Source organism: Calonectris borealis, chromosome 8, assembly GCF_964195595.1.
Source record: "Calonectris borealis chromosome 8, bCalBor7.hap1.2, whole genome shotgun sequence".
NCBI classification, from domain to species: domain Eukaryota; kingdom Metazoa; phylum Chordata; class Aves; order Procellariiformes; family Procellariidae; genus Calonectris; species Calonectris borealis.
The window spans coordinates 19545762-19826210 of record NC_134319.1 but is presented as its reverse complement, the minus strand read 5'-3'; the positions used below and the strand labels follow the sequence as shown (position 1 = coordinate 19826210).

Genomic DNA, 280449 nt, shown 5'->3' with positions numbered 1-280449 from the left:
TCTTCTAGGGCCGGCGGAAGTCCACTTCAGTTGCAAGCTGGCTTTCACCTTAGCTCCTCTTCAACTTTGTTCTCTGTTTCAGGGGGTAGAAGTTTCTTGGAGTACAGTTGTGCTGGTTTTAGTTACTGCCACTTAGAAAATTTTTGCTAAACTCAGCTAGGTGCCATTTTGCTAATTTTAAATATGAGGAGAAACTGAGGTAGAAATACCTTGACATAAGACAGCAAGTGCATCAATGGCAGGCCAAAAATAGCACCGTCCTATAGGACTCTTCCATTGATTAAAAAAAAAATCTAGAAATTAATTATGAAATTAAAGTATTCTTCGAGAGACTTTTTGCAATATGGATTTTAGCATTAACTTCTGTCATTATGAAAAAAAAACCCGCTATGTACTGTATATCCAGTTAACTTTGGTAAGGTTTGAGCTTCAGTGAATTTATTAGAAAGTCAATTTCCAAATTTACAGAGCTTCCACAGATGTTTTTTGGGAGTACCATCATCTTTCTCTGAGAACCTTTATAGTAAATATACTTGTTGAGAGCAAGAGATCATAGAAGGCTACAGAGAAAGAGGTTGTCATGTATAGATTACCTAACTGGGACCCTTACATAATCTGTACATTTCAGGTTCTTCTCTTTCTCTCCCTTGAACTGGGGATTATTACAACCCTATTGCTATAGTGATTCATCTGTGTAGTGCAGCAAAAGAAAGCGCTCTTCAAACTGGCAGGAAAAATGCTGGGATGCACAGGGCCTGAGGATCCCAAAAAGAACTCTTTCAGGGAGGGTTTCTTTCAGTAGTTTACACTTTGATTTTTTTTTTTAATTTATTTTCTTAGCATGAAGATAAATGCTTCACATTGTAGATGCTTCTGCATCTCTGTCTTTTCCTCAGTGGGGGCTGTAATCTCCATGTGACTACCAGGGCATTGAAGAATTGCCCCTCTTTGTCAGGCTGCCGGCTGGAAGACTGCTGTTAAGAACCTCCTCCAATTGTCTTATTTATGGCTGTTGTTGGACTAATACATGTTCTGTTCTCTCAAGTGTATTTGGGTAGGTAGGAGTAATTCCCAAGGGCCGTCTCTTGAGGAGTTGGGGGGACATGCGCAATCATGCCAAATCACTCCTACAAGGGAGTACAATGTTAATTCTACAGACAATGTTAATTCTGTGTAGCTCTATTAACAGATCAGCTGCTGCAGAGCTAGCAGTGAGATGAATACAATCTTTTGATGGAAAAGTTTGAACCCCTTTCCTCATCTTGCATAAGTAATTTTTTAATAGTAATTTTTAAATACCTGGTGTACAGTCCATGGATCTTAGTCATTGTTTTCTGTGATGATGCAATTGGTCATGAGCCTGGGAACTGGTTAGAATGGTATCACTTGCAGTTCATTCATATTTTCTCAAATTCCTTCTAATATCTTGTTTTGGAATAAATGCAAAATTATATTTTCATCATTCATATCTACAGTTTTATTATGTTATGTATTTATATACCACACATTTGTTATTAATTTTGTACTGATTTATTCTTATTTTATTTCTATATTTATTGTTATATTTTCTTCAGAAAGCAAACTACATAAAATCAGGGGTCTACAGTCACTTTGTTTTTGTGAGGGTTTTTCCCCATGGTTTTTCCTGCTTTGGGAATATGTACATTTGGAGGCCATTCACTGCAATTGTACACCTTATCAAAGGAACATTTTTAATAAATGCAGATTATTGCAATCATGGTCAAGAGTGCTTTATTCATATCACATAAGGATGAAAATCATGACTATAAGGTGCTTTTCATCCTTAATTCCCATTGACGTCCTTTGTGATATTGTATTAACTGTTTTCACTGAAAATAATTGGAGCATGAGCACCTTGCAGGAGACCCTCAACTTCCAGAAACAATTTCATTAATCACACATACAGATTTTTTTTTTTTCCCCTGGAGGATTGAAGTGGCAAATGCTTGACAAACGTTTACTTCAAGAGTGCCCCCTATTAGTGCCAAACCTATGCAAAGTCATGTGGAATCTCTCTGAGCACTGCGACAGGACATTTGGAGAAGTCCCAGCTGGTGCCTTTTGCCAAAAGTGGAGTACATCTGACTTCCAGAGAGATGGGAGTCTGTTTCAAGACAATTTCAACATTTTCTGTTGTTAATTGGATCTGTTTTTTCATCAGAGCATATCAAATTTTGTTTCAGAATGCATAAGATTTGTGTCAAACATACTTCAAAAATATCCAAAGTGATGCTTCCCTTTCACTATATAAGGCTATTCTTAAAAAGCCCCCTTTTTTGTTCTTCTTAAAATCACATTTTGAGAGTATTTGTCATAATTCGATGGTTGTTTTCATAATTTTATGCTTGTTTTCCAGTGGGAATTTGCTTTGCAGAATTATTTCTTGTTTGGTTGATCGGCCTTTTCTACTTTGACATTTTCTGCCCATGTTCTATAGCTTAACACAGTGAAAATTAGTTACTAGCCTTTTTTTAGTAGTGCTACGTAGTTCTGCATTTCACTCATCTTGTATTCCACTGCATTGCAGAAGCATAACTTTTTGTGCATTTCTGTTGCCAAAGGAGAGCCTGCCTATGTTATTCTGAAAAGATGGAGCTCTTTTGCTTTTTATTAACATTTCAGGTTTGGTAATAAGTCCAGGTTTCCCATTTCTCAAACTGTTTCTCATGCAAGCTCTTTTCAGTGTCCTTTTGTGTACTTTCCTCAAGTTGTATTCTGTTCAAAGTACTCATCTGTGACGCATTTTGATTGAATTCTCTTAACTACAACTACCCTTGATCTTTGGCCTCCCTGTGTCGGGATTTCTGTTTGTGTTGCAGCTCTCCATTTCTCTTTTGCTTAATTCCAAACTTTTTTTTTTTTTGTGAAATCCTAGACACATGATTTCATTCACCTTATTTTTCTGTAAGCATTTGTTCTTCTTCATCTTAAGGTTGTCTCTTCGGTATTACAAAATTTTATCTGTTATTTGTAATTTTCAGAGCAAATGAAGTGATAAGCAACACCTATTTTTGTCTCATGTTAATCCTCAAATTTATGGGGAATACACCTCAGTTTACCTTAAGTGCCAAAGCAGGCTTAAAGACTACATCCTTTAGTTAATAATTATCAAAGACAAAGTTGATGGTGCAAAGTTTTGTTCTTGCCTACATTTTGAAATCTAGGTGTAATCATCTGGGCTTTTATTTTTTTAAATTAACATCAAGCCAACAAATATTTACACAGCCGAGTTGTTCCTTTAAAGCTTTTCAGATGACAGTATAGCTCAGCTTCTCCTATGCAGTTCAGAAGAAAAAGTATGTGTCTGTGGTCTAGTGATTTAATCCTGAACTTCTGGATTCTTACTCCAGCTGTGCAATTACCATGCTGTGTGACTGTAAGCAGTCTGCTCCATTTTCCCTTCTGTAAAGTATAGACAGTAGGTGCTGTGTTGTTGTGCAAGTTAGTCATCTGCAAGGTAACTTTAAAATTTTGAGATGAAACTTCCTCTGGAAATGCCTTATTATTATGTATCTTATTTTGTTTTTCACTTTCCATATAACAACCTGAATGGTAAAAGAGATCTAACAGAATCTACCCAGATAGCTTAGCTGCTTTTCAACAGGTTTCCCTTCTCCTTTGTACGGGGTTACTAAATGCTGTTGGGTGATGGAGTTCTCCTGTTGCCTGTTTATTCAGTTGCTTCCTCAGCTCAGTTACTTGGTTCTTCATTTTGTACAAATGAAGCAATTACATTATCCAGATAAACTTGAGACACTGATAAAGATTATGCTGCCTCTGCCAGAGTTTAATTAGAAAACAAATAAGAGAAAACCAACAGCAAGTATATACAGATTTGGTCTCAAGACTTCTGAAATAATCGAGAGGAGCGGGACACGTTTCTCTAGCATACGTGCTAATTACTTTGAGATTATTCATATGTAAATTTTGCTCATCATCAAGTATGCAGATTAAAAGCAAGAATTTGAATATACAATTACAAGATAATGAATCTGAAACAATCTAAAAAAATCCTTACCTTCTCTTGCACTGTTTAAATGCAGTATTTGCTTTCTCTCCTCACCCATGTGCTCTGGGAATTATGTGCACATATTAAATGAGTGCAGTGTTTAGGCAGTGGTGCAGTCATCTGGCTCAGTGCAGATAACAAGAATGTTTTGTAAGTAAAAACACTGGGTTAACTTCTGCTTTCATTTAAATAATTCAGAATCTGAACTAAGAAAACCAAGATAGTGGAGTTATTTCAAGGCTATATCAATGTTAGTAAGAGTGTAATTTGGCCCAGAGTGCCTCATTTTTTGTAACGGACAGAAGTTGGCACGATGCTCACTTTCACAGAGAAAATGTAGGTGATTTTTGCCAATCTTTCCTTTGGATATGTCCCTGGTTAATAAAGCCAGGCTTTAAGCGTTGTCATTGCCTTTCTTTCAGGGGAAAAGTGCTTTTAATCTGCATTGATTGGGACCTCCTCTGAATAAGGATAGGAAGAGAAATGGCTGCAGACTCTTGTCTCTTTGATGAGGGATACTTTAATATTATAGGATTTATTGCTCTTTTTAGATTTCCCGGAGTGTGGCACTAATACTGTGTGGACTATTTTTCTTGACAGCTAAAAGTTATTGTGGGGTCAGAGTGTCCTATTAACTGTTCGGACCATCACTGGGTAGTAAGTGTGTCCCTAAGGTTGGTTGTGTGTGGTCAGTGCCATTTCTGGAAAGAGCTTGCCAAGCATGTTCTAAAAGGATGAAAAGCTTTTATTCTTGATTAAATTTTGCTTTTCACGCAGTTATGAATATGAGTGACTGACTCAGCGTAGCATGTGAATACTGACTGAAACAATATTATTTAAAAATTGTGTCCTTTTGTCAGTCACTTAATTACAAATATTACACAGGCTGGGAATCTAGCCCAAAATTATATATATGCTCTTCTCCTCTCTCCCCCAACAAGTTTTTACTAGATCTGTTTCAAAGTTATGTTGATGTTACTGTACTGGAAATTTTCAGCAAAATTATCCCTCTCTGGATTTTTAGAACCAGCAAATGTGGATTGTATTTTAAAGGTTTATTTGTAAATTTGCTTTATCTACTTGAATATTCACTTAATGGAACTGTATCACAACTTATGAATTTGATTTTTGTAGCTAAAGTCAGTGTGCCATATGAGGTAATGGACTAGGTGCCAGGAATTCTCAAATTCTAACCCTGTATTTGTTTTGGCTGTGTAGCATGGCTTGGGAAGCCATTCACATTTTCTTGTAGGTAAAGTGAGGGTAATAACCAAGTCGGTGTTCTGCAGAATTTTAGCTCCATGATACTTCTGTGGAATTAACTAACTCTTCAGTCAGTACTCATAGCCTTCTAACTCTATGCTGACATTCTTCATCTTTCTCACTTTTTACTCTCACTTGGCAAGTGTGAAGGGAGTGTGTCTGAGCACCTGACCCTGCACAGGCACAATTGTGCAGAGAAGATGATCAGCAGTTCATGGTTCACATACACACAGTGGGCAGGGAAGATGATGAAGCACCTGTACTGCAAAGGAGTTATCTGTGGATACTCCAGCTCCTTTGAACAAAAAGATGTGGTTTATGGGACATCACTATTGTCTTAGGCCTCTTGCATCTCTGCATGCTATCTGCCAAGTGGGAAACAAAGTTCATCCCGTTTTACTTTTTATAGTAAGCAGTCAGAGAAGACTTTGGATTTTTTTCTAATACTAGAGCGTAGATCAGCGATGCACAGGAGTAGATTGACTCTTGTGTCATAGGGGCAAACAGAGACCCTGGAGGCTATGTATAGGCTAGATATGGATGTGATGAATGGTGTGAAGCAGAAGTGGGTCTGTGGTCAGTGTAATGACGCGGATGATACTTCGATGAAAAGGAATCGTATACATTTTTGATACTGTGGAAGTAGAGTAAATGGGAACAAAGGAGTTTCAGATTCACAAGTGGGTGACGTGCACCATATGGGTTAACTCTAAAATATAATTTTCATATTTTATAAATTATTATCCACAACACTGTCAAAAAGTCTTGTTTAGAATTTACAATTGTATTACAGCTAGCTATTTTCTCCATGGATTAGGAAGAATCTTCACATATTGGGTGAAATGTGTTTACTGTATTATATGCATTTTTCAAAAATAACATTTTTAATGTCTGGGTTTTTTTTGAAAGATAAAGAGATTATTTGCTATGTGGGTTATTGGTAACAATAGGCAGATGGAGAAACTGTGATTTTGATTCTGTTTGGGTTGCAGTCTGCTGTAAATTCTTCTCTGATGAAAATGGGAGGAAATTCACTTTAACAGAATTAAATTAAAGGCTGCCAGCCAAATGCTTAGTTTTAGTTGTTGCCGTGACCTGAATATAAAGAACACAAGCAGCTCTTTGTGTGAAAAGGACATCTTCCTTTTTTCCTCTATTTCCAAAAGAATTGATTATGAAATCTTGTTATGTGAATATACATTTTTATGAGTAATATAACTTGTCAGTTTTCTATCACATCTCCAGTTTGCAGAGCCAAGATGTGTGCAATGATCAAACATTCTGTAACAACAGCTTTTATCGCACTGAAGAGTACATATATTAAATGTAAAAATGCCAAAATAAGAGTGAAATCCAAACAGTTTCTGCCTACCACCCCATCCCCCCAAAACCCTCAGCTATCCTTTTTAGGTCTATGTGGGAAGTATTTAGAAACAGAAAAAAAGTTGCATGGTGAATACTAATAGAATGGATCTGGTTTTGCTGGGAAAATTGGAAACTTCTGTATCCCTCCAAAGGCATTATTATAAACAAGGTAGTTGTGCTCATTGTTATTTGGAAGATTCCCAAATTCTTTTACCTGGTACCTTGACCCCATACATGACACATAACATATGACATCAGCCTTTTGAGATCTAGCATAAGCAAATATGACATTGAGTGACCATATGGCAGGAATTAATTTTCTCATATAGAGTAATTCCTATTAAGAGCCATACCAAAATTGATGGCGTTACTCAGAGGGACCATTCAGGGAGTGTCTAGGTGTCTAGTGCTTCTCTGTGATCATGGGGTGGACATGGCAACCACCTTGTGGGAGGCAGGCTCTGGCTAAGGAGCTGATTGAGGAATCATAGAATCATAGAATCATTAAGGTTGGAAAAGACCTCTAAGATCATTGAGTCTAACCGTCAACCCAACACCACCATGCCCACTAAACCATGTCCATAAGCGCCTTATCTACATGTCTTTTAGGAAAAGTTGCTGTGAGAGGACGTGAGCAGGCTTTGTACCGTCAGGGAAGAAAGAAGAGCTAAACAGGAAATCAATCCCAAGATGGAGGGGGCTGGAGCCTTGTTATTTCTGGGAACAGAAGAGAAGGCTCCTTCTCTGCCTGCAGAGCTGCAGTCGCAGAACAAGTGCAGTGCCGTGGGAAGAGGTGAGGATGAACAAGGACCCATCATGGGGAGGCATCAGAGCCAGCTGAGCCTGAATCAAACATCAACAAGAAGAGTAAAAGACAACTGATAGGTATTGGAGATTCCCATCTGTAGGGAATGGAAGCACCCATCTGCTACCCTGATGTGATGTTTCGGGATGTTTGCTGAGTGCTGGGGCTTGGATCCAGGATACTGCAGAGAGACTGTCAAGGCTTGTCCGGTCCTTAGACTTTTGCCACTTGCTGCACATCTGCATTGGCACCAAGGACATATCAGGAAGGTGAAGGTTACAGGGGCCCAGGTGTCTCTTCAGTCCTTTCACTGAGCAGAAGAGGCTTGGATAGGAGAGAATACATCCTGAGGAAGGGTTATCATAATCTGAAGAGAAGTGATGATGCAGGATCAGTGAAGAGGTGTCCTTATGATGGGGGAGGATCTCACTCTTCCTCTGTGAAAGCAGCACTGCTGGGGTCCTGTCTTAAGTGCCCATACACAAATGCTTGCAGTATGGGAAGCAAAAGAAGGAATTGGAAGTTTGTGCACAGTTGGAAAACTAAGATGTCATTGGGATTATGAGCATTAGAAATAGCATAGCAGTTACCTGGTACGTATACTTTGATTGTGACTTTCTTAGTAATTTCTAGCCTTTTAAATTTCAATTTAATGGTATCAAATGGTTTTGTAAAACAAGATAGATTGTGGGATTCCAGTTGTAGGTAGACTGACTCATGGTTAAGTGACTTTGCAAATACATCTGCCAGTCACTAGCAGAACCAGGTCAGCTCTGAGTTACCTGTCTGGAGTTCTACACTATCCTTCTTTTTCTTATTTTCCATCTATAAAATTATATAATGAAGATGATTACAAAATGTAGTTTGACTAATATTTTCAGAACTGTACATCTGCCAAATTTATGGCTGATACAATAGATTATACTCGTTAGTTGAGGCATATTTACCATCTTGTACTGGCCAACTTGAAATCTGGCTAATTTATATTACAGTTGCAAGACTTAATTTACTATCTATTGAAGATAATAGATGTATCTGAGGAAAGTGAAAACAGCAAAGTTCCCCATACACCAATTAAAGTAAAATTGTTCTCAAGAATCTTAGTTGGAAGGACTACATAAATAGGCAGCTGCATTGTATACTGGTGTATTATAGTATAGAATATTATAGTTTGATCAGTGCTTCAAGACTGACAGATATATAAAAAAAATGCTTTGTATCTGTAAACACAGTAAATTTGTTTTGAAAGTAATTTAGTATATTGTATAAGTGAATGCCATGTTGCAGTTTTGCAGTTAGCTGAAAAGCAGAACACCGAACTCAGAACACCGCACTTCTGTAATCTATCAGTAAAACTTTTTTCTCTGTTTTAACAGCCATAGTGGGAGAACGTTGAACTAGCAAGTGATTTTTATAGGTAAACCTTGCTTAATCGTTGTTCCATATTCTTCCTTCCAATTTTTGTCTCACAAAACCCATTATTGAAGTTAATGCAGCTTACCACCCTGCAGAAGTTACGGTATGAAGAAACAAAAAGCTGCACATCAAAAGCTCTTCTGTGCAGACAGTGCAGACACAAAGGCTTCATTGTGATGAATGTGCAGAGTTAGCTCTGCCACTTTAAATCAGCAGTGAATTTTCCTCAATTCTAGCATTGCAGTAAAATAATGTCCTTTGTTCTTTTAGGGGGCTTTACTTCTCTTTCCAGAATGCTGGCAGGCAGTAAGCATTGACTTAACAACCCAAAAAATTTATTTCCTGTGTTTGGAATTGTGATATATATTTATATAAGTTTATTTTGGTTTATTCAAATTAGTAATAGGTACCAGTCATTTCTGCAGCAAAGCGAAACAAGCAGCTTCCAGAGTCAGTGATATCTGGAAATTGTAGGAATCACTGATGACAAGATCTCTTATTTTTTGCCATCACCTCCATGGAAATAATGTAAATATTATTATTATTGTAATACATGACTGTAGTTAATTTGGAAACATTCGAGTTTGCAACCACTAGGGTGTGGAATGCAGAAAAATAGTCTGAAAAAGCTGGAAGAAATACCATCACAGCCGCCATCCAAAACTAGAGAGAGATTTGGCTAGACGTTTATATCCGGATAGAGGCTTAGGGACATTTCAATCAGATTTTGATACAAGTGGCCTTTATTCAATAAGCTAGCTACAAAATTATCACTAGCTTTTGTGAGTGTTGTGATGACAAGGTATTCTATTGTATGTGTAAAAGTGGGAATACAGCTTCTTAATTTACCTTCAAGCACTAATCCTATTCAAGGCTAGTTTGGAAGGGAAATGGGCACTTTTTGTATTTGGTATTAATTGCTATGTAATTGATATTAGTTACATAGAGGCCTTACATTTTTTGACTGACAATTTTGCATCTTGTTTTTCAGCTATACAGTTATCTACTAGAGATAATTGTATGTTTCATGTTACTAATCAGAATGAGAAAACGAGTGAAACAGCATTTGGTGAAAGTGTGAGAAATGGTATCTCTAGGCAGGATGGACAAGTAATGTTCACACTGAGAATGTGCGGAATGGAATGGTGGAACCTGGCAGAGGTGTTACTTTGGAATCCCTGGAAGATGTGAGAGCACAGTGGAAGGGCTAGGTGAACAAAAGAAGGGGCAGAGGAGAAACATAAAGACCTGGGCTATAGAGAAAGAGAGTAATGTTGATAGTGCTAATAAAACTTTGATGGGGGTTGGCTTTAGTTTGAGATTGTTCTTTCAGGGTCTTCACTCCTGCAGTACAGAATGGGGCTGGGGTGAGTGTGCAGCTAATCCCCAGTAGAACATGATGAAATCAGATCCCCAACAGCCTGTGCTAATTTGCTTCTTCATAAAATCAGAGATTCAGATTGTTTTGCAACCTCTGTGCTGGCAGAGCTTGTGTGACCTACATCTGGCATGGGAATTTAGACCTGCAAGTCATATGTAGCTCAACTTTAATATACTTACATAAATGATAAAATCATTAGTTTTCAACTCAAGGATTTTAACATTCCTGACATCATACTTCTCTTTCTTGGGGCTACACCTAAAAGCAATCTAGTGGCCTGTTGTTTTGCACCAGGAGACACTGGTTCGTTATGGCCCCAGTAAGGAAGACACTCAGACTGTAAAGTATTGCTTAAAATACCATTTATTGAAGCTAACTCTGTAAAGAAAAAGGATAGTACAGATAATTTTATGTCCTTCCAGATGCTGTGTTGTGTGGTATCAAATAGGTCTGAAATCAGAGCCCAGCACACTGGGCAGATCTTGTCCATGGAAAGGTCATCTGCCATTTTGGGTTTTTGAGCTCTTTCAGGGTTTTCTTAAAAGAATTCTATTCCTCATTTCTACTGTCAAACAGAAGGCTGGTTACTCGAGAATTGTTTGCTGCACTTTTAGATAAAGACAAGGACACACAGGTGATGTAATCGCCAGTACTGAGTGGGAGCTGCCTGCAGGCTCCTCTGTTACAGCTACCTAGCTGGCTGTTTACCCTGCAGCCAAGGGAAATGTGCCGCACAGCACAGGTCTGACAGCCAAGCTGTACACGCAGCGCACTGGTCTGTGCCTGTTATGCAGATCACTAACTCCTCAATATAGTGGTCTTCTAGTTAGCACCAATACACCAGTGACTGAAGAAAAAATCACTTGAATAAATAATTGCAAAGTGATGCAATTATACATCTAGGTTTTGAGAGCATAAATGTTTTCAGGGCAGGTATAGAGCCTAGGTGAGTGGGGAATGATCCTAACTGAAACTCCTAAGTGGCTTCCATAATCAAATACTAATAATACATGATAAGATGTAATGTGATGCCTGGAGTAGATAGATAGGTTACCTCTCCCTATTAATCTATTGAGCTGTGGACTGGTGGATGATGTTTTGAGCTTGTGCATAGTTTCACATTGATGTAAACACATCAATTTTGTTGTCGTTGTTTGAGGTTTTTTTTTTTTGTTGTGGGTTTTTTTTTGAGTTTTTCTTTCAGTTTATAAGTAAACTTTTTTTGAAGACATTTTTAATAAGAAATATTTTTTAAGAAATAGCTTGCAAAACTCTTAGCTGAAAGTAGGAACTTCTGTATTTCATAATGGCTTATTGGCAAATAGTTAGCACATTTTTCACCTAGTAGAAAAGTAATAATAATAATTAAAAATAAGATGTGAAAAAGTTTACTCAACACAGTATTCTCCTTGATTGGGGGAAACTCACTGCTCCGTTATCGTCACTGTGATTCATCAGCTGCTGTCTCCTAGGCAGGTCTGACTGCTGATTGGGCATAGAACTTCTCAAGGTATGTCTTTTGCCAAGAAGCTTTTGCATTTTAAGAGTACCTAATAGACCATGATAACCTCCTTCTCTGGTAAGAACTGTTGTATGTATATTTATTAATCAGTACTGTCTTATGTCCAGTGAACAGTACTCACTGGTTAATAACAAATAATTAGGTGTGCTACCAGATGTTTCCAGCTGTTTTTTTTAAATTCAGAATTAAAAGAAATGTGATTATATAATAGTAAGGGGTATTCTCAAATCCACAGAGAGTAAGATAAAAATCTTTCTTGTAATAATGTAATATTTTGAGAGAGAAATGTTTATGATAAGATTTTACATGGTCTGCATTTTTCATAAAAATTATATGTGTTAACTATTTGTAAGTTAAGTAATACAGGGAATCTTTCTTCTCATGTTGTATAATGTTCAGAGCAATTTTTTTTTTTTCAGACTCCTGAATTGGGTTTATATTTTTTTTTGTCAATTTATCAATCTAAATTATTTGGAACATAAAATTAATCTTATTTTAATACATCTTTTCAGCTGCCTTTGAAAAAATAAGGGAGAATCTTGAGGAAAAATACAGGAATATGTTGAATAAATTTTTGTTTTGTAATTGATAGTTTTATGTCAACTTTACTATCAGACAAAAAGATGCAATGATTGCTTTGAGAGAGACACAGAGGGATTGAAAAGATTTGAAACATGCTACGTAGACAAGTTTGCATGTAAATGTCTGTGATCTAATACTGTTGGAGTATGGTAGAAAAGGCTTAGGAAAATAGCAGCTGTAATACCCAGTCAGTGTAATGTCTGCTTTCCAATTTTTACAGCAGTAGTGCTTGGAGCTCATTTCACATGACTGTACTTGTTTCTGCTCTTGGAAAAATGTTGCAGTCATGGCACAAGCATTAGCTTCTTTGTAAGCGATGATACAGTGAGCCATACTAAAAAGAGGTTTTCATTTTAATGTTGCAGTAGTAATGATCTTATTTTTAGCAAATACATAACTGAAAACAAAGAACCTTTTAATGATAAATAACTCATTTTAAGCAGAGAGATATTTAAGAAGTAACTCTTTCACCAAACTATCAAAAATACAAAGATTTTCTTAGATACTCAGACAAAGGTTTCTTGCTATCAAGTTACATGGATTGGGTTCTAGTGCTTCTGCATATTTCTTATTTTTGGAGCACCAATTTTGTGCTTTAGAATAATTGGATCCTGTTCTTTATGTGCATCAGGAGCATCTCCACAGTTAGTAGTGTTACGGAGTGGATTTTTTCTCAGAATTTTAATTCTCAGCACCAGTCAACACCAGAGGGTGCCGAAATGCAATACAATATTTACAAATTCCTAATAAAATATTGTTATATACATAATATGCCTTTTCTAAACATTGTTGCTTTGATCTCTCTCAGCCTTTTCTTGTTTGCATGTTCACCACCATGATACTGTAATACCAGAATGCCCCTGGTTCTAGGTTTCCTTATAATGATAGCAACACATTCCTCTCACCCGCGGCTGGCACTGTCAAAGAAAGATTTTCAAGTATGCAGATAAACTTAACTTAGCTACAGCAGTAATTTATGTCATGTTCTTGTCTTGCTTGTCCTGGCTTTAGTTCTATGTGCAAGGGTCAGAGGCTGTGGTTTCTATTTCTATATGCCATGCTGTCAGCAAAGGAAGAAGTTAGTAAGAACTTTGAAATGCATTAATCATTCTTAGGCAAGACTTCACCGTGCAATTAATTTTATAATTCCGTTATTTATGTGATGTTTTTGTCCAGGCTGAAGCTTTTAGGATCCACCCATGCTCAAGCTCATTTCCTCAAGGTCTTGCAGCTAGCAAGTTCCTCCTTCCAAGAGGAACCAAAATGCAACTACTATTGATAGAGGCACTTGCATTTTATGAGCTTAGAAATTTGACTTCAAGAAATGAGATGTTGTGCCATTGTTCCTTGGATGGCAAAACTTATAAGATACTCTGACTGAATGACATATATTTTTAGGTTGTTTTTACTTTCAAAAGATAAAGAATGGCATACCTTATAGTCCCTACTGCTGAAGAACTGCAATGTATTTCTAAAGTTCGTTTTAGTTCGTGAACCAGCTAGGGGAAGATATATGTCTCTGGCTAAAGAATACTCTCAGACAGTATTTGTCACACTTGAGTCAAGGAAAATTGTTCAGCAGTTTACAATCATTATAACGGTGGACTAGATTAGTGAATGTCCTCTGTGTGCGTGTGCATTTGGTCAAGTGCTCGTAAAGAAGCAAATGCTTCTGTATGTCTTCCTCTTTGGTCACACTCAGTAATAAACTGAGTTCAAAAAATAAACTGCTAAGTCTAAAATTCTTGAAAGCAACCATTAATTTCATACCCATAATTTTTTTTTCTGCCCCAGCAGCTGATTGCAATCACCAGTGCCAATGTTTAGACACTTATCTGATCTGTTGCACTGAAGATACATATCTAAGTGCATTATTGGTTCCTGCAGTAAATTACACCTCCAAATTGTGCAAGCATTGCATAATCCTTTGCAGTGGATTATATGATTGGAATTCTAATTAGATGCCAGGCTAAGAACTCTTTTTGTCATATAAAAGGGTTTCTGAAAAGACGGAAAATAATCTAGTCACTGTTGGAGTCTTTTCTATATATTTTTGATGAAAGGCCTGTCAGTTTATTTGTTGAAGTAATTTCATCAGATCAGTGCTGCTTTCTTAACTGTGTCTAATCTCATTTCATTCAAGCATCATGGAATTAAAAAAAAATCAATGTAGCATAATTTGTTTTGAAATAAAGGAGGGACGGTTAGCAAATCAGTAAACATCAGTTCATCATGTTTAATTAGCTAACAGGGGGTTTCTGAAGCTATTAAGCAGGATCTGAACTAGCAAATTGGATGTAGGCTTATTAATTTATAGGGAAGTTCTGGTGTGGAAACTGGAAACTTTAAATCTGACTCTGTTTTCCTTTATGCAGATACTTTCTTTTTCAATTTAACAGAAATTAGAAAAAAGTTTGTCCATGTATTTTCAGTAGCTCCTTCAATAATGTGAAGCATTTCTTTTGGTCCCCTTTCACCAAGCTGTGAAATCAAGAAGATTAATATTTGCTTCCATCTTTGGATCATTTGAAGGAAATAAAAGATCATAAACAACTCAGAAATTCCTTTACATATCAATATATCAAATGCAAATCAAGTGAACTTTGCCATGTTAGAGCAGTGACCTTCAACCAGACTCTGAGTTAAGAATTTCTGTTTCCAAGGCTTCTCATTCTTGCTGAGTATTTTCCTGGCATAATGTATGGATCTTTTGTGGTGTGTTGTTTGCTGCAGAATGAATGAAGGCTCTCTGGCTCATTTATCCTACTGTCTCACTTGGGATTTGAACTATGTTCCCAGAAAAGAAAGTCCAGTGCTCTCACTTCCCATTGTAATCCCCTCATCATTAGGCTTGCTGTAGCAGTCCCCTGTTGCATGAAGATTTTTTTCAACTATAGAACCTAGTGGTAGTTTTGGAGAGTCAGTAAAAATTGAGTGGTTTTGAACAATAGCTAACATTTACTGAATATTGTATAGTTGTGCTTTTGAAGCTCTCCATCAGCATAAAGATTTTGTATCTTAGAATGAGAAAAAGATCTGAATTTTTGATAATTTCACTTCCTCCATACACTGTCTTTCTTTTTTCAGTTTGGTTGGTGTCTTTATATTTTCCTTGTCTCAAACAGTTGAAATTAGGGCTATCGGATATATTTTCATAACACTGATACAAAAGGTATAGTAGACTGAAAAGTGTTGTGGGTTGTTTTGGTTTTTTTGGGGGGGTGGGCTGGGGTGTTCATAAGTTGCGGGCTTTTTTTAAAAAAAAAAGGACTCAAATGTGTATGCTGGCAGATACCATTTAAGAAGAAAAATACTGTTATGAACTATAACTATCTTGATTTCCAAATCAAGGAAATAGGAATTTCCTTGGAATAGATCATGGCTTTTTTCACTACATATAAGACACATTGATAAGAGTTTATACATAATTGTTAAAAGACTTTCCTTTAAAAATTATTAATTTGAATTTATAATTAGACCCAAGAGAGGGTAATTTCAGTATGACCCTTGAAATTGCACATAGGTTCTGGTTTAAATTGTATATTTATGGTGTAAGTACGCTGATTTGTATGTGAAGTTCATTTTGCAGATCCAGAAATATGGGTAAACATCTCATCTGGTCCACATTTTGTTAATGGAGTTAGGAACAAAATCAATTTCAAACATTCTTTAGTGGGAATACATGAGATTTTTTGTAGTAAAGAATGATCTTTTGTGCAATTATCTTTAACTGGATTATGTCACAGAATTGCCTTGTATTTATTAACCTCCTGTTCAGTCTGGATAGCTTGCTAAGAAAATAATATAATCCTGTTTTGACAGAATGCACTTTTTAGACATAGGTTTTGGGAAAACAGCATAAATTCTTTTACAAATTTTCTTTCTTGAATTAATTATCCAAGAAGTGGCAAGGCTATAATCTGTATAGTTTGTAACCTTATTAGTTTATGTTATTAGAGTAAATGGTTATTAGTCACTTTAAAGAAAACCTATTATTACTTACCATAAAGTTTGGGGTTTTTTTTTCTTTTTCATTAAAATTCCAAAATTCCAAAATATGATTGTACTGAATGTATGAGCTGGCTGGGGCATTTCTGCACCTTACATCACTGACCGATAGCTGAAGTAATTGTCTCAGTCTGAGAAGAAGAGTTAAGGAGCATCAACAAAGTTGGCACAGAAGAATGTGTAGAAAGCCTGACATTCACCTGTAGGGAGGGCTGTTGTTATTAATGGACTGTAACACTGGTCATGGAATAGCTGCATCAGTTCTCTAAAATGGTAATTGAATATTCCATTCTATCAGAGATCTTCTATGTTGATCTCTGTAGCAGTACCTATTTTCTACAGAATGAGAAACATCTAGGATGTTGAACTTTTGAATAATTAAATTTTAGACACTAAATACCAAAATTTTTTTTAGAAATATCGATCCCTACTCCAGAATCCCTAATTTCCACTGGCATCTCTATTTGATGCCTGTCTTTTAAAGGTGTTATGTACCCATATCTTTGAGGACTGATATCTTTGTAATTTCTTCTTTAGAAATTAAGTCTGATTGTTTTACTGTTATCTCTAAACAACTAACAAAACTTAAAATCCAGTTATGACTTCAGATTTTTCTGAACTTGCTGATTCTTTATTGCATTGGCAAAGAACCTTAAACCAGTTACTTAAAGCAATTGTAAAACGGCATAGCTCATTGTTCTGGAAAATGCTAAGTGGTGAAAATCCATTTGAAGCTTTGTGACACAGTGGACATAATATAACCTGGAAAAAGTGGCAGAAACATCAATTTGGTTTCATTACACAGTTAAAAGATTAAAAATGGGGAGATTTTTAATCCTAAATTTCACTGTCAAGTAGTGGATTGATAGATTTTAGACTGATGTGTTATTTTTAAATCTATGATCCCTTTGATTGTCTGAACCTCAGTTGTGTTTCAGCAGTATGCTTTCTTCTCTTTTTCTTACCCTACATCACAACTGTTCAGAATATTAATGATTTTTTAAAAATCTCGCACCTCTGCTGTTAACTCTCCATTAAGACCTGACAAAATAAAGCTAATCAAAAAACTGCCTTGAAGAAGGCATCACTTTACAGCGATTCAGTCAAAAGACAGCATAACAACTGATGTAATTACAAGTATGGAGGTTTTTTTAACAATGGGGAGAAAAACTGTTTATTTAAAAAAATGGAAACTTATTATCTAGCCAAGTGTTGATATGTTTCCAGAGCAATTAACATGTTTACAGACTCTTCCGCTAGTAAAACTGCACTATTGCTCATATAATGGTGGGGAATAAAAAAACCAAGGAAAATTCTAGTAATTCTTGTGTGTCAGTTTTTTCTCTAATCGTGCTTTACTGCAGGTTTTCAGATCTTTGTTTTGGTCTGTGCTAGATTCCTGTTCTCTAGTCTGTCTTTACTAACTTCAGCTTAAAATTTTCTTCATGTCTTTTCATCTGCCTGGTTTTAGCTTCTGTTTTTCTTCCTCTTTACTGCATCTCTCATTTCTCTGTCTGGGCCTTTCTTATTAATATGGACTTTATTTCCTACTTTTTGAAAATACTTTTAGAAAGACTTCTCTAGAAGTGGAGGAGTCTATGAACCTGTAATAAGGAAAGTGAAAAGTAAAAGGAAAAGATGGTTTGAAGAGGGGGATAAAATAGAGTTGTTTAGTTATACCTAGAGAGAGAATGACTTCAGAAAAACTGCAATAAAATTAAAAAGTATCAGAATTAGCAAAAAATGTTTAGGAAACTTATCACATTACTCCGTCCATGAAGTTTGGGAATAATCTCTAACATCTCAGTGAAGGAAAGAAGAGCTCTGAGAGTGATTTTTCATACAGATGGGAGGCAGAAGTCCTCAAGTGCAGTGCTCTTGACTGGTGTTCCACTGTCTTTCTGTGTACAAGCTCTCTTTGTACACCCATGCCCAGCTATGTCATTAGAACTGAGCGCAGAAAGTTTCCTTACAATGTTAAGGATCTTATGGAAATACTTCTTTATATTGTAGCTTAATGTACTTGGGAGACTTTAATATAGTCCTCTCACAACTACACACTTCGTACAATGACTACTGTGTTACAGACTTGTATTTCTTCTGTCAGATTTCTGGATGTATCAGTTAATGTTAGCGTGACTTTTAAGATTAACATGGACACTTTTGCTAATAAACCTCAGGTTTTACAGTGCAATGCTGTCAGTCTTGAAACTTGCTTACCCTCTTGTTCCAACAGAGAACAGACCCTCCCCCACAGTGAGCCTAATCTAGGCTCCCTTTGAAAGCTTGTCTATTTAAACAAGCCCTCCAGGACAGGTGAACTAGGTTTTGGTTTAGTTTCATTTTGTGGAATACTACTGCTGATGTACAAGTCTGTGTTACTTTTGCATGCAGATTTACTATTGTATTGTAAACACTTAGAATGCCTTTGAAATAGGTGGAGTATAAATGAAGGAAAATATGTCAAAGGAGAGCTGATGTTACTACTGCATAGAGTTGTAAATGAGCTGTTTCTGTCTTCTTTTGCTCTTCTAATGAGAATACGTAAAGCTTCGGACAGATGCTGGAGGAAAAGTTTAATGAGTTAAACTTCAGTGCTTTAAAAGCACTGAAGCGCTCCTTTCAGGTTGTACTTGATACAGCATAAAATTTGTGATCAGTTTATCTGGTAATTGCAAGATTACAGACATAACACAATCAAAGGCAAAGTAGTACTGCAGGTAGAAGCCCAATGCTTCACCTGCAATGTGTTGGGATTTTAACGCAATCTAAGATACACTTGTGCCACTCAACAGGTGTTTAGATATTGGTGCAAATTCAGGGCTTGGCTGAAGCAATAAGCTTTGCTCTGAATCACAGCTGAGTTCCTGTAAGTTACACTTGAGAACCAAAGTTCTGCTTGATGGTGTCCTATACTGCAGCAATATGGATCATCCCGTCTCTGCACTGGTGCTATGTTATTGCAGCAGATTGCTACACAATATGGTGAGGCAAGGCTGGAGAGCCTTCTGATGAAGAGGCTCAGTGCACAGCACAGTGTTGATGGAAGCTTATTATGAGGAATGCCGCAGTACAGAAGTCAGCAGGTAAGGAAAGCTCAGTGGTGATGACTGAGAAATCAATAGAATCCAATCTCAAGCCTTCATTTAAATGTGGTTCATGGCTTGAATGTAGTAACACTGCATCAAGGAGTAGGAGGGAAACAGGAAGGGGCTGGAAAGAAATCCTTTGGGCTATCTGTAGAAAGACCAATAAAACTGTTGTGTAGACAGACTTGGTAAAGCATGAAGTTTGCTACCACAAAATTAATCAAAAATACTTTGAAAAAATTTGAATTGGCATTGCAAGTTTAGACTGGCTCAGCATTTTGTGTTATCTACCTGTGGTGGTTTTTATCTGGCTCTAGGAATCCTGGCACTGCCTTTACTGTGTCTTCAAAGGGAAAGAAAATAGTTCTTTGTTTATCAGACTTGCCTGTGTTCACAAAAATATGACTAGTAGCATTTTTGCAAGTAAACTCAGTTGATTCAAAGAAATTCCTGACTCACCATCAATGTTTTCTCCAAGTAGAACCCAATTATCTTAACATTTCAGCTAGCTAGCTCTTTGGATCCAAAGGTGTAGTAGAAAAATAAGCTATTGCTTTTTGTACATACCATCAGATGCTAGAATTTAGTAAGTAAAGGCTCCGTCTGACTCTTACAGGCAGACTGACTTACTAAGAAGGTTGATGAGATTATGACCCATACTGCCCTTTATGGCTGAGCTCCCCGTAAAGCAGCTTCTGAACTGTTGCAACTTTTAACCCAAGTTTTAATGATAATCTGAAGTTTTTTTCTTGCTAGCTGTCTCAATGCAAGTTACCTGGTCTTGTGAGTTATAGCCCTAAATGTCATGTATGCAAGAACGTTCAGTTTAGAAGAGGGAGAGAACATCAATCTAAAATTAAAAGAGAATTTAGGTTAAAACTACGTTTGTTCCAGCTTTGTGCCCAGTGCTCTATAGATCATTCTCACTGAATACAATAGTTTATTTTAATAAGCATGCTTATTTGGACTCTATGATTTTAAAGGTCTTTTCCAACCTAAATGATTCTATGATTATTGATCATCTTCAGGAAATGCACTCCTTTTCTGTGTAATGGAAAGTTGATTAAAAAGAAACAAATCAGCAAGTGATTTTACTTTCTGAGGGGGTAGAATTTACAACTAAATTATTTTTCATTTCAGACAAAGTTAATTATTTCTATTATTGCTTATCATGCAGCTTTATGAAGTATATCTGGAGGTAGCAGCTAGTATGTTATGTTCTGCTGTAAACCCATGAACAGTTCTTATCACTTCATTATCTTTGCTAGGTAACCAGACATCTTAAGCAGTAGATGTTTTCGCTAGTCACTTGCTTTAGAAATAATACCAGGAATTTTTCTAACAAAATATCATTTGCTATGATATCAGTTTGCTGTATTTCATAAGGAAGAAATATTTTTATTTCAAAGTAATTTAATTTACTGTAAAAAGTTACAAAACAAGCCTTTTATGTTAAATGAAAGCACCATGGCTTAGCAGGAATGTATTTTTCCTGTTCTCTTAGATCTTATTGTTAAGTATATGTTGTCACTAGGATTCTGTTTGTTCGTTTTGTGCAATTCAGAACATAACTGGTGTATTTATAATCTAAGCAATCAATATGAAATGTTTTGTCTAGTGTCTTTTCCTCTTAATCCATTATTTAAATAAATAGAAGTAGTTTACGTTAGAGGTTGTGCTTGAAATTGTAAAATAAAAGTCAACAAAAATGAGTGCATAGATGGCTAGGGAAACATACCAGGCGTGGCTTTGCAGCTTGGGGTATCAGACTGAATGGGGAGGAGTGAGAAGGAGAGAGAAGGAAGGAAGGAAGGAAGAGACAATTCCTGTGGTTAACTACACAGTTCAGAAGTTTAGAGCAGCCAAGCAGTAAGAATATATGTACGTGAGAGCAAAGGCAGGTTGCAGAGTAGAGAGGCCCAAGACTATTGAGCTGTTGCAGAAAAGGAGAAACCAAGCTCAGATAAACTGAGACTTTTGTTCTAATCCATTTCAATGCAAAATCAGCTGGGTTTGCTCAAACCACCTTTATCAGTGTCTTACGCTAAAAAGATTGATTTAGCCCTGGCATATGTGAGGAGTGCCAGCACAGTCCTTTCTTTTGTTACACTGCAATAAACTGCAATATAAGGGCATAATGAAACACAACTTGAAAAGAGAGCATGTGTTTGTCCATTGGTCATAATTTAGCAAACACATATTTTGTTATTATTATTGCTGCTGGTTTGATTCTTATCATAAGTCTAATTTGGTAGATTAAATAGCACTAATTCCTAGAGTTAATTGGTCATGTGAATGTCTCGGCCTTTTAAAAAAAAATTACATTATTTGTAAAACAACTTGAAAGAAAGACCTAAATTTATCATAAAAGTTCAAGCACCAGATGGCAAGTAAAAAGCATATTGTTATTAAACAAAAAATTGTGGGCCTGATTCAGGAGTTCTGTGTATGAAGTCAAATACTGTGTATGAGCAGCCTTATTAAAAAAAATACAGCAGTCGTATTATTCCCTTCCCATTCTGAAGGGTAGAAGACGTGAAGAGAAATCTATTATATGATAAAACATTTCAGAAACCTGTTGCAGTAGTAACTAGTAGTTAACTTGAAATAGGCTCTTCATTTGAGTGGTCCTGGTTCTGCACATTTTTAAAAAAAACACACTCTGCAGGGGGGCAGTTATTTTTTTTGTTTGCTTTGTAAAAGGGCAAACAAAAAGAGCGCATATCCAGTTTAGCATTTGATCATACAAACGGTGGACTTGGTGCAATGGAGGTTAGTAACTTCTGGGTTGATACGGCTGAAGAATTGCAAGGAGCAGGACTAGAACATTTTAAATTGGATTAGTCTACAGTGAAATTTTAGCTTGGAATCACAGCTGTAATTTAATTTTCTCTGGTCCCCTCACCCCACAGAGGGCTTAGCATGCTAGCTTTAACCAGATTTCTGATTATATGGCATATGCATTTGCAGTCTGTTACTGTTGGGTGCATTATAGGCTCTGGCTGTTCAAGCTGAGAAGCAGCTGTGGAGTCTTTTCAACAGTGCATACTGGCTCAAGTTCAGCATTGCACTAACACTTATGCTGCTTGTGATTGGCTTCAGGTGCAGGTAGAATGAATTCCCATCTAGCTACAAAAGACCACACAGACATACAGAAAGAGGAAAGACTTACTAGACTGTAGTGATCAACACTTTCTGCTGAAGTGCTTGATGATCTGAGTTCTATTTATTTGTTTAACTAGAATCTGCATCACATAAATGCTGTTACAGCTAGCCCTAGTCTTCAAAATACCTGCTAAGTTGCATGTGCTGAATAAGTTTGGAGATTTCTACAGTCTCTTCTGGTGAGATGGGAGGTTCATTAATACTTGATTACCTGATTGCTGTTAGATCACCTGCCAGAGCAAATCTGACCTGCATCAAGCATGAACGTTTACCATTTCTGTCAGTCAATAAGCACACACAGTATACTATCATGTTAACTTTAGGCCAGTTGTGGGAGGATGGACAATAACTAGGATGGGCATAGAGTTAGGGAATTGCCAATATTGCTAGATCAAGCATTGTTAAAGTCTCCAAGAGCAAGGTGATGCTTTCAAAATTCTTTGAGCTAATTTGCACTAGTGGAGCAGGTTTATGCCAGATCCGCACTCCAAGTGAAATGCAAGAACATCTGCATGGGATCAGACCAGAAGTGTATGAATCTCTTCATAGGACAAGCTTATGCTTATGAAAGTGTTGTAATAACATAAGTATACAGGGATACTTATTACTCCAGGATATCACCACAGCTGCTGGTAGTTCATTGTGTAAGGATTTTCAGAGATTTTGGTTGTCTCTGTGTCTTTGTTTTAAATAGTTTTTGATTTTGTTGTTTTGTTTTCTCTGCACATACTGTCTTTTAAGCTCATTTATGCTTTTGTTACCCAGAACATCTGTGACAGTATGTTCCCCATTGAATAAGATTGTGTGAAAAGCTGCTGCTTCTGTTTTAGAGCTTCTGCTTAATAATTAAAAATATGTTAATGTTATGAAGTGGAGAAAGTTGCACTTTCTTATGTAAGGAAGGTAAATGAAGGGTGGTTAGTCTATGCCTTCCATAAGCAGTACGTTAAGAATGATGAACTATTGTCTTAGTTGTTTCTTGTAAGCTACTGGTGATAGGTATTGGCTACCTACCAACTGAAAATACCTGGTTTGAAGTCTGACATAAGGGTAAAGTAACTCAGTGTTTGTGGTATTATTTGTGAAATGTCTGGAAAACAGAACTATATCACAAGGAGAAAACCAAATAGATATATTCCATATAGCTGAATTATTCTGACACAATAGTCTGAGTAGATGTTAAGGTATATGCTTTAATTAGCTGTGAATGATAATCTGCTGTGTGGTTTCTGAGTTGCTGAGTCAGTAAGTATTTAAGGCCTGATTGGTATTTTGTAGACTCTTTATCTTTACATAAACATTGGCCAGAACATCATATACAAGTTGAGTAATATTTTGTGTTTGTTTCTCTGCAGTCTGTAATAGATTTGCTAAATGTTGGACTGACATTTAAATCCAGGTTAGAAGTGTCACTTCAGTGCCTAGCCTGTCAACAATATTTATGCTAATGGTTTCTTTTCAAATAATTCAGTATCCTTAAGTCCTTCATAACAATTTGTCAAAATTTTACCAAAAATATTTTGATTATGATAGCGTAAAACAACGATTTGAACACGGAAACATGAAGCAAATCAGGGATTAAAATAAATGAACGAGAGTATTGCTAGTCTGCTCAGTACATTGTGTGATACTGCATGTTCCCACTAGCTCTGTCTGCTCTGAGCTATTATTGTAAAAACCATTCCTCTAGGTTCAGGCTGAACAGCATGTGTAACGTCTGTCACAGTTTGAGCCCTTGGAGATGGAATTGGTTGAACAGAGTAGTCTATTCAGATAAATGCAGGGGATTCATTCACATGGAAATCATTCCTGGCACAGTTGATACACAGTATGAGTGAAAGAGGAAACAAAAAAGAGCCACTGAGGGCTGCTCTCCCAGCACCAGAAAATCAGCAGAGCTTCATTGTTCACAATACATGTAAGTTACTTTACCTCACATCAGTCTCGCCCAAAGTTTTAAGATGTAGTAGTGAGACATAGTCCTACCGTAAAAGATTACTTTAAATTCATTTGAAACCTGATTCTTGTTTATGTTTGTAGATAAACCATGTTATGCCATTATAGCAGCAAACTTTAAAGTTAAATGATTTTCATCTTCCTTAAAAGCCCATAGGTGTTTTTCTATAGTACTGAAAAGTTGGATGAGTCTAGTTTAAATTGATAAAGAGGGTAGAAAAAATGCAGAGCTAGCTGGTACCAGCAAAAGCCTGGTATTATACTTAGGAAATCTGTATTTTTCTGAATTTTGCTGTGTCAGATGTGCTTCCACTAGGAGGAGTTGTCATCATATACTTACGCTGTAAGAGTATCAGACTTGTGCTTTAATTATTTAACTAATTTGATGGAAAATGCCATTACTTATAGTTACCATGTGAAATATCTATAAAGTTCACCTATAAGTGACTGGCTTGTTGTACTTACTAATCAGTGTCAATATAAATATGAAAGGAAGCTTGCAGCTTGTGATATCTTACAAGCAAACTTATGTTTGTCATTTGCATTTAAGGCAAAAATTGAGTGCATTTCCTAGAGATTACAATTTATTTTGAATTTCATGTTTTCCATAGAATATTGTGATAACTTGAGAATTTCAGAGTTTTAAATTATGTTTTAACAGTCACAGTTAAGGGAAAAGCTTGACATGAAATGCCAGGATGTCTAGAAAGCCCAAGAAAGAGGCAAGAGGGGAAAAAGTTAAATCTTATATGTAAACAGTCTTAAGATTTTTTTGTTTAGTTGTTTTTTGTTTAACACTTATGTTGCAAATACTGATTATGACTTAAAAATATGGTGGTTTAGAAGTTCTAATGGGACATACTTTCATTTGTATTTTAAATTCAGTGAAATACAGTTACTGCTTGGATTTAAGTGCTTCCTTTGATCTGTTTGCCGCTCAAGTGTTGCAAGACAGTGATACACTTGGTGGTACACAGTTTTGCTTTGTTTCTCATCTCTTTTCATCAAATCATGGAATATGACGAAATGTATGTTTTGGTAGTTTTTCAGCAATACAGCTTCTGCATAGACTCCCGTGGGATAAAGAGACAGAGACCTTAATCAAGCCTGTCCTTTCATTAAGAGGAAGGGGCTGCTTAAGATGTATATCGGCTTGGTATGTTTAAAAGACTTTCAGGTTGTTCTAGAGCAAAAGAAAACAGATTTTTAAACCTCTTGGGTATCACAAACCAGAACTGAAGTTTTCCATGCAGCTTTACTATTTCTCTTGTCTAAGGGCCTTGATTTTTGCACTGAATCGAACGACTACAGTGACTTACAGTGCTGCCACTCCCCAGCTGTCTTCCCCATCCCTTTGCTGTGGTTGTTTCCACAACACAGTTGGCAGAAATAAGAAAGTCTGTGCCTCACTCACTTTATTTCGCAGTCCAGGATGGATTAAAAGCATGTATGTTTACATGCAGACTGTGATCTGGATGGCAGAGGAGTCCATAACCTGCAGCAGAATTTGGGAGGAGATTTAACGTCTCAGATTTGCATTTTTGCTGTTTGACCACTTCCTCATCATTACTTGCTTTATGCCAGCACAAGCTTTTCTGTGGCTGTACAGTGAAGGAAATAAGAGACCTGATTTGACTTGAAATAACAACCCCTTCCTGTGGATCATTTTCTCTGCCAGATCAAGTCTCTGATCCCCTTCACTGCATGGTCAAGCAAATGGTAGTGCTGGCACAGCAAAGAAATCAGTGCAAGGGAGAAACAAGCACCTGGAGTTGGAGGCTAGTAATAGATGGTAGCTACGTAAACTGGCTTCAGCAGTGCTGCCACCAGACATGTAACCATAGCTGAGAGCAACTGAAGACTAATGGTTGTAGTCAAATGAATTTGACAGAGAAAAGCAAAGCAGTGTTTAGACAGTCTATTGGAATGCAAATACATTTCTTTCCTATTCATTTTTACAGCTTTTATTCACATCTCTTGAAAGCACAATAGCTAAATGCTTGATAGAACTGTAAGAAAATTGTTCTTTTACAATATATTAAGTGCGCATTTGGTATAGACAAGATACTTCCAGGTTTGTGGACTACAAATCTCCACATTTTATGTAAATGTAAATACCAGTTTAAGTAAATACAAGTAAATACCAGTTTATGTTTGCTTACAAGTGTTTGCTATATTCCAGAGTCTCAGTTGAATTAATTTTAATGAGGTCTGGGTGGAAGAAAAAAAGGAAAAATAAGATTAAACACAAATAAAAAAAATGCATATCAGTTAGCCAAAGACCTTGGACTTTTTTTTTGGCTTGGTTTGATCCAAAACAAATTTTATTATTCAAGTTTTTTGATTCATCTGCCAAAGCAAAAAAATCTGTTATTTGCCTCTTCAGCTCAGAATAAGGCAAAATTGAAAATGCAAATATATTTTTACATTTTTCGAGAATGTGATATACAACCTAATAGTAGTTTAACACAGTTTATGTCAGTCATAACTGTATACTGCCAACAGCATGGTGTGCACTGTGCAAATGCATGGTGCCTTTGGAGTAGTCTAATTTATTTGCTTAGGCAGATAATATTTAGGATGCCAGTTGCTTCGACTCTACCAGTTTACCCCGAATTACTTAAAATCCCAGTAAGTACTTGTTTGCATTCTCCATACATACATTTATTTTAAATAGCCAATGTGACTCATTACCTAAGAATGTCAGTCTTTGAATCTATTTTAAATTGGATATCTGAAAGAGAAATTCTCAATACTTTCTTCTATGTTTCAGTAAAAATCACCACCAATCGAAATAATACACTGGAAAATGTATAAATGTAATGATGATGAAAATTCAGCTGTGTGATACTATTTATGAAAAACTTAGATTTTATAATAAAGCTAACTGTAACTAACACCTTGCTAGCTCTAGCAGATAACATTTGCACTGAAAGTTCATGTTCAGTAATTTGTCCCTTTAGTTTTCTTTCTTCTGTTCAGTTAATCCCTCCCAACACAGTATGAGATTATTAAAATGAAGAAAGTAAGTATATTAGATATGTAGTTTGACAGATATTTTAGAAATTGCTAGTTATTATTGCCTATGCTCTTTTGACAACTGCCTTCATTTTACAGATATTTTAATTGTAAGACTGCATGGTTTTTTCTTTCTTTTTGTAGCATGAACAACACTAGAAAGGAGTCAACAAAGTAGATTCCTTGTGTTCTTTTTGTCGTCAAACTTACTGAGTACCTGCTCATGCTCTCCCCTCACCATATGTATACTTCCAATTTTTTTTCTGAGATCTGTTCAGTTGCCTGTTCCACTTCCTTCGCATGCTGCCTTATGGAAATAGCTCGACCTGTATTTTCTCCTTTTCCAGTACTGTGATAGTACCTTGGCTCTTTTACTACTGTTTTAACTCTGCATGCTTACATGATACTGAGAATAGTTGTATGTCAACTATTCATAAACCTGATTCATAAAGTGCAGAAGGCATTAATAGTTTAGGTCCAGACTGTATGGATGTAATTGGTTTCAAAGAGAATTAAGTATGTATTTCACTTTACTAGGCCACAGATTTTCTGAACTTAAATTGCATGTCTTCATGTTGTCTTAAGTAAAATAATTGGATCCTCCACATTTTTTTCCATTATTTTCCTCTTCTTGTGTGTTTTCTACATGTTATAACAGGGATTTATTAGAGATACTGCTTTGATTACTTTTATTTCTTTGTTTTATTTTGTTAAACCATCATCATTGTAAGAACATTAGCCTTTTTTATTATGTTCTTATGCTTTCTTTTTCCCTGTCCACCCTTGATGCCCTCTGCATGTGGTTTGTACATAGGTCACATACCCATCTATGACATTTTCATGTGTAGGTAATTATTCCCTTGTAAAAAGTTTTTTGATGGAAGTCTAGAGATGGAATCTGATTGTAGCAATTATTACATGATGGTAGTTGTTGCCTATTATTCCTTTTCATGCAGAGTTAACCAAAACTTCAAGGTTTTACATATTGTTCCTATCTGAAGAAAAAGAAAACAGTGGTAGCTTATCTTTGATGTCATCCAGTTTATATGCAATGTACCAAGCTCTGTTTCTGTGAATGCAAGAGGATTGACAAAGTGGGGGAAACAGGTTTTTTAGTCATAGTTTCCCACTCCTTTCAGCCACAGTCCTTGGCCCAAGAAGTGCTTGCTCTGGACTGTCTAGTGCACAGTGCCAGTATTTGTTTGATCAGTGTCTGACACTTTGGTTCTGCTGATGGATTGCTTTTCAGGTATTTCTGCTGCTTCTATCTCTTGCCCTGTCTTGCAGATGCCCTTCCCTTTTTGCTAGCAGAAAAGATGGAGATGGCTTTATAATACGTGGGTTTTGATCAGTGCATTACCAACCTATAGCCTTATTAGATTAGGGGAACCATGCTCAATTCTTAATTAGAAAATTTCTTGTTTTCATTTAAGACAGTAGGCTAGAACAAGTCTTGCGGAAATTATGGCAGTTTACCATTACTGTATTAAAAAATCCTGGAGAAGAAGATTACTTTTCTCACTAAGATGTTATCACTGCCATAGAGATGAAACAAGCTTTGGGTCATTTACTGGTATCTTCTGACTTTCCCACTCTGCATTTAGTATTCCCTTTACAGAACAGTCAGCTTCTGAGTTTTTTTGAAAATATACAGATTTACTGTCTTAAACTGTACTACTGACAACATGCTTTACACTTGGCAAATTGTTTAAAGAAGGGAGAGGAGAAACAAAAATATGACCTGGGCTGCAAAAGAAAAGGTAGTTCTTTTGTATTAAGATGGTAAAATCTCAGAGAGGTGACATCACAAGCATGATGACCACTTCTGGCTTTTCTAGTTTTTCATTCTACTGCATTCAGAAACTGGCACTCCAATGGCAGAAACTTTCTGCCATTCAAACACGCATTACAATAGAACATTCAAGCAATACCTGTCTACATTGCTTAGTTAAGCATAAATAGTTAAGATGTGATGAGCAAAGAGAGCAGACCTTTGGCCAGTGTTATTACTTAGTGCCACAATACAGGACCTGAGATGTACAGAATATTGTATGGGAACATCAGCTTTATTGAGGCTGTAATTTAGAGAGTTTGTTGCTTTCACTGATGCCAGAGGAAGGTGCATCTGAGAATGAAAGTACATCTGAGTACATCTGAAAACAAAACTGATGGGCCCCTGACTCAAGGGAGCTAGTTAGGAAGGCATGCCAAGTTCAAGTGATTAAAATCCTTAAGAAAACTCGTACTCATGCAGGTGTCCAATAAATCAATTTTTCCTAATAAATAATTGTGTCACAGCAGGAGGCTGGTCTTAATTTGGAAGTACAATACAAGTCAATTTTGCTGAAGTAGAAGTGGCACAATAAGAGAAATTACTTTCCAGATGAGATGAAATTGCCGGCTCTGCTGGCTCACCCGAGTGACTTTGGTGGGGACAGGATTACACCATGATACATGGCTTGCTCCTTGTCGTATTACAGCCTGAATCCCTAAGGAAGACTGAAAAATGAGCATGAATTGTTGTCCCTGGAATACATACTATATCTACACAGTGATTTTGAGTTGCTTGACCTTGGCATCTTTGTAACACACACACCCCCACTTTTCAAAAATTACAGTGAAGCTAATTTGACGAAATCATAGCTGAATTAAGAATCTGCTATTACATATCATTTACCTTGTGTCTGGAGTATAACAAACCAACATCATCAGCAGCATCTTTTCATGATAGTTCTGGGATATTGTGGTGGAGGAAAGAAGAAAACTAATGAATTATCAGTATAGTAAAGCATTGCAGTATGAACAGTTGGATTTAAAAGCTACATATAAAACACCTTTCTCTGTGCTTTTGCTTCAAGTATGCCCCAATATGTATGACTGCAACTGTGTGCATGTTTTTAAGATAACACAGAAAAGCACTCCGAAAGTAAAAGCTAAGTTCAGTTCAGTAGATCAGAATGCCACCATAGGAACCTCCCATTATTACCCATTTGATAACTTTCTGGCAGCAACTTCATTTCGTAAAAGCCTCTGAACAGCTGGTGTTCAGAAACAGAACTGTACAAACCTAGGCTGGATTCGAATTGTTTATTTTGATGTAAAAAACTCTTAAATTGTATAAATGATGTGGGTAATACTGCAAGACCTTCCACATAAGAATTTCAAAATACTGGAATTTTACTCTTGAGCTTGTTAAGTAATAACAGAAGAAAAAGTCTCACTGAATAAATAGAAACAAGTCATGGAGCAACCATGGTTTTATCCCGTAAAAACCTGGTGACCTGGCTAAACCTATGACGATCTCTTTATGCAGGAAACCTGAGATGTACAGGAAGTGACAGTGTTTAGAATGGATAAATAGAACCTAGATCTTGTATCGCCCTCCAATACATGTTGTCATCTTATATTTTTGTTGCTTTCCTTCCTCTGGAAAGGAAAGATATTCATTTCTCAGTGGCGAAAAAATATGTGCCCGATGTCTGCCACACCTTGCTGGTGTGTTTATAATTGTATTTTGGATGTTAAAGAATGTTGGCATTACCTGCCCTAAGCAAGAGTTAATCCTATTTTCAGAGATAAAAATAAATAGTGTAGAAATAGAAGAATAATAAGAAACTCCCTCTGCCAAAAACCAGTTCTCATAATGAGATATTTAGGGTCTTTTCCAATTTATTTTGTAATGCCATTTTACTCTTAGCCTTAAGCAGGCTTTGAATATAACTCGTGTCCTGACCACTAGGTTGTACCCTGCATCCAATTAACAGTGCATTATTGGTAAAATAAGAGATGTTTGAGTTAATGTTTCTGTTACCTTTCTTCACCAAAACTACCATTAGCAGAAGGATCAGAAAGGTAATTAGTTATCTTGTGGGAGAAAGGAGATTTTTTTTTTTTTCCCCTTCACCTGTAGAAATAAATTTTTCATTAAAATAGTAGGGAAAAATCTACACAGGTGTCAACAAAGACTTAATAGCACATAAAAGTATGCCATAAAATAATCACATTCAAAGGTATAAGTCCAATACATTTGAAAACAACACAGCCTGTATCTCTTAGTATCTTGTCATATAAGGTTAACGTCGTTTTCTGCTTGCCCTTGAATTTCCTTTGGTATGGGGGTTTGGAGGCATGGGGGTTGTTGGTCGGAGTTTTTTTGGAGTTCTTTTTTTTCATTTGGTATAAATTAATAACAGAGCAAATGCAGCTGGCCAAGTAAGATTAGAGAGCCACTGTTTATCTCTATATTGTTTAAAGAGAATGTTGCTCTGTGGAAATTCTCGAATTCCTTGCATGCATAGTGCAGACTTTGTCTTTGTTCTGGAATATATGTGTGGTGACTCTCCACCAATTCTTGTAGATATTTTTTAATTGTCATGGAAGCTAAATATTCAAAAAGAAATATAAAATTTGTAGTCTTAAAAAATATGTTCCTAGTGAAGTTGTTAAACAGTTTTGAAAAGAAATGCCTTTGTGACAATAAAATTAAAATCTGTGACTGAACTAGAAGTGTATGAACCAGAAAAGAGCTATTTGTCCACGGTTTTACTAATGTCCTAACCAACTAGCTGTGTTTTCCTTTTATCTCCATGAAAATCATACGCCTTTCATGCTGACCATCTTGCAATCTGAAAGTACCTGTTTAAAGCAAGCCAGTAAATGAAAGATTTCAGTGGCTGAGCTTGTCCTCACCTCACAGAAGAATGTTCTCTGTGGCTGTAACATTCCTCAAAGAAATTCTTTTGTGGTGTGTCCCTTAAATGTTGAGACTTTCTTATCGATGTTACTCCACAAGATGGTCTTAGTTACTGTAATACCACCATTCTTTAGATGTATACTTGTTATCCATAGCCTGCAATATTTTCACAGTAATAAAAAACCTGCAATAAAGCAAGTAATATAGTGGAGTACATAGTGGAGGATAGAGGGATTTCACAACGTGATTCGCAAATTAGCAGGTTTGTTTTTTAATAGATCACGAAGTGACGAATTCCAGGATTACAACTTCCACAGTGTAATGGTGTATGTGTCTCTGAAGTGTAACCATTTTGACTTATTTCCAAGGTTGACCACTGAAGCAAAATTCATAGTGGCTTCCAAAACCATGTCTGGTCCAAAACATTGTGTCTTACTAATGGTGCTTATTCTAATTTAAATGCTTTCAAAATATTTCTAGGAATGTATTGTACTTTAACACAGGTCATACTGCTACTGTGGCATACCTTTCTGCAGGGCAGTATTTTTGGTTTTGCAATTTGTATTTAAAAAAAAGAAAAATAAAAGCTTCAACAATTTTCTAGTGTTCTAAGAATTATAAAAATGCTAAACAGCTTTCTCTATCTGACAGAAAGCAACACTGGCTCTTTGCTGACCATAATATGTCAGCCTTTGGGCAGCTTTTTGTCACGTGTTCAGAGTAGACAGATGTGTTGGAACAAGTGGTTTGTGGCTGGAAAGTCATAATTCCAGTTGGTTTATACAGAGCTAATGAGCAAGTACTTTTCCTGAAGTATAGATGAGAGGAAAATCTTCAAATAAAAAAAAGTATAAAAAATACATGATTAAAGACACTACATGTCTGAACATGAGCATTCTCTGCTTCTGGCATCAGTGCTCTGGTAGGAAATGTTCAGGTCACAAGTTATAGAATTGGGCATCCTTGAATTTATTTAGGATATGTTCAAACTTGCAAATAGAAATCTCTTCACAAACTCAGCAATTCTTTGGAAGCTTAAGTATTTGTTTATGTCGATCTTACATAACTGCTTACATAGAGCAGTGACGTTGGGAGAATATTTTATGTGTCTATCTTTTGTCTTCCTATGTCTGTCGTATCCACCTGAATGTTTATCTTTTATTTCATTTTAGCAATTGGGAAAAAAAGTAACGAAAAATATTTTTATTTACAGATAACTCAAATTCAGATGACATCATGATGGAAACCAAACTGTAACAATCTCTCAGTTGTTTTTGTCATAGAAATACTCCATAACAGGTTGACTTTAGCAATGTTCACATCTCGGACAAACACTTACCACAGAATCTTTTTCATTTTGATGTCTTACAGAGTATGCAGTTTCATTCATTTCCTTCATATTCCTACAGATAACACCGCTCCTTTTGCTATTGCTCTTCATTTTGTACATTTTGTCATATGTGTTACATGTGTAAGAAGAATGGCATTATCACTGAATGAGCATATTGAGGAACGTTTTCTTTTAATACAAAGGCTGAGCATTTTTTAATTGATACTAAAGCATTGAGTGACTCTGATTCATCTTCTAAAAAATTAATTCAGCTGTGAGAGCTAAACAAAATATAGTCTTCAACATTCCCCATTTGTATGAGGATTACAATGAAACAATGAATTAAATGTAATAATCTTAATGCATACTACCTATTACCAAGCGGCCAAGAAAGTATTAATCTCTTTGGCCATAATGGTAGAACTTCCATGCTATTAAGTGCTTTCTGAGTTGTTCAGTCATTTAGCATTCCTAAGCAATAGTATTTGTAATTGGGTTTTGTTTTTCAGAGTCAAAGGCATTGTGAGGTGAGGGAATAGATAATGAAGTATCTACCCATTTCTAACTGGCTGACCCAGCTTGGTCTTGCGGAATATTGCATGCTCTTTGAACAATATGATGGCATAGAGGTAAGAATTGGCTTTTTCAATAAAATTCTTGAGAAAATGTGAAGCAAGATGATATAATGCAAGTGATTAATGTTCCGTGATATGATGTTGGAGCAAAAAAACTAAAAACTGATAGTTTGCTTTTGTCTTAGGAAAGGGGAAAAGAAAACCAATGTCTTTTGTAACTGTATACTAAAACTCATAGAGAAATAGAGTCACTTACTGGTGAGCTAGATAAAATGCACATTTTACTGTTTCTAATGCTGTTTGTCCTACATTAGTCTTGGCCGTCTCAGGTTGTAACAAATGGGCATGTTCACCAGAGCAAGAACACATAGATAACTTTTGTCCTGCAAAAGTTAACAAATAAGTTTGTTTCTTAAAATTCAGAACTAGATAAAATATAAACTTATGTGCCAGTTGTTGTATGAAGTTGTTTATAGGTAAATGGATACTATGTGGCTTAAGAATAATCTTCTCTGTTGAGCAAATACCACATTACAGAAGGACCTTACATAACTCATCCTGAAGATCCCTAGAAATTTATTTAGAAATTCTTAGGAAGTCCTTTTCCCACAGGTCTTACTTGATCAAAATTTCCTCCTTATTGTCCATCTTGTGCTTTCAATTCTTATCATCCATGTACAAATTTATTGACACTTGCATACTATATAATCCATTAAATGCTGCTTTGACATGTTTTAATTCTGTCTTGCTGTCTGCCTAATTCAGAAAATAAATGTAAAAAATACAACTGAATATTCTCCTCACTCAAAATATTCTTGGATTCACTTTTAAACAAATTTTTTACAAATTTTTTTTGTCACTAATGAAAGTTTCATGAAGTGGCACTAAAGTTTATTTAAAATTGGCTTCTGTGTCACATCTGTGCTGCTTGTATACCAGAGTTCTTAGTGTCGTGATAATCTCATAATCCAAGCAAAATAAAAATAAAAGGATTTTAAATATAAGTAGAATTTGTCACAACTAGGAAAAGGACAGCATTTTTCTGCTTTCCCAAATGGACTCAGCCAGTAAGACTTGGAAGCATGTTGGAAAATGTTATTATGTGATTTACGCTACCATTGTAACAGAGAAGACAGTAATATAGAACCATGGGACAGCTGTTTTAACAGTCAACAAACAAAAAAAAACCTGCAGCAAAGATAGTTTACAGCTTACTGAGCCTGTAAGCTGCCTGTAAAAAGTTTTTGCTGAAGCGCAAAACTTAAAAATAGGCTTAGTGCATCATTCTAGATACAATGGACTTTTTTTAAGTTCTAGGCCATGAGTCAGAATTTCAGTTCTGCAATATCTGTAGATTACAAGCGTTATATCATTTCTTAGTTCCTCAGCCAAACTGAGTATTTTCCTGAAACAAAACTTTAATTTGAGAAAATGCCTCACTTACCCTGACTTCACATACCTGCTTAATACTAGGCATACGCTTAAGAACTATGTTGAACCAAGCTTCTAAATTCTTGAAAGCCTAAGTAATTGCCTTTGATGTCTTCTACTTTTAAAAATAATTACTAATAACTATTTACACTGGGGTTTTTATCTCTTCAGTAGAAGGTATGATTATATCCCATTTTGCTGAGGAGGACAGGGATGCACAGTTTCTTGAATTAAATTGTTCTTAGCTAAGTAGTAAATTCATGGGAGTAGAAGACAGAGTTCTTGGGTTTTGGTCAACTGCTCTAGCCAGTTCTTAAGCCAGACCAGAAAGAGCTTATGATCTTGAATGAAGAAAGAAAACTTCAAGGTGGGAGAGTGTTCTCCCTGACAAATAAAATTTCCACATATTAGTGTTGTCTGCTGGAAAATGCAGCAAGTTCTTTAAAGCTACTAAAAAAATGTGTCTATAAAAGCTCCCGCTGTGTTACCCTGAGCATATGCTGTTCAGTACTGGAGTTAACACCAACCTATTTTGTGTTCCTCCTTACAAGCTTTTTGCTAAAGTTTGAAGAGCAGGCATATTGCATTTGTACTACTTTGTGTGTGGTTTTTCTTGCAGGATGATTTTGAGCTTTGGAGGGTGTTGGGGTTTTTTTGAGAAGCAGAGGGAGCCTCTGTCACTGTTGCCAAAGCTGAAAAATCCTTTCTACTGAATTGTGAATTCATCATTAGTACCAATTTTTGCATTTGGGTAAACCTAGAAAGGGATAACATAAGAGTAATAATTATTCAACTCCCTTCTTTCACGTCATTAGATACATATTAGGTATCATTTGAGAAATACTTAATATGACATTTTCAGACACAGCTAAATTTCCCTAACAGCTTTTGAAACAGTTATAGCTAGTAATATAAAAAATTGAGGCTTTCAGCATTTAGAGAACTACTCAATCAAAGAATGTCATGCTTTTGCGGTGGTTTTAGTTTGAAAGAGAGATTTAAAAAAGACAATTTCAAAAACAGTGGCTCACTTAGAGTAGAAATCTGTATCAATTGTCTTGTTTACACAGTGAAACAATGTGATTTTTATGGTTTAGGGTCCTAGGCCTGATTTGTCAAATCTCCATTAGAAAAGGCCACTTTTAGTAATACGACTTGCCAGTAACAAAATGGATTTTTCCTATGGATTTCTGTTTATCAGATTTACAGTGAAAATACAGAACAGGAAAAATAAAAAGAAATAAATTTAATCATAACTTTTCTGCTTTGGATGTGTTTTCTTTTTGCTCTGAAAAATGTCATCATCAAATGAAATTTTGTACATACTTACAAATCCACATCAAATTGAAATTTTGTACTGACTTATAAATAATGCCTTGAGTTATTCAGCAGCTTATTTTGAAAATAAAATAGTAATGATTTTGTGGAGGGAAAGGGGAATAAAAGAGAACAGTTCAGGTTTGATTACCCAAATGCCTTATCTGGAAATTCATGTTCTTCGAAACAGTGTCACAACCAATGTTATCTATTAATTACAGTGAATATCCTCTTGATTATCCAAAGCCTTCCTTTCCAATATTATTATGCTCCTCAGTTCACTCTGAGATTTATTTTCCTTCATTAGCTTAAGTGCAATTGGCATAGTAACACTTTCGGGTTTTTTTTTATTCAAAGGAGTAATAGCTTTTAGAAACTCTCCAGCTCTCTTGACCAGTTTTGTTTTAAGAAAAAATTAAGAGATAATGAATTAATGTTTTAAAAGAAAAATTCTTCATCCCTTCAATGACATAGCTTATCACAACAAAGGGGTTTCATATAACACACAAATATACTTATGTTTGTTGTTACGTAGCTTACAGTATCAAAAACAGCAAACCTGTCTGAAAGAAGTTTGAATTCTCCTGGACTAACAGGTTTAGTATGTTCCTTACTCTGGCATTTGCTACAGAACTTACAGAACTCTCCATCTTGCAGAAGCTGATCTTAGAAAAACGGGAATTGAAAATCAAGTCCATCAAACACACATCATTTCTAATATCCTGCTGCTTCAGGAGGTAGAAAAAAAGAGAGGTAAGATTTCCATGTTGTCTCCTAAAGACTAAGAGAATGAGTTAAGGCAACCTGAGCTTTCCTGTCACAGAGAGATGACAAACTAATACTCTGATTCAGCCTAGGATACTGCTCTGAATACAGATCACAGGGGTACTTTACATAGACAATAAGAAGAATAGCTAAACATTAATCTTTCGGCAGGGTTTTAAAAAATAATATAACCTGTACTTTTTTTAGAAGTTGTCATTTAGAAAAGGCTCTGCTTTCATTTCACTTTCTATTGCTCTCACAGTCGTCAGCTTAACAAGATACAGTAATGTTAACAGACCATAATTGAAGACGGAAGACTGTGTCACAAATGTTTTCCTCACTTGGAAAGATCATATCAAAAGGTCTAAACCAAGCTATTTTGTGTATATGCCACCTCATCCCTAGTGAGGAGAGAGGAAGAGTGCTTACACAGGCAGTCCTGACCCTCCTTTTCCGTTTGGGATTTCGCTATGAATTAAGACTTGATCACTACATCTTTTGTTGCTTTTATCAGTTCAGTATTAAAATTCAACTCAAGTTTGTTAGAGTTGGAACAAGCCCTGTAGGACGGTCTGTTCTGAGTGGAAGGATATAGTGAGATGTTATTCAACTATGACTTACTGGCCAGAATATTTTGAGAATAGTTAACAAGATATGAGTATTATGCAGTCTGCCCAATAATTCTAAAGATTACTGCCTAAGGCTTTTACAAATTTAATGTGAAGCAGTGATTTACTTGGCTAATATTCCTGCTTTTACCCTCTCTTGGTCAAGATAAAAAGACTTTTGGAGCATGTGTAGAAATTGAATATTCATAAAATGTGTTTAGCTACTTTAACTTTTCAGAAGAAACTAGATCTGGTTGTGTACAAGTAGATCAGTATATTTTCTCAATGTTTTCTGAGTTCAAAATTGCTTTAACAATTACATAACTTCTACAATGAATTGGTTTAACTTTCTTAAAATATGAATATAAATATGACATTTTTGTAACTGCTGCTGTGAACAGACTGGGGAATTATTCGCGTTGATTACTGCAGTGAAACTAGACATAGTTCAATTAGAACCTATTTTCATGTGGCTTTGGTACTGCATTTTGTAACCTTTTCAAGTACTGGAGTGGGGAATATATTACAGTTCTCAATGTAACATTTTTTCGGAGGAAAGGACTGTTCAAACTGTCATTCACATGGTGAATTGATTTATAAATAGTTATGTAACATTTCAATCAACTCACTGGAATGTTCCAAATTCTATTAATATAGCTACAACTAATGATTGTTCAGCTTCAGATATGTTGAGCTAAATCTAATCTTGCTGTACTGCTGGTGATTTCAGTGAATTTGAATTTCAGTCAAGCATTTTATCTCCAAACTGGAGTGTATATATCTTTTGATCTCTGGACGTATGTCTTGCAAGGTGACAGCATGATGCCATTTGTTTCTTTTTTTTTTTTTGGCAGTTAAGTGCTGGAACTCTTTAAGCTAAGTTCTAGTATAAGTAGTGGTGGTTCATATTTTTATGGGCTTTTGCCTTGGTGAGCAATGTTTTCATACACTCTCTGGTTTTGGCTAATGAAAACAATTAAGTATATAATTGAATTATGTGCTTGAAAAAATAGAGCCAAATTGATCTCTGAGTTGTTCTGTTTATGCCAGGATATTTACATTCTAGATAGCTTTGCCTATTGTATTAAAGAATTCTGGGAAGGCTGCAAAACAGATCAGTTCAGTCAGTCATACATGAGTGCAGACTGTTTTGTTTTCACAATAGGGACTAATGGTTGTTATCTAGTCTCCAGCCTATTACGACATGGTTTTGTTTTGTGTCTGTCTTTGACAGAGTGCTGTGTCTAGGAGCAAAGTGCCTAATCAGTTACACTGAAATGCTTGTTTTCCAGCACTGAACTGTACTGAAGTCAGACATTAGAAAAAACATTTTGTTTAAATCTTCCATTCTCTTAAATAAATACTAATGTCCTACTAATGTACTTACCAGTACAGAGCAAAGGCTATATTATTCTGTTTGTTGTTATTTTGAGCTTTAAACAGTAGCATTGTATTCATTGCTGGTTCAACAGTTTCCAGACAGTGCTTGATGTGATAAGTCACTTTAATACGCAAGCATTTTCACAAGGTTAATTTTATAGGGCTAAGCATTTCTTTGTACAGCGAAGTTAAGTTTTGGAAAATTTTGTCAAAACATTTTCTGTTTTCTAAAATGTTATCTGGTTCTGAAAATACTTTGAACAGGACATGTCTCAGTACACTAAGACTTGGATTCATCCTGTCTAGCTCTGGCTACTTGGGCTGTGTTTCCACAGCAATTAATACCAAGATCTGTGCATTGACATAATACCCAGCAACACATTTGACCTGGATCAAATATGTGCACATGATCACATATCTGTTGAATTAGGCAGAGTACACAATACGAAGTTCATTACCTTTATGCTTTTACGCTATCTTTATGCCAGCCAATGGTAGGGAAGTGATTAGAATAACTGGTTTGACGTGAGTAGCATTTGCTAATCAGCAGAAAAATAACCATTCAAAATGGTTAAACCACTTCAGTCCAGGAGAATGAATTTTATAGTGGATCTGTGCTTTGAATAATGGGGCTCTGATATTTTTGATCAGTATTAGAAAACTGAAAGGCTGCTGTGCCATTGACTCTTGACCTTAATTGAAGCTGGGGTTCCAAAATGCCAACCTAAACAGTCTGTGCCCTCTTCAGCTTTCCTTTAGCTGCTTTTTCCCATCTCCGTATCATTGCTTTTGTTGTTCGTAAAACTATCCTGCAGCCTCATGGTGAATCCATTAGGGAAATTCATCTGGCTGAAAAACAACTTTTTTTCCCCTCATATTCATCCAGATCAAGTGCCCACGCCAGTTCACTGTTCAGCTGCACAAACGCTTGTGCAAGTATGAATGGCCACGGAAGAGACAGCAGAGGTGAGCCCTGGTGGCTGAAACAGCCCTGCTGCCTAAAGTGAAACCACAGCTGAAGGTCTCTTAGGAGGCAAGTCACTCTATGCTCCCTGAAGGTATTAGAAAGAGACAAATGAATTCAGCAGATAATTCAGTCCACTTTCAATTTGAATTACCTTATGTAGGTATCTATTTTTTTTGTTGTTGATTGTAGAGATACCCCAGGATGGCTGACTTCCTGGCAGATCACTACGCAAGCACTGACAGCTGGTGGAATGAATTTGGGTCCAAAAGCTACAACTGCAGTTGGCCTGGAACGTTTAATCTTTTCTTTTGAGTGCAGCCTTTCAAATTTCAAGAAAGCGTTTGTTTCCTTTTCTCTAAATCCTAATGATCTCAAATATTTGCTTAGGGCTTATCACTATATTTCATTTCCTTGCAAATCAAAGTATACAAGTGGAAAAATGTTTCCAATTTCTGCAAACTTTCTTCCTAAGTGCAAAATTGTTACCAGTTCTGAATATATGTCCTACCACTGTTTCATGAACAGAAGACCACGTGGCTGTGTACTGAGTCAAACTGATAGTTGCTCAAGTCCAGGATCTTGTATCAGGTAGTGGCAAAGTAGACGTCAAGCAAAACATGAAAGAGCATACCAACCCATGGTGATGCTTTCCCAGAATACTCTCTAAGCATTTAATCTAACAAAAATTAAGTTTCAAGAAGGCATGAGTGTGAAGAGCCATAAATACTCTTTCCATAGTCCTTTTGCCTGTGTCTTGACTTACCTTTTGATGTGCACTGCAGCATATTCTGGATCTTGGTGTCCTGCCATCTAGGCCAGTATCCATTCATGTATTCATAGCATGCTGTGACTCTTTCGATGTACCTTTTGTTTCTGTGCCAGGGAAATTGTAGAGTCAGAGGGTGGGGCCTGCAGCTTGCCTGAACTTGTCCCAATATGGAATCAAGATGCATCCAAAATTCAGGTACTAAACCACTCCCAAGTAAAGCAAAATATGGGCTGTGCTTCTGTCTGTGCTTATAGGAATTTTCTCAGTGGCTATCTAGTACTTTTTTGTAGTCTTAGGAGTGTTTGTTTGGCATTGCGAAGAAGCCAGAAATAACATATCCTCTTCTAGAAGTAGCTTCTTCTGATATGAGAGAAACTCATGACAAATTAGGTGTAATCTGACTCCTGTATCGCACAAAAATTGCTCTGGTCTTCCTTCCCACAGCATTAGGCATAGCACTCTCTCCTGTAACAATCAGCAGTTCAAGACAGACATCCTGAAAGCTATAGCCCAGTACTTATAGAGTAGTGCTCCAGGAAGGAACTGTGGTTTTCTCAGTATCCTCTAATAAAACTAAAGGGTTTGATGCTATGTGGGATTGGGACAGAGTGATATTTAATCATGTTACCATATTGTGCTACAGTCTTTAGGATTGTGATTTATTATGATTTCTTATGACCTATAGTAAAAGAATAAATCATGCTTCAGATGTGTTGAGGAATCCCACCATATGGTGACCAGCTCCTTCAGTGCGGTAGAAATGTTACCTATAGAGAGGGTAATATAGATATATAAATGCAAATATCTTTTTTGATACAATAAAAAACCACCTTGGGTATTGCCAGACATGGAAGATATTTCTTGGTTCCTTTATAACCATGAATTTAAATACAGAATTATTTTAGAAAGCTTTGTATCATTTGACTATTAAAATGTTTGTGTACATTTGTAAGTATTCATGATGCACTTTTCTGTACATCATTACTTGAGTTATGAGTGGAAAGATATACAGAAAGCTCAGTGATAAGAAGTTTTTTTTTGAGGTGGTCTAAGAGCTAGAACTTTGTTTATCCAGTACCTTTTTTTACTGAGCTGAATTTTGATTAATAGCATTTTATGGCTTAATGTGATTTCATTAACATCTTAGAATGTTTTCCTTTGAGAGGCTAAAGGTATAAAGAATATTTCCTGTTTGTCTTGTACGGGGTTTCTTACACAGAGAGACTGCAGTTTTAGTAGGATATATATTTAGATCTTTTAAAATTTTATTTTTCATACAAAGAAGGCCAGCCTTAATGGATTTAAATAAAATATATGCATTGACATAATTTATTGTGGGTGAATATAAAATAATATGCAAAACCTGAATTATATTAAATGTAACTAATATCCATAACTTCCTGCTTTTGGTGGGGAAAAGAGATTTTGCATTTAAACTCTTAAAAAACTGTTTCTGCATATGTTGTATTTCTTGCCCTGCTGCAGTAGTGTAAAGTTAAATATGAAGTGCTTTCTTGCCATCTGGGTCTTCTCTTTGTCATTCACTATATAGAAGACCTAAGATGTGTGCTATTAAGAAGGAAGATGAGCAAGCAGTACAGATCCTTACTTGTGCTTGGGACAATATAAATAGAGACAAGTCCATCTTCAAAGAAGGTGTAAAATAACTGAGGGACTCCCTCATATGCAATTAGATGGCCAAAATAATTAGCATAAAGCCATAACTGGTTTTGCCTTGTCAAACCCAAATATTTTGCCTTTGTCACTCTCAGATAAAGCCCTTTTACTCATTCTGGGCTTTTTTGCTTTTCTTTGAAACATTACAAACACAACCAGAGTGCTTTGGAACAGTGCTATGTAGTGTCAACCTGGCAGATTCCAGACTAGTGCTAAAGTATTCTGGTAGCTTTGCCAATAGGTGGAGAGGAGGCTGCTTTGAACACTTTCATCTGCTAAGTTAGAGGTGGTATTGCTACCTGTGTGGTCTATTTTGCTCTCACTGAGAGATACAAGGATGTGAATGTTTTAGCCATTTCAGTTTGAAGAAGTCAGAAATGTAGGTGCTGTTACAAAGTTGTAAACAATACACCCCTGGCTGTACCATTTCATCTGTTGAAAGTTCCAGATTCATTTATTGCTGCTTTCTGGCCTTCTGTTATCCTTGTCTCTACCTTCGTTATGTTCTAAATGAAAAACTCCCCAACATCTGTCACATGCAAAGAGAGGCTGTTAATTCTCTTGTATTTGAGACTGTTTACGGAAACATGGAAAAACAGAAGCTTACAAGGAAATCTTAGCTCCATAGTAACAGTTCTTCCACTGCTAGAAGCAAAGAGAGGAAAATATACCCCCTGGTAAAAAAGAACCCATAAAACCTTGTCCAGCTTCTTTCTGGTATTGTCTTCCAGTTTAATATGTCATTTACCAAAACTAGTCAATAAAACAAAACTGGTTTTAATGCAGTTTTACCCATGTATTTCAAACTTCTGAAACTTCTGTCTAATCTATGCGAGCACAAGTTGTTTGACATGATTTCCAGTATCAAATTGAAGGCGGGGGGGCGGGGGGGACACAACATGTTATTGTCACAGAATATGTGCAGTAATTTATTTTTACTAATTTTTTTTTGTTACTAATTTTTTTTTGTTAATGATGATACTCAGTTTTCTTGTATTACATCTGACAAGGGCTGTACTTAGTTTTTTTGGTTCTAGCAGTGGCTGATACTAGCTGACTCAAGACACATGGAATTCTGTAGCCCTGAGAACTTCTGATAGCTACAGTGAAAATTTTTTTCCAAATCCTTCCAAAAGTTTTGATTTCTTTCTGACTTAAGACTTACAATAATGAGCTGCAGATGAGAGGAGTTTAACAGTAAACCAATTCCTATTGGAAAACACTGATTTGTCAGAACAGAAGTTTTTAGCCAGTAGTAAATGAAGATCAGACATCTGATATTATAGGTACCCATTTTGTACTTTTCTAGGTCTGCAAAAATTAAATGTGCCATAGCCAGAAACTCCAGCAAGCCAGAGCATGTTCATGCTCTACTTTGTCACTGAGTGAGCTAAGATTTATATAACTTCTCAAACTCTCCTCCTTTACTACAGCATTATTTCCAGGATGATCAGCTATGGGACATTTCTGCTTGAAAACTTTTCTGACGCTAGGGATCGCGAGGCTTCTTGACTCTGTCTCATAACAGATAGCTCTTTGGGAGTTTCTGAAAGACCTTGTGTCTCCACACCTAAGACACAGCAAAGAGCAAGACTCGATGTTGGTAGCTTTATAATGGAGGTCTGGTTAGCTGCTGACTAAACTTGTCTGTTTCAGTTGGCAGCCAGGAGGAAACTTAGAAAACACAGTTGCCATAGCTCATAGTTTTCAAACAAAATATTTTCAGATTTCAAGTACTGGAGCATTTTTCACTTTGTATTATCATTCTAATTTGGTCTAATATGTCTTTGATTAATTTGAAAATTACCAGTGAATAATCTTGATTTCCTTGCCAACAGTTACACGGATCATTATTTTTCCGATGTGGCATCTGTGGGAGTTGTAACAAAATGTAGCATTTTGTTTGGCTGGGCCCTTTCTCTTCCACGACAAGTCTACAGTAGAAACTTGCTTTGACTTTTGTTTATCAGGAAATCTACAAGAATTGCTGTTTGAGCAATCCATGCATACCATGTCCTCATCTTGTGTAGTTACTTCTGCATTTTATCGTTGCAGCTGCACAGCAGTGCTTTTAGAGTAGATGTATTTTCTCCTGGTTGTTTTTGGGAAGACTGGAATTCTGATGGTTAAGGTCAAACTGAAAAGTTCCTCTTGTTTTGTCCCATCATCCCTTTTGTTACTGTAAGCCAGGCACATTTTGAAAATGGTCTCTCAAGAACTGGCAAGCACCCAATTCTTGGCACAATTAAGGTACACAAGCTACAGTATCATAGGTCTTGGGACCTAGGTCCCAGTTATGTTCCTCCTCACTCATCTGTTCAGACAGCTGCTCGTATAGGTGTCTTTGCACTAGGTGGAAAGATGCACCTGTACATACTCCCTTCCTTCAGAAAGCAGAAGTCAAGGGTGACCAGAGAAGGCCACAGCAGTGTGTGATGTGTGGCCAGTGATGGCCAGCACACTGCTGGTTTCTCAGCTGTGTTTCTGCCCTAGGTGCCTGTCACAAAGGATGGTGCTTCATCACTAACATTTCTGTGGCAAGGTGATACACAGACATGGTGCCATATAGATAAACATATGATTAAGGGGTATGGCAGGTCAACATGGAATACTGATAGGGAGAGCTTGACAGAGGTGCTGTGCTTGTTTCAGGACATTGGTGCTTCCAGACTTCATCCTGCAGCTCAGTAAACCCATTTCCAAAGTAGATATAAAGTATGAAAACAACAAAAATGCTGCAACAAGGAATCTGATCTAGCTTAATTCAAACTCACAACTAATATAGCTGGTGTAGGCAGTCCTGCGAATTCCTCATTCTTACAGGTTGCAGACGAATTCTCATTAACAGCTTTGCATCAAGTATGTACAAGGATGGGTTGTGTAAATTGTATGTGAAGACAAAGATCAATTTTCAGTTTCATCTGAAGACAGAATAAAACTCCTAGGAAAAGGATGTAATGACTCATGCAAGAGTAATCACGGTTTATGCAGGTCTGCCCAGCTACCAATCCCATTACTTAGCACCCAGTCATGTTACTAAGGAAATTACTTCTCCTTTTCTAGTTCTTATTCACAAAACATGACAATGAACCATGACATTACGTCCTATGTAATTACAGTGCCTGAAAATTTCCTGAGTTTTTGGAACCAGCCAATAGAGACCATCTTATGTGCTAACTGCTCTGAGTTTTTGGCATGCTTTTAGATGTTTTTTACCTGAACTGTGGAACGTACGGTTTAAATGGAGAAGCAAGGCATTTTCCTTTATGCAATGAGGAAAATAATAGTGTGCACTTCTGTAGCATCTGCCACTCGATAAGCTGATAAAGTACTATACAGTCTTTCCTGTGAAAAATATCTACCACTCTGATGTATGTTACAAAAATGTAAGTATAGGTCATACAGGAAGTAAGTGGGTCAGAGTACTAGAACTGAAGGTTCCAGGTATCTCAACTCCTCTTTCTGTATTCTCACCATAATTCCATTTTTCTTGCACAGGACATATTAGTGAGGCATTTTGGTGTCCAAGATGGGATCACAGTCTGTTGTTTTTTGGTTCCTTTCTCCTCCCCCTGCTCTTCCCCTCCCTCCCCCAGGTATATTTTGAAGGAAGATTGTGCCTGAAATACCCTATGGGAAATCTCCATAGAATGTTACTTGTGGCAGTGAAATTCTGGAATCTGTCACTGTGCCTGAAACATTTCTGGTACCTCTCTGTCCTCAATATTTACCTGTTTTTGCACAACTGGCAATGACAAAAGCAGAGTACCATCAGCTATTCAAGATTTGCTAGCTTTCCTAGTTCATTAGTAGTTCAAATGTCATTGCATTTGGGGAAAAACTTAATTGAAAAAAGATTGGAGTGAGTTTTTGTTGTGCATTTAGGCCTCATTTTATGTGAAATTGATTTGAATTTTGATCTTAACTTCAAGGTTCTGTTCAGTGTCAGTGTGATGTTACAATTTTCTGTAATTTGGGAAGAGAAAGTTATGTAAGTGTAGGAGTCTGCATCCATCGGCGTGCCTCAAGTGGTGGCTTACGTCCTAGCACCAGTAAATGAATCGTTTGGGAAACTGTTGTCTTTCACATTTCACACATACCTCAATTCTTCTGTTTTGGAAGTTGTTATTTTAAAAGATGCATGGCAATACCAATAGTGATGATGCTTTCCTACTGCTCATGTCTGCTTTAAGAAACCAAAGTGGAGTTCCTATGGGAAGGGGAGCACCAGTCAGAATTGCCACTGTAAGCTTCCTTTACCTCAGTAGATTAGATAAATTTAATTTTCTAATCTTCTGTGTCCTCCCCTTCCCTTACTGCATATTTGAGCACTCTCTGCCTTTATTTTTTTTGTCTTGCGTTATACTAAACTTCATCTTACTTGAGCTTTCTTATGCAAAGATTCTACTCATATCTATGAAAATTCCCAGACTTTTCCAAGAACTTTCCTCTCCTACTTCTGCAACACACATGATGGCTAAAGAATCTTGTCTTGGTGAGCTAAATGTTTCTTAAGCTCTAGCTACACTTCAAAGGAAGGTCCAGTGCTCTTTCTGTCTTGAATTTCTTCATTTTTTAAAAAATTCATTTCGCTGTAAGATATTTTATTGTATATATTTTATTGCAAAATTCAGTGTTCTGGACAATGCATAAAAACCCAAACTACAAAGAGGTGGGTGTCCTGGTTCTACCCAGTACCCAAAGATGTTACTATGGTAAGTCACCACGTGGAATTCTAATCCTGCTGTTGTCACCATTGGATGTAGCTTAACTTGTTTGGAGTGAGAATACCAGAGTTTCATTTATTTTTGATGATTGGTTTGATAATACATAGAGGTCCTAGAATAGATATAAAATATAAGAATAATCTGCTCCTTACTGACATTTATCATTTAGGTAGTTTAGGACTACAACTTCAGCAACATCATGTGGTCAGGCTCTGAAGTAGATACATCTGAAGACGACTATTAAAACTAGGCCTGGTAAAAGTGGAAAAAGAGTGTGAAAGAAGTGAAATGAAAATAGTGCATGAAGAGGGTCTCCCAAAACAGAAGAACCATACAACTAGTAGGGATCAAATATTTAATATCAAAATCAATTAAATATTTGGTTAGGCAGAGAAATATTTGCCTCTGGAAAGCTAATGCCGATAGGATAGCATGTGCAGAATGTTGGCTTGTGAACACTGACAAGAGGGGAAAGAACAGTGTTATCAAAATTGCTTTGGACAACTGCAGCAAAACCAGAGAAAGACTGAGCCAACAGGAAAAAGACAAATACAATGTTAAAGAAAAATTTAATCTAGACAGTGCTTTAAAGTCAACTGAGTGTGCCTTGATTTCTATTTAAGCAAAAGCCCTTTGGCTGAGTCAGTGGTACAGCTGAAGGTGCCTGAGGTAATTTGTAAAAAATGAATGTTCTGTTTATAATTATCTGGTTGTTTTAAAGGGTATACTTTACAAAAGCAGGTTAACTAGCCATCTGTTCTGTCAATAGCTCTCGATCCTTTACAGCTATTTGACTCTCTGTTTTAGAAAATGCATTTTATACTACGAACCTGTTGTAACTACAAACCTCATGTAACATGGTGGGATGAGGGGGAAGTCTGTTAATTTAAGTGAATCGTGTGTGTGAAGTATGTAATAGACTGAATTGTCCGTGAAGAGGGTGGGTTTAGGAAACTGTTAATTTTTGCTGTAGTGCTAATTTGGGAGGCGAAAGTATGGAAGTCAAGTTCTTAAATCCATGGAAAAGGGCAAGGAGAGGTCACTGCATGTAAGCGGCGTGCGTGCCGGGGGTTCGGCGAGACTCAGCCTGAGCAGCCTGCCGAGGGGTGTGGTCGGGAGCCGTAAATCACGGCTCGGCCCTGGCTGTGCCGCTCAGAGCGCCTGCGGCCGCGGCGCTGCTTGAGCTGCTGCACGCAGCGCACGGCCGCAGGGGGCTGCAGGGGCCGGCCCGCCGGTGCCGCGCTCGCCAGGTGAGTGGCGCCCGGGAGTCGGTCTTGTCTGCTGGGGTAAAAACGTGAGAGTCGCGGAACCAGGTCCGTACTTTCGCGGCCCGGGCGAGTCAGCGATAAGGCGCTCTTAGAAGGCTCCGGTTGAGTCCCTCTTAGTTTAGTTATCGTGAACTGCTCTTCTTTAGGGCAGGCTGGTGAAAGTGTACGCGCCGGCTCCTACCGCGGCACGGCCATACCTTGGCCTCTCCCGAGAACGTCCCGGTTCATCTACTGACAGCGCTCCGGACCGCTGGTTGTTGTGAGTCCGGCCTCCGGGACCCCTTCTACCCGCCCGGCTGCCCGCTGCCCCCGGCACCGCCGCCCGCGGGGCTCCGCAGCCCCGAGGGACCTGGACGGGGGCTCGCTGAGGAGATCGTTTGGCCGGGACAAAACCTCCAGCTAATCCCCAAAAAGCCTGGAAAGAAGCAGCAGAGATCAGACTGGTAATTGTGGGGACAGCGTTGTCTTCTCGGGCAGAGAATGAAAAGCTGGTTTTGTGTGTGAGTGCGTGTGAGCGTCCCTCTGTCCCTCCACCTCTGTCGGGGCAGCGAACGGAGGAGCAGGGCGAGCCCTGACCCTGGCGGCGGTTGACTTGCGGACTACTAGAAATGCCATAGCTGCGGCAGTAACTACTGAGACGTTTGATCCAATTTAGGTTTAATAGGAGTGGATCCCATTGAAATTTATTAAATATTCTTCAAGTATAAAACACTGGTGTACTCGAGATACCGAGACACTTCACTGAGAAGAGAGAAAGGAAATGGTGTCTTTTTTTTTTTTGTCAGTTAAAGAGGAGCATATATAAAAGCGCTTCTTTCTGTCCAAATTTGTAATTTCCATAAGTCGGTTGTTAGTTCAAAATAATTAAGTGTATATTTACTGCTGAAAAGTAATACTTCATTTTCAGTTAGAGTGGGTTGTTTTGTGGGTTTTTTTTCAGTAACATCGTGGGAACAGAGGAGCAGGCAAAATAATAAATGACTTCCTATACTAGAGGAGGAACAAAAGCTTGTATTTTGAAGCATTAGCTGAAAAACGCTTAGATTGGACTGTAACCTTGGTGAAGTCCTCTATTTCTGCCAGCAAAATGGGGAGAGAATGTTTATTTCAAGTCAAGGCTTCATACAGTTCAGGATTACTGAGCTAACTGGTTGGGCGCTTGAGTTTCTGAGATAATTTCATAGTATAGGCCAAATGAAGAGGTCTCTACTTATTATTATTGAATCCTCTTCAATTATCATTTTTTTCATGGCATTTTTTATAGATATCAAGGCATTCTGTGGGTGAAAACTTGTGAAGAGAAGTGTGGGGTTTATCTGTTTCATCTTGAAACAGAAATTTCAAAGGTAACTTATCCTGGCCTGTGTGCTTTCTATTGCCTGAGAATAATAGTTAAAAATAGCATTTTAAATAGATCGTCAGATTACAGTGCAAGGATGTATGGGGGGGTGGAAACTGTATGACATATATAAGGAGGGAGAAAGAGAGCACAAACATTTTGATAGCATTTCAAGACCCTTTGGGAAGCACTGACCTGGGTGTAATCATGTGAGGAGTTTTTGATGTTTGACAGACTCATGTTTTTTCTGATAGTAGCTTAAAGCCTTTGAACTATTGCGTATGCTTTCTCAATCTATTTTTCCTTATCGTAACAGGCTGTAGGTTCTTGAACCTTAATATTCTTCTCAAAGTCCTGTGACCTGTTTGCTATAGCAGCTACTGCATCAGTTTATCTTGTTTAAAAAAAGCAGAAAATACAGGTTGTAGAAACCTGCTTCTAAGCCATTTTGGGAGCAGGAATCCTCTCTTTTTTGTTATACTCATGAAGAAGACTACATTGCTTTTAGGGAGACAATTAACATGTAATCTACCTTAAGTTTATAGTGGCTGTAGTTTTAACTGTATTTCTTCCTATGATATGTTAACTGCAGTGGCTTTTCAGTCATCCTTTTTCTGTTTCCCTAACTTACTCTCTTACTACACAAAAAATAAATCCAAGGAAATTGATCTCTTTTGTTTTTCCTGAACTTGACTTTCTTCACCGTTAAGGTTGATCACTTTCATTATCTCCTGTGTGCATCTGCACAGTGCATGCAAATGTGCCAAGTAACTCAGTAGGGAGAAAAGAGTAATATATCTCCCACTCATTGTAATTTATTGTTACTGGTTTTGAGGGAGGGAGGGCAGGTGGGTGGGAGGAGATTTGCTGTGTCAAAAGTAAGTAGGGTTTTCACAAAAGTTGATTCCATCTTGTAAAGACCTGAGAACATAAGGCAGTTGTTCTTCAGTTGGCTGTGTTAAACCATGTTCAAGCCCTCTTAGCTTCATAGCATATATAATGATAAAGACATGGTAAGACTTTGAGTAAAGTATTGTACCATTGATGATATGATAACACCAGATATAGACTTTGGAGAGTTTGATCTAACAGGGAGAATCACCTGGACTGCAGATCAATATAAGATCCACACTTCTCTGAAAGTCTTGATGTCCAAAACTGGTTTAGATATAACTCAGAGTTTTGAGATAGCTTGAGAGTCTGATTCGAAACTCTGAAATGGCTTTTCTATTTCCTTTTACGCGGTTTCCATTAGCATGAGCATATACAACCTTGGACTGTTTGTTACGCCATTCATGAATCTCTGAGGCCAAACTGGAGATTTCCCTTTCCCCGACTTCCCCTCCTCTAATGTATTGAAACAACAAAGTAGCAGCCATTGGCACTAGTTGTATTACATTGTGGTATGGAATGGACACTTATTCTTGTACCTGTAGCAGGTTGAATGAACCATCAGAACACTTCTTCAGACTGTGTGAACATCAGAAAGTTTTCATGAAGATAAGCTGAGCCAGAAAGTTTGTATTTGCATCCCAAAGCCAAGAGGGCAGGAGTAGAAGGATATTTTGTATATGGTTTTGGGGAAGTGAAGGTTATTTGTTTCATTGTTCATATGGTTCTTTTTTTGTTTTGAGCAATGATGTGAAGAGATGCACACCCCATGGGATTAGAGCTCGGTGCACGTTTGGTCTTGCCCACCAGATACATATTTTATTCTATGTCCAATCTCATACTGTTCTCCTAAATGCCATGTTGATTTTAAAGACTTCTTCATTTGTATTCCCTCACCCTCATTCGTAACAAAAAAACAGGACATGTCAGATGTTACCTGGAAACCTTTCATGCCCTCCAATTCTCTGAATTCACAATCTGACTCCTGCCAATTTCATTCCCGTATACTTTCCCAAATTACAGACGGAAGAAAGAGAAATGCCACTCTATATAGAAATACAAATTCACCTAGCATTTTTAACATTACATTGACATGAGTCAACCTTGTTTGCATCTAATTAGAGGAAACCTGTATGATTTCCAAAGTGCTCTGTTTGGTAGATGCTGCGTTTTGACAAATGGGAATGTGTACAATTAAATTTCAGTTCCTTTTGGGCTATTGTTCTGCTATATAGAAATTCTATAGCAATTCTACCAATTCCATTGTTGATTGCATGATGGCAGATGTTCAAAGCACACTGTCTCTTAGGAAGTAAAATTTTCGGGATTTCTATATCTAGTAAAGTCAAACATTCTTTGAATCATATGCTAAAGTATTTGAGACATTCCAGCTGAAGAGGCTCCCCCCTTGCAGTGTTTACATTCAATAAGAGAAAAATGTATGGATAGTTTGGCAGGACTTTTGTTACTGAGCTAATTGTTGTAGTCCTTGGTTTACATTTATGAAGAATACATAGTACAGCAGCAGATAGACAAGCAGATGAATTTATGGGTAGAAGTTAGCAGACCTGTTGCTTTTGGGTTTTTTGGGGTTGGGTTTTTGTTTTTGTTTTTTTGAGGAGTTTTGCAGGGAGGATCGCTTGAAATATTATCAAAGCTGCTGTACACACATAATTGTGGCTAAGTGTCTTGCAAGTTCTTGAATGTAGGTATTTCTTACTAACTTTGGAACTTGATTCCTCAAAACAAAACTCAGGTGTGAATTTGAGGATTGAGTATTGAATTTGTAAATCATGAAATGTTACTAAGAGTGACTTAAAAGGTGCAATGATTAGGACATAACTGAAGGAGTTTGTTTTTCTTTCTTAAAAGGGCTTCTTAGGAGGGGAGGTTAAATGGAAAATGCTGTACTTCAGAGGGTCACTGTTTATTTGTTGAAAATTTTCAGACTGTTGGATTGGAAATCTACTGGATTGCTCTAATAATTATCCTGTGATTTGGTTAGGAGAGGGAGTTCTCAGCTTTCTTTATGGATTCTCAAACATGAAGTGGCTGACGATTTACTGTTATTGTAAGCCTATCATGGACTCATATAGTATCAACTACTAAACCGAAGCTTTCATTGGTTATATATATACCTGCTTGGTTTTGATACCCATTTGCATGAAATGTCATGTGTTCCATTTCAGCATAGTGGTAATCTTGCAGGAAAGCCTAAGGAAAATCTCTCTGACTGGATAACCTGCACTTAAATAGTGAGAATTCAGAGATTTGGAGGTGTTTTTTATAAACCAATAAGAAAGTATGATTATTAAGAATCTCAGCAGCCCCAAAAAGGAGAATAACGTGTTTGTGCAATATGAGCAAGCTAGCCTCCAATTTTTCAGACTGTTGATGTTTGTTGCCTTACTACAGTAAACACACAAAGTTGAGTTATCAAAGCTTCCGCCCCCTATTGTTTGAGGTAATTTTTATCATTCCTCTCTAATAATAAAGCTGAATTTACTGGAAACGAGCTCTGTCAGTTTGCTCTAGCTATGGGAGGCTGCAGCTTTGTGGTAAGCATTTGCATTTTAGAGCTTCCTATCTGTGGACCAGTTGTTTTGCTTAGAACAATTGTAATGCAAAACTGACTTTACAGCACTTTTTTTTATTATTCCGAAAATAATTATGTGATATTTTTAATACTAGCCAGCAGAAACTGTGGCCTCAAACCACATGATAAATGGAGAGATGATTTAATATTTCACATCAAGGGCCCATATGATAATTCATGGAAGATTTTTTTGTGAGAGTGTGGTTTGGTTTCTTTAGGATTTCAAATTCTATTTGGGTCTGTCAGTTCTTATTAACTTCTCAACTCTTTTGTACTCTTTTCAACAAGAAATCTGACCAAAGTCAAACAGATTCTCTCTGGGTAGAGATGCTATTTCCAGAGGCTTTTCTACTATAGTACATAGTAGCTGTGCTCAGACAGAGCCTTGGCAAATTGAAGACTTAAAAAAAAAAAAAAATCTAAATATTATTTATCATCTGTAATTAATGAGTATTTGTTGTAGGACCTTCAATAAGGGAGAAGTGGGAAGGGATTTGTTGTTGAAGCCTGGAAACCTTACCAGGCTGTGAATCACTGCAATGTAGCTGACTGGAAATAGCAGAATTCTTTCATAAATTTGAGATCAGCTTTAGTATTACTGTAAAACTAAGCCTATTATGATAACCTCTGAGTAGAAGTAACAGTAGCTTCAGTGCAGCAATGCTTTGATAGTACCTGTGATGCTGAGGCTGCAGAAGGGAGCAGGAGAACCATAGAGCTAATTCTGTTTTCTTTGCAACACAACTTTGTGTTCCCCAAAAACAGAGGAATTCTTGTGCAGCTGTAAGCAGCTGATTTCCAGGCTGCTGAGCCTTCAGGGTGCCACTCTTATTTTTCAGCGTGAAACTTGACCAAGGTCAGAACAGATTCTCCCTGTCCATAACTATTATTTCCAAAAGCTCTTCTGCTTTCTGATTTCATATCAATCTCTGCTGGTCCTGTGGCTTTTCCAGTTTTTATAGGAGGCACCTGGTTGACTACCACCTAGGTTAAATAATGTAGGACTGGTTGACCTTTAGATCTGTGTGTATGTTCCATAGAGTGGCTTTTGCAGGCTAGTATAACTGGATAGGACAAGGCAGCCTGTCTTCTGTAACATAACACTATAAAGTGAGCACAAGGCAGTAATTTTTAAGGAACAGAACAGCAATCTGTTAATGTTCCTGAAGTGTTTGTCTCTCAAAGTTTTTTACTCATGATAACAGAAAAACCTGTAGTGTACGGCAGGCTATAATTGATTGTACAAGAGACTGACAGCTATGCAAATCCCTAATGTCAACAATGATTTGAGCCAGCAGGCTGTGCATGCAGAAGAAGAGAATTCCAGTAATCTGCTTCTGCCCTTATCTCTTGGGTAGAGCCCTTTAGTTTACAGCCTGTTAGAAATATGTGACCAGTTCTCTGCTAGATTTATTACTTGAGCAAGATTCTTCAGAAACAGTTTTTTCCTCACAGTGTGCCAACTACTGGGCTTAGAAACATATTCTTCCAAACCAAGCTGTAGAGTGTCCTGTATTTTTTGATAAAACATTCTTAAAACTTTGCTTTTTATTAATGATTCTAAGTTGATGTATGAGTCTTCAGAGGATGTGAGGGAGCAAGAAGGAGGAACTTTGTGGATGAAAATGGAGAATTGCTTAGGGCCTGCTCTTGCATGTGTGTCCAGATCGGTTGTTTTTTGTTGTGACTTTTCACATGTATAAAAATTAATATACATGTATGCTTGACGTGCAGTTGGGAGCAACGTGACTGGATTATAATACAGGCTACATTTTGAGGTATCTGACTACCTCAAAGCAAAGCAAAAGTTAGTTCTAGTTGCCTTTGCTGGTCATGTTATTTAACTTCCATTAAAGTGGGGGCTTTGGTGATGATGCGCTATGATAAATCTTGGTTTTGTTTTTCCAGAACCAAAAATGATAGCTGCAGGAAAATTTTCAAGTCTTCCCAGAAATGGCCCAGTGAACCACCAGTTCTCATTAGCTTCTTCCATGGACCTTTTGACCAGTAAACCTTCGCCAACAGAGCATCGCTCAGATTCCTTTCAAGACATCTCTATCCATGGCACTCTTCCCAGGAAGAAGAAGGGGACAATTCCCATTAGGTCTTGTGATATGTTTAGCCACATGGGAACATTGCCATACACCAGAACACACCGGCAGCAGCCACCATTTGTACAGGATGTTATAGAAGAGTACCCTCCGCAAAATGGGAAGAGCAACAAACTCCATGCCAGGTACCTTGTAAAACCTTAATTTACATGTTTGTTGCATAGGAATTATGTATTTTTCTAGACCTGTAAATGTCCAATTATAGGTGCAGTGTGTTGTAACAGAGGTTGATTTTTCTCCCTAATACTCAATTTAGGTCGTGATGGAAGAAGCCAAACAAGAAACAGTGTAAAACGTGCAGGGTGGGGAGGGGGAGGAATGAATCTGATGCATAGATTTCAGGAATTCTGAGAATTTCTTCTTTTTTGACCTACTGAATAGCCCGTTCTTCAAAATAATTTTCCTTTTGCAATAAGATCAGTCAGTATATGGGCTCTTAAATACACATGCTTGTTTAAAATGTCCTTCTATACCACTCTTTCTGTGGGATGTAGTGATTTGGATTTTTAGTCTTCCTTTTGACATCTATGTAGTTTTTAAAAATAATTTTAAGGGCTAGGTCTTGCCTCTAATGTTTAAAAGGTATAGCATTGCATGTGCTATTCCCATGGAGGAAACTTTTAAAGGTCACTGAATTGCTTTGAAATTACCTTTTGCATTGTTCTTACAGAGCAGTTTTAACCAGGAAGTCAAACTGTTCAAACTTGGTTTTGATTTGGATTCGATGCTTGTATGGATGGAGTGCAGAGGAAAAGGAGAGAGTGGTGTTCCAGCTGCCTCCAACCTAGAGCTACACATGAGCTGTTTTTCCTGAAGACTCGGTGGAACCCAATGTACACTGAGCTAATAGCAAATTATCCCTGTTTATTATTCTTTACTGACTTCCTGGTTGTAATATCCATGACTCTTGAGAAAGAATTGTACTTTCATAGCTAGCATTTCTTTTGGGAATCTGTTATCATCACTGGTACTTCATTGCTTACAAAAAAGTAATTAATTTTGTAAATGTCCTTTTTTTTGTTCCCATATTGAGGTCTATAAAATGGGAAAAATTTTTCGGCTAACACAAAAATTCAGTGTAATGCAGTGGATCAGTTAAAGGCACAAAAATGAGAGAGGGTTAGGTTGCTTGGGTGATAGAGTTAAAGGTTGAGAAAAGATAACCAAATGACAACTTCTGAATTAGGATTTATAGTTTTGCTGTGTCCATCACCATAAGATTTCTTGTTCTCAAATATTGTGAGGGAAGGACAGTTCTAATTAAGTGGGGTTGTGTGTGTAGAGTGGTTTTTCTATGCTTTTTGCTTGCGGCATACAGGATCAAGCTTTCTTCTCACTTGAAAATAAGTCTTTCTCCTCTATACCCCATTCACTTTGAAAGAAGAAAGGGCCTTGGTGTGTTTAGTATTGCTCTGTCACTGATTTCTGAGCTGTACCTGCTTACCTGAACTGGCTTTTTAACATAATTTGCTGCTTTGATTTGCCTACTTGTAGAGAACGCAAGCAGCCAGCGCTGCTGCCATGAAAAGAATATGGTGGTATACACTGAAGTTTTATCTTTTGTCTTCCTTCTCAAGAGCAATTACTAAACCTGATTTGCAGGAGGTGTTTTATTTTCTTCAGAGACCAAAGCCTCCATATTAAATATATTTATACTTATAACTGATAACTTCCCTTGTCCTGTGAAAAACACTTTTGCACAAACAATAAGAGTAAGAACAGAATGCTTGAGAGGAAAATGTCAAGAAGTTCTGCCTGCTCAGAATTAAAACATGATGCTTTTGAAATAATAAGAGATTCAAAGGATGTTGTTAGTGCGGCCTGTTAATAGAATTTGCGTCTTTTGAGTCATTGTGAGTGCTGTTCCTGTGTTTGATCTTCCAATTGCTTTGCTAAAACACACATGGAAAGCTATGGTAACAACTTCTAACTTTAGCTTTCTTTAATTTTTACAATGGATCGTTATATGTTCTGCTCCATGACCTGACAGCCCAGTTGTATTAGAGCAGAAGACACTACCAACTTGACAGTCAGCAAATATATCACTACTTGAGTCTTTTTGGGATGACTCTGTACCTTTCATTAGTATTCTTAAAAGAAAATTGAGAGAGCAAGTCTGATTTTCCTGTGGTAAGCATTCTGCCATATATGCTAAGGTATATATTCTAATGCTTACACTCACGTTGAAATTAGTTGGGACTAATAGTATAGGGAAGTCCATTTTACCTTATCAGAGTTTTGTCACAAAGCCTTGTAATATTTTTATTTCAGTGTAGGAACTTGTGAAATAGTATAATGTTACATGGATATTGTCCTTCAGGAGTAAATTGGTCTTTCATTGCTGTAATGCTGTTTACAAAAATTAAAAGTGTGAACACACATTTTAATCAAACTTTTTCATGATGCATTGTTCAACCCAAGTGCTGTATTTGATGTCAGTAGACCAGAACTAATAGTCATTAGGATTACAGTGTTCATGCACACGTGGATCTGATTATACTGAACTGTGACTCAAGCATGTCACAGTTTGATTAATTATAATTTAAAAAACATAACTATGATAAATTTTTCAATAATTCAAAATGAGTAATATAATCTTTAATACATAAGTACACAATACATAATTTTGCGGGACAAAAAATAAGCCAAAGCGAGGAGAATAGGAAAAAGATAATGAATTTTGTCATTCCCTAATGGAACTCTTCTGATTTCCAGAAACTTTTCTCCTGTCTTATATTACAGCTACCTAGTTGCATTACTGTGCAGCCAAGATGTAGTGTATGTATAGTAATTTATTTGAAGGGTTATATTCTGTCAGGATTTTTACATCTATATGACCAGAAACAGTATGTCTTTATGGAATTTCTAGTATCTTCTGGTTAACATGGAAAAATAAAATTCTGACATACAAAAGCACTCTTCTAATGCTGCAGTAACTAATTCATGCAGTTTCAGGGGGAAAAAAACCCAAACAACAAAACACACAAGAGAGAAAGTCTCTTCAAACCTGATACTTACTTCTGAAAACTTGGAGAAATTATTTTGTCAACTTTCAATACAATAAGGTTGTGTTCTCTTCTGTTTGGTTTGGGAATATACACCTGTGCTAGTTAGTTCAAGGGGAAAAAACGTTTTCTTTCTTGAGAAAGCTTGTATCTGATTTTTAGAGTCTCTTGGAAATAATTAAATGGCCAAAGTTAGAAGCAACTGAGCTCTAGAAAGTTCTTGAAAGTCAGTTTTATTGGCTAAAATAAGAATTGTCTATTGAAAGTGAAAAACTGTCAAGAGAGAATTCTTATTTTAGCCTGTAAAACTGCTTGTATGTAATATTCTTTATTATCTGATGTTGACAATTAAACCTAAATAAAGCACAATTGGAATTTCCCTTTGACACCTGGTCCATGGGTTATCTTTGTTTAATTAGCTTCGCCTTATATTATGATACCTTTATTTAAAAGAAAAATTGTTCAAATATATGTCTGTTGCTAGAACCTGTAGTCTTTGGCCTGCATCTTGTGGCTGCCATCAGGAAACCCAGAATTTCCAAGCTCTTTTTAATTATTAAAGTTTCATATTTGTGTGGATGAAGAAGGGGGTCAGCCCAGACATCTTTCTTGCTCTTCTTAGTGAGGCAAAGACTACCTGGCTGCATTTGCTATATCAAATGCTTCATTTCACTGTGCTGATACTTATGGTCTTGTGCAGCTATCTTGACTAGTATCTCTTCCAGAAAAGTAGAATAATTCATGTTTCTCTATTCTAGTGTTTTGGGAAGGGTAAATAGTTCTTCCCCCCCACCCCCAATACTTTCCTAGTTTTCACAGGCAATGCTAGCTCAATTATTTGTGTAATTTTAGGCTCTCTGTAGATCTTACAAGGCATACTTTATTTCAAATAAACAAATACTGGAAATGTCAAACTCACTTCAATTTTTCTGTGACCAAGCACATCACAAGTCTGCAGTCCTTATTAGGAAGATTTGTCATGCACCTACATTTGGGCAAAAATCAGAGAGATGATGAGTCATGGCCTAATGTTGTTGAAAGCACAAACTTGAACTTACATTGGATTAACACAAGAAATGGTGTCACTTGGAAGTACCTGTGCACTTGGATTATTATGGTTCTCCCTGACTGACATTCCAGTTTAACAGACTTGTGGCATTTTCATGCTTTTTCATTAATGCAGCCAAATATCCCTCCGATAAACAAGACCTAAAAGCAATGCAGAACTAGCACTATCACAGCGAATTTGAGTATAGTGATGAAGGCAGCTGTCAAAGACCAATTTCGACATTCTACACCATTTCAGTTGGATGTCAACAGTACCCATGTAGTCTTGGATTAAGGTAGTAGTTGTCTCTGTGGGTCTGGTACTGGCTCTGATATGAACATACTTAAATGTTTCCTCATTGTAGAGATGCAAGGAATTTCTGAGGGTTGTTAAGAGGATGGAATGAAGCAAGGATTTTTGCAAAGAATCTTTTGCAAATATTCCAAAGCAAAAGTAGATTCCAGTATTGATACTGTGCTGTCTGTTTCATGAGGCGGTGTAATTGCAAGAGATAGCAGAACAAGTAATTGCTTCTTGGATTGTCTGGCAGCTGACAGCTATACTATTCTGTGTTCCTAAACTTCCTAATAAAAAAATCTAACAAACAGTTTCATAAAAACTAACAGAGTCTGATTCCAAAAGCCGTGTTTCTCATACAAGGCTTATGTTTTGTTTGAATTTCAATAGGGCTGCATATATACTATCCGTTATTGGTAAGCCAATCCACATACCAGGGAAAGAAGAAGAAAGAGGAGCATAAGACACATTCTGAAGGTTCTTCCTCCAGTTGGGGTTTTGAGTTGAAATTAGTGCTTTTACAAGACACACAAAAATCCATTCCGTAGTCATGGGTGCTGCTTCAGTACTTAGTATAGGATAAACATCAACAAAGACTTTTTCCATGTTTAGGATGTTCATAGCGTTTCTTCTTATGTGAATTCTCAAACTAATAAATTTTGAACCTCGTGCCACAGTCAAGTTGTCATGGAGGAAGTAATTCCCTCTGCTGCCTGTAGCCACTTATGTTTTGAAATTGTGAGAAAGAAATATATTTTTGATACCCCATGTCAAACAGGTCACTAGTTCCAAAGTTGTTTTGTGGGGAGAGAGATAATGCAAGTGGTATGATAGTTTCAACATTGTGTTCTTAGAGAATCAGGCTAATAAAGATGTCATCTTCACAATCAGTTTAAAGCATGATGAAGGAAAGAAAAAAGGTATTCCTTTCTCAATACTGGTAATTCCTCTATTGCCTGCGAAGTAATAGGAAAAAAACCCCAGCCTGTATTCCTGTTGAAACAAATGGGCTTTGCAACAAAATTAAGTGAAATTCAGTTTAATAACAGCTCTGATGTGAAATTGTAAACTGTCAAGAGGCCAGAAATAGGATCCAAATTTGCACCATGTTGGCATCCTTGGTTTTTTTTTCCCTCTTCATGATGCTTTGAAGGAATTTAATACAAATTTCAGGACAGATAATCTAGCACAGTAATAAAATCAAACCTAGACAGAATTTCTTATGAATAAGGTTATTAATTTTTTATGCAGTTTGCAGAGTAACATGAACTGGTTAAAGCCCTTAGTGTTTCATGTTTGTCCAATTCAAACTTTTTAGTAAAGATACTTGACTGATAAAAGTATGTGTATGAGAAATTTAGCATTTGATGGAAAAAAAGATGAGTTAATTTTGTCCTTGTCCTGTATGTGTAGTATGGGACTCTTCGAAGAGTAGAGCTTTGGCTATTTTAGGAGAAACTGTCACACATTTGCATTAGATCACTATCTTCCCTTTGCTGAGCCCTAGGAAGTGTTGAAGCGCACCATCTGACAGAAATGATCACTCTAAGTTTTCATGCTAATTAAAGCCTTCAAACAAAGTTGACATTAATTTACACTGGCTGTTTCCTATTATACAGGATGTTTGTGAATATATGCTGGTTTAATTCTTGTTTACTAGCTGTCTTTCCAGTAACCATTTCATCTGTTCACACTTGCAAAGGCGATTTTTTGTTCAAATTCCATTTCAAAAATACAGGCACTGATAAACGGTAGGGCTGTACTGTTGGAACTGGCTTGGAATCAAAATACTTTGTACATTTCTCTAAATTATAAAGCCCTGGATGCTTTGTTGTATCACTGTTCATGAGATGTTCTGATCTACCAGGTGGTCAGAATTAGATTCCGCCCCCTCCTTCCCCCCACCCTTTTTAAAGCTTTACTTTTAACTGTCTATATATGTAGAAGCATAGAGTTGTAACTACAGAGCTATAATTTCAATCTTTTCTCCTTGTCTCCTGTCTCAGTGTTTTCAAGCCCTGTAAATTCCTGGCTACGCTGAAAGTCCTAAATGCAATTGTGGCTACAAACTATTCCTTTTTGTAGGTAAATATAAGGCATAACAGCTTCTTTTTACTCTAACAAAATCTCGGACACAAACTGTTCATACCCAACATTCTTTAACATGGTTTAGACAAAATTAGGGAAAAAAAAAAATTTGAATCTGGTGGGTGTGGGGAGGGGTAGGGGGGCAGGTTGTGATTAGCTTGATTCTTTCACTGAGGAAATGGGCAAACCAGTAGCTCTAATGTCTTCCGATGCTTGCTGAACCCTGTTGCAAAAGATCAAAGTGTAGCGAATAACCTGTAAACTAAAATGCGTTTTATAGATTAGCCCAAAGTATCTACATACAGATGCTAAGAATACGCTTAGTTTCTGTAGTTCTGAAAGTATGATAGGTGTATCCAAGTATCCAAGTGTATATTTAGCTAGACTTCAGACTCTCAGTTTGAGTACTGGTCAGCAGACTTTTTTTTCCTCTTGTTTTTCTATGTCAGCTTTTTTCCCCATTATTTCAGATAAAGTGCTATCATCTAGCATTGGACTTTCTCTTGCTGCAGCAGAAAGTTGTTCTAGAGTAGATTAGTTTATCTGGTCATTTAGGTTGTTCTGTACTCTTCAACATTTCTGATCTTCAAGGCTCTGCGTGTTTAGCTGGGTGAGACTTGCCTACTTGTCTCATCTTATATAACTGTCCAGGAAAAAAATAAAAATATGTTCAATTTTAAACTTGACTAGTACCACTGACATTAATAGGGTAACTTCATCAGCATAAAGTTAAGCCGTCTCGCTGTCCTCTGCAGGACCTTGTCCTTGGAGGGCAGTACATGTAGAAGTTAGCAAGGTGTTAGTCTTGAGGTATAAAGCCATTAATGGCTGGATTCTGGGTTCCTGAAACTTTTCCTTTCCTTTTAGTGGTATTACCACAATAGATGAGACCTGCTGAAGTCCTTGAATTGATAGTTGATTTATAAGGGAAAAGAGCTGGCAAGGCAGTACTTAGGAGCACAGTATTCAGGGATTTGTTTCTTCCTTGTCAGAATTTGCAGCTTGTTTTGCTTTTCCAGATGCTGCAAATTCTGTTTTTCTTTGGGTTCTGAGAATGTGGTGAGTCAGGTATTTAGATAGCATTTATTTTGTCCTAACTAGTGATTTTGAAAATGTTATTTGTTGGATAATTTTAGTTTGAGTATGTGTTACTTTTTTCTATGAATACTTTGTGTGCACTTAGAGCATGTGGTTAGGTGCACTTTGAAAATTAAAACAAAACAAAATTATAAAGTTAAGATTTGAATATGTCAAGCAAAATAAGTATTTTACATGTTTCCTGTGTGGTGAAAAGTAAATAATATTATTTGTTGGGTTTATAGAATGCAGTGTGGTTCTTCAGGTATGAAACTCTTTGCAAGATTAACAGGAAGAAGATCAATACCTTTGGTTCCCTTTAAATTTTAGGGTAAGGTGGGGAGGAAATTTTTATAAAACCACAGAATTCTTAGTTATGGTTTTGGTGTAATGCCTGAAACTTCCTCTTAGTATGAGTTTTGTTTTCCACAAAACCTGAACCAGACTGTGAGATTGTGGTTGTGTTTTTTAATAGAAGTAAGACAAGTATGGTGAATTTAGGGCTACTGAATATCTCATTGACTTCTTCCATGCACACAAAAATGGTTTTTCAAAAGGAAGGATTCCTTACATGTTGCCAAAGCTTCATGCTTTTTGTCCCAGAATTTCCCATTTTCTTTCTGTTGATCTGTCCAATTCACATATGCACCTGCAAATCTGACTTCTGCTGTCTCAGAGGTAGAGCAGAGCTACCCACTAAAGCTGGTAGATGTTTGTGGTAGAAGGAATGCTCTGTTGTATAAGCAGAGAATAGCTAATGTTCTCTTTTTACATTCAGTATCAAATCCTTTTATCCTTTAACTTTTGGGGGTCATTTCTGTTTTGGCTTGTCTGCCTTTCCTTTCCAGTGCTTCTGTCATTGTTGGGGTCAGATTCTTTTGTTGTGAAGTTCTACTCAACACTTCGCCCTTTTGTTCCCATTTGATGCTCACATCTGCTGCCTTTGCTTGCTTGACAGAGACCTGCAGAACCAAAGCTTCACTTACTGCTTTTTACGGGGATTTTGGAAACCTGGCTACAGGCGACAATTATCAAAAACCTGCCCATGTTGGGATCTTGGGGGAGGGAGATGAGGGGAATGGGACAAAATGTCTCAAAAAGAGAGACCATCCCTCCAGTATTGGAGATTAATTAAACCTCAGTCCTTCAACTTCTGAGCAGAGGAAATGAAGTACAATATGGGATGGGCACAGTTGTATCATTGTTTGAAATTAATTGTGGGATCAGAACCTTATTGTTAATGAATGACTTGCCAGGTAAACTTGGGCCCAAATTCCTCAAAGCCCAATGAAAATGAGTGTATGTTATTTTTTAAAAACTTCCTGAAAACTTCTATCTTTTCAGGCTGTTTCTTCTTTGGGCAGAGGACACTGTATGTAGTGGAAAGTTTATTGAATTACTCCTTCCATCACACCCAAAGTTTCTCTCCTAGCTCTGCTGTTTCCTGGTCTCTTTTGTAAATATTCTGGAGAACCCTATTCAGTTGTATCAAGTACTGTATTGCTTCCTCAGCTTGCCTCCTGTCCACATGTAACCATTTATTTTCCTTTCCGCCCCTTTTATGCTTTAAATAAAGATTCACTTTCCATGACTACTGTAGGGCATAACAACAGTACGTTGGTACCTATGGCTAACAACCAACAATCCTGCAGATAAATGTGCAAGTGACTATTTTCCTTTCAGTCCCTGAATGAAGACAGGTAGAAAGCATGTAGCAAAAAGGCAACTATGATTTTAAAATCCCTTTTTTCTCACCTGTGCTTAGGTGCTTACTTCTAGTAAACACTTTTCTTAATCAGGGCAGCAATCATTTTAGAGGCCTTCTTTTTAAAAACACAATAAATCAGAAGAGATCAATACAATATTGTACAAGGACAACTGTCCTTATATTTTTAGATTATGATAGACCATTTCTGTATCAAAAGTTTTACTAACTGTATATATGCTGCCAGGCACCTGTTAATCTGTCAGCTTCTGGGTGAAACTACCATTTGTAGCTGTACTTCTTCCTTTCAGGAAGAAGTGTTTGTTAGCAAAAGATATCCTGCGTTGCAATTTCTCCTATGCTACGGTCTGATACGTATTTTTATGATAGGTTGTGAGATAGCTGCTGGCCTCTGAAAGTATTATGGAAGCTACAGTAAGTTCGTCACAACCCCTCTTCTTCCATACCCTTGTTATTCTTCTTAATACCTTAGAACTGCTTTGTTACACTTCACAATTTGTTGTTCTTAAAGGTATTTTCAATCTTCCTGTTCTATAGGGGAAAAAAAGTGTAAAGCCAGTGGATTTTTCATGTCTGTTCTGGTAATAAGATAATTTGACATTTCCTCATTTGAAGAATTTCAGCTACTACTGCAGAAACCAGTTCACTTAGCACAGAAACATACAGACGCATGAAATTAAAATAAAGTATTCCTAACATTTGCTAACCAGCTCCAATAAAGGAACAGTACTTCTATGCCCACTTTTTGCCACTTCTATGTGCTAAGGTTGCATGTTCTCGGAGTTGTGTTCTGAGCTTGTTGCAACTCACCGGTGCAAACTTGTCAAAATAACAATCTATTTTGATGATGGGAGGTGGGCAGAGGAGATGAGTGATCAATTGTAATACAGGATTATAAATTTCTGTTAGTTAGGAGGAAATCAGTGAAATTGAGTAGAATTATCCCCAGTGTAGTTAAATGTCACATGCTAATGCTCACTCACAATATCCGATGTGGAGAAGCATTTGGTGTAATGAGCTTCTTAAATTGGGCTAAGGGAATAGGCAGGGAGGACAGTTCTTCCTCCCACCATCATCTTATTCAGTACTAAAGCAAAGGATTAACTTTCCTATGCTTCAGTCCAAATACACATTCCTGAAAGACATATCAGTGACAACCGTGCTTTGTGAATAAACGGTACCTAGATTTACATGAATTTCAGATAAATTGATGGAGTCTGTGATTCTATGGAGCATATGTCAGTCTTTTGGGAATGTGCATATTCATTTTGCAAGGTTAAATGATTTTTGAACACTTAAAATTTGCGGGGCTAGATTCTGAATAACTACAGCAACTAAAGCACTGACTGTAAAGAATTGCCAGCTGAAGGTAAAAGTCAACAGACAACAGCACAGATATATAGAGAAGTTTGTAGAAACAGTGACCATTTTGGATAAGCAGTAGTCTTTCACAACATCGTAACAGTCTTGGGAATAGAAGATTTAAGAAGGGCTTTGAAGAACAGAGTTTTGGTTCTGGAATTCCTAAATGTTAAGGAAAATAAAGGAAAAAGAATGGGAGTGCCTAGTCTGAGCTTTTGAACAGGTTGTAGGGACCAGTACTGTCTGTGGTGCCAAAGTAGAAATTGATTTGGAGAAGGTAGAAAAAAATGGGGTAGATTTTCTGCTGTGATAGGTAAAATGGAGCAAGTGGGGAGATGCAGAAGTTTGAAGTGGTAAAAGTAAATGGCTGTAACATCCCTGCAAGGGCATACTGAAGAGTCCATACTGTTCTTGTGTGAACTGCAGGTCATTACATAGTTAGTCATAGCAATTTGCACTTGTTTCCACTGGTGTTTGAATGAGTCATGTCCATGGTGTTGTGCAGCTGTAGGCAGAAGGGTGGAATGGCCTTAGGAATGCAGTAGGAGTGTGTGTGTGAAGCAGAAGGTGCTGGAGGATAAAATCACTGGGTCTTTTGCTGTAGTTTACGGTACAAATAACATCAGTCTGCAGTACATATACTTAAACACGGTATGTCAACATGCTCAAACTTGCACCTTCATACTTTAGTAGTAGTGTATTTCTTCAATCTACATAGATGGAGAGATTTCAAAGACACAAATTGACGAAGACATTTGATCCCATCTGGTCTCTTTATAGCAGTTCTGTCTGTGTAAGCAGCTGTACAACAGCTTGGTACATTTTCAGTTTCTCAGGCTCCCCTGGAGCCTGTATTGTCTTCACTCTGATTTGGCATTGGCACTATTGAGAAGATTGTTCTTCTCGTGATCGCTTTTTCAATGTAGTAGAAAGGAGATATTTTTGAAAATGTCCGCAATAAAGGTCACTTTAAAATAAATAAACATACTTTCATACATCAAGTACTGGCAATGTGTCCTAATGTTTTTCCCACAAGTACATTTATAAAACTGTAGAGTAGCACAAAGCTGCTTCAGGGCCATTCAGCAGTTTCCATCGCTGTAAGAATATCTATATGATAGTTGAATGATAGTGAGGATTTGGGCATCTCTGATAATACTGTTGTGTTTACGCTTGAATTTTGTTAAAGTTATCACAACTAATTTATAGTTGTGACTGATATGTCTGTGAGGATGCCAAAGGCCTGGAGAAAGCAGATGCTTAATATGGCTTAGTCTGTCAAGTTCTGTATGTTGCAGGATTCCTTACAGCAACAATGATGAGAGGAGGTAATGTACAATTGTTAGTAGAAAGGTGGAGGTTTTCGTAGAATCAACAGCTAAAGATTACAGCTAAAGATATCTGCTTAAAGGTTTTTTATTGAAGCAGTGCTATAGAGAGCTATTGGACAAACCTCAGAGTCTGAAAAAGAAGACTGACTGTTTCAGAGTTACTGAGATTCTGGCTATTCTCCTGCACCCACCGAACCAAATAATTTGTGTTGGGGCCGAACTCCAAGATTCGGTTTTTCAGTTGTAGCATTGATTATAAGTACATAACAATTTTATCAAATATTTTTAACAGGGTGACTAGTTACTCAGACTTCAATGTTTTCTTTACTGGATTTTCATATTTGGTTGTTCATTGTCTTCAAATCAATGCAGGATTTGAAGTTGGCAGTATGGCAGTATTTAGTTTGTCATACCAGAAGTACGATTCACGTTGCTTATAGGGATTTTTTTCTTCCTTTTAGCTGATGACTGCTGATGTTGACAACTTCAAAAGGCATTTTTTTTAATTCTTCCCACACATTTGGCTGTCATTTAGAGGTGTTGGGAAGTGGAAGAATAGCATCCAATAACATCTGCATTCCATTCCCTTTTCTCATCTCAGTCAGCTTTAGCTGTGTCTTGAAGGAATCTACATACAACGCTAATCCCTGTTTTCTGAGAAGTTACATTGGTTCTCAGTGTTGAAAGGTATCAGTATTTGCTCATAGACAGTCACTTCCAACCAATATGACACTAAGCTCTTCATTGTTGCAACAGATTTTGTTTTGGGGGAAGAAGAGGGAAGCAAAGGAGCCGCTCCACATTTTCTGTTGTCTTGTCTTCTTCATCTTTTTGTAGGGTTGCTGGAGCTCCAAACCTGACTTTCAAGCTCTGTGTATTTTCTTGGCAATATGAGTAAGAAACCCATGCAAAAAAACCCATAATTTTAATAAGAATCTTGTAGCTGGACTGAAAAGAAATTGAGATAGTTTCCAAGGACTAGTAGGGAGAGATTAAAGGGTTATATGTCTGCAAGATCAGCCAATAGAGAGGAAGGTGTTGTCAGATGTCAGTAGGGATGCTCTAGAAAGAATGTGTTTCTGGCTAGGACAGCCTCAGAATGGTGAAGGTTAAGATTGAGATGACTAACTGCTTTCTTTTAGTGATGAATTATTACTGCAGGAGTGTTTATGCTACTACAGTTTCTACACAGACCTTGTGCATGTGGAGCAGGATCAACAGAGGACTTACACTACTCGAGAATGGCTTAATTACATGTATCAAGTCAGATGCTTTTTTTTTTCTTTTTTTTTTTCCTATGAGCAAAAAAATGCTGGAAAAGGATTTTGCTTTGTCATGAAATGAGGTGATGGACTCTGGTAGCAGTGTGAATACTTGAAACGGATGTGGGAGTGTGTTTGCATCCCTTTCTTAAATTCTTTTCTGTGACAGAATGAGTATGAAAAGAGCATGAAGTCAATAGTGTGTGTCCTACTGCAGCCCTTACCCGACACCTTACCTTGAGGTGTTCTGAAAACTTCTCTATTCCAGGTGACATCTTTCTGCATTAAATGTGCTTTTTATCTGAATGGAAGTAGGGCTTATCTGAGTATTAGAAAGCCAAAACGTGTAATAAAACTCAATCTGTGAACCCACAGTTTACACAGTAATGGTTGACTTACGTGCAGACTCTAATACATACATGTTGTAGGTAAACAGATGAAAATGATACAGCTGTAAAGTCAAGCTTATTATGAAGATTGACATTAGCATTACTTGAAATATAATAAAATCTGATGAAAGGTGAAGAACTTAGTATTATTGAAACAAACTTTCAGTTGAATTGATTTGAGAGGTGGCAGAGCCTGTAAATACCTTTCATCTGATCTGGTAGTTATCTGAAAGTATTAATTTTTTTCTGCATGTCATCTAATACAAGAAGTGAGATTGTGGGTTCACCATTTTTATTAAGATTCCTTGAGAGGGAAAATGGAAAGGAAAAGAAGTGTTTTATATTTTTCTTAGGTTCCTGACATTATAGATTTCCCTCGCAGTGAACACATGGCATAAAGGAGCACATCATCATTGCTAACAGGGAGCTGAGATTCAGGAATTAGTTTTGTGATCTAGTTATTTGGTTGTGTCCCAGTTATTTGGACTAACTGCTTAATCTGTTTTTCTGCATATAATGTGGCAGTATTATGGTGGAATTGAATGACAGGAAAATGCAGTAGTTAATCTTTACTATTGGTTACTGCACATCAATGAAAGTTAACATTCCTTGAAAATAACTTCAAAAAATTTGTACAAAAATGAAGACTTAGACAACAAGGGAAGATTGGGAGAGAGGAGTCGATCTGGTAGGAGAAAGGTATCTGAGGTGAATAGGGCTACAACGTAAATACCTTTATGTATAACCTATGCTTGTGGTGAATTCCAGGGTTTCCTACATTTTGTTGTGTAACTGCCTACCAGATTAAATACTATAGTACTTGTGAAGAGATTTGTTACACCATCCATTTTCTAAAGACAAAATTTTCAAAGCGCTTTTGTCATGTGGATGGTGAAGGAAATGTAGGTCACTTTTTTCCCCTCTCTTTTCTGGTTTTCCTGCTTCATAGACTGTTTTGTCTTAAAGCTTTTCTACCTCTTTCATTTTGCTTTGGCTTGATCTGTCCTAAAGATCTTTTGCCTTGTACCTGATGGTGGGAACAGTGGAGTCTGTAGCAAGGCTAGTCTGCAGGAGTGGAGTTTGTAAATGCAGACCATAACAAAATGCGCTCACTGCCAAAGTAAGCAAGTAAACTAGTTGTTAGCCTTGTTGTTCAGGTTCGTTCCTTTGGAGCGTGTTGCATATGCAGTGCTGGCAGACCTTTTGTCCTGAAAGATTCCACAAGCAAGTGAAAAACTAAACTACAAAGTTTTTCAGAAGCATTCGGTACTGGCACAACTTCCCACAGATCATTTGAATGTGAGAAGAGTTCAGCCATGCTTAATGACTTTGCTGAACTGATTAAGAATGGGATTTTTTTTCCGAGTCAAATTGCAAAGTGTTGAGAAGGAAAACTTTTTTCTGTTTAGAAACTTCCTTTTTCTTCCTCTGTGCTTCACCCCTGTTTTCTCTGGTATGCTTGTACATATTTTATGTGCATACAGTTACCAAGCTGCCCCTTCTTTGTATATTGGCTAGGAAAAAGTTTCAAATGGTCCAAATTCTATTTCCATTTAATTTGTCAGCATTGTTGTTATTTTTTTAAACTAAGCTGGGAATGGAACTTGACTCTTGATAAATATTGGGATAATGTGAAACAGTAATGCATGATACAGCCTGAACAGCTGAGCACCATCATTTATAGGCAGGGCTAAGAACTGGGAGGGCTCTGTTTTGCCTCTGTATAGGTATTCTGGATTAAAAGCTGTTAGGGAACCAGACTAAAAACTGAGTATAAAATAATAACTTAGTTTCAGGTGATATACAATTACATTCAAAACAACACAGGGAATTCAATTCTGGGTTGGTTGATTCCAGTGTAACCCAATTTCTAATAATTGTAATGTTGACATTATGATGATTTTGAGAACTTTTTAAAAGAGTGCAAGAACCATATTTATTTTTCCAAATGTAGAATAAAACATTCTACTATTGCAAATTATGAATTCTTTGCTTTGTTTATATAAAAAGTGAATGTTTTACTTTCTATTTTCTTGTGTTAGCAATGCCCTCTAAATGCTATCAGTAGCAGTAGCTTAAATGGGAAAACATACAAGCAAAGAATTAAATTTAGAAGCCATTGGGAGAGCTCTCTTTTAAATTTATTTCAAATGTTTTAGGTGGTATATAAGTATTTTCAGCCATCTGTTGAAATTTCAAGATTGTTTTTGCTTTGCTTAAAACTGTATAATTATTTCCCAAATTAATTACTAGTGGCTCCACTACCTGACCTCCTAGAAGAAATCAGTGATTTATATATTTGTTAAAAATTAGATAGCATAGGCCATCTAGCTATAACACTAGATAAGTTTTTAACAAGGATTTTAACATGACCTAGTAGCCTATTGCTCATATGAATGCATCTCTTCAGTATGAGATTATATTTGGACTCACCATTTGTTTTTGTTTGTTTGTTTGTTTTTGTGTCCTTTCTTCCTCCTTCCTTGCCCCATTTTCTTACAGAGATCAGAATATTCTGGATCCTACTTTGGAATATGTTAAGGTAAGGTACCATTTCTTACCCTCAAAATATTTTATTCGGTATATTACCAGCATTGCCAGAGCATTTCCAGTCATTTGTAGTTAAATAGTCCTTCTGTCTATCTTTTACTACAGAAAAACTAATTATATATGTCAGACTATTTTCTGCATGCTTCAGTGAAATACTTGTGGGCATTGTGCTTTGGGGGTAGGTTGCATTTGTATATTGGGGCTTCTTTTCAGTTACATGGTGACTACCTATCATCTTGCCTTTGTTAACAGATTAAAAGAATCCATATTTCTTGCTTACGGATTTCTGGGAAAGTAAAGGAACACATCTGAAAAAATCATAAAAATGTCAGATTTAGGTTTATGGTTTTAGCAATATACTTACTAACATTACAGTTAAAAATTCACTTCTGGTCCAAAAAGTAAATGGAATCCTGGCAAAATTGTAAGTTCTGTTTTCCTTTTGTATAAGATCAGAGTGCTGAAAAAATATATAAATGTGTGTTTTGTTAGAGTAAATAAAAAGTACTCTGGAGCATTCATAAGTGTTATTAAAAAATCAGTCCTGGACTGACAATATAGAAACTTTGGAAGAAACCTTAGGGATGCCATTCTGTACTGAGAGTCTCTTGTAGTGCTGTAATTTCCACTGAATAGTACCTTTCAACATGTTTCATTTAAGTGAATATTATTTCTCAGAACCTTGAAAGAATCTGGCTTCTATGTCATGTCTCTCAACAATGGGCTGCTTTAATTGTTGGGCTTTGTTCCCTATCTTTTAGGAGACTGTAATCTTCTGAAAAGTGTCTGATAAACACAGGTTATCCTTGAACGTAGGATATTTCTGTATCTATTCATGTGGACAGCCTGAATTTCTCTGACACCTGAATTTCTGCTTCAGGTTAGAGTTTGGGTGAGGAAAAGACTGAGGAGAGCCAGTCAACTGGGTTCTGCTGCTAGAATTCCCTCTGTTGGGTGTTCATAGTTGAGGGAAATGGAGAGGTGCCCAGGTTAGGATTCAGGTTGATTGAAGAAGTAAACTAGGAGAATGTAAAGTAGTGTTGAGAGGGGACTGCCAAAGGAAAGTGCCAAGAATTAATTTGCCTGAAAGTGTGGAGGGGTCCTCTGCTGGACTCTTCTGCCTAGAGTTGGGCTGGAGGTAGGAATTAGGGTTTGGAAGAAAAGAAGGGGAAGAGCAGAACATGAAGGTCCATGGAAAAGGGGCTGCCAAAAGACTCTGAGGACTGCTGATGGAATTCCGCTCTAAACAGTTAGCTCAGTGTTGCAAGGTCCCTGGCCTCAATCCCAGCCTGAAGTTGGGATGTGGTAAAGCAGCAGAGACAGAGAAGGCCAAGAGCCTTCTGAAGAGTACTGTAAAAGAGGGGATGCCAAAGGCAACAAAGTGGTGGACATGTTAATTGATCTATTTAATATACTGTGTACCTTGCACTATGCTGTACAGAGTACGTTGTTACAGTTTTAATAATATGGCCAAGTAGAAGGCAAAGGTTTCACGTGCCAATTCATCAATATGTGTGTCTTGTCTTGTTGCAGCAAGTTCTGCATTATAAATGTGGTTTCTGATCTTTTCAACTTTTCTAGTCGAAGCTTGTCTTGGACTCTTGTCAATAGCAGTGGTGCTAAGCTTAGTTATTAAAACTTTGATGTTGGGGAGGAAAGCCTGGGGAAAAGAGACTTATGAATGAGAGTATAAGGGTTACCATCCCCTTCTTTTCTCCTTCCTCTTTCAGTTTCTCCTGTCTATATCCCTACCTTTAGTGAACTGTGAGTTTGAGTTCCCAGTTCAATGGTATTGTAACAGGAATTCTAGACAAGAAATCTTAAACGGCAACTTTGAAAAATATGCAGAAATTGCTTTCTAATAAATATAGCCCCTAAAAACATTTTTTGGCTGTAACAAGTCCAGGTTACTAACAAAACTAATTCCAGAAATGTATTCTTACACAAAAAAATGATCATTCATGCCAAATAAAGGAGGACTCTCATCAAAAATTTGTTACCAGTTTACTATGACTGTAAAAGATGTGCCTGAATTCATAACAACAGGGTCTTGGAACCCCCTTTGTTGGCTTAAGTTTCAGCAAGTATGTGTTCATTGTCTTCTATAACTTCTGTAACTATGTGTTCATTGTCTTCTATAATGTTTATAAATTTTCCAGCTCCTTGAATGGAGCTCCTTATGATGGCAGTGTTAGGTCAGCTATAAACTGCGGAGCACTGACCTATTCGAGTTACAAAGCTGAAAGAATAGATTTCTATAGCATCTCACTATGCTTGTACCAACGTTGCCATTTGCACAAGTCTATTTGACATATGTGTGCATATTTAGTGTGAGCAAGCAGGGTTGATGCCAGTTGGGTAGGCTTTGACAGATGTTGCTTAAGTGGTGAAAAAAATACGTTTAAATGAAGAAGAGATAGTAAGAGAAGAGGGAGAAAACAACAAGAGCTCTTTTGGGAATCCTGTTTTGCTGATTCAGGATACCAAAGTTCTGAGAGGCAGATCCATATTTCTGATGCACGGGAGAATATAGTTAGTATTGTGTCTAGGCAGAGAAGTGTTGATTGACTGACTGAAAACACATATAAACTTGAGTATTAAGCATGTATGATATATCAAGCATACATCAAAACTAACACTAGAACAAGCTAATTGTACACAAAGTCTTGATACTAATTCTTGTTTCTCTCATCCTGCTGTTCAGACTGTAAAGAGAAGAGAGACTTTGGATTAATTTGCTTTGTAAAAAATTGCATTGTCTTGAAAGTAGTACATGGCACAAATTTAAGTTGTATTAGGGTAGTCTGGCTGCTGGTGATTCTACCCAAGAGTTACAGTCCCAAGCAAAGTGTATTATGTCAGGGCCCTGAGGGCACTAATTGGCCTTAGGTGCCCTGACCAGCCTCACTTAGGACCTCCCCCCACGCCCACTGAGCAAGGGCCTCATTTAAGCTCAGAGTGGGGCTTTCAGGCCCTGCCTGAGCTGTGTCTTAGGTGTGCCTGCCTGCCTCTAGCCCTGTTCCTGAAGTGCTGTGTGGGAAGCCCTGGATGGACCTTGGACCTGGCGTGTTACCCTATCTTGCCTGAGGCTCACTGGACTGTGACAGAACCTGTTGGTGTCATCACCCTGCTCAGCTTGCTTGCATCTTGGTGCTGGGGAGACTGCAACTTGTTGGTGAGCACGTTGCCCACCCTGTGCTCCCAGATCTCCTTCCCTTAGGGAGTAGCCCCACTCTTGCTGCTGCCTGACATGCTAATTGTAGCCTATTTTGAAAGATCCAATATGATCAAATATGTGCCATCCTCATAATGATCCACTTTATCAGGCTGCACAGGCATAACCTAGTTTCCTTCAACTCCAAGACAAGCAGCTAGTTTTAAATTAGCTAGATTTTAAAAGTAATTTTAAAAAGGGAAGCTGGGCACAGAGCTGATCCTGCAGCTTCACAGTTGCAAATTAGCACTATTTCTGCAGTGATGCAAACATGCTACTTGAGTTTCTTGGGAGTCCCATAAGAAAGATAATTAATACTTTTTCAGAATGTGCTCCTGCTGGGGAGTGATGAACATCTCTTCAGAATTGGACTCTATTGTAAATAGAACATGGAGAATTCATTCAGGTATGGGGAAAACTAACATGGTTATTTTTTTGATTCAGTGTGCTCTGTGAAAAGAATATCATAGTGCTTATTGTGGCAGTAGTGACTACAAGCAGGCGTTGCTCTATAGGGCAGAGACTGATGGTAAACTTAGAAGCTGGCTGTATCAATTTGCTTTTTATACAAACCTTTCCTTGCTAGAATCTGGTGACTAAAAGTAGTATAAATAATTCCTTGTATTTAGAAATACTCTGGACAGAGGAAAGGCAAAATAAATTGTTTTTTCTCCTGTTTTATTCTGTTCAAGATACAAGACAGAAAGCACTGATTATAAAATTAATCCTCTGAAGGCGTTTTTTTAGAGAATGCTCTGTATAGATGTACTGTGGTTTCTAATACTTGAATCTAAATTACAGCTCACAAATGGCAGTTTCCTGCATCTTGAATATTGATGTATTAGTTCATTCAGTATATAAAGAGAGCTAATTATGCAAGCAAAAGAGAGCTAAAAAGCAAGTTCTAAGGGAAAAAAAAAACCTACTGATTTGCTGGAGTCTGAGTACTGAAGTGTCCGTATGGCTTCAACCCTTCCTTTGTCTTCACAGCATTGCCGAAACCATGGTCACAGTTAAATGGCTCTTTCAAAAACCCTTTTATGGTAGAAGAGAAAACAGGCCAGACTGCTTTGAGTCAGGCTGCTAACCAAGTCATGAAAGAGATTTACGGACACAATAGCACGTTGTACATTCTGTGAGATTTCTACAAGTTTTATGAGCCAAATAATAGATCCATTGGTAGTCTCAGCAGGTTCTTCCCACACCCTGAATCTGCACATCCACAGAACAGACTCCTGCAGGGGAGAAAGGATCAAGTGCTGGCAGCTTTGAGTGTGTCAGAGAACTTTTTGTGAATCGTTTTGATCAAATTCATGTGAACTAAAGATAGCTTTCTGTCCCATTCCTATTCACTATAAATACTTTAGGATCTTTTAATAGCAGTCTGTGCTGTAACCATTGAGGCTGTATCAGGGTGGAAAGAAAGAAAAACAGATTTCTCTCCTCCTTTCATGGAAACCTTTTGAGCAATTTCTGTGGAAATAGTGGTAATAATTACAGAAATACTTATCAGTGATGAGTTGATGAGTATTATTATGGCCTGCGGTTTTGGAGTTGTATTTTAATCCATTAGCGGAAAAATTACAAAATTTATGACTGATTGTCTGCTCAGCATGGTCATGAGGGAAGTTTATATTTAGATTCAGACTTGAAAAAACTGTCACTGGTCTAAGGAAGTTACAGCTACAGAAAAACATGATTCCTTTGTGAAGTTCTACTGAAAGATTCTTGTTTGTCTCAGCCCCATAGTGTTCATTTTTCCCCTATTTTTACTCCTCCTTGATTTTGTTAGAAAGCAAACTGTCATAGAAATTATTGTCATTTATGGCGGCTTTTGTGAGTGCAACTGAAGATAAAATTTTGATGACATTCCGAAGTCTTGGTCGTTATCTGTAGCTCTGCAAGATAGGACAGTATTTTGTGGGTTTAATTCAACTTCAGAGAACTTTGATCAGGTGATGAGGTTTATTGATGCACAGTTTGTATAGTTAATTGCACAAACTCATAATATTGTGGATGCCAATCACATATATGTGTGGGTGTTTGTCTCTCCTCATTCTAATGGCTGTGCCAAGAAGATAACATGGTAAGAATACCATCAAAAGCAAAGTTTGTATGTGTGTATGTACGTTTGGGAAAGTTTAGAAAAAAGTCTGTGTCAGCATGACAAGTAGTCACAATTTGGGAAAGAATTCTTCCTGATGACATTGAAATTTCTTTGCAAGGAGCCTTTTTTAGACATGGAAATATATTAGAGAAATCCCCGCCCCACTGGAAAAGTTGCCAACTAGAGTGTATACCTGTCCATGAGCTGCTGCATATCACTCTCCTGTGGAGACTTGCCCGTTGAGATGCGAGTTGTGACTTGTGAGCAGAAAGTTTGTTGGGTTTCTGCATTGTCTGACAGTGTTATATATTAAGTACCTGAGCTTGGAGGAATGCCTGACACTAAGGCACCAAATGATCAGGAGGTTCTTTTTGAATCTGTAGCTCTATTTTTTTTTTTTTCCTTTTTGCAACTGCAGCAAGGGCAACAGCATCAAAGCAGGTGGAATTATCAGATGGAACGTATTTTGTTGAGGAGAAAAGGAGTATGCCCATACAGCTGACTTCGATTTTAGACATCTTTTTTTCTCATTACAGATTTGACATCCAACTCAAAGATCATTATTAGTGTCAGGATGTTTCAGTCAGAGATACTTACTTTTTTTCCCATGTTTCTTTACTTAGTAGGAACTGAAGCTTCACAAAGGTCACTCCACAGCAGTTACCTCTTGTATACAAGCTGTATAATTCAAAAAGATAAGATCCTGTTACAGCTAATCTAATGTTAAATATGTATATTTATCTGTCTCACAATGAAAACTCAGTTTTGATGCTGGATGGGTAGTTGCTAGTTCTACACTGCCCTCTGCTGGAGAAAAAACACTATAAGTGTATTTTTTTTAATCAAGTCATGGCTATTAAAATCGCATATTTCATAATAATTTCATTGTAACTTTTGTAGTAATAAAAAGTCTGTAGCCTGACTGTTGGAAGTTGGTTGCTTTTTTCCTCCAGAGGCACAGAATGGGGGGGGAAGATTCCCCCCTGCTCCCCACCATTAAGTTATAGGAGTAGGTCCTAGAGGGAAATTGAGAAATTTCTTTGTTGGGATGTCACTGAGATTGTTAGATGTTCTGATTTGTTCAAAACCTCCAGCAAAAGAGATTCCATAGCCTCCCAAGATAATCTGTTCTACCTCTCAAACTAGATTAGTGTAATGGTCTTTTCATTGCTACTGTGGAAAAGTTTTTCTTAAAGTGTGATGTAAATCATCTTTTCTGCACATACAGGTGATGTATTTTTTCTGTCCATCTGTCTTCTTTCTGTTACCTTGATTTAATTTTCTAGTGGGATAAGTTTTGGCTGTTGCAATAAGTTGGACAAACCATCTTGTCTTGTACTTTTAATCCTGTTCTGGTAGTAGCCAAGTTTCAGGTAGTAGAATTTTTTCCTCAGGCTTGTTTCTTACAACATGTGCCCTTTCTCTGCTTAGAAGGGGCAACTATTTCTTTAATTATGTATTACAGTTATTCCTAAAAACTTTCAGCAGCCCAGGAAAATTTCAAAAAAGGCTTAAGGAGTTACATATGTAGTTGAAATTCAGCAGCTCTCAAGTAGTTAATTCCCCTAAAATCATTATGAGAATCGTGCCTTATTTATTTGGAGTTAATGAAAACTTGGTTTATTTGATAGAATGCAGTTATCCATAATTAGTGATGGAATCTTACACACAAGTTTCAGTATTTTCTCATGTTGAATTTTGTTTGACCAACAGGCTAGTCTCTGAAAAGATGGTTGAGTCAGCAGTTCTGTCGTCTTTTGGGTGCAAAGCGATGAATAAAATCTAAGCTGGTGTTGCAGTAAATATGCAGGAAGTATGATTCTACAGCTCTGCAAGACTTTTCAGTACTTTTCAGTACTTTTCAGTCTACTGTCCTAGTTCATGTTTTCCTAGTGGAGAGATTCCCAAGTTAGGCTGTTGCTGTTTGGGGCTTTTTCTTCTTTCCCAGCCCCCAATTCCTGAATGACCTGATTAGCTCTAAGATCTGGAGTTTTTTGTGGGTTGGTGGTGTTTGGTTGGTTGGTTGTTTTTTTTAGCATATTGTTTGGAGGGATCTTTTTCCTTTGTGAATGATAATCCTCATATGAATTCAGTCAAGTGGGTAGTGGCTTTCTAATTATTCTGGCCTTTATTGTGAAGTCTTTTAGCAGTGGCTCTTGCATTCCTTTCTCCTGATGCTGAAATGGAGTTAAGGGTATTTTGCTTATGGAGCATCTTTTGTAATGCTGAGTATGCTTTGGTAAATCTAAAATGTTGATAAATCTTAGAGTGCATGCGTTCTGTCTGTTTGCTTGCTAAGGGTTAATCTTGTACCTGTCCTATCATGAATTTGACCCTGCTAATATCTGTATTCTACTTCTTGTATTATTCCTCATTAACTCTTGAATTACGTCTGATCTGGAGTCATCCAAAGCCGCTATATGCACTGAGATTGCACTGAGCTTTGAGTTGAAAACTGTCTATAAAATTACTTTGCACTAATTTCCTTGGCACCCGTAGTAATACTAGTGGCAGTAGATACTTAGTTGATCTTTTCAGTATCTTTGTTAGATGATCGGTAACTACTATCAAGCCTTATTCACAGATGAGAAACATAAGCTGGAAAGGTCTGAGTCTGAAACACACAATAGAAGTTTTGAGGTACAAAGAAATATTCTTCTTATTTTGTCTCTAGCGATCTTGTGAAACTTAGATTTAAATAAATTACCCTTTTTCTCCAAAATATTAATGTCTGTGGCTCTCAAATGCTGACAGTTATACATTGCTATTGATAATATCCCCAAGCCAAAATGACAGTGTCAATGAGAGGAAATACTGGTAAACGGTGACATGCATTTACTTTTCAAAGAAAGGGGAAAAAAAGGGTGGCTTTTACTTTTAAGACATTGTCTGCTTCACCTTGATTTGTGATCCTTTTTTGTTGCAAATGGAGTTATTGTATCTTCTATCAGATACTGTGATTGTTGAAGTGACTGTTTCTGACAAACAGTGCTTTTCTGTACTGAATTAAGCCAGGGTGTAAACCTGGACCCCATCCATTGCGTTGCAGTAGGCACTGTATTGCCTCATTTGCCAGAAAAAAGTATGCCATTTCCCACAAAAGTGGTACCTATGGGGGAGAAACAAAGGTGCTTAATTATAATATTGCCATGCCTAATTTTTTGTACCTCATCTGTAGTGAACATTTTATCTATCTTGGTAAGAGCAACCCCATGCATAATGAAAAGGATCTGAAGATTTGAGTGGAGACCAAGCAGTAAAGTGCATAAAACGTAATATACTTGTAAAGTGAGTTTGCTTTTCTTTCCGTTTTCAATTTCTGTGCAAATACTTGTGTTAGTTGGCACAAAGAGAAGAAAAGATATCTTTGTGTCTGTGTAATGGCATCAGCTGGAATTCTTACAGCTTGCAGTAGGCTTTTATATACATATATGAATAGGTGTGTATATATATAAAAGTGCCACACAGAATTTTACTCCTTTTCATGTGAGATATTTAATCTGTTAATAACAGCAGAGATCTGACTACAGTCTACCATCTTCTGTGTTGATCTTTTCTTAACTGTTGCTGAGCTGCGTCTCTTGTATGGGATACTTATTTCCCTATTCATTTTGGGCTTTCAATATTGTTCCACAGGAACTAAGTCTTAAAGATGATAGTTACTGATGTTGTGGGATCCTTTTCATAATTTTGAAGCTGGACTAATAGCAAAAGCTGACTGGGACATGAAAATATTTATATTTAACTCCTTCAACGCCTTACTGAAGTTGATTTTTACATGTATATAAGCGTATGAACCACAAGGGGGAGTAAGTATATAGCTTGTGGAAGGCAGATTATTAACAAGTATTTCGGGTACTCTTACTGATAAAGCCTATGGAGGTAAAGCTCCTGATCTCTTGGAGCTGTGTTTATAGACAATAATTAGAGTAAGACTGGTACATAGTGTGTGTCTGTACATTTGCCTCTTTTTGGAGACATACTGTTTAGGTACAGTTTGGCCTGTGGAGAGGGCTGCAGAAGGAGCATTAGTACATCTCAGTTGGGATGCCATCTATTCATGTGTGCTGTCAAAGGAGCAGGTTTGTCTGAGATTTTCGCATGTCCGATACTATTAGGAACTAAGCACCTACACAGGTGAGGGAGTATAATGTTATGTTGGCTATCTAAAATGCCCAGAGGTCATTTGCCTCCATGCCCTCAAATCCTTCTGTTAGTAAGATGTTGAAAGGGAGGTATATGAGCTGAGGTGAGCTTGCTGCTTTTGCTTCATCAAAGTGTATTGTGCAAAAATGTGGGAGGGAGACAGGCCTCTTCAAAGTCATACTTGCTGGTAAAGACTTTTGAAAAAAATGAGCTCTGACAGAGCCCAAGTGACTTGTGAGTTTCGTTTTCAAGTGCTACACATCCAAAATCTTCCATTGTATAAAAGGGAAATATTTTAGGGTATTCAGGTGTTTTAGATAAATAGCTGATTTTGAAATGCCTCCACTTACCCTGCTGAAGTAAGAGAATTTTTTCATTTTTTAATTATATTTGGAATTGGTGTAAATCTCAGACAAACAAACACTTTACTTTGATGGGACTGGGCAGGCTTTCAAAAACAGAAATCTGAAGTTAGCAATTGTGTTAATGGCTTCTTTTTATATGCGAGAAAGCTCTTGTACACTGTCCAGCAAAACTAAAGTTAGACTAATGACAGCTACATCAGCAGGAAAGAGAAGAAAATATGAGCCATAAGTTGTGAACTAATTCTAAACAAAAGGAAATTCATGCCTTTTCATATTTTCTTTCTTTTTTTTTCCATCCAAGGAATAAATTGAAGGAAAGACGGGTGAGACATAACAAAATTGCTTCATGTTTGTACATGGGTTGGCAGACAGTAGATGGAGCTCAAGAATATGTATACCAGTTTTTGGTAGGATCAATAAAACCTGCTGGTGGCTTCTCAATAGGAAGACGACTAGTAGGAAAACCAGACCTATTGCCAGATGACTTTAAAGTTTGTATGTTTCAGTTACAAAAGATCAGATTTTTCAAACGTGTTTGGATGTCTTAAAGTGCAAATTAGAACCTAGTAGGAAACTCATAAGCAGGTTGGGTGCTTATTTCTTGTGGCTGCCAATCTGGGTTTTTATATGAGCCAGATTTTCAAAGAGGTTTATTCTAGCAGCATTGAAAACTAAATAGATGCAAATTCTGTTTTCTCACTATTCCTGTACATCTGCAGCATATTTCTGACTTTGCCTCACGGAACTGCGATAGAGAGGAGGAAGAAATTATGCTGACCTCTCCCATACCACACCTGTGTAATGCAAACAAGTGTAATTACAATTGCAGCTGTATCTATTGATTTATGATCAGAAACTGCACTAACAACAGCCTGCAGGAAGTGAGGTTATAGAAGAGAACATGAAAGAGCCAGTTCTATTAAGAATTGACACAGGAATGGGAGGACATAGCTGAGTGGTGGGACTTTATGCGCCTGTAGACAGTTGAGTTAGGAACAGATAAAAGTAAGCAATGCTTTCTGACAGTGTTGTCATCCCCCTTCTTCCACTTATTCTACACTTTAAAAAGTGTTCAGCTGTAAACAGTTGGGCATTACTTGTGTTTGGAGGCATTCCCCACAGAACTTTGGTAGAGGTGATGGACCATGTCTGAAGGACTAAGTACTAAGACTAAATGGTAGCGGGCACTGTGAAGATGTTGTTTGTGTGGACAAATTATTTATCAGTTGTCCCCTGTTTCCTGACTTTTTCTTACATTAAAAAGAACAAATAACTAGGTATAGAGAAAAGTCTTATGTATTACATGAAGACTGTTTCAATCTGAAGATTTAAATGCTTTGGTTTTATTTGGGTTTTTTCTTTCACATTTTATTCATATTGTACTTTATTACAACCTTACAGGTGGCATTTTATAGTCATAGACACTCACAGCCATAGTTAGATTATGCATATGCACTGTGTAATCGGGATGTATCTGTATTCCATATGACGTCATTAGTCCAGTGACAGCGAGCTGTGTGCTCTGGATTGGCTGCACGCTGTATCAAATCAGATATATGTTGTTGACCCTTGTACAGTACGTCATGCTTTCTTTCGTTTACAGCTGCCTTTCTGCCTGGATTGTTTACTTTCATTTAGTGGAAAGAAATCTAAAGCATTACATGTATTTCACTGAATATTGTTGTGCTGATTTAAATGCTTAAATGATTTGTTGATGTAGTACTAAGCAACAGTGGCAAGCCACCAATTCCCTCATCTAATTTAGTCTGAAATTATTTCTCTGTAATATGAAATCACAAATCAGTATTCTGTGTGTGAATTATAAGCACTTCCATGAACATGAGCGGTATTTGGTTCATAATAGCTTCTTGTAGATGTGCAGACTGTTTTGATAACTTCAGACTGCTTGTGAGTTTTTGAGTGTTTGTATTTTTATGGAGTTTGGTTGCCTTACTTGAGCCACTTACAGCTTTGAAGCCAAAGAAATTTTTTTTTTTTTTGGTGATGAGAGGAAAACAAAAAACACAACCCCCCTAGAGAAATTACCTCTACATTCTGTCTTGTTTAACCTGTACAATTAAAGCAGCCTAAGGGGATTCCCCCAGAGCAGGTTCACACTATCCAGCGTGAAGGCTTCAAACTCTTGCATATGCAATGTGCTGTGAGTGGAGCTGGACACAGTTTAGGTGTGTCAGGGGAACAGTCCTAATATGCAGTGCTGGGTAAGCGTAATTTAAACCAGAGCATGAAAACACCCTAAATAACTCTAGAGGCTTTGTAGTAACACAGATGGGGTCAGCAGAGACACCTTAATTTCTCTTCCTGATGGACTTTTAGGAACTCAACACAGAATATATGATCAAGTGTCCTTAAACTCATGTGGTCTTGAATTCTATGAACTTAGAAATCCTTTCTTAATAAACTTAGTTATCAAAACCACTCTAGCCAGCCATCCTTAGAAACAGATGAAAATCAGATATTTTAAGATTCTTGGCAAGAATCTTTGAGAACAAAGAAATGAAGCTGATGGTTGATCTGTTGATGCTGGAGAGCATTAGAAATACATCAATAGATTGACTTAGCAGAAAGATTGTATTTGATTTTTCTAAGGTGCAAGAAACAGATGGTTTATTTCTCATGTGCAGAGTCTAAGAATCCAAAGTACCAGCAAAAAGTCACGGGACAGGAGAGTGAAAATGTGACTAAACCATCCTTTGTTTCTCTAAGTCAGTATTTACAAGTGTAAATCTTATCTACGTATGAAGTGTAATTTGGAGCAGCCTGAAGGCTGTTCTCGATCATGTTGGCTGAAAACAGCTCCATGATAACGAGCAGTGCAGGAGCTATCATACTATCACCCAGAGGTTTCTCATGTACTCTTTGAGATTCCTTCCAGTAGTCTGTTGTATCAGTGTCAGGCAAAGGTTCTTGTTCTGACTCTTAAGAATGTGTCATCCATTCATTGAACTATACGTGCAGAAGTCACGTTAATCTTTAATAAAAACAAAAATCCCATTAGTTTTGTTTAAAAAAAAAATCAGATTCACTATCTAAATAAAGCACCCTCTTTCCTGCCAGTTATACTGTTGATAAAAAGTGTCAGCAGCTGCTGTATGAAATAGTACAGTATTATTTTTTAAGGTTCATTATTTCTGGCACTCTCACAACATACATAATTTTTGATTCTTTACTTACTCCATTGCAGACAGGAAACAAGGAACTGGCAATTACCATTTGTAATTTATGCCCTGCTGTTCATGTTGAGTTGTGGATGTAACACTTAAACTTTTTTCACTGCTGCTTAGTAACAAGCCTTTCAAATGAAAAATAGACACACCCACATTGAATACGTATTAGGCCACATTTACTTCCCAAATTGAACTGTGCTGTTCCCATTGAAGGCGGGAGATTGTGCCTACAATCCAGGCAATCTGTTGAAGATACACCCATTTTGTCCCTTTACTCTCAATAGGGAAAAAACTAGAAGGGAAATCTAAGTTCTGTTCAAAAAGGTTTGGGAAGATCATTCATATGCAAAAACTTAATTCTTTGCCTCCCTTGTGTTTTTACTACTTGTTTTGGGGGAAGGAACCATATTGAGAATTATTCATTCAAACTAGACCAATAGAACTATACCAGTAAGTATCCCTGGGTAAACGAGTCATACAAGAAGTTGCAAAACTAATAGGTCTTTCTGTAAGACATGAATGTACGCGTAAAGTTATCGAGGCCTGGGGAAATATGCATGTGTTAGCTAGTGAACTACAATAATGGGTTGGATTTTCAATCTAGACCTTGACAAAGTAGGAAAACACAAGTACATAAAGGATACTGTATCCTCTCTATTGTCACAAGTACCCTATCATGCTACTATGGGGACTTGGGTGTTGATTTTTTCTTTTTATAAAGTGCTTCATGTTGAACTCTCTTAGAACTGCCACTCCAACTCTCAATTTTTTTGAAAGTTGGAGATTTTTATTCTTGGTAATGATGGAGAACCTTTGTCTAAATTCCAGTGTAGGTTTACTCATTGCTAGGTCATAATACTTCTTGTCTCTTTTTTTTTTTTTTAACCCTATAAAGAACTCTCCTTTTTGCAACTTACTTCTAACTCTTTTCAGAGCAAAAGTGACCCACCTTATTTTGCATTATAAACCAGTTGGTTTCTGCTGCCAAAACAGGTCAGTCATCCTCATAGCCCTTCTTGTCACCTGCTGTATTTTTGAGTTACTTGTCTTGATAGTTTCTGTTCATGATATTCCAAATGAAACCTTAGTGTATTGTGCAGTGATGCTAATCCTTTCTTCTCACCATTATAAAGTAGAAATGCCTTGACTGATGCATTCTTGAATTTCCTTTCCCTTTTTGTCATTTCCTCCCCCCTCTTTTCTGTATAATTGGGTTAGAGTGTTCTTACAAGAACTTCTTGATGAAGGTTCTTCAAAAATACAGTCCTTGATGGAATGTCCTCCCACAGTACCAAAAAACTTCAGACAAGAAGTCACAATTGGGGCTTTTGTGTTTGGAGTTCTGCAGGGTATCTTTTAATCTTCTCATCCCTTGGCTACCTGCTAAAGCAATCCTATGGATTTCCTCAAAGTGGAAAAAGAACTTAAAGGAAATTAAAATATACTGCAGCATAGGGGAGAGAGAAAAGGAGGATACTTTCACATTCTTAGTATTTTATTTACTCATTCATTGTCTGAGTTTGTCATAAACTATTTGGAGAGGCATTTCCTCTCCCCAGCTATATACCAGGACTCCATCTTCAAAGTCATTATTTTCAGCTTCTTTTCTGAGGCAGTCTTTCATCCTTTTTCTTGCCAGGGTAATCACTTTTCAGTCCATTTAATGCTCTGATCTTTTATTCCTACAGAGTTTTCCTTTTCTCAAAGAGTCACAGGCATAGGATCTCCTACACGTGGCCAAGTAGTCTGACTAGCTTTATGAACATTCTGGTTTTAGTGCTTAACTTGGTGCTAGATACCTGCAAACCTTAGGTGGTCAAAGAGGTAAGAGAACTTTACACATCACACTTTCTTTTCCTTGTTATCAAGACTGAGGTTTCCTTTTCTCTCTGGATAGGCTCTCCATCCCACTTGCCTTGAAAGGCAGTGCACATTTTGTGTCTTTTCTTTGCTCATTACTGCTGCTTGGTTTACGTCCAAGTCCCATTGCTTGATGAAGGCACTGAGGGCACTTCACATTGTTCAGTCAATGTGGGAAGGAAGTACTCTATTATTAGGTGAGAAGTATTGCCTTGCAAGTAATACCTGAGGACATCAATAAGCATTTGATATATGTGCCCTCCTAATTATGGAATATATTTGTTGCTGATAAAAAAGACAAGTAACACTTCCTTTTAACCACTCCTTGGCACGAATTTGTTCCTAATCTGAGATCTGAAATATCTGTGACTGCTGGACTTTTTGGTACCAACCAAGTTATGAATGATTGATCTCTTCAAAGTTTCTCTTTTTTAAGTGTAACAGGCTTTCTTGTACACCTCAATCCAGTGCATTTTGTTTCCTTTCACCAAGTCTGTTAACTGGACTGTGATGGAGGTGAGGTCTTGTCATTAATTAGACAGGTTATTTGCCTTTTTTGCCTTCGTTCTTGAGAGGACCTTGAGGTATGTAGGACAGATTCTTTGCTGATGAGTGGTTTACTGGTCAGTAAGCTATGGGCTATGCTGTCCAAGAGAATAGAATCACAGGCATAAATAAAACTGCTGCTTTTTATTTTGTTTTAGTGTTTATTTTTACTTTGCCAAATTGGAGGTGTTCTTCAATTCAGTTTGTTCTTTCTCCAGCAGTTTGCACGATCCCATGGGACTATGACCAAGCTAAAGCTGTCCACTGATAGCTTTAAATACTAAAGGTACCTTGGTTGCACCACTAATACTGACCATGCTAACAGCGTTGGTTTCTTGCTATTTATTCCAAGGACTGCTTGCCAGAAGCTTCCTAGTTAAAAATAAACAGATTTGTCATTTTCCTTGGTTACCTAAGCTCTAAGGATGTAATTCTTATTTGAGTATGAAGAGTAACAGTCGTCAAACAATAATCAACTGTTTTTCCTCTTCATTTCTTTCTTTTATGTGTATATTATTGAGGATGCAGATAGAGACTTTGCATGATTGAGCTGGAACTGATTAAGTCTTTATCAGTACAGGGAGACAGTCAGGTATTGTATCTCATCAAGAAGAGAATCTTGCCTTGAGCTGGTGGCTTAAATACATCTCTGAGGCAGGGGATACCAAGATAGAGGAGCTAGGATTTCACTGGTGAGTGAAACAGATCACATGAGGATTCTGGCACTCTCTATATGGCATGCTGGAAGCAAGTATGCCAGCGGCCACTGAATTGTTAGTATCAGCTTCAGCTGTGCAAAGTGTCCCAGATTGATACGTAAGCAGGGAGGTGTAGCAGCTCTGGCAGGCAGTGGTGATACTAAAGAGCCTGCTAAACCTCTGAAAACTGCTAATAGTGACTGTTTATCTTCAGTCTTGAGGAACCACAAACAGCAGAACTGAAAATGCCGAAGGATTATAATGTTTTTCAAATGCTGATTGCAGCACTTTGCTGCTTTTATCATCGTAAGTCTATTATCAGAGTCAAGGTAGGTGCCCTTTTTCATTAACAGTAAATACACAGTGTGCTAGTCAGTAATGCTTTTAGGTTTTGTTCAGAAGTGTTTGTTTTTATATGATGGTTGGGTACAGTGTGTTTCTGTTCTAAAGAACATCTTGAGAATTCACCATTGTCTCAGAGAGAAGCTTAAACAACTTTCAGTTTTATGAACCTGAAGCTGACTGTCTTTATGTTTAGGCATTAAGTTAAAAATGCCCTGGTTTGGGACTTGCTGAAGAGAATTTTAGCCAAAGTTTCGAGCTTTTAGAATTTAACTGACCAGACTACTTGGTTCCCTACTTTTTCACCTCCTTACTGAAAACATAGGCAATTGTGCTCAGAAACTCAGTTTTTTTAAACACTTCAGACAATTTTGAACTTGTCCTGATGTTTTAGAATTTTTAAAACTACAAAATACACAAAATCACATACTCATAGAATGGCTTGGATTGGAAGGAACCTTTAAAGATCATCTAGTCCAACCTTCCTGCCAAGGGCAGGGGCATCTTTCACTTTATGCAAAAATGCACTATATGCAAATAAAAAGCCTTTATAAACATTTCGAGCCACACTTATGGAAGTGTCTAAGTAACTTGGGAATTGAACTGTAATCAGGTGGGATATCTAACTACTTTTGAGGATCTGTGAGCTACACCTAAGCTTTTAAATCTTTTTATTTAAAATTTATGCTTGAATTATTCTTTGAATAACGAAGTGTCAGCTCTGTAAATCGCTGTGTAATGTGTATAGATTTTCTGGAGCACTTGCAATGAGGAAGGATGTGAAGGTTGCTATCTTCTGGCCTGTCAGCTTTCAAACTTTGATGGAGGCACTTAAAAGTTGGGAACAGTTGCCCCCTTCTCTCTCCTCCGGTGATTTAGCCTTTTAACTGTCCATTTCTGAAAGTGGGGTGTGGGGCTCAGTCTTTTGGGCACACTGAAAAAAGTGACTCTGCTCAGACTGTCTTCTCTTTCTCATTGGGACAAATGTCAGAAATTAATATCAGAATAGAGAGCTAAAGATGCTCTCCTGTTACTCCTGTAATTAATTTTCATTTGCATTCCAATTTTAAGCGTAAGACTTTAACTCTTCTGTTCTAAAACTTTAAAAATGACATTGGATTTTATTGTTGGCTGTCAGAACAGTTATAAAACCATTGTTCTTGACCATGCATGCCCTTTGTTTAACTTGGCATGAATTTCTAATACCTAAAATAACGGTGGTGTTGTCATAGCAACTTTCCATTTAGTCTAATCCATATAGTCTCTAGAGAAACTGAAACATTAATAGTGTTTGCTGTATGGAGGGTAAAAAATAAACCTTTTATGTAGAAACACATTACAGCTGGGCTCTTTCAAAAATAAGGTTCTATTTAAAGAGATTTGCAGCATTTAAAATAGATTTGAATGCATGTGTTCCAGCATGCAGATTTAGCATTAGTTGAATCTGATGAACTGCTATTTTAAGAAGTTCTGATGGTAGGAAACTGGGGTGTGTTTGCTGAAGAGAAAGTGGTGTAGGTAGCTAAAATCCTTTAGACTTGGTAGTCAAAATCCTCGGGGTCAATGAGTGAGGAGTCACTTTTTCAGTGTGCCCAAATGGCCCAGTGGTGGTCAAATCAAATAAGGTCTGCACCTTGGGGCCAAATTATGTATGTTCCGTGAAATGTCAGAGTGCCTAGGATGGTATAAACACTTGAGCCTAAGTCATCTTCTTACTTAATTTGTGAAAACATACCATTTCAAGCAAAATCAGTTTGTGTAATTAGATGAGATTAATTCTTAGTTTTACTAGTAATTACAATTGTAATGAAATATCAAATTGATCCATAAATAAGCATGCTGAAGTCTGCAGCTACCTGTGAGAGATTGAGATTTTTTGCTGCACCGAGATAAATTCATTGTAATTATGTTGTCCGATTTAATTGAAAACAGTATGTGGCCAAGCTTAGAGGTGCCCCGTTGTGTCCCATCAAAGCACAGGAAACAGTACAGCACTTGAGCACTCACATTTTGCTGTACTTAATTTTAGTGTGTGAAATTATGATCTCAATAGCAGATGTTTGGTTTGTTTTCCCATACGTAATAGAAAATATAATGATCAGTGCAGAAGATCCGAACTTGGATCAACTCATTCTTCCGTCATGATGTGTCAGTACTTTTTACAATCCCATTTGGTTTTAATAGCTGTTTACAGTTAAGGTCAGCTTCTACATTTGAGGAAAGTAAAGGGAAACTTCAAGGCAAGGGGTTCCTGTTTGTGGTTAAAAAAAAAAAGTGAAGAGAGAATTCTAAATTATGACTTACGCCACTTCCAAGCCAAAATATTGTTCATTAATTTCTGCATTTTTTGGAAGTTAAGAATTAAGTTAAGACTAAAACAGTGATAAATGGTGACTTAAAAAATGAAGAGGTCTAAATTAATAAAGTTAACTTTGCCACAAGACAGTTTTTGTAGTTCTAGCTAGTATGGTTGTCATGATCGGAGTGAAAGACCTGAAGTTCAAGTATTTTCATTCTTAATTCTTTGCGATGATTCACCCTCAGCTGAGGCTGCGCAAAAGGGGAAAGCCACTCAAATTATCAGGACTGCCAAGTTTTAAAACTTCCAGCATGCTGATCTAGCTCATTACTGGGTAATGCTATGAATGTGGCATGCGTAAGAAGCCTTTTATAAGCAGCGTATTGCAAGTGCCATCTCTTATCTTGGATGAATTGCAAACACTTTTTATAGATAGTAGATCTTAATTAATATTTCTTCAGTATGAGATGATCTAAATCTGTTTCACTGGCATCCTCAGGCTTCGTGTATCCAGTTTCAGCATGTATGTGGAGGCAGTTGGATTTGATAACATGAGTTTACAAGTCATCACCACCCAGTATTATGGGTCTGCCTTTTTGATGTTAGATTTGTTGTTATTGGAGAGGGCCAGAGGGGAAAAGACTGACTTATCAAAACGATGTGAAATTTTGTATAGCTCCCTGAACTTTGATTCCCCATTGTCTTGCCACTGAGTTTGAGTTTTGATGAGTCTTATACTATATAACTTTTTTCAATTTCCCATGGTAATTCTATACAGTTTATCAAATCTTCACTGCAGTATACCCTCTATCATATAGATAGATAGATAGATAGCAGAGGGACCACGAGTGCTCTATAAGCGATTCCTGTTTGATGAGAATGGGAACATTTTCCAGTAGATATTTATGCATTTAACTTCTTGGTAATACCTTTCATTTAAGTATTTCTCAGAACAAACCAAAAAAACCTACCCAACTTCTAAAATCCTTTAGACTTGGTAGTCAAAATCCTTGGGGTCACCGAGTGAGGAGATTAGTGTTTGGCTAACTCTGAACTCAGGATTTCTCAGGATCCATATTCAGAAATGCAGCTGTCCTCCTAGCTCTAAATGTGGTCACCTAGAAAATGAAGGAATTCTCTTCAGTGTAGTGTTGTAGTGGAAGGTGGATGCAGAGTCCACTAGAATTAAGTCTTTTCATTACCTTCAATTAACATTAGACTGAACTTGGTACTAAAAGCCTTTTTTATTTTCCTCCTCCCAAACAAATATCTCACTTATTAGTTAATAAAAAATTAGTTAGTAAAATATTCATTTTCTGTGAATGTTATGTTCATAGTGGCAGACTGAGAACATGCACATGATAGAGTTTGTTTGATTTCAAAGAGCCATCACAGTCATAGAATCATAGAATCATACAGGTTGGAAAAGACCTCTAAGATCATCGTGTCCAACCGTCAACCCAACACCACCATGCCCACAACACCATGTCCCTAAGGGCCTCATCTACACGTCTTTTAAATACCTCCAGGGATGGTGACTCCACCACTTCCCTGGGCAGCCTGTTCCAAGGCCTGACCACTCTTTCAGTAAAGAAATTTTTCCTAATGTCCAGCCTAAACCTCCCTTGGTGCAACTTGAGGCCATTTGCTCTCGTCCTATCGCTAGTTACTTGGCAGAAGAGACCAACACCCACCTCGCTACAACCTCCTTTCAGGTAGTTGTAGAGCGCGATGAGGTCTCCCCTCAGCCTCCTCTTCTCCAGACTAAACAACCCCAGTTCCCTCAGCCGTTCCTCATAAGACTTGTGCTCCAGGCCCTTCACCAGCTTCGTTGCCCTCCTCTGGACACGCTCCAACACCTCCATGTCCTTCGTGTAGTGAGGGGCCCAAAACTGAACACAGTATTCGAGGTGCGGCCTCACCAGTGCCGAGTACAGGGGCACGATCACCTCCCTGCTCCTGCTGGCCACACTATTTCTGATACAGGCCAGGATGCCGTTGGCCTTCTTGGCCGCCTGAGCACACTGCCGGCTCATGTTCAGCCGGCTGTCAATCAGCACCCCCAGGTCCTTTTCCTCTGGGCAGCTTTCCAGCCGCTCTTCCCCAAGCCTGTAGCGTTGCCTGGGGTTGTTGTGGCCGAAGTGCAGGACCTGGCACTTGGCCTTGTTGAACCTCATACAGTTGGCCTCGGCCCATCGATCCAGCCTGTCCAGGTCCCTCTGCAGAGCCTTCCTACCCTCGAGCAGATCAACACTCCCGCCCAACTTGGTGTCGTCTGCAAACTTACTGAGGGAGCACTCGATCCCCTCGTCCAGATCGTTGATAAAGATATTGAACAGGACCGGCCCCAGTACTGAGCCCTGGGGAACACCGCTCGTGACCGGCTGCCAGCTGGATTTAACTCCGTTCACCACAGCTCTCTGGGCTCGGCCGTCCAGCCAGTTTTTTACCCAGCGAAGAGTGTACCTGTCTAGGCCGTGAGCTGCCAGCTTCTCTAGGAGAATGCTGTGGGAGACAGTGTCAAAGGCCTTACTGAAGTCCAAGTAGACCACATCCACTGCCTTTCCCTCATCCACTAGGCGGGTCACCTGGTCATAGAAGGAGATCAGGTTGGTCATGCAGGACCTGCCTTCCATGAACCCGTGCTGGCTGGGCCTGATCCCCTGGTTGTCCCGGACATGGCTCGTGAGCACCCTCAAAACCAACCGCTCCATGATCTTCCCCGGCACCGAGGTCAGGCTGACCGGTCTGTAGTTCCCCGGATCCTCCCTCTGGCCCTTCTTGTAGATGGGAGTCACATTGGCGAGCCTCCAGTCATCCGGGACCTCCCCAGTTAACCAGGACTGCTGGTAAATGATGGAGAGCGGCTCGGCAAGCTCCTCTGCCAGCTCCCTCAGTACCCTCGGGTGGATCCCATCCGGCCCCATAGACTTGTGAACGTCCAGGTGGCATAGCAGGTTATTAACTTCATCCTCTTGAATTATGATGGAAGTCATGATGGAAGTTTTCATGGTGATTTTTTTATCTTTTCATCAGTAACCTCAGAAGTTGTTGCCTGTTACCTAAACAAGCACACAGAAGTCTTGTGGCTTCAAAATTGCCATTCTCCTATATTAATTCATCTCTCTGATGAGTTCAAGATTTCTTTCCTGTATCTTGGGCATGATGAAAGTTTATATATTATTTGTTCTGTATCTCAACCAACCAATTAAGCCACTAGAAAATAAAAATAAAATCCTGCAGAAGTTGGCAGCCATCTATGCAAAGAGACTTTTACCATCCATTTTGTACCTCCCATTACTTAACATAGCACTTACTATAGTCCTGTGTGAACTTTGTGCACTCTGGAAGATAAGAGAAAACTGCCCCTGTGAAGAACATTGCCACAGTTGTGGTTCAAAATGTTGAAGTTAATCAGAAAATGGTTTCGTGAATTTAGAAACTCCCTTTTTCCCATTAGTTCTTTCTCAAAATAACTATTTCAGAAATAACTCTGTCTATGTATTCTTGTCACTTTGTAAGTTCTTAGCCAATTGTCATGGTTTAACCCCAGCCGGCCACTGAGCACCACGCAGTACTTTTTCGTGCAGGAGAAAATAAGGACTGACAAGAATGTTTTCAAACAAAAATGGAAAGTCTGGTTCCACATGGGTATTCTTTTAAATGCCTAGTGCAAGTCTGTTGGTTTTGGTGGCCGATTAGTAGAGTTATGAGTGAAATAAAATACATTGTACTCATTTTAAATAAAATTAAAACATATTATAAATTGATGTAACTGTATATTTTAAAATGCTTGTAATCATAGTGCCAAACAGGCAGTCTAATCAGGATCACAAGAGCACAGGGTTAGAGACTTACAGGATCTCTGCATCCAGTGAAGTATATTTTAATCCAGAATTGGACCTTTGACAATAAAATGTTCATTTTCTGTATGAACAAATTGATTGCTCTCTAGTGGGTTGGAAAAAGAAGAATTTCATCAATTTTTCACTTTTCCAGATGTTTTTAGTGTCCTGTGTCTGTGCGTCCCCTCCCTTCTTTCTCATTTCACATCTTTGTCTTCCCTCTTGGTATTTCCTGTCCCTGCCCCAGCATCCCCTCCACATTTTCTGTTGATTGGTCTCTGTTAAATTATCCACTTGGCTAAAAGCTATGTAAATCTCACAAAATTTAGTTTTTGCTGAATCACAAAGTATCTCCCATCTCTCCTCATTTATTTGGAGATTCTGTAGGACGTAGTAATTTTACAAGGTCAGAAAGTTGTAGTTCAGAGTTCATGGTGCACTTAAGCAAAGGCCTCCAGTGTTGGAGAAAAGATGGATTTGGAAGAAAGCTGTAATAGACTTGATTTAGATAGATACAGTACATTTATTAAAAGTTTAGGAAAGGTACTGGCTTGACTTATTTCCTCAATCAGATCACACTTCAGTTGTCACAGAGCTGTTCTCATTTATCCCTAATAATTATCTCTTTTCTTTTTTTCTTGACACCTTCAAGGCAACAGGAAATCAGGTGGTTCCAAGGCTGCTTGTTGGGCTAATTTAAATATCAGCTGGCAGAGCTGTGCAAAGCACCAGGAAATAATTGAGATTGGATGGAAATGTGGCCACCTTTAGTCATGTACCTGTAACAGTCCTTGGCTGTGCTTTAAGTAAATAATATTTTGCCAGAAGTATACAAAGAGAGGTGATATGAAATTCTGCATTATCAGAACTGAAGGAGATGATCTAGCATGACAGATTTTGGACCACTTCCAAACTGTGTCTAAAAAGTGACGTCTTTCCCTCATAATTCAAGCTGTTAAAAAAAAAACCAAACAAAAAAACAACAAACAACAACAACCCCCCCCACACACTTGATCACCTTAGAGAGGAGTGAATTAATAACAATTGAGGTAAGCCATGAAAGCTAGAACACGTAAGATGCAACTTTGGGTATATATCTAGAAACCTGTGTGATTCTCCTCTCAGCTATTTTGATGTTCCATTGGTACATGTACTTCACTGGAGTTGTTGCAGATACAAACTGGAGAAAGAATCCACTGCCAGTAGGCAACAGAAATAACTGGGACTTCTATTTTGTTAACCACCGAACTCATACAGTAGATTATTCAGCACAATTAAAAATTATCCAAATCTAATGTGATAAATTGTTAGGATAGTTGACACAAGACCTTGATATAGTGAGTTTCCTTTGGAGAGTGCCAAACATTCAAATGAAAGAAACCCCTTGGATGCACAAACAACAGATTAATGTGAGGAATTCCCATTAAAATGTGTTCACAAGTTTCATAGGTACAGCATATTGTGATAAGTCAAGTCGTCATTAAATTTACCCTGAATAAGATCATATTTTGATGTTTTCCTTCCTTAAACTTTGATATTTTCCAGGTTTTGGTACGCTAGATTAGTAGCGTATTATGCCTAAAAAAATGTAAAATAGTATGTAACATCAAGGGTAGCTTGTTACATCTGTAAGCACAGTTTGCTTTAGTTTAAAGACCCTGAGGTAGAAATCCTTTGTGAAATACAATAAACTTGAGTGGCATTTATTAAAAACACTAAAATAACTGTACTGACTGGAAATTTTTTCCCCCTTCTAAACTCTTGGCTCTCTAGGTTTTCCATTGGGTATGTAAGTAGGATTGAGGGCTTTTGCTGGAGGTTGATAATATTGTGTTGCTAAATAGTTTCATATTTTTCTTTTAAAGACCTGTTCACAAAAACTCAGTATGGCAGGAATATCATAAAATAGCACCAGGACTGGAAACAATGTGACTAAAATGTGAATAAACAGTTCTGGAAAGCAGATACTTAGGGTGAGTTCTTTGTAGGTCAGGAAAAGCATCTGTATTTGAAGAGTTCTGCTGACTTGACTTGCTTTTATATTTCAGGGATCTCTGACAGGGTTGTTACTATTTGGAAATCTTAAAGAATTTAAACTGGAAGCTTCCCTTCGTGTTTTGTTGCAGAATATACTGAAGTCTTTAATTTTTGTCCTAGATTTTTTTTTAATTTCTTTTTACCATCCACTTCACTATCTAATTGTAATGTAAATTCAGGTTTCTTTCTGTCATTGGGTAGGAGCCAACAAAGCGTCTCAGACAAAGGCATAAACTGAGGACTTACTGCTGTGAAGTTAGTGCAAATTTACAGTATACCATTACTGTCCGTTAACTTTTGGGTGCTATTGGGAAGTGAGGCTGAAGTATCTGTGCCACATTGTGTGGAATAGGTCACCTTTTCTTTTAAAGAAAGTCTATTGACATAGCTAATTACACTGTTCTAAGCTTACGCTCTTCCTTATTTACAGACTAACATGCCTGTGTAGGCTGGAGTGACTTGTGAGCCCTTACTTGTATGGTGGGAAGTTCACTGTATGCAGAGATTCTTGCAGGAGCAGAGGCCTTGGGTATAGCATTTAGAATAGAAAGGCACAGGCTGGTATGATTACAGACAGTTAATCGGTCACACTTCTCCTTTAACGAATGTAGGTTGTATAAGAAATCAGTCTCAGCCAACAAAAAACTGTCCAGGAAGACATGCTATTACTAAACTTGCTTACCTAGGCAGTTTCCCCCCTGTGTATTTTGGGATTTGTGCTAGCCACAGGGGTTCTTCCACTAAGTTCAGAGTTGCATAAGGGTTATTTAAGCATGTTTACTTCATTTCAGGAGATGTCTGACCTCTGGCAATCAGAGTATGCTCAGTGTGGTAGACCATGGTGGAGAGGATTTTTAACAAACCAGTAATCATGAATGTTAACAACTTACTTGGTTTGGATTTCTTAAATGTTTTTCTTGTTGTCTTTCTAGATGTAATTCAAGTGCAAGATGTGTCTCATTATGTTCATCTGAGTAGTGAAAAATCCATTTAACCACCAGAAGAAATTCTAGGTTTCTCTGCTGTATTTGTAGTTCATGTGTACCTATAACCTGATCAGCCTGGTTTTTTAAGATAAATCGTGTCAGTACAATGGATGAAATTAGTCCATACACAAAGACCTATCGCTCTTTTTGTTGGCTAAGAATCTAGCTCTCCTAAGCAAATTCAGTTATTGCATTTGTATCCTCTAGTCTGTTCCATTTACAGTGGCTTTGCCTACCACTGAGATACAGTGAGATGCTTTTGGAATGATGGTAACAATTTGTGCAGTAGTGTTGAGTTTTTTAAGATCTCTATTCAGTCAAAAGCATCTTTCAAAAACTTAAATACAGTTCACATAAAAGTAGTAGTTCTTTTCAGAAGGTCGGCAAAATACACAGCTATGAATGTAAAAGATTTGTATACCATTACAATTGAAGGCTGTTGTTTAGATTGGAGGGGATACTTTAAAAGTTCTACAGCCACTTCCTTGCGCTGGGGAAGGTGCTCTTGAAAAGTCTACTCTCAATTTGTGTGCTCTTCACTCTACTTTCAGCTTATGTAAATGCTATAATACTTGCTATCATTCTGTAAGCTGTGGCAGTGAAATGGTTAACTTCTAATTCTGGAATCAATGCCAGTCAGCTTTAAATGGGTACCCAGCCATTTAAGTTGGGAAATAAAGGTGGTAGGCATGTGCCACTAGTCCTTTAGCTACGTTAGTCTGATAGGTCACAGACTTTTGGAGTGGAGGGGGGATTTTTGGCATTACTTGGCTATGTTTTGATACTTTGATATGCTTTTGGACTTGAGCCCTCACCAAGCCTTTTCTATGACTCTTTCTACACCCAGTAACATAATCTCTTCACGTTGTACATGGTTTTATGAAAGGGCCCTTGCAGCGAAGGTCTCTTTTTGTGGCGTGGTTTGTTCCTGCACAGACTTTTCTTCTCGTAAAGCTTGGGAGGAGTTGGTGAAAGACCGTGACTGTACAAAAGCACAAAGGATTTACTCCTTGTTGAAAATTATTGTCGATTTTGAACCACATTTATATGGATAAATACCACCCTGTTATGGTTCGCAGAAGCAAAACTGAGGTGAAAAGTGTTTCTTTACCAGGTTGTTTTTATCTGTTGCCTTCCTGTATAAGCTACTACGATCATTTGTGTTTGTCTAAGAGAAGCCTTAGTTTTCTCTGAGAAAAGCAGAGAGAAGAGGAGAATTTATCTCAGAATTTCTCTGGGTTCCCAGTATGTTTAAATGGTCTTGGCAGCAGGATACCTCTTCTGGCATTATTCCACCAAAAATCTGCTGTCTAGTAATCTGTTGTAATTCAGTTTGCTTGAAATTGCAGGGAGGATTGTTGAAAGAAGTGCTAAATGTATGCCACCTGCTCCCACCGTTAGGTGCTGTGAGTATTCAATATGAAGAAGAAAATGCTATAGAGAGCAGTGTTCACGGAAAGAATAGGATTGGTGGGCGAGCATTCCCAGCTCTTTTTTAAATAATGCATGTGTTGCATATTTACATCAGTGTGTCAGTGAAGGGAACCTGTGAGCTTTGGCTCATATCCAGAGCTAAGAAAAAAATCCATAATGCCCTGAGCAAAAATGTTGCATTTTAGTCTGCTTTCCAGCTGGAGGCTCCTCTCTTTCTTCATCTTTCTTTTTTAAAATGTACTTTCTTTTAAGAGAGGACATGCTCTGATTCTTTGATCAATATAGAACATGTTCCCTGCAATGAACCTGTTTCTCTTGGGTATCTTAGGCTTTTTAAACTCTTCAGCAACAGTAAAGACGGGCTGGAGTCCCCAGCCCTTGGAGAATGTAAGGAAGTCCAAAGAACTTCCCTCCACTGAGTGCTTATGAAAGAGTACATGACAACTCACTAGAGAAGATACTGCACCTTACTTTGTTAGCAACGCTGCATCCACAAGGACTAATGAGCCAGAGTGGTCCAGCATGGAAGCTGTACTCCAAGAAGAGCTGAAGATTGAAATTTTCCAGAAAATCTTATAGTAGTTGTATAGTGGTGATGGAGATATCTCCAAGCAGATCTCTCACTTTTTGTGCTAAGGGGCAACAAGAGCTTTTTTCCCCTTAAGAAGGGAACATCTTGGACATACAGATTTAATGACCATTAGAAGTAAGCCCTTTAAGGTTGAAAATTTACTTTAGCAAACTTTTTTTTAGTGCAACAGAAATATTGAACAACTATGTATGTCCAGGTTAGCCTGTCTTGATGCATTTGGAATGTTCTTAACTGGATAGGTTCAAAGGGGGTGGAGGGAAAGAATCTGATTTTAAAATGAAGTTTAAACAGGAGAAAGAATATTGGAGCAGGGCATTTGGGTCCAGCTCCATTTTTTTGGGTATAGTTAGAATTCTCATTGGGAAGAGGAAGTAAGAGAATTGACCTTGTAGGTGTGTCATTATTAGCTTGGTGTACAGACAGAACACTTTGCACTGCTCTGTGCAGTGTGTATAACAATCATGTTATCTCACTGAATGCTGGATTTTGCAAATACAATCTAGAGAGCGAAGCTAAGCCAGCCTGCTAAAAACAGCACCTGCATTCCAGTGGCTAGTGCAGATCATGTGATGGAAGTTATAACCCAGGTAAAATGTTAATCACTAAACTTGGCACCGTTGAAGCTTTTAATCTTTTATTGCAGTTTTCTAGGGAGAGGCAAGTTATGGACAACAGCCCAGAAAAACTGAAGAAGGAGTTAGAGGAAGAACTGCAGCTCAGTAGTGAAGACTTGCGTAGCCATGCCTGGTACCATGGACGTATTCCTCGGCAGGTACGTGATCTTTACATTGCCAAATGTGCTTTGAGCTTTTATAGATAATCAGAATTGCACTGAAGTACTATACACATCTCTGATATCTGCACTAATTTAGTAGAAACGTAATGCTTATTCATGTAAAAGCTATGGTATTTATCACAGCTTGGCATAAAATAAAGGAAAGATTTAGGGCAGACACTGGTGGAAAATGTAGATATTTCAGGATTTGTGTGCACTGAATAAAGGCGGAAACGGAATTTAAGCTTCATATGAGAATACTATCCCTACATATTGTTCAGACACACTGACATTAATTTGGTTCAGTATTCTTAACCAAAGTTAAAATGTTCTTGTTTATTTTCTTTCTTGCACTTGGAGTTTGAGGGAGGTAAAAAAAACCCACAACAAAATCTATGCAATAACTTCATTTTGATCCTTACAATCGTAGCTAAAAATATGTTAAAAGCTGTTGTTGGATTGGAGCTTAGGTTCCCAGAGCACCTGGAGCTCCCCCTGCGGGCCTCCCTCCGGTGTGTACGCGGCTCCCACCAGAGCTGCGAGCTGCCTGCTGCCCTTCACCTAAATAAGGAGAGCAGGCACAGCAGCCACATACACTGCACTTAAGATTAACTGTCAGGTGCGTAATTTATCACATGAAAGAACTAACTCAAAACAGAAAAACAGGATTTTTCTGACTCTTCCTAGTACTATGCAGTATTCACAAAGAATAAAAAATGAAAGCTTCTGTCCCTTAAGGTAATAATGAAAGGACAATCTTTGGGGTCCTGTAGTAATGACTTCTAAACTTTAGCATGACTGTCTATTCAGATACTCTAAAATCCTGAGTCATTGCTTTCCCTTCATGCCGTATTTTCCATTAGCAAACTAGAAGAAATATATATGCAAAAGTGGGTCATTCTTCTGGCTGCTGGGCATTTTCCAGGAAGCCCTTCCATATCTTTGCTGTGGGATGAGCTCTTAATTTTAGAATTGGAGACATCATTCTTCTACCACACTTCATGCTTTGCTTTGTATTTCTGGCTTTGTGTGTCCTCCCAGGGCAGCCAAATGAAGTCTTCTGTTTAAGAATATATTGTTGCGATGTGTTGTTTGACTACTTGTTTTCTGAATTTTAAAGTATTTTTTTGTATAATTCTTTTTCTTCTAAGGTGGCAGAAGGCCTAGTTCAGAGAGATGGAGATTTTCTGATTAGGGATTCTCTCTCCAGTCCTGGGAACTTTGTTCTTACCTGTGAGTGGAAAAATACCTCTCAGCATTTTAAAATCAACAGAACAGTTCTAAGACTCAATGAAGCCTACTGCCGTGTTCAGTATCAGTTTGAACTTGAAAGTTTTGACAGTATCCCCGGCTTAGTTAGATACTATGTTGGGAATCGCACACCAATATCAAAGCAGAGCGGAGCAATTATTTTTCAGCCTATCAACAGGACTGTGCCTCTCAGGTGTCTAGAAGAAAAGTATGGTGTAACTCCAGTCCGACAAAAAGAGCCAAGTATCCCTGAAAGGAAAACAGAAACTGCAAAAAGGCTGAGTCTTGGTATGTCCAGCATGCAATCCCCGGAGCAGAGCATACCCAGAGGAAATCTTCTGAGGTACTTTAATTTTGCTGTCCTTATGGAGGGAAATGAGGCAACTCTGTCAGCTCCCCCTGTAGGTGATGTGAATTTTCACTCTGATTTCAGATTGGAAGACTAGGTGTGAGGGTTTGCTGATTTTTAGCAAAGGATTTTTTAGGGCCTGATTTTTGAAACTTCCTGACATCGTTAAGAAGATGCTAACTACTTTGTAGTTATGGGGCTTGATCTTTAGCAAATTTAAGCTACATTAAGGAGGTAAAATAAGTGGGGATGGATGAAGCCATGATGTAAGTGGCAAGGCTGCATGCAGTCTTCACCCATCATGTGACCCAGAGCATGCCCCAGGTTTATGGGGAGGCTCTTACTCCTGATACTTGCGTTAGAATAGTGACAAAATAGTGCTTCCTGAATGCCGTTCGATTAGCCTGGCAAAATAAAGTAATTCTAGCAGACTGGTAAATGAGTGCAATAATCAGATTCTGAAAATATCTTTGGAAAAACAAGATGCATGTCTGCAGTTCCAAAGGGACTAGTTGCTTAAAGGTGGTGATGGCTTTGGCTCTGGTTCTCCATTTGCAAATTGATGCATATTGGGGAGAGGGAAGGGATAATTCATTTTAAATCCACAGAGTGAGAGCAAATGCAGACTTTGGAAGCACAACAGCAGTGCAACTTGTTCTTCAGTGACTTGGCAAATATTGACTAGTATAAGACAAAGGATTAAAATAAAATCTTGCTGCTGCTCCAGAGAAGTCTTTCTTTCCATATTTGACTCCTGCAAGAAAAATACCAGATGTGGGATAATGGATCCTAATTTCAGTGTCCAAATGAAATGTTCCATTAAAAAGTCTCAACATTCAAAGAAACATCCTCACGAATGCTCTAGGGTCACACGTATTATAGCCCATTTCATTGCTACCACAACAGCATGAAGTACCTTTTATTCTTATAAGCTGCCCAAGTGGACAGCTAATGATTCTTGCCCTGGTTGTGATATATTCTGGCAGTTAGTTACGTATGTTAAGAGTGTTGGATATATTTATATGTTTTTGTTTGCATTTTTGTTTACCCTAGAAACAAAGAAAAAAGTGGTAGCCAGCCAGCTAGTTTGGATCATGTTCTGGAGAAAAGATTCCCTCTAAAGGCTCACCAGTCAGAGAGCTATCTGCTAATAGGTATGTTTTGTAATTAAATGTTTCATACTTAGAATCTGTGTGCGCCCAGGTGGTCTGTTACACTTCAGACCAAAGTGAGACTGTTGAGTGTTCTGAGTACTGTACATACAGTTATATTTAATGACCAGTGTAAGCTGTGTTAGCATACTGATTGCTCTTTAAGTCATTGGAAGAGGTTTTTTATTTACAATGCACCAGCTAGTTGATAGGCTGCAGTTACAATGCACCTACCTTAGCACACAACTCAGCAGGCTTCCACACCAAAAAAAGACAGCTACAGTTGGCATTAATATCCTTTTTGACTGTATTACCTTTCCTCACTTGTGCTTTACAAGAGCTGACTTGTTTCACTCATGTCATTCTGACAGAAGTTTATTACGTAGAAATGGTGTTTCATGGAAATCCTGGTAACTGCTTTTTCTCAGGGTAAAGTAAGCAGATGTGGTAGCGTTCCTCACCAGGAGAAAAGCACTACCATGGCTTTTGTACTCAGTTCTGTCCTTCTGTCTCTCTCAATCTCTCTCTCCCCCCCATCCCTTTTGCTTTTCATTCCTTTCAACACCTTTGCTGCTGTCTGGTTCCACAGGCACTGTTATCGTCTTCCTCCAGTGATACACGGTGTACCAACACTTGATCAGTTGTTGATCGTGGCTTTTTCTTTCTCAGATTCTTCAGAGGTTTAAGCAATTGTTTCCAAACTAACATACTGTGTAAGGAAGCTTGCAATGATGCATCTATTCCCACGTGGACGAATTCTAGTGTTTGACTGCCAAGGCTGCTAGTCATTTTGAATACGGTAGCTGTTAAAATTTATAGTGCCTATTGTGGAAAGACTTCTCGAGACAAAGATAATATTAAGTATTTGTATAATGAGACTGTATTTTGATAGAAAGGGTGTGTTCCTATGTTTAACAGTGGAATGGACAGACGTTCATAAAACAAATTTCTGTCCATCTGTAATTGAATTGATTATCTTATTCCAATCCATGGCTGCAAAAACTTTTCTTTTGGTACTATAACAGTTAACCTGAAGAGTGCTGCTGTGCATTTTGTCATGGGGTCCTCCGAGCAGGTTCTGGTGTCATACTGCTTATGAGTGGTGACAGGCTGTGATTTGCAGGTTTTGTTGTCTGCATAAATTGAGAGCCAGCTGAAAACAAGCGGTAAACCCACATGATGCAACTGGCTACTTTGCTGTAGATACCAGCAAATGCACTGAGAACTACAGATTGGGAATGTCTGATATAGGGTTCAGTCCTATATTGGATGCCGAAGTTTGCATATGCAATGAGTACAGGGTGAGGTAGAAATACACGGAAGTATATAAATGTGTTTCTCCAGCTCTTCAAATCAGCCACTGTTTAGCAAAAAGATTAGCATCCCTGAAATTCATTCCTTCCATACCTTATTGCAGGTTCAGGCTTGACTTTGGGAAGCTTTTCTTTCATCTCAAACTTGTCATTCTCAGAAATGACTCATCTTTTATGTGGTGTGGCTGGAAGTTTCTGGTTTTATAGCCTAGATCAGGTTACAAAGAAACCTCCTATTCCAGGCCATGGAGACTATCCAGCTCTGACAGTATAGCCTATGTATGCAGCAGGGACTGGAATTATTGTCAGCATTACCACAGAATAATATTATGGTGCAGCTGTTCTGTGTATTTGGGATTTTGGGAGGATCAGCAAGTGAATGGAATTTGCTGGCTAGTTCATTCCTCAAAATACAATTTCATATACATTTTTGTCAGCAAATAATTGACATGGTCTGACAATATTTTCCTCTGAAAATAGCATTAGGAGATGAACCCTGGGATAGGCATCAGGAATTGTGTATGTTTTGGCCTTCTAAATTACTGTTTTCCCCTGCAGGTTCAAGATATCCATCTCGATTACTTGAAGCAGATGCAGACTCCTGTCCAAGCTGTCCTGCATTTAGAACAGGCAGTGAACCTTCTCTAAGCCCCACAGTTGTTCAGAAAGTCACCTCTGAGTCACAAGTAGGGGAAGCTCTTAGAGGATCAGACAGTCAGCTCTGTCCAAAGCCTCCACCTAAACCCAGCAAAGCACTCCTGATGAAGCCCCCAGATTCTCCTTTGGCTCTCCACAGTTCAGAAGGACACTATTGTGAACTAAGCCCTGCCAGAGATCCTGCAGCAACAAAACAACATTTCTGTCAGAAAAACAGCTATGTGGAACATCTGACACGAAAGGAGAGGGGAACACACTCATTCAGGAACTCTGAAACAAACTATTTGATCCTGGAAGATGACCCTACAATGAACTCTGCAGATCCTTTAGAAGCTTCAGCTGAGATGGCTGAGGAAGACAGCATCTTTTCTGCACCTGTTTTTGAGACAGTGTCTAGTTTTAAACCAAATGATTTTGAATCCAAACTACTTCCTCCTGAAAACAAGCCATTGGAAACATCAATGTTAAGAAGAGTTAAGGAGCTTTTCACCAACAACAATCCAAAGATTATTGCACAGCATATTCTTAGAATGGACTGCAAGGTAAAAAAAAAAATAATTTTTTTCTTGCATTTTATTTTATATTGTGCAAGTTTAGACTTTTTAAAGAACTGATTTGAAAAGATTAATGGGTAGATTTGCAGCTAATGTAATAAATGTATTTACTTGCTTGCGGGAATTTTTAGGGTGGTGGGGTTTTTTTCCATTTGAAGAACAAGAATGTTAACAAACCCTTTGGACTAAAGGTCTCCCACCATCCTTGACTTTAGACTCAAATTCTCAGTGTTCCATACATCTTTTTTATCTCCTATTGATTGCTGTATATCTGTGATTCAGCCTTTCTTCTATACTGCAGGAAGAGCTATCTATGTAAACCATTGTGAAAAGAACTACTCGTGACAGGAAATAGCTAGTTAGCTTGCAAGGGCAAACAGTAGACAGACATTACCTGGTTGCCATACTGCGGGCCGTAATGTAAGAGATTCAGTGGAACTTCTAAAACTAGCTGCTCTTCTGATCTTTGTCTGAGTCTCTGTCTTACAGCTGGATACGTGGTGTGGGAAAATAGCTATCAGGACTTCTGCATTTCTCTCCTATGAGAGAAATATATTGTTAGTGGAATTGTTTAGAAAGATAAAAACACAAAGAACTATTTTTCACAATGTAGACTTCTTTCAGCTGACAGGGCTTGGAGATCAGCTATCAGATCAGAAATAGGGAAAGACAGGAGAACTAATCTCCTTATGAGATGATGACCTTGTGTAACAGAAGAAATGCAACTGCAGTTGAATCTGCACCACTTTGCTGGGATGACTGAGTGCTGTACCTGCCTCAGAGCAGCTACAGGAACCAAGTGTCATGGGCTTTGTTGGTTTTGGTTGGTTGTTTTTTTAAGAGAAGCTTGAGAACACATGGCTGCTTACTGGGCAACTCCATTGCAGACAAGAAAGGAAGTGGGAATGGTGGTGCTCCAGAAGAAATAGGTCTGTAGCACTCTCCTAGTGCTGCTGCACCGATTCACACCATAGGTCTGGGAAGGGAGCAGTTCACCGGAGCACCAGTGGGATGAGTGTGTGTGAGTGCCTGCCAGCTGCTGGGTTCCTGCCAACAGCTTCTCTCCTCAGTAGCAGCTTTGGCTGCTGCTTAGTGAGGCTTCATGCAGACATGGCGACTCAGAAAAACTCAGCTCCACAACTGCTTGGTCTTTTCAGAAGTGATAGATTGTAGCTTCTTTACTATGGTTCCAAGAGTAGTAACAGCATTCTCTTAACATTTTAGTTCCAAAATTCACCTTTTCCTCCTTCAACCTAGTAAAAGACATTCTGGTTATTGTTAATATATTGTTCAAGAGTATGTTGCTTGAAGGCATAGGATATGCATGCCTTCAGAGAAGTAGTAAGGGTTTTTTTTAATATATATATATTATATTCAATTAGCTCATTATTAGTCTCCTTATTTTAAATCCTATAGAGTTTGGAATGGGGCCAAAGAAACTGGCCTCCTGAAAGTGTGGGAGCCTGTACAATTAATTAAGAGTCACTGGAGTGTTTTACAGAAACAGATTTTTGGATTTTGGAGCAGGAAGAGTAACTAGCTGGGACATGTAGAGAAGTCTATTTTATCTTCATCTTGCAGTGCTGAGAGCCAATGATTGTCATTCATTGGTAATTTGTTGCATGCTACTGCACTGATAAGAACTGCATGATACAGTGAGATTGGCACGTGAACTGGGCCAGAATAAATGCTTTGTATTGAGATCTGCGATAAGGCTGAAGTTTGTAGGTATTCTCGCAGCATCAGTAACTCAATTTGCCTTTTAAATAAATAATGAAATTTCTAATAATGAAAGAAACACCCATATGGTAAGTGATGGAGTGAATATCTGCCACTTGCATGCCTGAGAGGGCTTCTTGTGACGAAGGAGTAGCAATCAGTGTGTCTTCAGGGGCTTCGTATCACTCCTGCGTCTCTAGAAGTGAAACAGGTTTCTCTAGTGCTAGATTTTGTACCAGTGAGGCTTGTTGTGTGGCCCAGATTGCTTTCATCTTTTCATAACCAGGAAAGCCTGCTGATAGGTGTATCAGAAAATAGCAGGCAACTTGGTTTGTAAATGCATCAACATACAGGCCTTAAACCAGCAGATAATCTCACATTATCATATTTATGTGGTTTTGCTTGTAATTAGCATATATATTTGTTATTGATATAACCGGTAGCTAATGCTGTATGTTTAAAAAGCAAAGACAAATTGGTGAGGGTGTCAACTTCCACATACTGACTTCATTAGGCACTCAACATTCAGTGTCCTCCTTAAAGTCCATTAATCCTTATGTGAGGACCCTATGGTGTAATCCAAAAAGATTCTGAGCAGTTGTCTTTTTAGAAATGAAGGCGGCAAAGCAAATGTGTACATCTCTAAGGCCAAAGAGCAGTGCCACTCTGACAAGGATCCGGCCAAGAGAGCACCACATTTCCTGGAGCTTGCATATGAATCTCCTTCTGGAAGTGGAGGATGGAAGGTTGATAAAGCATTTTGTTTACACCTTTTGTATGTTTTCTGATGGCTGAATCGTGCAAAAAAATATTTTATTGGTCCTTCTGTGTAAGGCGATGAATGTGCATAAGTTAGTTAAGTTTTTCTTAGATGACTGTATTCTAATGTTGCCCGCTGTGCATTTAGCTCTATATGCCTTGCACTAACCTGGAGGACCTCTATGGGGCTAGAGGTTTTTTTGAAGTAAATTAGTTTCAAAAACTCATGCACAAATTTTTGCACTTGACAGGTGGCAAGGATACTAGAAGTTTCTGAAGAGATGAGGAGGATTATGGGAGTGAACTCTGGTCTTGAACTGATTACCTTGCCTTACGGACATCAACTGCGCCTTGACCTAATTGAAAGGTAAAAGTTCCTGTTACTCATTTCCAGGGCAGATGGCCAGAAGATCAGATCATTGCTACATTGTATTCTACATTTCCTCAAAGAATGCTCTCCTGCACGTTTCTGAATTCATGCGTACAGAAAATAAATTTAGTGAGATGGCATATAACTTCTTTTTGCATAGGAAAAATTCCTTAAGGTCATGGGGCAACTCCATGCAGGTAATACAGGGAAAGGGGAATTGTATTGAAAGGAGGTTCCTTAGAGCTGCTGAAAATCCTCAGCTCTCCTTTAAGAGCTCAGGTGAACTAAAGTTCCGGGGACCTATAATCTAGCTGAGCGTGTAAGCGTGCAAGAGATTGAAGGTAGTAGCCTTCTGCAACTGGGGAAGAGGCTAGAGGATCTAGTAAAGCAAAAAAAATGATCAGCAAAGCTTTCTGTAAAACCTCTGCACAAGTTAAGGGGGAACAATTAGAGCCTTCTGTCCCTGAGCTAGCACACCAAGATACTGAACTATACCTTTGAATTGAATTGATCTTCTCTGAACAGGTGTACAGCATAATGTATTATTAATTTAATAATTTATAACCAGTACTATAAATTGCTTTACTTACAGGCACAATACCATGGCAATAGGAATAGCTGTGGATATTTTGGGTTGCACAGGAAATCTAGAAGACAGAGCAGCAACATTAAACAGGATCATCCAAGTCGCAGTGGAGCTGAAGGACTCGCTGGGGGATTTGTATGCATTTTCTGCCATTATGAAAGCGCTGGAAATGCCACAGGTAAAAATCTGTTTCTCTTTATTTTCCAAAACATGGAGTTGCTTGATGGTTTATTTAATTTAATTTATGCAATTTCTTCAAGACTAGAGAGATTATCAGAACAGAAAAACTTCTAGCAGTGTACTTTTCCTGTGAATTGCTATGGCGTCAATAATGGGTATTCTCTATTTATTTTGTTTGAACAGGTCACTAGGTTAGAACAAACCTGGACCTCTCTAAGACATCGTTATACCCAGACTGCCATTATGTATGAAAAACAGCTGAAGCCATTTAGCAAAGCTTTGCATGAAGGACAAGATGAGTGGAATAGTGAGTATGAGCAACACTGGTTTCTATTTAACTCTCCCACTAGCGATTTCCTCTGTAGGGAGATAAGGCAGCTGCTGTTTCGATAGCTGTGCATCATATATGTTAAAATGACTATATGAACTCATATAATGTACTATAAGACAATGAAATAGAAGGAAACAGTCTGCCAGCCAAATATCAGTATGTGCTTGTGTGCATGCACCCATACAGAATGTAACATTCTGCCCAAACCCACACTCCCTCTTTGTGGAGCAGAAATGGAGATGCTCTGCATCATCTTGCCTCAAAGACAGGAAAAAATCTTTTTCTTTCTCAGAGGAGAGTTACTTCTGGCAGATTCTGCTTTTTATTTGCTTTGCCTATTGGATCAGAGGATGAATCCTCAAATACAAAGAATGGGTTAGTCAGGTAATTCCTCTGATCACATCAGGGGCTCCTGCATGAGATTCTTTGCAGCTCTAGTCTCCAAAGGGGTGCAAGGGGGAGACAACATTTCTCTGAGTGTTTCTCTAAGAGGCTGGGTAGAGAAGAAAAACTTTAGCCTCACAAAATTTATTGGAACGACCCAAATTTTAAATGTGTTTATAATCTCTGTGCCACTGTCTAGTAATTCAGCAGAGCCTTCTCCTGTAGCAAATACAGTTTTCCAACACTAATTTGCCTTGGCCTTCTCCCCCAACCAGTTCACTGGAAACTGGTAGGACAGATGTAGCTGAGGTAAGGTGCCACTTTGAAAGATGGAAGACAAACAGTAGTTTTCAACTTTGAAAAGAGTACTGCAGTTACAATACCTTCTTCAATTAATGGGTTTTATAATGTCTGATGATATGATTTGTTATTCTCTATCCCAGAGACTGTCAGTGCTCCACAGAACAATGTAACAGTGCCACTGCTGATGCCTCTCATTACCTTGATGGAGCGACAAGCTGTCATTTTTGAAGGCATGGACCTGTGGGAAAGCAGTGACCAAAGCTGCGAAATAATGCTCAAGCACTTGGCCACAGCTCGTCAGATAGCACAGAACGCAGAAATGTACAGCTTGACTGCAGAACGGATGCTGGAAGGTAGGGAGCACTAGTAGGAGAAACTGCTGCACATTAACAAAATGTGTAGGTTATGTCTGAAGTATAAGGTCTCCGCTTAAGTGCCACTAAAAGTTAGTGCAAGAAATTCTTCTCCTCTTTCATAGGAGCTGAGATAGTAGCAAATGTCCTGCTGGAAACTCAGTCCCAGGACAACGTCAATATTGTTTAAAAGCGGACAGTAAATTATTCATCACTGTAGTTCTCCAGTAAGCAATAGAGCATGCATTTTTGCTAAACGTACTCAAAGTTCTCATAACTTAATATGCTGACCCTTCTAGCAACTGAATAGCAGTACAGTAAGGACCGAGGACAACTTCCTGTCTTCGGTACAATTTAAAATTCCTACTCTGATTTTTGCGAAAAAACCAGCACCCATCCTTTACAGCAGCGCAAGATGCAACACTCAGATCTTGACCACTTGCACCCAGAAAACAGCAACATGTTAATAATGTGACTTTATATTTTAAACTTGCAGTGAAAAAGTTGACGGGAGAAAAAATGTAATTATTTCTGCAGGCAGCATGTATACATCAGTAATTATATTTAAGGTCAGGCTATAATGACAATTCTAGACCATTAGAATTGAGCAAAGGATAGCCTGTCCCAGTGTCCCTAGAACCATTTGTGTGCTACTAGAACGTCACAGATGGAAAGGATTTTCACTGTTTTATTAGCTTCTTAAAATCATTGTGCAAAAGGAACCCAGCACACTACAGCTTATCTTATTTGGAGGGAATACAGTTTAAAAGCCGTTTCTTCTGAATAAAAAACTTGCCTGATTGTGGGATTCTTTTTACTTACTAGGTTTCCAGCCAGATGAAGAGATGAGTGAAATCTTCAAGACAGAATTTCAAATGAGATTGCTCTGGGGTAGCAAAGGAGCCCAAGTTAATCAAAATGAAAGATACGAGAAATTCAGCCAGATTTTAACTGCACTTTCCCGAAAACTGGAACCTCCTCCAGTGAAGCAGGTGGAACAATTAAGTATATAAGACTCTGTAAACACTACTTAAATGATATACTTGAAATAACTTTAGCCTTCTTTCGGCAATTTGATACTGCGCAAACTTCTTGCATTTCACAAGATGTTTAGAACTTTTAATTGCACAATGCACACTTGTTTTAAAACTACTGACTTCTAAACAAATTATTTATTTACTGTGTCACCAAGTCATTTAACGCTCCCTTTAAACAGTTAGGTTATCCCTGTAAGATAGTCTTACAGCTTCTGTATCTCCCCAGTTGCAATGTTTTGATAATGCCTAGGAGTAAGGGCGTTAGCTTTAAAATGAAGCAAATAGTGTAAATAAAATGATAGATTAAGTATGTGACATTACAGAAAATTTGTTGTATAATGTTCCTTTAATGAATATAAAACACTGTACATAGAATTGTGAATTAAAGTGTATCTTTATGCAAAGTAATTTGCATGTTTGCAGATTGCAGAAATGATCCTTTCTCTGTGACCACAACAGAAGGCTCAAATATCACTGCACCTATGAAAGTAGAAAATTAGTTGTGTATGTGTTGGGACAACTTACCTTTTTTTTAAGACAGCATCACTAGTACTTTGGCTTTTGCTGGAACCTGCACAACAGCTACGCTGCCAGGAATGAATGATGAAATGGCAAGAACAAACAATCCAGATAATTAAAATGCTTTCAGATATGAGTAAATGTGGGTGTATGTATATATTAAACTTGCTTCATTTACTGAGGCGAATCACTTTGGTAAGTAGTTTTTTTTTTTTTCTTGGATGAAGGCAAAGCATAAGCTGTTAGCACTTTTAATAGGAAATCAGCGTGCATGGTGTTTACATAAAGAGTGCTTTAGCAGCAAATTCCACTTTGTCACATACAGAATTGGTGTATAAGCATTATCCTCAGAAGTTGTATAAACATTTAAGCAAGAACTATGGTTAGAGCTACATGCGTGCGTTGTCAGTAAGCCTATTTCTGGAGTGAGATGTTACTTACAGCATTTGAAAGTATTTAAGGAGAGTAGGCCAACGACAAAACTAACACCAAAGTGGTATTGTCTGTTCCCCCCATCTACAATCATAGCAGAGGTTCTACCACCATAACAAGAGGCTACAGACCTCATGCTGAAAGTCTCCCTTGTCAATCTTAACAGAAGACAAATGGGGAAGCTAATTACTTAGACCATGAAAAGATTTTTTTATTCCATGAAAATATTCTCAACAGAGAACACTGTTTTTAAACAAAGCATTTAACATTTAGGAAATCAACATGTGCACAAAAGAGGATTAAAAATTACTGGAAAATGTAAGATTCTTTAAGACAATTCACGTTCAGAATTTTAGAATAAGTGATTTATAACTAGCTGTGCAAGTACAAATGTTTCTTTTCCTATGTTTAATAACCCTCATACAAGTTGCACTATCCCTCATGAAAGCAACCTGCCTCCAAAGGAAGCAAATCCTGGTTTTAGAAAAACAAACAGTAGCATGAAAAGAACATTTAGTCCTTTACCAGGAAGTGTTATTACTGACCTGCAAGGCCGTTAGCCAGGCAAACCACAGGCCCTTTAGCAGAAAATACACAGATCACATTTCCTCCTTTTCTCTAACTTTAAAATAAAAAAGCACTAGATTTAAAAAAAAGAAAAAAAAAAAACACAAAAAAACCCAAAACAAAAACCAACCAACCAACCCCCCAAAAACCCCAAACCCAAAAAACTACCTAAGTAGTTTTGTCAGTATTGAGTAATGTCACATTATTATATAAATAACCCTGTATACAAGCTCCAAAAATCTAAACTTTAGAGTTTAATAGCCCCCAAAATACACTAGGTCAAGCTGTGTAATAGTGGTATACATAACAAAAGGAATAAACCTCTACACAAGTCACTCAAATTCAGTTTTACTGGTAGTACAGTTCGTAATAACACTGAAATTAAAAAGAATCCAGCACTGCTGCATCCAAATATTGCTTTAGACCCCAGAAGAACAGGATGTTTTGATTATTATTTCATTTCCCCAAACAGCAGGCGGCTGGGTTGACAAGCTTGCTTTGATACAGGTATCCCTCCCCCCAACATCTCTAATCTAATTCTTATCACCCTAATAAATCAGATATGATGTATTTATTAATAGAACCACAAATGGGAGGCAAGACAACATAAGCAATAGGGGCACTGCAGACAACTATATTTACACGTATAAACATATCCAAATTTCAATTGTTTACAAGTAAAAGTGCACATAGATCATTACGAAGTATCACTCAAATTTCAACTGGTCCATACAATGAAGCATCACCTAGAAATGGACTAGCACTGCAGTAATTAAAATTGGAACTTCATAGTCAAAAACTAAAAGACAGTTTCCATAAAAATATTTTTAAAAATATTAAAGTCAAATGAAGAGATACACATTTCAATGTATAAAATTCATGATGCACCATGTATCCAGTAAAGTAGAGCTCTAGAAAACACCTACCGTGGCTACCTCAGCAGCTGCAGCACTGTGGAAAGAGCTGAGACGCAAAGCCCTTTGTGGGATACTGTAAGTGGTAGTGTTGGCAAACAACAGATTTAGGCACTCTAGTTTAAGGCAGCATTTGAATGGCAAGTGGTTGACTTCTGAAAACAGTCATTAGCTTGCAGTGGTGAATCTCTCTGGTGGTGTTCCAGGTTTTCAGTGCTCACAACAGGTTACTGAAGTGCTGAAGATGGACCACAGTTCTAGGAGTTTCTCTTGATTGCATTGTAGGCTAGAGCTGAGATGTATTATTTCCCCAAATCAACACAAGTACATTATGGTCTCTTACCAGTTATGCCAAAAACTGGAATGTAATGATGGTTGCAGTGGTATAGTTATAGCAGCATACATGGATACTGGGATGAAACTCTAGTGCTGAAGATATTTAAACAAAAAATAAGACAAGCAATGATGGCAAAGTGTTATGCAGACATGCCTGACTGTCCTAGGCATGCAAGAGGGAGGTTAACGGTGAGCATGGAGGTGGCACAGGCAGACTGATAACTGCCATATGGTTCTAAATGACTGCCAATTAAAATGAGTTGGAAAAGAGCATGACTGAGATAACCAAAACATAGCACAAGCTAAAACAGAGTTTGTGCATCTGGGACAACCTAGGACAATGAAAACAAAGCAATTTTAGGAGCAGTAGCCTTTTTACTCTGGTAATGGAACTCTATTTTCCTGCACAAATTGAAGAATTTGTAATACATCCTTACCTATGTATGGAGATGCTAAGATGTTAGTGACTAAATGTATGTCTGCATGCATTCATGCAACTAGCTTTTCCCCTTGGGCCTCCCAATCTAGTACCCCTCCCCCACCCACCCCCCCAGCAGCTGCATGTAACCTCCTTCAAGATCTCGCCCATTTTCTCAGAAACCCGCTTCAGGAACCTGCAGTCCAAGAGGAAAAAGAAAAGAACAAAGTTACTGAAGGCCTTTAGAAGACAGAGAAGCGTGCTCAGTTCTAACAGGCCATTCTCAGCGGCTATACGTTAGCCTTGTACTTAATTCTACACACTCTCATTAGAAATACGAGCCACAGCTTTTAGATTAGCTTTTTTTTTTCCCCCTAGTAATCAAGTAGTGCAATGCAGTTTCCAATCCTCAGTGATTTAACAGTGAGGGGAATTACTGTACATTTAAGACCTTGATTTCAAACTAAACATGGTGTAATTAGAAGACTTAGCTTACAAGCACAGGTTAAGAATATAAAATCATTCCCTTTTCAGGAGCAGAGAGGTTTCAGTAAGACATCAAGCATTACAAATGGTCTCTTTTTTTGTTTGTTCAAGGCATCTAGAGTTAAAACAATGAAGTTGTGTCCAATACACAACACATTACATGACAAGTACTGAAAAGGAAGGAGAGAGGCAGGTCAGTGGACTTTCTGTCCTTCTTAATCATAATGTTTTTTCCTGAGTATTTTTGTTGAGCTTTCAGAATCAGAAAACATCTTCCTGTTCAAGAAGTGAAAGCTGCCAAGTATTTGCTACGGAAGGAAATTAATAATTTTCAGTAACTGAGTTCCGTTAGTTATTAGAGGAAAAAAACCTCTGTTTTAAGCATATAGTTTAAGTCATAAAAGTGGGAACAGTAAATCTTGGAGATCTTTAAAATGAAGTAATTTTTCAGTTCTCTATAAAAACGAAGTATTCTATAGAAAAAGAAGGAATCCTGGTCTTTTTCAGTTTAATAGCTGGACTGGAATTAGTGCTTCGTAAAGCAGAAACACTAGAACAGTTAAACAAAGCAGAAGACATTGGTCAAAATTGCAGACCAGCGTAAGATGCATAATTTAACGTGATCATCTCCAAAAAAAACTATAGCAAACTCACATTGCAAACAACAGACCATTGCTGACTTCTGATATTCTAATGCTTTCCATGAACCTGTGTAACTTACTATTTCTCCATTATTTTCCCTAGGGAATGTACAACTGAAAGCTGCCGGTTTACTGTTAGATATAGGTTACTGCACCTTTGCTGTTTTTCTCTAGCGTTACGTCTATATATGATGTTGGCACATAGCCTTCCTCTCCATTATGTCTTCGAGCTCTTGTCCACCCATCTCCTTTGTCCTCCTCAATAATGTACAAAACTTCCCCTTCTTTCATTGCTAGAGTGCCTTCATTATGACCTGGGAAAACAAGAGGCAAAGAAGGCTCAATGTTCAGACAGAATTTTAAGTCATCTTTTTCCCAGGGCATAGTTTCCAGATTATATATAAACAGGAAGAACCAAAAATCTGTGCAAGAGAACATATGGTCAAACAAGCTTACAGTCCAATTTGTAAAGCTGAATATTTGCCAATAACTGTGCTAGTATTTATCTTAGAACAGCACAAAAGTACTGCTCATGAATTAAACTGATGTATAAAATATTTCCACTGATCTTATAAGCAACTAGTTGCTCATACAGTTCATTTACTTTAAATCATTTTACCTGTCTGCTCTATAACAAATAGTCATGTGTTATAGTCAAGTTGCCTTACAGTCAAGGAATCGTAGTGCATGTTGTTAACCTTACCATCAAACGGATATATTGCCTTGCAATGTCCTATAGCTGGTAATGGATCATCATCTTCAAACTCATCATCAAACTCATTTGGATGTGCATGTTGCTGTGGTGGGCCTCGAACTTCCTGATTTGCATCATCCGTGTAACTCCCTTCAGGGCTATAATGCAATGATTGGAGCGTGAGGACTCTGAAGAGTTCTTAGCTCTACAACTCAGAACAGACATGCATCACAGAAAGGGCAGACTGTGGACATTGCTCTGGGAATGCCTGTTAGCAGTTTTTATATTTACTGCTGGAGGTGATTTTCTGAAAATACTGATCTAACAAAGGCTTGGACTGAATTCTGCTACAAAAACAAACATAAATTTGACATCCCTGTCTCTATAGAACATGGAAAACTAGTGAGCCTTATGCAATGGAGTAAGATAGCTTTAAAAGGCACTGCTATTTAATGAGTGGGTGTTTCGATTAGACTCACTATTTTTTTATGTTACCATAATGACATGAAGTGTCCTCTGGAATTCAGAACCAGTAAGATTTTGCTTTAGAAGGACATAAACTTTCAGAAGATGAGTAACAACCATCACCTACTGTTAACTACCAAAAAGATGTACTGTTTCTAGCATAAGATATAAAAGCAGTAGAGATAGAATAGTGACCTCTCTCTGCCCTGTGTTACAAGGTGGTTGATATCACTGCTGTGCCGCCTGTCGCTTCTGGCTGCTACTTTACCTTCAACTTCAGAGAGCCAGGCCTTGGGGAAGAAAGACAAATATTGGTGTCAAAGGAAACTTTATTCTAAACCTGCAAATACCATTTAACAAATGCACTTAACTGCATATAGTTTACTTGTCAGCACACAGCCACATAGAGACTGCATTCACATGTGAAGTCTCATAATTACTTCACATGAAGCATGACCCTATCCCTCATGATTAGCCTATAATTCATACTAGTCTTAAGGAAAAAAATAATCTTTAATCACATATGAATTCCAGAATAAGTGATTAATAAGAAATTCTTCTAAACAGTTTCCATCTTTAATAATGTACATCCTTATTCTAGCTCGATGAACGTACTTGAAAATATGGCACCCCACAAAAAATTGTCCCAGGAGTGCTGTCTTAAACCAAGTAGTTTTTCTGGGTGCTATATTTATAACCCATAAGGCAAACTACAATTTTACCACTCATTTTCCAATGAATTGTATTAGAGTCTAACCTCATTTTTGTGTATTTCCATCCGAAGACGGTCCATGTTGCTCATAGTCTCAGTTAATTTGGGTTGCAAACTGCCTGGATCACCCATCTGGGGATTTTTTTCATAAACATCCTTCATCTTGATGAGGGCATCTCTGAAAACGTTCATACCCGGCAATAATTATAAAAATTACATACGTCAGTACTGATTCATTAAAGATAAAATAATGTTTATGTGTATGAGATCCTGACCTGTGATTAGATACTATGCACAGACATGAGGAACTACTGCTCCCCACACCACCCCTAAATCCTTTTCCCATTCTGTCATCTTAGCACTTTGCCTTCCTTTCTTGTGTCATGCACAAGCACACAAGGACTCCAACTGTCAGCTCTTCTCTATCCAGTCTCAATACTGTTTCCCTTATTGTTTGTTATACACAATATCCTAAATATTAATAATGTTCTTTTCTTAATGCACTAAGTTGCAGCTCTCTTGCTCAACCGACCTACGCATTGATTTTTTTTTTTAATGCATGCTTTTAGATTCAATGTTTTCAATTTTCGAAATGGGTATTATACTAAAGCAGAAGAAAGCAATGCTAACAGAACCTACATACAATAAACCATGAACTAAAAAATGCTTTCTAATAGCCTGGACTAGCATATTCTCTCCTAGCTTCTGAGCACTGTTGGCTTAGGTAGGGGACTTCAAAAGAAACAGACATAGAGAGAACCATGACAAAACTCCAAAGCACTCACTTTTGGTCTGTTTCCTTCTGTAGTTCTCTGTTGAGTTCATCGATTCTCTGTTGCAGTTTCTTGCGTCTTTGTTCTGGAGGGAGATGGCTGAAGTCTTCTAGTGCAGGGCCCTGCAAGTAGAAATAGTATTAAACAAGTAACACGCACGTATCTGGACAGCTGAACTGACATACCCCCACACGGACAGTGTTCACTGGAAGCAGGATGGACCTTCTTAAAAACTCTACTTGACACAGAGCTCTATAAAAGACCGCAACAGAATAAATGCACGTTCTTGCTGCCAGATCATAGTCATTCATTCAAGGTATTTTCTGCCTTCTGTAACAGTTGGCTCACAGATGTAATTCAAAATTTGTAGACTTAATTATTTTTCTGAAAAGCTGAGCCATGTACCTCCTATTACAACCACTGCACTTAAAGCAGATTTAGAAAGGACAGAATTAATTACTACAGAGTAATTTCAGTCAGAACAAAAATCTAAGATGTGTATATAATAATAATACGTATATAATTTATTCTTTCTCTGGAGTGTATGTTCTAAGGCGATTTGGATGCTATCAAAAGAAAAATACTGTATTTTGGATCTTCATTCCAAAGTACTGTTATAGTTCTCTTCCGGAAGGTTCAGCAATCTTGCTAGAAAACATACTAAAACTTACAAAGTTCTGATGCATTTTACCTCAAGTAAAACTAGTTCATAGAGCACAGAAAAAGCCTTTATAACATCAAAATTTTGACTTAAATTTGTTAATCTGAATCAAAACTTGGTCAAATATTCCAAGTCACCTTTTTCATTTTAAAAACTGATGTTTCAGGGAGGGAAGAAACCTCCTACTTTCCAAACTTACCGCCCCACCGCCCGAATTTCCCCCCCCCCCCCCCCAAACTTAAGACCACCTATTGTTATGAGCCCAAACCTGCAAAGGTTGGATTGCAAACTTGTGCTAAGATTATAAACAGGATGGAAGGACTTGGGTGTGAAAAGCATGGCAAGAGATTTTTACGTATCTTGTGAGTTTGTTGTGAAAACTCTTCCCTTCAGGGTGACAGACACCGACAGTATTAAGAAGGAAATACGCTACATGTCTTAGTAACAGAAAGTTAAATTACATTATTTGTGTCCTAGTTGCCTAAGAAAGTTGGTTTTAGCACAAGAAACCCATGTGCCATTACAGCAACCATCCATGGAGGCAAACAGAACTGGACAGCATTTTTGTCAAGAAACAACTTGATAGAAACTTGACTGTTGAGATTTTGACACAAGCAGCCTTAGGCTCAGGTGCCAAGTTTCTAATACTCCCTCTTAAGATCTTCTTGCCCCTCAACTTCTTGGTTCTTTTGCACTTGTAAAATCATAATCTCACTGCTTCTTAAGAAGGGAATACAAGGCACCATAAAAGGAAGGAAATCAAGGTATGGTTTTTCCAAAATAAAGCAGAAGTATTTCTTTCTGGAGGAAAAAAAAATAATTAAAATCCTTTCAGGTGCTTTTACACACTACAAAGAAACAAAAAGACAATCACATCCTCTGTATCATTCTTCCTTACAGGTCAGTTAAAACCAGAGTATCCTACAGCAATAATCAGAAGAACAGAGGTCTTTTTGTGAATTTTTACTGATTTACTCTGCAAAACAACAATATTGATTAAGGTGTGGTTTTAATTTAATATAACAGCTTTCTAATATTCCTAAGCATAAAGGATCATCTCCTCTGCAATTTTTTGGTTAAATTCAAAGGCGTGAATTTTGCAGTATTCAATATTTCTCCTTTACACAAGTTTTGTAATTTTTTCGTATACCTATTTTATGATGCTTCAACAATTTTCCTGACAAGGAGAAATCACCAAGTATTTCCATCATGGCCAACTTGTGAATACTGGTCAACCATAAAATTCCAAAATCACCCATTTAGTTGCAGCCAGACCACAAGTCTAACTATCTTACATTAAGCGTGGATGATTAAGACGACTGTGTATATGATGGAAAATCTGAAGATGTATTTCAGCACCTGACTTAAAGCAGTTATGATATGGAAACACTTTCAAAAGATTACTTTCATGCTATCTTAGCAGAAGTACAGCAGACAGATCAGCACACGGGCTTACCATCTTCACCGACCACTGCACAGTTCATTTGAAAACAGAAAGAAACGGGAAATTACTCACATGCAACGACCACTTATGAAAATGATTACTGCCTAAAAATCTATCTTTAAAATATTACTTAAGGATTAAAATTTTAATTTATTAAAAATACATTTTACTATGAGCACAAGAAAAGCAAAATACAATAATCAGAAATGCACTTCTGCTTTAAGAATTACTCATTTAAAAAATTACTAGGTGATAATGGTAGTTTAACTTACGAAATTCTAATACACAACTGCATTAAACTTCTTTTGAATTTTAGTGTTTTGAATAATACGCTAAAAAACTTCTATTGTGGGAGAAGAAACAAACACACAGCCAACATTGCACAAAATAGCATAATTTGATGACGATGAAGGACTGGTCAGCCATATGCAAATAATTTGTTAATTATAGCTAACAATCCACTACCATCACTTTTACAAATGTAATTTTTACAATGTATTTGCTTTATTATCACAGTAGAACTACAATAAACAAAGATCTTTTTCAAGTTTAGAAGTTAGTAATTTTACTTCCTGAAAACAGCATTTGGGTCATTGTTGCTATCCTAGAAATGCTTCAGTCCAGATAAAAATAAAGAGATTTAAAGAGTAAAGACTTTATCCTTAGATGAAGCAAATAAAACATGGGATGCCAGGTGTCGTAACTTGGGTTTAACATTCACAGCATTTTCAAGATCTGCCATGCTTTCAATGATTTCGGATAACTCTTTCCGGAGAAACACTAAGCAACTTAGAAGATACCTATCTCCGACATCATTTATGACCATCAGCAATTGTTAAGGGTGTTGATTGGGGCACACACACAAAATTAGAATTGCTAGCAATGAGGAAAGGTAAAGCACCTTAACGAACGATACTTTGGTAGAAACCTCAATAAAGTCCAAAGATGTAAAATGGCTATAGAATAAACTTCTTGTTCCCTTTAGAAAGTCATCCAAGAAAACACAAGTAAGGTTTACATATCACTGTTGACGATGCATGTATTTATGTATCAAGTGGCATTGAGTAAAGACCTCTCATAAGCACTAACACTATCTGGAAATGTTAAGGTTTCAAAGGATAGTAAGCAGCATGTAACAGCAGTACTAATAAAGCAAGTTACACTTGCTTACACTTAAAGACTTTTTTCAGTATCCTATTCTACAGCTACTGTTTGCTGCTTTCGCTATACATCACGATAGGAAAGTAACACATGAAGCACAGAATGAGGGCAGTCTGGTTTTGTGATCTCCAGTGCCTTGAGTGAAATCTTGAACAGGGCACGTTAAACAAAACAACCAGTATGCTTACTGTCTGATACATGCCAACTCATGGATAAATCTCGGTAGAAGCAGAAGCGAATTAAATACCATTTGGTAGTTCTGCATGTCAATACCACTTGGACATCATTTTCCAGGGACAAAACTGTGGAAAACAGCATCATGTACTAGCAACTATTAAGCATTGAATCAAGATATATTACAAAGATAAGACTGATCAATGAGATTAAAGAAATCTATTAGAATTACAGTATCCATTTAAGTTGAAAAGGCACTCAATATGTGATAAGGTGATGTCTGTTAAAATGCTTGCAAAGAATTTCAAAATATATAAAAATTAAATGTGCATCCTGAAGATTTACAGAGATTAACTATTTGATACTGTGGGATATTTGAGTTGATCCAGATTTGTAGGATACTAGTGATCCTTGCTAAATTTACGGAATACTATTATATATTAAATTCATTCACTTTTACAACATGAACAATGAATTGTAAGAATAAAAAAATTAAATAGAAATATGGTTTCATTTTCCATTAGCATTCTGTAGTTGTTAGGAGATGATCTCTTGCTTCAGCAAGGGGTTCTAGAACTACTGATATTACAAGGTGTTGATTTGTGAGCCAGGAGTCAATACATTTAGTGATCAACAAAAAGGAGGTGTAATCGAGACCCGTGCAATTTCAACAACTAACTAATCCAGTTAGTTCCTCACTGAGTACTAAAGAAGGAACATTACCTTCATGACCAGAAAAAATTATGATGTAAGTGAGTCAGAAGGGGAATGGAGACACTGTCCTCCATAAATACTTAGAGGATTACAAGAATTTTCTAAAAAACGGTGGTGGTAGAAGGAGTATTTCCAAGATACCAGGGGGGCTGAAATAAGATGCCACAACATGACTTAAAGATAAAGAAAATAAGTTTTAAATGTAACTCATTGTATTTCAGAATGACAGCACGGGAGCCTCTAAATCATAATTTTACTGCAATATAACATCATTGTACTTTCATCTCCACATTATGTCAACAGTAGTCAACCATTCTTGATGCAAATGAGACAGCAAGTCAATATTGTTTTCAAACATCAGAAAATAATGAGTTTTATATAATCAAATGCATCCAATTATCTCATTAGTTGGATCAATAAATATAATAAATTGTACATAAACTGGGCAACCTATGCCTCACTGACATAACAGGAAAGTGCAAGTACATTTATCACCAGTACTATAAATGTTGCTTGGAAACCACTTAACATTTCCCTTTTATTGTCTTCCAAACAAATTCTATTTGCAGAATATGCCACAATAAGTTAGTAAATGAACTGATAAATCTCAGAAGGTGGCATATGGTAGTAATTTTTCAATAATTTTACCCAAAAGAACCTTGGACAAACTAGAACAATTTATTAATCAGAAAATGCGTTAAAATTGTAATGTTTCAAAAATCAGTATTTAAAAATCTGCAAGCACCATGTGCTATAGCATTTGATGTACAAAAGAAATGAAATTTCTCCCTTCTTAGTTCAGTGTCTCATAATCAACTACTGTTATTTCAATGAAAAGTCAGCCAATACGACATCTGATCTGTCAGATGTTTTTTATGGTGACTATATACCCAATGATAAATTACTGCAAAAATATGTTACATGATGGTAGGAAAACATTTGTGAATGTGAACAACAATGAAGAAAGGTATCAAACACATGCTGAGCACCCTCTTTATAACACCTTTCTTTTAAACACAAGTATCGGGAATGTGATAAAGAGTATTTCTATTTTATTTTATTTTTAACCTGTTGGTAACTTCTGCATAATATGAAACAAAGTTTTCCTTATAGCTGAAGTGACCTTATAGCTAAAGTGTTACTTTTAACAAAGTAAGCCTTATAATGAGGGTGAAGAGCATTAGAAAAGCCACATCACAAAGACACTGTTCATAGCCCATCATGCATTTCAACTTGTTATCAAACTTACCCCTCTTTTGAGGCTTCTGAAAGAAGGAATTCTGGGCTTCCCTGTTTTTATGTCACTCATGCAATAATGCACTGGTTCAATGGAGAATATGGGATACTGGGACCCATTAGGAGTACTGGATGTGTATAAACTAGTAGGGGTTAAGGGTGGGGATTGTGGCTGATGTGGAAATAAAGAAAGCAATAAATAAGCCAAATGTTCAAAGTGATTTTTAAATGAAAATTCTGTCTTACAAAAATAAAATTTCCATCCAACACAGAACAGCTTGTAAAGTTCCAGACACATTTACATGATAACTGTATTGGTTTTACAAGGTTTCTGTCATGAATTAATCTTCAGTTACAGGTTGGTGCAGAGAATGAAGGAATATTCAAAAAAGCTTTAGACTCAACACTTCCACAAGATCTTAACCAGATCCCGAAGGTGCCTGTCTCTTTTCTTAAAACAGGAAGTTCTGCTTTTCCCAACTTTAGTTATAGCCATTCTGGAAGCTTGTGCATTCCTGCTCACTGTTTCTTCCTACACTTCGATGTACCCTGCCAGATCAGCTAAAATAGAAATATTAGGTACATCTATAGAGAATACTAAAACAGAAAATATACTTGATGTCTGTAGTCAAGCTGGACTGACACAATGGCTGCGTGGCATTCTTAGTATCACAAGAACCTCCTCCACTTTCTTCCTCCCCTTTTTTCGAATTGCTTCTCTCATTTTTTGTCTCTCACACCTCTGCTGCTTTTTCCCAGTTCGATTATTCTGTACTATTTCCTCTGCCGCACAACTCGTTCCCGTTCCAAAAGACTTTCATGTCTTTGATGACATCAAAAATAAGTACATGCATATCTGGAAGTCAAGACCAGCCACAGTTTCAGCTAAATGAAGGCCCAAAGGCCACCATGAATACCCAGTATTTTTATATTAGCTAATTTAAGAATATCTTTTAAAACCTGTAAACAGTATTTGGAATTAAATATGTATCTCCTGGAAGTATTTTGCTCCCAGCTGCTGTTTTGTAGAGCTCCCCTCCATCCTCCCCAAAAACAAGGGAGAAGAGGGACATAATCTTCCACTTCCTCCAGGTCCTTAAGGAAGAGATACATGTAGTATGTATACACATATGTAAATCTGTGGTTCCATACAGGAAACAGTAAGGCTGACTCTCTGAACGCTACATACAAAGCAAACGAACTGGGGAGAAGAAAGAGTAGGGAAAGTTCTGTCAGCTTTTTTCAGCTGTCATCATACTAAGGAATTTCTTGTAACTACAGTAAATGCCAAGGTCCAGATTGAAAACCAATGCAGATTTTCGTAGCTTCCCTCTCCAAAATTCTCAGAAAGATGTCTTGTTGTCAAACTGGTAACCATGATCTAATTTCAGAACAGGCTGAATCTCACCCACCTCTGCAGCCAAATGCAATAAATATGCTAATGCATTAATGCATTTAAACTATTATCAATCATTAATTCTACTGCATGAAAAGTACACAATCAGTTTTCATTTTGACACACAGCTGCAGTTACATAATATACCGAGGAGGGAATAAAGAATCAGCTATATCCTTCCTTTCTGTAAAGATCTGCTTTCTTGGAATACTATCAAGTGGAAAACAAATCCTACTACTAACAAGCTCTAAGAACAGTTTCCTATAATAAATGGCAGAAACTGACTTGGAGCATTAAAATAACCTCACAGAAATTTGTGGGAATCATTAAAATGACTCACTGATATGCTCCAACACTAAATAAAGACCTAGCATAAAACTTAAATACGTATATGCTTCATTATTCATTTATATAGCTAATGCATGTATTGATAATCTTTTTTGTTAATCCATAAAGGCATCTTTGCACAGAAAGTGTTAATTGAAACTCATGTAATAATATAAGAAAGGAGTAACTTCTCTGCTTTCAATTTTTTCTTGAGCATAGGAATATTTTTACCTATTTCATAGCAATATTTCTTCTGGGACGTTTACCTGTATGTTTTATCAATGAAGTATTATAAATTTTAATGTTTTCAGACAAACCTCAGAAGTTTTCAAAACTAGCAGCAGGTATAATAAAAATCTATATAACACTCCTATATATAAACATCCACAAAATGTGACATTTAGAAGGGGGTTGCTTTTTGTAGTATAAAACAGAGATCTGAAGTCTGCCTGAATCCAAAGCATATTCCCCCTCCCCTTATTTTTTACATTCACAATTAACACCTTTTCTATGCAATTGCAGAAAGTCTTTACGGAAATTTAGAAACGTTACAGAAATGGGAAGCTACTTTTATAAAATAACTATTAAAAACATTCCCAGACACAAGTCACTAGAAGAAAAATTGGAAAACTTCCCCCAGTGAGAACTTGATTTTTACTATGGTAAGTATCCAACCCTACCCAAAACTTCAGATCTCCTTACGCATATTTTAAAAGACAGTGGCAGGCAAGGGGAAGGTTATTTTGAAATAAATAAATTGCTGCTTCCATGCACTCTAGATCGTCACATTTTAATCTTCCGTATAGTAATTTCTTAATTGTTACCTTTGGCTTCTTTCCAAAGAGCCACAGCTTTCCTTTAGCCTTGCCCACTGTAGTTTTTGAATCAATTCTCATTCCTTCCTGCTTTGGTGTACTGATGGTTCCATCAGAGATAGTTCTGTAAATATTCTGACTGTAATCTTCAAATGGAAAATCTCCAGGAGGTTCAAAACCGGATTTGAAGCAGTCTATCACTAGTTGAGAGTCCTAAACATAGGACATGAAGGAGTTTAAAAAGCAAAACAAGCAAACCCATCAAGAACTGGAGAGAGAAAAACACGGAGACATAAATTTTCCCTTTAATTGCAGAGATGCACAGATGGGAAAGAGAGAGAGCGCTCAAAATACATGCTTTTGGATAGATCATGTTGAGATAATGTCTGTTCTTTTTTCTCAGCAGTGTTACCACCGGTGTACAACAAAGCATACCCTGCTATTTGGAATCTAGCAACAAGCCCTCAAGGGTTATCACAAATTTAAAACGGGACATGCTTTAGGGCCAAACTACTACTCCACCTTCTAATGCTTCAACATTAGCACTGAAACAAAGATAACACTAAGAAACTAGATGTAGTAAGATACAATAGGGAAGAACCCATATTAGAAGGAGTAAGAAAGAAGTGCCAATAGCTGCAATCAAATAGGACATAGAATGATCGTTTGTTAACTGAACACCCTTTATATGATTTAATGCTACATACTGGAGAAAATACCAACTGTGTTGGTATACTAGGATGTTTCAGGATAACCAAACCAATGTGTCCAAAATCACATACAGTGAGAAAGTGTCAAAGATCTTCAGATCACAAGCAAGCAATAAAACAGGAAGAGAACAGACACCGAAAGCGGAAGTGACCATTTAAGCTAAAACTGAAGTCAAAACACTTTTCAAGCAGACAAATATTTAACAACAGAAAGATAAACGTACAGGGTAAGTCCGTCTTTCCCCTCTCCACAGCTTCCACATCTGTTAAATTGCTCATGCACATTTAAAAAGTCGCTCAATTCTACTTACTCTATGTTCATCAACCGATTTTGCTGCAAGGATCATCCCTTCTAAACATTTAGAGATAATTGGAATAACCTTGCGCTCAGAGTCAGCAAAGCCTTTGTAACATTCACTAAGTTTGATAGTCCTCCTTTCATCCATTTCTTGAAGTTGCTGCAAGCACAAAGTAAGATAAAATAAAGCTTTTATTTACAGATTTTTTTTAACCCGATCCTCATGTGTTCAGTTACTGTGGTCACCGCAGTGTAGTACAGAATTTCTGTGCTTTCCCAGCAAATATTTTTATTTACTTAACAAAACAGAACTTAATTAAGTTAAAAAATCAAGTCCTCTCAGACATAGACTTAAGATGCCCCAAACAGTAATTACAAAGAGTTGATACTCTTTGATTTTTAAAAATGATGTAAAGGACTGGACTTTCTTTTCCTTACTCTTTTTTAAAGCATGTGTACAGTGTCTACCAGCCACCTATTTAGTTTAAAATATTTGTTTCATGCAAAAATGAAAACTACAGTATAGAAACGCTACTAATTTCTACATCTCCTCACTCTCTCCTTCCAGTTCCAAATAATTTCTCTCTGGTGATAAATATCTCTATCTTGCTTTTATTTTTGTACTTTCCAATAAATACCAATGATTAAAAAAAATAGGAAAAATTAGAAATATTAAAATTATATGCTGTTTAGACATGCTCTCTGATTTGAAATACAAACCATTTCCTTTAGAAGTGTGCAAGAAAATAAAGAAGAGAATACCATTACATAAGATTTGTAATAAAAGTCTACTGGAACACAACAAAAAGAGAAATACTATCAAGATAATAGCCCTGGATCTTTTACCTAATTGAAGGGGGGGGGGGGGGGGGCAGAAAACAAAAAGCAGTAGTACATACATTGATAGGTTATCAAAAATGCGATAGGAAGTTGGATCTTTCCTGTATCTACTCTAGCAAAGGCAGATGTCTCAAAGAGCATCCAATTGCATCTCTCCGAAGAAAAGCAACAACTCAGTCATACTAAATCCCTCTCCCAAGGTTTTCCCATAGAATCTTACCAAATACTTGCAAGGAAGTAATAAAAATGTAGTCCCAAGAGAAAGTAGGACTAGGCCTTTCTGCTCTTACCGGAGATTTCAAAAACTGTAAGTAATATCTTACAATGATAATGGATTTTAACCCTAGAGTAATAAAGGTAATAAACCAAAACTCTGGTCCAAGCTACAAACAAAAATGATCGAACTGTTTCTCCTGGGAGTTGACTGCAATTCCTCCATCAGTGTGCTCATGTCAGATCTACTGTAGTGCTGCTTAACAGTTAAAATATTAGAAAATTCTTTAATAAGCCAAGGCAATTTTCTCCTGTGAATCCTAGACCTTCTAATAAGTATTTTTTTAAAATATGAACTCACTTGTGCTTCTGGAAAATATTAAGTTAGTACACCTTCAAATAAAGTCAGTATTTTTACTGTCCATTTCCAAACTTCATGTCTCAGAATCAGTTTCTACAGTCACAGATTCTCCCAAATGGCTGAACACACATGCCAATACACTTCTGAACTCACCCTCACCTGACGCCCCCAACTACTTTACTTTAAACTAATTTTGCAAAGTGTCTCTGTTTTTGAAAGAATCTTAAAAAAAAAATCTTAGTTACATGAAGCATCTTGAGAAATCCCCCCTTCAGATGCAAAGTATTGATCTAATTTGACGTTTAACTTTTTTTAGTATTTTAGAGAGTTCTGTGGATTGCTGGTAATATTGATGAAGCAATGACCAACTGGGGAGGACAGACACGGGGGGAAGTACTTCTGCCTCCAATCCACCCATTTTACACCTGTACATGAGATACATTAAACCACATAGTCACCATTAGCTATATGCTCTCCTTCATCTCTGCCAGAGTCAGAGAATTCACACCACAAATATCAAGAGAAGTAGTGATCAAACCTTATTAGAATGACTGTTTTAAATGTTTGCTCTCATCCAGATGTCTCAAATGTTTATTTTGCCATACCTCTTCAGCAATATTTAAACAAAGAGTCTATAAAATATAAAATCTTCATAGAAAATGCAACAGAATATTTTCATTACAAGTCTAAGCGTAATTACTGTAAGCAGTAAGTCTCATGATAAAATGCAGGTTGTATCATCAACATTATGCTAATTTCTTGATAAAATTATCCACTAAAATCCCAAAAATTAAAGTTTTAAATGTTAAAATCTACTTCTCCCTTAAAAGAAGATCAGACATACTTTCTGTTATTATTTTACCTTATAAATCTGAGGAATGACAATGTAGTAGTGTTTGTGCTGTTCCCCATTAAAATTCTGTAGTTGTGCAGCATATTCATTTTTGTTTTCATCAGCCATATGTGTGCGCAGGTTTAACTGTTGCTTAGCCTAGTAGGAAAGTTTTATCATTTCAAACATGTCTTGTGCTTTTCAATGATATACAGCATTATTTTAATCTATTTTACCGACTATGCAAAAACACTAATCACAAGCCATCGAAACTGACATCCTTATAATTGAAATAAAAAGAATGTGAGACTTCATATATACTGACAGTCTACAGACCTAGTTTGTTATATATAGAGAGAGCAATAATCATTTCAGCTCCCTTAGCCACGTCGCTTAAATGCATATCCTAAAAAACACAGAAGTGACTGAACATATATACGACAAGATACCAAATACCAGTAAGCCTGCCTGTTTAGGGAAGATAGTCATCATCTCGAGACTGAATGAAGCATACTCCCTCTCTGTGCTGTCTTATATTTTACTGTAACTTTGATTTTTCACATAGTAAGCAAGCACATTTTATACACATTCTATACACTCAAAGAATGTTGTCCCAGTACCGATGATAAACATGCAAATAAAATGCTTTTTATAATAAAGAGAAAGTAAAGAAAGAAATGGCACCACTCTTACCTTCTCAACATCAGCCTTTGTCGCGTTAGTGTCGTTGTCCAGTCTTTCGTAGCTTTGCTGTGCCTTCTCTGCCTCTCTGCATTCTCTCTCAAATTTCTTTTTGCTCTACAAAAGCCACAAACTTACTGCTTCAACAGCCACTATCCCGTTTTGGTTTTGTACAGTAATTTTGAATTCTAAATATCAAAGCTTCCATTTAAATCTCTTAAATTTACTAAGTACCTTTAGGTAAATACATTGTTCTCACAGCAACCAAGTCTCAAAAATTTTCAACTTTTCTATTTAAAACTTATTTCTTTGAAGTACCAGCAAGGAAACAACTGTAATTATGCTATAAAATATCAGATAATCAAAATACAAAATAACCTATTACAAAGATCCGCAGTTAATTATAAACAGACAAGTCCACTTTCTAGCCTGACTTCAATAACGTAAATAAAAGTTAGGGGGCAGAAAATTTAAACCTGGACTTGTATGAGTAAAATTTTCAAGTTCCCTTCTTCAGTGATCAATTTTAATTGAATAAATTCAACTAAATTATTTTGAAAGTAGTCTGAAGGATTTATCTCCATTATGATATCTTAGCATACCCATCCATTATCATCAGCATTCATATCAACTGGCGTAGTTGTAAGCAGCACAGACAACAGTATTCAATATACTTGATGTTCAATACATCCAGCAGTTGTCAAGACAACTACTATAGGAAAAGCTGTTGCAGCTCAAGAAGTTAGTACCTCCAGAGACAAACTGGCAACAGAGCTTCAGTGCAAAGTCAGGCAATTGAGGTTAATGTGTCCCTTAAAGGCTGTATGCATTTAAAAGACTGACTCTTTGCACTCAAGTAAATACAGTGCACCCAACACAACTGATTGTTTGCGGGGAGCTCTGGGAATTATCTTGGTGAAGGGTGATACTATCTAAAACTATCACATCTGCTTCTACTCTGATCCTCCGCCCATGAATTAAACTCTTTGACATGACACTGAAGCAAGACATTGCTCATCTGGGTCCACAACAACAAAACAGAAATTCACCTCTTCGGTATTGCTTCACAATAATCTGGATCAAAGATATAATAAATTTCTAAGACACAAAACCAGCAGAATATCAGAATGCATCTTGAACACACTTGGTTGAATTTTATATTTTCCCATCTTTAAAAGCATCTCTCAAGAAAAAGGAGCTTATAATCTGTTCTAGAGAAATTAACTTCCTGCATTTCTCTGTAAAAAGGTAATTCTACCTCCTGAAAGTATAATAGTCTATAGGGGTACTCTTGAATAGACCTCATGTAACAAACCCTCAAACTCAAGTCAAATACAGTGACTTAAGATTTCATCTTCATATAAATAAATTGTCATTATTAATTACTCTCTAAACAAAAAGTAGCCTGCGGAGAAGCAACCAAAGTAATCTGTACCCATATTAAAAACAGATTCCTTTATGCTGGATAAAAGCCAAATTTTAAAGAGCGAACTACAAATATATTGAACTGTATTTTGGACGTTACTACGTCTGACTTGGACATTTAATAATATAGCTAAACATTAAAGCCTAAGCAAGCAAGATGACAACAGTTCCATTTACAGACTATATATTAGTAAGTTCGATACAAAAAAAACCCAAAACACAAACTCACATTATCCATCTGTTTCCAGCACATGTCCAGATACTGTTGAGCCTTTCTCCCTTCCTGAAGATGCTAAAAACACCACAAATAAGTTTAATTTACCCGTCTTTTTAGTACTACTACAATTAGTTAGTCCCTGCTCTAGCTGACACACTATGATGTGCACTATCTCCCACAAGTTACCAGTACTCTTTGGAAGACATTACTAATCATATAAGAACAGTACCACAGATGAAAATCACACTGGCAGAAAAGTTAGTAGTAAGCATTATCTCCCAAGACCTTAATTTTTAGATTTAATAATTGTAGTAAACTAGTATATAAAAATACAGAATAACTTTAAATATGTGTTTTATAAATGTATTACAAAACCTACTTATTGCCACGTTCATTAAATTGGGTAAACAAATACATCAATTCATTAAAAGACATATCCATTTTGATATCCTATTATCAAATCAAAATATAGAAATTACCATTTTTCTCTCAGTTTTTAGATCATGAGAATATCTCATCAATTCTCCGTACACTCGGTGTCCCATTTCTTCTGCAACTACTTCTCGTTGTCCTGCATAGTCATTCAACTCATTAAGGATGTTAAAAAAGGCAATACACGAAGTAAACCTGACAGAAAGCACACACGCACAAACATACATATACAAAAAGTGAGACAGTTTTTTTAAATGGACTTCTTCTAATATAGACTGTACTCCTGATTAAATAAATAAAAAAAACCATACATATTTTACAATAAACCTTATCTTAATGCTAATTGAATTATAGTAGAAATGCAAGTTGGGAAAGCCTACATTAAGCCTAGCACGTACATAGAGCCTAGAGACATATGTTGCAATGTCTCTTCAAATACATTTTATAAGAATATGGATTTTTGTGGATGGAAAAGAAAGAAGAAGAATACTACCTGGAAAGCCCTGTAGTATAGTGGTATCTCCTAAGCTGCCAACTGAGAGGCCTGAGCTTGGGAACGGATACATACGTCCCTAGGCTCGGAGGCTGAACTTGCTGCAGAGATGATGTGCTTGGTAGTCTTGAGGGTGGAACATGCCAATCATACCACTCATATGCATCCCGATGGATGATCTACAGAACAAGTTTGCTATCAGCTCTGGAGACAGCTGCCTGTTTGCCTGCCCACCTCTTGGCTGGAAGTAAGGTGCCACTATGGCTGGCACTGAAAAGGGGGGAAGAGGAGGGGCAAAGGGTAGAAAGTGTGTGTGGAAGGGAAGAAAGAAAAAAAAAAAAAAAAAAAAAACAAAACAGGCACCACATTAAAATATACATCTTTCTCTCTTTTAACTGCGGAATACTGCCATCTCCATAGGCTTGGCTCTGGGGAATTCAAATGCCACCATAGCACTAGAAATCCCATTCCCTGTGGTCCAGGATCTTTAAATAGTCAAAAGAGCTAGAGGAAATTCTAGTGTTGATTCTCAGGCACTTTGTGCACAGCACATGCTCTGGCTGCAACCTCAAACTTGCCCACTTTCTTTCCTTCGTAAGAGTTATCCCTAAAGAAAAAAAGTATTGTGTTTTTCTAAATAAATTAAAAAATGGCTATGGACATGGACAGCAAAACAAGCACACCTCTGATAAATAATCATAAAGTTGTTTAGCACAAATTGCTCCTCCATAGTTAGACATTCACTTATTTTGTCTCTGGAGTCAAAGCAAGCCAGCAATTTAAGAGCTCTTCTTGCCAAAAACATGACAATTTTGTGTACGCTCAAGTCTCAGTATACAAATGTATAGCTACATTGGTATTGCCATACAAATGCACTGAAAAACTCTACTAAACCAAGCAAAAAACACAGCCTAAGGATACATAATTGCTTTTCTATAAAAAACAATACTTACTGGCTTTTCTATTAAAAAAAAAAATACTAGACTGTACATAATATACTAAACTTCTGCTTTCAAACTTTCAGCTAGCTAAAGATTAATTTGGAACAGAGCAAGTACAATCTGCATGTTTACTACTTCAAAATACTAATAGAAGTAAACTCACGTTTCATGCTTAAGAATTACAGCAGAACTATAAGAAGTCAAGCAGAATTATTTTGTTGTCTTAGCCCATTAAATAATTTATCTTAAAAAAAAAAAGAAAAAAAATCCATAAAAGGACAGAGTATACTGTAATCCTCATTTCTTACACATAGAACTTGAAATGCACATTTTTACCTGGGTTCCTCATCTTTGGGTGAACGTTTAGGACAGTACTTCTTAACCAGATTTCTATTAAGGAGGAACGAAAAAAAGATGCTATTTTAGAGTCTCTTTGGAGAAGAGAAGACATACACATAGAAAACTGCATGAACAAATTATTTCTTTTTAATGACTTCAAGGAACAAATCTATTCCCTCTGTCATCTTAGAAGAGTCCTTTAGATAACACAAGGCAAAAATCTATGGTATTTTCAAAGTTTTAAGTCACTTTGACCTAGAACAATATATTTGTAAGTATTTTAAAACCTCTATTGCACAGTGACTAGACATAAAATAGTGAGTTATTTAACATCCTTTTCACACATGCAAAAGAAGCCAGCAAACAAGAAAAATGCAAATGTATGATCACTGTGTAAGATATAGATAGCGCACACTGTATGCTATACCCATGAGCCCACAACTCCATGCCTGAATTAAGCTTTGAGTGTACGTTCACGTCAAAGGTTTTGACCACAGTACCTCCAAATATTCAATAAGGATATTTCCAGAACAGAAGAGGCAACATCTCTTTTCAGGAAAGATGTTACATTTTGCCCTACCACCAGTTTTATAAATATCAGGTTTTTAAAAACCAAGAAAACCTCTGAAGGACAACCCATGGGACCAGCACTTTACACAGTATCACAGTCCAATTTCCAAGAACACTGAAATGAACTCATTTGCTTTTCATACAATGCAGAAACAGCACCTTAAGAAACATACAAACCATATCACCTAGTCTACCCTAGAGCACAAATAACACAGGCATACACTGCTTACACAAACAACCGCAAAATATTTGCAGTTACATCTATGGCTACAAATATCCCAAATCCGGTGATGAACATGAAATGAAGCCACACAATTTTATAGACAGGAGGGATAAGAGGAGAGAACATCCAGTGATGTTTCGAATTCTTATCTTCCTGTACATCAACTTTTGCTTTAAACTTCTGAGTACACCTTTTTGCCAGCACAGCACTCTGCCTTGACTTACAATATTGTTTTTCTGACAGCAATGAGATCTTTTAAAATTCTTGAAATTCAAAAGGATACATGTTGTCAGTCTTAAAAAAAAATCCATAATTTCCTTCTCATTTTTAGTCGCTGGATGTTCATACCTTCAATTGGTTGCATTTTTTATTCTAGCAATTTTCCAAATTGTAAGGTTTTTTCCACGAAACAGAAAAATTGAAATTATAACTCTACTACAGTTCTTTTCCTTTCCCTGTGAGTTTGTCATTTTACAGCAAATAAAGAATCCTTTTTTGTATGAAAAAGAAACAGGTAAGACACAGGATTTTTCTCAAATTGCTTACCCTCAACCTTTGTGCTTTTTGAGGTCAAAGCAGCGAAACATCTCAGTTGCTGCGTATTTTTAAAAGCAGCAAACAGTATTTAAAGAGAGATCTATTACTCAAATTAAATAGACTAGTATTTAAATACCAATGCCCACCTTCACAAAAATTCTCGTATTTTCCAAACATTAGAACCACTTCATCGAAATCTTGCTAGTATGTTTAAACTGTGGACCAGATTGCCTGTTATGATAGCTCTCATTTAAACTATCAAAGTAATATTTTTAAGTGTGAATTAACATCTCAGCAGAAAATAATGCATGTCAATTATTTGCTTTACAACCCACAAATAGAAGCAACACAATGCTGGCAATTTTTTTCCCCTGTACATCTCTAAATAATTACACCTTCCATTTAAGAAGAAAGAAAACCCCAAACAACAAAACAAGTGCACACAACTGAATCATTTTGTTCAAGAAACAGAGTGTTTGACTTGAGCTTGTCAGGGAAGACTTCTCAAAGTGTGTTCTTGAGGTGGACTTGGATTATGCAAAGAATGCTTCTACTTTTGAACTGGTATAAAATAGACTTCATTCAAACTTCTGTATTATATAAAGAGATGATATTTTGTAATGAAACTATTTTACACATCCACCCAAAGAAGAAACTAAGTATAAAACAATGCAAACCTAGCAGAGCTGCTTTAACAGTTGTCTTTTAATTGGCCTCTGGATATAATTCTTCCATCTGTCTGTCCAGTAGTAATGGAGACAACTGGCTGTTGACTTCTCAGACTAATTATTAATATAGCCCAAAACAGTTTCCCCAAAAGCAGCAAAGAAGTGGACTATATAAAGCAATCTACACCCCGAACGCTACAAAAAACAGGAGAGGAGGAATAAGAGAAGATTCTATGAAACAAAATGTTTGCATGCATGTTTTGTGTCTCATTACCACCGTCCGTGGTGGTTGTTACAAACTATGAACTACCTCATCATTAAAACAAGGATGCTAATCCTGCTTTCGTCTAAAATAACCTTGTGCTATTCCTCAAATCAATTTATTTGGGAGTCATATTATCTCTACAGTACAAGGGTACAAGCAGTGAGACTATGTTCATTCATGAAGTATATACCAAAATATGAACAGGGAGTCGGTGTGGAAATAGCAAGCTTAGACCCTTTGTCTCTTTCCATACCCTCAGAGACTACAACCAGCAAGAGCAACCATGGTAAGATAGTCAAGTCCTTTTTACATCAATATGTACTAAGAAACAGAATAAACACTGACTTTTTAAAAAGTATCTACAAATTTTATAAGAACTTTCTCACTGAATTTAAAACAAGAATCTCTTTTCGCTATCACCAGAATCCACTGCCTGTGGTAACACTCTACTTGGAGGGATTAAACGCAGACATTTTGATTGGAAAATGTATAAACCCAAGTAAAAGAAAAAAAAGAATAATCTTCTTCGCTAAGTAACTCCCATGTTTCATTTTCCCTTACGTTTCTGCTTTGCTCCTCAGTGCTTTTTAACGAATGAGAAACTCCTAAAATTCACCTTGCTATTATTCAGCAGGTGAAATGCATAACAAGCATATAATGCTGTAGCTAAGCAACCACGCAAGAGCCTTTTCAAGAGAAGATTTTCAGAGGTGTTAAAAATGAGAAAAGAAACCACTTACTAAAACCATACAGTTTGAAGTGGCAGGAGAGAAGGATCACAAATATAGATTATTTACTAGAATGCTGATTTCTCTTCTGGTTTCCTTTTTTACTGCAACTGTTTACTATTTCTAGGAAGACAAAAATACTATATAATCCTTTCTCCTAGTAAAAGTCCGTTTCATTAGTCAGTCTTGTCTACCTTAAGGTCACAGGAACATGCAGTTTTGAGACACTGTGTGATCAGGCTTTAAGGTTCAGTAACAGCACAAAGTACAATAATCAAAGTCAGTAAATATGAAACAACAAGCAAATGCAGAATTTAAAGTTCAAAGAAAAAGCCAGTGTTCATGGGAACAATGAAGCATAAACAGCTTTTCCAACAAATGAAAACCAACACTTAGAAAAAACAGAGAAATTAGATTTAAATATTTGAAAAAATGCAGCCAGTTAACACTTTAAGGGGGCATAATGTTCTTTAACATTAACGTAGGCCTAATCCTCAGGATCCAAATACAGATCTGGACTAGTTTAAAAGAAAACTGCAGAAGTAATTGCAGACCATCAGAACTGAACCAAATCTACGGGATAAATTGCTCTATATTTCCATAGAAAAGTGTAGATTGATGACACTTTAATCCTCTGGAAGTACAATTTAGACTTTTTCTACCACACTCTGTCTTACAGCCATCTGGAAGCAGATTTCATACAGGACTAACCACACCCCATTGTGCTGCTCTTGTAATTTTATCAACATCTCTTCTCAGTATAAATTGGTCTCACATCAACACCAGTGAGATACCAGCCTGGGCTATATTACTCATTTTTAAGAGAAGTAATACCTCAGTCACATAGCCAGAAGTTTCAAAAAGCACCCTAGTTAATAAATTAAAATTTATAGTCACGTACATAAAACACCTACAAAAAATTTTACAGACATTTGTACAAAAATTGTGTTTATCTAACTCAAAAGTAAGTCTTTTTCAGTCAATTAATATAAAACGTAAAGAACGGGAACAGCATCATCAATATGGTAGAATTTGTATTAAGGTAGCATCTGCTTATACTAAACCTCTACAGCCTCTACATCATATTACAAACGAGCCTGGGAACAAATTTTGAAGTCTGCTTTCATAGGTTACTAAAAAAACCACAGTAAGTACTTAAAGGCATTTCATATTTATACATAAAGTAATACTTTCAATAGGGTTCAGATGGCTTCAATGATTGCATATCAATATTATGGACTGGGTGAAAACAGTTATAATGAACTATATTTAGTAACATGTCATTAGAAAAAGTTTTAACTGAAGAGATGAATCTTAAAAAATAGTAACATGGAATTTGAGTTTACAAAGCTGAATATCCTTGGAACCGTTAAGAATTCATAAGTTTTGGCTTGCAGAAACATCAATATAAAAAAAAAAACCTGCTACATCCATATTTATAAAATAATCAACAGCGTGAATTCTCAGCTCCAATCAAAGGAAGAGAGATTTGAGAAATGAACACATATGGTCATAATTTGTGTCCCCCATTTCACATTTGAGCTTAAACCCATTTTAAATAATGTTTCCAAGATTCTGCATATAAAAATGTGATAACTATATCTCAATTTGACTAAACATATGCATATATTAATATTGTATTTAGGAAAAAAAAACACTTATACACAATAGTATGCAGAAGGAACATGAAAAATACATTTGCTCAGATTAACTAGACATCTCCAGAGATCAGAACGTACAAATTTTAAGGGAAACACTCAAATAGTTCAAGGACAATCATCGCTATTTTCTTTAAACAGACAATAGAGAAGCTGACCAAATTCAGAAATCTTACTCCACATGGTAAATTTCATCTGTAACTGCAGGTATAACTTGTATTAGTGCCTAACATCACAGGAAGTGGGACTCCTCTGTCTTCTCAAGTGTCATAATGCTTCAGACAGAACAAAAAGGGAGTGAACCTCCAGAATTATTTTGTGTGTGATGATGTGGAAGTAAACAAAACAGACCTTCACCTCACCCCTTTTAAGCAACAATGCTGATCAAAAACAGCATCTGAGAATTCAATTACAAAACTGAGCCAAAAGCCCAGTGATTTGACACATACTAAATCCATTTTTTTCCAATTATAAAATAAGAACAAATTAAAGTCATATAATTAATATGAAATCTGTTAATCTGCAATGTATACTGCAATATATTTGTCCTGATTCACATCCCTGTAACTCATTAACAGCCTATAATAACCTTCACAATCCTTGGGGTACCACAATACATTAGTTGAGACGTAAGCTACACAAAACTTAACATTTTCCTTTAAGTTAGCTCAAAAAAAAGAAATTATAGTTGCTTTTCTTTACAACAAAGTATATTGCAGACAAAGACAAGACAAACTCTCTGGACAGTTTTTTTCTCCGTAGACATTTGAGGATTCCTCAACGGTTTCAGTTTTTCTTATACTTTTTCTCAGTATCAAGAACTGCCTATCAAAGAAGAATAGCAAGGAATGATTTGCAAGCTAAAAACAGCATTTGGACATTCTCACAAGTTATAATTTCTGGAATTACTCAGTGACCATAACTGCAATAACTGCATACAGTAAGAATATAGTGAGTTCACTCAAACAGTTCCTCATATGCTGTACATGCATCACTTGTCATCTCCTAGAAGACTCGGAACAGCTGTTGCACCTGGGAAAGTCTCATCACTAAGTTGTGACAGTATTAAAAAAAAAAAAACTTTCTCAAAATGCAAGGGTATACACAAAGTGAATATGAATTTCTGCCAGGACACGGACTCTAATTTGTGACAACTGTTATGAAAAAGTCACTCAAGTTTTCATCCTTGGGTTTAAGTCTATGAGAATAAGATCCATCAACAATCTCAACAGAACGTTCAAGGCCCACACTGAAACCAAGACAGAAAAAAAAATACCACCAATACATCACTAGCATTATCTCCCTCCTTAAACTTGTTTTTTCTTGGTCTCCCATCCACGTTCTAAGAGAGCTGTAGAACTACCAAGAGGTGACCACTCACCATACTGTTTATACATCTACTAATCAAGGGCATAATAAATCTCAGTTATAAAGTTCATTATGAAGAGATTCTCAACACACTATTTTTCAGATTGTATTTCATTACAAAAGGAAAAAACAATGATAAACTAGAAATTTCTATCAGAGAGATTAATATCTATCTTACAGGCCATATGCTGCCAGCATTAAAATTCATCAGAACCATAGTCTGTCCCCAAGATCTACTCTCAGAACTTCTCAGGAGCAGGCTACAGGATGGCTAACTCTTCTGGAGGTGAAAATTTTGCTTGACCTCAATCTCCCCTGGGGCCTCATGACCGTTTTACGTTGTTAAAAACAGTGAGTGTCCTCAAGAGCAATGATGGCTGAAATCAAGTTGTTATCACAAGACAATTCACTACTAACAATCAGTTCTGCCCCAAGGAACAGACAGGCAAGAATATCTAAGAGTGGCTTCACGAACTGGTCTACTGGCAGAAAATCAGTCACCCTCTCATGTGTGTGCTGTCCAGACCTTTGTTGGCAGGAAGTGCATGCATGCACTGTACAACACAAATGCAGCAAGACCTGTGCTTCCCAAAACTGTCATACTTACGGCACATGGACAGTCAGTCCAGTCATCTGACAGGAAAGGGTGCTCAAGATACTCTTTCCTTTTTGAAAAACACTTTGAGAAAAATCAATAGTTTTACCCAAAAGAGTAAAATGCTGAACAGAGAAGATTTCCTATTTTTAGTCAAATCCTGAAGTAATAATGTGGTGTCTCATCTTGCCAGCTGTGGAATGAACCTTTAAATATAATTAAGCAAAACAGCATTTGTTCACACCCTTTAAGGAAAAGATCTGGATAGACCCATGCAAATAAAACACATTTCCGTTTTTAAACAGACAACTAAAACCAAATCAAAACTGGGTTGTGAACTGGTGCTGTGCATGCTTCAAACTTTCCTTTACCTCCTGAAGTTCTTCTATGCCAGCTTTGGAAAAGTGGTATTTATTTCCTTCCTTTTAAGAAAAACATTCCTTCAGTAAAGTAATGGGGTATTATGTTAGGTGAATAGTCACAACTGGATCAAAAGAAACTGAAAGAAATCAAAAAGGAAATGAGCAGCCTAGACAGAGAACATCCATACCCTCAGCTGTGAACTTCATTACTGCATTTATGAGGAAGGATTCCTCAACTCTGTATCTGGTGACAATCTAGTTTGCCAATGATGAGGCGATGGAAGACACCACAGGAGAGAAGCTGCTATCAGTTTCAGTTTGACAAGGGCTAGGCAGCAGCTTCAGCTGAATCCCCAAAAGAATTCAAGACAGCAAAGATAACGGTGAAGGCCAAGTTCACAGGAATGTCTTATTTTAAATCTTGTTCTTCAAGCACTGAGTGCACCTTTTAATAAAAATCAATCCTACTTTCTTCTGAAGAACGTGCTTCTCTGCCATTTTATTGCTGCTACTCTTCTGTATGATCCTTGTACAATCCCTGAAGGGAAATTCCTACTGGACCTAAAAGATGTTTCACTTGGCACCAATATAAAGTAAACTGGAGAGGTAAGACAAAGGGTGGTTGGGTTACAGTCTCACCCAAAGGAACAAGACCAGCTTCGGAAAGGGTACACTCTGAGGACAGGAAGATCTGCTGCTTTCTCAAGTTTTACTCAATAATTTCAATCAGATTTCTTAGCACAATGTAGTGTAGCTCTTGCCAATTCAACATGAGAAATTAATTAGTAGCAAAGGCTTGAAGCTGGTTGAACACACACACAAAAATGTAGATATGGATAATGTACTTTGCAACAAACATGCTGATAGTCAGTGGAAAAATATTACTATAGTTTTGTTTTGAATCTTAAAATTTAAGTCTTAAACCTTTTTAGTTCAAAGATTTGAAGGGTGGATGGGAAGACAGCGAGGGAAGAAGCAAGCAAGGAAGTGAACACCCTAAGATAATTTTCTGTTTTGGACTGGTAAAGAAAAACTTGTCTGTCATGAAAAGAACTATGATCTAATTCACTCTGTAAATGAAAAATGGTCATTAATCACAACATTACATACTTGCCCATCATCTAACACAGCTATTTTAAGTAACTGTTAAGATTCCTTTAAAAAGAAAAAGAAAAAATCCTTACCTCAGTTGTTTTGCATAGTTTTGCTCAATTTCTATCCTTTCTTTTACAAATTTTGCATATTTCTCCAAGAAGTCAATGCCCCACTGTGTATGCTTGTCCAAGTTATCAAACTGATCCTTTAAAAACAAAAGGAAACAAAAATACCCAGAATTAGTTAAGAATCACAGCAGCACCAGAAACGACATATTATTTATTTATGAGTTGTGCTGTCAGAGAATGCTTCCTACTTAGATGGAAGTTATTCAAGTTATAAACCAGTCGTGTATAAAAAAATATATATACCAGCCATATACCAGAACATATGCTGTATGTGCAGGCACAGATCTACCTCTTTCTGTAAAAACAATTCTAAATACTTGCATTTTAAGTTGTATGCAGTCTTTGATTACTTTCACAATGCAAATATGTCTTTTTTTTTTTCCTCCTAAAAATCCTTTAATTCAAAAGTGGATCTTTTCCACCAAGATAACGAAGACATAACCAAAGATCAGTATTAGGTAAACAAGAGACTGTTCAAAAAACATGTGTTGGCAGTTTTAAAACACAAGAAATTGTAATTTCATTGGATACAAAAAATTACTTCCACTCTTACAATTACCTACTGAAAGAAAAATAATATAAATTATATCTGCATGACTAAGTTGGGTGTAGTCTGCATAAGAAAAATATTTATTAAAGCAAATCTATACACACAGTTCACGATCAGCTCTAGCAAGAGATTCCAAAAAAAGCAAACCTGTCCTTAGCCATTAAGAAAGTTATAGCAAAGCAAAGGCACAAAACAAAGAAAAGAAACAGTCAAAAATAAATCACACATCCAAAAAAAGTTGGGTTTTTTTTAATACATTAAATCATCTTCAAAACCAATCCTTCACTGTATTCTGTACTGATCAAGAGGGAGGACACACTAATCAGGACAAGTTGAAAATTCAAAAAACAAATGGAAATATGGGGGTTAGGAATTAGGCAGGAATGAATAAAGATACAAAATACAGCCTAGCAAATATTTTTAGTCTACCACATATTTGTATTTTATGCTAAAAAATCTGCCACAGTCGAGGATTTTCAGCTTACGACAGCAGTTACAGTAAATTTTTCTTAACAGTTACTTAATAATCCAAAAAGACAACCAACTGCAACATCAAAGTTTGTGTCCTATATATGCTAAATTCAAATACACTTCACGGTAAATTTAAAAAATAAGAAGTAGAAAAAGAAAAAATAGTTAAAGAAAGCATTTAAAGGCAAAGTTTATTTAACTTACACAAAAAACTGTGAGGGGTGTTTATCAGAAGCTGTGTCTTGCAGATTCCGTAACTTGCCTGAACCTAATGAATTATGTTGACTTTTAGTATTAGCAATTTAAGTTCAATTTCAACATGCAGTAGGATGATCTGAAGTTAAAGCAAAAAATGCCATAAAATGCTGGAGGGCTTGAGACTCAAGGAAAATGTATTCACTAAAAGAGATTCCAAGACAACACAACACAACTAACAAGAATAATAAAGAACAACATAACGGGATTAAGGTTGCTCTCAAATAGTGCCTTGCGGCTCTTAGTATCCTACTCCATGGACTAACAACCATGGCCATTAGTGCCTTGAACACTTCAATCCAATGGCATACAAGTACTGCCAACCAAAAGCTCCCATCCTGTTCCACTACCAGCCACGTGGCTCCTGCCTCTGCATCATTCTCCACCCCGAACACAACCACTTTCCCTGATCTGTTTCACCATCTGTTTTCATACAAACAGCCAAGAGACAGGAGAGGGACTACAGACAAGATTTTAATATACTTGGGAAACCATGGCCTGTATCTGATATTGTTCTGATGCGCCCACTTTACACCAATTGGACATTTCTACACTAAATATCTTTTGTCAAATAAAGTGACATTCCTGCTATTGTTTTCAGAAAAGTTGCACACGCATTGTTTGTGTGTGGGAAGAGGGAGACGGTTACCATACTGTAGTGTCAAACCACTGTTGCATATATGCATAAAAATACATCATCAATCTCAAGAAGCCTTTCTTTTTTATATTCCACTCATTTTTGTAATTACTCAGGCAACATTAACCTGGCATCCAAAAGAAGTTTCCAAAAGGTGCTTTTGACATGGAGCCAACATCCAATACCATTAAGAACAACTGACTTCCTGCAGTGCACAGCAGAACAAAGTCTTTGCTGTCCTACTTAGGCTCTTTAGTCCACAAAGCTCTTGTTTGCTGCTAAGGTTTCATTAGCATTAGGGGACACCACATTACTTTGTTTCCAAACATGTAACCAGAGAGGATGGTTTTCCAAATATTTTGTTCAAACAAAAAAGGACTCCATGGGTCAAAATTAACTCTCTGCTACTAATATGAAACTAGAATGGAAAAAAGTGAGTACATTTGACATGCTATTCTCCCCTTATGCTTTACAAGAAGTATTTAATCACTGACCGAGTGCCAAAAACTCTTCCTTTCCTCAATTCCTCTTCTTCACCTGATTCTAGAAACAGTATCCTCTGTGCAAGACAGCTTTGTAGGATTATCCCATAGCCCCTCAAGGGAAGAAAGAATTTGTTCCCTCCCCATACATGGAACATGCATAGAACATACACAGAACAACCTGAATGGAGTAAATCCCGTGTAAGAAAAAAATGAACACCCATTAGCTATCCTCACCACTCTGCGGACCTTTACATTAGTCCAGTTCCTCTACCATTATTGACATCTATGAAACTATTCATGGATGCATCCATGATCTCCTAGATAAGGAATGGAAATCCTAATTTAGTGGGCCATTAGTCCACATTTACTGGAATTAAAAAAGAAAGTAGTACTACATTCCCACTCTTCTGAAGAGTGAGACAGCTTCACAACGTCAACTTGTTCACTGCCATTTTTGGTCAGCAATTATATTATGCACTATCTTAGAATGAAGCATACAGTGTGAAGGATAAAAAATACTTCCAAGAAGTGCCAAAACATTTTTTGAAAACTGGCTTTTGAATGACCAAAGTTAGATGCCTAAGGAAAAAAGAAAAGTCTAAAGATGATTTGTAGATTTATATTCAAAATAAAAACACTATAATAAACTCTTACATAAACATTGATTCCTTGGATTAAATTGGACATACTGACGATGTCTCTTAAGTTCTCTATAAAAGTCATGTATGTACTGTAGAACAGAGCTCTCAACAGATAAAGAAAATATATTAAGCAAACGCATCAGCTTCACAATTTTCCAAATTCTCTATAAACAATAAACCAGTGAATGAAAGTCCACAGTCACAAAAATCACCTTACATTGTTCAATAATGACACCAAGATAAATGAGCAAAAGACAAAGGCAACATCAGTGAATAAGCACAAAGGAATGGCCTTTTCAGAAAGGCTTCTAGAGGTGAGTCACAAATTTACTCTTGGTCCCTTCAACTTCTCTCCAGAAGCATCCATGTTTGAGCTCTGGGCCTCGATCAAGCAAAAAGTTTCCTTTTCATCCAGGAACACAAGCAGAAAATCTTCCACATTGCTACAAAGCAAATCAAATTAATGCACTGAGATACAAGCCAAGCCAAGTGATATCTTGAATGGAAAAAAAAAGCGCAAAAATCAGGCAATACTGTACAGAGAAGAAAATGGACCAAATAGTTGCAATAAAATTTAAGCCTGGAATTTCAAAATAAATATATCAGTGTATTAATTTGGCTGGCTCCTTTATAAGAAATGTGAAAATTGCATTAACTAAAGATCAGCAAAAGGCAATTAAAAAAAAAAAAAGAGCACATCCTACAATATCTGGCTATCTACTACCTTGATAGCAAAGTATGTTCTCAACAATGTTGCAAGGCAAATATATATTGCTGTTTGTCTAGTAACTCCCCCACATCCCTTAGCAGCTGAGCAGGCAATTTTTGTAAAAATATTTATTAGAACTGCAGCTGACTATTACTAAACTGATTAATATCAGCTAAGGGATGATGGCCCTAAGTAGAAACTGCCCACTCAAAAGCTGGAATGTAGTCCAAAGTCTCTACGTTATAAACAAACAAATCTGACACTTCACAAAAAGTTTGCAGTAGGTCAATATAGACTATTCCCAAAGAAATGTTACCTCCCTAAATTCTACTTCCAGATTATTTACTGGAACCACAGATCAATGTTATGAATACTTATCAGGTATTTGCAGATACCAGGAAGCTTTACAATAATAGCGAAGCATCAAAGTAAGGAGCCAAGCTGAATCAAATCTGCACCAAAGACAAAACAGCCTTTCCTGGGTTAAACTCAAGATTTGCTCCCCCCTCGTACAGACACCTGTTTTTTTCCCCCAAACAAGCCTCAAGAACTATTAAAAACATGGAGGATCTCTTCAGAGGGATAAGCATGGAGGGAATGCTACAGCACAAATACCGAAACTTTTAGTCTTCCTGAAGCTATCAGTAGCTAGTCCAGACACTGTTTTATACGGGAGTTTCAAATAAAAGGCATTAAACCAGATTCAGATTTTTAAAGGGTTAACGTTCCCAGCTTTCATCAACTTTGGAAAGCATTTCTACTTGCATTAGAAGCTAGGATTGTGGTATCAAATTCTGTAAAAAAGGTTTCCATTTTGCTAAATTATTCCTTTACAATAAACTCTAGTTTACTGTGTCGACATCAAATTGCTGATTAGTCTCCATTTCACTGACCTCTATTTTGATGATCTCCAGACAACACAGTTGAAAGTCTTAAGAATCATATCAAACAGAACTACATCAACTTACAAGTTTAAGTAATTAATTACTATAATTAATTAAATCTGCAAATCTTTAAAATATTTTAATAAAATATTTTATTTGAAATCATGACACTTTGCATTAATTATGCTACCATAATTTTATTTTCTTTTGACTCAATTGTACATCATTATTTCCATACTTTTATCTGACCACAATTTTAGTCTGCAGTTACCCAAGTGATCTTATCTGCAGTTTTGAAGCATTGGCATAAGATAAGCTTTTTTCCCAATTCTTTGTTTTCCAGCCTGCATAGCTTGGCCAGTCTAAACTTCCAATCCAGTGGGTGGGAGATTAAAAGCTCAATCCCATATTTTGCTCTCTAAATTCTCAACACTTATGCAGTCCAGTATAAGGAAATACATACTATGCTCTAACAAGATTCCACGAAGAAAGTGTTCAGAGCACAGAAAAGCAGGAATGAGGTCTTGTTCAGGGAAAAAAACCAAAACATTTGGCATCTAAAAAGTCCCAGTGCATTTGTGGATAGAAATGTTGTATTCTATTATCACTTTAGGAAAAGCAACAAATTACTTAACCACACAACTGCAAGTCCACAGTAAGACAACTGAGAAAATGTGGCTGATTATATAACTCAACATTGATCATAGCAGTTCTTGTTTACTCAATTTAAAGTCCATGAGGTTTCTCAAATGAACTTGAATTATGGATAAATTTAAATGATAGGTTAAATTCTGCATAATGTCCTTCCCGCATCAGCAGTACTGCAGAAAACAAAAAGACCCAACTCTATTCAAGAAGTTAAATATTTTAAGTTACAAAATATTATAAAGCAACTACTTCACATATTAAGATTCTATCAAACTCTTCTCCTGAAATATCTGAAGTGTTTCTGTGAAACATTTTTTAAAATAAAGATCAAGGCCTTGAATTAAGTTCAAACGATTCAACATTTTACACGAATGAGATGATTCCAGGTAAATTTTTTTTTTTTTAAATAACTTGCAGTGTTTGTGCAAAGAACTACTTGATGTGCTACATTAAAAATTATGGGAGCCATAATCGGACATAAATGTATTAATGAGTAGTTACCAGCATAGTATAGTATGTCTTTCCCTATTTGTCTTCAGGACAAATTAGATTATAAAATTGTATTTTAATTAGAGTATGTTACACTAATCTATTTCTGAGAATACATTTCAGTTTTTCTGATCTTTGAAACCTCTTCAGTGCCTAATTGTTTTTGTTTTCTGCTTTTGTCTCTATCTTTATGCATTCCTGCTTCCTTTTCTATCTTAGGATAATAGCTATTCTATTTTACTGTCTGAACTAATTACCACTTCTCTCTCTTCCTGCCTGCTTGTTTTTATAATTACCAATTTGGTTTTCTGGTCTTTCTCTTTTTCTTGCAACTGCAATGTGCTTCTTCCTAACAGGCAGACAAGAACTGCTTCCAGCTAAACAGTAGTTTATTTTTTTTAAACATCCTGTTAGTTTTACATCTAAAAAACTAACAAAGAGCTGTTTCTATACCAAGAACAAAATAGAAAGTGTCCTGCTTTTCTGCTTTCTACGAGTTCTGGATTAAGAACTAAGCTGCAAAGTTCCTCTCTGAAAACAATCTATGTATTAAAGTTAAGAGAGTGGAAAAAATGTGGCTGTGAGCAAACTTAAAGGCTAAGCATTTTATAGACAAGAAGATTAGTATCAATGAGAAAGTTCAGAGCAGCAACACCAAAAGCCATAGCTACACTGGAAATAAAGCAGAGGCACTCAGAGATTACGATAAAAAAAAAAAGTCACAGGTGCATATACATAAACTCAACAGTACTTTGCATTTTAATTTCATACTAAAACAAAAGTTCAGTATAGACTGTACAGGCAGGATAGTATGAATAAAATCTAATAGTCTTTTGGAGACAAGAAAAGGAAAAATAATTCCTAAAAAGAACTTCTGAAAAAAATTTGTTAGCTAACCTTCAGGACAAGCTATTTTGCTTGCAAAAATTAAGATACTGGTGTTAACAGTAACTGTTATGTTGCAGCTTGAAAATATTGAAGTGAAAAACTCTGCTAGAAATGCAGACTTGAATGGCTTAATAGGCAAAAGGAAAACAATGGGCATCAAAAAATTACTTTTAGCTGTATGAAAGACTACTTTGCTCTAAGGAATAAAGAATTAATAAATTCATAGCATGAACACAGTATGAAAAATCCATTTGCCTGTTTAACTTTTGTATGTATTCTTAAAAAGCAATACCTCTGTCAACTTTGATTTTAAAGTCAATTTCTATGATTAGAGAAATGTTTGCATGATAAAGTGAGCCAACAACTCGAAAGTGGTACTGAACCGCTGGAGATCTAGCCATGCTGTAAGATAACATACACATATAGCAAGTCAGATTTCTAAAGTGAACCAGGGGATCAGGCCCAGCCAGCACGGGTTCATGGAAGGCAGGTCCTGCTTGACCAACCTGATCTCCTTCTGTGACCAGGTGACCCGCCTAGTGGATGAGGGAAAGGCTGTGGATGTGGTCTACCTGGACTTCAGTAAAGCCTTTGACACTGTCTCCCACGGCATTCTCCTAGAGAAGCTGGCAGCTCACGGCTTAGACAAGTGCACTCTTCGCTGGGTAAAAAACTGGCTGGATGGCTGAGCCCAGAGAGTTGTGGTCAACGGAGTTAAATCCAGTTGGCAGCCGGTCACGAGCGGTGTTCCCCAGGGCTCAGTACTGGGGCTGGTCTCGTTCAATATCTTTATCAATGATCTGGATGAGGGGATCAAGTGCTCCCTCAGTAAGTCTGCAGACGACACCAAGCTGGGCAGCAGTGTTGATCTGCTCGAGGGTAGGAAGGCTCTGCAGAGGGACCTGGACAGGCTGGATCGATGGGCCGAGGCCAACTGTATGAGGTTCAACAAGGCCAAGTGCCGGGTCCTGCACTTCGGCCACAACAACCCCACGCAATGCTACAGGCTTGGGGAAGAGCGGCTGGAAAGCTGCCCAGAGGAAAAGGACCTGGGGGTGCTGGTTGACAGCCGGCTGAACATGAGCCGGCAGTGTGCCCAGGTGGCCAAGAAGGCCAATGGCATCCTGGCCTGTATCAGAAATAGTGTGGCCAGCAGGAGCAGGGAGGTGATCGTGCCCCTGTACTCGGCACTGGTGAGGCCGCACCTCAAATACTGTGTTCAGTTTTGGGCCCCTCACTACAAGAAGGACATGGAGGTCCAGAGGAGGGCAACGAAGCTGGTGAAGGGCCTGGAGCACAAGTCTTATGAGGAACGGCTGAGGGAACTGGGGCTGTTTAGCCTGGAGAAGAGGAGGCTGAGGGGAGACCTCATTGCGCTCTACAACTACCTGAAAGGAGATTGTAGCGAGGTGGGTGTTGGTCTCCTCTGCCAAGTAACTAGCGATAGGATGAGAGGAAATGGCCTCAAGTTGCGCCAAGGGAGGTTTAGGCTGGACATTAGGAAAAATTTCTTTACTGAAAGAGCGGTCAGGCCTTGGAACAGGCTGCCCAGGGAAGTGGTTGAGTCACCATCCCTGGAAGTATTTAAAAGACGTGTAGATGAGGCGCTTAGGGACATGGTTTAGTGGGCATGGTAGTGTTGGGTTGACGGTTGGACTTGATGATCTTAGAGGTCTTTTCCAACCTTAATGATTCTATGATTCTATAAACAGAGAGCCACAACCGAGGAAGAAAAATACAAAGTCTATGCTTTTCTCTTTAAAGATCTCCTCAGACCAGCAGCAAAGGAACTGCTTTGGAAACTTTTGATGGGAAGTCAGGTCTGGCAGGAGGGGATGTCTTGTTTGGCAGCTAACAACTTCATAGGTGTGACAGACACATTTATTTTCCAGGAAAGGACAGGAATTTACCACAGAGAGAAAAGGAGTAGAAACATTTGTGACTGCTTTTGGAATGAGCAGCCAGAACCACAACAGAATCAAGTTCTGCATCTGGAGATAAGCAGAGCAGTTGAAAGACATTAGAGACTGGCATTAGAGATTACAGCTGCGCGCTGCAGTTCACCCATGCTGCTGAATGTATTAGTTGGACTAATGATTAGATTTTAACAGCATTAGTTTTCTACCAGCAGAGCAAATTGATTGAAACAGTTCCCAGCTGGAATGCTAAACACCAATGTTAAGACAAGAAAGGAAAGGAATGTGCTGCCACAGAGGGTATCTCAACAACCACTCCTATTTGTCCAGCTTATGAATCACCTGCAGAATTCTTCAATTAATGGATAGGCACCTTCATATGAACTAAAACAGTGTATTTACCTCACTGTATCAGGATGCAAACTTAAGTAAAGAAAAATTCAATTCTTCACAAGTTTACCTATGGGTCTGCTTTCTGTTTCTCTCAGGGGACTCCCACCGTCTTCCCTTGGCAGGCTCACTGCCTGCCTCACTCTGCAGAGAGTGCAGTTTCCTAAATGCACAGTCTCCTCCTCCTCCTCTTCAGGAAATTCTACCAACACAGTGCGTAGTAGCCAGAACATGGTTACAGGCATTCTTCCTCTCTGCTACCCATCACAGCCTCTTCACATTGTGCTTGTCAATGAACAACCAGGGTTATTCATTGTGGGTATGTATCAGCTTTAATTTAACATCTTTACCAACAAGAGGTAAGATACTCTGTCCCAAGCAAACAGAACGGAATTCCTTACCACCACCACTTGAGAAAAATATAAACACATACACATATAAAGCAGGTATCCCTAACCATACACCCCTGCTTGTAGAATACAAGCATACATAAAACATTTACCAGGAAATCCTACTTTGAAAACTGGATCAGATAGCTTTCAAGATCACTTAGCTTTCAAATAGCCCTTTAATCTCATTAAACTTTTAATTGGAAAGAAATTTGTTTAAATAAACAACTTCTGATTAAAATAACCAGATTTTTTTCGCATATGCTCTTTATAAAGTTCTTTAAAATACTTGAGTCCTATTTGCATTTGAACCAAAGCTCAATTCTGAAACAGTAATTATCCACTTAGTTCTACTTTAAGCTTAATTCCTACTTAAACACACATCAGACCATGTCCACACAGCTCTGTCCAAGACAACAGCAGATCACAAATCATGTAAGTACGTTTTCAAGCATTATTCGATTAAAATAGTTGCCACTTTAACACAGAGACAGCACTACACTTGCCTTGTATATACAAAGGACATAATTATGTCCATTCCCCCAAACACCAAGAAATCTTATTTTCACTGTAGCCAAGCCAGAAAGCACGCGCTTCCCGAGTCTTCTGAGTGGTTGAATGCTGTTAATAAACAGACAGAAGCATAAGTATATTTTAGCCCTGGTTAGGTCATTTGCAAAAAGAGCCAGGAAGACTTCAAGTTTAACCATAAATTAAGTAAGTGTGATATGATGCATCACAGTAAAAAAAAATTACTGTTTGTACAATGCTTAGAGATGCTCTTGCTCATTATAAGAAATACCTGGGGAAAATCCCATCTTTACAGCACTGGAATAACACATAGGATAAAGCAGCAGAGCTATACATCAATGAAGCAGCAGAATGCTGATTTCACTGTATGACCAACAGCCATGCGAAGCCTCACGTGAAGCAGAAGTTCTGTACAAAACCAGCACATGTACTGCATGACTAACAGTCTGCAGAAAATCTGCAAGAACAAAGTATCTGGCTTGGAAAACAATGCTGCAAGATTTTTATTTTTGAAAAATTGTGTAAAAAATCATTTTGTTCTTCAGTTAGAAAAGATTATTACATGGTTTGACACTCAATGTACAAGGTGAATATTTTAGTGTATGACTAAGCAATCCATTGGTGAAACTATTGAAAACTTTAAAAACTTTTACATGCATCTCTACAAATTATAGATACTCCCACAGTATTATTAAAAATGCATCCACAGGAGATCGAATGAGCAAGCAGCCCTGACACTTTCCAGTTCTTGCATATGTGACTTAACAATCTATTTTTGCATTCTCAAGGATCTGTTTTCTAAAAACTTGTAGAAACAGGAAAGAGATCTTACGTACTGCCAACTTCTTCAGAGAAGGGTTAAGTTCCTGCTCTGGCCAATCTGGCATAGCATCTAACAAGCAGAGCATGCACTGCTTTTTTCCTCTCCACAAACTACTGCAGTAAACTTAGAATACTGTCCTCAAGAAAAGAAGGGAGTGGTATCAATGTTACAAAGCGAAATGGTTGCCTGAGAGTAGGGGGTTATTACCCTGGAGGTATAATGACAAGGGGAAAGGTACAGAGGAAACAATAGGGGAAAACTAAAGGTTTTGCAAATGGAGTATTATTACAGAACATCTAGATGCCCTACATCACAAATTCAGAAGAAAACAAGTTCCACCAGCTTTGCTGCTTATTCTGTTGCAATGAGCCTGCATCCAGTGCTTTGCAGGACACAGTCATTGCTTATCAAGTTACATCTCCATCCTTTACACGTACATGCACAACTCTGTACATGTACTGTATTACAGTATGTCCAGTTGCACCACCATGAAACGCAGCTTACACTGCACTATTAGTGAAAGTTTTACTGAACTGAAATGTGACGTAAGTAAAATAACTATTAGTTTGCATATAACTTAGAGTCTATACTATAGACTATACTATAGTTCAGAGCTATAACAGAGTTATAGCTCTGAATTCGCCAAGATGGCTGTGATAGCAAGCGATACAAATTTAAAAAAAGGAAGTACTTTCTGCCAGCTGGAGGAGGTGAAAAAGAAGGGAGCGTATCAACTACCCTGTCATCCAACTATCGCTTCCTTGTATTTATCTGCTCTGCTATTAAGTAGACCATTCTGAGGATACCATTCTTAACTGACTTAAAAACCATAAAGTGTTTAACAAGCAGGGTGCACAAATACCATGCAGAAGAGTCAATTTGGTGTGTTTCACATTTAAAGATGCACATTCAAGCCTTAACCCAGTGGAATAAGTAGAAAGCAAAAAACCTATTTGGTATGGGTTGAATCATATTGTTTATCATTCTGACAATTAGGACAAACATAGTATAAAAATAACTATACAGAATCCAAGCACTGAGTATCAGCAGCACAACTTCACCGTTTCAACACACAGAGAGCAAGGTATATCCCTTATAACTTTCCTCATACATATTTAATAAAGGTGCGTGTTATTTAGAATATTAAACTCAAGTCAACAGTTCCTTAAAGTATCTTTCATGGCATTATTTCTAAACAGTAATTGGAATAAACAATGAACTCATAAAATAAAACTTATAGCACAGGAATAAAACAAACACATCCTGGTGTTAACTTTTAGATCACTTCTCACAGTAGATGTAATTAAAATACCCAGTAAACCTACAACAACTTGGTACTGAAATAACACATATTGGGTCTTTTGGTAAATGTGAATCTTTTACCTTTAAACACAGACATAGAGATCCAGACAGAATCTCCTTATTTAGCATAGCTCTGATAAGCTGGTTCAACTACTCTCACTATTCCTAATGCAGGTACACTGTAATACAGTGAATGCAACTGGAATAGAAGAAGATATTTCCTAATGCTATTATCAGCTCCCATCAGATAGATTTAAGATGAAGGCATGTACCTTACATTTGTTGCTACTGGTATTCAAAAGATACAACTGTACTATACAGATTGTCAACAAATATTTGCTCTTCTAAATCACTCAGAGTCAGATACCCATACACAGGTATTCTGATCAGCTCTTCAATTTTATTGGACTGAATCATTAGCCTTTTATTGTTTAGGAAAGGTTGCAAATATTAACAGAATTAATCAGCACAGATTTTTCTGAGCACACTCACTTCCTATTAAATGGGAGCAGACACTGTTCAATACTTCAGAAGATCAGAGATCACTGGGGACTGGTGAGGTAAACAGTTACGGAACAGTCTGTTAACTGATTCACCATATACTGTTTGGTTTTGTCAACTCAATAGACTAGGGGATTTTTCTGTAAAAAGTCCTACTCTAAGGTGAACTTTTCTTTTCAGTATCACCTGTGAATATTTTAGTGTTCAAGAGAAACAATATACAAGCCACATCTTTTCCCCTTCATGAGTATCTTGCAAACAACAGTAAATACTTTTCAAACTTGATTTTAAAACCAGATCCATATACTTAACAGGAAAGTTACATGGCAGTAAATTAGAGCCTTCCTATCTTCTTTGGAACACTATTTCAGATAAAGATAACACCCTGGGGAAAAAACAACAAACAAACAAACCAACCCACCAACAACAACAAAAAAATCCAAGCCCACAAAAATCATCCTCTATTCACAATGGAATCTACTGCACTCGTTTTTAAAGCAAAATTCGTAGTAACGTTAACATAACTGAATAAAGAATTTAAACTAAAACCAGATGTTACTACTGGCATCTTCAAAACAATGGAATTTTTCAAGGTTTTGTGATTCAGATAACTTAACATTAAAATGTAACATGATCCTGCTGTGTGTCAGTTTATCTCAGAGTTTTTAAGATATGAGCCTAGAAATACACAGTAAGGTCCTCTTATACTTCACCATAGACTTTAGAATCATAACCTGTACTGTAAGAATAACACTAAAATTACTCATAAAACATTTTTTTCTAGTAGAAATGTACTTTCTTTGCAAGATCAAATAATACAAACACACACTGTTCCCCTTCCAGTTTAACAAGGAATTTTTTCTTCCCCAATACCTTAAATTACAAGGGAAATTATCAGAGTGATGCAATTTAACCATAAGCATGTGCACTTCCATTAGAAAAGTTACATTTTTAAAAAGGTAAAAAAAACCTATTAGAGCATATTTGGACATTGAAGTTGCCTACACAAAAGCTGACTACAAACTTCACTGTACTGGAAAAAAACCCCACATTTTTAAACTGTCATAGCTATGTTTCTCATTCTTTCCAAAACATATACAAAGCCCAAACTCAAAACAGCTCAATTTCATACAGTTTCTGTAATCTGTCTTCGCAACTACATCAGTATTACAATGACAATGGGCTCCATAAATATATTCCACACCACTACAGGAGTTCAGTATTGAAAGCAAGCAAATCTATGGCATGATCAGTGCAAATATTTCTGAAGCACAACAAATAGCACCCGTGTTCAGGACAGCAGCAAACATGGAACAACAAGGTCGCATCTGGCAACACTGACACCAGACTGCATCCATTTCTTTTTGAAGAGTCAATCAAACAGCCAATGTAGAAATTAAAAGGTACTTCAGTAGGAACCTACCTTCTGCAGTTATTTCCTTCCTGACCTAACTAATAAAAATACAAGGGTATTCACACTGAAATACAGTGGAGATCAGAAAGGTATACATAAACAAGCATGAAATCTAGGTACTTTATCTGTGACTGAAACAGAAGCGTCTTGGCCACTTTTTCCCCTCTCATAATTTCTCAGGATCAGTTTTTAATTATCTTCTTCTAATCTAATTTTTTCACCTTCTGTGCATCTTTTAATTCCTTCTTTAAGCCTCTTTTGCACAATTTACCCTACTGACATAACTTCACTGTTTACTCAATAGGCAGATACCAAGAACCTTCTCTCTGCCCTAATCAAGAAATACTCTGGGAAACCAACTTAACAGCAACATTTTAAGCACTGTGTTAATTCTATACTCCACTACATTTGTTCTACTTGCATTTTAAAGTCATGGTGAGATACAATATACTAATATCTTAATAATAATACTTTTAACTAAGCCTATATAAAGTGTTTTGATTGATACAGAGTTTTGTTGCTCATGAATACTGCAAACATCTCACATCAAGGATTCCAAACTCAAAAATAAACTAAAATGTTAATTAAAATGTTTTTCACCATGCTGCAAAATAGTTTTCCCCATTTCAACAAACAACTGGAGAGATTACACAATCACACTTACCACCACATCTGCATAGTCATCCCTGATTTCTGAATTTGTGTATCTTAGAAACAACTCTATTCATTTTTACAACTGTAATGTGCAAACTAATAATAGCTTTTTTGCAATGAAACAGATGTAATAGGTAAAGAACTCAAACGGAAACAAGTAGATTCCCAGTAACTACAGCAGGATACTGAATAGCAATAAAACTGGGCCACAAAATCGATAAATGCACAACTAGTACACAAATACTGAGGTGAAATCAGGCATATAAAATCCTGAAGAAAATACTGAACAAAGATGTTTTTCTCAAAATGTAAGTTAGGATTCCTAATATGAATGTAGGGTAACAGCATACCAAATGTAATTCAAATAAACTACTTGCAGTTGAAAGAGTAAACTGTTTCTAGCCCGATGAATGTAACTGGATGAGCCGTACTACCCTCTGTGTCAGCTAGTATTAAACACAGCTTTACTGGAAATGTCTTTTCATATACTGTCCTTAAGGTTTAAAGCCAAAAGATAAACTCATAAACTGCACATTTAAGCACTATATAAAACACATCTACCCTTGTTTCCACGCAAAAATGTTAAAGCAATGACGGCTTCTGAAAAGTGTTCTTCATATGGCAATACTGATTATTAACGACTGCTGAAATATTAGCATAAAAGCCTTCGGTAACACCTTTTTAAGATGTTGCAGATGTTTTATACCATGTAACAGAGATGATAAACCACAGCTCATACAAAGCCCAGAAGAAAACTGCACATATCGGAAAGCATGCTGTACCCCAAAAGAAGACCTTCCTATACATAACTTTACATAACTGGTACTTCTTCATTGTTAACTTGCCATGCTAACTCTTTATTCTTCTACTTTCCTCATAAAATAGAAGTTAATACTAAGCAGAAGACAGAAACTAATGCTGTTGAAGCAACTGAATGTATTGTAACTCTAAAGAGATAAAAGATTATGAATAAAAATAACTTAAGAAGATAGTCTAAACAAACTAAAAATAGAGCAAGTAAATTGTTAGGAACTTCCAGCAAATGAAGACAAAAAGAAACTGTTTTCATGAAAAAGAAAAGCAGAATCTCATGGCAAAAAACTGCTTAATATGCTAGGGTACCATTTCCTGATACAAACTTACTATTGCATTAGCTTGTTCAGTGGCAGAGAATGTTGAAAGATAAAGGATCCAACTTCAAGCAAAGCCTCAAACCCTTTATTTATTACAGGTATATATAGATTTTTATTTAGATTTTTCAAGTGCCCTTATCAGCGCTTTACAAAATATAATAACATCTCAAAAAAAGAAAAAAAAAAAGATTTATTGCAATAAGGTTAAACTCCACACTGCACTACTTTGAGATAATTGAAATCAACTGGAAATAAATGAAAAATTTGCAAAGTGCCCTTGAAGAAATGCTCTAAAACTCACCACCTGAAATTACAGATATGGAAAGATGTAAGGCATTTTTGCTATGTGCGTGCAGCTGACTGGACAATTTGCGTACTTAAAGAACAAAAATCCCTTTACAACACATGAAACATTGTTTTGCATTGATTGCTTTAGGATGGATGAAGCCAGCAAGTGCTCCGTCTTTCCTTTGTATTTCATTATCATGACCAATAACAAGACAAAAATTTACAGAAGTTTAAAAATATGCATCCCTCATTCCTTAATGTTTAACGAACAAAATATATAACCAGAACTGAAGAGAAAGTATTCAACAACAGACATACGGTGAAATTAATTACTTAAAAGTCACCTATAAATCCACTGAAATTATTAACAAGTTTGAGGGTACACTGGATTGAGTAAGAGAAATTAACAACCTAAGAAAGGATAGGAAGAAATGATATTATGAAAAGCTATGCCATCTTCCCAACAGAGTAACTGGTACCATTCCTAAAAATATCACAGGCAACAACCAAACAACTGTCAGATTAACTTGGAGATATAGGACCATGATCCTCTTCCCACGAATGAACAGAAGTCAGCAAAAAAATTAAGCCTCTTTTCCAATGACCTAAGGAAGAAAAAGCAGTCCTGAAAGCCACAAGCTTCAGGTTTGACTTACGGTCTGATTATGTCTGCATGATAAAAGTTTGAAATGCTAAGTACAAAGTACTACAAATAGTCTATCAAGATCATAAGCAACATTTACATATAAGGTCTCTGTTAGAAATTCACTGTTCTCAGTTTCCCAGCATCTAATATAGATAAACAAATAGCAGTACTCCCACATAAGGTCTGTATAAAGGTGAAACAACAGCTCTCCTTTCAGAATTAAAACTCAAGATTGAAACTTGTGTTTGAAGCACTGATATTCCATTGTATCTCATTACTGAAAAAAGCATGAATGCTGGCCATTCAGTACTATCACCTTCGGTTGATTACATAGTTTCTCAAAAATTGCAAGGCATTTCATACAAATGATGTCAAGATGTATTCGTAACACAGCTCACAACTACAGCCTTGCAGTATAAACCAGACAGAACATGGAAAAATGTTTTATCTAAGAATCACTAAGCATAAATACCACTGGCATCTCATCTTTAAGACTTTGTTTTAAACCTCTAAGAAAATTACTTCAGGTCAACTATTGAAATTTCAGTGAAACTAAATGACATCCCCTCAGAACCAAAGTAATTGAAAGTCACTGGGTGCTAAGCCATCCGCACAAAGAGCAGCTAGCATACACAGCCTGTCATTGTTTTTGTTTGCATCTACTAAGGTTTTAACATACAGAGCCAATTCCCGGTTTTACAAGACTCCAATTCCAATACACTGATCGGACGTTTCTTCCGGTAAAAACTTTTTAGTTACACACAACTTCTCCTACCTCACTATTTCCATCTCAGGGATGCAGAAGATAAAACTGAAACTCGGGGAATCACACTTGTATCTCTCAAGTGCTAGGCTAGTTGCTAGGAACTGCAACATTGTTCCTGGAAAGAGATAATCATTAGACACCCTAGCACCAGTACCAAAGTAAAAATGTTTCTTAAAAAGCCATTTTAGAAAGAAGTTGCCCTTGTTATTAGAGAGAGATCAGCAGGAAAAAACTACTCAGTATTAATGGTGTCTCAAACTCAGGGACATAGATAAAAAAATCTACGTAATACTTCAGCAGGAATGAGAACACGACAAGGAACACAAAAGGCCTCGCAGCTTTTACAAAACAAAGAAGCAATCAAGCTAAACCAAAACAAATAACCCACAACCCCTATTTCCTTAGTCTGAACCTAAAGACTTAATCAGACCACCACACCTCTTGCTACAGGAATAAATATTTGAGTATCATGCCAAAGAGTCAGGATACCTCAAAAATTGCTTGGCTTGCCTCACATGGTGACATTTCTATTCAAGTTTCATGGAACTGTACAGTCTACATTCCCCTCACATTACTTATGAAAAATCCCAGGCATTTGGATTTTCCCGGTAAGTTACTATTTATTTTCAAGAAACTAATTTTTCTTCTTTTAAACATGCCATCTTCTTAGATACAAGACTAACCAGATATTGCAGTCTGATTTTTCCCATTTTATTGCAACATGCTGAAGAACCTTTCAACAAAAGTTCATCCTTTTCTTCCCCTCCTCCAGATAAATTTGTAACACCTTCTTGACCATATTGCACAGATCTCAAATGTCATCATCTACTGTTTAGCAAATTCACCAGGTAATAAAAAATGTAACTGAAACAAAACTTTTAATTAATTAGATTAATTCTAGATCATTTGAGAGTGAAATTTTCACCATTCATAAATCCAAGTACTAACCTATGTCCTTGTTCTACTAAACCCCAGTTTACAGCAGTCAAAGCTCATAAGCCTGAAAAGAGATCCCAGTAAATTAAATAATTAAAGAAAATAACAAAACATCAGTAATTTTTTATGATTTAAATAATGCAGCACAGCATCTACAATCTACAGGTAGAGTCAGGAAGCTTAGATGCAAAGTGGTAACTCTGGATATACTGCACATTTTACCACATAAACACATTGGAGGGGCTGGACAGCATGAAAAATAGAAGACTGTCCTGTAAGATTACCTTGAAGAATGCATTAGTACTGCAATATCACTAGAGGATCTGCAGATTTAATCAGCTTTGCAACTACCCCCTCTCTTAAAAAAAAAAAAAAGTTCCTGGTATACAATACTTACTCTCAAGCACATTAATGTTTCACTGATCCTTTGAGACCTTTGCTCATTAAATAACAACTATTGGTAAAATTAAATATATAGACAAGTATCTGCACTGTTAGGATCTAAATAAAAGTAGATCTAAGGGGGATGAGGGAACCCATACTTGACTCTTCAGAATAAAACTGTTTTATCATCAGTCCTCATTAATAAACCTTCATACAGTTTTCCATTTATTAATCATGAATTTAAACTTATTTTCAGAGAAAAACTAAAATAAAACATGTTTCATTAAAATCCAGATAATGCGTATCATCGCTCATCAGCTACTGCACTGTATTGCTTTGTACCTTTTATAAACTAGGGTCTTAACCTTTAACTTTTCTTTCACCTGAGCATTTGACTTTTTTCCTGAATCTCAAATTTACGTTCTATCCTAAGACTTGTTAACAAGTTCTACATGATTTTTTGAAAATCAGGCTCTTTCTAACCATTCCAATAGCTGCAATCTTTATCCATTCTTTATCCATCTCATTTCTCAATTACAGCAACATCCTCTTCATTTCACTCGCATACGTTTCTTGAGTGTTACCTCTCCCTGTTTCTTTGCATCCTTCTCTACTGCATCAAACATTAGCCTCTAACCTTACTTTCAAGGGCATTGCTGGCTGATCCCAGTTGACTATACCAAAGGATTACTGTTTGCTTTTCATGAGACTCCAACACTCCCTTGTACATTTCAACAAGTATTTCCCGCGTTCTCTTAAGTTGCTTATGTGTTTATCCCCTGCAAACATGACAAAGGTCCACCCCATTGCTACCCTTTGCTTGCAAGGCTTACCAAAAGAAACAGTTAAGATGCTGCAGTTGAGATCACTGCCCATCATGCTGAACAATATTTGCTTTTGCACAACTCTATCATTTGGCATGATCAATAAATGACCCATCTTCTGCTGGAATTGAAAGTTAACTGAATTGGGGATGGTCTTTATATTCCGTGTTTGTGTAGAATGCAGCACAACACAAGCCTGCTATGTGACTAATGGTTCTAGGCACTAAATAAATACAAACATAAAACCTACTCCAACTATTGATTACAGATGTCAAATACCCTAAATATTCCTCTAATTGTGACTGACTTCATATAAATAGGGGAAAAAATTGCAGGAAAATTGTATGTCATAACAGATAGCTAAAACAGGAACAATTTATCCACTCATTACAGGGGGAAAAAAAAGTGTTGGGTATTAGAAACATTACAATTTCTTCTACCAGAATATTCCTCTACTGCAGAGAAAGCTAACTGTATCGTAGCACAGATACTGTCTTCATACATATCAATTATTTTCCTACTCACGGCCACAAGAAAACCCAATGCCACCTAGAGCAAATGCTTATTTGAAAACAGTATTAGAAAAGTAAAACATTATTTACCTTCTTTGAAAGAAATGAAGCATCTGGAGGAAAAATAAAGTGTACAAGAAGCATACCCCACATTCTTAGACCCCCTCAATTACTCTGCCAACCAGAATTTATAAAGTGAGGTTTTCACATCCACTTGAGTTGGGCACCCATCATGAAGGAGAAAGAATCTAACAATCAAATGCTGTCTTTCCAAAGGATTTACAAAGCAGATAGAGATCCAAAAGGCACACCCATCTTCGTCACCTTCACTCACATCTGGTTCCCCCAAGTATGCCAAAAGTAAGACTGCCTCTCAACTCTCCAGTGCAATTGCTGTCGTATTTCAGAAGTTCTTCAGTACTTAAATAATACTCCAAACTCAAATCAAGTGGATGCCATTTCATTGCACAATGCTGAAAAAAATAGTTTACTTAATATGGAACTACAAAAAAGCATGTTGTACTATTTCTTGTGTACCAGCCGATGAGAAGTGATTTGCACAGTATCTACCTCCTAAACAAATACTTGCTAAGCATAAGCATTACATGAATAGATACTATGATAAAATGGTGAACTTTCTTGTTAACACACAGCAGATTTTACCCATTCAAGTGAAGAGTTTTAAGTGGTTAGTTCAAGTAGACAGTCTGATCAAAGAGAATCAGGACGAGTTATTAGAATTTGCTGCTTTTTGTGTTTTGCTTTTAAAACACTATATTGCTTTGCACCTACACATTAAAGAACACTACATTTGTATTCTACAAATGCGGGTATTGTTACAATATTAATTTGATTAAAAAAACCCCAAACTTTATTCCAATTTTAAAACCCAACTAACAGAGAGAAAAAATAAGTTTACTTGCCCAAGACCACACAAGAGTTCCACAGTAAAGCCCAAGAAAAATTCAGGTCTTGCAATATTAGCTTTTTAGCTCACTGTAAGACTGCACTTTTCCTTCAAAAGATGTAAAAAGTAACAAAACTATGTACAAACGTACAAACCACAATGCCAGAAAATAGTTTTAGCAGTCTAGTGCCCTTTTTATTGTAAATGACGAAGCAGAGTTCTGACTAAAGAAAAAAAATCAAGGAAAAGGTATTCATTAATCTCACATGTAACTATTTCAAATTTCAATACTATTGAAATTAACAAAAAAATAATTACACCTGAAATTAAGCCCTTTCTTGTTCTTGTCACCTAGCAGGAAATACAATACCTGCTGCCACTCTCCTCTTAGAATAGAACCTTGTAGTGGAGAAAAACCTGCAATCCAGACTAACAAATTTATTGCGGATAAAGAGTCAGTGCAGAGGGTCAGCATTTTAATAAAAACCAGAAGGTCTTCATTAGTGTAATACTTTTTTTTTTCCTTCTCCTCCCATCCAGCTGAAGCACTGACATGCATCCGAAGATGAACCTCTAAACTTTCTGCCAAGAGAGCACTGGGACTGGGGTACGTAAACTCACTAGGGGCAAAATGAAACAAGCTGATTGGAATTTCAGCTTTCACTGAACAATTTGTTCACCAACACAAGGAAAAAGCTGAACATATCTGGACTTTGGGGAATTCTTTTTCTACCAAAAAGAATTCAAGTTGCTGAAAAAGTATGCACATGTGTGTTATGAACAATGAAAATTTAATCTGAAATGTGTTAAAGAACTTCCGCTCCATTAAAAAACAAACAAACAAAAAAATACCACCTGCATTACTCAATTACTGCACGCTAAAAAACTGCTCTGCAAATGTAAGGACTGAAATATTTAATTACTGTATTAATAATAGACCGTCTCACCCAGATCAACCCAGTATAAGAACTAATTTAAATACATAAATGAACTTTTAGACACTTTAGACTTATTTCAGTATGTCTATAGCATCAGTGACAACTCTACACAAGCATTAACACAAACCTTCTGTCTTCCAGTATTTACTTGCAAACTGTTGAAAGCACAAATCATACCTACTTGGACAGCCCTCACCAAGAACAGAAACCTGAACACATTGACAACAGACTTTTTTCTACTCATGCTTTCTCCATCCCAAGTTCTGATGGATTTGCCATTCCAAAGGATCATTATTTTGACAGATACCCTCTTCAAAGAAATCCTCTGCTTGCTTGAGATAAAAGATCTTGCAATCTCAAACAATCTCCTGCTATTCTCACTCAGGAAATCAAACTGCCAGCTGTAGCATTTAGAATCTTGATACAGGCAACTCTCAGATTTTGTATTACGAATAAGGATACTACATACATTTTTAAAAAGACAGAAATGTTTTTCCATCGTTCAGCATTTCCAGATTAGTAAAGTCCCATGTATGTTTGTACAAACTTCCTTGAAGAGCATATACATTTCCAAGCACATAGACAAGTGGAGCCATAAATAAAAGCAGATGCCATTTTAATAGATATCAGGTGATAAACTGTTTTCAAAACTGAAAAAAAACTTTCTAAACAGATACTCAAGGGCACAAACACATATGCATTCTTAAATTAAATTATGTTCAACATCAAAACCAAACCGATAAAGTCTCAAGACAATGACTCACCCCTTCCTGGAAAAATCAGTAAAAAGGTCAGATGTTTATAAACCAGACAATTGCTGGAAAAATAAGGATAAACATTATTTCTAACTAAAACTCAATACAATTGTTTTCATTCCGGAGCGTGAAGTAACTACACATTCAATAATCAAGTACTTGATCCTTACATAACTTTCTATCTGGAAATCTCAGAGGTCTTCACAAGAATGAGATCAGCTGCACAATACTCCTTGTGAAAGACTGCAACCTCACAGAGGTTAAGCATTTTACCCAGTATCTTACCCATGACAGAGGAAATGTATGTCCATCCCATGCATCTGGAAAACTCTGTAATTTCATACTTTAGCCACAAGACACATTCCTCGCACACATTTGCAGACCACAACAGCAAGAACACTGAATGAAAAGAGAATCCATACAGAGCACTGCTTGCAATCTTTGGGTTAAGTTGAAGGAGTTGTTTAAGAAAACAATTAAGTTGTTTAAGAAAACAATTTACTAGCATTAACAATGGTAGTGACTACATAACCACAGTCATATTAATCGTAGAGAAAGGTTTCTCAGTTTCAAACTGCTTGCAAAAAACTTTTATTTAGCTAAAAAAAAAAAAAAAACCACAACAGATTTTCCCATCTAGTGAACAAAAATACGAGAAAATATTACAACAGAAATATGCTATGTAATACTTAGCTACCTTTTGAAGTCAACTTTTTCATATTTACATTCTGTGGATGTTTTCCATATAATTAAACTTGGCAACTTTTAAGATTAGACAATATCACCACACAATTTATCTTCTACAAAAAGAGAATACATGATTCTAAAACAAGAAGGAAACAATGTCTGAAACAGGCATTGAAAGCGTAAGAAAATTTTTAACAGCTTTTGAAAAACTACTGATGCAACTGAAAATTATTTAATATTTTTGTAAATAAAACTTGGGTTTAGAATGAATTTTGTTTAAGGAAAGATTAAAAAGAGCACATCACCAAATATACTTTGATCTTTCTTTGGTCAAACGCAACTCATTTCTAAAATAGTATTCTACAGTGCCAGTGGTTTCTTAATTATAAGAGATGGTGTGCTTCTGGCCCCAAGGAGCTCACAACAATAGTATCATTAAATCTTCTTTAGCCTTTTTTTTTTTAATCATAAAATCTTAGCACAAAAGCCCTCAGCAAAACTTCTGCTTTAAATATTTATCAAGAGGTGAGAAACAGATGGCTAGACTGGTTTTACAGACTGAAAATGTTCTGACATGGTATTCAAACTCTTTTTCTGCTAACTGCTACTAAGGGGTTCACAGAGGTTCGAAAGAACGTGCATCAAAAGCTGAAAAACATCCTTCCTGATTTTTTTAAAGAGACAGCACAAACGCTAATTCATTTCCAAGGAAGCCACTTCAGAGTGCCAATCACACAGTTTCACTTGCCTCCACTCATTAAGCCAAGAACTTCACTATCAACCATCCTCCAGTGTCCAAAGCTCAGTGAGCCTTTAGCGTCAAAGCAAATGCACTATATATTCAACTGAACAAAAACCCAAGACGACAATAACCAGATACATTTTGTTAAATATTCTATGTTAATGTTATTTGTACACTTTACGCCCATCACAAAAAGAACTCCAGATGTACAGAAACATACACACTGAACAGATGCTCATGCTGAGTAGATTCTTTAACATGTCAGAATGCATCATTTTTATTTCCAAATATTTCAAGTTACTAAAAAAAACAATTTTAGTTCCATTCATCTATTCTTGCCTTGGATATTGCAGTACAGTTTGACAGAAGTCAGACAAGGGCACCTTATTAAGCAAAGTATGGAAGTCTGCCCAGGACTTCAATGTGTAAACCCTCTTACTGCTCATGAGGTGAACATAAGCATGCTGCATTTGAAAATCGTGTTTAAAAAAAAGTTAAACCTCTGAAGAGTGTATCTAAATAAACAGCAGCCATTTTCTATTACTAGCACTGCCACTTTGCAATTATGTGCCCCTTTTCATGAGACGATTATTGCTTTACAAATATTTGCTAGGAAAAAGTTAAATAGTACAGACAGGAAAATTTAGCACACAACAGTCAAATTCTCAGAAAATTTAATTTCAACTGGATTACAGAAGACTAGACTTGCCAGTTCTCACTACTCTATTCTAACCATTAAAAGAATATTATCAAGCAAGCCAGTTCACTCAAGTATCTCAGTCTTTGTGTGGACACACCATAAGGAATATGCTGCACAGTGACCACGCAGATAAATGCATTAATGAGAATAAAACTATTTGTGGAATAATACTTTCAAAATTGATCAAAATTTTTTGTTGTGATAAAAAAAGCATAAAAGGGGAACACATTTCACAGTGTAGAAAACATTGTAGAATGAAACATTTCTAATGACAGGATGGCTTAAATGAATCAAGATTTATTTCACTATTATTAATTCATGTTATTTCATACAATGCTACCAAAGGAAATACATTCATAATTGGAAGCAGTAACGCAACAGGGAGCACGCTGTTCAGCCAAGACATACAGAAAGCACAAAGTGCCTCTAACTACTCCAGCCTACTCAAGACATATATGTTTTGGCCAACGCACACCCACTTCAGAGAATGGTGGTGTACTTATAAAAATGGTTGCTTGAAAAACAAAAAGTCCCATAATCCACAAACAGAAATAGCAGCTACAGAATTTAAGGAATTAGAAAATACTGGCCTATCAGAGAAAATCTTTCCCTTGTCATGTCCCTGATGTAATCATTTAAGAAGTAAGAGTAGCATATGCCCTGTTTCAATACCAGAACAGCCAACTTAAATAAGTACCACATAAACACCAGACATGAGTTGCTTTCCTAATTCCCTAATTTTACTTCTGCCTCCTTATTTGTCTCTAAATTCATCCATGCACACTTTTTACTTTATCAGAAATAGCATAAAGACTCCAGAAAAAAAAAAAAATCAGAACTGTGAATCAGCATAAAACACCAATAATCAGCATGAAGAAATACAATTTGAGAAGGCAGGGTTAAGGAGATATTAAAACACCTGATACAAGATCATCTAATTTGCCTCAGTGAATCAGCAAAAGCCTACATCATATTTGCAAATGTTCTTTATCATCTTGGTACCATTCTTAATCCTGAAAGACTCCATTTTTATGACCACAGGTGCAAGTGCTAATGAGGGAGAGCTTTAGGCTCAATGAGGTCTCCAGAAAACCTGTGCAGAACAGACCTCTGCAGCTGGAGACTCTTACATGAGTACAACACCATGAGTTGCTAATGCCCTGCTGCCATCAGCAAACGCAGCGTGGCTTGGGCTGCCTTCTGAAGCTGCACTGATACTAGCAACAGGGAACAACGAAGGACAAGCTACAACAGAACACAAACACATCTAATAGTTTTTTTACTCCCTGTTCAGAGCCATGTCTTTGAAGCTCCACAAATACTGTTTTTCCTTGTGTTTTTAACCTAGATTTAAGCTAATTTTTAATGAATTTAATTTTGTGCCAGATTTAAAAAAAAAAATCTTTATTTGCCCAACACAAGTTGTTAAAACAATTAAATGTCCAATACTCTTCTCAATCAGTAAGAGAAGCACTGAATATTTTTCCAACTAAGAAAACAATTTGCTTTGTAACCCTAATAGATATTTTTTAAAAAGTATGATTAGATTCGGCAGAAAAAAATAACCCACTTAAAAGGCACACTTTAATGAAAAAACTTGTATTGTCAGAGCCTAGTTGTATAGTTACAAACAGACCATTTTATGCAGTTACCTCATTAGTGTAGAATTGCAGGTATCTCCCGATATCAAGCAAAAAGTATATTAAATTTTGCTGAAATAAAAGTGTTGCAGTAAAACTTTTAGCTTAAAAATCTGGCGTTATGTCTTCAAACTAACACATAAGAATTAGTGACTTAAGAAACAACATATAGTAGGTCTAGATAAAATTCAGCTAGTTTCATTGACACTGAATGAAATGCTTGTCATTAAAAGGAAGTCTGAGGTCAAAATCCACCTTTTAGTATGTATTTCTTAAGCACATAAGGAAGACAAACACTCTCTTACAAAACTGAATACAAGATAGACTACAAAACCTTAACTGTCATTTAACAAGCTGAACAAAGAAAATAAAATCAAGAGGCTGCTAAAATGAACAGAGATGAGTAAGGCAAAACTCTGCTTTGTAAAACGATACATACTCAAGTGCCTACAGAAGAAAATTCAGCACTCTCCTAAAACCCCCACTCTTCCAAAACCTCTCATCTGAAGTATATACAAGCATGAGCTACAAAGACACACTTGTGCTGCCAATATAAATCATGGCTTTTAGTTACTCCTTACTGTTAATATTACAGTTTTATATTTCAGTTTTGTTACAGCAGTGCTGTCAGTACTTCAGAAGCATATTTTATCTGAATTCTCATCATGCCTATAAATCCTCGTTAAGTACAAGGTGTACAAAACACTAAAGTAACCCCTAAATATCTTTAAATCAGGCTTCTCCACGTAGTACACCTCATGCAGTGCTATTACATCTTAATTTTGCATAGCCAGACACAACTTATTCAGGTGGCTTCAGGAGCTCCACTGGCATAACTCCTATACCCCACCCACATACTCTGACCGCGATGCCACAGCCTGCCTTTTACTCCTCAGCTCACTCGGGCAACTAGTTGTCTCAGTGCTGCGCAGATCTTTGCTCCTCTAGAGACTAATAACCCTGTACTAGAAGCTACTGATAAAGGAATTTAATTCAACTTCAAATTAAAAAAAAAAAGATGAAAAAAAAAAAAAAATAATTCTAGGTCCAAGTCAAGAGTTCCTAAATAGACTTTGGGTTGCAATGTTTAGCTTTCTGTAAATTTTTTTCTGAGCGCAAGTGTCTGTGCTTCACAGTCTTCGGTCTTTAAAAGCAAATAAACGAAGGGCAGGCAGCATTTAAAACGGCAACGTTAAACCCTCCTTGGTACTATAATTTTTTTTGCTTAAGCTTTCCCACGATCAGTGTCAGCTCCAGTTATAGCAGCAACAGCAGGAAATCTGATAGAGAAAATAAAACATCCCACAACTGCCTGCGAACAGACATCGTTGTGCTTCGCTCCGGCAGATTCCCCCGGGAGAAGCCCCTTCTTTATTGCCCTCGGCACAGCCAAAAAACCTTCAGAGGAGGAGTGGAGGTTTAAAAAAAGATCTAACCCAATGCAGACACAGGCGCGCACAGACGCTGTCTACTTGCTGCCAAGTCTTCGTATTTTAAAAAAAAAAAAAAAAAAAAAAAAACACAACAAAAAACCAATAATGTATTAGCCAACGTTTTGGGGTACTTTTAGAGACAAAGCTATGTAATAGCTACTTCCAATTAGGAGCGACAGCTCAAAACGCTTTACTCGTCAGAGCAGTCCGGTGGTTTTGGGGAGAGGAGCAGCCCTGCGACCGCCCGGCACCGCCGCCCAGAGGGTGCCCGGTGCGGGCCGCTGCCGCTGCCCGAGCCGCGCCGGGACCCCGCCCCACGCCACCCCCAAGCACGCCGCCGGCCCCAGCCGTCTCGCACCGAGAGCCCTGCCCTCCTTTCGCCTCAGAGTAAGGCGGGGGGGAGCGGGGGGCGCACACAAAGAAGCCCGACCTGCTGCGACCGTTACCGGGCGAACGGTGGAGCGCGAGGCGGCGCGTGCCCCCCCCACCCTCGCCGCGGCGAGCGCCATGGCCGCGCGAGGCGGCGCGCGCGCACCCACAGCCCGGACGAGGCGCTCCCCGACCCACCGCCCCCGCCGAGCGCCCGCCTCTCCAGCCCCTCCTTAGCTCCCCCTTCCCCAACGCTTACGCCACCTCCCTCCGCCGCTTCCAGCGCCTCGCCCCCCACCCCCAAGCCCCCCCTGCCCGACCCCCCTGCCCGGTGCCCGCCGCCCCAGCGCCGAACAAAGCGCCTCGGCGGCCGCCTCAGCTCCGGCCGCTCCGCGCCTTCCCCGGGGAAGCCGCCTCAGCAGACAAGGGAAGGCGGCGAACCCCAGACACAATGAGAGGCGAGCCGGGACTCACCCACAGCTCCGTGCCCCAGCTCATGGCTGCTCCGCGGGCAGTGCCGGCTCCAGCAGAGGCGACGGCGGGGATTAGGAGTCGGGCGGCGGCCGGAGAAGGGGTCCCGGCCGGGCAGCGCCGGTGCCCTCGGTCACTGGGGAGAGGCGAGAGGCAGCGGCGGCAAGGAACGACGTCGCTCCCAGCTCCAGCTCCGCCTGGCTCAGGGAGGGGGGGGAGCCGCGGAGGAGACTGGGAGAGGGGCGGGCCTGGCTGAGGCGGCGGGGGGACGGGACGGGGTGAGGCCGCCGCGCCGCGGGAGGGAGGCCGGGCGCCGACCTCGCCGCCGGGCCTCAAGGGGGAGGCCCGGCGGCGAGGTCGGCGCCCGGCCTCCCTCCCGCGGCGCCACACGAACCCTGGAGCCCCCAACGGCCGCGGAGTGGCGGGGTGTCACGGTGCGAAGCGGCTCCCGTTGGCGGCTGCGTCGTTACTCATTAACGAGGAGGAGGAGGAGGGTGGGGGGCGCCTGGCGGAAGGCGGCAACGAGGCCCCGGGTCTTTGTATCCCGCCCGGCTGCGAGGCCTCCTCCCGGGAAAGCGCTGACTCACGCCCGGGAGAGGCGGGAGTCCTGCCTGCCTGGCTGCGCACCGGCGGGGCCTCGCACCCTCCTCACCTGGCACGATAGCGAGGAAAAGAAAGAAACAGGGAAGCTTCCCGCCCCGATGTGTAAGTAAATAATAAGAAGTTAGGAAATGCGAGGCTGGCATCTGAGAAAAAATAACCTGTTTTTGATGGATGAAACATATCATTGAATGACCGTAACAGGGACTTTCCTCAGCAGCTAGAAAAAGAGGGGTGTTAAATCCTTGTCAAAGATGATTTTTTGCACCAAAGTGTCTGTTACGAAGCTACTAATAGAAAGGAAAGGCTTTGAAAGCCACCTGAATTAAATTCCCCTCTCAAAGCATCAATTTCTTGATTTTCCTCTCCTTTTAACTTAAAACCATTTTTACAGACTGCAATAAAGACTCGGTGAAAATACTGCTGTCTTAAGTGTCTATATCATGGAAAAAAAATTACTTAAATCCAATTACTTTTTCATTTCCAAGTCACCTTCCAGGTAATGTTTGCCTGCATCGCAATTTAGGTTTAGTCCTGTTTTCCATATGAAAGGAAAATGCAAGTTCTTCTGGATCTATATAAAATTATTGTATTAGAATAATATTAACATCAGAATTTATCAAAATAAGCACATGAGATCACACATCAACAATGTAATTTCTGGAGTGAAATGTTTAAGCTAGTTCACACACGAGGCATGCATTTGGTCTGTGGGGATCCACAAAATGAGTAAATATGCCACATGCTATGGTGGTCTACATGTATGTTTTAGCAAGACAGTGGTCATATAACCCCCAAATTTTAGACTGAAGATTAAATTCCACACCTGGGCACAGTTCAGTTAACTCTGACACATTAACTCAGTTTGTAGATTGCATACATTACTGAAAATACTCACCAAGCAGAATACATGTTGAGGGTTCGGATAATGAAGCAGAAATAAATAAATTATAAAAATGATGAATAAATATATATTTGAATTCACTCAACTTGCATGCCTTTCAGGATTAGGAAAAAATAATTTCCATTAAACACTGTGAACTTCAATCAGCTTTTTGCTTAGCTACCAGTTTGCCACACACCTTTATACGATTCTTCAAAAAATATAATCATATGATATAATGAGATAACCTGGTTCAAAACATAATTAAGTAAAAAATTAAAAGAATTTGCTCATTTTATATGCTTTTTAATATATCTCTTTTAAATTAATACCTATGCTATAACTTGCTACATATGTAATAATTTTAGAAAAAGGGATCTAAAAATCTTGAATTGTGCTTTAATCCATATTCTACTGTGTCCTAACCAAGGTTTCTAAATGCACCCAACAATCTGGGCACCTTTGGTTTTGGAAGCCTGATTTGGCACTTTTTTTAAAAAAGTGTAATGTTGAGAAATAAATGTACACTGAACCTTTAAACACCGGGGGTGAGAGTCCTGACCATTTAAATGAATTAGAAATTTGCTGCTGGCTTCAGGAGAGTCAGGATTTTTCACTTTCTGACCATTTCAGGAAAACTCATCTTTCCAATTGTTTGAGCTTAGATATCTAAAAATGAACCCTAAAAAATAACTTTTGAGTTACAATTTTCAACCTTAGAAGCTCCAATGGAGTATTGAAAATTAATCTACTGGAAAATGGATCCTAAATTCTGGGTCTATGGATCCAGAAGCTTTGAAAGCCAGGCACTTACTTGGCACTCAAATTTGAAATACTGGCCTTTCATTGCATGAAACATCAAGAGAGTTTCAAAGTGTAACACATATATATATTTTTTTAATATATATATATTTTTATATTTGTGGTTGGTTGATACCTGAACCCTCAGGTTCTTTTACTTAACTCTAATTTAAGAATTAACTAATTACTCCTATTTCTTCAAAATGTGCAAGCCCAACATTCTCAACATGTCAGGATTTGTTTTCAATTCAGAGCAATATAACAAAATTGAATGTTTTATGGTGATCTCTAGCCATTTTAGGAGAAGGAAACTGCAGCCTGTATCATAGGTACATAAATACAATAGTTAGCTTCTCAGTAATGCTTAAAAAGCCAAATTCTACCTAATGAGAGGTCTTCCCAGGACAAACAGGATTCCTTCTTTCCATGCAGCTATCTTTAAAAAACATCTTTAAAAAAAACATCTCTCTAAAAAAAATCTTTAAAAGCCCTAGGGTAAAGCAAGCGTCAGGAGCTGGACGATGTTGCAGAGATTCTGGTTAACTTCACAACCTCCAGAACAGGTTGAGAGGCTGCTCTGAAATACTGTGTCAAATAGGATAGGTGTTATCACAGCAGACTCTGGGCTATACCCACCTTTTAAGAGCATATGTACTCTATAAAGAGAAGCAATCAAAAGATATTACTGAACAGGCTTTGAACAAACTAGCATCAGAATAGGAAACTGTATCATTGCATTAGAGCACTACTGCAGTATGGCTAATTATTCATGTTCAGAGGTTAACAATTAGACTTGGGAAGTAAAGCTGATGAGGCCAGAAGCTGTACACATTAACATAGTGTTCCTGGGACCCAACCTAGTGTTTCTGCATGGAAGCATGATGAACCATTTAGCTGTATCAGTTCATTCACAACTAGCTCAGATCTTGGACCTTCATTGTGCAATGCAGAAACACCTCTAGAGAATTAGCACAAAATCTGACTCAAAGGATACAGTCCACAATTATCTGAGATACTGCTGATAGCCGTTGCTTCTTCAGGTAAACTAAATGAAACAGATTGAGGAGAGTTGGACAACATTAATAATGCTATAGGGAAATGGAGGAATGATTGCTTCCAATATTCCTGGAAAAGTAGTTAAGTACTTTTTAATCTAATCTGGACATACTATTATTTTAAAACATAAAAAACCAATGTAAACTTCTAAAGTTTGTGCAATATAGGATAAAAACCTTCACAATGCCTTTTATACAGTTTCATTTAGTGCAAAATCTATTTCTTGCCAAGAGATTTCAGTGGCTTTATTAGTGTTTGAATTGAAATATGGGCACAACTGTTTTCAAGATTGGTTTCTGATTTTTAGTTTGCTTTCAACCTGTACTTTTTCCAAAAACAGAAGTACATAATATGTATCAGGTATGCATACAGAGATGTGCATTTCACCTTTACTTAAACTAGGAGCCACCGTTTCATCAGTAAAGAGAAGATCATAGCTCATTACAACAATAAACTACAAAGGTAATTGGTTCTAAGTTAGTTAAAAGACAAAAAGCACTTAAGTTATCACAGAACCAGGAATTCATAAACAATATATTAATTAAGACCATGGGATCAAATCAAATTCTACCTCTCAAAAAATAAAACAGAAGTCTTAGCAGCATAACACTTACCGTTTCAGCTTAGCAAGAAGTCTGACATCAGTCATCATTAGGCCCTTTTCCTGCTTGCATACACCCTTGCTTCAGGAGATTCCCATCTATATACTGAGCTGTGCTCTCCTCCAGTTTAGCAGTTCAGGATGTGAAATGACCTAGCTGTAAGATGAGGGAAAGAGACTACTGCATCTCCACAGGATATTGCCGGAAACATTATAACTCTCAATCATTTAGAATTTTTACATTGTTTCCGTTATCAGGGATTGCAACTGGCCCTAGGCTTAGAAGTAATTAAAAAACTACTACCCTACAGATTTTTTTTCTTCTAGTCACATCCTTAAAAACATTAGTCCGGGGGGGGGGGGGGGGGGGGGGGGAACACAACTAAAAAAAGTCTCACTAAAGGGACTCAAGAATACGTTAAGGACATATTTAAGTAATTTTCACGTGCAGCAAAGGCTTCATGATAAATTGCATTGTTCTAGTGTCCTTGTAAACCATTAGCATTTTCTGGAAAATGATGACAACTTATTTTTAGCTTAGAAAATTTACTGTTATATTTAGCTGTTTTCCCCATCATTGACTAATCAGTGCAGGCTTTAAAAGAAAACTGCCTGATTTTATTTCTAGACTGAATCCACATAATTCCAGTTATTACAATAGCTATATATTTTGTTAATTCTATTCACTTCTCAACAGAATGTACTTGAGTTTACAAGTGTACCTAAGGATATTATCTTGGCAGAACAACAATTTGCATGATTAATTTGGAGTGGCAGAAAAGCTGTCTGGCACTCCCTGTGGGCACACTTTCTAAAGAGAGAAGCAGCTTAGCTTTCCATTGCCACAGAAATCAGCAGGACCAAACAAATTACTTCCAAATATCTCTTTCTCAGTGTGAGGTGCCATTAATCCTTTTCTCTGCTAGCCAGCAGTCTCTTTGTCATATTAAAATCGGATTTTTACTCCACAAAGAAAATGAAGTGTTGCAAAAACCCTAAGTATTATCTCTTTTCCCTTGAAAACCAAAAGAATTTAGCTCCTCCCTGCCTTTACACATGTATTTCCCCTATCACCAGCAGTCTAAGTGCTCTAATTTCAAAAAATATTAATGATCATAAATGCCTCCATGTGGTGAGTGGGTAATTATTACTTTACAGCTCAGGAAATACTTTGAGACAAAAGAATAGGTGTCTTGACACTTCAACTTGTGCCAAGTTCTCCAGACTTCCTCTCTCTCCCAGAGGCTGGTTATTTAACCGTAACCAGCAGTACGCAAAGAGTTTGTAGCTGTGCATCTGACTAGAGGCTTACTTCCACTGGGTTCCTATTTCAACTATTAGGCAAAATAAACTTACAGTTTTATTCTGAGTATTCTTTTTTTGAAGCAGAAAATTAGCAGGAAACTATATTAGACCACACCATCCCTGCTTCAAGGCAGAAGGAAAACTGCACTTAGTGCAGCCTCAGCCACTCCTTAGGGTGACCTAATTCTAATTTTTCTCCCATCTCTGAATTTTTGTGAGAAGAACTGTACCCCCCCATCTTTTCCAGTCTGTACTGAAACGCATTTTATATAGCAGAAGAAAGGTATGTTTCTTCTTTTTCTCTCGTCTCAGCAAGCAAAACAGAAAGACATCACCAGTGATTGAAAAACAGAACCGAAAGGACACTACTTACATCAGCTATAAATAGGAGGAAAATGAGAACTTCCATCTGCTTTTATGAAATATCCTGTGTTCACTCTTTTTGCCTGCGCTATAGCCAAGAGCGCATCTTTCCATGCCATATGTAGCAGAGGAAATGTGGTGTCAATCAGCATCAGCTAGCAATATTTTAAGTACAAACAGCCTCTTATTTCACAGGAATTTGCTTTTTTCCAGTGAAGTAAGATTATCACATGATAACTTAGCATTTCCTTTTGATAACATACAACTGTATCTCAAGCTGGAGGCTGGACAATTACAAAATATCAGAGAATACCCATAAATCATGATCTCAAAATATGATTTTCAATTCTTTAATGCTTGCATCACCGGCTTGAATACTATAAATCCATTTGCTTTCATTGCACATACTTTCAGAATTATATCAAAACATAACCATAAACTCCAGGGCTTTGCTACCTTAATTTCTGATATCTCCAGTTCACCTAACCCATGTCTTCTCGATTCTCCCACCAACCCCATCCACGCACATTTCCTTACATTAAAAGAACATGGAGCTGTATCTAACATGCAGAGTTAGGTATAGCTATGGTGAATTCTGATAGTCAAAGTATTTCATTACCGTATTACCTACAGCCATAAAGATTATTAGTTTGAGATAATAACCAACGACTTGAATAGTAACTGCTATCTGCATCGATTAGCTAGCAGCTTTCAAGCAGAGTGTATGGATTGACATACTGTACTAATATTGAAAGATGGAGAGTCTGCGTCATGGTACTAATTCAAGCTGTAGAAAAATGAATAGTGGATGAATGTGTAGCTAAGGATCAGCACCACTCATTTTCAGACTTGCTGAAATATTTTACTATCATCGACTTAGAATTATGATCAGAAACACAAATATATATGCAGTTGTGCAAAATCTGCCTTAACATTTGAACATGATCAGTATCCTGGGTTACTGGTTAATCTCATTAAAGGAGTTTTAATTTAAAACTGGTTCATGAATTATCACCATAGACTGTAAGATTCAGTTAAGAGGTTTTCAGTAGTTCCAACATAGTCAGCTGAAACCCATTTCCTGAACTTGACAGCCGCCTGCTGGCAAGCGAAGGAACAACCAGTATAACATAATACCAACCTGTTTCTGCTGTAATCAATCAGATCCCATTTCATTGAATAAGGTATGAGTTACATTAATCTAAAACTGAGGCGGCCAATGTCCCTTGATTGTCCTACCTTCCATACCACTGCAGGTCTTGACTTCCCTCCTTTAAAGGATTTCATTTCAGTGGTCAGTGGTTTAATTTCAGGTGTCCTTCCCTTCTTATTTTACATCTGTGGTGGTTCCTCCTTTTCTCATGAGAAAGTTGATGTCCACATTGCATAATACCACATTTAATTGGTGCATGAAAAAACTGTCAAAGGATCACAGTCTGGAAGGAAACTCAAGAATAATTCACATATCCAAGAAAACTCCCTCCCTCCCACTATTAATCACTTTAAAATAACCAGAATCAGTAAATAAATCAACAATGGGAATGAGAACAGTGTGCTGTGCATAGAATACATATCCCACTCAGCAAATCAATTACCTTTCCACGTCTCCCTCTCACATTAATAAAGACAGCTACAACTCTGTTTATTATTCTTATTTGCCCCAAGTGAGATTCTGATCAGAAACTAACTGCAGAAATTTTCAAGTAATCCCAAAGAAACAAAACCAAAAATAAAGAAATCACTTGTTTAGGAAGGAATTTTATTTTTGTGACATTACGTTTTTGGAGCTCTATTTAACTAAATTTGAAGACCAACACTTGCTCTTTGGACTTAAAACGCAGATCAAACCTAACAGGTAGCCAGCTGAATCCTAGTAAGAGTCTTTCCCCCCACCCCGCTTTGTTTTTGCATATTCTTCCCTTGAGACAAAGTGAGATGCAAAGGGAAGAATATACACTGTCCTCCCTAACGCACCCATCTTCTGGTAGCCAGGGTTTTCTCCGTTGGATTTACCGCTACTTTGGGTACTCTCCTTATGTCCAGATCTCCTCAGTTAATGAATTTTTGAAAATGAAATACACAAAACATAAGGGTTCCGTTGTGTTGCTACTACCTTTGTGCCTTTAATAGCTAGTCCACAAAAAGAAGTTATGTCATTATTTCCTAAGACCTTTTTTCCATACTAAAAAAATGCACCATTTTCAGCACCAAGTAAAAAATTTGACTAAATTTGAGGACTAAACTGCCCCTCTTGGTTGGAATATATACACCACTGAGGCAGGTTACAAAAATATAACCAAATACAGATAAGTATGAAAAATCTATTTCAACATTCAGAAGCTTTATTCTGCGTTCACAAAAGGGAAACTTTTTAAATATGCTATTATAACACAGTCAATACCAGAGATTTCATTTTAGGGCAACGTCCAAGTCTCAATCCCTTTTTCACATCATTAAAGCAAAAGCACAGTTAAAGCAATCAATAAAATGCCCTCTCCCTCCAGGCTTGCCTGCTACTATAGTTGTTCCCGCAGGACTGTGTGATTCATGCCCTAGATCCTTTTCATCTGTGAAGGGAAGCCAGTTCATCATTTTCCTGAGAGAAAAGTTTGAGAGGCGATTTTTGTCTCAGAACATCAACTAACACTTTTAAAATAGGGAAAGATAACTCACTAACAGCAGTGACAGTTTAGCCCTGTGTTTTCACATCCTGCAGGTAGAATAAATATCTTTTTCACATTCAGTCAAAAATTGCCCCTTTCATTTTAATGATACAATATATTAAGATAAAATAATTTCATTTGTTTATAAAGCTTTCGTTTTGTTTAAATTTTATTTGGAACTATATTTTTAAAAACAATTTTGTAAGCACCTCAAAAACTGTAAAATTTTTGTAGAAATTAAAACATCATTGTTTCCAACAGATTCAAGTTTCAAAACATTAGAACATATTGAAAACAAGAAATTAACAAGTTATTCATAATTTAAGGGTAACGAGTTCAGCTGTATAAAACTTACCCAGCAATCCCAGACACTTAAATTACCATAGGTACAGAATACATAACACCATCAGAGAATATGGAAGAAGCGCATATTTTAAGATGCAACTGTCTTTTTATTTAAAAGTTTTGAATTTTACCTGTCAAAAATAAATATCTATGCATGAAAAGTTGTACCAGTTGTAATGCTGTTTGCATTACAGTAGGAAAAAAAAAATTATCTTTGTTGCTTATATTCCTCCTTCATTCCTCCTGTAGATGTCCTAACATTTTTAGACGTGAAGTCTCCTTTACTGCAGGATGGGATGGTGAAGACTCTCAGAATTTTTGTATTACTAACACTGCCACTGCCCTGATAAATTTAGTTCTCTTCCATGGATTACACTGCTGCCTGAGAAAACAAATTCGTACCTGAAACGAAAAGGACGTTGAATTTGATTTCTAATTCAGCTGTGGTTTTTCACTCTGTAGGTGACAGAATGAAACCTGAACACAACATTAATAAAACCAAGTCCTGGCCCATAACCAGCAATCCCAAGCACTGTGCTATTACAAATAAATGCTTTCATCTCTGACAATGACTTTTATAACAAGTCTGTTTTCCCAATTACTTGCTCTCTACATGAGTCACCCTTCCATGAAGTCTGACATGAAGATAGCATCTTTTTCCTCTACATAGTGCACCACCTTTTAGTTCTGTAGCATGTGAAAGTGCAAACTTCAAAGCACAGCAAGGGCCGTTCAAATACCTACATTATTACATTGGGCAGCGTAACATTGCCTACACCTAATTAATGCTTGTACAATGCTTTGAAGATATAAATGTTTATGATTACTGACTAGTAACTGTATTGAACCAATACCAAAACTGGACTAAATCCTACTGAAATGAGTGTGGAAATCATTCAAAGTTACACCATGCAGTACTACTACTCCCACAACATTAGTTATCCTACGTGGTGGCTGAGGAGGAAGGAGAAGGGTTTGCTATGGGGAGATTCTTCCACCTTTGACACAAATGAAAACAGCGTTCAATGCCTCTAGTTTAATACCCATGACTTTCTTTGAAACAAGAAAAAAAAATCTCTAAAGTATTACAAAAATTAACCACATGAACATTCAGACTCAAAATTAAATGTAATCTTTACATAATTTAATATGCCTCTTATAAATCTTCACTCCAAATATGTAAAGCATAGTAGCTCTTCACATTTAAAACTCAGGAAAAAGGAAACAGGTTGTAGCAAGTACTGTCAATCCTTACTTGAACATTTGGTTCAGGCTGTGGGATAGAAGTCTTCATGTTGTATTCCTGTAGTTGATGTGACAATAAATCACGGCCATGAAGAATTAAGATCAAATGTCCCCTTTCCCAACATAGGCAGGGGCATCATCTGCTACGTATTTCTACCCTAGGTTATTCAAGTTTATGCTAGGCTTATCCACACAGCAAAACCCATGCTTATGGGATTTATGAATGATTGATGTATGGGACCTGGCGTATCCAATTGGATTCACTGTCTAATCATTTTGCTTTAAAAACTCCACTCCCCAAGTATTGGCTCAATTGCATTATAGCACAGTACCACAGAAAAGAACAGCCTCCAATTCAAGCATTCACTGGATCGGTTTCTTTCCAAGAATGCATAGCTCTAGCATACTTGTTGCCCCGTGTACCCAAGAGCTAGGAAAACTACTTCCAGTGCCATTATTAAATTCTCAAAATTACTCATTTCTGTAGATATGCTTGCATGGAACCAAGCAGAAAAACAATCATTTCAATCAGGGAAAAGAAAATATTCAAACTAAGCACAAACATATTTTGAAAAGGAACTAGCAAACCTTAACTGGCCTATGCTAAGCCTCACTGACACTCCTTTTCATCACTGCGTTATACCCAGCATACTCTAGTCGCAGATGGCACATTCATTGAGTAGACTTTCAGCAAGTCCAAAGGATCAAAGATTGTCTAATTTATCTGTATGCAAAAATCCATCTTAACACTGGCCAGTATCCCACTGATGTGCTCCCACTGTGTAAGCTGCAAAGTAAAACTTTTCCATCTTAGACAGGTTAATGGTGTAATACCGAAAGTAAATTTAACCACAGCATTCTTAACCTTTCATATTACACTCCTTCTTCCACATTGTTTTGTGCATGGTTTACACAAAATCGCAATCCAACATTGGGAGACTAAAATGAGGTATACATTTCAGAATTAGGGTTTTGCTGTCCCACAACGATCATTAAGTCACTTCATGCCCTTGACTTGGCACTGTTGCAAAATTATGAAAAGATCAACACAAGCATTATTACACAGAGTCCTCCCTAATGGAGGTACTTTTACAAAACCTGAAGAGCACCATTTATAATTGCAGCTTTCAGAGATTTTCTCCATTCTTGCAGAAATTCCTTTCCAGTGTTTCAATACCAAACTCAACTAGCCACATTTCAGTAGTGAAATTCAAATACCATTTTAAGTGTTTGATGTTTAGAATCCTTAAGACACTTCCTTTAAAAGTACCTCAGTGTAGTAAATACAACTATATTCACTATCCACAATGTCATGCAGACATACGCTTTATTAAAGTAACAGAAAAGAAAGATTTCGCAAGAAAGTCACTTAGTGAAAACACTCTGAAACAGACTGTCAGAATAATTATGGAAAACCCACAGATAATCTCATCAACTCAATATTTAAGAAACAGACACATCCTTATACATGTTTCTTCTGAGACAAAGTAACGATATAGTTCACTAACCAAACTTTACACTATATGTATCTGGTGTACCAAAAAAATCAGTGCTACCACAAATTCAGAAATCCCTTGTCTTCACTGAACACCTAGTACATGGAAGCACAACAGGAAAGTAATACAAAATTCTTAGTTTGTTGAAAGATCAGTGAAGATTCTCCCCCTGCAACTGCCAGAGTTTACTTTTCATACGTGAGGTGGAATGGCTGAATAAGTGAAGTAGTCTCTAAACGAGACTATCTATGTGAAATTAATTCAACAGGAGACTAACATATATTCTTATTTCCCCAGACTCTGCCTGTGGTCTTTCACTTTGTTAAACAAAGTATTTCAGTAGGTTTGTCCAACTTTTCAAGTTAAGAAGGTCAGGTTATAAAAATGCATATACAGAAAATGCAACTCCCAAGAGGAAAGAGAGCAGGTCAAGCCCAGAAATATTGTTTGCAAGCATTAACAACCCCAGTGAACAGCAATGCCATCCAACAGCACTCAGGTTGCAAAGACTGTGGTCACAAGAAATGTTCAGTGGGTCAAAATAACAGCAGAGTTTAAGTAGTCTTAACTTTTTTCTTTATAAATGCAATGAAGAAGACACACTATTCATTAAATATAAAAGCAATTTTATAAAAACACATCAGAATTTTATTGCTTGAAGAATACAGCATATGAAAAAGCACAAGAAGGTCCAAAAGAAAGGTCACAAGGATCCAAACATATTACACCATACATACCAGATGCAGTAAAATGTTAACCTGAATTCTGCATCAGAAAAGAAAGGTGTGAAAATATACCTAATATTATTTAAAAGGAAAAGACTCATTTAAAATAGAAAGTGTGAAGGTGTTACAGTACAAATTAGAAAAGCCAACACTGCACATTAACATTGTATCACTAGACTAGATTTTCTACCTTTGGTACTTAAACCTTTACAGAAAACCACTTCCTCGGTCAAACCTTGCCTAACTTATTTCATATAGTATCCATGAACGGTTTTTTGTTTTGTTTTTCTTTTTTTAAACTTAAACATTCAAACAAATACTTTTCTGAGTTTTCACTGCATTAACGCATTTAGGGAAGTATTCACATTTATTCAATATGCAACTCAATGTATCTCAAATTTATATCAAAAGTCACTATGTGACTGAGATCTGAATATAGGCCAATTGTACCTTGTTCAGATCTTCACGTAAAAATGGGCACACCATTTTCTGTTTGCATCCTTATGCAAACAGGCTGCTGCAGCCCTCCTCAAGAATTCGAACTAGAGCAACTTGCTGAGGACATAAGTTAATAAAACAATCCACATTGTTAGAGCTATTGGATCATCTACAGCAGCATGCAAGTGGCTTTTCTAGTCTGCTCAGATTAGTGTACCAGAAGATATGCCAGTATTACTTCAAGTAACACATTAAAACTCAGCAATGGACACTACTGTGCTTTATTTCAACACAAAGAACAGCTGTTCATCCATTAATCAATAGAATTTTCAAATCAACTATCAAAAGGACTACTACATCATTTCTGTTCCATGTATTGCTGATCACTCTTGGGGAATAGTTTATCAAAAACCTGGACTTACCTACGAACCAATTTGAATGAAGAAAATGTTATCTTTCAACAAGGTATTTTAGTAATCCAGTGGCAATCTAGTCTGGAGAATGTTAGCATTATGCTGACAACAATGACTAATCAAGGTTAAATAAATTCCCTCTTTTATGATAAGCATGCTCTTAGCTTCAGCTTTTGCCTTCATAGGCTTGAATACTTAATCATTCCCAGTTACGTCAGTGGAACTAAAACAATTCTGTTTCATCAAGTTCCAGCTTTGTATTTCAACAATATGAATAGATCTGGACTACGAAATACCATCAACAACAGTTAACATTAAACTGGAGTGAAATAATAAAAGAGTTAGTTCTTCAAACCAGGCAGTCTTTGAAGTGAAATATTCGGTTAGAACTGTCAAAGGATGTCATAATAAAACCATGGGTTTACTTTTTTCACCCCTATACAAAAAAAATGACTGAATTTGTACAACTCCTATTAAACATACCTTTTCCTAGCTTGGTGAAAATGTATCATTTTCAAATTTTAACAAGTGTGGTATTTGAGCATATATAATATTTATTGCCATATACATCCTCATTTTAAAAAGAACTAAGAATTCAGACTCTACTATGCTGAACTCTGCTTTTTTCCCCATTAACAGATTATGCCTACTGTACCACTCCCCCAAAAAACAATTAAAAATTCTATGTAAGATTTTATAGTTTAGTTAAAAGGGAAGAAATGCAAATGTGGATTTAGAGCTTTTTGTATAAATCTCACTATATTTTATAAATTCGTTGTTTATTGTAACACTGTTTATTGATCAAATGACGCACTGCTATCTAAAATTTCCATATACACCATTAAAAATCCAAAGTTGATATGATACTGAACCTTAAATCTTCAAGAGTTCAAAAAAAGACAGTTTATACATGTACAGCACACAACAGCAGACACCCCTAGAATACCAATTGCCAGTCCATGATGCATACAAACTTACAGGTAAGCATTCATTTCACTGTTTTCATTGTGCAGGAAAAATATTTCTTAGTAAAGACAAACTAAGCTGGTGAATTTCAGATATCATCTTCATCATCTTCATCCTGAGAGGATCCTGCCTGATTGGATGCACTGGCTGAGGCAGCAGCAAGCTGTGCCTGTTGAGCTGCTTGTTGCATCTGTAGCCATTCCTGCTGCGCCAGTTCTGCTTGCTGTTGTCTAGCCTAAAGACATGAATTTAATTGTTAAGGCCATACATAGCTTGTGAAGAATCTCTAGAGCACCTTATCTTTAAAAGCAGTTTTATCTGCACCTGCAGATTCCTTTTGTATAATTTTTATTAATTGTACATATAAAAACACATCTAGAAGTACCTTAATTATTTGTACCAAGATGTTTAGCTATATTCTCTCTTCCTCTGAAGAGGCCACCAGCTGGAGGATTTAGTTACAAAAACAAGAGGCAGAAGCTAGTGTAGTTAAGTTCCATTGTAAGGATTGTGCTGAACCACTTCCTAACGTAAAAATTAAGTGAGGCAAAGCAATGGAAATTTTAGGCTTCAATTTCAAGGGATCTTAACATTTAATCACAGTTCTGAGATGAGAACAGCTCTACTTTGTTGATTACAAATACCAAAACTTGCAATTATGAAATCATCCAATTGTACCACAAAGACACACGCTATTACAAAAACATAGAGAAAGACATTATCTTACTTTGCTAAGCAATCTTTGGAAAACAGAGCAATGTAAGGTCTTCTCAAGTTCAGGTATGCAGATTGAGGATGGCTTTGCTACAGAAAGGTACAGTCCTTTACTGAAAGGTACAAGACGTTCTAACAAAACATTTCAAATAGTTCAGCTGGTGAGCTCTCATTTTTCTATCCAGGGTTTTCACTCATTTTTCAGCAATTACTGTTGATTTCAACAGTATACTACTCAATTGTGTTGAAGTTAAAAACTTAAATTTCTATTTTGAATGAACATTAGGAAAAAGTTCTTAAAATTAAAAATCTTCAGTCTTCTTTACTTTTCTACTTTTAAGTCATCACTAAAAATGTAACGATTTCCCTTCTAATCCCATTGTACTCACTGAATTTTCCTATTTTTTTCCCAAAGCATCAACAAATTTTAGTTTTGCAAACTTCAAGTTGCCAAAAGATGATGCTTTGGAAAATGACCAAAACCCGTTTATCTACTTAGCGAAGTGAAAAAAAGGGAATCTTCCATTATTATAAGAAGTGTCACATTTTCTCAGTCTGTTCTAGCCTTAAAAGAAAATACTTTTACAGAGGTAGAAATCTCTTCTCAATGAAGACTTTTCAGTATTTCAAACTTCAAGCGGTAGTGAGGTTACAAGGGTTGGAAAACAATTTAAGACATTGTAAAGTTTTAAACAAAGGAAGACAGCAGCATCTGTACACATAGGAGAGGCATAAATATTTATCACGCACAAACATAACAACAGGGCTCCCTACGGACCCTGCCACAATTAAGTTTACTGTACACTCAACGAGGTGATGCACATGCATGCACCAGAAATCAGAGGCTCAGCACTTCACACTGGATGGATCGTTTTGTCAGTGCCTACCCTCACTGCCGTATTTATAATGATATCACTTAGCCATTTCAAAAATGGAAAAAAAAGAAAAATTCCATTGAGTTGTATTGACTAAGAAGCTTTATAAGCATCTGGTAAACTTCACTCATTCATTGCACAGATGAACTTTAGCGAGGAAGCCTCAAAAAACCCCAAATCTGTTAAGGCCCTTGTCTGGCACAGAAACTTACAGACATGCATGAACATCAGGATAAGCCATTCCACTGACTTCAAATATTTACAATCATCCAAGCTATCGGCATCAAACATTCATAACATTAACAGGCAAGTATCTTAAAACTAGAGCAAGAAGTCAGCATTAGTGTCATGCTCTAGAATATTAACAGGATTCGCACAAATAAACGAACATGCACTTGTGTAACTATTTTTAAGAATAATTACAGTACCTCCAACAGTGTATCACAACTAGTATTTTTGAAAAATGAGACTGCCATCTTTGAATCTAAGCAAAGATTTTCTATATTACCAAAGACTATTTTAAAAAATTATTCATACAATCTTGTCAAACTTGCATGCACTGCCTTAATTTAGACATTAAGGCATGGTAGAATTATTATAGAATTCAAAAAGAACATACCTCAAGGCGTCATTCCTTAGATAAAGTGTGGCTTACATAAGGTGGCATTTTTTCAGCATTTTTAATTTTTTTTTTTTTTTTTAAATATTACTCAGGAGCTAGTATTCCCTTAACACACCTTGTTTGTTGCTTTTTTATTTTGTACACCATGCTAAGTTATTTGAACACAATAGTAAGTAAAAAACAAGTATCAAACTGACTATTATTTGTAAATCTCACCCTTAATCCAGAAGCAGCCATATTGGTCTTTCCAATGTTAGTACAGTCAAACAAAAGTTAGGCAGACATGAATTTATCATAACTAGTTCACTTAATGCTGACAATAACTATGTGGTATGCTGAAGTTTTAAATGCCTTAAAATTCATCATGTAATTAAGATTAAAATAGTTGGCAAGTTGGAATATGAAAAACAACAGTTATTAATTGTTTCGGCAAGATACAAGTATAGCGAAGGGGAATGAAGCTCACAGTAATCAGACATGATAACACATAACTGAATAAGCATTTTCACCAGAGGAAATTAAAGTAAGCAAACTGAGAAAATAAGACTCATGCCTTGGGTAAAAGGAAAGAGAAATCCAAGATAATTTTCACATCACTTAGTTTAGAGATGGTCTTGTCAAATTACTAGAATAGTAGAGGGAAAGATGGTGTAGAAAGATAGATAAATAAAATTGGCTTTTAGTCATTTAAACTTGGAGATGTCCACAAACTATCTGGGAAGGCTGAGAGGGGGGAAGGCTGGGAGGGGAAAAGGCTGGGATGAAGGGGAATGTGTGTGTGCATGCGCACAGTATTTGCAGGCAAATGCTCTTCCTATGCCCAAACTGCCTCTTTAAAAATTTATGCATGAATTCACCCAATTAGAGTCTTGCCAAGAGTAAAGGAAGATGAGAAAGGACAAATTAGAAGTTTTGAACGATTAAATGTTTCTTTCAAAGCCTAAGAAATAACATTTGTGCACTAATGGCCAGAAACAGAAAAGATATTTTCACTTTTTAATGCATCAAAACTGGTAATTTCCTAGAACATCAGTTGTCATTCTTTTATTCCTCAGCCAAGTAATTCTTAATGTATTCTCTACAATAGAATGGAAATACCTAAGTAGCAGCAAAAAATCATGCTTTTTAAACCTAGAGTACAAAATTTGTTTGTATACAAAGTCCTATATGTCAAATCACAGAAGTAACAAGTAGCAGCATCTTATTTGTTGACTTCACTTTTCCCAATTCAGACAGGCCATGGTCAAGAGCATCTTAGATGCCACAGCAATTCACAAGGAAGGGGATACTTCTTGAGGTGTGCATGTGTTTTTGTGTCACTAGATCTGGAGCATTAATTATTCCAACCTCATCAAGTACAAGTATTGCTTCACTTACTTTTGCAAATAATTCCTGTTGCTGCCTTAGAAGCTCTTCTTCCGGAATGCCGAGGTTCTCCAAGCGTGAACTGGCCTTTCTTCTCTTTAGTGCTACTGTTTTGCATTCTTGTAAGACTTCTTTTACTTCACTGATATAGGAGCCAAACCCCAAACTTTCTAGTGCTAGAAAAAAAGAAAGAAAACACATTGTTCATCTTTTACAAAGCTTTTGATAATAGATATCGATTCGTTTATTCAAAAGATTAAAAAATAAAGTTAAAAGTTTGATCACTTTTCTACCATCTGGTGACAAAGATCTGTGTTCATAAGAAGATCTGACAGCTATTTTCCCTGTCTCTTCTCCTATGCCATTTAAGAGTTCATGTTTTCAGGCTAGAAAAATTAAGGGTAGTCAAGTACAACTAAAGAACTCTGCATTTGCAGAGGATTCAGGGCTTTCAGATACTTTTTGCTAGAGACAAGCATTATTCTTCTCCTATCTTCTACATATCAGAATTAAGCAGAATTTATACAATTATGAAGTCCTTCCTATCTGAATTGTTAACCTTTAATCTCTGAGGGATTCTGTCTTTCCAGTCTTCAGTAGAAGGTAAATTAGCAATCTATAACAAAGCAAAAACAATGCATGTAAAATGATCACAGATCCTTCATTAAGACAGAAATAATTAATATTACCTTAGACCTATCAATTTTAGCTTTTGTCTTTTAATATCTAAACTCATATTTCAAGTGCCAAGAAGCTAAAAATGCATAGTTCACTCATATAAAGTTATACAAAATTATGTTGGAGCTCTTTATTGTTTTATTTCTCAACAGAAACCATTTTACCTATCTCCACATGAAAATGTATTCAGAAACTAAAATCTTCCACTTTTATCTGCCCAAAGAAATCTGAAATGAAGCTATATGCTGCAACAATAGCTTTTTTAAAGAATGCAAAAGTAACAGGAAGGATTATAAAAACCCAGGTAGAACGTGTGACAAAAGGCACACTCTGTTTCCCGATTCACCATTTACTACAATATGCCTCCACACATACACATACCTCAAAGTGGAACCTATTATAGAATATGCTAGAAATATTACATAAACACCAATTATACTAGAAACAAGTCTCAGTTTAATAAAACACCTGGTTTATTTCCAGTATTTACACAAATCAGCATTTTCTTTATGGAATGATAGTTGTTTTAACCTTTATCTTACTTTATTTCAACCTTACGTCACAAGCTGTTCAAGAAATAGCCCTAAAATAAACCGACAACAACAATCAACAACTTGTTATAAACAAGCTGTTAGTTACACTAACTCAGACTATATTCTAACATTAATTTTGTAAGCAACCTTTCCCTACCCATAATTATGGCAGCACTACACCTAAACATTGTATCATATACCTAAACAATAACCCAAAGGCATTCTGTAAGTTTTCAGCTTCCAACCTGTACTCAAGAAGACAATTAATACACTGTCTTCAATCATAGAATCATAGAATCATTAAGGTTGGAAAAGACCTCTAAGATCATCGAGTCCAACCGTCAACCCAATACCACCATACCCACTACATCATGTCCCTAAGCGCCTCATCTACACGTCTTTTAAATACCTCCAGGGATGATAAGGCAGTATGGTGCAGCTGTCTAGTTATGCAGGACTACCATTCCTTTACAGATAACATTTGGCAAATGAATTTACATAATACCTGTTTCTTAAGAAAAATAAAGTTAGAAGACAAACTGATTTAGAGATAATCAAACTACTTCAGAGACAGTATGTTAGTTCAGCCTCAGCCCACACACAGACACTGGAAACGCTTTTTCCATTAGGCCACAGTTTCTACAAGAATTACCAAAAACCTTCAGAAACTTGTTTAATCCAACCTCAGCAGATAGGAGGCAAACCCACGTCTCGTGATCCAGAACTGGTTAGCTAAGCAGTCTATATATATTTAGAAATAATTCAATTTTAAAATATAAACAGTATATACAGTAAACTATCCAAAGTCATTATTTTTTTTATCAAAGTATAAAATTTTAAGAACTCCACAAGTCTAACATCACTAAGACAAACCATCACAGCAAATACATAGGTGTTCATCAAAAGAACATTAACAGTGATCAGGGTTGGCAATCTGCTGCATCAGAATATGAACAACTGCCCAGTCTGAAGTCAACAGCAAGAAATTTTAAACGTCCCTTAAAAGAAAATAAATTAATGGAAGGAACTTACAGTTATGTATTGAACATAGCACACTAAAAAAAATATCCAAAAGAAAACACATGCTATAATCAAGACAGATTTGTACAATTGTTCAACATAATAAAGCTATGGAGAACCATACATGCACCATAGGTCTAGTGCATCAAAATTCTGCTGGCTGTTAAACGACTTAAGAAATTTATTAGCTTGTTGAAACACATAAAGGCTTTACAGAACACACGCATGGAAGGAATATGAATCCCTTTATACCTGCACGGTGCTAAAATGTGGGACAAGTGATTACTACTTTAGCAGAGCTAGTGTTTCACCAAAACTCACGGTCCTTCTATTTCTTGAGTCTGAAATCCACGTGTCTACCCAGACTGCTGAAAATTCGGTATCTTACTGACATTAGAATGATCACACCAAATTTAAACAACTGAATCCCAAAACACAGCATCTTTTTTTTTTTTTTTTTTTTGGGGGGGGGGAGCGGAACACAGACAGGACTTCTTTTATTTACAAACACCAAATCACAACTATCCTTTTCCCAGCTTCCTCCCGCTCTTAAAGACTGCATGAAGGTGCAGATCTCTGATTAATCCATTAATCATAATTAGTTCTATATTTGTTTTTTATATAATCAGGTCATTAATATCTTAGATTTTTTGCTTTTTATGCTCCTTTCAAAGAAAAATAACTTCCAAGTAAAATCCCAAACATTAACAGTTGGTTGGATTTTTTTAACACTAAAGGCTAATGTAAACACTGTCAGTAGCCTAACAGTCCATGAAAAGAAGCAACAGGATTTGCCATCAATCCACAGCCTACCTTACTGCACAACAGTTCTATGTAGACCAAGTAATCAAAGTAATCAACTTCATAAAAACGGTGATTTAACATCTCACCATTTTCAGAATTCAATGGAAGTTTAATTTATCATTAAAAGCCTGCTTTGTCACGACTCGCATAACTATCAAATGAGGCTATTTTCTGTTCCAGGGTGGAAGGATATTCATTTGCTTATTAGAGTCTCAGACTCAACAACTGGGTTCCTGATGGTGGGATTCAACAATAAACATGGAGACTATCTCCACTTATGACTATTACGTAGCCTTGATGCCTTTGGGTACTCTCCAGGGAAGCTGCTTTGTGTTTTATCACTAGCAGTGAGTGCTTGGCATAGTCTGAGTACATCTACCAAATCAGGTATCTCATGGGATGCAAAAAGCCCCCGCTTTCCTCTCCCCATGCTGTTGACAGGCACTGTGCCAGTCCAGCATTTGTGTTACCACACAATGAAAGACAGCAGGGACTTCATCTATCTGGAGCATAACCCAGTGGAAGGGGGAAAGAGTTCTAGCTCAGCACGTGGCCACACAATCATTTTTACTAGCCTTAAGCACCACTGCTGCGAAACGTATGAGTACAGTGATGAAGCACAGTTTCACATTACCTCTAATACAGTCCAATGGCAGGGTGTCACCAACTGCAGTGTCTCTTTCCCCTTCCTCCTTCCCACTGAAATAGCCTTCCTACTCCTTGCTTCCAGTCCAGTAACTTCTTGTTTACAGGAACAGTCAGATCAGCAAACTCACCTGACAGAAAACTGTACTCCCCCCTAGATTCTCAAAAAGCAACAGGGTCAGTTGGATCAGCAATTGCTAGATCCAACTCTAGGGAGGGTACAAAAAGATTCCTCTTGGCAGCAGCCTGTATTTAGACTGGAGAGGTGTGCCGCGATGGCCATTAGCCTCATTTTACTTCTAAATGAACTGGTTTAAGCATTCAAAAGGACCGAGATACCTGAATGACCACAACAAACATACTTCCATTACTTAATTTGTTAGCATCAGTGTCATGGAGCTACATTAAGAGGCAGTCAACACAGCCAGTATCTAGAATATATGAAGATGGATGAAAATGCTGAAAGCTATACCTATATACACATAACCACTGTTTGCAAAATTAGTGATCTAAACCCTCATACCTCACAGAGGGAACATCTGCCAACTGACCAGCATCTGGAAGAAACTAATAGCACATACACCTCCCTAAAGATTAAGAACAGCAGAAAACCCAAGAACAACTCCTTCCATCTCCGAAGCATTACAAAAATGGATACACGTCCAAAGTTTTCCTTAGCAATATTTGACTAAAAAGTACACATATAATTTGAAAATCATTTTTCCTAACCAAAATCTGGTAACATGAAGACACAGAACCCAGCGAAATACTTGGTTTGGGACCACCTGCTGATGACATGCACATGCAAGCGTGCGTATATATACACATACACACACATTTTGGTTTCAATTTGTTTTCCAAAAAAACCCAGACTAACCTTAGGGCAGTAATAGGTGAAATCTTTTCTAAGGACCACCACTACTGGGAAAAAATACTTTCATACATGAATTCTTTATTGTCCTCAACCTTAAAAATCATGTCTATTCCTGTGTTAAGAACTGAGCTCAAACGTTTTGGTGGTCACTTGAAGAAACTATCCATGTATTTAGAAGCATCACACCCAAAGTATGCTCCCACAGGCAAGCACAAGTTTTACTCTTTACATCCTGAGCTTCTGTGATGAAGCTTTGCTAAACTTCCAGATTTACATATATTTTATTTAATATGAAAGCTCATACATACCACATATTTTCTTTTCCTGTTCATAATCCAGTCAAGCACTTGAAACTCTTCCAGAGAGCAAGCTGATATAATCCAAAGGAATCAAATTTTTTTTTGTTTCAAACAAAGAATCATTACCAAAAACACATAACATTTTTTAAACTAACTTGATACCATCACAGTCCTGAAAATAGCTCTACTGCAAATGCTACTGTTACTATCTCTACCAGGCAGCAGAATAAAGTACTCTCTCACTATTACTGCTATAAATTTGTTTGCAGCAGACACTGGTATCACAACCTTTGCTTAAGCAGCAAAGCGAATGATTCCTGAAAAAAGATACCTGTTGCAGACTTAAGGATGAGGGAAGGTAACTCCCTGTTTGTGGCAGAATTTAAAGAAAAGCAAATGAGAGACAGAGAGAGAACTCTCATTTTAGTCAAGCAAGGGGAAGGGGAAGTCAACAGCAGAAAAAGATGCAAGGGCACAGGTCACGTTTAAATGCTTTCTACAATAGATACAAATACTTATTTTTAACCAATCAGACTCCCAGGATAGCCCTAGAGGAATATTTTACTCTTTATAGGATCCAGACAGGACGACTCTGGATTAAAGCCTGGGCCCCACGTACCCAATCATACATCTTTTGTCAGTCTCCAATTAGAGAGACATTTAGTAAGTTCAGGATCTTAAAGCATGTATAACCATTCACAAAAGCAGACCTCGTTTCACAGGTATGAAAAAGACGAATGGATTTGGTGACTTCTCTCAAAACATCACAGACTTCCCTGAACCAGAAAATGAGAGCTGGTCCTGAGCACACTCAACAGTCGCCCTAACCACACAAAGACAACCTTTCCTTGCAATGCGACTGACAAGCCAGACAACACATACTTTTCCTCCAGACCCTTAAAAGACCCCTGCCTTTTGTCTTTCATATAGCTACAAGAAACCACAGAGGAAGAAGTCGCAACGGGACAGGAGTGGCTCAAAGCCTGAATGACCGGTGGCGTACCGGGCAGAAGCACAGCGCCTCCGGAAGCTCACCTTGTATGACATGCTCTGGGGAGATGGTTTTCTTCTCCGATTTGTTGCAGATCTCGTTGGCCTCGGAGGAGATGAGGTGGATGAATTCAGTGCAGCAGTTTACCACCAGCTCCCGGGCATCGTTTGCCACGCGGACGTTGGGGAGCGTTTCTTTGATCATCTTGTTGATGGCAGCCCTGGGGATGGTGAGGTCGTCGTCGTTGCCCGACGACGAGGCCATCCTGGCTGCCGCTCGTTCCCCGACAGGCGCTCAGCTCCCGCGCTCACGGGCTCCCCCTCAGCTCCCGCGCGGGGCTCCAGCGCGCGGGGAGCCGGCGAGGGGCGGGCGGTGCCGCGGGAAGCGACGCTACGGAGGGGCGGCGCCGCCGCTGGACGAGCGGGCCGGGCCGGGGGTCGCTGCCGGGCCGCCGGTGCGCGGAGCCGGGAAGCGCTGCTCGGGCTCAGGGCTCCCTCGGCCGCGGCGCCTGCCACTGCCGCCTCCGCCACATCCTTCGGGCGCTGGCGCCGCCGCCTTATGAACAGTCTGAGGGAAGGCGAACCGCCAAATTACCCGCGCGCACCACGGCTCGATTCGGCGCTCTCCTCCCCCGGCGGCGTCTGGCCGGACGGTGAGGGCGGCCGCGAGACGGAAACGGTCTGACTACGAGCTCGACCTGCGAGGGACGTCGCTTCCGCCGGAAGCTGGGACACGCTTCCGGCATCTGGCCCCTCCCGCCCCCGGAGCGCCGGAAGCGCTGGCGGAGCGCGGCCCGTGAGGCGGCGCCACGTGCGAGTGGCGGCAGTGGCGAGGGACCCGCCGCCCTCCCCACCGTCGGGCTGGCGGCTCTGCGCGGCCTGGCGGCTCTGCGCGGCCTGGCTGGGCCCGACGTCTCCTTCGAGAGCTGCTCTGTGTCCCCGCCGCGGCTGCCCCAGGCCCCGCCCGTCCTGCCGCTCGATGTCTGTAGTAGCAGGGGACTTTACACCCTCGGTGAGCGCCTTCCTGAAGCGGGATGAGTGGCTGGTGCTCGGCTCTTCATCCGCGGTTTATCCACGAGTTGCAGCCATTGCTGAATTTACACAGGATCCATCTATGAAGCTGCATTTCCTACTTTCGTCCACTCCGTAAACGGTAGCGTAAGGGTGGCATGAAACAAAATTAACCAAACCGCACTGGTGTTTGTGGCAGGCCTGTTAAAATCTGCGGTCCTGGTAGCTTCTTGTTTCTTCGTGCTGCAAAGGAAAAACACACGGTAAAGCAGCCCAGCCCCGAGCTGCAGGCCAGAGACAACCACACCTAAGCCATACTGAGAGGAAAGGGGATGCTCCAGCCACAGCCCTCGCTGCTGACAGGCCCTGCTGTTCTTTGGACATCTCTGCCCAAGCCCTAACCCTGTGCTGAACCCTAACCCTCAGCGGACGGTGACAGGGTCTCTCTGGCTGCACTTCAGGGTGTGGAGGGGCGACTGGCCGTGCTCCCTTCAGCCCTGGCAGCACTCTACTGTCATTTAATTCCTGCTTTCCCGTTTGTAGCCTAGCTGCTATTCCCACCTCTGCCGCATCCACGCACTGATGTTGGGGTGCAGGCACCAGCCTGATATTTTGGAGAAGGAGGTCCGAGTTACCAGTGGAACATAAATGAGGCCTCCAGCTGTGCACAGGGGCTGCTGCGGGCACTGCCCTCCAAGCACTCCGCTGCCTGCGGTCCTAGGGAGGTCCCTGCGTACCCCCAGACCTTGGGCCTCACTAAAGGGTCATGACTGCAAAGCAAACCAAGTGCTACCTGAAGTGCGTGGTATCCGCAGGAGCTGCTGCTTGGCTCCTCCGAGCTAGCCTTTGAGGGGAGGTAGGGCAGGGCAGGGCCACTGCAAGTCCCAGCATGGAGTTAGATTTAGGCTTGGTGAGAAAGTACTGAGAGAAAGAGAAAGCCAGTTCCTGTATCCCCAGTGAGCTCCAACTGGGCTCTTCAAGTGAAACCAGGACTGCTGCTGGAACGTGCAGAGAAGCTGCAGCCTGGAGGCCCGAGGGGCACTGGGCCTTCGTCTCGGCCCAGGGCAGCGGCAAGGCAGGGCTGGTGGTCAGAGAACAAGAATGCCATGCAGGAATAGCGCTTAAACCCAGGCCCCCAGCTTAGCCTCAGCTGACTTATAGGACTAGGGTGAGAGAAAGAGAGGAAAAAGACCTTCTCCTCATGCTAGAATTTTGGTTTAGTAAGTACATATTAGGATGCCTTGGAAAAGGAGAGCCTGTGGCTCAGCTTCAGCCACTCAAGGCACGGAAGGCATTTAATGGATTTAAATTACTTCTTACTGATAATATTTTGTTATTTTTGCAAAAAATAGTACCCAGACAGAAGATATTTTATTTTGAGATGCTTTTAAAAAACATTTTATTGTGTACTACGTGTAATATGCCAGTAACCATTGCATATAAAGGAAGCATTCAGAATATTATATATATATATGAATAATAAATATTCTAGTTGTGACATTTGGAGATTGATGAGACTTTCTCTTATATTACTGGTAAATAGAGCTGATTTCTGAAAACGAGAATGCTCTTGTGAATGAGGGATTACTATACTAATTCTGTTATATTCTAATCAGTAAAAAGAAAGTATTTTTATGATACTAAGAATCTAAATAACTTAACATACAGTACACATCTCAGTATGTATTACATTCTAATAAGTGAAGGGAATCGGGTTAATACTGAATATGCAAGTATCAGTCTAAATTTATGTTCCCATGAAAACAGATACCTGTAAAAAGCAAACACTAAACAAAATAAACCTATAGTTAGAGGATTTTAATTTCAAGGTTCTGCAAACAGTAAAGTTCAAGATAAACACATTGAGCTGAGTATCTTAGGTAAGCTTAAATAAACATCTTGAATGCCTTCTCACAATTACAGAGCAAAGGCAGTTGAATAACAACATACTGCATTATCAGTAGCTCCAACAAGTAATTCCAATTTGCACTATATAATCTCATACTTATTGTGAGGGTTTTCCCAGGTCAAAGCTCTTTCTACTTCTCCACCTTAGCAATTTGATAAAGTTAAGACTTGCACTGAAGATTTTGTCATGATGAAAAACCATTTTGTAGAATATATCAATGGGTAGATCCCCATTTGGATCTGCGTATTTCAGGGTTGTCATCGGAGTATACAAGGTGTTGGTCTGATGGCGAAAAGGTGGATTTTCTGCAAGAATTATCTTTACTGTATGCTGTCAAGAATGAGAAACGGAATTGTTACAGAACCTTTACCAAAACAATAAAGTAAAAGCCTAGTTTTCAGTTAAGCAGAGAAGTAGAAGAATAAAATGCTAGAATTATGTAAAACCTTTATGTAGTTATATTAGAATTTCATTAGAATTTTTTCTTAAAATATTTTTAAGGCCTTAAGAAGTACTTATTTATTCTTAGTCTTATTTCTGTTTATCTATACCATGTTGATAGTACCTTACAGCTAAGTATCCTGAATAGTCCTTCAAAATTAGGCCTATATGCCCACAATAGGTAGATCCTTTCTTTTACAGTTTACTGGGAAAGGATTAGAACAGTGCACTTTGCAGCAAGATCTAGGAATATTCAGCTGACACTGAAGCTATTCCTTAGCAGTAAGCACCTGAAATCATTGTCCCCTTCCACAGCTTGCCTAAACTTGTCTTCCTACGGGATGCCCCAAGCACCAGAAACTACATCCAAGTATCTTCTATTGTGCCTTCGTGTCTGGGGTAGCTGAGTAATGTTAACATTAGCGGAGGGATTACTAGTGAGATGGAGAGGAGAGCGGCTTTAAACTATGGTGGGAAGCCTGTGTGGATGTATGATAACACTGCAGAATGTTCAGACTTCACCAGATGATGTATAAGTGCATCTAATACCTCAGTGGTATTTAAATTCAATTCATAGTTGTCTTCAATACTTCAAAATGAACATTCTTTTAATATTCTAAAGGGTTTTGTTTAAAACTCTGAAGATTCTCTTGACTTTTTAAAAATAATTTTAAATTGTGTAAATTACATTTAATTAAAGCTAATGCTTCTACCAAAAAAAACCACCAACCAACCAGTGCATTCGTAAATTACAAATAAAAAAAAAAATTCAAGAAAAAAGAAGATGGAGAATTGTTGATGAGTTACCTCTGCAACATCTTCAGCACTTTGTCCCAGGCTCTGGAAAATTTGTTTGTAATTTTTAAGGTAAATATTAGTAAACATCTCAGCTGTTTCCTCATCTGCAGCTGAAAGATCCATTTTCATTCCATCTTCAAATACTTTTCTTTCAAACTCTGTAACCACTGGGCCTGGTTCAATCAAACTTAACCTGTTCAAAAAGCAAAGATATACTGGTTATTGACTATCCTCCGTGGGAAATACACCTCTCTATCCTTTTCAAAAAAGAATATTGAAGAGTTGCACTGTTAGCAAGCAGTATTAAACAGTACATTCTGTAAAGACAATCCATACCACATTATTGCTCTTATGCTCCTACCCATCCACATGTAGTAGTAGAAATCTGCGTAGCTTAAATTTCAGGGAAGTGCTGTAACTTAATTCATGGCAGAAGTGAGTGCAATTGTTACCTGCTGTCTCGCAGCTGTGGAATCGAAGGATGACTTACCCACAAGAACTTATAAAATATTAAGAAAAACAATTAAAGGATCAAAATTCATTACTTTCTGGACAAAATCCTACATAGATTTCTTTGTTATAGCTTTCCCATGATAATGCTAGAAGTAGCTGTAAGAGAGGGGTGAATTGCCCAAACAATTTTCTTTGTCAGGCTGTCAGTATTAGATAATTCAAGATCCCTTCACAATATTATAATAAAATACAATATAGAGAATTTTGCTGAGGGTGGCCAGATTTTGGCTGCTGCCAAATCTGGAAAATTTTATTTTGCTCAGTAGTATATTATAGCAAATCACTGAAATACAGTTACTGGTCAGTTCTTTCCCGGTTCTTTTCTCAGGCAGTAGTTACTCCCAGCCACAATATTTATCAAAACACTCTTTGGGATAGGATCTCTTCCTAGACCTGAGTTCTGGCCAAGCTCTTCTTTAGAACTAAATCAAGCTATTGACCTTGATAGCAGAATTCCAGCTGCTGCTGGAATTAAAGCCTTTTCTCTTGCGTCACACTTCACACTGGACCTTGGACTTTTCCCATTCTACTTTCTTTTTTTAACCTTCTTTTTGCTGTATCTTATACTCTTGAAATCTTACTATGAGTTCTGGTATATCCTGTGTGTCATTTACAATATATTTATTTTAAATCCCTCCAAACTTTTTAGAGCGGTATGCAAAATCACAGTTTGGGTGCCGCCTTGTCTCTGAAATCCCATGACAGCACCTGTCTCTTCTCCCACAGCACAAGGGCTAAATGCTTAGGCACGCAGAGATGCAATGCATATTTAACAATTGTTGGACTTCACACAAAGAATAGTAGCAGAATTACACGAATGTGAGTATACATGTGACAAAACAAACCCCAAAGTCCCACAGATGAACAGGACCATTCTCTTAAATACTATCTTAAACATTAAGAAATAGTACACCACATTCTTCTCACTTTCCTCCCACCTCCTGTCATTATAGGTATCTCACCCTGTGTTCCATTCTGATGGATTTCCACTTCCTCTCTCTATGATGAGCCAATTCAACTTTTTTATCTGTTAATTGCCTAAGCAGTCTGTTATTCTTTCTAAAGGAAAAATATTACAGGTTGATACTATAATTTTATTCCTATGATATTGTATGCAAGAATCTGTTTTCAAAAGTGTTACATAAACTGTATTTTATCGAAAGCTAAACAGCCTTTAACTGATCAAGAGAACATGTTGATTTTAGCATCTAGACCTTTTTATTTGCTTACGTAGTGTGAAGAATGTGGACATTTCTATGCCTTTTGTGATGTACAATTTCCATGGGTTCCTCAATCTGTTTCTCCTAGATAGCAGCAAGCTTTAAAAATTTGTTTGCTAGCTCTGAATATATTTAAAATTATCTAAAATACAGTTTACACCAGTGGATCAATACTTACTGTAGTTTGAATTTGAGTGCTTGTATAGCTAAACTTTCACAGAATCCTTCCACAGCAAACTTAGATGCAGCATAAACATCATTAAATAAGATACCTGATGGTATAAACAAAACATCCTGAGAATGTGATTGTATTCAACATACTAATAGTTTAGTTTTAAAAAACTAGTTTTGTATTTTCCCCAAAATTTCTACAGTCTTGTTAGGAAAACATTAGAAAAATCCTTGTGTATGCTGAATCCAAATACTGATTTTTTGCGTATGTTCTCAAAATTGTTTATTCTAGGAAAGGATGCTTGACTAATGCTTTTCCTCCTCCTAGCTGATGCTGTGATCTCTTTGGATGATATTAAATATTCTGTAGTCTACAGCAAGAAAGTGTCCGTACATATAATACCATCTGCGTTATTTATCAGCAGGACTTTAATAGGCTATAGATGAACACAGAAGCTGAGTGCAATGCAGGAGATACGATTATGCACGAGATCCAGCTTGCATCTAAGTGATTTAGAAAAAGCACTACATCAGTCCATTTAGGTGGATGGTAAGTATTGTATTAAACAGTAACAAGTCTTGCAGTTTGACTTAGCACCCTCACTCACCAGAATAATCCAGGTAAGATCAATGCCACTGTTGTAATAATTGAAACAAATACATCTAGACTGGATGGAACACAAGTGTAGGAGAATCATTATCTGTGGCTAAAACTAGACTCTGTGGAGTTTTATAAAAGGAGAAACTTTACAAAAAGGTGGTACAGTTGTCCAGGACATGCCTGGATTTTATTCCATTATTATTGTGCAGAGTGTAGTAAGCATGTTTGCCTGTCCCCATAGTCTTTTGCAATAGGAAAGAGAAAAGTAATGCTACTAAGCCCTGTTTTCCAGATAACAAAAATAAAATAATAAAATTTTTAAAAATAAACAAAAATAATTAGTTTGAGTTTAAACTCAAAAAAAAATTCACTCTGCAGGTTTTGCTGTTAAAATGTCTCAAGAGTAGTTGTGTAGTAACATACTACCTAGATGCATAAAAAACATCAGGTCTAAGTGCTATGCTTTTTATAATTGGAACTTCAGCATTAGAAGGCACATAGATATGCTAGTTCCTACTTTTTTTTTTTTTCAGATAAAAAGAGGTAAGCTTTAGATTTTGAATAGTGAACTCTTAGTTCAAACAAATAAAAAACCAGAAAAAAACAACTTTGCCTTGTATTCCCATAACACTGCTTATTATAACTATGTGCCCGCTCTTTCTCCTCTTCATGTCAGGCAAAATCTCCTTCAGAAGTCGAACCAATCCAAAGAAGTTGGTATCCATCACGGTTTTCATTTCATCTATGGTCTGACATTCAATAGGTCCAATGAGCCCCATTCCAGCATTGCTAACTGCACAAAATGGAAGACAACAGTGAGCAATAACCTCCATAAATATTAACTTGTAACCTTTACTGGAAAGCATTTGAAAGTAAAATGAGGATTAAGGATTAAATGATCCTTAAATAATCCTTAAAGAAAAGATTAAAAGATGTTATTCTGTCACTAAAGCTGTGCAAATACACTTGACATTTCCATATTTTTTATTTTTAGTTATGCTTTTAATCCAATTTAAATTATCTGATATTTTGCATTTTCACTAATTCATTTCTGATTAGTCCTTTTTCTTTAAATTATAAAAGCATTACAGGAAAATGATCTATATTTGTTTATAATTCAATATTAAGAATTAGTCAATACCCATAGGAATGAACAGAGGGTCTTCAATTTATTCCAAAAGGTGATAGACCAGACCATATTTTGGTCTGCTTTTTGTTTTGTTTTTTAACATTAACATCTTAAAAAAACAAAACAAAACAAAAACCAAACCCAAAAACCAACACGCACACTTCCATTGATTTTTATTTGCCTCCTGGATATTTATATGTGGGGAATGATTGATAGAACTGGCATTCTGCACTACAACTAGTGTGTCAAATTAGAGTATAATCAGTTCACAGAAGAAACTTGTTAAGCAGTCTTCAATAATTAATCAAAATAAAGGCAGATCCATAATTTTCTATTAGAGAAGATTTAATAGTTGATGGTGTAAGCAATTTCCATCTTACTCAGATATTAATATTTATTTTTAGCAAAACAGTATGAAAACACTTCTTGTTGAATGATTTGTAAAGTACAATTACAATTCTCAATACAAAATGAAAGTACCCTTACTTTCTTTGCATTTGTTCTTTTACTTGCTAATTCCCAAATGCTGTTGCTTTTTTACTGCAGAGAGCTGTTGCCTTCATTGTAAATAGGGCTATACTTCATCAACAGGGCAGAAAGTCTTGTACAAGAAGATGCCAATTTAGGCAAAAGTTCGTTTCTCACATTTACTAAAAACTGTATCATCTTATCCAAGACACTTCTCTGTGATCAAGTTTCTCCTTTGTAAACAGGGAAAACAAGTTTTCCTACTTCATATAAGCATGGTGAGTTTTAATCCATTTATATCTGCATGAAGCCTTAAGAATCTTGAACAGAATACACTATGTAATTATTATTACTTTGATCATTTAAAAAATACACTAATGAAACTTCTCCAGGATATTTGAAAAGGTGTTAAATAGAAAACTGCTATCTGTTCATAGCATACACATCCTGTACTTGCCTAGGACATCAATCCTTCTGTCAGGGATACTGTTCACACAACTTTTAATAGATTCTTCATCACAGACATCCAGTTGTTTAATTTCAAGGGTTTTGCCCAGCCTGCGACCTGCAGCTTCCTCAAGTGGCTCTTTCTTGGCCAGATTCCGCATTGTGGCATACACTGCAATACACCAGAAGCAACAGTTACCAGAAATAAAACCTTTCTGTGGCAGTCTTACTGAGAAGTATTAAAGAATATTGCTTTTACATCCATATCTTAAATATCAGTGATAGAACCCAGATAAAAACTTAAAGTAGAAAGAATCTATTTTCAACATATGTCACTGATTTCCCAGAGTCTGGTTCTGAAATCTTCAAGAAATTCAAAAGGAGAATTAAACCCCTATGCACAATGAAAAACATGCAGCGTATGAAGATAATATCATCACCAAAACTTTAAATAATGGGTATCAAGTTATGCCGCTGAATCATTTTTAGGTACCTAAAACCTAATTTTGGATTCCAGATTTTTTTTTTTTTTTTTAATCACCATCAACATGTTTAGCAGAACCACCATAATTTTATTAAAAAGTGGAAGACACATGCTTCCTTAGGTTGCAAAAATGTCTATTTTTGCAAGCTACTTCTCAAAATAGAAATTAGTTTTATCATTATTGTGGCCTAATTACCCAGAAAACTATGAGTCTGCATCCAGCAGTAAAATACTGTAAGTATGAGAAACTGAATTAACAGAGATTGCTGTATTTGCATTGCCATCCATTTTCAGTGATAGCAAATATCCCATTTTGCAGCAGAAAGACAAATCCCAGCCCCTTTGTTCACCCTCTTATGCCTACACAGGGTTGGAATAATGAAACATGCTTTAAGGAAAAAATTGCAAATTTAAGAACTGTTTTCCTAAATTGATTTCTTTGGTCTTCAAATGGGCATGTACATTTCATTCAACAAAGATTTTAGTAGCTAGAAGCAAAGCTAACTACAACTGTGAATGTATATCCAAGGTAGCACACTGCAGACATTTTCAGCTATTTGTTTTTATACTATTACTTTTTTGTAAACTATTCAGTTCAAGTAGCTGTTCAGCTTCAATACAGGTACAGAAATGTCATCTGCTTACAGAAAGCAGTGTATTTTCACTGTATTGTATTTTCATGACAGTAAGAGGGTGGAAACTAACAAGAAACAAGTCACCAAATTGAATACACCACCTGTTGTATTACAAAGATAAATAACAGATACATTGTTACCTTTAAATCTTTTCTGTTCATCTTTTGCCATTTTTACAGCTAAGGCCAGTCCAATTCCTGAGGAGCAACCTGTAATGAGGACATTTCTTCTTGCCATTCTTTTCACTGGGTAGTTCAAGCAAGAGTTCTTGTTCAGAGGAGCAACAACCTAAATGTAGCTACAATATAATGTCATCGGCCTTTAATGCTATCTCCAGCTTTCCTGAGTCAACAAATCTGAAAATACACACCTGGACCCTGCCTGATTAAGGGATAATCTCCAACTAGACAAAACCAGAAGCAGATGCTCCTGCATGAGCTTATAATCTGCATTATCAACATGGATATATTTAATACAAAATTTGATTAATCTTTAAAATTAGACATTTGTAAGCTACATGGATTTTTTTTAATAGTGGAATAACCAGCATATTACTGGCAGGAAAAGCCTCGCCACAATTAAAATCAGTCTGTAGTGTTAAGTCCTCTACTCACATCTATGGAAAGTAAACTGCACCCAAAATGGAATCCCTCTGCTAAAGGTGTTCAGGCTTCCTACACTTACAGCACCCTCCTCATTCTTTTCCAACAGAATGACAAATGGATTTCTTCCCTGATGCCTCACTATTATAAGAGTCCTAACAGGCTTCACAGAAAAAGTAAATTGAAAAAATGGAATGTGTATTTGGAAAGAGACAAGTTGTTTAGACAGATTCCTCACATTTCTTTGTGGCACTGTTCCCAACCAAGAATAGAGAAAATAAGCAAGTGTGCTGGCAATGGAGAACAGCCAGGAAGATGTTGAACAGACCAGCTTCACTACATCCTTGCCAACACTGAAATCTCTTTGAACACTTTCTATTTTCCAATTGACAAGTTGGGAAAAAAAAATATCAGAACTAGCATGATGTCTGACTCTGTTTTAGTTTTGAAGAAAATATTCCACCAACTTTGCATACAAACTCTGAATTAAACAAAGGGACATTTGGACTGGCAATTTGGTGCAGTTCACGTTTAACATACAGTAACTGCAGGCATACTACATTCAGAAAGAAAATCGGTCTCTTGTGAAATTTATAACCCAACCGGAGAGACAGAAAAAGCATCACCTTAAGAAGTAATTAGCCTTCTGAACAGCATTCAGCTAATTGCAATGCCATTATACACAGAAAAATGTTTTCCAAGATTCGATAACCCCATGTTAATGCAATGCAGTTCAGAAGAATGAACTTTGTGTTCCAGGATTTGCATAGATGTAAATTGGTTTGTAACTCAAGAAAAGTAGGACTCTACAGAAACATTTAACTGAAATTATGATATTAGGAAAAAAAAAAAGTCCCTCCTTTCCAAAACAAATAAATTCACTTTAACAGTATTACAAGTGGAATCATTAACTTCCCAGGCAAGCAACAACATAGCAAGACAGTACCTAAAGTTAAGGAGAAAAGGTAATTATGATTCTATTTATTTATCAGGTTTGACCCCCAGAGAAGTTAGTATCCAGATACACAATTTTAGTGCAAATGCTATTTAGCTGATTCAGATATTAGGCAAATTGCTTTTGCTGCTCATGCACATTTATATTTAGTGCATGTAGGAGGAGCAAGCAAGGCTTTATGCAACACTACGTTAGTAGAATTCCACTAGTAGTGTGATGCAACGGTAATTATAGAATGGTTATATTTTCCACTTGAAATCCTGGTTTGAAGGGCTTACACGTTCCTTTGCTTTAAAAAAATCTGTCTGAAATTTGATGCATAGCTTTCTAGCCTGAAGGAAAACTGATCTGCCTAAAGAGAGGAAAGAAATTAAAGTAGTTTAATATTTTTCAATTATTACACTGGTCTACCTAATTCTAATGTTTTTCATTTACTATTATGTAGAGAAACAAATAAAAGTGCTAGAAACTGGGGCCACTAGCCATTTGTACTAGCTAAATTGTGTATTACTTTTGGAAAACTGGAAATAAATATGTTTTAGAATGCATAGTTATGATGCCATTTTAATCAATGGTAATTTTTGTATGGATTGTGGTTTGGGGAGAAAAAAAAGTTCAAGCTTTATGGCCCTGTCCCACACTCCTTTGCAGCTGAAAGATACTGCTTGGAGTAAAGCAAGCAGGTTTTGCCAGTGTCTATGATCAAATCAGTGTCCTAAAACATCTTACAAGCAGGTCTATTTTAATAAGATATTGTGTCTGCAACATTGTATGTGTACAAAAAAAAAAAAAGGAGAAAATATTCCCAAACAAAAATTGTTAATAAGTTAATACCATTGTGCTCTTAATTAGATGTGAAACATAAGTACACAGTTTAAAATCCTTGGAAAAAAATGACAGCTGAGATTAATTCCTGCAACTCAAGATACTAAAAAATAAAATTTATTTCTCAAAAATAAATTAAGATGTTGTTATAGCAAGGCAATAATCTCAAAAACAGTTGGAAAAATAAAAAAGTTGTCATTTGCGTCAGTACAAATAACCACATTCATTATTTACAAATACAATGTTAAAATTTCCTCTTTGAATGCACGATTATATTGCCAGCAACAGCATTCCTTGGTTGCTGCTTGTCCAATGGGCAACACTCCTTCCTTCACAATTCTTGCCCCTGAAACAAAGTATCTGTGATCAGAACATTCCTTTAAACTTCTGCACTCAATTTACCATATCTAAATCCATTTGTACCAAGATGTTACTTTTCATTATTAAGATTTATGTTACAAATTCAAGAAAACTAGCTGCAGGTCTGAAATCCATGGCTTCTTTCTCAAATTCTGCCCCCTAGACTGAAGTTATTGATGCATTTTTGTTCACTGTTCTTGTAACTGAAGTGTAACGAGTATAATTTACAATTTTTTCAGCATATATTAAGTTCTAGCAGATAAGTAGGAAAGTATTATGCAGAATATTTTGAAATCTTCATCTACAAATCCCTGTAAAAATTTTGTACAGTTTAAAGGAGCACTGTCTTTTGAAATAACGCCTCTGTGTAAGGCTTAAGGTTTCACATTGAACTGTATTATTGTGTTTAAGTTCCTAACAACTTAAGTTTCTAACGATTCAGGAAGTGTTTGTAAAAACCCTATCAACAGTATCAAGGTATCAAATACCAAGAGGAAAAAAGCCTATGATTTCTACCAATACAAAGTGAGGAAAATCTTACCAACATTAAAGTATTCTGAATTTTCTACAGTATACAGAAATAAATGCAGCCAAACACAGTATGCTTGGCGTTGTTGTTTAGGGTTTTTTTTGTTAATTTCTAGAGGTTTAGCTTTGCCCCCCCTTAAAAAACAGGCTTACATGCTGGACCTAATTATTTGACAATTCATTTATAGAAAAAACCAAACAGGAGTATTAGGCGATCAACAAAATAGTCTCTCTAGTACGTGATCCACAGCAGCTCTGTTTACGTTAGCCAGTACTGTGGCACAACAGAGGCCATATCAGCCACTAATATTTCATAACATCACATAATACTATGGCTCCTCTTAATTATAAATATAAAAGTGATTATGTTGTATCTATTCATGTTTAGCTAGATGCTTATTCTTTATGAGGAATGCTATAAATAGAGTACATAGACATCTGTAAGTAGCACATAATAAGCTTACAGCTAATGAATGAAAGATTATTACAATAACTTCTAATTTTTATTTTACTATGTATACTTTTACAAAAAATAAAAATTACTTTTTTTTTTTTTTAAATCAATCTTTGTAAGCACTGATTTTTTCTTACTTCACTTACCATTTTTAACACAATTTTATTTCTCATTTCAGTACGGAACTGTTGCCACAAAAGATTAATTTGCTATAAGTCAAATCTGGGTTTTGTTTTGTTTTTTTTTTTTTTAAATAAAGAAGATTACTTCAATTTCCCAGAAAAGTGAAAAAGACATTCTGAATGTTCAGTTACATGTTTCCAGTTCCTTTATTTGGAATACTTACAACTTCTAAGGGTAGCAGAGTGCTGTATTGTTAGATCATCTTCACTGCAGATTAAAGCAGAGTAAGAACAAAGAACGACTCAACTGAAAAATCTGTGACCTGGTTATTTCATGAGTCCCAAAAGGGCAGAGTGGACCAGGACAGAAATCAACCCTAGCTAACAACTCTTCCCCTGAACGAATATATTTCCTGTAATAAGCAAGGAAGGTAGTGTATTAAGGGGAAAAAGAATGAGACACACTATACCCACAGTCAAAACACATACACACACAAACACACTACCCCTTTTCCCCAGATAGATTAGGTAACTGAGTTTTTAGAACTAGGACAGAAAGTTCCTGTGGAAGATTGGTCAGTCAGTCTGCAATGTGTTACTAATGGAGAAAGTCTTTTTTTGTATCATGTTAATATACACAGTTTTTAAACAAAGAAGCAACCATATCATATTCTAAGTGGAGCCAGAACCCCTCTGCAATATATTTCATATTTTATGCAGAATGCTTCTGAAATCCAGTGTTTTATCTACTTAACTAAGATGAAAATAAACTTGCAATTTCATTTCCTTCATCCCAAGTCTCTAAAGGAACATGACTGGAGTAGGTCTATTTTCAAAGCCTTTCTTATATCATTCCTGGGCCTCCCCCTATATGGTATTCCTTAGCAAAAATAATAACAAGGCAATTTGTCTGGAAAGGAAGGGTCTAGTCAGCAGTTGTACAGGGGATAGCTAGGAAATCCTTTCCTTCAGAATCACCCCCTAAAGTCTTAGGAAAAGTTGGAAATATGTAATGATATGTGTGAAGGGAGCAGCAGGCATCGTCCTGTTCTCGACTGTCATAAATAACCTTTAACAGAAGGTGGAAGAGCTGACAGTGCTTTAAATTTGCAATGAAAGAAACTTCACATTCAGCTGAGACACAGCCAAGTCCCCATGATCTAGAATACTACATCTTGGTGACTACACAGAAAGACGACTTCCCCGATATCTTATCCTAGGGAAAGAAATAACACACAAATGCAGCATAATCAAAATGGCAGGAACCATTTCAGTTTTGGTGTTTACCTCTAGCTGGCAAGCATCTTTTAATGAACTTATTTCTCCAGAAAGCTTGTTGATCTCAGATTGCATTTGTACTTGTAGTGGCTGATTCATGCCCCAAACCAAAGATTTGTATCATTCATAAAGTAAAATTAGCTATCTTCTCTATTCTATCTATATGCCTCCCATTCACTATACCAAAAATTTCTCTTTTCGCGTTCCTATAAACATGCTAGATCTCAGTGCTCTTTTGATGCAATTATTTTCACAAGATAGATACTTAAGTCATAAGAAGCTCTCATCATAGAGTATATTGTTTCATTTCATTTCAAGACCATGTCCTTAGCCAGAACACCAGGTCAAAGACAATCAATATCCAAATTTCTCCACAAAGCAGACAACTAAGAGTGTGCCATTAAATTTGTAATTTTTAAATCATTAAACTGGTTTAACTTTAGGGGATTAAGATTCAGCAAACACCAGGATACACAATATAATTACTCAGGGAGAAGTAATGACTCTTACTCTAAAGAGACACCATATCGTTCCTTCTAGGCAGTTACAGTAATGGCATTAAAAATTGTTAATTTGTTGTATCCAAGGAACATTTTACCTTTTCAAGAGCTTCTAGGCTCTTGTTGTTTTCTTTCAATTTTTTTCTTCAGCTGATTTATTTCTTGATCTCTCTGGAGCAATTCAAACTCTTTTGTACGAAGCTCATCTTTAGAATGCTGGAGTTTCTTCTCTAAGCTCTCAATCTGAACAGAAAATGCAATTAAATCAGAACAGATATTTTACTGAAATCAGGACAATTTAAAAAAAAAAAACACAAAAAAACCAAAAAAACCAAACCACAACACCCCAAACAAAACTCACAAATACTGTCAGTATTACCTCTGACTTTGGATTCCCTTGTCAATTTTTTATTTTATTTTGTCAACATTTTCCTTTATTAAAAGGGCAGTTTGGAAGCTATATCATATCAAGCAAAAAAATACATTTTCATTTTTATACTGGTATTTCTCTGCAAAATTTTTAATTCTAATTGACAAACATAAAATATTTTTGCTAGCACATTATTAAGGTACTCTCTTCCCTCTCCCTACAATAAGGAAACAGTTTTACTCTTCTAGATTAAACCTGGCCAGCTATTGTGTCCTAGGACCAGACTTTCTCATAGAATTAGCTGCCCTTTGTTAGGGAAACTGGGTTTTTAATTTAAGCAAGAATTACCTGTTTATTGCATTCCTTAATTTCTAACTCTGACTTCTCTAAATTGCACTCTAATCGAATTATTTTTTGTTCCATTTCTCCCCTATGTTCACGAACTGTCATATCCAACTGTGTAATCTAGAAGTAAAAAAGGAAGAAAAGAGAGTATTTTATTTTGAACTAGTATGCAGACTTTAAGAAGTAATATTACAAAATATGACAGCAAAAGGAATGAAACTAATCCTTTGTAGTCTCAAGAATATTCTCTCAAACAGTCAATACAAAAATGCACCCTGGCTATCTCGTTTAAAAAATTGGAGCCAAACACACAGAGAAAAGTGGGAAAAAGTCCATAACTGTATGTAATGAGTAGCTTAGTATACTAATGCATCTTGTAAGAAAATACCAAATTTTGCTAAAGCAAAAAAAATCCTATTGCTTTGATGAATTCCCGGCGCAGCTCACAGGGTACTGTGGCAACAATACATTGGAAGGTCTGGCCTCCTTACAGTGTCAGTTCCCTGAACAGATTTTTTTTTTTTTTTTTTTTTTACTTCCCCACCCCTCCTTCTCTCTGCACTTCAAATATTCTTGGATGCAAAGGCTGGTAACTCCTGCAGGAAGTAGCTATTAGAATGCTAATTATAAGTGACAGAAGAATAGTTTTTCCATGATGGGTATCAAATCCTGAAGTCAGACCAAAAGACTGAAAATATTTCAAGTGAGCTACAGAAACGTATTCACAACAAAGATACTGTTTCATATTTAGAGGCTGCTTTAGAGCTAATCAGATATGCTCCAGTGCAAACAAAGAAAGGAATCTATCATCTCCAAGCACACTTCAGTGCAGATCTTTCCTTCGTTTTATCAAACATCAAGACAACAACAGTTGTCCTGTAACTTCATCACTAAGGAAGAATTACGGGACAGGTTTGCAGGAGGCTTCCGTTCTATCAAAACAGTAGTCTGTGGTCCCTTAGAGGAGCACAACCCGATTTTCCTGGTACCATAAGGCTTCAGTAACATACAGCTGGTTTTAAGGTTGATACTGTGGCTATATTAACAGTACAGTTTGGAATGACATGTGAAGGTAATTAAACCTAGCAGACTTTTTATAACTTATCTACTACATAACAGGATAATTGTCATTAACATACTTAAAGTGATCTGACCTGAGCTGCTCTTTGTTTCAGTTCCCAATTCCTTTCTTTCAATGCTTGGTCCATGTCAAGGAGCTCTTGTTTTTTGTCTTCAATTTCTCCCTTGCAATACCTGAAATTCTCATATGTTTAATTGCTTAATGCACATTCAGTTGCTTAGCTTCAAGTATTCAGCTTGAAAATCATGAGATCTATTACTTACTTAAATCAACTAATTGATTGCAAAGAAACAAACCCAAATGGAATAATTCTGTTAACTATATTCCAGGTGGAAATTTCCCAATAACTTCATTATTCAAGTTCCTTAATTGGTTATCAGGACAACATGTTCTTAAAAAAGAATAGTACAGAAGAAAGTATCGTTAATTTATGGTCAGAAAGGAAACGGTACACTTTCACTATAAAAGAAAGTAACTCCTCTTATAATTATTTCAAAATTTTGGGATTCAGAAAATAATTTTAGCAGATTTTAAAACAGAATTCCCAATAAAGAACTCAGCACCACTTTTAGAAATTAAAAGTGAGCTGAGGAGCTACTGTATCAAGTTATCTTACGGCCACAAACCACCTAAAAATTATAGAGAGCTGCTAAGATAAAAAAAAAAACCATCGAAACTACTTGCTATTGCTAAGGAAAAACTAACACAACTAAGTTTTCATGATGGAAAAGATACCAGCTTACCTGAGCTCAGTTGTTAGATCCATGATAGCAACACGCTTCTCCTCCAGAGAGGACTGTGCATTCTGTAATGCATCTTGCAATTCCTGAAGCTGTGTTAAAGTGATTTTTAATTCTCCATGGGCATTCTGTAATGCAGATTCTAGTTCTACTATTTTCTGTAAGGCTTCCCTGTGGCAAGTCTCACTTTGAAGCAGCTTATCTTCTAAATCATTCACTATTTTACACACACATACACAACACAAAACACAAATCATCAGTAAGTCAGGGTCTTTATGCAACACCGCTGCCTACTAGCACTTGTGCCCATAATCAATTTCCAGTATCACTATTTTTAGGAAAATCTAGAAAAACAGTGACCTCTGAGGTTATACAACAACCTTTTCATGGCCCTTAAGTCTTTTTTTATTTTTTTTTTTATTCAGCTCATAATTTATAATTGACTTGAAATATGAGGATGTTCTAAAAACATTTGGCCAAGGAGAAAGTACAGAGACAGCATACTAACTGAATATGTAGTGCTACGGAAAATGCAAGCAGTAAGCCTCCAGTTTATAAGAATGGTAAAATTAAATGGAGGAGGAGGGGTTGGGAAGTTTGTTATTTTCATAGACTCTCTTGTGGGATTTTCTGCTCGTTTTAAAGAGCTGAATTTTTGTAAATAGCATATGCCTTTATTAAATCTACATGTCTTGTTTCATTACCACATTAAGAATCTGCATTACCAATTTACAGGGAAAACTACTTATTCATTTCACCTGGGGTAAAGGTACATCCCACAGAAGTGAGAATTTGCAAAGGTACATTAAAAAAAAGTCTGTGGGTTTTCTGAGGGTTTGGGGGGGGGGGGAGGGGTGTTTGTTTGGGTGTGGGGTGTTTTTTAGGTTGTTTTTTTTTTTTTCTTTCTTTTAAAAACTATGGAATTACCAGCACATTAAAAAAAAAAAGTAGATGGAGAGTAGCCCCTCCATCAAAATTATCATATTTTTACTCTCATGTACTTTATTATAAAACAACAGGGGAAAAAGAGAAATAGCATGACGAAAGGAAGCCTGAGAAACAAAATAGCAAAATTACCCTCATTTGCCTTTTCATTGAGCTCTGATCGTGCTTCTTCCAAAGTAATATCCAACTGATTTATCTGCATTGCTTTGTCTTCACCATCTCGTTTTAATTGCACTACTTCTTTTTCCATACCAGTAAGTTCATTCTTGCACTGATCCATCTCCAATTTAATTTGTCTAAATAGAAGAAGCAACCAGAACAAAATGAACCTTGTAATAACAACAGCGACGTATGTATGTCCTTACACGGTCTAAGACAACAAGCATTTGTGAATAAAACAGGAATAAAAAAAGTCATATTAAGTAGGCTTTTCTCGCAATCAAAACCATATTCTTTAAGACTACCAAGCCCTCCTAGCATCTACTATCTAGAATTACAAGCAACTTGATATATTTATGAATTGAATTGCATTATGAAGTGCCATCTTAAGGCTAAATGGATTGCCAGGACACGCATTAATTCCATTGGAGGATTGTTCCAGAAACTCATGCCTCTGCTATTTAGAAACTTCTCTTCCAATTTCCAGTCTATGTTCATACGGAGACTGAATTGTATGACTATATAACTGAATACCATTTCAGACAGCAATCTTTCTTATTGATACGTCTACCTGCAGAATATACCTCTCAGTTATTCTAAACCTACCTGATTGTACTATTAAGTTCATCCACCTTCTGTCTGTTTAAATCTGCTTCCTGAGCAGTTAGGCGAAGTTTCTCCTCTACCTTTCTCAACTCATCTTCTGCATATGCTTTCTGCTTCTGAAGCGCTTGTTCCAAATTGGATACCTATTTAAAATGGTATTTTAAAAGTGTTGGTACTTTTAAATTACATACCAAAGAAATACACATCCTTGTCTTGCAACTCACATAGTGAGTTTTAACACAACCAATTTCTTTATAGTCTAAAATTTTTACATAATTTAAGACTAGAACTTTGCAGTCACATTTGAAAGACAAATAGTTTCTAGTAAATATAAAAGATTCAACTTTCTGAATTTCAATACACCTCCCTTTAACCGCAGTCTAGGGTTTGATTTTCTGAGTACTTAGCCACTCTAATACTAGCTAGAGTTTCTAACAGCACAGAACCTGGTTAAAGACAAAACAAACCACTAAACTCTTTATTTTAGATATATCTAAAATAATAACTATCAAAGAAACACTCAGATTTTAAAGGTATTACAAAAACATATATAAAAGCATTTCATTATCTGTCTTTATGTAGACACTTCTTACCATACTGTACCTGTTTTTCAAGTTTAATTTGACTATCTTCCAGCTCCCCATTTCTAATAGTTTCTTGATGTAACATTTGCTGCTGATGATGCAAAGTTTGTTGTAGGAGAATATTTTGTTCACTTGTGTCCTGAATATTCTGATCTTTTAGTTTTATTTCTTCTTGCAAATAACGAACCTGAAAACACATTTATTTTCCATTACAATAAAACATTGTTATTTGCACTTGCTTCAGCTGTTCTCTTCATTCTTAATGAGCACAGAATCACAGCTATGATTCAATAAAACTTCTGGCTCTGAATTTAGTTGCATTACAGTTTCAACAGTACATAACACATTTCATAATTCATCACTGAGTTGTGCTTTATAAAGTGAAGAAAGAAGTAACTTATCAGCCCAGGTTTTGACTTCTTGCTTTCTAAATATACCTAAACTGGTCAATATTTTGAAAACATATATAACAAAGATTTTTCGTTTCTAAAATACCGAACTACTTTTCTTTCTGTCACTCTTCTTACTTTATTTCTCAGAAAGTCCTTGTTTTCACCTTGAGATTTTGTTCTCAGTCCTCCCGTCTATTTCTTCCTGCCTCTATAACAATAGTCATTCCAATAAAAAACAGGAATTCTGAATGTCTAACTTGTCACATGTGGAATGGCCTGATTTCTCAGTGATAAATGCCAAGAACTTTCTGAAAAGGAAAGGTTCTTTAAAAACAAACAAACAAACAACAAAACAAAAAAAACCTCACTAACTGCTCATCCCAAAGTGGAAGTAGTGACTCTGTCACTTATGAAAACATTGGTCATAATTACAAAGCCTCACTTTCCACCCTTGAGTTTCACACAGCATCCAGTCTCTTCATATGCAGCATAAGAACAACAGATTTTAGGGCTTGGAAAGCAGCAGTAAATATCACAGGCTTATGTGTAACACAGACCATAGATTTCCATCCAGTTACTCCTGTACAGGGTCTGGTAATCTCCGGTTGACTAAAGCCTATCTCTCAGCAGGTAGGGCAGCACTGACATGAACACTCTACTATGATAATTAGTTCATGTCATCCCCACAAACAAAAACTCATACTAATAATATTTAAACTTAATTCTTTCTTGCTTTCATGTAGTGGTGGAAAGTATGATAAAACTCAGGGGCTTGAAGTAAAAATTTTCTTATGCCCAGGACTTCTTCCCCCTTAAGATATTTGAAACACAAATCAATTATGTGCACCTAAGTTTATATTACAATAGCGCGCTCTCCACTTTTTTCCAAGAAAATGCTTCCTTTCACTTAATTCTGATTTTGTTACTTCTCTCAACAATTCATTTATCTTGGTACTTCTTTTAAGCTTATCCAGTGTTTCTTAGTTATGATTTTCCCCTTTACCCTCACAAAATGTATAGTCTTTTCCCAGCGTACTTCCTATTCACAGTTCCTGCTGCAAATGTTTTGTCTGTTATTTCACAGACAAACTTTTAGATTATATCATTCATAACAAGTGTTCTCTGCAATACAGAAGAGTTGTTAAAACAAGCTGTTACCTCTTCAGACTTTTTTTTGAGCTGATTTTCAAAGATTTCCTTATTTTCTTGTGACTGACTCAAATACAGTGCCACTTCTTCCTTACATACATCTAGTGCTGACTCAAGTTGTTTCACCTAGTTGAATATAACAGATTACTTAAAATTTCATGGCATGGTTTTATCAACTAGTCTAAAAAAAAGTGTTAAAAACATCTTTGTGTAAAATGTCTGAAAAGCTACATTTTTATCTAAAGAGTATTAAAACAGGCATGGAAGATTATGATGAACTTAAAAACTGAAATAATATTCAGAAATTAAAATTATTTGTGAAATTAAATTACAATACTTTAGACTGTGTTTGCATCAGATGAAACTACCAGTTATGACAAGATATTCCAGTATTTGTCAGTAGCTAGAATTTAAAAGCAAACATATGCCCAATACCAAATCATTAATCCACCACGTTTTATTACGTATTAAATGTTACATATAGAATTGTATACATAAATTTGGAATGATCATCATATGTGAGTTGTGCAAATCTTTTTCAAAAATAACATTCAGATCTTAATACAATTCCTCTTAGAAAGCTACTAAACAGCATTTTTTTTTTCCTTTCTGCACTGAGAGAGAGTGCCTGAGTTCTACCAAAAGGGAAAGGAAAAACTTTTAGCAGTGTCAACACTGTTATCTATTTTACCCTTTTACTATTAATTTGGGTTTGAGTAATCTCTAACAAATATCTTATAACCTTGGACAGATAAAAATTATAATGAACAAACCCCCAGAGGTCTTAAGCCATAGTAATTAAACTTTTCTTATCTGTTTGGTTTCAATGCTAAGACGACTTTTCTCATCAGTGAGAATTGTGCTGAGTTTAGCTGCAGATTGGCTACTGCTTTCAGTGCTACCAATATGTTAAACCATATCGGATTTTATACCTCTATCCCCACCCGATTCGAGAGCTTTTGGAAGAGAAGTGATCATGGGTCCTAATTTTAAATCTCTGGAAAACATCCTGAACGCTACAAAGCCACTTGGATAGAAAACTGGTCCAACACAAGTTCAGAAAGATCATGCTACCAGCTAAGTCCCCAGTATCTTCTCCTAGTGATATCCTAAAGATTTAATACTGTTTGAAGCCTGACTGTGGTAAATCACCACATGGTAATGGTTTATTAAAATACTATTGTAAGCGCTGCATGGAAAGTATTTATCAGGCAAACACTAGGAAGAGGTATAGATGGCTAAAAACATGACCAATATTATAACATCACATATGTCTAAAATATATGTTGTATCTAGAACAAAAAGACAAGGTTTTACTTTAAGAGTACAACAAGCACAAATCTGCCCTATTCGTAACTACAGCGATTTTATAAAGCCGTTGTGCATTGCATAATCTCTTATTGCAGGTTTCACCATACTTCTTTTAATTAAAAAAAAAAGGAAAGACTTCAGGTTAATGGCTTCTGAAATATTTATGTGAGACAAATTTCTATAAAGCAGCCTTCATATAGTTTGTCTATAGAGGATAAAAGGAAATACACCACTACTACAAACTTTAAAACTATTAATTGAAAATTACAAAGAGCTTACTAACTTTGAATGTTTCTTCTGTTAACTGACTTTCCAGCACCTTCAATCCTTGATCTTTCTTGACATTTTGATTTTCCATTTCCTGTTTGTACACATATTTTTATTCAAGAGAACAAAATGTAAATATAGTAATAGTAATTTAACTAATAAAAACTCATACTAAGAATCAGGGAAAAAAAAAAGATCATTGTATTTAAAATACAATTGCTTGTATACTGTATTTGTGTACATCATGCTTTTAAGTGAATTTGGTTCCTGATAGGTTTCCCTTCATATTCTGCAGCAGCAGCAATTATTAAAAGGAATAAAACATTGCCATAATAGAACATTCTTGGTTTCCACCCAGTGCAAAATAGATGCAATTGTCCTTTATCCAGATCTCTTTCCTTTGATTAGAGCGAGAAGCCCAAGGCGCAAACCAGAGGCATAAACAGAATGCTGAGATAGAAAATAATGAAAAGTCATTAAGGTTTGTACAATTCATAGTAGTAGCAGCTGGGGACTACACTAGATTCAGTCAATTACTCAACAAGAATTAAGAAGCAAACACATAAGTACCTTTTTCTCCAATTTTTCCATGTGTTCATGGATATGCTTTTCATCATTATTCGTCACTTGTTTGATTTGCATTTAAAGAAAGCCAAGAGCCAACCTTACCTCTCTGCTTTCTATCAGTAGCTCATCCAATGATTCAATGTGATGCTGTTTATGTATAACATCTTGTTGCAAAATAGATATTATTTTCTCTTGTTCAATGAATTGTTGATCTTTCTTCTCTAGCTGTGTCTGAAGCTGTCCATAAGTAATTCAGGGTTTATTATTTTAATAAGCTTTTTCAGAGAATTTGTGCATCTAAATATGTCATTCAGTTCTACACACCCAGCACTTTAAGAATGAAAAATAAATACGTTGCTGCCATCAGCAGTATTGCGCAGTACTAAAAGTATCAAGAAATCCCAAACCCTTAATATTTTAAAGCAACAGGAGAATCAAGAGAATGAGTACAGGCTGAGCGTAATTGCCTGACATCAGCCAAGACAGTAAGAATGCATACGTTCTTTAGTAAAAGATGATAAGCTTCTTTAACAGCTAGAAATAGCCACGGTTATATTTCTAATCACAAGAAGCAACAGAATTCTTCTCTAAAGACTGAAAAACCCTACCGACAGTTCTCCCTGAACACAGATGCTCATAAGGCTCAGGCTGGCAGAGGTTCTGCAAACGAGAGAATATTTTTAGAAGCTGTCATGCTTTAACTCCAGTAGGCAAAAAAGCTATCCTTTTTTTTTTGTGCTAGGTGTTTGGAGCAAAGAACAACAGTATTCTTCTTAAGTCCCTATTTCTCTTCAGTTGAGTAGAAAAGAGGATGTGAATATCTCAGAGGGAAATCATGAGATTGGGTAGTGTTAGACAGAAAATTAACTAAAATCAGGAAACGTTGGGAGAAGATAATATAACTTTTTAATTGGACATCTGCCTCAGAATTACTAAAAAGACACAGAAATTAATGCAGGAAAAAAGTTACCAAGTATACCGTTCATGCATACTAGCAAACAAGGAAGGTCTTACTAGTTCAATCTGTTTCTCCATCTCTTTGTGCTGCTCAAGGCGAACCAACTTTGCTTTTTCAAAAGCAGAAGTTATTTGCTCATGTTCTTTGCTAATAGTTGTTTCCAACTCATGAATGCGTCTGTTTTTTCCCTGGGAAACAGCAACAACAAAAAAGACTTAATAAAAATATTTATTTTGATATTAAATAGTGTTTTATTTGATGATTGAGTTCCTAGATTTCATAAGAGAACGACACAGAAAATCCTAAAGTTATACACAGCATGTTTCATCTCAAAGGATGTCACACTTATATTATAAGGATAGAATGCCACTAAATGCAGCCACTACACAGAGACAAGGTGTCTGCCAAGATGGACTACTGGCACAGATTACAGCAACTGGAGCAAGGAACTTCTGATAAAGACAAAAAGAAATTCCATGTTCACATGGATAGATGGAATCTTTAAAATACAGGTTTCCATTTGAAAGGGACCACATAAATATTTTCCTTTTCTAGCAGCCTTAGACCCCTTCCCAAAACTAAAAAAGTTTGTATAACAATATCCAGACCAGAATTTACAGTGCTCCAAGTATTACATCACCTTCTTCACTTATTACCATTTAGAAGACTTTTTTATTCACAGGTCTACATGTATTTTGTAAAAATACACAGTTTAAGAACAACAACCAAAAAAAGAAACAGAGAAGTGAAGTGATTTGTCCAATGTCCCAGTTAACATTTGGAATCCACCTCTTACTTACCCTAATAATTTCATACGGAAGACTACTCGAGAATTTCAGAAAAAGAAATAGAGAACAGTTCCAATGCAGTACATTCTAACCTATTCATCCTATACACCAAACCAATCATGTATATGCTATTTTAGGAATAGTTTTATTCCTATCAGGGGGGGAGATAATTTTACTAAGTGAAGATTAAAAAGAGATTTAGAAAGTGAGCTCAGAGGATGGAAAATCTTAATTCTGACAAAGACAAAAAGAAATTTTTCATAGTGAGGATAAAATTCTGATCCCACTGAAACAAATGGCAATGCTACAATTGATTTCAATAGGACCAGATTTTCATTGCACGTATCACCACAAGGAAAAAGTAACATGTCCATTAATAACTTATTATGTTCAAAAGCAGGAAAAAAGGGACGTTTTACTCGAAGCAAGATTATTCAGTTTTTAAAAACTGCACTGTCTAAAAACCGCACAGATCGTTTATCAGATCTGAAAGTACATCCATTTTGAATACATGGAATAATACTGTTTTAACTTAAACTTCAATCTCTATCTATGTCATTTTACATAAATGTAGTTTCTCATTGAGAACATTTTACCATAAGTTCCTCTTCCAACTCAGTATTTCTTGCTGCAGCAGCAGAATAAGCAATAGTCTTTTCTTCCAACTGTTTCTCAAGTACAGAAAGTTGAGAAGATTTCTTTGTTATCTGAAATTAAATATGGCACAAAACAGCATGAAGACAACTGTTTCAGGTTTATTCAAGTATTTGTGTATACCTTCTTGCCACCAATTCCGTTTTAGCTACTACTATTTCATAGTATTTTTAATGAATTATTTATTTGCTTGTTTATTTTTGTATGATCTATTCAACTTTATTACTTACAGAGAAGAATCCAGGACAATTTACCTCAAATTTATCCAAGTCATGATAATTATTAGTGCCATAGGAGTGAATTAGATTTATAACATTTATGGCTATTACTAGGGAACACTGCAAATCCCGTTATGCTGGAATTCTAAAAACACATTAGCACCAGAATGTAAACATTAGCATTTTAACTTATTCAACCAGAGAAGAGCTAGCTAAAGCTTAATTTCTTTCTTTTGTGACTCTCTGGTAATGACGTTAATCTCTGGCAACTGTACTAACATTTAATGAGGAAAAATACAACTGTTCCTTCAACATCTATTTCTTAAGATTACACATTAATTCAATCATACCAAAGCAACAAAACTGTGCATATTTTCCACATAACAAATCAAAATAGTAGTAGTAAAGCCCACTAACTACATCAGCTTTAAAACGAGATTTCTGACAACTAACAAATTAAGGCTGCTATCTTAAAGTTTTTGTGCTTGCTCAAAAGTTTATTTCCAATTTTTCTTAAATAAGTCAGATTTTAAAATTAATATGGCTATTGCAGTTTTTCCACAACTATTGTCTTAACTAGCTTTGATTGCCGAACTAAACAAAAAGTAACATTTTGTCAGTGCTGCTAAAAACTTACTTCTCTCTCTAAGCTACTAGTTTTTGAAGCCTTCTTCAATAGGTCTTCCTGTATGATTTGAAACTGACTGGCTCTCTGAGCCATGCTGGTCTTCAAAGAAGAATTCTCATCATCTGCTCTTGTCAGTTTAGTGCATAACTCTTCTATCTCTTTCTGGAATCTTCGCCTCTCTTTTTCAAATTGCCTGCTGATAAGTTCCAACCGTTGACATTTTCTCCTCTCTCAAAGTAGAAAAAATAAATTTAACATTAATTTATAAAAGAACATACAAACCAGCACTCAAACAAATAATCATACAAACCAAAGAGGAGAAATATAATTTAATGACAGCATATTGAACTAACACATATAGTATTCAGACACAAGACTGTTTATTTTTTCCCCGTAATGTAACTGAAAGCTGTAACTCATGAAAACAAACAAAAAGCCCCAAACAAACAAAAAGCCCCCACAAATAAACAAAAAAAATCGAAGACAGAATCATAATATAGGTGCCCTGAATTCATTTCATGGAGCAGTCCTAATAGTAATTGCAAAAGCGATTGCACAAATTCTGCAACAGCAGGATACAGAGAAAAGAATCAAAGAAAATATGGAGAGCTTAGCATAACCTGCATAAAGAAAAAATACATGGTTCTATTTCAACACAACTCACAGCTTGGATATTGCTGAACAAGTAACTTAACTAGCAAAAGGAAGAAGAATATTGTGCCTGGAGAACATGACAATTTTGAGAATTCCAATGTGGCAAAATGCTCCCTGTTCAACCAAACCATATCTCTTAGCTCACAGAGATATATTTAAAAAAACACTATAAAAACTATTTAAACCCCACCAAAAACCTCCTGTTAATCCACTCCTGTGAATTAATCAGACAGAACTGCACAGCTATTTCTGTAAGCTTACCTCCTTGACTTCTGATCAATTTGACAGGCTCTGTTTCCAGGCCACATAACCTGCTATTTTCTTGTCCTTCATTATCATTAGAAAGATGCTCAGCTCCATTACAGATAGTTAAGTTTACATGAGGCTTTTGAATTTCTGCTTCTTTCATTGCCAGTTTAATGCTATTATAAAGGAGGAGACAATTATTTAACATTCTTTCGACACGCTAGTTCTAATATCACCTTATTATCTGCCTGTTCTTGTCATAATTCAGTAACCAGAAAGTTATACCTTAGGTCTGCAATCAAAGGTTTATTTGATTCACAACAAGATTCAGAGAGAGCTTCTTTTGTTGACGAACTGGATAGCTGGTGTTTCAAGGGGTGCCATTTAAACTAAAAGTTAAGGGAAAACCAAGATCAATGCAAAAATCGACTCTATTGCTTCACAGCGTGATTAATTCATATGTTATACTAGCATATAAATTTTAAGACACGTATGTCAGGGTGTTAAAAGCTTGGATAACTTGATCTTTAAAATTATTCTCCTAAGTGTGTGCTTGCAGAGCACTGCAGTTTTGTCTCACATTAGTACAAATTATAGGCATTAAGGCCCTCTGAAACTGAGGCCATTCTTTTAGATATCTTTGTACAGGTACTGAAGCATGAACATTTTTGCTGTGAAAAATTAAGTAAATGGAGATACTACCAGTAATTTCACATTTTGAACTTCTCACATCATGCCTCCTTTCAGATTTTGATGACTGCATTTAATACTATTTTTTCCTCAAGTTGCAGGCTTCTGAATATTCCATTAAATTACTAAAATAATCCCAAATTTTTCCAGAAAATGTAAATGTGTTTTCCAAAAGGGCCCTAAAACAGTTTTTAAGGCTCTTCCAAATAAGTGCCTATGATCACAACAGCCCAAAACATTATTTTTATACAAAATTACTATATTCTCTTCAGCAGAGGTCCCTTTGGCAATTCCAAAATCATACAGGAAGCATACTTTCAATTTTGTTTTCATTACAGCTACTCACATTTATACTTCAAAAATAAAGATATCTGATGCAATCTATACTCCTGACCTCATATATCTCTCTAGCCCTTCCTGACTTCCCAAACAGTTCCTCCAGTAACCCCAGTCAGTTAACAACTTCAGGTTTTTTACCAATTGCTCAGTTTAGTGATAAACTTCACCAGTACAAGCTTCAGGCTCATAAACCAGGGTTCATCCTGGTAAAACAAAAGTTCTTCGTAGTCAGGGAAGGTGTGCCTTCTCTTTCCCAGCAAAAAAAAGTTCCTACAAACATCTCTCCTGCTCTAATTTCCCCATTGCTGAGGTTGACGCATCGACTCCTGGCTGTGTGACACAATGTGTCTGCCACATGGAGAAAGTCATACTGTTCTGCTGACAAGAACCTCAGCGTCATATAATAGGACATCACCATGTTTTAGAGAATATACCCTACATCTGAAGAATCAATACATAGAACAGAGGAACAGAAAGTGTAATTTTAAATGCTTGCCGATTAATCAATTCCAAAGCACCTATTCCTTGTTCTTGAATGAGAAAACAAAAGTAAAATATTTAAATTAAGAAAACATTTCATCCATGCATCTTGAAAACCAAAGTTATTTTACCAGATTATTTCTCAAGAACGTCACAGGATTTCCATGCAATGTCAGTTAGAATTCTTTAAGACACATAATACAACTTGTAAGGATGTATCAGTTACTGTACCTCTTCAGATGTACTTAGAGACAACTGGGAAATAATGGTTTCTAGTATGTTGAGCTCTTCCTTTGAATCCTCAATTTCTTGATGGCATAATTTCAAGCGGTTTTGTTGCTGTGCAATAAGTGCTCTCAGCTCTGCGTTTTCACTTATTAGAGCATTTTTCTCTTTAAGTACTATTTCTTTTTCACTAAGTTCACTCTCAAGCTCAACGATCTTCTGATCAGACCGAGTCAGCATTGATAACATTTCAGTGTTCTTTGCCTCTAGAGTCTTAATTTCTTCTTTTGTGCTATGATTCTCTTCCTTTAATCGCCTAAAAAAAGTATATCCATTTAAAAGGTATAGCTCAACATAGAGAAGTAGACTAGAATTTTCATTATTAAAAATACTAGAACACATGATAACTATACTGTTTTACTGTTTTCCTCCCTCTGAAAATCTAAGATTAGCTCTATACAAAGGATAGAAAAGTTTTCACTGCTTTACTAAGCTTTCACTGTTCCTAAGGACCGAGATGCAAACTGCTATCAGCAAACAAAAGGAGAGAATAAACTACTTCTCATTCTTAAGCCACTTAATAAATTTTTAAGCACCATCAGGAGAGTCACTGGTAGGAAACACATCAAGGTGGCTTTAACTGTGTGTCCCGGTTCCGGCTGGGACAGTTAACTTTCTTCCCAGTAGCTGGGGGGACGCGGATGCTGTGTTTTGGATTTGGTATGAGAGGAGCATTGATGGCCCATTGATGCTTTGGTTGTTGCTGGGTGGTGCTTGCACTAGGGACTTTTCGGCCTCCCATGCTCTGCCAAGTGCAGGGGAAGCTAGGGGCAGGGGGGACCATAGCCGGGGCGGTTGACCCAGCTGGCCAACGGGGTATTCTATACCATGTGACATCATGCTCAGTATAAAAATAGCACCCCCCTCTTCGCGACATGCAGTCGGCGAGTGGTAAGCAGCTGCATTGTGCATTGCCTGCTTTGTATATTCTGTTATTGTTATCATAGTTATTATTACTGTTCTACTTTGCTTTATTTCCGTTATTAAACTGTTTTTCTCTCAACCCGCTAGTTTTCCTACTTGTGCCCTCCCGATTCTCGCCCCCATCCTACCAGAGAAAAGAGGGCAGTCTAGAGGAAAGACCCTCAGCAGCAGCAGAGAGCTATTAAACAGGCTCAAGCTAGTGTAAGGGTGCTCACACACTGCCCACCCTTGCCAAATCGGCCTAAAGAACAACTGTTAAGACAGGAGTGTGGGTATGGACAGTGCATGTGAATGGGATACCCCCAACTGTCTGAGAAGGTGTTTGTCCAAACCTAATAATGCTAAAGACAACCAGCTGATGGTTGTCTTCCCTCATTAAAGTAACAAGGGAATTACCAAAAGACTTCTGAAACAAAGCCGGGTTCAGCTTGAAATGAAACATACAAGCATTGGTAACAGTGGGAAAGGACCTTGGAGTGGGAACAGAATAGCAGTCAAAACCTGGCTTGACACTTCCAGAAATTGCAGCCAGCATCACAACCTCTGTTCAGGCCTGAATGCAGCCTCCCCATCAGATGCTAAGAGTATCCTTCACTCTAGCTAGGGACTGACAATATGTTGTGCAACAAGAAGGGACTCGCACCTGGTGGCGTAAGTGAACTCATAGGCTTTCTCATTGGCATGTACATTAGCAGACTGCAGGCAGCAGAACCGGTACACATAAAGCCAGAGTACCCACACCTCCCACAGAAGCAGTGCGCGAGCAAGGGAACCTACGCTCCCAGGCGGCTTTGTGGGGTGTTGCTTGTGACTGTGAATATGTGGCAGCGTGTGGGATTAGAACTTTCAAGGATTAGTTACAGAGAAGAATTTAGAAATTTGTAAGTGTACGCTAACATTTTTTACCTGTTTAGTATTATGGTTTGTCTGTTGTACTGCTGATACTGATCCTAAGTGTTCACTGATGCTGGTCCTGATTTGGTTTGAACTACGCAACTTGAGCAGCACGTTCACAGTGACAGTTGTAACATGCAATTTCTTCTCAAATAACTGTACAGAAATCTTTAAAAGCCTTTGTGTTACCTTAATTGCTCTTCTAGGATGTCTAGATCCTTTCTGTAGCCGACACACTTTTCATTCAACTTCTCTTTTTCTTTTTCACAATTAATTAAACGTTTTCCCAAGGCTACTTCTTCAGTTTTAACCTTAAAAAGCAATTTTTTTCATTACCGTACAACATGTTTTTTTAAAAGAATACTATAAATACTATGCTGTTTCTTTTTTTCTTTCTGGTAAGGCTGTAGATAATTTCGTTGCTCACTGTTGTGAAGAAAAGGAGAGGGGCAAAGAAGTTTTCTTTTCTTCTGTCATTTGGGAAAAAAGTAATGTTATTTTGGTTTAATATTATAGGGCATATCTGTGGTTGGCAATCTCCTTCCACAAGGAAAGAAGTCTACTAAAATAAAAACTCCCTGTAAGAGCTAACTGTCTCAGGCCTGTATTTTCTCCTCCCACAAAGCAGGAAGCATTAACAATTTTGACCACCAGAACTTTGGGAGATGACTTCATTTTTATCTTAGCTCTTCTCTAGCTCATGTTTCATTGAACAGGTTAGAGATGGAGTCAAAAGAGTTTTTTTAAAAGAAGGATCGTATACTTTTAAAATGTAAAATTCCCAGCTGGCAAGCAAGAGACAGCAGTAGTATTAGGATACCTCAAAGATGCAGACTGTCTAGACTGTGCAAAGACAGTTTAAAACTGGATAACTGAAGTTATCACTACAAACGGTTGCTTACCCTGTGCCACCTCTCTTAAGACTTTGCCACCAACAAGCAGAAACAATTGACCCACTGGTGAACCCACTGCTGTTTGGGGCCCAGTTTATTGGAAGAAGCAAAATCCTAATAGCAAGGCAAAAACACGTGAAGAAAAAACTTTTACCTTTTCTAATTCTTCAGTTATTTTCTCTTTATACTTTTTGAAAGCTCTTGTCAGTTTCTCCGCGTTCAACAAAGCTTCATTTCTTTGCTGTTCTGCTCTACAAAGAAGCATAGCAATTTTAAAAATAATAAATTTCAGTCATTGTCTAACTATCTCCTCCAGTTACTAAAAACTACTAAATAACTGCTCCAGGTAACTTCCTTTCTTCTTTTAACTTTCCAAGCCCTAGATAAAAAAATTTTCATGAGGCATAAATTAATTTTAAATATAATTTTTGCATATTAACATAAACAAAATTCCAATAAGACTAGGAATGTAAAAATAAACACCTTTGATTCCCCTTCAAAAAGAGTTTGATTCAAATCATCCTCCTGTCCCTACCAGTAAAAGCCCATTTTAGGGACAGGGATAGCATGCATGATAAGGAAGCAGAAGATAGAAGTGCTCCTTAAAATTCAAACTGCTTAAGGGGAACTAGAAAAGATTTTGATACTGAAAGGAGCTCTCGTGATGGAACTATGGTGAGACTGACAGGAACTGATCAAAGGATAAATTATTTGGGGGATACTGGAGAGATGGCATCAATATAGTAAAGGAAGCTGAGACTGGGATGATATCAGGTGAGCAACTGTTCAAAGCAGCAACCCAGACTGCCTACTGTTTCACTCTATTACTCCGTGCCCGTGCCCCTTTCTTACAATCCCCTATCATTACTCAGTAGGGAAGTAGCTGGAACAGTAACCTCGGGACAGCTCAGGTATGCAGTCTGTTCAGGACACCTAACACAGGCACACAAGAATTACCGCTGCTCAATAACATTTGTTTCTCTTCCACTAAGGGAACCGTGGGGACGGGGCAAGTGCCTGATCTAAGTACAGCCTACCCTCAGATCGCTGTTTCTCAGTCTGAGGACCACTGCCCATTTGGAGATGGCAAAAGTATTCAGAGAAGGAGATAAAGGGATTTCAGAATAACAAACAAAAAAGTGTAGTCTAAAGCACTTCAGTTTGCTTGGCTAAAGAATAGTAAGTGGTTGTAATTACTGATTAAGAGCAAACTGTAATAATTGTTAATACTAACTATAACAACATATGTTGCCTTTAACACCTGGCAGAAGCTCAGTTTTTCTAAAGTACCAAAATATTTACATTTGCAACTAGTAACTAAGTACAGCTAGTTCCAACTCCACATGCTCTGAATGAACAGTGAACGTAAATCAACACATATTTCTTCACCAGTAGTGCAAGCCCCACAGTATTTCCATTTGTCTAGCTATAGGAAGGTTAGAAGTAATTTCATGGGTAGATAGATAAGCCAAACAAGGGTTTTTCATTCAAAAGGCTCAAGAAATGCTTTCCTAAGTCATTAATTCAGTTAATTTTTGCCCCAGGTAATGCAGTTAAATTAATTGGGCAGATAGGAATCTTTTTATTTATTCCTCTCATTTCTTTAAAATTACATTTTGGAGGTGATAGAATCCTATATATATATATGGTAACTTCCAACAGTCGAAAGAAATTACCTAATCCAGTAGCCACACAACCACTACGCTAAAGGAAGCAATAGGAAAGGGAAATGGGGATTGGGTTGGAATTAGAGCGCCCTTTTCAATATTACCATATAGATCAGTAAGATTAAGGATAACATAAAGATGTTCTCTTGATTAAGTTGTGCACTTTCCTCACACCAACCCCAAAAATACAGCATTCAGTACTGTTGAATACTGACTACTGAGCATACGCTATAGGTTCTTGCAAGACAAAGTATAAAAAATAATTCAGGAAAAATATATTCTGGACATATTTCAACTCTCCACTGCAGAACATCTATTCTGAAGGGAAAAAATAGGTGATAAACTGGTTACTAGTGTACAGTATCAGCCTGCAACTACCAGCAAATTTCAAGATTTAAAAAGTGCCTATTTAAATAATAAATATCTTCACACAGAATTTCCCCATTTTTTAGAAAAAATGACATTCATCAAGCAGAGAAATAACTTGCTTCCACAAAGTAAACATCTGCCAATGGAAATAAACACTTATGCAGTATTATTCTGTATTCAGTTTATTAAAATTACTTAGCTACCTCTTTCCTTGCTTGCTTCGTTCAATTAACTCCATTTTCAGATTTTTATAGTCCTTTTTATATCTTTGCAACATGTTTTCTCTTTCCGTTCCTGTTTTCCGGCTTTGATCTAGTTTATCTTCTGCATCTCTAGCAAATAAACAAAGCATAATTAAAAAATAGGAACCTTTTTGTAAAGAAACTAGATTTTTGTTGTTCTTTTCTGCACATGATGCTTGAAAATTGCTAGTCAAACACGCTGCAATTCTCAAAACCAGGTTTGGAACACCCATAGTCTCCAGACTCCCCAGGAGTATGTCTGCAGTCTGGAGTGGTGTCCAAACCTCATCAAGAGGTATCAGGTGTCATGATTGCCAAGGACCCAGATGACCGACTTTGTGTCATGAGATCTGAACACAGAAATCACCATTTTTCTGGCAAGCGGTATGACTGGTCAGGATACATACATAGGAAACAACATTAAAATATAAATTAAATATAAGTATTTTTTACTTGTTTTGTGAAGACAAACTATTGAGATATTAATTGAATATTATATAGCATGAGGTTGTAAGATAAACTGACGACCAGGTACGTCTTCCTGACAGCCTCTGGACACTGTTTACATTAGCTTTATTTGGCCATTTGCTTGATTAATATATTCATGAAGAAAGAATCCTTTACACTACATGTTGCAGAGTCATGTCTGAAAATATGCTTATTTACTCTAGCCAGTTAAAAGGGAACACTCATGTTTCACATATATTATAAACTGGTTTCTTTTACCAGCCTTTATTATTTTTTCTCCATTTCCTGAAGAACATTCCCCATATATAAGATATCACTACAAAATAAAACATCTCCCTCCGTCTATATATGGTTCCATAATGAAAGCTTCAAGCCCTAGATTACATGACCCACACAGTACCAGTAATTATGTCATCCTGAAAAAGAGATTGGACTAGCGAAATGTTGATTTAAAAGTATGCTTATTACCTCAGAATTTTATCTTGAGCTGAAACTTCTGCTTCCAATTTTACGATCTGTTCTTTTAACTTCCGAATGCTGATTAAACGTGTATCTAAGGTCGATTCAAGATAAGAAATCTGAAATACAAACATATTTGGGGTTTCATTAATACTTGCATATGTACCTTCAGGTGAGACGCATAAGAACAATCTGCTTACTGAATGACACAGTGCTTTTAACCTTACTGTAGAAGATGCTTGTTCATCTACACAAACTGACCTCCAATTTTCTGCTCATTTAATATCCTTCCAGTTCCCTAGCACCATTCCAGTGTGATACGCTGTCTAGCAGAGTGATTTCTTTATATGTTGATCTTGTCTCTTGCTTTTCCGCAAAAGTTTATATTCTGGTATTTGTTCTTTCCATGTCAGACAGTCAAACGTTTTGTTTATCTACTTATTTGTACTGTCTTGGAGATAACATTTCTCACACAAAAAGCATTAAGCATAGCTATGTTTTATTAATGTTACATATAAATCAAATACAAGAATATAGTTGTCCTGAAAAAAACTGTACCTACAAGTGTATATTAAATCAGTGATGATTTATTAGATACAGTATTTCCTTCTAACTCACCTTCACTTTTTCAAAATAGCAATATTAATCCAACCTGAAAAGTCAACGTTTTTCATTTCCTAGACAAATGACTACTGTGCCATTATTATTCACATTAACCTTAATGTAGCTCAGACACATGAACATACAGTACTAAATACATTATTGAACTATTTTCTTACATAATGTATTCTTCATTCTGTGACTTACTGGCTTTAATTAAACTTTAGAACATGAACAGATAAAATTTATAATAAATATAGTTGTTTTGCTCATGGAGAAATAGATTCCAAACTATCCTGTTCCAAGATTAATGCTGAATATTATGAAAAAAACAGAATATTAAACTTTAAATATTAAATTTAGACAGATTAAGTTGAGGCAAAAAAAAATAGCATGTTCTGCTTGGAATTAGACTCAAAAGTCATGGTCACTGGGGGGTTTTTAGGTTTGGGGGGTTTTTTGATGAATACACTAAAGATACATACTCTTGTTTTTGACTGCATCAATTCAAAGTTCATTGTTTCCACTCTGTTCTTTAGGTAGTGGTTCTGAGAAGCCAAAGATGCATTTTGCTCATGAAGGGCATCCAGCTTCTCCTTAAGACATTCATTTTCTTCCACAGTTTTATCAGAAGTTGTGGATACGGAGTAAGTCTGAACATAAAAAAAGGTTTTTTTATATATATATATATACACACACACACACTCTTATATATGCATATGTAAGCAATAGATACACCAATGAAAACTCTGCAGAACAAATGTATTTAAATCATATTATGTTTGAGAGTGCTCTGTTGATATAATTGCCCAATGCTGGAGTGTATCAACTCTAAAGCCCTAAAGGCAAAAAAAATTCATAAACACAGCAAAGAACAGAAAACAAAAGTAATAAAAATAAGTAATGAAGTGCAATATTTACTTCGGATTTTCCTTGAAAATCCTGGCAAGATGTTTTACCAGCATTCTTCCCACAGTTGGAAAAGCCTTGATAGTTGCAATTCAGCTGAACAAGGTCCTCCAGAGTGAAGTCTACAGCCTCATCAAAGCAGTGGCCATAACCTTGACTTGTACTAGTGCTAGGAGGGAGAGTAAAAAGTTGCTACACCATTTTTTCTTTATTATTTTTAAATTGCTCATAAAGAGTATTCGAAAGAAAACCACAAAAGGAGCTACTTGCAATAATCCATTATGTTGAATAAGACAGATTTACACTACAAGAGACAGACTGTTCCGATTCTCAAATACACTCATACCTGGAAAGCTCTTCCTCTACAGTTTGTAGGTTTTTTTCAGTTCTTGTCAGTTGATTCTGTAATGACTGTAAATTTGCAAGCAGGTCTTCATCGGCAGCACTTTTAGAGCAAGTCCACATACTGTATTCCATTGCTACCACACATATGGCTAAAATAATATATAATATTAAAACATTTTTGAATGTACGTGAATACTATTTGCAGAGATACTTTTAAAGATACCGAAATAAGGCAAACAGAAAAAAAGGAAAGGAAGAAAAAAAAAAAGAAAGAAAAAGGAAATACTGACTTTCCAAATGTAAACACACATTTCACACACTACCTCTTCCCACGTTCATTAGATAAAAAATACTCTGTACAAATTGTCTTTTCTGAGAAAAAGAGTTCTGCCACTTAACAAAAACTAGAAAAATCTACTACACATTAGTTGCCGGAAATCTCTTATACAACGCATCTCAGTTACTTCAGAAGTCCCATTCAACTGGCAGGGTGCCTAAAAAGGTAATGGTGCATACATAACGAATACACAAAACTTGCCTCGCTGTTTAATGACCAGCGAAATCAAAAAAATCGGAGCAACGAGGACCTGGCAGCACAGAGCAAGCTAGCAAGGTACTGAGCTGGGGGGGCGGCCTTCACCACAGCAAATAAAACCACAGATCGGGCTTGAGGTATTTTGATGGGAAACGGTCAGATTGAGAGAAACCAACGCTCCCGGGCGAGGCGCTGCCACCGCCCCCCCTTCTCCAGCAGCACGGAGGTCCCTCCGCCGCCCGGCTTTGTAGGCCGGAGCTGCCCGGCACCCGGCCCGGCTGCCGTCGCCCCCCCACTTTCGCGCCGCTCCGCCCGCCCACAGCCACGGCTGCCCCGGGCGCACGGGAAGCGCCGGGACCAGCGCCAGCGCGGCTTAGCGACGGCAGTCGCCGCTCCTGTGGGGCGCCCGACGGCGGAGGAGGAGCCGCGCCCCAAGGACCCAGAGCGATGGGGCCCAGGCTAGCCGGGAGCTGGCGGCATCGGGCACTCGCTGGCCTCAGCGCTCTCCGACCAGCGGCCCGAGGCCACCAGCCCGCCCCGAGGGGAAGGGAGAGACGGAAAGGGGCTATCCCTCGGCTCCGGGAGATTCGTGTCGGTGCCAGCGGCGCCTCGGAGCCCCCCAAACACCCCGCCTCCGCCTCCACAGGAGTCCCCAAGGCCCGGTCCTTACTGTGCTTCAAACAGCGCGGGCCATAAAGGACGAGGCCCGCCTTCTCCGCGAGGCCCTTGCAGCGCATGCGCAGCCTCCCCTTCACTCTGCGCACTGTGAGCGGCGGCTGCGCAGCCGCCACTGCTGTACCTGGGAGGGGGAAGCGCCTCTCGAGCAGAAGCAAAACCGACCTATCGCGTCTCTCTGCCGCGCTGCACTGTGGTCGGGTGGAGAGCCGTGCTGCCGTGGCTGCGATTGGGGGAGCGGCGCGAGGGGCGGGGCCAGGGCCGCTCACGCCCCCAGGGGCTGGGCCCGCCTCTCGCTCGCTCCGCGACGGCGAGTGGGCTCCGCGCACGGGCGGTGCCGCGCGCCGCCGGGATGGGGCCGCGGCAGCGGCCCCGGCTGCTGCTGCTGCTCCTGCCGCTCGGGTGCTTCGCGCTGCTGCTGCCGCCGCCCGGCGCCGCTGAGTTCAGCCCCTCCCTGGACAGCGACTTCACCTTCACGCTTCCCGCCGGCCGCAAGGAGTGCTTCTACCAGCCCATGCGCAAGGAGGCCTCGCTGGAGCTCGAGTACCAGGTCGGGCGGGGCAGGGCGGCGCGGCTGCGTGGCCGGCCGGGGTCTCCCCGGGAGGGCGAGGTGCCTTCCTGGGCGGTAGTCCTGAAGGGAGCCGGGCAGTCCCGCATCCTGCCGCGGCGGCGTCGCTGCCTTCCCTGGGCCGTGGGCGGTGCTGGGCGGTTCGGCTGCCGGTTCCCTGTTACGCAGGCGAGGCTCCACCAGCGGCGCCCGCTTCTGCCGCCCGCAGCTCGTTCCCGCCCTCCGGGGTTCCCCACCCCTCGCCCAGGCTGCGGCTGGAGCGGCCTCGCGGTCCTCCGCCAGCGCGACCCTGCGAGCGGGCAGTGCTTGGGGCGGCGGAGGGATCCCGCTGCCCTTCCCCGAGCGGCAACGCGGATGGCCCCGCCGGCCTTCCCCCGCTCGCCGCGGCGGCAGGGGGCCGCCCTGCTGCCCGCACGTCCCGCCTGCAGCTCGCGGGATCTTCCGGGCTCTGCTGGCCTTGTGTAGCGCCCGCAAATCCACGTTCGAATTACACACTGTTAAAAGCTGTATCTTTGGGAGAAGAAAACCACTTTTACAACCTTTTTTACATTATTCTAATAGATTTACTTTTTTTTTTTCTTCACAAGATCTGAAGTTGCCATCCTGTAAAACGGCAAAAATGTGGAAAATTAATGGCTGTGACCTTGTGTAGTAGCTCTAAAGCATAAACAAAATTGTTGCTGATGCACAAAACCCTTACTTTCCTATCTTTGTGTTGATATTAAATGCCTTTTATCTCAATGATGAAAATTTTTCAAAACCAGACTTAACTAGACGAACTAAGGCCTTGAGGCCCTTCTTGGGAAGAGTAGAGTTCCCCAATTATCTCTGGAAAAGGTCTCAACCTTTTTTTTCTTCTTCTTTCCTTAAAATAAAGACTTTCTTCAGTAGAACAGGCAGAGTGAGGGAAGCTGCAGTGAATATTTTCCCATCCTGCTGCTGTGCCTCAGAATTGCCTGAGGTCTGTCTCTCTCCACCCCCATTCCCCCTTTTTTTCCCTCTGCTTCCCAACTAAAAATACAAAGCTGAAATTCCTGATTATTTTCTAATTATCATTACATGCAGAACTGAACAAGAATGAAAGATTGAGGTGTTGAAGCTTTGTTCAGAGCCCTGTCTAAGCAAAACAAGTTTATTTTGCACTGATTAATCATAATCATAATCAAAAATTCTATTTTAGGACAAATGTGTATAACAGTGAATTTATTTCTACTCAGGCATAAATTCTCAGCACTACTGCTAAAAGTAACGATTCATCTTTCTATTTGAATGTGTAGAAAAGGAGCTTTGTATGTTATTGGAAATATTTATTTTAATATTAATTAAAATATAATTATAATTAATTATCCTGAATTGTTGGTAGCTAAAGCATAGGAATATTTAACGTAGAGATGCAGGTCATTCTCCAAAGACATAATGCAATAAATACTATGCTGATACGAAGTTTTGTTCCGGGTGTTTAGATTGTGTCATAGCCCTAAAGGTATATCACTATGTATGGTTTCTAATTTGATCAGCTGTTAGCTACTAATTTTCCTTGTCCTTTCTCTTTTTTTGGTAAGTCTCCAGTGTCACTTTGCCCTCCTTTTCAGCAGGAGCAATATACTCAAATAGCTCGCTGGAAAACAAGCAAACAAAAAAATCCCCTAGCATGGACCTAAGTAATGTTATAAAAATTATCCCCCTCCACCCCTTATGCAGTTACTACCTTCCCTATAGAGAATTTCTACAACACAACAGATGTGGTGATACAACTGTGGCCATGTTACACGGTTAAAGCAGCACAGCTTTGTAATACTGTATACACTTAGGAGCTTAGGAAGCTAAATGCCTTCAATTCCTTCTGCCTTTGGGAGATGAGAATGCCCTGGGAGCATTCAGACCTTAAATCTGCATTAAAAGGTGAGGTCTGTGGTACAGCTTTGATTGGCATAAGAAGTCTAGTCCTGTTTTCTACACTGTTAATTCACCCAATAAAGAGATCTTAGGAATGACACTGCATAGACTGTGTTCTTGTACAAATATATATGTGTATATACATAAAAGTGACAGATCTTTGTTACAAAATTTCTTTTCTACCACTGAACTAGTGCTGGTACTTGCCATCAACGATGTCTGCCATAGAAATGCTAGATTTAGCCATCTGTTGGTATTCTTACAGGTTCTCTAGCCCTGCCCATTGATAAAATTGTATGCATTCTTAAAAACAATTAGGAAAAGGTTCAATATAAGCCCAGCCTAGCATGATTAGATCATATTTAGTTTAGGATTTTCAATGGCTAAAATGCTTTTGGGTTGAATCAGTTTTTAATCTGTTTCAAATTAACTTGGTGTGAACTCATACAGACAGATTCAGCTTTCAGATTCTTTCTGTGTCGGTTCCCTTACCTAAAAATGTTTGCCTTCCCTAAAAATGTTGCCATCAGTAATGCAAACAGGAATTCCACTGGTTGGAGGGTGTTTTTTGTTTGTTTCACAGGTTCTAGATGGAGCAGGATTAGATGTTGATTTTCATCTACTGTCTCCAAAAGGTGAAACTCTAGTTTTTGATGAAAGAAAATCAGATGGAGTTCATACGTAAGTTTAAAATCTTCAAACTTAGAAGTGTTACATAAAGTACGTTTCTGGTTTCTTTTACAAATACAACTAAAATAAAGATTGAGTACTTTTTATTCTTCAGTATTACAAAAGACTTTCTAATAGGACAGTTTGAGAATACCAATTACCTTTTTATAAACACTGAATGCTTTTTACATGGATCTTACCGTGAAGTGAAGGCTATTTTCATTTTAATGATAGCTGTTAAGGGTCAGTGAACAAAAATAATTATTGTGCAGTTGAAAAAGGTCTCCACATCTAATATCAAAAGATCTTGTCATTTATATAGATTAGATTTGTATCATTCATATATATAAGATTATATATAAATAATAAGCTGAAAAGTCGCCTATTTTTCCAGTCCTTTTAATCAAAATATGTAGTATTTATTGTAATTTTACTATGGAGTATAAGAATTCCACTCATATTATAGCTTTTTTGTAATGATTAACAATGATTCAAAATCCCAATAAAGGACAATGAAAGTAAGCTGCCGTCTTCATCACTTTAAGCCTTTAGGGTCAGTGGGATTGTTTTGCTGTGACTGTGCAATCTGTAATGTGTCTTTTTTTTTCTGAGTTCTTATTTTTACACAAAAAAGCATATTCAGTTATTTCTACGTGCATGATTGTCAGTCTTAAAAGAGGAAGGTTTGCTTACAAAAACTCGCTTTTTGAGAACCAGCACAAAAAGTATAGTTAATGATATTTTGCTTATATACACAGGGTGGAAACAGAAGATGGGGATTACATGTTCTGCTTTGACAACACATTCAGTACCATTTCTGAAAAGGTGATTTTCTTTGAACTGATCCTGGATAATATGGGAGAAGACGGACAAGATCAGGAAGACTGGAAGAAGTACGTTACAGGCACAGATCTCCTAGATATGAAATTGGAAGACATTCTGGTTAGTATTTGATCTCTAATTCTTTTCAATGTAAGAACATTTGGAAAAAACCTCGATGTCATTTAGCCATTCTGCCTTGGTCTGGTGTATCATCCTGGAAACTATTCCAGTTCCATATTGTTTTTACTGATGCATGAAGCCTAGCACCACGGATCTTTTGCTTTCACACAGAAGCTTGAGAATATTTTCAGAGTAGACCGTTAATCAGCAACAAGAAACTGCCTTGCTCTCAAAGCCACTCTGTTTCCAATTCAGCTTCCTTTCGTCTTACTGCCAAAATGGGACATTTTTCCCTAGCATCAATGAAATAAGTATTTATAGTATTAAAGCATTGCTTAATCCCAATGATGTAGTTGGAATCGCTGCATAGATTTTTATCAGTGTTTGAAAATAAAGTACTGTGTTAGCCTCTTCTTCCCATCTTTGCAGAAGTGCCCCAACCAGTGTATGGATTAATATTTCTGTCTTCAATAATTTATATATTACTTTATTACGTTTTTCCCCCCAAAATTTTATTTCATCTTTTCAAACTAATAAACAGGACAGGAGTTAATCTGTACTACACTGCAGGTTCACCTTTGCAGACATTCTATGAATGGTAATGTTTGCTTAAACTCTACGTTGACCCTGTTTGATGCAGGATGAAGACTACAGCTGAGTTAAAGTTTTTTCTCCTTTCATGATCATTAAGTGTTGAGATTACTCTACAAGCAGAGGATCTTTTGGTGTTCCAGTACTACTGTTCTTAGTGCTTGGTAGGATGCAGTAAGCCATTTTTTGTTTGCTCGTAGCTACAGACAACAGGTGTCTTAAAAAAAAAAAAAAAACCAACCCAAAACAACCAAACCAACATCCACAAACACTTACTGAATACACTGGTGTAGAGAATGACATTGTTTGTATCCTATTTATTGCAAAAAACAAAATGCAGATTTTTAAACAACAAAACAAACTTAATGTTTAAGATCTTTTATAGGTATACAGTACACTTTTAAATAGCTAAAAAGTTAAAACCAAACACAGAATCTGAAAAGCTGGCCAGATCTTCTTTACAATTGGTAATCAAGACAATGAGAAAAAACAAAGTTTATGAAGGAAATTGTGAAGAAAATCCCTCTCACACTAATCACAAGCAATGCCTGAATGGATTTGATAGCTACTTGTATACATACTGATCTGTCTTCCAAGAGAAAAAAAAAATGCAGAACTTCTCTTTATTTGAGAGCCTTGCAGATCTTATAAAGTAAGTAATTTTTGTAAAGTAAAAATTAGTATTTGATGCCATTGTTTACTTAGTCAAGTTATTACTTTACTTGCAAGTTCTGTGAGGACTTACATAAACACTTAATAGTTTAACTTTTTAAAGATAAACAACATATTTGCTGGGGAAAATGAGGAATTGTGTCTTATTTTTAAAGCTCTTTTATAGTGTTGATGTTCCTTATTGTGTAACCTGTGAACTTTAGCATCATCACAAAATTATTTGGCTTCCAAAAATAGCTCTTTTGAAATATTTGTTGAATATGCAACAAAGAAAATGTCCATGGAGAAAATGTTACTGCTGGTTTATCTTTTTTTTTAAATTTATAGCCTTCTGTTATTGCACACATTACTTTTCTCACTAAAAGTCACTTCAGGGTCCCATAATTATATCAAGAACATAAATCAGCACACTTTATGAGATAAACTTTTAGGTTGTGACTATCTATTGTGTTGTGGATAAAACTTTAACAGATTATAGGACTTTGTAAATGCAGAATAAGGAGTGGATCTTGAGCTGCTGTTGTTATGGCCAGAGTGTTCATGTACTTCCTCTGGTTCCCTGAGACACACTGCGTGTCCTTTGTAGGACCTCCAGATGTCCTATTCGCAATTTATTGTCAAAATTCTGCTTTAGTATGAAAGCAGAAGCAGCAGTTTATAGCCACTACAGTGAAAACATTAAAAGAAGATGTGAATATAACATTACTGTAGTTCTTTTCTTTTGCTACAGCTACAGTCCTGATGGTAGTTTGCATTAAAAAATGCCTTAATTTGATTATCCAGGAGAAAAAACCTACATTTGTCTGCTACTACATAACTTGTTTTGAGACTAGTTCTGTAGAGATCACTGCTTTTTACTTGTCTGAATACCTGGAATCACAGTTCCCCAAGATACATGGAATATTAAAACACTGATTTTAGGTTTGATTTCTTTCTCACCTCCCTAGCCTGTAAAAGGGAAAAAGCAAATTACTATAGAACCTTAATGCTATGTTAATTAAGCCTTTTTAGGTGATATACAATAAACAGGCTAGATAAATTAATGAAAAATTTGTGATGAGGTATATATTTTGAAGTTAAATTAACCGTCCGCTTGGCAAGAAATTAAATTACAGGTGGTAATACAGCATTAATATTTTGTATGTGTTGCAAGCTATAAATTTAATTCAGGTGTTCTTTTTTCTTCTAAAAATACTCTTTTGTTACTTACCAGGAATCCATCAACAGTGTCAAAGCCAGATTAAGCAAAAGTGTCCAGATTCAGACCCTGCTCAGAGCATTTGAGGCTCGTGACCGAAATATACAAGAAAGCAACTTTGACAGAGTGAATTTCTGGTCCATGGTCAACTTGGGAGTAATGGTGGTGGTATCAGCTGTTCAGGTTTACATGTTGAAAAGTCTCTTTGAAGATAAGAGGAAAAGTAGAACTTAATATTCAGTATGATCATAACAATATAACAGGTATGGGGGGAGAGGGGGAGCAATAAACTACTACAGTAAAGGAAAAAAAACCAAACATGACCTCTCACATTCTTTTGAACAGGCAGTAGACATCAGGTTTTCAATTCATGTTGGGCTTTTGGGTTGTTTTGTGGTGATGGTGGTCTTTGGCTTTTCTGTTTTGTTTTGTCAACATGAACAGAATGCCTTGCCCCAAACTCTTCCATTTTTGCAAGTGCTACTAACAATATTTTTATTGTACTTGTAGCATTTGTTAATAATTGTTCATGACTAACTTATGTATAGTGCACAGGATGCTTGGTGCATATGCAGAATAATGTTAATACTGTCATTTTTTTAATATTCACATAAAACTTTAAATGATAACTTAGACATTGGTTTATTTGCTGTTAAACATTGAGTGAATTTACATATGTGCCTAAGTGTTTACAGGATTGGGGCCTACCCAGATTGGGTAGTCTGTAGTTACTGTCATTTATCTTCAAAGTTACGTGTTTTTTAAAATCCTCAGCTTTTGTTGTATGGCATCATGGAGAAACACTGGGCTAACATTGTGAGAACAAAATGAGAAGTCTTTTTATATACTGATGACTAACATCAGTGCTTTAAAAAAGAACCATCAATGTGAAATTGAGTCAGTGTTGAAAAGAACTGGAGAAAATAGGTGCAATTCCTGTTCATAAATCTTTCTGTCCTGTAGTTGTACAACCCTATTTTCCTTTTTGGCTGTTACATGAGATTCAAGAGACAAGTGACTATATGGTATACAAACAAAGGCACACACACCTTGAAGTGTGGTTTGTGAACTCTTAGTTACTGTAACCTCATGTAATAGATAATTTTCAAGAAGTCATTTCTCATATTATTCTTTCCCTTTAATAAAGGGGGGTGTGACATTACCTTAACATTAATTTTTGTAGTCTCAAAATCCCTCTTATTTGCCAATTTATTTTTTATTAGTTTTTGTCTACTACATCTATGACTAATGGAGCAGTTAATAGGGTGACTTACTGTCATGGTTTAACCTGGCATGAAAAACCAAAGCTGTTCACCTAAACCTCCCCTTTTTGCTCACCCTCACAAGTCTTTTAGCTGTGTAAGTACACTCAGTTTCTATGAACAGTGTTTCTATATCTAGCTATTTATATGATTAAGGCCTGAATTACATGAGCAATAAGTACAGGCTTCAAATTTTAGGATCAACTGAATATGTAATACCACTTAACTAAGACAAAGCTATCCTCAAATTAGTAATTTCTAGATTAAGTGGCTTTTAACAGTGCAGTGAGGGTATAGAGAATTTTTGCCAAACCCCCTGGTGTGTGAGAATTACCTTTTTTCAATAGTTCAAAGTTAGTAATTTTTACAATGTGCCAAGTCACTGAGATTTCCTGTATAAATGCGTTAAACTACATTTCATCACAAAAGTGTTTTTAAAAAAACACTTTTTTAAAAAACACTTTTTAAAAAAGTGTCTGTATTAGTGTTCTGCCTGTTGTTGGGTCATCTGGGTATGAACAGCAGAACTGCAACTTTGATACTTTCTGTGATTAAAAATTATTTTATGGAGATAAAACAGGGTCAATAGATGCATGAAGAAGTACTTTGTTCCAATGAAGCAGATGCTAGCAAGGGCTACAGTACATAGAAACAGCTTCAACTTCAGACAATAGGAACCTAGCAATAATATTTCTAAATAGTTTTTATAAGCAAAAGTATTATTCCTTACAGAACTTCTTATAGAGGGCTCCAAAGGCTATTGAGCTACTCTTTCTTTCTGCAAAGCTGCGTCCAAAATAAGATTGTTTCCCTTTAGGGTTCTGCATATCTTCTTTTTCTACGTGATGCTTTCTATTCTGAACTGCCTGGAATTAGAAAGCTTATTTCTGTGATCAGGACAAAGTCTAGGAAAAATTAATTCTTTCTGCTAGAGTGGCAAATAATATTTTTCTGCCATTTCCCTGTACATCTCCCAGAACCAATATATACGTATCTACATCAGGGCATAAGCCAAAGTTCACTGAAGTCAACTTCGAAGGTTTTGAACAGGTCCCTTCAGGATAGGCAAGTAAGATTCTTAGGGCTCTGCCCCTTTTGCTAGAAGAGGAGATCTATCTTCGCTTGCATCATCATGAGTGTGATGCCTACAAACCATCTGCAAAATGCTGAACCAGCTCTGTGAAGCTGTGACTAAGACATCTACCTCTTATATCAAAGCTACTAGATTCTAGATTTTGGCTTAGACCTCCAACAGATGAGCTCTGCCAAGTCTTCCAAGGACCCCTCAAGGGATTGGGTTCCCCAGCTGCTCTGCTGTGCCTCTCCGACAGTGATTATACATCCAGTGGCAAAACAGTATGTTGTATTAGCTTAAGCTGCTAATGAATGCAGACTTCTCTGATCAAAGACACAAGACTGAACTGCAGCAGTTTTTCCCCTTACAAATAGCAGTCTCTGGTAGAAGGAAAATAATGCAACAATTGTCAGCAGAGTTCATCTGGAAGAAATTATTATTTTGCAACTAAGAGCTCTGACCGCATTTTCTCCCCATTCAAGGTTCATTATAGAAAATGAAACAGGGAATAACTATAAACGTAACTGTGCTTTGACTTTGGCAGCTGGAATATGTTTATCATAGGTGAAGGATTTGGCATTTAAATTTGCAGCTAAATAAAATTTCATTTGGATTTTGAAGAGTAGATTGATTGTATAAAATTTACAAAGGAGAATATAAATCTACGTTTTTTTCTTAATGGACTTCTAATTCAGAATTAAATGTTTTAAGACTTGCAGATGTTGAATAAAATTATGCAAAACTCAGATTTTCAATAAATGAAGTTTAAACCTGTGTTTGTGTTTTTTGTTTTATAATGAAGGAAGAATGCTTTACCTATGAATGCTGCAAAAGATCAAGGACACTAAGCTACAAAGAACTTTGTTTTTAGTAATGCAGCTTTTTCATTGTTTCTTCATTCAGTGTTCAAATTCTTTTGTTATTCACTGTAACCCAAAATCAACTTTATCAATGCAAATAACTTAAGATTTACATAGGTGTCAGATCAGAGAGACACCAATCTCTGACTTTTGTAACAGAAAAAACACTTAGTTTTGAAGTTATCAGATGCATGTCAGGTATGTGCCTTTTTTTTTTTCCCCAATATTTACACCTTAATTAATACTTATATTCCATATTGCACCTGCAGCTTATTACACACACACAGAGAACAGCATAACTTCCAGTTACACAGGCAATAAGGTTGGGAGCAATTCCGGGAAGAACAGTAGGTACTGTCTTGTGCAAAATTATAGTAAAGGTCAATAATACTACTAAGACTAGTAAAGTTCTGTGTTCAAACCAAGAGACAGTGAGACCCTCAGGCCAGCATAAGTCAAGATAGCTTGGTATTAAATGAGCACTTGTGACTTTGGGAAACTTTGTCTAGTTGAGTGTTACTTGTTAGTAACTAAACCAAGTACTAAGTTTCTCACTTCGAAAAAAAAAAAGTGAGAGGAAATATCCCAAGGAACAGATTATGGGAATTTGTAAGCTTGTGATACCACAGAAAGACAGCAGCAAATTGACACTGGAACTCAAAAAACACTTTACTGCTCTAACCCAATGGCCATCTGTCCTCGCAAACCCTGTGTAGAAAGAATTTTACAGAAGGTACTTTGTCTTGATACGTTGTTCTAACTTCTGTGCATGTTTGTGCGTTTCCAATTAACAGCAGTACGTAAGTCACATGAAACTATGAGAAGAGTTAAAAAAAAAAAATTCTATTTTTCAGCAGCAAACATCAACTGACATCATCTGATGACCTGTTGAGTGCTTCCATTAATTCTTGTATTTCCCTCCTCTAAAGAAAATTTATTGCACAATGTAAGTATTTTCATTTTTGATTAAGTATAGCTGACATATTAAAAATAAACAGCTAGGGAAAAATAGAAGGAAAACAGGAAAGTAGTATCACTGAGTATCAAACTGTAGCAATTAAGAATCCTATAATATAAATTACTACTAGTTACTGATCTGTAGTAATTCCACATTATTCATAAGAGAATACGCAAGATCCTGAGACTTAAAGCTCAAAATTCTGGAGCAGTTTTTTCAGCTTAATCAAGTAATGCACAGGACAAATCCGAGCTTTCATTTCATAAAACTCCTGAGAAACCTGGGCCTGTCCGGAAGCCTGCTAACCACATTGTTCAAATAATGAAACAGGAACTTCCTTTTTGTACTGTGTTTTGAATCGACGAAGTAGATATCATAAAATACTAAGGTACAACGTTATGTTGCCAGATCAGGCAATTAATGGTAGAAGGAGCAGTGGTTTGACTTGAAAAGGTACGTGCACAGTAAAAAACTATCAAAAGCCATTTGGACAAAGACATCAGAAATGCGTGCAAAAGTTCTCTTTCCTGGTCTCTCAAAGTGCGCACTGTGAGAAGTGACACCTTCTGCCTTAACTTCTTCCTATGTACAACACAACACTGTTGTACCTCAGACTGGCACAAGTCCATTGCATCTCACATACTCGGCAGCGCAGCACTTCCTTGTTTAACTCAGCTCCTTTGTCAGGTTGCAGCACCATCCTCAGATCCATGACCATGTAGTATGGTGGCAAGACTACCTTGTTAAAAATTTTACTCAACCAGCCACAGCAATTACTTTTTTTTTCCCCTTTCCCAAGTATTTTTAAAATAAATATTTACACAGCAATCTGTCCTAAAGACTCATTATCCCCAACAGTTAATTAAGACAGCCTGGAACTAAGTAGACTGAGCTATATCTGATGTCTTTAAAAACTAACAATTCCTGTGCCTTCCCTACTTTCAAAGAACAATTCTCTTTGAGACTATTTTAAGACTTAACTTTTGGTGCAGACAAGAGACATACAACTCTTAGTTATTGCTGAGAAATGGCTTATTGTTGAGCCCTTCCTTTTCCATGCTTTGTCCCTGCTCCAGTAGTACCCTGTCACATAAATTCACTATTCATACAGGAAGAATGCTAGTACAGAGGTGAGTAAGCACCTTATTCATAAATAATTGCAGCGCAGATCAAAAGCTATATGCCTTATTGTATGATTTTGTTTTCAAAACCAACAATTTACTTAAGGTAACACTTGATTTTTATCACAGGTAAAGATAATAGTAATAAAATAATTTTTAAAAATCATTTTTAAAAATGTAATAGTAAACACACCTACACTGCTGAAGTTTCACCAGAAGCATCTGAATTATATCATCTTCTCTCATGCTATCAATTGCTATAGTTGAGGACAGTTAATGGGATTTGGAACCCATACAGCTCACAAGTCCCTTTCTTCCCTTAGTGTGTACCAAGTTTCTGGAAACAAGACATCCTTCTTCACTCTCCATCTGCTACCTGCCAAACTGGAGTACAGGTGTGTAGAGCTGCCAAGAGAAAAGTTCTAAAAGCATACATCTATAGTCTGTATCTTTATTTCAACATTATGTTAAAGGACCTGACATTAACCATCTAATTAAGGTCATTTTTCTATTATGCTGGAGGATTTCAGGGAGTGATAAAAATAAGTGTCAAGTCAAAAGATACCCATGACTGTCCACACAAAAAGCTTCTGACAGTTCAATCAATCCCTGTTCCAAACAGTTAGTGAGAAGACTCTCGATTACATTCTCTGGACAGGAAAAGGGCAGAACCAGATCCCTCCCCCCTGCAAAGCCCTGAGCATGCCTCAGCCATTATTCACTTATGCTGCCTCTCCTGAAATCATTCTTCCCAGTCACTTGTCTCCCACAAGATGACACCACAAGACTGGGAAGAAGGAAGCAAACTCGGGCACCAAGTGGCCAAACAAACAGGAGTTCCCATTCTAAAGCTTCAGCACTTACCTCTGAATGACTGTAAGGCAGGTGAGCACCTACAATACCTGGGCTCGTTACCACAAGGCAAAGAAGAAAAAGCATGGGAGGAAAGAAGGCAAGGACTAAATTAGCAATTTTTTAAGTTTTTTCAGTCCATCAAAGGCTGTCTTATTAATAAGCATTTCACAGCCCACTTAAAGACTTCCTTAAAAATAATAAATTCCCTTTGTAATTAAACACATCCAAACTGTTTCTCATTGTATTACTCGGACTTGTGTATTTCTACACATAAACATACACATTACATATATTTATATATACCTACTTTCCTACAACAAGCCAGTTAGCCTTCCTAGTCAGTTTTTCAGAAAGGACCGTTCTGAGTGTGTATTTTGTACAAAAAGCATCACTTTCCCTAACCAAGGAACTCTGCATCGTTATCTTGATCAATTCTTAGTTCTACCTTATATTCTTCCCCTTTTTAGGCTCACCTTTTGCTCCTGCTACCACCACAAATATATTTTAACATCCTACAGCCTGAAAATCTTTCCAATTGTTCATTCATTATTTCCCTTTCCCTGAATTTCCAACCATTGTTGATGATCTCTAGAATTTAACTATCATCCTGCTTTCCAATCTCTGCTATCATGCTACCAATTTGTGAAGTTAATACCAAGTTAGAGCAAGCAGGTGAAAAACACGAAGTAGGCAACCTTAGTAATGTTCATGAATGAGAGAAACGTGTACGTATCAAAGCAATAACTATCACATTGGATGATGACATGAGTGAATGCAGTAATAGCAACAGTTTTGTGAGCATTCATTAGGGAATGGCAGAGCACAAATGTAATACTTTGAAATGGTGCTTATAGAAGAACAAACTTTATTTAGAGCAAGATAGAACTATGAATTAGCTTCTTGCTATAAAGCAGGTTTTGAAGCAAATGAGCTTATTAGAGTAAGACTGCAGATGTCAGGATTGCAAGTTAATGCTCCCACACTGGACGTTAAGTAAACAGAAGACCAGGAAAGGCAGGAAACCAAAACCACATGGATGCCAAACACAAAATAGCTAATAATGGGAAGAGAACAGAATATTGTCAAATTCAGAAGCTGGAAACATAAATTAGAAAAAGAAATACACACTGGTGAAATAATAGCAGTGAACAGATTAGGAGAAAGATTATATGAAAGAGCTGTATCAGCTACAGCTGTATTTGAAAAACTAGTATCTACAAGGCAAAATATTTTGGTATCAATGAAAACCAGAACATCTGTTGATGTTATGGTACATGGATCTCAATGCTGGAATATGAAAAAAACTGATTAAAAAATAGCAGAGATGAGCTAGGTGAGAGGAACATTAAGGAATTCAATAAATGCAAAACAGATAAAAACATCATGACAATACAGAATCTTCTATTTCATTGTTGCTGAATGATAGGAGTGAAAGACTAGCAAAAGCATCAAATTCCAAGCTCATTCTCAGACTGTGCACAACTTCTACTTGTACTCATCTTTTGCTTTTCTTTCTATTGTCCTGCACTATCTTTTCTAGAAGATGGTCATTCCCCTTTCAACGTTCTTCAGGGACTCCACAGAAGTCTTTTTTCCTCTCTTTCTCTTCATTATACCTCACCTATAGATGATCCAATTTACAAAAAAAGAAATCAACTTTTCTACAATCTTTAGGTTGACAATTCGGATTTTTTTCCTCACGTTACTGTGTTTTTCTGACCAAACTAGGATCTCAATAGATCCGACATCTCCACACAGGTGTTTAGCCATCAGCTTAAGTTCAGCATTGACCAAACACAATTCACCATCCTAAATCCTTTTCTCCGTTTCTAGAAAATATCATTTTCTGTCATCATACCTTTAACTGCAGTGTTACTTTTCATTCAGGCAGATGTGAAGTAACTACAGAAGTGACACAATTTAAAGCCTGAAAATGTTACCTGCATAGCATTTGTAAGATTCATCCTCTTCCCTCTGTGCACAGAACTGATGCTCCTCTCCAGTTCATCCTTATCACTGTGTTCTGACTATTCTCCGTCTCCAGCCTTGGCATGTTCCATCTTAATTCACCAATTTCCTTTTAAAATATAATACTAAAGATCACTTTAGTAGTATGTTCCAAAGACATGACCATTTTTCTGTTTATCCACTTACCTGTCCCCCCACTCCCTAGACAACAAACTGCTTGTCTTCACTTTCAAGGCCTTTTTTGGTTTATTTGTGTCTTCATGTTAAATCAAAATATTGACTTTCATTTCACATATCACGCTGAGAGATTTTTCAAAAATTCCTTTGTAATCTCACTCAAAATGCGTGTTATGCATAGAAAAATCACAGTTTTTATTCAAAATTCCTCTTGAAGTTTTTGTTGAGAACAATGATTTGACAAGTAGTTTGCTATGACGATTATTTTACAATTCTGACCAGTAATGTGCCATTATTTCTCTGCTGTCTTGTTCATGTGATGCCTACATTTTTAGAATGGCCTCAAGAGAGACTTCACCTACCTAAATACTACTGTAATACAAATAATATATAATGGAAAAATATTAAATCTGATACACATAGAAATGGTTCTAAATCAGTGACCACAACAAAGTTGAATTACATATTTTTACACACATGCATACATACAATGATCAAGTCATACCAAAATGAAATCGTTATGTACAACAACATTTGTATTTTTCCTTTAGACACTTCGTTGCTACATACAATGAAATTCACATAAAATGAGAGAAAGGCATTTGTAGGTGTGCTTTAATTACTACTCTAGCTATATCTTCAGCAGCACTATTGCAGCATTTTCCAGTACTTGACACCTTGTAACAAAGCATCCCTCAAGCATTGCTGGAACACTAGTTAGTGTTTATGTGCAGGGCAAGTGTCTCCAGGATAGTAACAGGAGAACTAGAGATAGAGAAACAATGGATGGGCGGATGCCACCAAGTATGTACTTCACAAGAATACAGAATCAAAACTCATTCTTCTCTCTCAAAAAATACACACATTTAATGTTGGTCTTTTAATTCTAAGAAAAAAGCAATTCCAAAAATACAAACTGAACATCAGAGTCAAGTCAACCACCATAATAAAATGAAACAATGACATTCACAATAGTTAAGTCTATGGACAGCTTAAGTTTGGCAAATATTTTCTCTCCCCCCCTCCCCAAAGTCCCCAAGTACATTCCAATATTTATCTTTAAATGAAACTTTACGAAAAATACTGCTGGTGTTCAGTTAGAATTAAAGGACTTGGATAAAGTGAAACAATAAAGACAGATACAGATGGTGTGAGTAAGGTTACAAAGGCTTTACATTTTGCATTATCCCAAGATATAAACATTCAAAAATTAACATGAAGTTGCTGTGTTATCAAAATATTGCAGCTATAGGCAAGGCAACATTAAATTAATAGCTGAGGGTGTGAGAAAAACACACACATTTTAGTGAAGGTAAACAGAAGTGGCAGGTTTTAATTTGCATTTTTATAAAGCTAATATTACCCGGCCAGCCATAAACCAAGCACAGGATAAAAAGCTTTCTCTGCTTCCTTTGGCTATAAGGTGACAGGAGGGGCAGGGGGGTGGGGGTGGGAATCACCTTTTCAAGATGTTCAAGATGAGCAGAAAAAGTCAAATAATCAAGTAATGGAATAAATAAGTACTAACCCAGGCAGTACACTTTAAACCACTCTGTCATTTGTAAATGTTACATAATTTTATTTTGGTGGTAAACTGTAAGCATGTAAGAACTCTAACCTTATGCAGTACAGTGAATAACCACCAAAGTAAAAAATATTCTTCTGTTTACTCTTTGGCTAAAACTCCCTCAAATGTAGCAGACAAAGAAAAAACATCTAATACTGGCAAGAGACTTTGACTTTTTTTTTTAAAAACAAGTAAAATAAACTTATCAATTTAAAACTTGGTACATTTTATAAAAACAAAAGAGGTAATGTTGTAATAAAATCAGTAATGTTACTTCAAATGGCAACAAACTGCTTGTTGACCCTGTGCAATAATACACTTTGTTCATACTACATTTACCAATATATGACCGTTTCTACAGATATGTAGGAATCTTGTGTGTGACTCCTGTCAACTTAGTTTATAACTGGGACACAAAATTTACAATCAGTGTGCCACAATAACTTTCAAATTGTTATTTCTAGCAGAGTTAATTTCAAAATGTCCAGATCCAGCATTATTTTTTAACAGTTAATTCACATGGAAAATAATGCAATATATTACCTAGAGCATATGAACATCAATGACTGCACCCATTGCCAGAACACGCTGCACTGGTTTGACACTTTTCCTTAGTACATAGAAAGCAACAGCACCCAATAAGCCTGAGAAGAAATGCTGCTGTGTAAATACTGGCAACTATTCCTGAAAAAAGAATTATGGGATGTATTCTCAGAAGCTGCCCAATCCCATAATTTGTATTGCATAGGTCACAATCACACATATATATACACGCACAAGTATGTGTGTGCGTATATACGTATGTATATACACACACACATGCGCACACGCACACACACAAAGAATATATTAAGACGACAATGAAGTCTGGTCACAGAGCAATTTACAGGCTCAATATATTTTTCTTTTTTTTTTTTTTTTTTTACACTTTGAAAGAAAACTTCAGTATTTTACAGTCTTCAGTAGGCATTATATACACTGCACTTATGAAATCTAGAAAGTATTGAAATAGAAATACATTTCTGCAAACATTTGGGTAAGAAAACAAACCAAAATTTTTCAAAGATTTGTGCTATCTACATAATATTTTCTCTAAATCACAATAACGGTTTCCATGGAATGTTCTCTAGAAAATGTCTTTTTTTTTTTTTTAAAACACCATGCACATTTTTAAGCAATTGTAACCCAAAATATCCCAACCTAAAACAATCTAACAATGTTCAGATTAAAAAATTTAACTTTCAGATCAGATTTTAAAAAGATAAGTCTTTATCACAAGAGCTGTAATGATAACAATTACATGTTAAGGCTAAACTGGTTTTGTTTTGTTTTTAGAAACACATTTAAAGATACGTTTCTCTCGTGGCTCTGCATTATGAACTGTACTTACAGATGACAGTGCAGTGAACATAATGTTCAGTCCTACAGTCAGGATGCAGTTGCTCCTTCCCACTCCACAAGATACTGCACCTTTCCATCAAGTGTCACCCGACGAGCCAAAACACGGTATTTTTCCCCACAAGCTATTCTACCTGCTGCACCAAAATAACTAGTAATCGAGTTCTTCAGATGATTGAGCTGTAACTCCTGATCTGCTAAGTTGTTAAGTATCTCTGTATTGAGTTCATCATACTGGTAATCTTCCTTGCTCTCATCATCTTTGACAATTTCTGAATTTTGAGTCTGGAGTGCTTTTCGTGGAAAGCGACCTCTTCTTCTCAAATGTGGTATTGCAGCAGGCCAAGTTCTTCCTGTACGAGTCCTTTTTCTTGAGTCAGATAAACTATGAAAAAAAAAACACCCCAGCATTAACTCCAAGGAACTTATGTATGCTTTATTATCAGTTATTTCCATGCAACTCATATCATAACTTCTTTGTTCTATTTTTCACTGATGAAAACACTTGTTGCCTATAGATAGATGACTATAAATATGGCACTTGCAAAATAAATATTATTTACATAAGGAAAATTGTACTAATTTAACAAAATGTCAGAAAGGTTAGTTAAATGATATTAACTTATGCCTAGATATTTTAAGAGTATTATTTTGATATAGCTTAATCCCATTCTCAAACAAATTAAAAAAAACTGTCTTCAGAGAAGTCTGCACCAAATGTGCTTACATTTGCAAATTAAAAATACAGCTTTATCAATTACAAAAGCTATACTGTAAGAGAGCTTGAGACTTGATGTTAGTTAAGACTGTAAATTAAAAATGAATTTATGCATAGTTTTTTTTTTTCAAGCTGAATTTATCTCAGTAAAGTGAAACTCTGAAATATGAAAGAAGATATTGCAAAATCTGTTCTACATCACTACATTCTTTGGTAGATGACTTTCTAAAGATTTGTATATGTGGCCAGAAGCATATGTATATCCAAAACTCACACAGATTTGTACCTAGTAATGAAAAAAGACATTATCCAAGAATAAGCCATCATTCAAATGTTAAAAGTGTCCAAGACATAAATCCTTATGTAAAAACCTACATCTATAATTTGCACATATTAAAACATGTTTGATAAAGTCCTAAATTAAATGGTATGCAAACTTTGATGTTCAAGACTCCTATGTAACATACTGAGGAAAAAGTGCATCTTTTTAACATTAGAAAAAAGCATGGAATAAAGGGCAGAAATACAAAACAGTGACTTAAGTCCTTAGGTAACAATTTCAGAAGTCTAAGTTAAACACAAGTTTTTGAAGACAGACTATTTTTGTAGCAGTAATGCACACAAAAATGATTCATGAACACACTTGATAGCATTAAAAAGAGGAGACAAAATAAGTAGACTGAGGATCCATGTACCTCAATAAAAGAGAAGTTTATGTTTGCTGAACTTGAGAGAGGGGAAAGTGCAAGTAACAATTTATTTGCAGAAAAGTTGATTGTAGTTAATAATTTATTTATGAAGACTGTGCCAAAAATTTTTCATGCTCTATTGACTACAGAAAATCACAGCATACTTACTATTCTCTAACATGAATACACCAGCTTCCAAAAACAAAAGCTGCAAAAATTAATTTAGGGTACACATCAGCTCTTTTGTGGCCTTTATTAGAAAACTAAGCTCAGGAAGTGTTTATGGAGTTTAATTCTTTTCAGTAAATGTAATTTAACTACATATTTTACATCAACAAAGAACAGAAGAGTTAGTGAGCACAAAAAACCCTCACCCTGTGTGTTGTAAGCAGAACTAATAAAGACTAGTTTTCTTTTGTCCTATTTCTTTGGATTTCCGCATGCAATTTATAGCCTTGCTCTGAGTCTCAGTTGCTCATTACTCCAAATCCCAGTGAATTAACACATCCTCAATGTAACACCCCTTTGCAATATCCTCAGTCCTTCTCTATTTATTCTCCCACCAGTTCTGCAATACCCTTACCTCCATTTCACATCTACTACGGCTGCCTCATAACTTAAGTCAACCTCCTACCTTATCTTCTACCTTTGTTCTGCCAAAGCTTCAACTAAACCAAAAACAAACACAAACAAAAAACCACAACAAAACACCACTGGCAATGACTAGGCCACAGATGATTAGAAAATTGTCTGCCTTTCTGCAAGTGTGGGTTGCTGGTTTGGGTCTCTCTCATCCAAGCATCTATCTTCATGAATCTTGTTAAACTGTAATTTCTTTGGAACCACCTGGATCAGATTTCATTGAAGTTAGCCAAAAGGTTCAGAACTGACTGGAAGTACAACAGAACCTCAGGTTTTAAGAAACCAGACATTACATGTCATGCTTTGGCAAGGTATCTCCTGCAGGATCCCTGCAACTTCTGTTTATTAAGGGTGAAGTATTGCTAAACCAATTGTTTCCTGTCCCCCCTTTCAGAAAATTTTATTAAAATGAATATATTGCAAATCTTAACCTTTATAGCAGATAGAGTAATTGAATAATTACCTATAATGTCTGGAAATGCTAGATGAGGTAGTTTCTTTCATACTGGCAGCACCTGTGGATTCCACATCTGAGGTATTGGATGAATGTGCAGTTCCATCAGATTTCCTGATATGCAAGATAACAGGGTTGCCATGTAATAAAAATAATCTTATATTAAAAACTGAGCTGACATTTCAGAAGCAAACAGATAAATGACACAGTATTACAATGTTTTACAGGGAATTTTTTTTTTTTCTTTCTTTTTTTTTTTTTTTTTAATTTACCCAACACTGCAGGGTAATTCCAAGGCTGGGTTCTCTATCACTGGAACTGGTTCATTATCCTAAGGAGAAAAAAAAAAAGGGAAAAAAAAAAAGTACTTCAAATTGAGTTTTAATTGCTGTATCAATTTTGTTTGAGGGTGAATGGAGGAATATCATGATTCGGATTAACTGGTTGTTTTTCTTCAAAAATGATAATCCAGTTAGAGGGGAAAGGGGGAAGGGGGGGAAATATCCAAACCTTACCAGAGGAGACGACTCTGGAGTTTTGTGAATCATTTTTCTTGTATAGGGACCAGGTGGACGACCTACTGATTTTTTTTTCCCCTTTCTTTCTATACCATTACTTAATTCCCTAGAAGAAAATTTATATTTTGTTCTGTATTACTGAAGATAATTTTCATTGAATTGCAATGAATACATGATTAGATGTCTATTGCTAAAACATTGCGCTAAATGAGGTTATTCTGGTAAATCAAAATTGTCAGGTACAAAGCTACATATTTTTGCCTCTAGAATAACATAAACAGATACGAGATCTTTCTAGTGACATCACTGATTCCCTGATGTTGAAGAGGAACGAACGAGTGTTAAATGTTTTTTATTCATATGATCACATTTGGTAAAAAAGATGGCACATTTACTAATACAAGTTACAACTTCACATCATATTTCCTATTTAGAATTCTAGTTAGATTATTCCATAAGAGCTCCAGAAAGGCAAGAGATTTTTTTTCCCAAATGGCAGCAAAGTTGGGATATTTTCTATTATTCTTACTGCTAACTTTCATGTTGGTTGTTTTTTTGGGTTTGTCTTGGTTTTGGGGGGTGTTTTGTTTGTTTGTTTTGTTTTTAAAGAAGGATCCTAATAGAAAGCTAATTAAATCCATTCAAAGACCTCGTTCTCACAAATAGTCCACCTTGACAGTTATTTAAAAAAATATATTACACAATGAAAAGGCCTTTTTTGTAGGCACCAAAAATATACCCAAAGTAGCCCCGATTTACCACAACATTGCTAGAATGACTGGGTTATTTTACCTCACATCAGGGATTGGTTTAGATGATTTTCTGCCTTTAATTTTGAACTCATGAGAAGTTCCTTCTGGTTCTTTCTCAGCCTTTAAAGCAGCATTTGGTGGCACAGGAGGAACACGAATTCGCAAGCCAAACAAATGCTTCTTTTTCTTTATTTCTTTTCCAGACATAAACCTAGATGATTTTAAATTAATTGTTAAAATTCTGACCCCAGGGAAAGCAACTTTTAAAATAACAGTGTACATGCAAAACAAAACTATGCAAATTAGAATATTTATTCTAATGCTATTTTATTCCCCTCTTTCCTCTAACGCAATCCTCACTCTCAAATACAGAATGTGAGGTGGAAAGAGGATGGAAGTTAAAGCAAATTTTTTCTCATGATCTGGGTCCCACTCAAATAGTTATGTAATGTTATAGTTTGAAATACAAACAGTATTTAAAATTTAAAGGTTATCTGCAGCCAAAGTGATTATCACATAGACTGAGCAAAGGAGACAGAAGACTAATCTACATCAGATTAAATAGGCAACAACATTTAAAACAAAAAGTACCAGTAACTTACATGGTCTTGTAATCATTTAATGCCTCCAGTACATGCTCATATCTTTCAGATTTTGGTGTATCTGCCAGCTGTGAAGTATTAAGAAATCATTTAACCTGTCAAATTCTTTAGTAATAGAACGATTCCAGTTACTTTGAGTTACTCTAACTACAGATTTGGATGTGAAGTACATTTATGAAGCATTAGCTGTGGAAACTACCTAACCCCAAAGGATATTAATCGTTATCCCATATATTCTGTCATTTACATCCACAGAATTCATGCCAGTGTCAAGCCCAGGCCAAAGAATTTGAGTTTCACTTGTAAGAAGTGCAAGAAAAATATCTCAAAGAATTTTAGTATACTCAAAGAACATAATACTAGCTTGCCCCCTAAGACTCTAACAAGAAGTCTTCTGTGGCATTATGTACTCCCAAATTAATTGAGACTGCAAGCAGAAGATAACTACATTGACACAAGAACTTAGTTATTTTGTTGGTGATCATTTTAACCAAAATCCTGCCACAGGACCCAATTACCATTTTTGCCAACATTACTCAACATGGTACAAAAAAAAAAAGGAAGAGACCCAGAATTAGAGTTTAAAAAAAAAAAAAAATCCATTTTCATGACTCATTTGCGAAAACCCAGTCTAACCTCCCTTCTTGCACCGCAGTCTGAAGTAGCTAGTCCCTATCAAGCTACCAAAACATGGAAACCTCCCTCTGAAAAATTGCATACTTATGAACTAGAGACATAAAGCAGAATAAGTATGGTGGTGACTATAAAGAAGTGGACACAACATTTATGTAATAGAATTTAAAATAAGATTATTTATTTTTATATTTAGACAGCTATTTTTAAAATTCAGTGAAGCTACCATACTTCCAGTTGCCATGCCAAAATGTCCCAGAACTTATATCCAATTGGCTCTGCAGTAAATTTATCTTTAATTATAGAGTTGACAAAGTTTGTAAGTTTCACTATTAGTATGAATACGACAGAGCAGACTGTACAACATTTGCAGCTCAAAAAAAAAGAAACCAACAAACCACATTCAAATACTTTCTAATGAATACAATTCTGACCAAACAAGACAGACAGAAACGCTCAAAGGATTAAATGTGCTAGCAGCTAAATAAATGAGTAAATATACTCATAAAAACCAACCTTTTAACACAATTTTGGACAAGATTCATAGTCGGTCTACCTGACTACCAAAATTAAGGGAGGTATTCAACAAATTTTAGCCAAAGAAACTAACAACTGTTTTTACACATCTCTACCATATGCATTCAGTACAATTCATTGCTATCTAGAGGTCTTGCAACTCTGCAGCACTTAACTACAGAGAACTGCCATATATTTATCGCATCCTAAATAACAACATGCTAAAAATTACCAGTTTAGGAGGTCTGATAATTCCACCATTTACTCCTATCTTACCTATGGCTAAAAAACTTTTCCTCTTACTCAATTATAAGCAGCTAAAGAAACCAAAGTCTCATTTCTAACAGTGGCAAGCTAAGAATATTACAAAAACCCTAAAACCCAGTTATATTGTAGACGTCACTCTTTCTGTGACTAATTTCCGTTTAATAAAGAAACCAGATTAATCAAAGTAGTAAAATACATTTGCCTCAAAATTTTCAAGACACAATTTTTCCCAACTTAGTGAGAGACATTTAGAATCTTTTCAGAATAAAGTCTCGAAGATTTCCTCAACACAGGTTTTACACATTTATTCAAAATCTAGCCCTTCAAAAATGTAGTCTTCAGACTTAAAAGTAGTTTTCTTGAAGATGTAGAAATATTTATTAAGGAATTGAAAGTACCACTTAACAAAGAGGTGAGTTTTCTTATTTTGGATGTCCCCTATCCTTCCTCCCCCTTACTTAAGCATTTTTCACATAGATTGAGCGTGGATGGATTGAAAGCAGAAAGGGGGAAGAGCAGCACAATAAGGACTGTAGCCTTTCGACTTCTTCAAAATGGTACGCATGCTCCAAATCAGTGGCAGCTAGATAGCTCCACTCTCCTCATCCACACCACGGCTGCTCTGACCGGCCATTCTGACATGAAATTATGTTAAATCTAAAGAAAATTATATTATATGAGATAAACAAACATTAATTTCTTCTACATTTCCCTCAATACTAAGAGAAACAAAAGTCAAAATTAAACATGGCTTACGTATTTGTTAAACTGCACAGTAAGACAGCTAGAATATTTCATTCTATTGAAAAGATGGTGTGAGGATTACCACATGTTGTGCAGCCTTTTTTTTTTTTAATTAAAGCTTGAGACCTGATGACAATTATTGACTTGATATGACTTAGCTAAGAGATGCCATACATCCCAAAGTAAACCAGATTTCTATTCATAATGACACTAATTGTCATTTTTTAGTAATGCTTGAGTGTTTGCTTGTCTTTCTAACAATTGACACTCATAGTCTAAACATATGTATTTTAACTATTTTCCATTATTTAAGTGAGTAGTTACTCATTTAAACCAAGAACATATATTTGATTCTCAAATGGTGTCTGCTAGTGAAAATGGATTACAGATGTATTAATTTACTAAAAAGTATAAAAGTAGCATGTACTCATGATAACAAAGTTTCAAACCAGTTATATATATACAGGCCAACTGTATTAAAAAACTTCAAAACCCTAGACAATTTTCATGCATGAAAAAAGTGCATACTCTACTAGCAGTATGCCAATTTGAATTTACACATAAATTTTGCATCCAACCTTATATGCAGAAACAAGTATTTACACTGCTCCTCTTAGTTAAATACGAAGTCAGTCTGCTTTGGGAAATGGATTTCTTTTAATGTCAAGATAACTGCCCAGTAAATCAAATAACTGGAAAAGTAACTTCTACAGTAGTGAACTAAAACCAAGATGCCTTGACAAGTAGCTGAATCAGACAGGAAAAGGATCAAAACAATCTTTAAACCTGGACACGAACTGATCACCCCCATGTTTGGAAGAGGGAGGAAAGAGGAAATGTTTGCGTAAAATAATTCATTATGTGTTAACACCTTAGAGACTTTGAAGATGTCTTCATATGCAATATACTCTGCATTCAGTTCTACATTTAGATTTTCTGGTCTGTGCACATGAAAATATCAAAGAACTATGAGACAATAATAAAATGAAAGAAAAGGAAAATACATATATGCAATAGAATAAATGGTTGAGTATAAATAATTAAAGTTGCCATGCAAATAATGAAATAATAGTTACATGGACCACTTGAGAAATTTTACAGCTCAAAAATATATACCACTTAAAAAACACGCTATTTCCACAAGGAAGTTAAAGATGGTCTCCTCATTATTTGGGATCACCAGATTTTAAGGTAATAAAGGATTTAATATCCAGAATAAAACAGCTCATAGGTCGCTAATTTTCAGGACATATGTATGCACTGTGAGAAAAACAAGAGAGAGTATTCCAATTACTTACCTCACCAGGATGCAATCTATCCCAGTTTTCATTAATATAGGCCATGAGTTCAAGCTCTGAATCAAAGTATTTCTTCTTATGAATAACACTTAGGTTGTAAAGGCATAGATGTGCTATATCTACCCTAGAGTTCAGAAATATTTGAATAAAAAAGAGAGAAAAAAAGTCTTTTTCTTCCAATTGCTTTTCTTTGAAATAATTTAATAGAAAAGATATTAGCACGATATAGTTAGAGGAACACAAAGCACAACTTAAAACACTCAATCCCAGGAACAACATTATGAAGTCTCCTATCATTCCTCTTCCTCAAGTGATTCCTTCTGCTTTGAATCTTACTTTCATCTCTGCCTCATCGCATTGTCATGATGTTCTCTTAAATGCCCAAACTGGTCTAAACCATGGGATATTTAAGTAAGTCCGAATTCATACTTGAATGTATCAATTCTGAATTCATGCAAGTATTTTGGTGAATTAACATTTAACAAGGTAATCTCCACCATATATTTGTTAGCACATATAAGCACTAAATTGAATATAATTTCTAAAATGGGTTAGTTCAAAGATTTCAAACTACAACTAACTATTAAGTCTCATCAAGGAAACTATTATAAAATGTGTCAAGATGTGTACTCTAGTACTCACTACATTTAGCTTATCAAATGGCAGGATCCTAAACCTGCAAAAAAGACTTTGTTCAGAAATCTCAATCTTCACATATAGAACAAATGAATAGTTGCTTGCTACTTTACTGAACAATCCCAGGAATAAATCCCAAGAGCAAGCAATTGCAATGTATCTCTACATTTAAAGGATAAACTTTGAAGAAAAAGTTGTCCCTGTTCATACACGCAGTAAGAACAACTCAGGAAACAAGACAGCAAGTTAATTTCCTTTTTTTGCAAGGAGAATCAAAATACCAAAAAGAAACGCAGAGCATATATTCAACTCACCCTTTTTTTTTTTAAATTCATACTTACCATCTCAAAGGTAAACGTTTGAGGTATTCTGGTCCAGAACTGCAAACTGAGCAAATGAACGTATAAAACCTAAAAATATATACATATGTATATGTACATGTATCTGGGTGGTGGTGTCTATACACACACACTCTCTCAATGTTTTAACACCCTAGTTATGAAAAAATGAAAGTTAAGCAGGCTAGAAACCCAGCCATATGATATTTGAGAGTCCCTTCATCCTCCGTCTTCCTTTATCAACTTCCACAATCTGTGCTGGTACATACCAGGCCTGATACAAGGTACTTCCTCAATTTTATCCTGGTACCACTGTTTCATACTCCATAAGAAAGCCCCTCAACCTGTGACCATATTGGTGAAGATGCTCTGTAATGTCCCCACTCCATTCTCTCAAATGCAGAAACCTGTGCACCGGTGTAAGCATGCATTTAAAGGACCTGTGCATTCCTGGGTCCTAATTCAGTTCCTTCATACAAACATTCCAGCACAATCAACAGCTAAAAGAAATTATAATAGATAATGAACGAGATACTCCTTGATTCCCTTCTCCAGTTTTCTCTCTTATCTGCTCCAACTGCTCCAAGTTCCTCTTAAAATGAAAGCACAGACCAGTGCTCTTTTTCATCCCTTTTGTCCTGACTCATCACACATGAACAGAAGATGTACAGAGTTCCCCTCAGTCTAACTATCCTTCCAGCTTTCTCCAAGTCCCTATACCGTTAGGACAGGGAACTACTACTGCACACAGACACTGACAGCCTACCTTGAAGCATGGTGCCTGTTGTATATAAGATTAGTCACCTACACAATGTGAACTTGAAAGTCCTGATCTTATTTATGGGCCCACTAAAGTGGTCTGCTTTAAAGCTTCCATTATACCTATAGTATAATGCACTTTGTTACCCTTCCACCACCCACCACCCCACCCCACCCTCCTGCATTAAACTGAGATAAGAACTGCATTTTCCTGGCACCTGAACACATGCTTTATTTCGTATAATCTTCTACACAAAACTCACCCCGTTTTTGGAAAATACTGTTGTATTACGGTTACCTTAATAAAAGCTCATATGTGAGATTCCCTCCACATTTTAAATAAAGACAACCATAAAGTACAGCTTAAGTTTCTTACCTGTCACCAAAAAGCATTGGCTTTTGGAGGCACTGCACGCAAGCCTCATGAAACCACTGCTTACATTTGCAGCACTGCAACATCTTTAGATACCAGCTTCACCAACAGAAAGAAAAACAAGATGTGTTAAAAAAGTTACTGAAAATTGTTCTTCATTATATTTAAATTAAATAGCAAGGGATCTTCTAACCCAAACTGATTTTCACAGTTTATAAAACAAACAGTCACCTGTAGGGATATTTCAGTAACACTGAGTTCCATTAATGAACCATTACTAGAAAAGACTGACTAAGAATAATAAAAGATAGTCTAGTAAAAGGAGGAATTAAGTCATTAAATTAAGAAAATAAAAATTTAACTTCCCCTGACAACCACCTTTTAATTCTCTATAATAAGAATTCAGTAACTCCATATAAGGTTCTTCTCACCGGATTAGCTTCCTTGTTATTTTCCAAAGCACGGCACAGCCGCATTAAGTCACAAACATTTGTTCTGAGGATTCAACTACTTGAATCCTCAAAATGAACCTCATAGTTTACACTTTTTTTCCTCTTTTCCTTTTTCAGCTTCTCCCTTGGGAAAACAAACCATGCAAAATTGAAGGTGAATTTTGTCCAAGTCTGCAAAATTCTCAAACCAGAGCTCTGTCCTGTGAGTATAAACTCAAAAGCTTCACTTCTTTGTGGGACTCTTGACTTGCCTTGACTTCAAATCTCCAATGCTATTTTATTCATTCACTCATCCACGCAGACACCAGAGTCTACACTATCTCTAACTGCTTAAGAAGTCCTTTTCTTGTAAGAAAGAAGCAGCAGAGGACTCTGTATGCCATAAGAGGAAAAAAGTCTTTCCCCTGCCAATAATTGCAATCCAGGGTATGATGTTATGGTAGAATCAGACAGCTGTCTATTAATTTAATAAACTAATCTCTAGATACATTCATACTTGTGACTAATGACAGAGCTGAGTTAACATCAGAAAATACTGCCTAGAATTGCAAGATCAACAAACAACTCCATCCAATCTCAACACATTAACAGTAGCATTGAAAAAAAAAAAAATTCTTGCTTGTTGTAGAATGGAGTGTGATGTTATGTGATGGTCACATGACAAAATTAAAACAAACCAAAAGATCTGATGGGAGAAGGAAAGCCATTAATAATGTATTTCCCATGAGACATTTTTAAAAAATTTGTATATATATATAAAATTCAAAATTCCACTTTGCATCGAGTTTAATACCTACACACAATAGGAACAGAAACTAACAAGTTCACAAGTAAAAGCCTACAGGATCAGGGCCAAAGTTTGCAGCTGCATTATGGAAAAAAGCTCCTATATATTATCTGTTTACTTACTCTCCAGGTCCTCCACAATAGCAGTAACACTGCTGGACATTGGTTTTATGACCGGCATCCCACTCAAGGTCTGTTGCATTGTACGGTAATGTTTGTTTCATGACTTGCAGTGCTTTGGCATTTGGTCCTTTCTTAAGCGCACCACCTCTCTGGGCCAAAACAAATACATTCGTTTACAAAAACAATAATATATTTCTGAAACTTTCAAATCTTTTAATTTGAAGGTTATGAAAATTTGTCTATAATCACGTAAAATATTTTCACCTGTATTTATGTTTTAATACTAGAATATTTGTTTAAAAATAAATTGAAAGCCAAATGTCATCTATTTCTAAAACAAATATTAATTCCCAACATATAAAACTTCCATTCAGACCAGTATTAACAAAAAAGAAATCACTAAAAAAAATGTTAATTTTTTTATTTTTTTATTTCAATGTCAAAAACAAAGTATGCATGCAATATGGCATGTATTAAGAAATGTTTTTCTAGAAACACACCTTTGTTGTTGTTGCAAAAACGCACTGTCGACAGAGCCATTTATCATCTGAATCAATCACACTGGAATCAATATTTGGTGTGTGACACAGCTGATGATAACCTGTACAAAAAATGATCAACCAAAGTGTTATTAAAATGGCAAAAGAAGCTTACACAGAATTAGCTATATATAATTTTGATGCAACTATAAGGCATTATCCATCATTAAGTGCCAAAAATCTGATCAAAAAGATTGGTAACATATTCAAAATGGTCTTTTAAATATTCTTTGTGGGAAAAAAAAAAACTTTACTTACAGAACAGGTGTTAGTCACTTTAACATGGATTATCATTATTCACTGAGCGGTTAATAGCCGCTAAGGGCTATAAAATTTAACATCAGTTGAGCAGTCAGTCATAGCCAGGCAAATATCCTCCTTCATAAAACAAATCAAAACATCTTTTAAAATGCAATTAAAAAAAAAAATCCAGTTACCTTGCCCACATTTATCACATATAACCATTTCATTCGGTGCTTCTGAATACTCTTCCTGACATATTGTACAGACCATTTCCCCACTTTCAGTGGCTCCTAGATAAAGATGAAAGTGTGATTTTTTTCAGATTATATCTGCAGTTGGAATGGTTACCACGCGTATGGCTTTTTTCATAATTTCAGTTACAGACCCATGCATTGTAGAAACATTGTTACAAAGCCTAACTTCCTAACAAAAATAAATTCAGACATTTTGTACAAACTGTATGTGTTACAAATATTTATATCACTTATCATAAGCTATCGGATATTTATAGGCTATATATTGCCTATTTACTATGCAGTCTATGGTTCCTTAATATCAACAATAAAAATTAAGTAACTGAATACAGAATGTAAATGCAGGCTAAAAAATATGTATAAAAACTCCTATCTGGACAACTGATAGATATGTTTCGTATTTACAGTAGTTTGTGCTTCCTTTCATGTAAATATATGCACAATTTAGTGCATATCTTTTTGACAGATCTGCCTAAGGTGCTTTAATATTAAACTCCAACACTCTTAGGAAACATGTTATTACTTCTTATACATATCTGCAAGCATACAAAAGCACAGAGTAACAATAGAGGTAAGAAAAAAAAATGTTAGCTTGCAAACTGGAAACAAAACTACATCTTGCTCCAATTATACCCATATGTATCAATGTAAAAATCTGGATTAAAATACAAGTTACTTAATCCACATGTTATCACACTCATGCACTAAAGTTTGATAGTTACAATAAATGACTCAAAGATCATAAACTAGTACTATACAGAAGCAGAACAGCAGTATTTTAAAAGCTTCTCAGAAATAAAGCAGTTGATTTTTTACTAATATGAATACAAAGCTTCTCCTATTAGCAGATAAAATGTTTAGTTTAAACATCAAGAATCAGCGAAAGCCAGATCAAATTTCCATTGCCTTTATGTGATGAGGAAATTGTAACTGATTTTCAGAAGAAATTGTCACTGAAATTGTCATCCATGCTTCATTAGCATTAGATTATAAAATACTAGCCACCTCCCAAATATCTGAAATATCAAAGCCAATATACAATAGATGTCTCACTTGATAATTGCACATTTCTTTATATCACATGAATACTCCAAAGTCTGTAATGGTTTCTTATGTGCAACAGTTATGGTATTACTTTTAAATGTGAAAACTCCATTCAAATCTAGGATTTTCCAGTCTTTGGTTTCTTTCCACGTCATGTTGTTTCAACTGAAAACAATAGGAGGACATAAACTGGGTGTAAATTAGGGCCTGGAGTTTTCTGTTAAGACAGAGTATTATACTCTAGCCCCATCCAAATAAACTCAAATATGATTATTTTTAGAAGTGTTCTCCCCTCCTTGCACATAATTATGTGAACACAAAAAAAACCAAACCAAACAAGTAACTGCAATGATAAAGAGGAGTTTGAAAAATTTTTTTATTTATTTATTTGCCTAATTCATGATCCTGGGTCACATTAAACTAGATCCTTTCTTTAGGATACAAGAATATAATGTAATAATTTATTTTAACAGATATAGTAATCTAAACAAATAAAATACCAAACAATGACTACTTCACTGAAGTTCTTGCCTGTTTGTATGTCCTTCCAGAGAACCCAGGATTTGGAACTGTCTTCAAATATAATGAAGCAGTTCTGTTTCAGTTTGTTTATCTGAAAAACAAAAATACAGTGGAAGCCATGAGTAAAAGGACTGAACAGAATATATTTAATACTAAGTAAGTGAGACAATAATACTGTAATATTTAACCAATATATGATACTGTAAGACTCCAGTGAAGTTAAGAAATTGTTTACCTTTTTGATAGTTCCAAGATAAAACAAGCCATCTGACCATCTAGCTAGGACATCCTGACCTTCTTCAAATTTACACAGTGGCTTTTTGGCTTTCTGTCCATCACGTAACGACAGCTTGGTCAGAGATGCTGAGGTCTTATGGCTTCGACGTAAAGGAGACCGCTTGTGGACCAGTGAATTACCCACCGCTGTAGAGTCTCTAAAGAAAGGGACGCAACAGAAAAGGTAATCAGAATTAGGTTAAAGTAAGAAACAATATATTTTAAATATTAGTATGATTCATAGCTAGAACTCGAATAGCTAACTCCAGAACTTCAGGTAACTAAAAACCTGGTCATGTTTTCAGACTTTACGCACCTTTAGTAGCGGTGCCTCTGCTACTATGAGAGTCTACAAAATTTGAAAGAGAGAAGTTTATATTAAAAAAAATAATCTTCTATGAATCAACTAATATAAATGAGGATGGGGAGACACAAACTTTCCAGCTTAGAGACTCTTCATAAAGTCAGAAGCATCAAAGAATGCATCAGAAATATTCAATACAGGATTACTTATGCAAAACATTAGTCACTTGAGTGGCTGACAGTTTTCTAAAATTCCAAGGAAGCTAAAAAGGTCCTAAGCCATTTCTAACTACATTACCTTGGCAGGGAGAGTGGTAGCTGACAATTAACATGGTACTCAGCAGCTAGTTACTCACAATAAAAACACCAAACACAAACAAAACAAAACGAGCAACAAAAACATGGGGGGCAGGCAGGGGGGGAAGAAAGAAACCAAGTTGAGCACTATGCTAACTCAAGGTCTATACTAACTCAGGTACCTCCAACACAGCATCATGCTTTGCCACTAAGCATAGCTGTAGAGGTTTCCAGCACAGGAAGAATTTCTACATGTTAAATTTCTTATGTCAAGTAAGTTTTCCTCTCTGTTAGAATCAGAGAGGAAGAGAATAAGGAAGGAAAAACAAAAGATCTTGCAACCTTTCCTCACACATGAAACTCGAAATTATAAAATTACTTGATCAATAATCATTCTTTCTTCATACAATTCCACAATATATAGCCTATTTATATATAAGTATATATAAGTGTGAACATGCTTTTATATCAGACTAGCTATCAAACACTACACTCCAAGTAAAGGAGTAAAATATAGAAAATTTAAAAATTCTATATCTTTAGAAACTAAATGTATGTATAACTATGATACAAATACAAAGACAGATCAGGGAATTAAACAGGATAGAGTCAATTGAAGGAGCAAAGTTTCACCTCACTCAAGATAGCTTAGGTACATTATCAGCACCAGAAACATTTGAATTAATCACAAAGCACCAACAAGACCAGTAAATGAATCAGTGTCCTATATAGTTTGATGAGAATTACTATTCAGATGTTAGAAAAGTTACTCTAAAGTTTCAAAGAGAAAGGAATCCCTTCTCCCTAAAAAAGTTTACTATTTACGTTCAATATGAAAAGAAAACTGGAATTATAATGGCTTAAAACATCAAAAATATGCCAAAACGCAAAAGTTAATATTCTAGAGAGCAATCAACAATTTTTTTGGACTAAATAGTCTAAACCAAGTAGGTTAGACACAAGAGAATTAGACAGCTGTTTTAAGCATATTTATAATCAGTGTAAGTCTAAACAATGTCATGACAGTAAGAGCTGCCATAACAGGCCAGACAAGTGTTCCACCTCGCCCAATAACTCTGGCATCCTCATGCACAACTGGGTCACCAGTTTAAGTCCTACCTGATCCAAAATACAAAATATTCAGACAGGTGACTAGAGAAGACCAGAGGAACGGATAAACTTAGAACAGCACTCCTCTCCCAAATATTGTCTAGGTCTCTTACAGGCTGTGGATCCAAAGATCTCAAGCAGTAATGTCTTTTTTTTTGGTTTTTTTTTTTTAGGCCTTAATAGAATTTTCTTCTGCAAGATTTCCTACATGTTTTGTTGAACCTGTAAAGCAGAACTTTTGGCTTGTTTCACAGCTGGCACCTTGTCACTTCATTTGACACCCTTTATCATTACATCAGAAAACTAAACTGTCATTTTCCACCTTCTCCCTTCATGCCCCAGTAACGACACTTAGACCTGCCCAGCCATATTTCCCAGAAAAGAATCCTACCAATTCTGCTGCTTCTCCCATGAAAGCCGTTTAAAGTTACCACTGCTTTTCTGCAGTTCTACTCAAACTTCTGATAAATGGGACAGGATGCATGCAGCATTAAAAATACGTTTACAATAACAGGGTAACAGCATGGCAGCCCATTATTTGCTCCTTTCCAACTAATGCCATTTGTAGCCTTTCCACCACCATCCCCCACTGCAATCAGGCATTGAGTTAAAAATTTCAGATGATTAGAAACTGCAGGTTCTCATTCTAACTGCTCCTAGACTATTGTTTCTCTTCCCACCATGTATTACCTCTGTTTGCGCCGGATTTCATTTGCCACTCCATTATCCAACTCAGTAGCCTGAAGTCCTTCTACACTTTCTAAATTATTCTGAATAACCTCATACCCTTAGAATATTTCATCACTTAAACTTACCATCTTTTGTACATCACTGCAAGATTTTGCCTCTTCTCTTGTACAGTAGCTTAAATTTTTGCAAGGGCCTCTGAAGCAGGGCCCCAGCCCTTCACTCATGTTGCAACACATTCTACTGCTTCCTTTCTATCTGTACAACCATTTACACACCCAAGTACCAAACAGGCTCAGAAACAAATGTGTCTGAAGTCAGCCAGTCAAGAGAGGGAGAAAAGGTTTTACCTTCATCAGTTCCCCCAACCTTTCTGACTACACACACATCCAACTTAGCACAAAGCAAGAAATGTTCAAAGCTAGGCAAGGCTTGTTCAAAACAGCCTAGAAATAGTTGTGAAACTATAACCTGGTTTCAGCCAATAATTCTTTTCTTGGAAAGGACTTATCATTACAAAGTATTAAAGTATTTAGATACTTCAAATTACATCCATGAACTTGATTTAGCATATTAAATGGGTCAATAAGTTGCCGTGTGTAATTCGAAGCACCTAAAGCAAATTCACTAGTGCACCTTGGAACAGTTTAACAAGTGTTTTGATGGGACTACTCTCTTCTGGAGGTTCAAAGGTTTTCTTTCCAGCGTTTTATCTGGTTGATTTAAAAGACTAGAGAAAGCAGCTAAAAGGCAGGAATGTTGCCTCTTTTTCTCCAGTACTTGAAAAAAGCTGTGGAAGATCTTGTACAGAATAAGCAAAAAGACACAATCAATTCATTTATTATACATAATCTAGTACAGATTTCCATTTAAAAATCAACTATTTTTATGAGTTTTTATTAAAAAAAGTCTTCAAAAGCATGACATTCTTTGTACAGAAGTTTGTCCCATAACTCCATTCAAATTATAACAAAAATGTGTTGTACATCATTTTCTGGCACAAAGCACTTAAATAAGTCTATACATTGACTTATACAACAGCCTAAATTCACAATAGCTACTTCAGACACTGAAGGATCTTGACACACAGTAAAGGTCTAAGCCAATAAAGCAGACACTTCTCCATTGTCCACATTGCTCTCTTTGTGGGAGATAGCACTGCTGAAGTGATGACTAAACAGCTCATGAAGTTGCTCCTGCTGTGGCAGTTTATGGTTTATCTAACACATAGACTGAAAATAGGGTTAGTTATCACAATAGGCTGACACTTGGAGCTAGCTTAACAGTTGCTTTCCACATGGATAAGAAGTTCCTCTTCAGGGAAACATTCCCTCAATGTTTTTGATGGAGATTAAGTGGGAAGAGCCACTGTTTTAACAAGTTGACTTTAATTAGCAAGCCGTAAGTTACTTAAAGTAGGTGTCTCTGTAGTGCCTTCTGGAAACACTGCACAACAAGTCACAAGAAATTCAGCGCAGACCAGCGTAAAAACTACATGCCTAAAGTGTTAATAAGTTTCTCGTCTGTCTTGCCACAGCTGTCTCCACCGTAGTGGAGTACCAAAAAGTCACACCAACCATTAAAATAAAACTTCTGTTGGAAGTTAAGTGAAAATGCAAACTGAGGTTAACTTCTTTCTTGCCAATTTTGAAATTAATTTAAAGGTTCCACATTTTCCAGAAACTTGTGTTCAAGTCTTCCCTAAAGTTAGCTCCATAGCACCTTCCTACCATACCATTTATAGTTACCAACAAAACTAGTAACCTTTAAGTAACAATTTCCCCACCATCTTAAAAACTTCTCTCCAAGAACTTCTCATTGCAAAATATCCAACAGATGTCTTGTTTTTCAGAAGAACTTATCCAATATAAAAATCTGCTTTATCTCATCTAAATTGCTCAACTAAGCTACACTGCATATCATACAGCATGTCTAACCTACCTTGGCTTTACTTCCTTTACTCAATACTGAATATGTTGTGGCTGTATTCTTACTCAAGCACTTAAAATGCAAAGAAAGTACTTACGTGCCCATACAATCTTTCAGAAGTTAGTGGGGAAGTCAGTAAAATGTGTCTGCATGTTGAAAGACGCTTCAAAATATAAGTGCACTTTCACTATTTCTCGAGAAGTTGATCTTGTGAAGTACTGAAAATGCTCATTGATTTTTCACCTCAGGGTCTAGATCATAACCATAGATATTCTCAAGCAAGACCAAAGACCTTCTATTCATCTACTTAATGAATTAGGTTATAATATGATGCAGCAGCAGGAGATTGCCATTCCTGTTGACAAAGAATGACAGCTAACTCCCCCTGAAGGTGAGCTATCTAAAGCAGTCTGATTTGTGAACCATGACAACTTACTATGCATAGCATTGTATTTATCAAAATCAGAATTAGATTTCTGTTAGTTTTGACTTGTTTGTAACTCTTTTTGATCTCTTTATTAGAGGTTAGAAAATTTCAATGTTCATTTGGTGCCTCTGACTCCTGTATCTCCACAGCAATCCTACAGAAGGAAGAAGCAGAAGAGTTAGGGAAAAAGATGTGAAGAAGCTGGAGGATTAAAAAGACGGAGCACTCTCCCTCTTGTTTCCAAGTGTCTTTTTCCTCAGCAGCACTGCCAGGTTAAGGTCATTCATACTCCTGTACTCCTTCAGTTGTAACAACTGCTGTGAAACAACAACTGTTAAGAAAAACTCCCTTGATAAGAGTTATTTTTTCAGCTATCTCAGTTCACTGATTTGTTTCACAGAATGGTTTGTCAGCACTACAGAACAAATGCAAACAAGCAACCTGAGACACAAACTCCCTCAACTGGCACTGCCAGACTGCATGACTGAACTATAGACATTCATTGACAATCCATGCAATTTCAGGAAATTTCTTCCAGAAGGGCTGCGTGATTCACAAATACTGCAACAGATGATAGTTACCCTATGAGTACAGATAGTTTTTGGAAGCCAATTTAAAGATACTAAATTTTAACAACTAAGTGCCCAAAGCATATTAAGAGAAAATTTTAATCCACTGAGACAACTTATAAAAGTGGGACCTATAGATAATTCATTTATTCCCAGTAAATACAAATCACACTGAAGGGAAGATGAGTTTAAAGAGCCCAGCAGATTTAGCAGAAGGCAATTCAGACTAGAAATCACACACACAGAGCATCCTACTAAGACAACTCACATAGGTTTAGGATCTATCTCAAAACTGGAAAATATGGTATCACATAGGAGAGGAAGATCTAGTGAAAGAACTTACGATAGCTAAAGATAATCAGTTTAAGTTCTGAAAGCGGGACATTACTGCCAATTAATCACAGTTGTTGTGTCTGAAGTTGCAAACTACGCTTTTATTAAACTTTAATGAAAACTTAATTATGAAGAAGGATTGTAAAAACAGCCGCCTGTTCTGCTCTCCTTAAAACAGGACAGTTGACATCTCACAGGGAATAAGGGGGGGGTGGAGGTCTAGCAAGGGCTCAGAACACACAAAACTGAGGGCAGTTTCACACATGGCTTATCCAATACAGCAGCTTGCTCCTCTCCCACCAGCTCTGGAATGACAAGCTAACTTTTCCATAAGCATTCTATTCAGTTTCCTTTCCCTTAATATGGATTAGTTTTCTGGTATTTTAAACAAATTAAAGGACCTCACAGAAAGGTTTGGTGACTAGACAAGCCAGGTAAGCAGCAAGCGCTCACAGCCAGAAGGCAGCCAAAAAGGGGAAATTAATCTTTTGAGAGCCACAATCTTAGCTGGTTTATCCAGCACCGCATAACCAAGCCTAAGCCATGCTTCCAACGTAGCTGCTAACCTGTGACTGGGATCCAATACCTCTGTTAGTAGCTAGAGAGATGCTGGATCCCAGCCACATGTTTCTTCGCATCTTCCTTGCGTCTTTGCCTTTCATGAGATCTCATGCCAAACGTTATCTGTTCACTGTGTCAATCATACCTTCCTCCCCCAAATAAAAAGATTCTGCTGGGCCAAGACAATAGACCGACTTAACAGGATACTTCTTCCGCCCCAACCTGGGCCCAAACTTAGGATCAGCCTGATTCAAAAAACAAAAAGTTCACTTTGCTTTTCATAATGGCAACTTTGTTGCAAGTCACTGTTCCAATGAACAAGCTATTATATTAGTAAATTGCCATGAATTTCTTTCAAGCAGAGGATCCAGTACAAATCTAAATTATAGTCTATCCTTTTCTGCTACTTCATGTAGCCAAATGAATATTGAGCTTCCAATGTGCCATGTCATAGTACATCTACAAGATAAACTTTGAGCTCCTTATCTTTACATTACTTTGTATTCTGGTACAATCAAAAGCCTAAGCCACATAACCAACTGCACAGAAGGAGGATAAAGAGACTCTAACCTAGGCATCCCTCAGTTCAGTAAAGCAAAGAGTAATGGTTGGGGGATAAGAAATACTTTCTCAAAATTATTTTCAATTTTTACAGTTGTTTAGGATAATAGAATAATTGAGGTTCCAAGGGATCTCAGGAGTTCTTAGTCCTGCTTAGTGTAGCATCAGCCATGAGGCCAGACCAGGTGGCTTTATCCAGTCAAACCGTGAAAGCCTCCAGTGATGGAGGCCACACAACCACCCTGCGTCCCTGTTCCACTGCTGAACTGTCCTCATGGAAAGGGGAAATACATTCCCCCCCCCGCCCATTCCCACCAGAATCTCTCTTATTTCAACATGTGTTACCTGTTGTCCTCCTGCTATGCACTACTGTGAAGAGACTAACTCCATCTCGTTAATCTTCTCATAGGAGCTGGAACGCTGCTGTTAGGCCTCCCTGAAGCCTTTTATTCTCCAGGCTGAACGAGCCTGGTTCCATCAGCCTCCCCTCATAGGGCAAGTGCTCCAGTTCCCGACTGTCTTTATTCTCCAGGCTGAACGAGCCTGGTTCCATCAGCCTCCCCTCATAGGGCAAGTGCTCCAGTTCCCGACTGTCTTTATTCTCCAGGCTGAACGAGCCTGGTTCCATCAGCCTCCCCTCATAGGGCAAGTGCTCCAGTTCCCGACTTTATTCTCCAGGCTGAACAAGCCTGGTTCCATCAGCCTCCCCTCATAGGGCAAGTGCTCCACCAAACTCCGACTAGTTTGATGTCTTTCACAGAACATCTAACAAGTTCTGTGTAGAAGGAGATAACCACTTCCCTTCAATCTTCTGGTTCTGTTCCTGTTAATATAGCCCAGGATACCGCTTGCCTTTGCTCACAGGACACGCTGTTGGGTCATGTTCTGCTTTCTGTCTGTCAGACCCCCAGCCAATCTTAGCCTGGGGTTCTTCCTTCAGATGCGGGACTTTGCTTTTGTCTCTATTGGATTTCATGAGGTTCCTGTTAGCCAGTTCCTTCAGCCTTGCTGAAGTTGAGGTAAGTAACATCCTTTCCTCCTTCTCCTCTCCCCTCATCCACAAATCCTGTCATTTTTAACACGGAAGGTGGTCAGGTTCGTCAGGCCGTGATTTATCCTTGGTAAATATATGCTGACTGTTCCCAGTCACCACCTTTCCATGTGTCCAGAAATGTCTTCCAGGAAGACTTACTCCATGACTTTCTTAGAGACTGAAGTGAGGCGAACCAGCCTGTGGTTCCCTGGGTTGAACTTTGGGCCTATTCTCAAGATAGGTCTAACGTTTGCCATTCTCTAATCATTACGGATTATCCCTGTTCTCCATAACCTATGACGGTAAAGAACAGCCCCACAAGAAAATCACACAGTTATCTTGGTGCTCTTTAAAGCAGCCTGTTTGGTCCCATGGTCCTGCATGAGTCAAGTTCACATGTTTGTTTAAACATATGCAGCAAGCCAATTCACAGGCCACTCAAGCAAGCCAATCTATCGTGGATAGAAGTTAAAGTATCATTTAAGGCAGAAAAAGTTAAAAAGAGGTAGCCACCAGGATAAGTGCATTCTCATGTCCATAATACTACAATCATTTGTGACTTTGGTTTTACTGGCTCACATTCTCCCTCAAGAAATAATAAATAACTGGCAGTGTTTTAAACCTATTTGATATGCAAAGTGAAAGTATTAGTGTTTAAAAGATCATTACAGAATAACATATTTCCCTACATATTTAGTATGTAGGGAAATAGGGTAGGGTAGTCCTGTACTGTAAGAGCCATTTGTTTGGGATTGATCATGTGTTTGTACACAAAGAGAAGAGGCAGAAAGTAGTATCAGGGAGAGAACAATGGTATCACGTTGCAACACACCTTTTCAGATCAGATCTTCCCTTAACTATATACTTAGCACCTCCTTGAACACAGCAACTGCCTTTTGGGTTTCTACAGTATCCAAATACAGGATGCACTTGAGGCAGTATACTATGAGCATGCACCCAAGCAGTGAAGGAGATAACAGACAACATGCTGACTTGCACCGAGGGTGAGGAGGGGAAGAAAAAGGATTTCAGAGGTGATCAAAACCCCATGAAGATAAATTTCCGTCTTTAAGGCTAGTCTACAAGAACAGCAACCTTCATAAGCACTCCACAGAAAGAAATTAAAAAATAAATCAATCTAAAACATAAATAAAGTATTATTATCCTCCAAGATACTTAGTGAATGAAATATGTCTAGACTCATTAGGAATGATCTCATTATTAGCGCTCTTCCCCTCAAAGAAAATTAAGCCTCTTGATTTCACTCCTCCATAGAGATTCTACCTTCTAGGAAGAGACCATCACCTTGAAATCTAGATTGTTCAAAGGGTAAATTCAACTAGTTTCAGTGCTTTCAGTAACAGGTATCACCCTGCCCAAAGACCCTCCAGCAATACCTGTGGTTTTAGAATTCTTCTCCTAGTGTGTTTTACTCAAAGACACACTTCCCCTCCATTTCCTGCAAGGAAGGCCTGTAAAGAAGGTGAAACCAACCCTGCAGCAAGCTCAGAGGTCAATCACATAAAAAGTACTGTCAATTCACGAACTAAGAGAAGATTCGTATTGGCTTCTAGTCACGCATGTTTCTTCCCTCCACAAGCCTTCTCCTCCACAACTAGCATGAGGAGCACAAAATATGCTTTAAAGCAATCTTTGGTGCCTCTAATACTACATTCATTCACATCTATCTCCAGGGAATACAGAAGCCCACTCTCTACTAGGAAATGAACTGCAACTTATTTGTTACAGCTGCTCTTCTCACACACTTTACCTGATCTCCTCATGCAGGGAAGCACAAACATAACTGTATCCAAGGCCAGTGCATATGTCTTTCACCTATTTAAAAAAAATATATATACCTCAACAACTGGTAACTAGCCATATTAAGCCATTTTTTGAGAAGCAATCTACATCTGATTTAAAATTCCTCGCAGAGCAGAAAAGACAAGTTGTTGAGAAGCCACACATCTGTATTTGACAAAATAAAAGTTAACTGTGGAAAACATTACTATATTATACTCTCAGTATAGAACCACATTTCACCAGCTTGTAGCTCCTTGCAAAGATCCTTCTCACTTTCACTACTTTATTATGCACCTTCTTTCATATTTTCAATCTTTGTTTTCCCCTATTCTTCTTCCACTAAAGAGCTATGAACTTATTAGCCTGTACTCTAATACCATAGGAACTAAGATTTTTTTCTTCTAACCTCAAATGCTTTCAAATTAATTCTAATTTGAGGTCTCAAAAAAGGGACAAACATTAACTTGTTAACTTTTACCAACCTGATTACAGACCAAAAAAACCCAAAAAACAGGGAAACTTTTCTTATTATCCCATGCTTTTGACAGTTTAAGTGTAAAGCATTGATCACTTTCCCTTACACTAAGTCAGGAGAATATCATGCTATTATCCGTTACTATGTTTAGCCTTTTAAAGTCATAAGCAGACCCTAACTATCAGAAATTCAAGAAACAAGCATAATGCTACACTGCTTTCCTGGCAGGCCCTTTCATTTAATTACACAGGCCCTCTCCTTTAAATAGCACCCAGATACTTCATGGGTGGATGATAACCCCTGGTATTTCAACACTAATACCAGCATCCAAAGCATCCAACACAGTACCATATTGTTCTCTTTGACTAACAAAAGTATCAACCCATTCTTCCTACAGAATTCAAATACCAAAGAAAAGAAAATGCATTATTGCACATCCTTTCAACCAGCAACAGTTACCATATTTTAGTGGAGTAAAACTGTAAGCTTCTAAGCACATTCAAATTGTCTAGCTTGACAGAAACTAAGAGGTGAGGCGCTGCAAACAAAAAAAGAAACCAAAAACAAAGTTACCAACCAACACCACCACCTCTTTTGTGCTGCTCTCTTCGCACTCGAGCAAATGCAGGCTACTCGGACAATATCCTTAAACAAGAAGACAGAAGCAGAGCTGGCGCAAGCCTAACCGCAACCTCACCCTGCAGCACCTCCACGGACCCCGTTAGATGGTCTGCCTCCCTTCCCTTTGTTTTGGTCGCTGAAGAGCACCACTGACCCCTGACTTGCTTGCCAGCGTCCGCCTCGGAGGGAGCTTCCTCCCCCTCCCCCAAAGGCCTCCAGGGTCCCCCGCGCCGGAGCAGGGCCCCTCACACCCCCTCCCCGACGGGTGGCGCGGCCGTCGCGGGGGGGTGGGATGCGGCACCGGCGGCCCAAGCTGCGGGGCGCGCCCGCCCCCCGCCCCGCGCTGCTCCCCCCCCCCGCCCCGCGCGGGGCCCGGCCGCCCCTCCCTTCCTCCCTCCCTCCCTCCACCCCCCGCCGCCGCGGCCCGCCCCCCCACCCCTCACCTCATTCGGTCTCTCCAGTGGTGCCAACCGCCTCATACAGGGAAATCAGCGAGCTCAAGAGCCTCCCCCCGGCGCCCCGGTGCGGCCGGGCCCTCGGTACGCAGCGGGACCCCCCCGAGAACGGACCCTGCGGCGCAGGGGAGGAAAGGCGGCGGGGGAGGGGTCAGACCCGCTTCACAGACAGCCCGGCTCCACCGTAGCCCCTCGCCATTTTTGTTTCCCGCGGAGGAGAAGCTGGTGCATTCTGGGAGCACAAAGGGCCTCGGCCCCGCCCCGGCGGGCCCCGCCTGCGCCGACAGGCAGCTCCTGGGCCAGGGGGCGGGGAGGAAGAGCGCCGCGGCGGAAGGACACAGGTGAAACCGAACCTTTGCCGCTGGTGAACAAAGAGGGACTACTTTAGGCGTGCTTGCCGAAGGAGAGATCCCTGCCCGCTGGCCGGGACTCGTTGCGGCAGTGTCGAGGGGTGCGGGCTGCCCCGCCAGCAGTCGCCTATTGTTCCCCGCCGCACCTGCGGGGAGGCCGCCCGGGCCCGGGCAGCGCCGCCCGTCGCGCCGTGCTGTACCCACCGCCCGGCGGCCCTGGGGGTCCCCCGCCCGGGCTCGGGGCCGCGGCGCAGCTCCCCGCATTGGTGGGGGTCGGCCCTGGCATCTAGAATGATCTAAGGAGAGCAGGAGGGGGGCATAGCTTCGAGCCCGGGTGGCCGGCGAGGCGAGGCCTAGCCCACGCCCGGCCCAGGTACCGGAGGCTGCTGCAGTGGGTTGGTACCAAGGCCACAGGGCAGCGGGCTGAACAGGGCACTCCTCTGCAGTGACAGTCATCGGGATACTGCCATTTTAGGAGACGAGCTAAACATCACTTTCTGTTTTTAGTGGTAGCTGTGTTAGCTGAGCGAAATAGGCTTTTCACTTCCTGTCATTGAGAATAGCTTGGCTTTGTGCATAGTTTCTTAGGCTGTAGTATTGGACTAGTCTCCGTAGTCCCCATGATTAAATACAGCAATTGCCCAATACAGTGGTGGCATGTGTTGCAGAGCTTGCCCTAATCCCATAAGGGCAGTTACTGGGCGCTGCTCAGGCCTCTGCACAATACTGAAATGCAAATATTTACTGGATAAGCTCTCACCAACTGGTGTTACAGACACTCGGGGAATGGCTGAATTCGGTGGACTGCAGGGTGAATGATTCCTGGTTCTGTTCTGCTCATGCTGCCCGAGTTCTCAAAGCCTTCTCCCCTCCCAGGATAAACCACTGAAAATAAGACACTGGATCAGTTTGCCTCCCCCTTTGCCAAGGGGCATGGGGAGGGAAGCCTGGGCGGAGCACCAGAGTACAGCTTAGTCTGGCCAACTCCTAGTTACATCAGAATAAAGCAGTATTTATGTTCAAAATCTGTTGTTCACAGTTGTTTTAAATACAAGTGTTAGGGGATAGTTCTCCCCTGGATGTGCTAACTAGACACTGTTCAGTAATTGTGATGGTCTTCTGCTAAAAATAGACATAAAGGCCGCTGGCTGCTCTTCACAGATTTTCATGTACTGCGAACAGCAGTCAGGTACCGCTAGTACTAAAGGCAAAGGGTCACCAGCAGGAGAAAAAAAATTGCACTCGGTCTGAGATATACCTACATACAAGGTTTTATTTTTAAATCACAACAGTGGTGTGAGAACCAGCGTTCAGCTAAGTTAAAAACCAAACTTTCTAGTCAGCAACGGAATAAACATCATTGAACATCAATAATTGGCTCCCTCACAACTTTTTTTAGTGTCATACATGGAGGGTCTTAACCAGCCTCGCCATGCTGTATCTTTGAAATTACTTAAATCAAAACTTCTCAAAGTAGAATTACTCCCCTATAATGTAAATTAACCACCAGCACCACCACCAAAAAAAACCCACAAACCTAACCCAAAAGCTCCTGACCAACAAGAGACATGCTAGCTCTGCCCTCCTTGTCCTTAGAATATTGCTCCCAAAATCAGTTTGCATGACCCCACTGCAGAGTTGCAGAGCTGCATGGCCCCATCCTATCCACAAAGCACCACTTGTCACAAAGCTAGGAGTTGCTGCTAGAATAGCATTATCTGAGCATGGAAAGAAACTAGGAATCCCTACGTTATATAAGAATAGTTAGGGTTTGATTAACTGATTAGTTTGCTATTTCAGGGATTGCACTAGTTAGGCCAGAATGTGCCTCCCAAAGCTTGTTACCATTAGCTTTATCACTACAAACAGCAGACCATGTCAGTATTTTCCCACAACATAGATTCCACATAATATCTTCCTCCCATAGTATCTGAAAGTACAATATGAGCTTATAGCCAAACACCAAATAAAACCATTTTAAAATCTATTAAAAAATCTATTTAAAATCTAAATCCTTTAAGGCAAGTTATTACTGATAGCTAGAAGAATTCCAAGCCATATATCTCCCACATACACCTCACCCCCCACCACCTTTATTTAGTAACTCATACTATAACATCCTTTTTTTAATCAATTTAGCAGGTCACTGAATCTCCATCCAACAGGAAACCCCTTTCTAGAGCAGTGACTGTGTGACTCTTACCCATCCGATCCATCTGCTAGACCAAGTAAATCAAATGGCTGAGGTATACGTAGACACAGGTTACTTAAGATCAACAACTTGTACTTTAGGAGGAGAAATTTGCACTGGAAGAGTCATTTGCATTGTTCCTTTGCCCAGCCTGACCAGATTATTACAGGGTTGGGGATCTTACTGGAAATGTGCAAATGATCCTTTACAAATGGTTTTCAAGTTAAAATGCTCAAATCAGCAAACCTGTATTTGCAGCAGAAGAAGGATCCTTGTTATCACTGGCATATGTGGGGCAAAGAAAGCAATAGTAAAAAACCTAGTTTAAACACACTTTCTACAATTCCCATTACTATACTATGAGACATGTATGATTAATCTGATTTGGAGCAAGCTAGAATCTTTGTCTGCTTTCTATTCAGTGCTAGTAGTAAAACAACCACTTATTTCTTCTGTTGACATATGGCACAACTGTATGTCATGACTTTAGAATGAACTTTCCTGCCTTACTTTCTTTTTTGCCTTCCACTAATAGCTCCAAACTATTTGAACATACAGTTTAAGCAATCTCTCCTGTTGTGTTTTCAATTCCAGACATATTATGTATGTCCTTTGATGCACAGAGTGACCAAAGCCAAATTAAATTATATTCCCTCCAATGTCAGTAAGAGCTTTCTTGTGTAGAAGTTTCAGGAAAAAAAATAGTCTTTGATTATCTATCAGATTCTGTTTAATAATAGATATGTTCAGCTTTATTCCATCGCATCTTATAAATAGCTCTATTTCAGAAAGGAGCTAAAGAATAACAACATGGCACTGTCTTTACCTCTGTTTATTTTTGTCCATATAGGCAAGCTCTTGCCATAAAGACATGCAAAAGCAAAGTCTTGGCTTTTTTAAATTGTATTTTGCCTTGCTGGCACAGCAGAGAAAAATTAAATTTCTTGTTCAGAATGTATATTCCCTAGTACCCAGTAGAGATGAATAGATTCAAAGAGTCAGAAGCAGCGCCATTTCCCTTAGCCAATGGCCCTTCTCTCAAATGTTAATGTATTTTTTAAAAGCTGATGTTATGTTCTATACTTTCCTTGTCACAATGGC

At 37.3% G+C, this 280449-nt stretch overlaps 6 protein-coding genes and 1 long non-coding RNA gene across 24 annotated transcripts; 2 read left to right on the top strand and 5 right to left on the bottom strand.

Moving 5' to 3' along the window:
- The first annotated feature begins 37643 nt into the window (after positions 1–37643).
- Positions 37644–115324, top strand: BCAR3 (BCAR3 adaptor protein, NSP family member). 3 transcript variants are annotated; one of them, XM_075156313.1, is made up of 12 exons: positions 37644–37699; positions 55842–56169; positions 72132–72171; positions 100482–100610; positions 101765–102207; positions 103267–103367; positions 105236–105876; positions 108618–108733; positions 109329–109500; positions 109686–109809; positions 110661–110873; positions 111699–115324. In XM_075156313.1, the coding sequence occupies exons 2-12, from the start codon at positions 55850–55852 to the stop codon at positions 111884–111886; spliced, it is 2487 nt and encodes an 828-aa protein (XP_075012414.1). In that variant the 5' UTR covers positions 37644–37699; positions 55842–55849; the 3' UTR covers positions 111887–115324. The 3 variants fall into 3 exon arrangements, with proteins under 3 accessions (XP_075012414.1, XP_075012411.1, XP_075012413.1); XM_075156310.1 differs by lacking the exon at positions 37644–37699 and adding an exon at positions 48823–49089; XM_075156312.1 differs by lacking the exon at positions 37644–37699 and adding an exon at positions 48994–49550.
- LOC142084967 (formin-binding protein 1-like) lies at positions 114043–195510 on the bottom strand. 11 transcript variants are annotated; one of them, XM_075156316.1, is made up of 17 exons: positions 194847–195509; positions 188971–189134; positions 142736–142851; positions 134575–134628; positions 132852–132999; positions 132385–132447; positions 130743–130847; positions 130080–130208; positions 127817–127963; positions 126805–127008; positions 120985–120999; positions 118880–118989; positions 118140–118272; positions 117578–117672; positions 116927–117075; positions 116379–116537; positions 114043–115890 (listed from the first exon to the last, which is right to left on the bottom strand). In XM_075156316.1, exons 1-17 carry the CDS (start codon positions 195064–195066, stop codon positions 115844–115846), a joined length of 2058 nt encoding a protein of 685 aa, XP_075012417.1. In that variant the 5' UTR covers positions 195067–195509; the 3' UTR covers positions 114043–115843. The 11 variants fall into 11 exon arrangements, with proteins under 11 accessions (XP_075012417.1, XP_075012419.1, XP_075012420.1 ...); XM_075156318.1 differs by having other exon boundaries at positions 114043–115292; XM_075156319.1 differs by lacking the exon at positions 134575–134628 and having other exon boundaries at positions 194847–195510.
- On the bottom strand, positions 173864–180058 carry LOC142084969 (uncharacterized). The gene is made up of 3 exons (XR_012674508.1): positions 178331–180058; positions 175437–175580; positions 173864–174811 (listed from the first exon to the last, which is right to left on the bottom strand). It is a non-coding gene; the product is annotated as an uncharacterized LOC142084969 (long non-coding RNA).
- Positions 195511–197201: 1691 nt separating the features above from the next.
- On the bottom strand, positions 197202–203670 carry LOC142084963 (retinol dehydrogenase 8-like). Its single transcript, XM_075156308.1, has 5 exons — positions 203516–203670; positions 202079–202254; positions 200872–200965; positions 198970–199153; positions 197202–198051 (listed from the first exon to the last, which is right to left on the bottom strand). The coding sequence occupies exons 1-5, from the start codon at positions 203668–203670 to the stop codon at positions 197818–197820; spliced, it is 843 nt and encodes a 280-aa protein (XP_075012409.1). The 3' UTR covers positions 197202–197817.
- CCDC18 (coiled-coil domain containing 18) lies at positions 203551–233876 on the bottom strand. The gene is given in 27 exon segments (XM_075156307.1): positions 203551–203681; positions 204769–204837; positions 210351–210371; positions 210373–210495; positions 210971–211087; positions 212122–212221; positions 212792–213005; positions 213866–214029; positions 214499–214641; positions 215102–215269; positions 216633–216749; positions 218218–218295; positions 218871–219005; positions 219783–219914; positions 221111–221221; positions 222024–222244; positions 222930–223090; positions 223200–223303; positions 224655–224964; positions 226716–226837; positions 227574–227670; positions 229659–229787; positions 230634–230743; positions 231710–231877; positions 232146–232302; positions 232480–232627; positions 233684–233876. Coding segments are annotated over 26 exon segments (3447 nt in total). The 5' UTR covers positions 233751–233876; the 3' UTR covers positions 203551–203681; positions 204769–204807.
- A 99-nt stretch (positions 233877–233975) lies between these two features.
- TMED5 (transmembrane p24 trafficking protein 5) lies at positions 233976–240537 on the top strand. The gene is made up of 4 exons (XM_075156309.1): positions 233976–234238; positions 236736–236833; positions 237580–237763; positions 240240–240537. The coding sequence occupies exons 1-4, from the start codon at positions 234041–234043 to the stop codon at positions 240456–240458; spliced, it is 699 nt and encodes a 232-aa protein (XP_075012410.1). The 5' UTR covers positions 233976–234040; the 3' UTR covers positions 240459–240537.
- A 5963-nt stretch (positions 240538–246500) lies between these two features.
- Positions 246501–277064, bottom strand: MTF2 (metal response element binding transcription factor 2). 6 transcript variants are annotated; one of them, XM_075156300.1, is made up of 16 exons: positions 276796–277064; positions 275225–275289; positions 265603–265801; positions 265377–265458; positions 263742–263837; positions 263266–263366; positions 262766–262914; positions 261408–261503; positions 260276–260344; positions 259299–259422; positions 255841–255908; positions 255279–255449; positions 254484–254592; positions 254241–254299; positions 253978–254082; positions 246504–251850 (listed from the first exon to the last, which is right to left on the bottom strand). In XM_075156300.1, exons 1-16 carry the CDS (start codon positions 276829–276831, stop codon positions 251496–251498), a joined length of 1884 nt encoding a protein of 627 aa, XP_075012401.1. In that variant the 5' UTR covers positions 276832–277064; the 3' UTR covers positions 246504–251495. The 6 variants fall into 6 exon arrangements, with proteins under 6 accessions (XP_075012404.1, XP_075012405.1, XP_075012407.1 ...); XM_075156304.1 differs by lacking the exons at positions 275225–275289; positions 276796–277064 and adding an exon at positions 264937–265010 and having other exon boundaries at positions 246503–251850; positions 265603–265697; XM_075156301.1 differs by lacking the exon at positions 275225–275289.
- Between the last annotated feature and the right edge of the window lie 3385 nt (positions 277065–280449).

What these genes read in the sequence shown, in the direction of transcription:
- BCAR3 (XM_075156313.1), top strand. Translation starts at nt 55,850, where the DNA reads ATGATAGCTGCAGGAAAATTTTCAAGTCTTCCCAGAAATGGCCCAGTG. An exon ending in ATGGACGTATTCCTCGGCAG is followed by an intron (nt 100,611 to 101,764) that starts GTACGTGATCTT and finishes TTTTCTTCTAAG; the next exon opens with GTGGCAGAAGGCCTAGTTCA. An exon ending in TGCAGAACGGATGCTGGAAG is followed by an intron (nt 110,874 to 111,698) that starts GTAGGGAGCACT and finishes TTTACTTACTAG; the next exon opens with GTTTCCAGCCAGATGAAGAG.
- LOC142084967 (XM_075156316.1), bottom strand. Translation starts at nt 195,066, where the DNA reads ATGGCCTCGTCGTCGGGCAACGACGACGACCTCACCATCCCCAGGGCT. An exon ending in AATCGGTTGATGAACATAGA is followed by an intron (nt 127,009 to 127,816) that starts GTAAGTAGAATT and finishes TCCTATGTTTAG; the next exon opens with GACTCTCAACTAGTGATAGA. An exon ending in TGGAAATACACAAAAATGAG is followed by an intron (nt 117,673 to 118,139) that starts GTTAGACTCTAA and finishes TTCTTCCCCAAG; the next exon opens with GCCTGGCTCTCTGAAGTTGA.
- LOC142084963 (XM_075156308.1), bottom strand. Translation starts at nt 203,670, where the DNA reads ATGCGGAATCTGGCCAAGAAAGAGCCACTTGAGGAAGCTGCAGGTCGC. An exon ending in AGGATTGATGTCCTAGGCAA is followed by an intron (nt 202,255 to 203,515) that starts GTACAGGATGTG and finishes TTGTGCAGTTAG; the next exon opens with CAATGCTGGAATGGGGCTCA. An exon ending in GCACTCAAATTCAAACTACA is followed by an intron (nt 199,154 to 200,871) that starts GTAAGTATTGAT and finishes CTTTTTGAACAG; the next exon opens with GTTAAGTTTGATTGAACCAG.
- TMED5 (XM_075156309.1), top strand. Translation starts at nt 234,041, where the DNA reads ATGGGGCCGCGGCAGCGGCCCCGGCTGCTGCTGCTGCTCCTGCCGCTC. An exon ending in CGCTGGAGCTCGAGTACCAG is followed by an intron (nt 234,239 to 236,735) that starts GTCGGGCGGGGC and finishes TTTGTTTCACAG; the next exon opens with GTTCTAGATGGAGCAGGATT. An exon ending in AAATCAGATGGAGTTCATAC is followed by an intron (nt 236,834 to 237,579) that starts GTAAGTTTAAAA and finishes TTATATACACAG; the next exon opens with GGTGGAAACAGAAGATGGGG.
- MTF2 (XM_075156300.1), bottom strand. Translation starts at nt 276,831, where the DNA reads ATGAGGCGGTTGGCACCACTGGAGAGACCGAATGAG. An exon ending in CACTGGAGAGACCGAATGAG is followed by an intron (nt 275,290 to 276,795) that starts GTGAGGGGTGGG and finishes TTTTTTAAATAG; the next exon opens with GTGAAAGACATATGCACTGG. An exon ending in TCCCTGCATGAGGAGATCAG is followed by an intron (nt 265,802 to 275,224) that starts GTAAAGTGTGTG and finishes CCCTTTCTTTAG; the next exon opens with AGACTCTACAGCGGTGGGTA.